General features: G+C 38.9%; 12 protein-coding genes, 5 long non-coding RNA genes and 3 other non-coding genes across 33 annotated transcripts; 11 read left to right on the top strand and 9 right to left on the bottom strand.

Moving 5' to 3' along the window:
• The first annotated feature begins 868 nt into the window (after nucleotides 1-868).
• LOC147874404 (ribosomal protein S6 kinase alpha-4-like) lies at nucleotides 869-3,771 on the top strand. The gene is made up of 4 exons (XM_087345834.1): nucleotides 869-987; nucleotides 1,460-1,610; nucleotides 2,198-2,344; nucleotides 3,599-3,771. Exons 1-4 carry the CDS (start codon nucleotides 926-928, stop codon nucleotides 3,644-3,646), a joined length of 408 nt encoding a protein of 135 aa, XP_087201960.1. The 5' UTR covers nucleotides 869-925; the 3' UTR covers nucleotides 3,647-3,771.
• On the bottom strand, nucleotides 2,673-9,015 carry LOC147874403 (uncharacterized). 3 transcript variants are annotated; one of them, XR_015534343.1, is made up of 3 exons: nucleotides 8,876-9,015; nucleotides 5,343-7,030; nucleotides 2,673-5,113 (listed from the first exon to the last, which is right to left on the bottom strand). It is a non-coding gene; the product is annotated as an uncharacterized LOC147874403 (long non-coding RNA). The 3 variants fall into 3 exon arrangements; XR_015534344.1 differs by having other exon boundaries at nucleotides 5,343-5,419; XR_015534342.1 differs by lacking the exon at nucleotides 8,876-9,015 and having other exon boundaries at nucleotides 5,343-8,268.
• Nucleotides 9,016-11,217: 2,202 nt separating this feature from the next.
• Nucleotides 11,218-11,324, top strand: LOC147874402 (U6 spliceosomal RNA). Its single transcript, XR_015534373.1, has one exon. It is a non-coding gene; the product is annotated as a U6 spliceosomal RNA (small nuclear RNA).
• Nucleotides 11,325-15,629: 4,305 nt separating this feature from the next.
• Nucleotides 15,630-31,423, top strand: LOC147874400 (uncharacterized). Of its 3 annotated transcripts, none has more exons than XM_087345555.1 (5): nucleotides 15,630-15,741; nucleotides 16,278-16,384; nucleotides 23,463-23,552; nucleotides 24,932-25,102; nucleotides 30,999-31,423. In XM_087345555.1, the coding sequence occupies exons 2-5, from the start codon at nucleotides 16,283-16,285 to the stop codon at nucleotides 31,371-31,373; spliced, it is 738 nt and encodes a 245-aa protein (XP_087201681.1). In that variant the 5' UTR covers nucleotides 15,630-15,741; nucleotides 16,278-16,282; the 3' UTR covers nucleotides 31,374-31,423. The 3 variants fall into 3 exon arrangements, with proteins under 3 accessions (XP_087201681.1, XP_087201682.1, XP_087201684.1); XM_087345556.1 differs by lacking the exon at nucleotides 15,630-15,741 and adding an exon at nucleotides 17,985-18,025 and having other exon boundaries at nucleotides 16,295-16,384; XM_087345558.1 differs by lacking the exons at nucleotides 15,630-15,741; nucleotides 16,278-16,384 and adding an exon at nucleotides 16,398-16,557.
• On the bottom strand, nucleotides 17,572-40,322 carry LOC147874399 (uncharacterized). Its single transcript, XM_087345573.1, has 3 exons — nucleotides 34,688-40,322; nucleotides 33,272-33,654; nucleotides 17,572-19,655 (listed from the first exon to the last, which is right to left on the bottom strand). The coding sequence occupies exons 1-3, from the start codon at nucleotides 34,712-34,714 to the stop codon at nucleotides 19,649-19,651; spliced, it is 417 nt and encodes a 138-aa protein (XP_087201699.1). The 5' UTR covers nucleotides 34,715-40,322; the 3' UTR covers nucleotides 17,572-19,648.
• Nucleotides 26,649-28,693, bottom strand: LOC147874401 (uncharacterized). The gene is made up of 2 exons (XR_015534307.1): nucleotides 27,447-28,693; nucleotides 26,649-27,224 (listed from the first exon to the last, which is right to left on the bottom strand). It is a non-coding gene; the product is annotated as an uncharacterized LOC147874401 (long non-coding RNA).
• Nucleotides 40,323-50,098: 9,776 nt separating the features above from the next.
• LOC147874398 (uncharacterized) lies at nucleotides 50,099-52,852 on the top strand. Of its 2 annotated transcripts, none has more exons than XR_015534270.1 (3): nucleotides 50,099-50,173; nucleotides 52,280-52,435; nucleotides 52,542-52,852. It is a non-coding gene; the product is annotated as an uncharacterized LOC147874398 (long non-coding RNA). The 2 variants fall into 2 exon arrangements; XR_015534269.1 differs by lacking the exon at nucleotides 50,099-50,173 and adding an exon at nucleotides 50,225-51,400.
• Nucleotides 52,853-61,435: 8,583 nt separating this feature from the next.
• LOC110840457 (uncharacterized) lies at nucleotides 61,436-78,420 on the top strand. Its single transcript, XM_087345562.1, has 4 exons — nucleotides 61,436-61,588; nucleotides 63,026-63,362; nucleotides 74,108-74,351; nucleotides 76,113-78,420. Exons 2-4 carry the CDS (start codon nucleotides 63,027-63,029, stop codon nucleotides 76,226-76,228), a joined length of 696 nt encoding a protein of 231 aa, XP_087201688.1. The 5' UTR covers nucleotides 61,436-61,588; nucleotide 63,026; the 3' UTR covers nucleotides 76,229-78,420.
• On the bottom strand, nucleotides 73,593-78,232 carry LOC147874397 (ferric reductase 1-like). 2 transcript variants are annotated; one of them, XM_087345580.1, is made up of 3 exons: nucleotides 78,103-78,232; nucleotides 76,854-77,015; nucleotides 73,593-74,063 (listed from the first exon to the last, which is right to left on the bottom strand). In XM_087345580.1, the coding sequence occupies exons 1-3, from the start codon at nucleotides 78,136-78,138 to the stop codon at nucleotides 74,052-74,054; spliced, it is 210 nt and encodes a 69-aa protein (XP_087201706.1). In that variant the 5' UTR covers nucleotides 78,139-78,232; the 3' UTR covers nucleotides 73,593-74,051. The 2 variants fall into 2 exon arrangements, with proteins under 2 accessions (XP_087201706.1, XP_087201705.1); XM_087345579.1 differs by lacking the exon at nucleotides 73,593-74,063 and adding an exon at nucleotides 74,494-75,192.
• Nucleotides 78,421-86,336: 7,916 nt separating the features above from the next.
• Nucleotides 86,337-91,920, top strand: LOC147874396 (uncharacterized). The gene is made up of 6 exons (XM_087345979.1): nucleotides 86,337-86,450; nucleotides 87,211-87,428; nucleotides 88,409-88,571; nucleotides 90,157-90,282; nucleotides 90,773-90,895; nucleotides 91,317-91,920. The coding sequence occupies exons 1-6, from the start codon at nucleotides 86,364-86,366 to the stop codon at nucleotides 91,671-91,673; spliced, it is 1,074 nt and encodes a 357-aa protein (XP_087202105.1). The 5' UTR covers nucleotides 86,337-86,363; the 3' UTR covers nucleotides 91,674-91,920.
• Nucleotides 91,921-95,515: 3,595 nt separating this feature from the next.
• Nucleotides 95,516-212,816, top strand: LOC147874388 (uncharacterized). 6 transcript variants are annotated; one of them, XM_087345508.1, is made up of 6 exons: nucleotides 99,708-102,162; nucleotides 109,429-109,518; nucleotides 110,897-111,067; nucleotides 118,628-118,702; nucleotides 206,325-206,495; nucleotides 212,392-212,816. In XM_087345508.1, exons 1-6 carry the CDS (start codon nucleotides 102,061-102,063, stop codon nucleotides 212,764-212,766), a joined length of 984 nt encoding a protein of 327 aa, XP_087201634.1. In that variant the 5' UTR covers nucleotides 99,708-102,060; the 3' UTR covers nucleotides 212,767-212,816. The 6 variants fall into 6 exon arrangements, with proteins under 6 accessions (XP_087201631.1, XP_087201630.1, XP_087201629.1 ...); XM_087345505.1 differs by lacking the exons at nucleotides 118,628-118,702; nucleotides 206,325-206,495; nucleotides 212,392-212,816 and adding exons at nucleotides 95,516-95,690; nucleotides 116,031-117,042 and having other exon boundaries at nucleotides 102,056-102,162; XM_087345504.1 differs by lacking the exons at nucleotides 118,628-118,702; nucleotides 206,325-206,495; nucleotides 212,392-212,816 and adding exons at nucleotides 95,516-95,690; nucleotides 116,031-117,042 and having other exon boundaries at nucleotides 101,932-102,162.
• Nucleotides 97,149-97,251, top strand: LOC147874395 (U6 spliceosomal RNA). The gene has a single exon (XR_015534381.1). It is a non-coding gene; the product is annotated as a U6 spliceosomal RNA (small nuclear RNA).
• LOC147874394 (uncharacterized) lies at nucleotides 117,839-120,105 on the bottom strand. The gene is made up of 2 exons (XM_087345552.1): nucleotides 119,755-120,105; nucleotides 117,839-118,497 (listed from the first exon to the last, which is right to left on the bottom strand). The coding sequence occupies exons 1-2, from the start codon at nucleotides 119,885-119,887 to the stop codon at nucleotides 117,839-117,841; spliced, it is 792 nt and encodes a 263-aa protein (XP_087201678.1). The 5' UTR covers nucleotides 119,888-120,105.
• On the bottom strand, nucleotides 126,866-127,730 carry LOC147874393 (uncharacterized). Its single transcript, XR_015534306.1, has 3 exons — nucleotides 127,624-127,730; nucleotides 127,359-127,461; nucleotides 126,866-126,891 (listed from the first exon to the last, which is right to left on the bottom strand). It is a non-coding gene; the product is annotated as an uncharacterized LOC147874393 (long non-coding RNA).
• Nucleotides 133,520-141,253, bottom strand: LOC147874392 (eukaryotic translation initiation factor 4 gamma 3-like). The gene is made up of 10 exons (XM_087345973.1): nucleotides 140,522-141,253; nucleotides 139,848-139,923; nucleotides 138,969-139,115; nucleotides 137,777-137,850; nucleotides 136,928-137,071; nucleotides 136,189-136,326; nucleotides 135,853-136,068; nucleotides 135,203-135,267; nucleotides 134,307-134,587; nucleotides 133,520-133,530 (listed from the first exon to the last, which is right to left on the bottom strand). Exons 1-10 carry the CDS (start codon nucleotides 140,546-140,548, stop codon nucleotides 133,520-133,522), a joined length of 1,179 nt encoding a protein of 392 aa, XP_087202099.1. The 5' UTR covers nucleotides 140,549-141,253.
• LOC147874391 (eukaryotic translation initiation factor 4 gamma 3-like) lies at nucleotides 144,864-153,140 on the top strand. 2 transcript variants are annotated; one of them, XR_015534263.1, is made up of 9 exons: nucleotides 144,864-145,562; nucleotides 146,161-146,236; nucleotides 146,969-147,115; nucleotides 148,245-148,303; nucleotides 149,009-149,152; nucleotides 149,747-149,884; nucleotides 150,368-150,583; nucleotides 151,170-152,003; nucleotides 152,910-153,140. XR_015534263.1 is itself a non-coding variant. In XM_087345545.1 (8 exons), the coding sequence occupies exons 1-8, from the start codon at nucleotides 145,536-145,538 to the stop codon at nucleotides 151,236-151,238; spliced, it is 876 nt and encodes a 291-aa protein (XP_087201671.1). In that variant the 5' UTR covers nucleotides 144,864-145,535; the 3' UTR covers nucleotides 151,239-152,429. The 2 variants fall into 2 exon arrangements, 1 of the variants encoding a protein (XP_087201671.1); XM_087345545.1 differs by lacking the exon at nucleotides 152,910-153,140 and having other exon boundaries at nucleotides 151,170-152,429.
• On the top strand, nucleotides 176,316-185,163 carry LOC147874390 (ribosomal protein S6 kinase alpha-5-like). Its single transcript, XM_087345544.1, has 8 exons — nucleotides 176,316-176,732; nucleotides 177,846-177,964; nucleotides 179,581-179,691; nucleotides 180,469-180,546; nucleotides 182,279-182,379; nucleotides 182,852-183,002; nucleotides 183,590-183,736; nucleotides 184,991-185,163. Exons 1-8 carry the CDS (start codon nucleotides 176,603-176,605, stop codon nucleotides 185,036-185,038), a joined length of 885 nt encoding a protein of 294 aa, XP_087201670.1. The 5' UTR covers nucleotides 176,316-176,602; the 3' UTR covers nucleotides 185,039-185,163.
• On the bottom strand, nucleotides 180,043-190,429 carry LOC110840348 (uncharacterized). 2 transcript variants are annotated; one of them, XR_015534290.1, is made up of 3 exons: nucleotides 190,270-190,429; nucleotides 182,258-188,424; nucleotides 180,043-181,717 (listed from the first exon to the last, which is right to left on the bottom strand). It is a non-coding gene; the product is annotated as an uncharacterized LOC110840348 (long non-coding RNA). The 2 variants fall into 2 exon arrangements; XR_015534291.1 differs by having other exon boundaries at nucleotides 182,258-186,505; nucleotides 186,735-190,426.
• Nucleotides 192,611-192,717, top strand: LOC147874389 (U6 spliceosomal RNA). Its single transcript, XR_015534372.1, has one exon. It is a non-coding gene; the product is annotated as a U6 spliceosomal RNA (small nuclear RNA).
• Nucleotides 198,965-222,975, bottom strand: LOC147874387 (uncharacterized). The gene is made up of 3 exons (XM_087345574.1): nucleotides 216,081-222,975; nucleotides 214,665-215,047; nucleotides 198,965-201,048 (listed from the first exon to the last, which is right to left on the bottom strand). Exons 1-3 carry the CDS (start codon nucleotides 216,096-216,098, stop codon nucleotides 201,042-201,044), a joined length of 408 nt encoding a protein of 135 aa, XP_087201700.1. The 5' UTR covers nucleotides 216,099-222,975; the 3' UTR covers nucleotides 198,965-201,041.
• Between the last annotated feature and the right edge of the window lie 24,418 nt (nucleotides 222,976-247,393).

Genomic DNA, 247,393 nt, shown 5'->3' with positions numbered 1-247,393 from the left:
CAATAAAATTCTCTGAAAACTTTCGATTCAAGACTCTATCAGTTCCTTGTAAAAATGTGGAGGAATTCTGTCTTGTTGCAACAGCGTGTCAATAGGACACTCTTCTTCCAAGATGGGCGGCGAGGGATTCCTCTGTTTAAGATGCCATTTTAACATCTGTGAGTGTAGCACATCTTGTGCAAAGATGGAAACTAAAGCAGCACAAATTAAAAACTTGCTCATATAAACTTCTCAAATGAAATTAGTTCATATTCCCCTGCCTCTCGGTTCACATTGAATTGGGATGCGTTACATGCTCACTCTCTGTATGAAAAAAGGACTTGACCTGAAACACAAAGAAATATTTGTGAAAACTTGTTGCAGTAAACAGTATTGTTGGAGGACGGCAGTTCAGAAGATATGAAGCGAACATAGAACATTTCTAGGTGTTTTCATTGCAAAATGTTCCTGTTTGCTTTGCCTTTTTTGTCTGTCCTCTTCTATAGCAGTTTGATAAACTCTGAATGGGTTTTAATGGCTTTGGATAATTTTCTTGATTTGACTGTTGATGTCACTTATGTAGCTGTATAATGTCAGTTGTAAGCAGTGTTTAATAACGTGTTTTTACAAGGTTCTGACTGAGCACTCAAAGAAAACCACAACAAAATTCATCACAATCTCTGGCTGGCTAAGAATCAAACTGATAGCTGTAAGAAGTAGGTAAAGGAAGGAAAATCATTATCAAACTTAGGAATGTTACACATTATCCTGGAGGTAAGAAACTAAGAAACAATTCACTCTAACCACAAATTTTCTGTTGGTGGAGAACCTTGTCGAAAATGTATAAGAGTGTGGTGAAACAGAAATGTCTGATTGCAGCTAATACCTGTAATTTTAATTGTTGCAGGAAGTGGATTGGTGGAGTGTTGGAGTCACTGCATTTGTAATGATGGTCGGGCACAGACCCTTTGAATATGATGAACATCAAAATGATTCAGCACTTTGTTGGTAAGTATTTTGCATTTGGAAAGAGTTCTGATGTATGTGTTTGCTGTGAACATCATTTTCCTTTGAACACATTTCAGTACAAATTAGGTCATTGTTAATGGATGACCGTCTGTTGTCATGAGAGTAAAATTGGTGTACACGCTTGAAACCTGAGGAGAATTAACCATAGGCGGAGGAACCAAATGCAGTTCCAACTATGACCACAATCTTTAACGAAGGAAATTTGTGCTGGTCAGAGACTGAATGTAAGGGACAGATAGGAAGGGTTCCAGAAGCTGAACACTTACAACGTTTAACATTGACCATTTTCCTTATCTCTTGCATGACCTATGTCAGAGATTTACATGAAAATCAGACATTGACTAGGCCACTTATGGCAGCTTTGAGAAGCATTACAAACATTAATTGTGAAAGCATGTTTAACAAGTACAGTCTTTTAAGGCAAATATAAGAATGAACCTCTCTCTTGCAGCAAAATATTGCATGACAAGCCTGACATACCTTTGTGGTTCTTGGACTGTGAAGTTGACCTTATTGAAAGAATGTTGAAGAAGAATCCAAGACTTCGCTTAGGTGGGGGGAAACGCGGAGCTCAAGAAATCAAAGAACATCCATTTTTTGACGTAAGTTCTTTTACCATATCTGTTATCATATACAATAGGGTGTATGTACACTTTTAAGTTCTAAACTGTGCCTAAGCAAATTAACAACAGTGGGAAGATCCACACAGTTTGAGTTTATTGACGCTGTTTCTAGACAATTTGATTCCTTAAATCTTCAGTCAGCAAAAATTGTGATGTACATCCCGAGCAGAACAACTTGCTTGTAACAGATGCCACATGCCTAAGACTGAGTGCATAGCAATATCACAGTAAAAGGTTTACTATCACGGTGCATAATGTACTGCTGTCTCATCAGTATTTTAGAAGGACTCTCAGTACTTTCCATAAAATTGCCAACAATTTACTTAAAACCTTGACTGCATGACTGTGTGTCTAATCTCTCTCCCAGTAAGTGCAATATTTTGAAATAAATTGAATTACGGACTAAAATTTGTAACCAAACTCAAGGATGTATTTCAATATCCTTGTACTTTCAGCACAACTAAAGAATCTTTTAAAATGTGGTGCTCTCACTTCTACTATACCAAGTTTTACTTTGCAATTAGTATTCTGGTACATATTAGTAATGTTTGTGCTTCGTCCTACAGGGCATAAACTGGGGCGACGTGTCAAAAAGGCAGTTACGGATGCCACATTCTCTGGATTTTGAGTGGGAGGGCGTCAGTGACATTAAACATCTTGGAGAGGACGAGGTGTCATTTCTGTCGCCAGGCGATAAGAGTGGCAACAACGAGGTGAGGGAAAGTGATTTGTCTGAAGTTCTGTTATGATTTGCATAGCAATAAGGTTTATTAGCAGTGCCAAATGTTGCACTATACCAACTATAACGCTTTTACGGTCATAAAACATAATGATGTTGTGTTTGTCCTAAGGCCTTGGCTAGTATTTGCGTGTGTGAATGTGTATTGTTTTATTGTAACTGACATCTTCACATTCCCAAAAGACATTCCTTGCTCTTGACATCCCATCACTTTTAGTTTTGGGTGGGTGGGGTGGATTGAATTGATGTGCTGAGGATAGGGTCCAGTGGCTGACTTACGAACAGAATGAAGAATTTTCAGGTTTCATAAAAGCAAAGCATTTTTATTAGCTGATCTAATATTAGTTTCTCAGGAAGGAGACTGTTCCACGGAGTTAGTTTATTATGGGCCAAAATAGAAACAAATATAAGTGCATATATTATTACCAATTTAGATCACAAAAATTGGTTAATACAGAATGAACCAAAATGTTTCAGTGGTTTGTGTCTTTGAATATAGTAAACTAAAGAAAGAAAGAAAGAAGGAAACAGCAGAAATTAAATTTCAAAACTTTATTAAACTCCTGTAACAACAAACACTGCAGAGTTAAGTGGGAAATTTTAACATGGAGTAGCAGGACATTGAGATAAATGACTCGCAATCATCTGCAGTGAACTGAAGTAAGGTAACTCAAAGAATTTTGAGATGTAGGTCTGTAAGTCAAGAGTCACAGAGTGAAAGTTGCTTCTGAATCACAGCATGCCAAAGACGTAATTTCTGGTTGATGACTATCAGAATACAAAATGAGATGAACAGAGCATGTACAAAATTAATTTTCATTGCCTTAAAATTTTTTGGTACACAGTCCCATTATCATAATCTCTTAATTAAGACATCTGTTTTTATTTAACACAATGGCAGGTGTCCTTTCTTTGTTTCTTTCTTGTTTCCTTCATCCCATGCCTTATTCTACACCCTGTTTTTTTGAAGGAGACAGCCTTGTTGCAGTGTTTTTAGAAAGGCTGACTTTCAGCTAGCTCTTAGTGTGTTAATGCATCACATATACAGTGGCAGCACTGTATCTACGTACTAAGCGCTTGAAAGAAGAGCAGCGTTACTTTACTGTTTACATTTTATCATCTTCTTTTAATAAGACATACTTTATTATCTCATCAACATCATACTAGGTAAGTTCCAGTACATTTGAATTTACTTGCTAATTTTTTAATTTTGTTATTGGTATTGCAGGCATGCTCTTACATCAATCCAGGCTTGAAGGCTAATGGATCGCACTGAAGAAGAAATTCTCGGCAATTCTGAAGTTTTGGCTCCTTCCGTTTATTGGAATTGAGCTTGTAACATAACCAATTTTATATTTATTTTAATTTTGTACAATAAATGATATTTACCATTGAAACATACACTTGAATATAAACAGATTATTGGATAAACAGCTACATGTTTAACCATTTTTATAATTTTTAAGTTTTTCCAAAATATATTCTTATATCTGTGTGTGTGTCATCAGTTGACTGTCGCAGTATTATGCAGCAATGAAGACAATTATGTGACATTACTAAATACTTGTAGGAAAACTATTGCAGTTAGAACTCCATTCTTCACAGGCTGCATCCATCAGACTAAGACGCAAAACATTCAGAATCAGTTCCTTTGCAATTTTCAATCCACTCGAACTGTCAGCAAATTACTGTAGTTGAGGCAACATGCTTTATTTTCTATGGCACCGTGTTTTGGCTTCCTCAGGAACACAAAGGGAATGGGTGGAAAGCCTGGAAACAAAACTACAATGTTAAGGGAATCATTCTTTAAAAGGAATTGTTCCCAATATATCGTGGTATGAAGGATTATCAAGAGGGGCAAAAGTTGCGCCGATCACAAGTAGTGAAGGCAGAGGCAGACACATGATGGGTTGAATAACTGCAAAGAAACTGCTGCTGACACTCAGGAACATGCGAGTTAATACAAAAGAACACCTTACTTAAAATGAATGCACTTCTCGTAATAAACAATGCTCGAGAAGCAAACAATACTTGCTGAAACAGAACACAGCAGAAATGTAATTAAGAGTGCAGTAGTTCCAGTGATCTTTTGTTGCTAAGTACTCACTTACCATTCTGTCAGTAAATGAGTTTCTGGGTTACCTCTTAGATGGTTTAAGTGAGCAGGTATTTTTTATTTTAATATTGGTATACAGTAAATATCTCTCTGTATTCATTTTACCTCTACTTAAGTGTTGCAATTTTATAGTTCTTGGAAGGTGTTGATGGCAGAAGCAGACCTCTGGATGGAGGAACTTGATATAACGATACTAAGTGTTTCGCTTTGTTCCCTCTAGAAAGATCTGAAGAGTTTCTGGTCATTAGATACCAAAATGCAGTGAAATCTATGACCGATATGCTGATGGTAATAATGAATGGACACTGCAAAAGGTGTCATAATACTGCAATGTTGTCTGCTGTTATACCATAATTAAATAATGTTTTGATGAAATTACAGTAATTCCAGTACAGTCTTTCACAGCTAAGAGTTTTAACTCTGTGCTGCTGCTTTTTCAACGTGAACATGGCCTTTGCAGTTGTTCCCACCTTGAGAACTTTAAGTGCGTCTTCATACTGGCAACAAAGAGTTTGTCTTGATGCCAAGTTTTTCATACTCCAGATGCATTCATACGCCAGGCGATGAAATTAATTATGTGTCATGACACAATAATATGAAGAATAAATTCAGATTAATTGCCTGAACCTGCAATAGATAATATATGTGCATGCATTTCAATTAAGGATTGTGATCTACTCCTAAAATCAATCCAAAATGAATCTCGTATAAACAAATGGTCACAGGTGCCTTGTGAGAGGCTGCAGCAATGAAGCATCAGTTCGAAAGTAATATCTGGATGGGAATAATTGGCGATATCATTAAGAGTTAGTGTTAAAACTCTTAGGGTGTCTTATGTACGTTTCGGTAGAATTACCTTGAATACTGTTGGCTGTACCATTGACAGTGTAAAAAACTGTGGTTTACGCAAGGCTCAGCTCCTGTTCATTTTACCTGCAACATAAAGTGGCTTCTGGCCTCTCATCACACACATTGATGGATGAGATAAACCAAATTGACTGTGTGGCCTCTGTGGCCCGATTTTACATCTACCAACTCCTACCTGTGGGGGAATCTGAACGGCATAATTTTGTTGGAAAGAGTCAACATGAATTACTACCTTTGGCATTTGATTCAGTGGCTGGGACAACAGTAGCACATATGACTGGAATTTTTCATTGCACTACTATCAGGAATTCTTGGTGCATCAGTGGTCATTTATGCACTCAATGGAAGAAGCAGCATTTTCAGAAAAAGAATTGGGGGGGGGAGTCTTTTTAAAAGTTAAGATGCTGTTAAACTATGCTTAAGTACAAAAATGAATGTGCTTTTAATAAGCTGTTTTACTTGTCTCATTTGATTTACTGATGCTTCCAAGTCTCACTAATCAAGTGGTTGCAACCCTATGTTTATAATAATTTTCTGAGTTTGCTTTAAGAAAAAAACACAATCATTATGTTTGATACATACAATTAAGAAGAACCAACTATTTGGTCATTTCTAATTATCTGCATAAGTTACCCAAAACACTGATCTAGAAGACATCCTATTGTTATATTTCAGAAGAATTATATAAGTGCTTAATGATGCACTTGCCAATAATTTGTGTCGTAAAAGAGCTTACCTTTTCCTCCATATATTTTTACAGTACCATTTTATGTACAAACTTTCATATAAAGTATCCTCAATGACTTTCATGTAGTCGGGTTATCTTGCATGAGGCATCTTTGCAGATTACAGACGTTTAAAATACCACCTGTTAATATATCCACTTAACCAGTCAAGTGCAGGAGACTACGAGTTGCATTTGAGAAATCACTATTTCCAGCCAAAGAGTGGAGGACATATTCTTTAAAACTGAAATCAATGTTCTTCCTCTCCAATTGTGCAGACAATTAAAAAGGAAATTTCCCACATGCCTGTTTCAATCACATTTACATTGGGAGAATAACAGGGACATGACTGGAACCTGCAGCAAACATTCTAGGTGTTGAACAGTGCAGCTTTTGTTGTTTTCCTAATCATGTTGAATATTGCCAAAAGATGTTTACAGTAGGAAGAAACAATCAGCATTCTAATACACAGAGTTTAAAACTAAGACTTTGTCTCTCTATAACTTTAAAATAACATTTTGTACTGTGATGTTTCCTTTGGTACAATGAGAGGTCTAAATACAAATTTATAGAATCAAAACTCTATCCAAGAAGACATTCTAAGAAGAAGATTCTAGATTTGGTGTGGTAGGAATAAGATTCATATTCGAAAATAAATTAGGATTTGATTAGCCAAGAACTTCATTGCGTCTTCAGTTTCCCACGCATAAGGTCAATATGAATGTAAATTTCTCTTTGCATAAGAATCATGGTTTGAGGTTGTCTCAGCAGTAGATGGAAGTGAGTGATCAGCTTCATTCTCCAGGTGATATACATTGTGAAAAGGAACTCAAGGACTGAGTAGGAGATTGGGTGGACTGCAGAGCTGGCCTGGATGTTGTTGATGAGAAAATTCCTGCTCTTTTCATGAATGGAATCCCAGTTATCCATCATGCCCATTCCATCCAGGCTCCTACATTGAGAAACGGGGGTTCATGAATGTAGTTGCATTACTGTCTTATTCAGCAGCTAAAATTGCAAGGAACTTTGTCACAACACCTTCAAAATGTGTTGTATTGGTACATAGATCTCTGTCATGCCCTCCTCTTTCGTTCTGCTTAACACCTCATCATGCTTTCTTGTAATTAAAAAACACATTTATGCGATTCTGAATGACACGATTGGTTTTTAACGACGAAATGTCAGTGTTTTAATTTAATTTGCATTTAAATTGGTGTTCCTGTTGAATACCAGGGTGGTATTTGTGAATGAGCAAGGTTAACAGTTGTGGATTCATAACCTTAAAACTTCCTAATTTTCATCAAGCCTGTCCTGTTCTTCCTGATGCTTCCAACGATTCTGTACGAATCTTTACAATTTGGTGACTAATTGCATGAGGTAAGTTAAAATGGTGTGTGTTACTAGTAAGTCAATATGTGTGAAATTCCAACTTCATGGCAGGTTAGGTGAGTTAGTTCAATTGAAAAAGTTTGATAGGCTTACAAAAAGTAAATAAACCTCAAAAACAAGAACGGGTAAACGTGGTCATTAACTGCAAGAATATTTCTGATATTTCTTTCATACTCTTTAAGATATTTACAAGTTGTCTTGGACCCAAAATTCAAAAGCTATGGTTGGCAAAGGAATAAACCAACCAGTGAATCGGAATGCAGGATGCGAGTGATAGCAAGGGAATGAAGGAAGCTGATGGTCAAACTCATACAAGAGGCATATAGTATATTCGTTGCAAGGCTGTTATACTTTTATCCGCATTAATGAGATGAAAAGGGAAATACACATCTTTACGTGGGGCACTGAAATGGTAGAGTGAGTACTTTATAGTGACATAACTATTGCTCTGTAACAGGAAACATGCTATTATGGTATAAAATTTAGGTTATGTTAGTTTCAGGTTAAAACTTTGTTAGTTTTGATTTTAAAAGTAATTAGTTGTGCTGATATTACTGGTCCCGCTATTTAAGTAAAGAGCTTGCTTATATTTGCATGATGTTTTGATGCCTTTAGTTATCCATACATTGGTTTCAGACAATTTTTTCTGTCTCAGTAGCAAAACTTTTTTCAAATATGATTAAAAAGATGTTTAGAAAAGAACTGAACTTTGAATCTATATCACGATCACTGAGTATTAATTTCCAGTCTTCACTACCGTTTCGTATAAATTCATTTATAAAGTGACTTCATTTATCACTCCAGTTACCTTTTTATCATTGCAAAAGTTAGAAATACGTTTATGCTTTTTATAACTAATAGCTGAGCATCATGATCAGACAGCCCATTTATTACCGGTTTAATTAAAATGAGTTCTAACCTGAAACTATCTACAAAAATATTAACAACGGCAGAGTTGGAGCTATTAAGATTAAATGTTACTGAAAGAGAATATAGACATTTCTTACGGCAGCTTTCAGAGATAGTCAACATTTATATCCCCACAGAAACAAATTCCGTTTTCGGTTTGAAAAGGTAGTCTATAATGCTGTTTAACTTGTTAATAAATGTTTCAGAGTCACCTGTTGGTGCTCAGTATATTGCTATAAAACAATTTAGACAAATTAGTATCAAATTGTACAGCACGGCATTCTACGATTACATTATTACAATATCCTATTTCAGGTAGTGTCTTCCCACACGTTTTTGGAATCGACTAGGTTTCAAAATATTTCTTTGTACGTCAAGAGTCCGTTCGACTCTATCACGGAGATATTTAGTGACTTCGTAATAGATAGAGACGAAAATCTTGGTGGCTTTGGTTGCTCTCCTCTGAGTTGTAGCGCCGTGCAGTGTGGAAGAAGCTTACCAAGGTTTAAGTGGTCCTAGCTGCCTTCATCATCGCCTTGTTCGTAAAGGCAGCAAGGACATATGAAATCTTGGTAAACCTGTCGGACCCAGCGTTTTGAAATCGTAATACCCAACTTAGTGTCTTACGTTGGCAATAGTATCCTGCCACACTGCTGACTGTTTCCGAGAGCACTCTGGTGGCAAGAACAGTTGGAAACACCTGTTATTTGGCCCAACCATTTAGTTTAGCTGCTTCACTGCAGCCATTACGGTGTTTTGAAGATTTCTAACCTAACCGTTAAAGTTTAAGGCATTTTCTGCTGTCTTTCTGCCTTCTTTAATTCTGTGTTTGAATTTGAAGAGAATATAAAAGACAGCTTCAGCTAAACTCTCGCCTTTTCCTTTTTTTTTTACCTTTCCCTCCCTCCCGTGTCGTGGTGATAGAGCAGTATTCGAACTTCGTGTTAGTTTACTAGCTCTCACCCAGAGTAAATTGCTCGACCTGCAAACGCGCCTGATTCTTTCCATAATCTGGTGCTAAGGAAGAGCATACACACCCATTCTCTTATTTTTATGTGTGTTGTATTTATGTGCATTATGTATATGTGTTGTATTTATGTGCATTATGTATTTGCCAGTAAAATGTAACAATTTAATCAAAGCAAGGAAGTTCGTTACTGCCACTAAAGTTTGTGTGTTATATTAAAGCCAAATAACTTTGAGAGAAACTGCTCCAGTGCCACTTTGCCCACCACAAATCTCCAGGATGATCTGACATGCGACTGGTATGAGAGCCAAGACAAAGTTTTTTCAATGATAAAACCTTGCATATTCTCTGGATGATGCTAAATTCTTAATCCACTTTCAAAGCAATAGCATAAAATAAGTATAGATATGCAATGTGTACACCAAACTAGACGTCTGTTTTCAGATCACATCATGTATTGAAACCTTATTAAATAAATATGAAAAGGGTAATGGTTATTGTTTTCAGTTGTGTGGCTAGTAGTGTGCTACCAGTCTGCTAAAATTTGAGGAATACGTGATGTTTTCTTGTCTGCTTTCCATACAATCTTTACTGTTTGCTTGAATGTGGCTATCAATTATGCAGCCTGACTGCTACACCATTTGATCACATTTTCATGCACTAGAGGAGCAGAATGTTTCATCACTAGACCAGAGGTTCCAGCCTTCGCATTCATGCTTGCTTCAGAGAAGAAAAAAAGAGAATTTGCTGTTTAAGCACAGAACGACTGTGACTCAGTTGAGCTGTGTTGTGTCCAGGTACTTCTCCTTTCACAAAAGATTCTTGTAATGATGGCAAATTAGCCCCTTTGTTTTAAGAATATTATTTTTGTTATCCTTATACTTTTTGGTACTAAAGAGTGAGTTTGTGGGAAGTAGATAAAAATGTTATTAAAGATATTTTTAGAAGAAACCGTTGTTAAGAAGAAAATGAAAATAATACAATATGGGAGACTCAGCCCACCTTCACCCAGCCTTAAGAATGTATGTAAGGATAAGTAAAGAAATGTACTCCAGGAATTTTATGTTTTGCTGCATTACCCATGGTTAATGGCTTGGAATAATCTGAAAAAACTGCCTAGATGGCCATGCTTGCTGCTTGAAGAAAGTCTAAATATTTCTATTTGAGGTGCCTCTCCTAACCTCATAACTTCACAAAAAATAAAAAATATAATGGAGAAATGTTTAGATGATTGAAAGGGTTGTCTGTTGCCATTTAGAGGTTATTTTAAATATGAATCACTCCTTGATAGAGGCAACTATATAGAATCTTCGCAACTGCTAGAAGATTATGATCCTCTCCTGAGTGACCACTTAGAGGCAGCCACTGTTTTCAAGGGCACATATTCGGTCTTTCAGAATGATTATATTAAGGCCGTCCATGAAGTGATACTAGATGGCATTTTATGGCAGATATAAGAACCACTTAATAAAGGATGAAACTTTAGATATTATTTTCATATTGATGTACATTCATGATGGTAAGAGGTTTTCTGCTAAAACACTTTCTTTATCTGGTTTTTAAATGCTGACATTTTGTTTCATATAATTGCAGAAGGTGTGATTATAGATTACATCCACAAAATAAGAGAATTTCAGTCACCTACAAAATGATCATGACAAAGTGTTCTCACGTCTGTGACCCAACTCAAAGCAATGAAGAGGGTAAAATTGCACATGGGATATTCTGTAGGGGGAAAGTGCAGAATACTTTTTCACAAAATTATTGAGAACCAAATCGGTCGTCTGTCAGCTTCTCTCTGAAGCAGTGAAATATTTGATCTTCTAGTTTACTAAATATGTAGATCAAATTATCCAATGGCAGTAGCTTGAGTAGCAGTCAGTTTGGCACTATACGAACTAACATTGCAGTAATACAGGGAAGATTAGTGTGGCCCCTGCACAAGGATTACATGGAAGATCGTGAAGCGTTTCGTAATTTTAATGTATTGTTAAAACTAATACCTCACTGTTTACAGTGGGCATTATAGTTTATCATATAACAACAAATGTAACTTGACTACAGGTCATAATTGATTTTGTTAGGTGAACGTTATTTGGAGAAAGTTTAAATACTGATCAATGAATGAGAGCCTGAGTGACATACTAGTACAGTATTGCCCAAAATAGGGTCTCCTTTGTGATTCATGACTTACAATATTCCTCAGTCCTGGGAAATTTCAGGACAACAATTTAAAGTAGGCCACACCTGCTGCCTCATCCTGCCACATCACTGAATCCAGACATCTTTTCCTCAGAAATTTACATGTCAGCACAAATTACCTGAACGTCCAGATTATTGAGTATTTAGAATTGCCGCATTTCCACACTGGTCAGTTTTGGCCTCACTATTAACTGTACTTCAACATTAGGCACTGCACAGCAGCTTTTATGTTTACCTTCTCATTTCAGGAGACAGACATACATAGAGACGATATGTTTGCAGATGTCGACACATTTCCTACATTAATTAGTTTGTATCTACTGAAGCGAATGTAGTTCTAGCATTCAATTTAAAGTCTCTTATATTTGTCACCAGTTCTTGCTGTCTTTGTGTTCATTTCAACATCACACTAATTTTGAACATTGTCCATTGTTCGACATATATACATTTGAATGTTAGTTCTACTCATTTCTTGTGATGACTGGGTATTGGTTGCAGCAGTTGGGATCGTACCATGAACCCTACCAATACCAAAATACCTTAGGATCGTACCACGAACCCTTTCAGTACCAAAATACCTTTTAATATTAAACTTGTGTCTTAACTAACAGACTATTCTAGAATTCTAAGATGGGGTGCAGCATTGAGGTTCAAAACACAGTATTTGTCTTAATTAAGAGTTATTAACCTTCACCAGCGATGTGTTATGGAATATGTGAGGTCTAACTGGCCATATGTCAGATCAGCTTGCCATAAATTATTAAACACCAGAGTCAATGTTCAGGAGTAGAGACTTAAACTTAAACACCAAGTTAAGACTACTCAGATGTTATATTCTCTCTGCTTTTATATGGCGCTGAATCGTGGACGTTGACTGAAGCTTCTTCAAAAATTTGGAAGCCTTCAAAATGTGCTTGTACTGACGTATTCTCAGAATTTCCTGGATTGACCGTGTAACCAACAAAAAAGTTCTCGAGAAACTCCGCAAAGACGTCGAGGTTGTTAAAAACATAAAGAAGAGAAAGTTGGAATTTTTCGGTCATATCATGAGAATTAGTGACTGATACATGCAGCTTCTACTGATAATCCGGGGAAAAGTATTCGGGAAGAGGGGACCTGGCAGGCAAAGAATCTCCTGTCTTCAGAACCTAGAAACTTGGTTCTCGATGTCCCCTGGAGGGCTGTCTCAAGTAGTAGCCAGTAAAGCTCAAATTGCTCTGTTGATCGCCAACATCCAGAATGGATAGGCACTTTAAGAAGAAGAAGAAGAGTCAATGCTTGGCCTGCACTCATGTAGTATGGGAGGTTTAAATATCTTATTCCCAAATGGGAAAGGTTAAAAGTTTCTTTCTGTGTTGGATTAGATTTGTAGTGCAGTGTCATCATAGATTGGATATAAGAATTTGATCTTGTAAATCCATGGCTGTTATATTTGCCATGGCCAGGCCACATGACATTTTAAAAAAACATTTTGTGTAAGCAAAATTTGTGCGCTTATTAAGAGACAGAATATGGGACCTAGTAAGAAAGAAAACAGGTCTCTGGTAATTTACAATTTACAATAAAAGTAGTGGGAAAGAAAAATACACACACAAGCATGTACTCAGGGGGCTAGAAGATGTGCAAATGATAAAAGATCGTCATCTGGAAATTTGAGGATGTCAGGGAATACGGAATATAGGACTTGAGTTGTGTGTAACAAAGAAAAGGCTATCATTATTTATTTTCTAAATAAAGTTTATATCATTTGATTAAATGAATTAATTTCCCTGATGCCACTGATGATGTCCTCTTGAGGTTGAAACGTGTATGGCAATAGTGTCTTTTTTATAGTGTTAATAGTTGTTTGTTTGCTTATTTTATATTCTAATCACTATTTGTTACCAAAGGATAATGTACTAACCTTGTCCAGGAAACTTCAGATGATACATGCTAGGAATATGTGAAGTACATAAGTGTGTTTTGTTTCCAACAATTGTCTTGGTTGAGTTTGAGGGCTTGAAGGTAATCACTCACCCCCATGTAGTGCCAATAGTAAGAATGTATGGAACTACAGTTCCATTTAGTCATATCTGATCATAGGTTGATTACTTAAAGCACATGGATATGTTTTCATACCTTAGTCATCAATAAAGTACACGAATAACTCTACCGTCTTTACCTTTTTCATAAACTGAGCCACGGGTGGGACTTCAAAGATACAGGTAGATTCTCACAGTTAGTAGGAAACCTCAGGGAAATGACAAATGCATGTAAGGAAAGTATTAAGTATTATGTAAGACTTGAGGTTCTCACAGCGGTGAGTATGAAGATTTCCGTCTTCTGGGTTGTTGTGCTGTGTAGTCTGGTCGATGTTAACCATGACGGAGGCAGTATGACCTCTGAAACATAGGTTAACATCGACCAGACTACACAGCACAACAACCCAGAAGACGGAAATCTATTAAGTATTACTGTGTAGGTTTGGAAATTCATTCCTGCATCGTAATCGTCACAGATCGATGATTGTGATACCTTTAAGGACTATATATGCTAGTTATGCTGTGCCCAGGTGTTGATCAACACTGCTTCAGGCTCATTCAGACTCTACATAAAAGGCAAGAAGTAATTATAGTTTGTGGATATGTTATCCCTACAGGAACAAAAATCAAATTTTTATAATGCTGTTTCTCCTGTGGAGTGTTTAGCAGCAACTTTTAAGTAACCATGTCACTTCACAGTCTTACTTTCAAAATTACAAAGCAGTTCAGCAGAAATGTGTTCAGAACAATATGTTTACTATTTGTAGAATGAATGATGTATTTGCATGGCAGCCTTCCAGAGGGAACCCAGCTGTCATAATCCTGAACATGGAACTACATACATACATCTTTATTACATTCCATGAATCCATAAGTTAGTCAGATGACCATACAAGTCATACTGTTATATAAATGTCACAAAATACAAACAAAGTGTTCACATAAAGTAGAGATAAGTTCACACAATCCACGATAAGACGCATTTAAAAACGTTTTACTTCTTGACAAGGATGTGTGCTCTGGCAATGAAGATAATTTAAGCAGGATGCAATAACTACTGTAATGACTGGCAAGTAAAGTTGTTCCGCTACACGCCATGTTGGCACTTGGGGGATAGGTAGTATAGATCTAACTAATTCTTAATCTTATAGGCCGTGAAGCTCTTCATTGTGAAATTTTCTGTGTGATGCATTCCCCTCCCATTTAGGAGCAAATATTTTCCTCAAAGAACTGTTCTGAAAGGCCCTCTATCAATTTTCCTCAAAGTGAGAGACCAAGTTCCACACCCATACAGCACAACTTGCAAAATTGCAAATCAATTATGAAAGGGCCAGTAACAGAGGAACTCTCCGTCTGACCCAACTGAGTAAGTGCCATTCCCCACTTTATAAACTGAGGAAGGAAGTAGATCGAGCTTCAGAAAGGCAGTGTTCTTTTTAAAAACACAGACGATTGACACAGACCAAGAATTTAGTCCTCTCGATGCCAAAATTACACTTTTGAGTACAGTAGTCTTTGTGATTATATTAGGAGTTGGAACAAAACATTTTAAACTGAATAATAGCAAGCATTCTTTGAATTTAATCATCTATGGATTTCATCATGAATTGCCTTACTGACTTGTTAGTGTAATATATATTATTAGAATGGTTTATAATGTGCGAATTATTCACCAGTTATTTGATTTTTGCCATTACTAATTAGAAGCCTCGAACATTCCTTCCCACTACGAAGAGGTCGTTACTGTCGATTACCAAAATACAATAGCAACAAATAAATGTCCAAGCATGTAACCCGTTCATGTAGCGAAAAAGTGACATAATATTCAGATGTAGTTTGCGTCTGACTTGGTTGCCGATGGACATTGCGTGGAAAAATATGTTTTTAAAAAAATTTCAACGGGAAATGTTTTTTTAAAAGCAGTTTAATATTTGTTCCAAAGCTTTTTGTACAGATAATGGGTTGATAAATTTCGGTTTGTAATGCGCCTTAATTTCGAATGCACCAAGTTTAGAAGTAAGGTTATACTCATTAATTCAGTGAGATCAACATAACGTCGCTTATGAAGATGACCCAGAAGGCTAAAAAACCAAGTTATCTTCTTCGAGAGTTCTCCATGCTTGCGACGTTCACGTTTTCAAAGAGTGTGACAAGATTCCTAACACCTGTGGAAGGGTATGTTGTATATAATTTAATGTATTTTTGGTTCTTCTTGTTCGTAACTTTCACACATTCAATTCACCGACCTTTCACTAGAACAATATATTTCAGTCCAGTGTGATGATCATTATTTGCGATTTCCCGTTTTTGTGTAACTTTACTGCGAACCGTGACTTCTCTTCCCAATGTGAAGAAATAATTTAATGTATTTTGTACGTAAAAAAATGAATTCGTTCACTTTCTCGTGTAAGCAGATCATATTCGAGAGACACTTCTGTATTGTAAATTATTGTTTTATTTTTCAAATATAATTTTTGTTATGTTGTAAGTAATGCAATAGCATTTTTCATCGCTTTTGACACTAGTGAAATACTTTTCTTTCTTTTTCTTGAATTTTGTTATACATTTTTTCCTCCTAATTTTACAGGAATCCATTTACTTGCCTATATAGGCTTATTGCATGACACAAGAAACATCTGTAGTCGTCACATCATAAAATGTATAATGAATTGGTTTTTTCTCGTTGGCCATCCTGTTTCACAACCTCATAGATCGTATGACTTGCTGTCACGCATGCGTCTCATCCTTTCCGAGGCGGCTTCTGAGGATATTGTGTTTCAATTCAAGGGACTACATTGATTTTCTTCAGAAAGTAGAGGTACGTAGTGACTTGGAAAACCATGGAGAAGAAAGACTTGGATTTTGGTTATGTATGTACTTGTTGCATTATTAACTGATTGATTGTTAATGTAATATTCCGATATCAGCCTGAGAACTAGTTTTTCCCGCCCTTCTGGAATCCTGAAGAAAAAGATTAGATATTCAGTTGTGGTGAGTACTTTGGACAGGTTTATCCAAGTCCAAATCATCCAGGATATCTGTCAGAGTTGACCATATCATGAGAATGTCATTCAAATGTCTAAAATCACATTTGTCATATGTAGTCTTGCCCTATCTTGTTCGAAAATATTTTTCCATGGCTTAAACATTCTGAACAAAATAGCCTTGAAAGATCTGCAAGTAGCGAGCGGCATTACTTATGTCATCCAGGAAGATCTGTGAGAAGATTCCATCTGATGAAATAGCGTCCCACACTGCATTTTTCAGACGCAAAGCATGGGGATCATCAGCGCCTCTGATATGCATGTTCTATTTATTGATATTTCCATTTATGTGAAACTGAGCTTCAGAGAACAACATGTGTTGAATAACTGTTATCCGTCACTGCTTGTTGGATCTGAATTTTATGAGCAAACATTTTTAAGTCTTTTCTTGTTATGGTTAAAATGGATGATTTTTTTAAACCTTTTAACCAAGCTCTTGTGGCAGCCATTTTACAGATTTCCCTTGGCTACGCATAAGTGCTGTCTGTATACATGCAGTGTTTTCTGGTATCCTCACAAACATTTTTCTGCCAACCCAGAACTTGTATGTTCAATATTTTTCACACTTTTAAATAGTTGATCTCTTCGGACCTTCTCTGCAGTCTCACTCTAAAATCGCGCTGCATCATACAGCACTTCCAGTTTGATAAAACAAACTGTTTCATACAAAACACACACTGGTCACTAGTGTACGCAGCTTGCTTATTAATGCTTGCTGAATGTCCCGCCTAGGAAGCACTGCTAATTGATCAGAATACTCTAACCTCTTACACGTTCTATGATACCAAAGTTATTAATGTCAGTGCAGTATATCAGCAAATTTTGGGATTTGTAACAACAATATCTTTTCTTAATATTTTGTGTGGGTGTGAAACTTGGTTTCTCACCCAAAGGGAAGAACATAAGTAATTTTGACTTTTTATTGGGAATGCATATGCAAATTGCAGCCTGAATCGGGTAGTGTACATATATATTCATTATCTTAATTTGTAATACAAAGTAACATAGACACCTTTTTCAGGCTTGTAGAACAACTGTGCCCCAGTAATTGTAAATAAATACTAAACAGAAAGATGTTACAAATTAAATATAATGCATTTGTTCAAATTGGTATCTTGTTTGAAAGCATGTGTGTGAGAGAGAGACATTAACTATAATAATAATAATTGTGTTCATTTGGATATTTTCATGAGTAATAAATTCTTTCTATTAATCTTTTACTTTGCTTTACATCTTTTTTAGATTTATTTCCGTATAATATTTCCACTTACAAGTATTATGATAAATCTGTTTTGACAGAATCTTATATTTTGGTGTGAAGATTTTGTTATAAATTACAACCCTGCCAATTTTTTTTTCTCGTTACTTTAACAGCACAAGATAAGGAAAACGTGTCTGTTCTCACAAACTATTTGGTAATGTACACTCTAATGTTATTAAAGTGGTAGTTTGTTTATCATGATATACTTTAGCGTGTGCTGTGCAATATTTAAATGTTAATATGTATGCTGAAATGCCCTATTTTTCCACATAGTCCCCATCAACTTGTACAGTTTTACGCCAGCGTGGAACAAGTGCATGCATGCGTTGCCGGTACCAGCTCTTGTCCTGTGCACATAGCCATGTCCTCACTGCTTGAATCACGCTCTCATCATCTTCAAACCTTGTTCCGCGGATAGCATCTTTAAGTATTCCAAAGAGATGGAAGTCGGAGGGTGGATGGGGCAGCACCATCCAACCCAATTTGGAGATTTCTTCCCGGGTTCTCAGACTTGTGTGAGAGCGTGCATTGTCGTGCAGGAGCAAAATTTCTGCTGGATGCTTGTGAGGCCGAACTCGTCGGAAACGCTTCTTGAGGGTTTCAGGGTCCCAATGTATGCGTCTCGCACCTCTTGGCATCACATGTACAAGAATGACCCCATCACTGTCCCAAAAGACAGTCATCATGACTTTTCCGGCAGAGGGAGTTGTCGTGAATTTCTTCTTTCGCGGTGATTGAAGATGATTCCTCTCCATTTACTGCCTTTTTGTCTCCGGCTGAAAGTGGTGTATCCAGGTTTCGTCTCCTGTAATGATCCGGGACAGAAAGACCTCTCCCTCAGTATCAAAACGCTCCAACAATTCAGAAGAAATTGTTTTCCTTTGAATCCTGTGGTCTGCTGTGAGACTTCGTGGAACCCATCTTGCGCACACCTTCGAATATCGGAGAGCCCGGATAATTGCAATCACACTTCCAATGCTGAATGAAAACTGTTGGGCCAATTGTCGAGTTGTGATGCGCCGATCCTCACGAATAATGGCATCCGCGCTGTTCAACATGTCTGGAGTGGTGGCTGTGACAGGACGTCCAGAGCGCGGCAGATCATGGAGCTTGGTTTCTTCACTTCCTGAAGCTTTTACTCTCTTAGCCCAGCGACCAACGGTGCTCCTATCGACTGCACAGCTTCCATACACAGCACACAAACGTTTATGAATGTTCACCGCAGTTTATTTTTCAGCAACAAAGAATTCAATTACAGCTCGTTGCTTGTAACGAGAGTCGTTCACAGACGCCATTTTAACAGTTCACTACAGCTCTGCACCTGTTGGAATCATTTAAAACTCCGTACACGAATGCGGGAAACATCAAATCTCAAGCATGTAAAAGTACACTTTTCTATCTTCATTATTGGCTGTGAAAAAAAATGTGGGGCATTATTTAATGAGCGACCCTCGTATATGTCCCTATAAACACTGATTTACTACAATGCCACAGTCACCTGTTAAAATAGTTAAGAAGGTTACATGCAAGAGTTAGTATAAGTGAAAAATATATTTCCATTTCCATATTCATATTACATTTCTGTTACTGTTAGTGTCGATTGAACTCCAAACGTCAGTGGCTTTGTTGTGTTTTCTTGTTAAGTCTGGATGCTCGTATGAAGTTGGGTTGGCGCAGTTCCTCCTATGTAGATATGTTTACTGCATTTTGGTATCTTGCTTTTTGCTGTGTTCTCTGTTGATACGATCTTCTCTGATATCGGATGTCTGTGGAGTATTTAAGATCTGCAATGATATGTGTAATAAATAACATTTCGTATATTTGTGTATATATTTAAATCTATTTAAGACTGATGTGGTGCATTAACACTTACAGCAGGTCTTGTGGCTTTCATATGTCGTCTGTTGTGGAGGAGTGTACTGCACTGTGTATCATGGTATAATGTCATGCTATATGATCTATGTACAAGGGGAGTTTGAAGAGTAATGAGATTGGCAACACTACTCATCTTTAGTGGCCTTGATCGAGATCGCACATATTCTGTTTTGTTTCCTCAAATGTGTTTAGCTATTAATACATATATAATCATTTTCCAAGGTGTGTGTGTCTGTAAAAGTTCTGGTACGAAAATCCTATTTTGCATTGGTGGAACAGAACAGCATTTCATGTTTGAAGGCAGAGATGTGCAAGAGAATATTGTGTGAAGCTGAGAAAAAGCGATGAAGAGGCGTTAAAGGTGTTACAGAATGTGTATGGAACAGAAACAATGAGCCAAGCTACAATGTTTCAGTTTTTGAAATATTTTAAAAATGGAAACAAAAGGGTGGTTGACGGCGCTCGAAGAGGGAGACCAAGCACCATCATGTGGAAAAGTGGTGCTGATATTATATTTTGACCCAAAAGGCACTATTCTTCAGCACTGGCTACCTCAGAAGCTAACTTTGAATGGTGTTTACTATGAATATATACTTGAAACTTATTTGGGGAATGCAATTCAGAAAGGAGTGATCAGAGTTCTTGAAGAAAAGGTGGTGTCTGCTTCAAGACAATATACGACCACATATTGCACATGTGGCCAGTGCTGCGGAGTCGGTAAAAATGTGCCGACTCCTACCTCCTTATGAACTCTTAAGAACACTTTCGCTACCGTGTGAGCCGCCAGTGGCCTCGCGCTTGCTGAGATTCAATGATGCATTGAGGCACATGGTGTGGGAATAATGCTTTGTAACTTTGGCTCTGTCACATTAACCTTTAATACACTTGAATACTTTTACAGCTGCGTCTTGGTGTGATATTCCAAGAAGGAGTTTTTGTCCACACATAAACCCACCTCACATTTCTGACACTTCACACTTACGCAGGCGATTCGATAGAACAGGCCAGTGCTTATTGCCAGTAGTGTCCAGTCTGGTGACTTGATTGGCAACATTTGCTGGCCTACCTGGTGGTCTGTGTACACGTGGCTGTTGTCCAGCATGTACTAGCATATTTCTCACTAGGGCAAGTCGAAAATTCTCTGTGTGTGATTTTCTTTCCACCACATGAAGAAAGATTAATATAACTTCCCTCTAATTTAGTGGATACACATTCTTTTCACCCATCATGCCGAGGAATGTAAGTAGCTTTGAATAGGGGGTCTGAAAAGGAAGCAGAAAACCACTTGACAATAACAATGTTTATTGCTGTTTATGATTATACTTCCCGGGTTGACAGCTCAGGCTGAACTTGTCAAATTCCTAGTTAAAGTGAATCAATGTTTGCAGCCTCTAAAATAGGCCAAAAGACATAGCCAAGTCTTCTTACAATGATGCAAGTTTTCACATTCCGCACAAGGACCGTTCGTAGGGCTGAGTACACAATTTACGTCCCAGACAAGGAACGCTAGTAAGATAAAGATTAAGAATGCATACTGTCTACAAATCAACTGACTTCTGCAATAACCATTGTATGTGAATTTAAGTATATGTTATAAGTCTAAAAATTAGCCTGATGATCCACGTGGTGGTGATGAAATCTCTTCTGGTACCATTTACTATTTTAGTAGGTTTTCCATTATTAATATATATTGAGCTTCTTTGAAAGAGCCAGAGACGGAGGTTTTAATACTGACTCCACAGCCCTGCATGTCGCGACGGAGGCGCTACAAGACATCGATGGACCACCTGTAGAAAACCCTCCCCACAGTTCAGACCTTGCTCCATGTGATTTTTGGGCATTTCCAGTGCTTAAACATGACACTGAATATAAAGAAGCTACTGCTGCTGCCCTACTCAAGATGTCTGGAAATGGCCTACTGCACGTGTTTGAGAAGTTGGTGGGACGCAACAAAAAATGTATAGCTTTGGCAATGAAACTGCCAAAGCCTCAGGAATCCACAAATTGTGGATAATGCGAGTAGTCGCACTACTTTTCAAACTCCTCTTGTAAGGGGGGAGGATGTGTGCTGTTGGTAATATTGCTTGTATAGTGCGTCAAAGATCAGGTTATGACTGTGTGGATATCGTTCAGCTGTTGGTTTGGTTTTGGGTACAGTATATGTGCTGTTTCTATAATAGTTTAAACATCTTTCTTTACTGACTGTTTTTATTATTTCCAAGAATCTTCCTTGGGGCCATATTATGGCCCGTATTATGGATATGATGTGCATTACCTGATGATCTCTATTGTTCAATATTGAACATACATGTTCTTCAAACATCTCTTGAAGTGTGTGATCTCTTTGTGCTATATAATTAGTGTGCAGTTTAGTTTATTTTCACCTCCATCATCAATTTTTTTTGTGATTTAGGTATTTGGTGTTTTTTTAAAGATATGAGTGGTTTGGAAAGCTATTTTTATCAGCATTTTTTTTTAATTTTGTTATATGCCATGTTTGTTTGCATGTGTATACAAATGTGCTCCATTTCTCCTTATGTCCTTTGTTTGTTTATGTGTGCTATTATGTTGTTTTTATGTTGATGTTTTGTGTTTACTGTTGTTAAATTTGTTTCATTTTATATTTGTATTTTTTGTTTTTGGTTTGCCAAGTGGAATTTAATTTCTTACTTTCATTCTTAATTTTATGATGGATATTTTTGTTACTTGATTGAACGGGTAATTGTCACTGTTTTGTGCTCTGTAGGATGACGACATGTTTGATGTACAGTCATACTTACTAGAGATGGCTTCCAGTATGTGTTAGTTAATTGATCTTGTAATTGCAGTGTGTGGTGTTTCCTTTGAGGCAGGTATTGACTGAATTATTTAATGATATTTAAACGACTTCAGCTGTGAAGGGTTAAGGGAAGAACATTCGTTGATGCTTTTTGACAGTTGGGTACAGAGCACAATATTTGGAACACTGAAGGAAATAATGGGGACTGGAGAAGACGCTTAATGTGGAGTTTCTTAATCATTTGTCTACATCAAATATTAATTCATGGTTATCAAATCAAGGAGGATGTGTGGGGAATGTAAACATTAGAAATGAATACAAGAATTCAGTTAGAAAACTAGAATAGATAAGACCCCTTGGTTGATGAAGATATAGATGGCAGGATAATATTAAAATAGTTGTTTAAGAAGTAGGATATAATCACAAGGACTGGATCCTTGTGGCTAAGGATAGCAACCAGTGGCACGCTCTTTGAACTCAACTCTGTAAACCTTTGGGTTCCGTATATGAGTCTAATTTCTTGACTGCCTGAGAACTAGTCTGTTCAGCAGACTTAGTTCAGTAAAGAAATGAAACATTCGATTTTACGTTTAATTTGTTCAGTTGTTCTTGAGGCTGTTCGTACAGCACATGCATTACCACAATTGTAGTCTAATTCTTTCAGTCCAGATATATATAGATGCTCTTTTTTAATACTCGCTATAATTATCAGCTCCTCCAAGTTACCTATCAGCCAAGAAAGGTTATCGATCCTTGCGCTAGCCCTTTATTTTGCAATCATGTCTTATTGCGTTATGATTACATTTTACATGGAAATTGTAAGTGGACAAAACGTGGTCATGATCAGCATCAGGTATGGAGGTTTTGCATAACTTCATGTTACTAAAAGTTGTACCTGGTTCATAGAATGAGACATGTGTAACGTCTTCTTTCGCAGATCATGAATATAAAAATTGAGGATTTTGCTGTTACACAAGAAGAGGAGGATCGTATAGCAAAACTTCCTTTGATAAAGTCTGAACATACGGTGAGTTGTACATTACAATTAACTTTTAGGAAATCTGTAGGATTACCTATTGTGTTTTTCTTGTCCATCTCCACATGAAGCATTTCCACTCTGGTGAATGGATTTTGAAGTGTCCTTTGCAAAATGGTGCCAGAGGACTGAATTTTGTTGCTCAGTGTTTATGAAATACCATTTTAAACTTCTGTTGCATCAGTTTTAAAACGTGAAATTAAACATTGACCAAACTGAGAAATAATTTAGACAGATGTGGCCCATTAATCTTGCATAATTTGTTCATATTCAAAATATTGCCTGTTGTTGAATCTCTTATACAATTCACAGGAATTATGAATGTGTTAAGGTTATAATTTATTTCTTTTGTGTCTTGATACAAATTGCACTGATATATTAGAACAGTGTTGTCATTTCTGTTAAGCATCATTAACTCTTTCCATATGGGAAGATAACATTACGTATGTAATATTAAACTTTGATCAGGAGATAAATTTGCAGCCATGGAGACTTTCAATGAAGAAGCAGATTGTATCATAACATTTTGTGCTTTGTTTTTGACTTTGTTTCTGTAGACCCAAATATTTAAGAGGTTAACTTGACTTCATATATAAAGTTGGCCGGGAGGGAGGAGCGTTAATGTGATACTCTGCTCAGTATTTCTGTCCAGAACATACAAAATGTAATTTCATTATTGTGTGCACTTTATTCATGGTGTGTACATGTAACTATCGAATAAACCCCGTAACAAAATTTTTTGTGACCTTTTAATATGTGCTTTACTGTCTCATTACATAAACCAAGCGTTAATCAGTTGAGCCATTGTTACTGCTTTGACATGAACATGCCAGGTAAACTGATGTGGATGTCTTTGATTTCATATTACATGGAGACAATACTATTGAAGTGATATTTGTATTAGAAAAATCCTTTTCATGGTAATGGTTTTGATAGTTATAAGGAAGAAAATCTTTATGAAACAGCTACTATGATTGCATGTTGGTGTTTTTCTGGACTTTGTCCATAGTTTGATATTCTGAAACAGATTCGCTATATTTTGAGAGCTGGATCTGCTCTTGTCTGTGGGTGAAAATACCTTTTCTGATTTTCCCATAGAAGAGTCGTATTAATCCTTTGGGATTAGTCCCTTGTATGGGACCAGAGCAAATCTAGTTCCCAGAACGTAGTGATCTTGTTTTAAAATATCAAGTGATGGATCATGTAAAGAAATACAGCAATAGTAAATAAAATGCACCATCGTCAGGCTCCATTAAAGATGTTCCGCAGCTGCTAGTAGTTTGATTCAGTACAATTGTATTGATAATTATTCCATTTCATGCAGTGAGAGCGCAAAGTCAAGACTCATAATGAGTATGGTTATTTTACAGGACTCCATGAATTTACAGAAAGTTGTACCTGATTCTTATGGTGAAACGAGTTTTGAGGCTTCTTATGATGACAATCAAGTCATCGATATCAAAGTTGATGATGATGGAGGTGTGAAAGTGGAGGAGGATCCTGTCATGATAACATTTCCAGTAATAAAGGCAGAGCATGAGGTGAGTTGTGTGAGCATCGTTAGGCACGTTGCATCTCCATTTGTCTGTCCTCATAAGCAATTCCGCTCTGCTGAATAGATCTTGAAGGGTCCGTTACAGACTAGTTGAAGGGAATTGTATTTGTTGCCTACTGTTTGTGGAATATCACTTCTGTTTTGTGTTAGCTTTATTTTAAGACGTGATATTAAATATTGAGAAATACAAGAAATGTTTTAGACAGATGTAGCCACACAAGCCTTTGATAATTTGTCCACACTTTCCAGTACGCCTTGTTTTGATGGCATTAATTCCCATTGAATTCAATGCACATTTTTGTGAATCTATGAATGTTTGAAGGTTTTCTCGTGGTGACTTTTATTCCCCTTTCTTTCTTTCTTTCTTTCTTTCTTTAACTTTGTTGCAGCATGTATCACTACAGTGGCATAGAACTGCCATTTCCATTAAGGACCATTAACAGGATAATTGATGACCCTCTAAAATTGTAATATTATTTGATTTGTTATATGACTATGTTGGACATTGTTAATTTTCTGAAGTATTATATTGCCTTGACATTGAGACTGCATCAATGTAAGACACTTGATTTCATGGTAGGTATTTAGGGGGGGGATGCTACATCAATTGTTAGACACTATCAAATGTAAAATGCATCGTCAGTATTCCTGTCTTTGGGTAATTCATTGTGATTTACTGACAATTTTAGGTTAGTGGCAGTTTGGATCAAATGAGGTCTTCTCCAGTAAACGACACACTTAGGTTTAAGTGCACGTTACTCATTACTAAAAGGAAAAGATAAGCTAAATCTCTGGATTACTGTCTGAAAGTTCTTCCTTCACATGATTCATAATTAGGGATATTACTGAATGCTGAACAGATATACGTCCCTCAGATCCTCCTGAATCTTCCGATATAAGTGACTTTTAATTAAAGTTGTTACCGTGTCGCTGGCAGGTGATTTTTGTATGTATTTGTTTTGTATGGATGTGAAACATGGTCTCTCACTCTGACAGAGGAGCATAGATTGCAGGTGTTTGAGAATACGGTGTTGAGGGGAATACTTAGGCCTAGGAGAGAAGATGATGGGTCATGGAGAAAATTACATATAAATGAGCTTAAAAATGTGTACTCCTCTCCCAGTATTATCAGAGTGATTAAGTCAAGGGGCGTGAGATAGGTGGGGCATGTGGCACACATGGATGGGGCAGGGTATGTTCACCGGGTATTGTTCGGGAATCCTGGGGGATGAGACCGCTGGGGAGACCTAGACATAGATGGGAGAATGATCTCAAGTGGGATCTATGGGAGATATGAGTTGAAGGAGACTGGATTTTGTTAGCCCAGGACAGGGACTGGTGGAGGGCTTTGGTTAATTCTGTGATGAATCTTTGGGTTCCTTAAGCCATCTAGTTAGTTATATATAATTGTCCCTACGAATTCTCTTGTTTTATTTGTATAATAGCATCTCAAAAAATATTATTTTGTTTATGGACATCAAATAATATTCAGTACAATTAAATATTCCTGTGATGAAATGCAAAAAAGTAAATAATTAAAAAGGCTAAGATTTATTGTTTTTATAAAGGATATGAATTTTTGTCAAGTTTGTGATACATCACTCATTTATAGTGAAATTGGTGAGCATAAAACTGTCATTCATACAATCACACTGTTATATTGTAAACTAGAATAATATAACATCATCAGGGTGTTGAGTCATTGCCCCGATGACAGAAGCAGCAAGCACATCAAACGTCAGGAAAGTTCTGTCAGATTATGTGGAAGACGACCATCTTCATACTAGGTGTTTGAGAAACTCAAATCTCAAGTAATGTGTCATATACTCTAATCATCTGAACATCTTTAATTAATGTTCCTGTTTTCTTATTATCTAATATATAATCAATTACTGACTTTGTACCATTAACAGACCATGACACTGTTTGTAGTTTTACTTATATATATGTATAGATAAAGACCGTCACTATGGAAAGTCCTCCATGTATGTCAACACAGGCTATCAGTCTCTGATAATCTTGCATTTGCTTGTGTTCTGGTTTTCTGAACCACACTGAATGCATTGCTTTCCCTGTCTTGCTGTTGCTTCTCACATTCAGGTAAATTTCTGTGTACATCATAAAACATGTTTCAGTTGTCAAAAGTGCTGCTAATATCCCAGTACATTGACTCAACCATACATTGCAAATATGAAATTTATATCTACATGTTCTTATGAGAAATGTGAAAGTCATTTGACCAACGCTTGCATGATGAAAAACTTCAGCACCAGGAAAATACAAGATATTGATTCAGCTGTCATTTATAGGGCATATTTGCTGCAATTTACCTGTGTGATGCACTCCCACAATCTGGCTGGAAATTATAATTATTTATTTATTTGCAATGTCAGAAATAATGATTAAAGTTTTACAGATCTTTGTTATTTGTCGCATGATGTTGGAGTACAGCCATGTGCTTCTGATTATTACAAGGCACATGTACGTGTTAGTATCATGATGTTTCCCATGCTTGCTCCATAAATGTGGAGCTGTTTATATATCCATTTTTTGGCTATAAAACTGCCTCTCTGGAAAAAGATGAGCAAACAGGTATTCAGGGTTTGTCACTGTAGAAACTCGTATGGCACCTTACAATTGGAGGTTCTGTTCAAGTTTAAAAGGTGTTCCCCAATTTTAAAAAATTGATAGTTTTTTGTGTGATTTTGCTCAAACCTTTTGTATTCTCTCTCTTAAATAGGATATGAGCCATTTTGCAACTATTCCTTGAATGCCATGAAAATGTAATTTAGTTAACAAAATTTAATGATTACACAGTCAGAAGCTTTTGCTAAATCACAGTAAATTCCTCTAACCAGCATTTTTTTGGTTGTCTGTTAGTTTGGAGGCTGCGTCTTCAGTGGACGCACCTTTCCTGAAGCCAGATTTTTCTGGGACCAGTGTGCATATGATGACTTAACCTAACCTCACATACTTCCAAAGAAGTAGTTAACAGTTCAGTTAAATTTATCTTTCCTCTCTCCCTTTCTATTTTATTACCAGATATTGTTATTAGTCTACTGTAAAACTGCTTTTTAGCCTATTTTATAAGATCATTCAGGATTTTACAGTACATAATATAGAATTCTGTTGTTTTGTGGTGTTAACTGTTCCTGATGTAGATATGACTCCTCTTACATTTGCAAGATATTTTTAATCCTTGCGAAATCCAATCATTCTTTATTTTGCCTATATTATTATATTTATTTAGAAAGCTGCCTTCATTGATACTTTGAAAAATATACAAAAATGAGTTAAACATATATTTTGATATTTTTGTCTTTTTTAAAAGAGAAGTTACCTGCTACAGCAATATTATATTAATACAAAATATTGTATATGGTATTACAGTGAAACCTCGATGCATCGTTTTCGGCGGGGGTGGGAAATAAAAACGATGAATGCGGGAAAACGATAGATGCGGGAAAGCATTAAATTTTTTAAAAAAAAACTTTCTCTTTCAAAGTTACTTCTTTCTACCAAAAAAGTCTTTAATGGACAACTGGTTTGTTGAAACTTTACGTTTTAGACCAAACAGAGCACTTTCCACGTTTAAAATGTTTTCTTCGTCACGTTCACTAATATTAAGCGCATAAAAGAACGACTTCACTTTCGCCAATGCAGCGTGTGCTTCGGCAAAACTCGGCAAAGCTTCGGGCTCGCATTCGTCGTCTTCCTCTTCCTCACCACTCCAACCCCTTTTGCGGACAATAACAGGAAGAATGGAAATACTATTACTGCCGAACTCAACGAAGACCCTGAACCGCTGGAAACGAGATGAACCAGAAGAATGAAAAGTGCCGCCAGCCTTTCCTTTGTACTTGTAATAAAAGCATTTGTGAAGAAATTCACACTGCACATGCCATCTGGCATCGCTGGAACGAAATATGAGTGCACCCTAATTAAAATCGTAAAATTTCTGGCAATGAGCACCGCCATTCACTCCAACTATCACCCCTGCACCGCTGACACTCATTCCAAAAGAATGTGCTGGTTGGGCGACATAACAGGTTATCGCTACTGTGTATTCCAAAAACATTGTGCGTCTTTCGGTATTAATTTATCTCAAAACCCAGCATTTTAAATTCTCAGAAACGATCATTGCGGGAAAATTGTGGGACGGGACTAAGATTTTTGAACGATCGATGCGATAAAACGATAGTTCGAGGAACGATAGAAGCGGGAAAATGTAACATTATTTTATATGGGATGTATTCGGGACCGAACAAAACGGACGATGCATCCGGGAAAACGATAGTTCCGGGAACGATGGATAGAGGTTTCACTGTATTCATAAGATCCTGGATATTATGGTCTGATATGTAAATTATTATTGGGGAGGTAGATGATGAACTGAATCTTATACTTGCATAATACTTCCCTCCTAACTGAATCATAGGATTTCCTGAAGGCTATAAATAGCTGACATGTCTTCCATTGTACTCCTGATTTTTCTCCAGTACCTGAAAGATGTGGAATGTCTGATCAGTGCTGAATGATTACATAAAATTCTTGAGTGATAATCCAGAATAATTCCATGGATGTATGTAGAATGAAATAGTTACGCCTACATCATGAGGTCTTCTCTTTAATCCACAGCCAGAAGACATTCTGTGACGTAGTTACTAGGGGCCCGCATAATATAGACTTTTCCCTGATTTATTTTTAAGCAGATTTGAAACTAAGAGCTACAGAAATGTACCTGTTATCTTCACTGTACCTATTCCTCTATCCATATGTAAGAACTTGAGAACAAACAGCTAATTGTATTTTAAATATTTTTTATGTTAGGGAATTTTTCTATTTGAAGAAACATTTCAGTTTTGTTCAGTGTCATATTGGCAGCATTTGGTAGTTTACCTTAATGCCTACGTGTGCTTTTGCTTGTGGAAGTGACTTTGTCGTAGTGGTGGACAGTCATCATTTAGCTATGCAATGACGCTGAGCAAATCTAAGTTGTCATTCTTCATATTGACATCATCAGCCGTCCAAACAGGCACCCTACTGAAGCTGAGGTCTCTTGCCCCAAACATCTAGATGTCACTAGCATCATTCTCAGAGGCCAAATTGCTGTGAATGTGTCAAAATGGTTGCATTTGTTTTTCTTTGCCAAGCCGACTTGTTCAGTGTTTATGAGATTCTGTTCTCAGGATTAAGAGATGCAAGGATTACAAGAGGTTAATAAGTAGATGATGCAAGTAGTAATAGAAAATCGTTGTTTTAGTTGGGTGTGAGTGAACTTGAGGTTTATTTATTTTAGATTCTCCTTTCACTCTTATCTGTACTGTAGATTGAACCCAGTTAATGGTTAACTATATTGTTTGAAAGATTTTTATCAGAAGATTCATTATAATGCGTAGAATTATATGTCACCATTATGACTACATCAGTGTATCTCTGCTCTTTGATTCTTTAGATACCAAAAAATCGATTGGTTGTTTTCTCTTTTTTCTCTCCCCATCAGGCTAATAAATTTGATTCGGGTTTTCTAACATTGAGTCTGGTTGGGTGAAGCAAACTTGAACTCGGACATTGTGTTATGGAATGTGAATATGTGGTTTGAATATGTAACTCTTTTGCATTGCTGCTTGCTGTCAGTAAAGAGTTTGTTTGCTATGTATAAAATTACGGTCTTGGCAAGTGAATTAACCTATTTGTCACAGGTAGCCAGGAACTAAATGAAATAGGAAATATAATGCTATCTCACTGAGAAAATAAATCTGTTCTGAAAAGAACATAACTTTCCTAATGGAATATTTATTGAGCATTCTTATATCTTGTTTTCAGTTTCATTCTTCTTCCTAATAATATTTGTCCTAATATTTTTTCAATTTGTCTGCTAGGGTCCTCCGAATGAACAGAACTTGTTACATGATGGTGAGCGACCGTATTCCTGTGATGTGTGTAATAAGTCATTCAATCAAAAGTGTAATCTGAAGACACATCAGCGTACGCACAGTGGAGAAAGGCCATTTCCCTGTGATGTATGTAACAAATCATTCACTCAGCAGAGTAGTCTGAAGACACATCAGCGTACGCACAGTGGAGAAAGGCCATATTCCTGTGATGAATGTAACAAATCATTCATTGATCAGAGTAATCTGAAGAAACATCTACGCATCCACAGTGGGGAGCGGCCATATTTCTGTGATACCTGTAAAAAATCGTTCATTCGTAAGGATTCTTTGGTGAGGCATTTGCTTATACATGGTAGATAGCAGCCACATTTATGTGATGTATATAATAAATGATTCCTTTAGCAGCGTAATCTCATTATTGACTACTCTGTATTTCAGTGACATTAAATCTATTCGTTAATAGGATAATCCAATGCATGTGCAGGGTGTGCATATTCTTGTGATGTATTATTATTATTTATTATTAACTGCAAATGAGTTTTTACCTGGTGGCAGTGGTCCTACAATAAGACACAACAGAACAACTGACATCACACAAAATAAAACAACTCATAAGATTACAAAACCATAAGGCACAAGTATTTAAACACAATAGATAACCTAAAGTAGATAACTTAAAAATTAATACCAAATGGAGACAAGACAGTAACAGAAATGAATTACATACGTCATGAACTGATGCTCTCACATTTCATCAGGAACTTCTCTTCACCTCATTTATCACATTCCTAACCTTCTTCCTAAAAGCACTTGGTTTACAGGAGAGAGTCACTAAAACCTCAGCAGGTAGCCGGTTCCAGAGTTGGATGGTCCCATTTACGAAGGAATATTTTCCTATATCTGTCCTTTGCTTTCTGCTCCTAATTTTCCGAATATGATCGACCCTGCTCAGGTAGTATGGCCTTTGCCTTCCATGCCCGTTCTCCCGTGTACGCTTTGAAGAGAGCACATATACGTGCTATCTTTCTACGTTGTGCCAGGGTTTCCCAGTTTGAGTCGCTCCTATGATATGCAAATTTACATGCTTTCTTTTGCACCCGTTATAACGCATTTATCTGTCCCTCCCTGTAAGGATCCCAGCACGCCGCCCCATATTCCAGAATCGGACGCTCTAGTGATGTGTAGGCTAGACTTTTAGTGTTACTATTCCCCTTTTTGAGAACACGCATTGTAAAATGAAGTGCCTTCCAGGCTTTCGTCACCGTATAATTTACTTGATCAGCCCAGCTTAAATCGCTGCTTAAGATAATTCCCAAGTATTTACAACTGCTCACTTCCGGAATTAGTTGGTCCCGTTTCGAATAGTTTAGTGGTTCCTTTGCCCGACTTCTCGTGAAACTAACTGCCTTACTTTTACTTGGGTTAATTTTCACAGCATTTTCAACCGCCCACTCCCCCAGACTGTTCAGATCCATCTGCATCTTTTCTGTGTCTTTACTATTTATAATTTTAATTATTTATTATACAGTCATCTGCAAAAAGTCTAATAGTCGATTCAATGTACCTCCAAATATCATTTACGTACGCGAGGAACAAAAGTGGACGCAATACACGGCTAGAAAGACGCATTTTTACTGTAAAGCACTCAAGACTTCCTGTTTGTGCTTTCCTTCCGCTTTGAACACGGAAGATGGTATCCAGCATCCAAAAATATCGTAAGTATAATTCAGACCTGTTTAGGGGCTCCAGTTTTGTGGCGGAGCATTTTACAAGCGACTCCGAGTGAGTGCGTTCAGTATTCTGACTTCGCCATTGGACCTAACACTGAAAATCGGCGTTCTCAAAAATGTTCTGCAAAATAATAACAAAATGTAAAGTATATGAACACAATCGCCAGCCACAGTGCGTTGGACCTATTTTGCGAGCGCTGTCAGGTCAGCTACACCATCGCTGCGCTCTCTGGAGACGGACAAACTAACTAACTCCCTGGTAGGAGAACTCGCGTGTCCAACGCCGACAACAGAGACCGCCACCGGCCACGATCCTGCGCCAAACTTCGTCCATCTGCCGGTCTCACATCCCACCCTCTGGATCCTTGATATTATCCTCCCATCTCCTTCCTGGTCTACCCAGTGGTCTTTTTCCCTGCCAAAATTCCGTATGCACCCCTTGTTTCCCCCCTCCATGCGTGTCGCAGTAGAACCTGAAGATGGCGTCGTGGCGTGTTCTTTATGGATAAAAGTGCGGCCCTTCCTTACCTGTACTGAGCCTCGACGTGGCATTCCGTTCCATTGACTGTCACCGCCTGTTCCTGTGGGGTCGTCCTGGTGCGTCTGGACTTCAAGCGACGGCAAAGGTCAATAAGCTTTGCCCCAGAGATGGAATAATCGAGTTTGAATTTCTCAGTTCTTTCCGTGAAGTGGTTCATGAACTTCGACCACTGAACAGACAGTTTGAAGACTGGGTTTCCGCTACTTTTGTCAAGCATGATTAAGCCCAAGAGGGTCGGCGAATGGTGGGCCACTCGCAGCAACCTGAGGAACTCGTCCAGCAAAGTGCCTGCGTAGAAGCACGCCGGATGTCCAGAGCCAGAGTAAGGGCTGTTAATGTGTCTCCAGGTGACGGCTCTCAAGAAACGGTACTGAAAACAAACAGGGCAACTGTCAGACGGGCAGGTGACCACATCGGCTGCAGCTGTTTACAAACCCTGTAGTTGGTATGTCGTCGTTTAAATCATTGACGAATAAACAGTCGATGTTGCTTTGGGTGGTTTTGCTGTTTATGGTATTTGTAGCCGACTCTTCTTTATAAGAAAAAGCAAGGAGAACGGAGACCGGATAAAGGCTTTGGTTAATTCGGTGATGAACTTTCAGGTTACTGAAGCCGTCTGGTTAGTTAGAACTGGGTTGCACTTGTAAGCAGATGATCTGGTAATACGGAGGATGCATATGAGAAATATCACTTCATTTTCATCAGGAATTTGGTTTCACTGTTTCTAACTAACTAACTAACTACTTAGATGCCTTACAAAACCCGAAGGTTCATCACCGAATTAACCAAAGCCCTCCACCGGACCCTGTCCTGGGCCAACAAAATCCAGTCTCCTTCAACTCCTATCTCCCATAGATCCCGCCTGAGATTATCCTCCCATCTACATCTAGGTCTCCCCTGTGGTCTCTATCCCTCAGGTTTCCCAACCAATACCCGGTGCACACCTCTTGTCCCATCCATGCGTGCTACATGCCCCGCCCATCTCATCTTCTCGACTTAATCACCCTGACAATATTGGGGAGGAGTACAGATTTTTAAGCTCATTATGCAGTTTTCTCCATGCCCCATCGTCTTCTCTCCGAGGCCCAAATATCCTCCCCAACACCCGATTCTCAAACACCTGAAAATTGTTGTTTCGCTGTTGCGAAAAGACGCGTATTTAGTAACAGTATGAGTTTCTAAGTCACTGACAATTTACTCTTAGCTTCGTGTTGTTGTTGTTGTGATGAACAGTCCTCGGCCTACAGCAGTGTTTTCGGTTACGTGTCTGAATCTGCCCCGACTCAGTCCGCGTCAAACAACAGGAGTTACGCTCTTCTCTCAGAAGCAGAGATGTTAGGCCCTCGTCAACACAATTAAGGGGTTGTTCGTTACAAAGATTCGGCTTTTCCCCGCTCTCTTACCTCAGACTTCATACTCATCAGTGCCATGTAATGTTGGAGCGTTAGCGTTTGTTGTTCAGTTGGTCGACCTTGTCCTCTACGATGCACGACATCCACATCAGGGGTGTACAATAGCCATTTCTCGCACGATGCAGGTTCACTGATTAACACGCGAGTGCTGGCAGAACATTCCAGGAATCCGACAAACCCAAGTGAACGTCGTTAATTCTTGAAAGGACTTTGATTTGAACTGATTCGTAATTCAAGGCCACGAGTGCTTTCAGTAATCAACCAACACGCGTTAATTAATTTTATTGTTTTTACTGGTCAATCTGTTCGACGAGGTTTCTGTGCCAAAAGAAGAGTGCGACTGAAAACAAGCACAAATATTCCGTCTGCCAAAGTTTTCTTGTTGCGGTCCACTGGTTGCATTTGTTGCCTGACGAAATGTGTGCCCCCCCCCCCCCCCCGAGAACGCTGTACAGAATTTTCATCACTTGGGGACACGTGGAAATGATGAAGTAACGTTTTGATGACTTCATCATCGAATTCATCTACGACGTGATTTCGCCGGTGTTGAACCGAAGCTGCCGTGCCTTTGTCGACTTCCATTTCCCCTTTGATAGGAACATTCTGTATTCTACGCGTGCTTTCCTTTTCCAGGTCACGTGTCATACATCTGTATTATCGTCAATCATCATCAGCTATCGTCATTTGACATTTGCTTTATTTCGTATGAAGATTTCAGTCTACACAATGAAATTGGTAATAATTTTCACGATATTTTCATCTTTCTCAAATCAAAATGTATATCTTTCAGACGCCGGAAGTTCTGTTGAAAGTTTAGACCTGAGTCGACCCTGTAAGAGGCTATTTTTCTGTGAGATCGTATGTTTGCTACGTACACATATTTTTAGAACTGTAATTTTTTGACAAATTACTAGAACGTAAGTGATATTCTATTAATTTATTCTACCAAGTTGCTATTTTATTTAGAGAGTCTTATATACCGATCAAAGTACAACCTTTGTAGGTTAGTCGAAGTGACACTGATTTGGAACTGAGGAGAACCCATGAAGTACGATGACCTAAGATATTGCGCCTAGAAAATGGGGCCTAAGAAGTGTGAGGAAGAGAATACAGCGGGAGGAACTTCGTGTATACGTAAGTGACCTAGAGTTCCTAGGGTCTGATGTGCTTATATACACAGAATGATAAGGAATAAGCCAGATGTAGGAAACTGAACCCAGCCTAGGGGTTAGGCGAAGTCCTCGACGGTCCTAGTGAGCGGAAGAGGCACTCCTCTCTGTGGGGGTCAATACACAGGGGGGCTGGACTGGGAGCTCGCAGGTGGCAGCCCCACCACTGGTCTTATCCTGCTCAGCGCTCGTAACGCGGCCAGGAGACATTTTCACTTCTGGCAATCATCAAGAGAGAAATCTGAAGAATACGACTAAACGACTTGGTTCTATAGAAGAGTTTCGCTTAGCTACCTGGAACGTAAGAGGTGTAGCTCACACACAATGAGCTGGAAACAATGGAAATCGATATCTGCCTGATCACGGAAACCAAAAAAAGTTAAAAGGGTCATTAGAATTGAAAGTTTACATATTATTTTTTAGTTGAGTACCCCAAACCAAGAGAGCACCATAATGATTTAATTTTCATTATAATTTGCTCACTGATAATTATTACCTTTATTATTTAACTTCGTGGCTCGTAGAATTCTGCTGTCTTTTCAGATTTTAACAGGCTGTATATAGGGGCTGTACAGGAAATATAACAGTGTTGGTGATTGTTATAATTTCATAAAATCCCTCTTTATGCAAAACTGAGATAATTATCTCTGAACACGACGTATTGAATAATTTAGCATTACGGAAGGAAGTTCAGCCCCATTTCTCTTTACATAAAACTGAACAAAGGATCTTAAGAGAACGATACACTTAAAAGGCCGTGTTAACACGAAGGGAACTTTGTAATTTAAATAATGTTTCCTAATCCATACTTGCAAATTCTACGTAAGCAATTGGGTTATTCAAAGTTCTGTAGCTGAATTTAAAATTTTCGACGCTTAGCGTGGGAAATATGTGCGGCGTGCATATGAGGAATTATGTTTTAGCTTTCGGTTTCAAGTGAGGTTTAGTTGGATAAAGCAGTTCTCTTGATATCCCAGTTTTTTCGACAAGGGTTTGTAGAATGACTGATGTGGGGGCTGCTTCAGGTCCACACGATATTTTTCTGTAATGTTAAACCAAGCAAGACATGTGCAGTCGGAAGAGATAATTAAATGAAATAAAGACTCGTTTATAGTTATATTTCGCTTGGATTATTTATAAGGCACTAACATGCAAGAGTTGGAAAGCTAGAAAATAAGGATTATTCTGGAAAAGCTTTATCTAGAGACTGGCAGCGCTTCGGATTCGTGCAAAGCGAGAATATAATTAACTGTTAAAGGAAGAACGTTTTGGAAAACATGAAGCCTGCTTTCATTCACAAAGAAAGAACTACGTGATTTAGTGACACTTTACTAGCTATAATCTTTCTGCACGCTTTAATGCATTACATGTTGCAAGAAATGACTTTATAGTTTTAACATACAATAAATTTTACACAAATTATGAGTGTATGTTTGTGTCCAATTCCATACATAATGATATATGCTTAATCCAGTTACTCATTAGTTGTCACCATGAATTATTTAGAATTTCAAGGAAACTCAAACGATTTTTACGCGTCTACAAGACACTGATTTGACCTTATTGAGCCATTATATGGCTTAGAATTGTCGCACGTGTATCATCTAACGAAGAGCAGTAATTAGTGAACTTGTTCTCTACTTTCCCTTGCTCACAATTCCCGGAAAGTGTAAAGAACAAGCACACGATACAGATTCGTTCATTTTCTGCTTCAAAGCAGCATTTACCTGGAAATATTCTGTAATCGCTTCTAAAGTCGTAAAGAACATTAAGACCTAATGTAGACGCGCTGAAGTAGTAGATACATTTCGCGACTTTTGTTCAATTTGTTTTCAATTTGTAACGCTTCAGATTTGTGGATGGATTTCCGAAATACGTCTGTGCGTATAATTGGACAGTCAGTATCACGAAAGAGGGGACTGATGTACCCCTCCTCCTTACCGATTCACTGCTCCTCATTTTACTGGTATTACTCGTTCGAGACTACATGCCCTCAGAAGCTGATGTTTTTAATGTCCTCCAGTGCATTAAATTGCTTTCATCGTACTTTCTCCAAATCGACTTAAAAGTAGAGATTATCTTCCCATTAAAGAAGTTCGAGCACTCCGCGAATTCATTAAAGTTAAATTTCTGCAGAAGATTCGCGTAATAGAAATGAAAGTTATTTTATGAATTTTCTTATTATTATTTAGTTGGTGTTCACGATTTTTGAAATGTCTTGTACAAACTTTAGTTCGTGCCAGTCCCTGAGCTTTGCAATGTAGTGGATAACATCATTCCTTTGTATATAGGAGGCTTGGGTTCGAATTCGACTTGGGTCTTACCTGAAATTGACATAACTACTTCCATCCACGCCATTTTCAATTAATATTTCATCGCAATCTTTTACTTTGCGCTGTATAACGGAGATAATTTGTTCAGCAAAAACGTGTACTCAGCAGGTGAATAAAGCAGGTGCCACTGCAGAATATGTTGGTTCCACAAGTATTCCCGTTATGATTAGACACAGCTAATGGCGGGAGATAAAAAATGTCAACCTGGTCTGCTCGCATCAGACGGACGTAAGAACTTGTTAGCCGTCCGTCTGGTCTCTTAGGGGAAATAGTTCAAAATTAGTTTACAATTACATATGGTCGGTCAGTGCACTCTATGAGGTTGTGAAACAGGATAGCCAACTAGAAAAAAACAATTCATACATGTTATAATGTGACGACTAGGGATGTTTCTTGTGTCATGCAATAAGCCTACATATTCAAGTGAATTAATGCCTGTAAAATTAGGAGGAAAAAATGTATAACAAAATTCACGAAAAAGAAAGAAAAGTATTTCACTAGTACCAAAAGCGATGAAAAATGCTATTGAATTACTTACAACATAACAAAAATTATATTTGAAAATTATAACAATACTTTTTTTTAGTGTTCTGTCTGACGACAGGACCATATGAACAGGATCCTCCCATCCTTTTCTCGGACTGGGACCTGTTCATATCCGTTCTTGGCAGATGATCCAGAAGTGGTTTGCCATTGCCTTCTTCTGTGTGTGAATGGAGTAATTGTTGGGATGCCACGGAGAAACCGGGGAAGCCCCCGGAGGAAAACCCCGTGTTGCCTAGACCACGGCCTTGCCCAACACAAGTTATAAATTCGGGCACCGCCGGGAATCGAACCCGAGACCCCAGGATTACAAGGCCAGCGTTCTAACCGCTAGACCACCGCAAGCAAAGTGACGAAGGCATATTCCGCTCCTCGGTTTGTTTGAAATGATGAAAAATAAGAGCCTCAAGATACCGCCTCCCGCAAAGATTTCGGTTTCTCCCAGCGGCGAGCATGAACTGTCTACTCGGATGCTGGACATCCTGATCTGCTGGAAGTTAACCCTGCATTTGTGAGGAGCCTGCTGCCTCCACTATCAGTGCGACGTGCAAGATCGCTATAGGCTGAGCCGGACGGCCTGACGTTATGAGGGGCCTCAGGAAAAGAATTTCGAGATTCGATGAGCTGACTTCCCGGTTTACGTGAAAACACGGGATTGGTTTAAAGATCAATGCGGCTGGCGGAATGAATGGAATCCCCGATTATTAAAAGACTGAAAATTAAATAACGAAATGTTATTATTACGGACAGAAACAGAGCAATTGTAATTGCGATTGTTTATCTTCCCTTCTGCTGAACGAACCATACAAATTAAGGCTTATATTTTAAATACTCTTCTCAAATCTAACCTATCGGACGCTGATGTTAAATGCTATATTGTGTTAAGTCTTTTGCCAATTTAAACATCTTTTAAACAACATTTTTAAAAAGTTTCGCTATTAGAACGGGGTATAGTTTTACATAAATAAAATCAGAACATCTTGAAATCGCAGAACCCCTAAACACCAACTACTGGGGGGGAAATCAAAGGAAATTAATGCAAAATCTAAACTCCAGTCATTAGAGAAGCTAAACGCGTGGATTTGAATAAATCTATGGCAAAGACTGATCATAAATCAACTCCTTTTTGTAAGATTGTAGAAAAAAATCTGGTAAACAATCTAGAGTCATTGATAGTCCAACTACAAAATAAATGACATTATTGAAAATGTTCCTAAACACACAATTAATTATTTATATTCCCATATTACAATCACCTGCAGTTGAAAACTTGGACAAATTTAAAAGAAATAAAGATCTACCCATTTTAAATAGAAGACGTAAATGCGCCCTTCATAAGCCAAGTACTGAACCTCACTAAATATCATTCAGGCCTCAAGTTACTTAATAAAATTCCACCTTCAAGTAAAAGTTTAAATAACGATACAAAAGTATCCAAGCCAGCATCAAAAGAAAACCTCTAACCTCACACCTACTACGTAGACGAATTTACCTCTGTTGACAATTCCTAGGCTTTACGTACATCTACACGCGAAATAAGTTCTGTACTAGCATTATGACATGTTCTGAATCTTCTGGTTAAGTCAAGCCCTGATGACGGAGGCAGTATGACCTCTGAAACGTTGGTTAACATCGACCAGACTACACAGCGCAATAACCCAGAAGACAGAAATCTTCATACTCACCGCTGTGAGAACCTCAAGTCTTACAAAAGAAGGATACATGGGATGCAAATAAACTATTGAAACACAAACCCAATGAGATTATTGTGCAATAAATCCCTCCTTACTGAATCATACTGCCCTCTTTTTTCTCTAGTACCTGTGACGAATACAAAAAATCTGGTCACTAGTTGGTCTATTAATTCGCAACAAACACTCATCATCATCCCCAAAAAATTCGTCCACGTGCGGGCTTAAAGAGAGGAGAACGATTCTAGATACAGCTTTGTGTAAGGAAACACGATTATTCACAGAGGCAGTGAGACGGCCATAAAAATATAAAAAGTCACATGACACTGCATAATTGGAGGAAACTGAGGCGATGGAACGTAAAAGAATGACCTTGCAGCATTTTCTGGAGGTCCACGCACACGGAAAGCTCAGGGGAATGAACAGTCATTGGTTACATTTCTTGTTTCCAGGAATAAAAAAGAAATCAAGAAATGACGTCCGTATTTGGTTTCCTCGAACAAATGAAAACGATTAATGCAACGCAAAATCGCGTACGAAATGATAACAAGTGTGCAACGTTGCAATTCAAGCAGACAGTATTCCCATTTTAGCAATATTTCCATGGCGACGGCCACAAACACCTTAAGTGAAAATGATTCTCGCAGGACGACAATGGTCACAACACACAAACAATGTCAAATGCAAAAATCCTGATGTGTGCGTCACATCACGACACCTTGCAGGTAGACGTCGGATTTTCCGTTTTGTGATGCAAGTGTAAATCACGCAGTCACACTCAATGGAAAACAACGCACGTCGTGTAAAATGCATGAATTCGATGCTGTTCAGGCACAAATTACGGTCACTCGCTCCAGTCACCAGAAAAACGCTCAATCGAACTGTGCACAGCGACAGAACTTCAACGAATCCACGACTCCCACGTGACACGCGCCAATGTTAAGAATAAGAAGAAGAAGATGCCTACGTACGTAGAATGCACTGCAATAAGCACGCCAGCTTTCACTAGCATCGTTTCAGAGGAAACAGCTGTTCTATGCGCTCACACAGCCCCACAAAATTAAACTCGTTCTGTGAATTCCCCCAACACAAACATCTACCAGCCAGCGCGGGCACTAAATCAACAACACACTGCACCCTGCCAGATACGATCGTATACTGGACACACGACAAAGAGCGCCTGCGCTGAGACAGGGTAGGAAACTTAAAGTGCAGAGATTACCCACAAGCAACCAGCTTTTCCCGTATAGAATCGTAATCTTCGTAATGCACGGGATTACTCATGAGAAGCTTAAAAATTATCAAAATTATTACAATTTTAAAATCATGAAATTGACTTCATTTCGACAGAACGGGATGTACTACATTTTGCAAAGTTCAAAATTGTTACATCTTTCGAGATTACAAATGTTGTTAATTTGTATTATTTCGTTAGGCTGCGTTGGCTTTATTCGGGTTGTATACAGGGTGAGTCTAAAGTATCTTCACAAATTTTGTGTGCTTGTTCCTGGATCACAAATAAGGAAAATGTTCCTATGAACATGCGGTCACAAATGCTTCTTTTTCGAAATAATAGTCAAAAATAATTTTCAATGTATGCCTTTGTTGTCAAGTATGAGTACAGGGATATTTCTTTTTAACAAATGCTCAAAAGTTTCTCCTCCTTTCTCCACACATGCACGAGCACGACGTACACACGACTGGCGGATTCGTTCGTACACACCAGGGTTTCCTCGAGTCATCTGCCATGCATTCTGCACACATTCCCATCATTGTTTATGGGTGTTGCATAAGCGACGAACTTCAAGTGACCCCCACAGATAAAATTCCAATGGAGTCAGGTCCGGTGACCTCGGTGGCCATGCTACTGGGCCACCACGCCCAATCCATTGCTGAGGGTACTTTTCATTGAGATGACATCTGACGCGATGGGAGAAGTGTGCTGGGGCACCGTCGTGCATAAACCACATTTGTCTTCTTGTACATCTTCAAGGAGACGTGGCAAGTGTCTTCTTAAGAATCGCCGATATGAAGGTCCTCTTAGACGCGATGGACCAATAAACATGTCGCCAGGAGTTACTGCCCAAACGTTAAATGAAAATCTTTGCTGGAAGCTGGATGCACTTTGATATAAAGTCAATTCATTGAAACTTATTTTAGGCTATTATTTCGAAAATGAGACATTTGCGACCCCATGTTCATAGGAACATTTTTTCTTATTTTTGATCCTGAAACACGCACACGAAGTTTGTAAACATACTTCTGACTCAACCTGTATATGTATGCAGGGTACAATCGGGTAGCGCCCAGTGGAATCACCTGTTCTCAGATTTCGACAGACTCTTGCCGGTCTGGACACGTGAGATCGGTCAGTGACACTCAGGGTCGAAGATGTGTTGTACGTTTTCGATTGGGTCTGATTCGCCTGGAAAGGCTGCGATTACGAAGTTTCGTCATGTTCGTTCCGGTTTCAACAGGCATGGACGGTCTTATTTTTAGCAAGATTCACTTGTGTATTAAAGGGTGCAGAAATTTGCCTACCCACCCACAAAGACAACTAAAAGTGTCTCCATAGCAACGATCAGCTGGTTAATGCTATTCAGGGAAGCGATCGCCGTTTGCTCTGAGAGTCTAAGAGCAACTACACGATTAGGGCTCGCGTCTTCAAATGCCGGTCTCCTGGCTAGAAGTCAGCACGCACTAGGAAGGTCCTGCGACCGGCCTACTTCATCACGGTTTTCCGTGGTTTTCCTCGGTTCTATGGCAACCAAATTCAACTTATTTAGCCCTCACAGCGCTAATATCAAAATTCAAAATTGAGCTCAAACGCAGAGACCCTTACTATCTCCCCTTTTCCACTTCCAAATGCCTTCTCCTTACAAAACCTATTTCTACCTGAAGGACAAGCGGGCACTGCCTGGGGTCCTTCGTTTTCTCAAATCAAAATTAATGCCACACCCCACTTTCTCTTAGTTGGTTTTTCCCAAATTATTAAGAAACAAAATGAAGAGTTCAAAACTTCAAAATCCCGATTCTGTCTCAAACTGCTGTTTCTTGCCATTCTCCTGTTCGCCTTCGTTGAACCTTCTTCAGGATCTGCCAAGATTTTAATATAAACACAACTGATACTAGGATACTGGGAACGACCCGTTCTTCAAGTGCCTGAGCTCTGAGGGTCCCAACTTTTTGTTGGCTTCGATCTACAGACATTTTGGTAGGACTCCTTGGACGAGGGATCGGCCCCCCGCAAGGCCTGTACCTGTACACAGGACAACACAACACAGAAAAACGCGGACAGACATCCATGGCTTGAGTGGGATTCGAACCCACGGTCCCAGTGGCACAAGGCCCACGCCTCAGACCGCGCGGCCACTGCGGACCCATAAACACAACTGAGCAGAAGGAGCAGCCACTGAATTTGATTTTCATTCCGTTTGTCAAATTCTTGAAGCTCCGATCTAACATTTCTGCTTCGTCCGAATCCTCACGAACGCCCGGAAGTCCCCCACAGAATTTTGCTCGCCCTTTCTTCTCTAGACGTAATTAATAAGCGGCGACTCACGAGCTAGAAAGATTTGCGCAAATCGTCAAGAGAGGTACAGATTAATCTGCGACCAATAAACATGTGTGATAAGTTTGGTTCATTATCGTCTGACTACAGCCCTCATTTGCACCAAAATTTTACTGTTGAAAGATGACTCTTGTGGAACGTTGAGCCGTGTAGTGTGGTGGAAGTCTTCCGACGTTTCAGAGGCGCTTACCGTGTCCGTTAATCATGGCCGTGATGTTGGGGGCCCTCAGCACCTCTGAAACGTCGACCAAGTTATACCAGACGACAACGTCCCGGAATCTCTTCATATTATCCGGTGTGAGGACCATTTCGGCAGAAAGCCTCAATCTCAGTTATTACAGATGACAAATCGCGCTGTCAGAATAACAACTACCTCGTAACCTCATGTACCCCCACGCCTGCGCCCAGCGCTCTCAACGCTTCTTAAGACCTTCACTTGCTGGATATCTGATCGAATTTTCCGGTTATGACCTCGAAAACAGTCTGACGCACTAATTTATCGCACACACAGAGTGCAGTTGCACTGGCAACCTCATTATTACCCAATCCTGTTTAATTGCCATTCATTTTATTATTTTGTCCTCTCACGTGTCTTTTATTCTTACCCGTGGGCCCCAATAATTAAAATTTTCCGTCTAAAATGTTTCCCATGCCTTCTCCATGCACTTCCCATCCATTCCTCGGCCGAGACTTCAAATAACGAAGCTCCTGTTCTACCTTCCGCAGTCTCTCGGCAATTCTCGTCAGTGTCCATCCAGAACATGTAAAAAGTTTGCGGTTTCTCGATGATTCCAGCTCTTACGATCATTTTAACTTTACGTATGAAAACATTACGACAATCTTACAAGCGCATGAACGAAGTTTGTGCGAGATTTACCTCCTATTCTGACGCGATTGGGTGGAACCAAAGACCAGCTAGCCTCTTTGAAGCCTTCCTCACGTGCCTTTGACGGGCGAGGAGAAACAAAGCTTCAGAGATAGAGACTGGCGGATCGGATTCTCTGAGACAACAACAGATGCTGATTGTAAACTTTTGCTAGACAACCATATCACAATTCCTTGATCGAAGTTTACTTCCAATCGACGGAGACAAAACTGATTCTTGCCAAGGCAATCGGAAAAAAGAATGTGGTACTTGTGGGTTATCGGGACACATCGCTTTAAAAATAGGTTAGGTTAGGTTAAGTGAGGTTAGGTTAGGATAGGTTAGGTTAGGTTAGGTTAGATTAGGTTAGGTTAGGTTAGGTTAGGTTAGGTCAGGTTAGGTTAGGTTAGATTAAGTCATTTTAGGTTAGGTTAGATTAAGTCAGGTTAGGTTAGATTAAGTCAGGTTAGGTTAGGTTAGATTAAGTCAGGTCAGGTTAGGTTAGGTTAGGTTAGATGAAGTCAGGTTAGGTTAGGTTAAGTCAGGTTAGGTTAATATGTGTGGATAAATGACATACTTGAAAGTTATTATATTTTATTTCAATAAATGACAAATTATTGTATTTTATTTCAATAAATGACATACTTGAAAGTTATTATATTTTATTTGGATATGGATGAGATGTTAATTGTTACAACCTGTCTCCGGAGGCCAAAATTCGCTTATTGATTTTAGAATCGTTTTAAAAATATCGCCATTATCTAACAACAACCGAGCATACGCATGCGCAGTTTTCCGACCAATCCGATCCAGAAATTCGACTCTCTCGTTTTGTGTCCCGAAAACCAGAAGTACCAAGAATGTTTTGTGGAACGACGTCTGCTCAATTACCAATCACACACTGCATCATAAATCCTTATCCTGACCAGCCCTGCCAGCCTCGACCACTGCATCCAACGTCTGCCTCTTGCAATGTCACAGCTGCGATCTGAGCTCCTGTTTCAACGATGAAGAAAGTTATTTTTAAACACTATTTATAGAAGTTGGTGGTTACTGTAGGCTACACGGAATGACGAATTACAAGTTCTCAGCGAAGCTACTGGTCCCTGCACAGGGTTATTTGAACGCGAAATATGACGACACAATAAATCAGCCTGTATCTTTTAGAATATTAATAGGACAATAGTTCTGCACTGAAGGAAATTAAAAAAGTTTCAAACTAGTACATGATATTTACCAATATCAATTTTGTTTTCTTAACAATTTTCAACTTCTTACTGCAAGCGTTTCTATGGGAATGCAATATTATTGATCGTATTTTAAAGATAACGTAAACAAACTATTGTTGCGTGGCCATGGCCTACTATTTACACAAATCACTAACACTCACTAGTAGAAAATAGTGTTTCACAACTCTAAATCGTATTATAATTTTTCTCTATGCAGTGTACTGAAATACACAAAGTATTGCTTTCAAGTGAATAATTTATTCCGTCATTTTACAACAAATTTCTTCAGTACAAACAATAAGACAGAACCCCTTGACGTTCTTATGTCTTGTGCCTCGGAGCTGTTGTGTCACTGGGATCCAGTTCCATTGTAGTTGCAATATGTGAAATATTTGTGCAGCGTTTTCTTTGATACAGAACGGATAACGATCCAGCACATGTACAAATTCATTATTTGTTCTTTTAAATGTTCTATTGTCTGTTACGTGTTTTGTCCGTTGTCATAATATGTAAATTACCTTTACAAAATTATGCAAGATGCAGTTCCTCATGCGAGCGTCGAGTAGTCATGTATTTCTTAGTGGCGTCTAAAAATGCGTGCTTCATGAATATTTGTAGGTCTTGAATTTTGCAGTACAGAATTTAACCACACAATAAATAGTTGGTCACACTCACAACTCACAAATGCATACTTCAAAAGACTAAGAAACCTTCCAAAGGAGGCGGAGAAGACGCCCACTGGGTTGTAGAGCCAATAAGGAGGCTGCCATTATGCATTTGATCAAAACATGTTTTTATCATTATATTGTAAAATATAAGAAATTTCTACAAACAAAATAACACAAATTTATTCAATAAATAAATAATCAACAAGACATTAAATTGATATCAGCATCATATTTGACCATTGCATTCTGAAAAGTATGTATTTCGGACAACCTGGTGCCCTCACACACAAGGAGAATAAGGAAAATAATATGTTTGAAAACACAAATATTCATGTGTATTTAACAGGACCATCATCAACCAAATGATTCCGAAATACATCAAAGTGATATATATATATATATATATATATATATATATATATATATATATATGTATAAGAACAGAGTCATTTAGCAAGCGGTTTTCGCATACTGCTCCAAAACGCACTTAGGTAAGTATATTTTCGCCGGGGATGCGTTCCTGGACGAACCGGCGTAAATTGAAACTCACGAGTAGTATAATGGCATTACATTTAAAACACTGAAATAATGTAAACAAAATAAAGGGATTTGAGGTTTTCACGGCGGTGAGTATGAAGATTTCTGTCTTACATAGCTGATTTTGAACAAAAATTATAAATGCAGTCATCTCTGCAATTACGAATGTTTCGTTAACGCGAATTTTCTCCAATGAGATCGATGAATCGGCAAAAGCTGTTTGTGAAATGCAAACTCTTGCATGTGCGAGTTTGTTCTTATGCGCTTTAAACTTTCAAAGGACTAATTTCATTTCTGCGGAGGTACCGGTGTTATTTTTACTACGCGATTTTCTATAGGTCGGCGTCTTACATGAATGCAATTGTCGCATAACCAGAGATGACTGTACACATCAATCACATGAAAGAATCGCGGGGACCAACGAATTTCGGATTGTAAGTGTAAAAAATATATTTTTGCAATTCCGTTTATTTTGAAGATTTCCGTCTTCTCGGTTGTTGCGCTGTGTAGTCTGGTCGATGTTAACCAACGTTTCGGAGGTCATACTGCCTCCATCATCAGGGCGATGAGTATGAAGATTTCTGTCTTCTGGGTTGTTGCGCTGTGTAGTCTGGTCGATGTTTATCAAACTTTCAGAGGTCATACTGCCTCCATCATCAGGGCGATGAGTATGAAGATTTCTGTCTTCTGGGTTGTTGCGCTGTGTAGTCTGGTCGATGTTTACCAACGTTTCAGAGTTCATACTGCCTCCGTCATCAGGGCGATGAGTATGAAGACTTCTGTCTTCTGGGTTGTTGCGCTGTGTAGTCTGGTCGATGTTTACCAACGTTTCAGAGGTCATACTGCCTCCGTCATCAGGGCGATGAGTATGAAGATTTCTGTCTTCTGGGTTGTTGAGCTGTGTAGTCTGGTCGATGTTTACCAACGTTTCAGAGGTCATACTGCCTCTATCATCAGGGCGATGAGTACGAAAATTTCTGTCTTCTGGGTTATTGCGCTGTGTAGTCTGGTCGATGTTTACCAACGTTTCAGAGGTCATACTGCCTCCGTCATCAGGGCGATGAGTATGAAGATTTCTGTCTTCTGGGTTGTTGCGCTGTGTAGTCTGGTCGATGTTTACCAACGTTTCAGAGGGCATACTGCCTCCGTCTTCAGGGCGATGAGTATGAAGATTTCTGTCTTCTGGGTTGTTGCGCTGTGTAGTCTGGTCGATGTTTACCAACGTTTCAGAGGTCATACTGCTTCCGTCATCAGGGCGATGAGTATGAAGATTTCTGTCTTCTGGGTTGTTGCGCTGTGTAGTCTGGTCGATGTTTACCAACGTTTCAGAGGTCATACTGCCTCCGTCATCAGGGCGATGAGTATGAAGATTTATGTCTTCTGGGTTGTTGCGCTGTGTAGTCTGGTCGATGTTTACCATGTTTACCAACGTTTCAGAGGTCATACTGCCTCCGTCATCATTGCGATGAGTATGAAGATTTCTGTCTTCTGGGTTTTTGCGCTGTGTAGTCTGGTCGATGTTTACCAACGTTTCAGAGGTCATACTGCCACCATCATCAGGGCGATGAATATGCCAATAGGAACAAACAAACCAACCAAAAAGCTAACTAAGGGCGGAGTCTTGCGCAAGCGCAAGACATCGTCTCTTCCTAGGTGACACCATTCCTGCGTACGAAACGCATTGCTGGAAATGGTACACGGTCTTAAACTAAAAACGGAAATTTTGCTATCGCTAACGGGGTTCTGTCGTGGCGGGAGCCTCGACCACTCAAACTAGGGTCTGTTGCTACTGATGGGAGGTTTTCCCGTCAGGCGAGTTGTCCAAAGAATCTGGTTCGTTGCCTCTCTGAGGTTTGAACCCAGAGAGGGAGGGGCCGTTTCGGCTGACGGCCTCCGTGATCGGGGGTGGCGGGCCGTGCCCCTATTAAATTATTCCCTGGTATTCGCCTTACAACTGAGGAAAAGCACGGAATATCTCAGTCAGGGTAGTGTGTGGGGCTACGTTTACTCGGCATTGTTGTTACCTAGGAAAACGTGTAAGATCCATATCAACAATGCGTAAATATGGACCGATAACAATGGTCAGCTTGCGTGAATTGTTATGTTACCTAGGAAATGTCATGTTTACTCGGCATTGTTGCATTGGTATATTTTGGCTTCAACAATCCGTTTCGTTATTGGGGAAAGAGCTTTACTGTGTAGAAGAAGTGCGTCGTAGACTAGACAATTTCGTGCTGGTAGAAACGTTTCAGAATATCACAGGTACTTATATAAGAATTATTACATTTCATTTCATTACATTTCATTATATTATAGGGACGTATTTACGTCAGATTCTCCGGAACGGTCCGTGGTTCCACTGTCAACCTTCATTTCTTGACATTCCTAATCACTTGTAGCTTACATGAAACCAGTGTATTTTAGGCCCAAAAGTTAAATGTTTCCGTATATTGCAGAGTAGCAAATTTGCTTCACAATAAACTTTCTACGGTACAAAAGAAACAACGCAGGATTATGAAAACTTGTAGGCTATAGTAAAACGTCTACAATATATTTCTTAAAGTACGATATTTAATGGGGGCTTAATTTTGACGTAAATACGTCTATATTGAAGTGTCATTCGGCAAGAAAGCGTAACGAAGGTGTGTGGAATCCATATCAACAATGTGTAAATATGGACCGACAACAATGGTTATGTTACCTATAAACTAATTGTTACGTTAGGTGTTTACACGGCATTGTTGTGTCACATTACTGTCATCAACAATCCGGTTTCGTTATTGCGGAAAGAGCTTTGCTGTGAGTCGCTTGTAGAAGTGCGTCGTAGACTAGACAATTTTGTGATGGTAGAAACGTTTCAGAGTATCACAGGTACTTATCTTATATAAGAATTATTACATTACATTACATTTCATTATACGAGGGTCGCTCATTAAATAATGCCCCACATTTTTTTTCTCAGCCAATAATGAAGATAGAAAAGTGTACTTTTACATGCTTGAGATTTGATGTTTCTCGCGTTCGTGTACGGAGTTTCAAATGATTCCAACCAATGGCGGAGCTGTAGTAAACTGTTAAAATGGCGTCTGTGAACGACTCTCGTTACAAGCAACGAGCTGTAATTGAATTCTTTTTTGCTGAAAAAGAAACTGTGGTGAACATTCATAAATGTTTGTGTGCTGTGTATGGAAGCTGTGCAGTCGATAGGAGCACCGTTGGTCGCTGGGCTAAGAGAGTTAAAGCTTCAGGAAGTGAAGAAACCGAGCTCCATGATCTGCCGCGCTCTGGGCGTCCTGCCACAGCCACCACTCCAGACATGTTGAACCGCGCGGATGCCATTATTCGTGAGGATCGGCGGGTCACAACTCGACAATTGGCCCAACAGCTTTCAGTCAGCAATGGAAGTGTAATTGCAATTATCCGGGCTCTTGCATATTCGAAGGTGTGCGCAAGATGGGTTCCACGAAGTCTCACAGCAGACCACAGGATTCAAAGGAAAACAATTTCTTCTGAATTGTTGGAAGCGTTTTGATGCTGAGGGATCATTACAGGTGACGAAACCTGGATACACCACTTTGAGCCGGAGACAAAAAGGCAGTCAATGGAGTGGCATCACCCTCAATCACCGAGAAAGAAGAAATTCAAGACAACTCCCTCCGCCGGAAAAGTCATGATGACTGTCTTTTGGGACAGTGATGGGTTCATTCTTGTGGATGTAATGCCAAGAGGTGCGAGACGCGTACATCGGGACCCTGAAACCCTCAAGAAGCGTTTCCGACGAGCTCGGCCTCACAAGCATCCAGCAGAAATTTTGCTCCTGCACGACAATGCACGCCCTCACACAAGTCCGAGAACCCGGGAAGAAATCACCAAATTGGGTTGGACGGTGCTGCCCCATCCACCCTCCGACTTCCATCTCTTTGGAATACTTAAAGATGCTATCCGCGGAACAAGGTTTGAAGATGATGAGAGCGTGATTCAAGCAGTGAGGACATGGCTATGTGCACAGGACAAGAGCTGGTACCGGCAAGGCATGCATGCACTTGTTCCACGCTGGCGTAAAACCGTACAAGTTGATGGGGACTATGTGGAAAAATAGTATGTGTAAAGGAAACATTGATTTATATTGTCACTAAATTTGAGCCATCTTGAATAAATATGTTCTGAGGAAAAAAATGTGGGGCATTACTTAATGAGCGACCCTCGTACATGCCCATGATGTTTCATGTGCACGCTACAGTCGTAAGAAACACAGCCAATGAAAACTATTGCGTGCATTTGGCTTACTGCCTGTTTGTTTTATTTGTTTGCGAATGCACAAACTGCTTGATACAGTTCAAGGTGTCGGTTCTGCCTACTTCATATATGAATTGAATGAATGAGACTAGTGTAGTTCAGTTTCTAACTTCTATCTTCGTAATCGTAAAGAACATAAATCCAGAAATTTTTAAAATTTGCAAATTTATTTTGCTTAACAAGGGGGATGTACTACCTCCAAATGTACGTTGCAGAGAAGTGTTGAAGATATTATGTGTATTATGGTAGGGAATACACATTCAGAGATTGTTAAAAGTTGTTTTCTGTCTTCTGGATATTCATCTAACGGAAAGTGATTGTAGAGAGAACAGTTGATATTCTGAGGACCCTTGTTTTGTGTTATGGATTAATCGTGTAATAGAAGCTTTGAAATGTTTCCTAACTTGCTAATTTTAAAGCAAAAGCATTCGTGAAAGAAAGTGCACGTTATTTTACACAACCTTATTTTGTGTTTTGATAAATGCAGACTTCCTAATATCTTCTGTGACAAATGTAAATCAATAGCAGTGCAACACACAAACAGCCAATGCACACGTGTTTTTGTGTGTGACGTATGTTCAGATTTCAAAGTTGAGACAAATGTTTAACAAAAAAATATTAACATTTTGACGTTACAGAGAATTCTTGGATTATAAAATGCTGCATTTTGTGTGTCCTTAGGTAAATCCTTTACGCAAATGGGACCATTTGAAATAACAAGTTCTTGTCTCGTGAGGGAAATGAAAGAAATCTTCAAAACTCTGACTGAGAGGATCAGAGAATTAAACGAGAAGTGTATAATGCTGGAAAAACAGATCGGGATATTCAATGCAGACAGTAAGTATGGTGGAATTCTGTGTAAGTACTGAGGTTAAAAGTACAGTCTATGAATCACATCAGTATGATATTCTGTCAATTACGATGTTAATGCATGTCTTTCTAGATGTCCAGATGTGCCCTCCAGACCCCTCTTCCAGTCACCTTCAGTAATTGTTCGTTACTTCAGTATTTTGGATGACTTTGGCTATTGGAGACGGGAAGGCAGGGATAATTCGGAAAAAACTATGAACAGAATTGTAACAAGAATTCCCCAGATTTAACGCCCTCATACTTTCTCGAAGGAAACAATTTTGGTTTTGACGTAAATACGTCTATATGTAAGGGTTTTTCGGCATATCAGCGGTTGTTACGAAGATGTGTAAGATCCAGCGCCGAGTCACATTTAAACGTTCATTCCTCAGGAATGATAAGAATAAGGGTAATGTAATCCATATGTAAAATGATCAGTAAATAAAGATCTTTAAGAATATCTAATGTAATTTATTGTAATTATAATTGTTTATACATTTATTGTAATTTTAATGAACCAATGTGTACAATTTTCAATACATCTGGGGAGTTGAGTGCCCGCCTCTCGAAAAACGTAAGAGATGGATCTGGACATATTGCGTACGAAATACGTATTACCTCTTGAGCGTTCCTTATCTGTTTTCAGATTTTACATATCACAAATGGTTTAGGTTCTACAAACATTTTTTTATACAAACAAAGGCGCATCGAACTTCACGCTACTTCTGCGTCTGCGCATTGCGTCATACAGTGTAGAGATTTACGTCAGATTCTACGGAACCGTGGTTCCACTGTCAATTATTTTGTTCTGATTGATTGCACGGTTTGAATACAGCTAATTTGGAACGCCGAAGTGGTCTCCTTCCCTATCCTTTCCTTCTTTTTTTTCAAGGATCCGACAGCTTTATGTTTGATCGTTAAACGTTTTCTTTGAACTATTAAATCTGAATAACAAACTGTCACGAACCCACTTGAGATAACATGCAGCCATAATAAGAAATGTTACTAATTGAACCACATACATTGTTAATATTTTAATATTTTCCGTCAAATCACAATTTTTAATAAGATAATAAAATATAAAATATTGAAAATATCATTTCACGTTCCGCATCGAATGATCGATTTACAAATTGGAACGTCTCTTACGACATGTTTCGGTTATATTTAACCGTCGTCAGGTATAAAATTAGATTGGTAAATTTAAAACTAGAATTACAATCCTTTACAATGTTATGCAGGTTATTAAAGATGTTCTTATCAGATTATTCTTATATATTAGAAACGAAGGTATTGTTTGTATGACATGGTTCATCTGATGTTCAATATTAGTCCGTGATGAGTTGATAGAGACATGACGTGTCTGGCGGAAGACATCTAGAAGTATTACTGTGTCGGGTCGAGGTTTAATACATTGTATATATCGGAAATGAAACTAATCAAATCTTATGTATTTTCGTCCGCTGAATTCGGAAATGACAATAAAAAAGGTTAGTTCGCGATTTGAAGATATTTTGTACTTTGTAAAATATCAACAATAAATTCGTCCATATGATATGCAAAAGTTTAAAAATTTTCGTCTACGTTATAGACGTTGTCTTTTGGCCTTTCTTCTGTATTTTACCTCAGGGGCATCTCTTACCACCGACCAGAAGTAATCAGCTTTCATTGATGCTCTCCATTTCCCCTGATAACGCCTTTCAAGAGTGGAAATATCTTGGTGAAATCGTTCGTCATGTTCGTCACTAACCGATCCAAGATTATTAAGGAAAACGTCCAAGTGAGAGTTGAGGAAATGCATTTTAAGAGATATATTGCACCCCATCTTACTGTATGCTTTCAACAATTTGTCTAATAGTTCCTTATAGTTTAGGGCCCTGTTATTTCCAAGAAATTTCCTAACAACTGACTTGAATGATTCCCAAGCAATTTTCTACTCCCCCGTCAAAATGTCGACAAAATATTCATCAACAATCAGGCTTCTTATTTGGGGGGACCTACGAAAACTCCTTCTTTGATTTTAGCTTAACTTAGTCGGGGAAACTCGTGAAAGAGGCACCTAAAGGCTTCTCCATTTCGATCCATTCCTTTTACAAAATTTTTCATCAGACAGGAGTGGAGTCGTTTACATGGTTAAGCGGTTCCCGCCACACCAGGGGCACAGCGAAGGGCTCAGATTGCATTTCTCCTTTTAGCCACTCACGTAGATTTGTAGAACACCTCGGACAGCAAATATGGGGTGCTCGTGCCCTGTCCGTGCCACCCACTTTGCAACCAAAATAAAGGTGGTTCGCTCTCTTAACGATGGGGGTCGAGTTTGGTTTTTGTGATTTAAAAGTCACTTCTCCACAGATATAACAAAAGTTGTTAGGATTATTGACACATCTACGCGACATTTTGTATATTTCAGTGTTACAAATTTCTCATTTAAGTACTCACAACGACGTTTTTGCTGTTTACTACATAAGAATTCTAAGACGAAGTGAAACACAAACTCCGCAACCCACAAAACACTAGTTTGCCAAACAGAACCACAAGGACAACTGAACCAATTTATTAAACATCCCTTGACTAGACCTGCAGGAAATAACAGAACCTTCTCCACCCTTGTACAGGCTGTTTCTGAAGTAAGCAGTCCGTTACAAATCTGAAAATTACGAAAATTGAGCGAAACAGCTTGGTATGAATATCTTCGAAATGCGAAACAATCATACAAAATGAATGTCATTCTCGTGTTTAGCAGCTCAAAATTAGTAAAAATGGGTTAGTTTCATCACCGATATATTTTGGCTGTTATAGCTTAGTAATAAAACGGAATGAGAGTCTAATTTGTAAAGTTTATTACTTTGTCAATCAATGCAATTCTTGGGCATAAATGATTTTATGGGTGAATTGTTACGGAACAAATAAACGATATACGACCGCAAGATTAGTGCTGTTTCATGTCGTGCAAGTCGCAACGTGACACCGAATCAGTGCATATTCGGGTGACCAGTCACCACATGTGTCCCCCGTTGTGAAAATAAAGATTTCCATTGGACGATTTGAACCTTGGAACTCTTAGGTCGGAAGCTAGTTGCTACCCGCAGAATATGTTGTACAAAACAAAGTTGTCAGTGGAACCATGGTTCCGGAGAATTAGACGTAAATACGTCTATACGGAAAGGAAGTTTATATATAGGCTTTATTCTAAATATTTCCTTTATACATGCTTTACAAGTGAGATAAGTTTGATTAAGACATTGATTATTCAAGTTCAATTTTTTATTTTTATTTGTAGTGTTCTGTCTGCCGACAGGTCCATATGAACAGGATCCTTCCATCCTTTTCTTGGACTGGGACCTGTTCATATACGTTCTTGGCAGATGATCCAGAAGTGGTTTGCCATTGCCTTCTTCTGTGTTGTGAATGGAGTAATTGTTGGGATGCCACGGAGAAACCGGGGAAGCCCCCGGAGGAAAACTCCGTGTTGCCTATACCACGGCCTTGCCCAACACAAGTTACGCTTAAAATGGGTGTGTGGTAGCTGAATGTAATGTAAAGTAATGTAAGGTAATAAAATGAAATGTTTTATAAGTAACAATAATGCCGAGTAAACAGATGACGTTTCCAAGGTAACATAACAATGCAGTTACACTTTTTCGTTTCACTTTTTGCCGAATGACACTGACCCTTCCATATAGACGTATTTACGTCAAAAAATTATTTCCCATCTTCTGACGTAAATACGTCTATATGGAAGGGTCAGTGTCATTCCGCAAAAAAGTGACAGGAAAATGTGTAAGATCCGATAACAATGGTTACCTGGGGAATGTCGTCTTTACTCGGCATTGTTGTTACCTAGAAAACTTAACCATACATTTCATTACATTACATTCAGCTACCACAGACCCATCTTAAGCGTAACTAATTCAAGTTAAATAAGCAAAGTCTTAATCAAACTTTACTCAATTGTAAAGCGGGTATAAAGGAAATATTTAGAATAAAGCAAATATGTAAACTTCCTTTCCGTATAGACGTATTTACGTCAAATTCTCCGGAACCATGGTTCCACTGTCAATTATTTTGTTCTGATTGATTGGTTTGAATACAGCTAATTTGGAACGCCGAAGTCGTCTCCTTCCCTATCCTTTCCTTCTTTTTTTTCAAGGATCCGACAGCTTAATGTTTGATCGTTAAACGTTTTCCTTGAACTATTAAATCTGAATAACAAACTGTCACGAACTCACTTGAGATAACATGCAGCCATAATAAGAAATGTTACTAATTGAACCACATACATTGTATATATCGGAAATGAAACTAATCAAATCTTATGTATTTTCGTCCGATAAATTCGAAAATGATAATAAAAAAACTTAGTTAGTTCGCGATTTGAAGATATTTTGTACTTTGTAAAATATCAACAATAAATTTGTCCATATGATATGCAAAAGTTTAAAAATTTTCGTCTACTTTATGGACGTTGTCTTTTGGCCTTTCTTCTGTATTTTACCTCAGGGGCATCTCTTACCACCGACCAGAGGTAATCAGCTGTCGTTTATGCGCTCCATTTCCCCTGATAAGGACTTTCAAGTGTGGAAATATCTTGGTGAAATTGTTCGCCATGTTCATTATTAACCGATGCAAGATTATCAGTCGAAATGTTCAAATTAGAGTTGAGGAAATGCATTTTAAGAGATATATTGCACCCCATCTTACTGTATGCTTTCAACAATTTGTCTAATAGTTCCTTATAGTTTAGGGCCCTGTTATTTCCAAGAAAATTCCTAACAAGTGACTTGAAGGATTCCCATGCAATTTTCTACTCCCCCGTCAAAATGTCGACAAAATATTCATCAACAATCAGGCTTCTTATTTGGGGGAACCTACGAAAACTCCATCTTTGATTTTAGCTTCTTTTAGTCAGGGAAATTTGTGAAAGAGGCACCTAAAGGCTTCTCCATTTCGATCCATTTCTTTTACAAAATTTTTCATCAGACCCAATTTAATGTGCAAGTGGTTCACGGACAATATTTTTATGGGGCAAAGGACGAATGGCTGGGGGGGTGTTTGGATAGATGAAAGCATGTTTTTTCTTAATGTTTATGCCGATGACAGGAGTGGAGTCGTTTACATGGTTAAGCGGTTCCCGCCACACCAGGGGCACAGCGAAGGGCTCAGATTGCATTTCTCCTTTTAGCCACTCGCGTAGATTTGTAGAACACCTCGGACAGCAAATATGGGGTGCTCGTGCCATGTCCGTGCCACCCACTTTGCAACCAAAATAAAGGTGATTCGCTCTTTTAACGATGGGGGTCGAGTTTGGTTTTTGTGATTTAAAAGTCACTTCTCCACAGATATAACAAAAGTTGTTAGGATTATTGACACATCTACGCGACATTTTGTATATTTCAGTGTTACAAATTTCTCATTTAAGTACTCACAACGACGTTTTTGCTGTTTACTACATACGAATTCTAAGACGAAGTGAAACACAAACTCCGCAACCCACAAAACACTTGTTTGCCAAACAGAACCACAAGGACAACTGAACCAATTTATTAAACATCCCTTGACTAGACCTGCATGAAACAACAAAACCTTCTCCACCCTTGTACAGGCTGTTTCTGAAGTAAGTAGTCCGTTACAATTCTGAAAATTACGAAAATTGAGCGAAACAGCTTGGTATGAATATCTTCGAAATGGGAAACAATCATACAAAATGAATGTTATTCTCGTGTTTAGCAGCTCAAAATTAGTAAAAATGGGTTAGTTTCATCACCGATATATTTTGGCTGTTATTGCTCAGTAATAAAACGGAATGAGAGTCTAATTTGTAATGTTTATTACTTTGTCAATCAATGCAATTCTTGGGCATAAATGATTTTATGGGTGAATTGTTACGGAACAAATAAACGATATACGACCGCAAGATTAGTGCTGTTTCATGTCGTGCAAGTCGCAACGTGACACCGAATCAGTGCATATTCGGGTGACCAGTCACCACATGTGTCCCCCGTTGTGAAAATAAAGATTTCCATTGGACGATTTGAACCTTGGAACTCTTAGGTCGGAAGCTAGATGCTAACCGCAGAATATGTTGTACAAAACAAAGTTGTCAGTGGAACCATGGTTCCGGAGAATTAGACGTAAATACGTCTATACGGAAAGGAAGTTTATATATTGGCTTTATTCTAAATATTTCCTTTATACATGCTTTACAATTGAGATAAGTTTGATTAAGACTTTGATTATTCAACTTCAATTTTTTATTTTTATTTGTAGTGTTCTGTCTGCCGACAGGTCCATATGAACAGGATCCTTCCATCCTTTTCTTGGACTGGGACCTGTTCATGTACGTTCTTGACAGATGATCCAGAAGTGATTTGCCATTGCCTTCTTCTGTGTGTGAATGGAGTAATTGTTGGGATGCCACGGAGAAACCGGGGAAGCCCCCGGAGGAAAACTCCGTGTTGCCTAGACCACGGCCTTGCCCAACACAAGTTACGCTTAAAATGGGTGTGTGATAGCTGAATGTAATGTAAAGTAATGTAAGGTAATAAAATGAAATGTTTTATAAGTAACAATAATGCCGAGTAAACAGATGACGTTTCCAAGGTAACATAACAATGCAGTTACACTTTTTCGTTTCACTTTTTGCCGAATGACACTGACCCTTCCATATAGACGTATTTACGTCAAAAAATTATTTCCCATCTTCTGACGTAAATACGTCTATATGGAAGGGTCGGTGTCATTCCGCAAAAAAGTGACAGGAAAATGTGTAAGATCCGATAACAATGGTTACCTGGGGAACGTCGTCTTTACTCGGCATTGTTGTTACCTAGAAAACTTAACCATACATTTCATTACATTACATTCAGCTACCACAGACCCATCTTAAGCGTAACTAATTCAAGTTAAATAAGCAAAGTCTTAATCAAACTTTACTCAATTGTAAAGCGGGTATAAAGGAAATATTTAGAATAAAGCAAATATGTAAACTTCCTTTCCGTATAGACGTATTTACGTCAAATTCTCCGGAACCATGGTTCCACTGTCAATTATTTTGTTCTGATTGATTGGTTTGAATACAGCTAATTTGGAACGCCGAAGTCGTCTCCTTCCCTATCCTTTCCTTCTTTTTTTTCAAGGATCCGACAGCTTAATGTTTGATCGTTAAACGTTTTCCTTGAACTATTAAATCTGAATAACAAACTGTCACGAACTCACTTGAGATAACATGCAGCCATAATAAGAAATGTTACTAATTGAACCACATACATTGTATATATCGGAAATGAAACTAATCAAATCTTATGTATTTTCGTCCGATAAATTCGAAAATGATAATAAAAAAACTTAGTTAGTTCGCGATTTGAAGATATTTTGTACTTTGTAAAATATCAACAATAAATTTGTCCATATGATATGCAAAAGTTTAAAAATTTTCGTCTACTTTATGGACGTTGTCTTTTGGCCTTTCTTCTGTATTTTACCTCAGGGGCATCTCTTACCACCGACCAGAGGTAATCAGCTGTCGTTTATGCGCTCCATTTCCCCTGATAAGGACTTTCAAGTGTGGAAATATCTTGGTGAAATTGTTCGCCATGTTCATTATTAACCGATGCAAGATTATCAGTCGAAATGTTCAAATTAGAGTTGAGGAAATGCATTTTAAGAGATATATTGCACCCCATCTTACTGTATGCTTTCAACAATTTGTCTAATAGTTCCTTATAGTTTAGGGCCCTGTTATTTCCAAGAAAATTCCTAACAAGTGACTTGAAGGATTCCCATGCAATTTTCTACTCCCCCGTCAAAATGTCGACAAAATATTCATCAACAATCAGGCTTCTTATTTGGGGGAACCTACGAAAACTCCATCTTTGATTTTAGCTTCTTTTAGTCAGGGAAATTTGTGAAAGAGGCACCTAAAGGCTTCTCCATTTCGATCCATTCCTTTTACAAAATTTTTCATCAGACCCAATTTAATGTGCAAGTGGTTCACGGACAATATTTTTATGGGGCAAAGGACGAATGGCTGGGGGGGTGTTTGGATAGATGAAAGCATGTTTTTTCTTAATGTTTATGCCGATGACAGGAGTGGAGTCGTTTACATGGTTAAGCGGTTCCCGCCACACCAGGGGCACAGCGAAGGGCTCAGATTGCATTTCTCCTTTTAGCCACTCGCGTAGATTTGTAGAACACCTCGGGCAGCAAATATGGGGTGCTCGTGCCATGTCCGTGCCACCCACTTTGCAACCAAAATAAAGGTGATTCGCTCTTTTAACGATGGGGGTCGAGTTTGGTTTTTGTGATTTAAAAGTCACTTCTCCACAGATATAACAAAAGTTGTTAGGATTATTGACACATCTTTGCGACATTTTGTATATTTCAGTGTTACAAATTTCTCATTTAAGTACTCACAACGACGTTTTTGCTGTTTACTACATAAGAATTCTAAGACGAAATGAAACACAAACTCCGCAACCCACAAAACACTTGTTTGCCAAACAGAACCACAAGGACAACTGAACCAATTTATTAAACATCCCTTGACTAGACCTGCAGGAAATAACAAAACCTGCTCCACCCTTGTACAGGCTGTTTCTGAAGTAAGTAGTCCGTTACAAATCTGAAAATTACGAAAATTGAGCGAAACAGCTTGGTATGAAAATCTTCGAAATGCGAAACAATCATACAAAATGAATGTCATTCTCGTGTTTAGCAGCTCAAAATTAGTAAAAATGGGTTAGTTTCATCACCGATATATTTTGGCTGTTATAGCTTAGTAATAAAACGGAATGAAAGTCGAATTTGTAAAGTTTATTACTTTGTCAATCAATGCAATTCTTGGGCATAAATGATTTTATGGGTGAATTGTTACGGAACAAATAAACGATATACGACCGCAAGATTAGTGCTGTTTCATGTCGTGCAAGTCGCAACTTGACACCGATTCAGTGCATATTCTGGTGACCAGTCACCACGTGTGTCCCCCCGTTGTGGAAATAAAGATTTCCATCGGACGAATGTAACATAAAAGAAAAAAAGACTGTGTAACCATAAAAGTTAGGACTTTCTTAAGTCAAGTGCTCAATGCAAATGGTGGATTAGTGTAGTGAGAATTCACGAGAGCAGAAGGCGATTTGTTACGTATGTACTGCAATTTCTTTGTCCTATTTAGTGTAAGTCTGTGTTTGTTCTTTACTCCCTGGTGAAGAATCTGAAGGGCGTAAGTTGTAATCTCAGCACTTTCAAAGATTTTGAAAGAATGATATTAAATCTTAGGGTGTATGTAACCGCTCATCAATGACTTTACTGGTTTATTTTAATATTATACTTGTAAGAAATCCAACTTTTATGTGCTATGTCATGAAGTTTTGTATTAGCCACTCATTGTCCTGCTTTCGTTTGTTAGTTTATGATTCCTTTGTATTTCATTTATATTCTGTAATATTGTAAGCTTGGGATCGGAAATGGCCAGTCGATTCTAGGCGGTATAGCGGGACCTGAGGTTCGTGGGAACGCAGAGTTTTGGGAATTTATCAGCCTTTGAATTCTTCTGTGCAGGAATTATCTGTTTTTAGCCTAAGTGGGTTTTGCCGCGCGTTAGCGATGGCCTTTAGAATAAGAATGTGGCAGAGATCCTGATCGTCCTTGTTTAAAGGAAGAAACCACGACGTTTCGGAAACTGGCCCTGGTTCCGTCTTCAGGTTAGAGGTACCTACTCAGTTGGGTCTCCATCACTGAAGACGGAAAAAGAGCCACTATCCGAAACGTACCCCCAAAGTTGTTGGTGTATAATTCAAGTTATACATAGTATATAATCTACATCCAAAATAAATTAAATAATTTACTGATTGTTCAGTATTATTATAAAATAATATATATATTTTTTAAATTTCGCGTACCCCCTAAATTGTCTTCGCGTTCCCCAGGTTGAAACCACTGCTGTAAAATATCTATTTTCTGTACTGTTTTGCCTAACGGTGTTGTACATGCGTAATGCGACATTCATTTGTATCAGCATCTCAGACACTTTAAATGAAAGGGAAATATAAGGAAGAAAGTTATTCTGTAAAATGCACTTCCACTCCAATAAACATCACCGTCAAACATAACTCACCACATACTGCATGCCATGTATAAGCCTTCAAAAAGGGTCCTACCATTAGACACCCTGAGAATGGCAGCTGAATTATTTGCCGAAACGTTTGGATAATTCTTAGCATTTCACGTGACCCATCCTCGAAAATCGAAGTTACAAAAAAACTCTCCTTTGTTGTTTTCCCCACACGTATCTTGTCCTTAATCTTCCAGTGCTTCGATATTTTTATTTCGAATATAATTTTTGATACCATTTGTGTGGTTTTATGCAATTTATCGATAGAGTTTCATCATTGTTCATCCTCTGAAACAAATCAATCAACAAACCAATCATTGAAATTTTAGTCTGTAAGTAAAACAAGGTACTTTTCACTAAATATTAAAATAAACCAATGGCTACTTTCCTACGAATATGTTTTGATTTTGTGATTTTTCTTTGCTTTCAATCATTTCCGGCCTTCTGATTGAATTATTTTGTTACAGAATGACAGTTTTATCATTCCTTCCATTCCTGCTGCTGACATTTGCATTGGTGACATTATGTAATGGCTCAGAAGACTACCTAGCTAAATATCTAAGAAGATTTTGTCAAACTTTATCTCTACATTACTATGGTATACCTCAATATGCTGTGACTGCCAGCCAACTTACCGATCCTCCCGATGCGAAACTAAAGGTTATGTTGACATCAACTACAGGAATACCTATCAGGGGTTTTGTAATGCAAGCACGCAAGTCAGAAGATAGTGACTCTGCATTTGGCAAGTTCTTTGATGTACCATCCTACAACGAGTATGTCACCTGTGGAAGTATCCAAAATGTGAGTATATTAATGTTTCTGTGATGAATATTTAATGTTCATGAATACAAAAATAAAACAACAAAATTGCACTAAACAACTTGGCATCTACTGGGAAGAAAACAGGAATTAACTCAAATGACCCTTATCAGGTGAGATTTCAGGTTCCCACAGTGCCAGATATGAAGATGGCTGTATTCTGGAATGTTGGTCAGTATCAGACTAGATTGCACAGTATCCCAGAAGACAGTCATCTTCAATATTTATCAACTTAGATTCTTGGTTCTGTCGTCACACTGCATTTGGTACCCTAACCAATAAATGACGTTGACTGTAGCGTCGTAAGCATGTCTGATTCTGTAACCAGAACTGGATGTCTTAAGTTGTTTGGTATCATATCTGGTTCAGTCTGATGGCCTGTACAAAGTGGAAACATCTTAGAAAGAAGAAGAAGGAAACCTGAGGCACTGTGCAGACTGCAGAGAGCTAATTGCATTTCATGTCCTAACCAGTACATGGTGCGGTAACCTATTTGGTAAAGGTTATGGATGGACTGCAGAGTTCCGTGTTATTTGGTACTCTAACTGGTGCTAAAGTGTTGGTACTCGCATGTAGTAGCCCATGCTAAATTATGATAATTCTTTTAAACAAAATATGTTTGTGTAAGTTTAGCGCATGGAAATTTGTCTGCACAGTGGATTATAAATTCTGTGCACAAACTAGTGACACTGACTACTGCAGAATGATTTGAGAAATGAAGTTCAAACTTACTCCCAGTAAACAGATTTAAATAAACTTTTGATCAAATTCAGATGTAGTTTCAATGTACAAGCAAATTAATGAATGTGGCACAGACTACTATTTGTAGGTAATTTGTGACCTATTTAAAAGGATACTAATTAATGAACACATTATTGTGCAACACAAGTTTACTAAATTAATAACACGCAATTTATGCTGCTTTCATGATTCTCAGGACACTCTTATACATACAGAATGGTCAGTACGATACAGCCTGGAGTTTAAGTGGGAATCAATACAACATTATGAGGGTCCCGTAATATTTGTGTAACTGGAATACATCAATAGCATATATTTAAATTAGATAATTGTTTTCTTTTGGGGACGGAATGAACACATCCCTCTACAACATGTAACCTTGTAGAAGTTGATCAACATTTCTATGAGGACCTCTGAAATGGTGGTCAACTTCTACAAGACTATGTAGTTCAAGGTTTCACCTAAATTTGATTTATTTCACTTGATGTCATTAACAGAACCAATTGTCAGCCGTGCCATATTAGCACCTTTAAAGGGTTGTAAAATTCTGCGTGCTGTAGAGGAGAGTCATTATTGTGGATCTGATAGTTGCTTACCTGATCAAGGAATTTTCTTCCTTTTATGAAAACCAAAGATGCATTATTGTGTTTACATCACATCCTAGTTCTTTGACATCTACTTTAATATTTGACCATCTGTACCTTGGTCTACCAACTGATATGTTTCTCTCCTGCTTTCTAACCAATATTTTGTATGCATTTTTAAACTTCCACGTGTTTGCTACATTTCTGATGCTTCACTCTACTTGCCCACTTTAATAATTTTTGATTAAGACAACAAATTATGATGCTCATTATTACAAATTTTTGCCAAACTTTTCAGCTAAAATATTTTGCTGAGTACCCTGTTCCCATACAACCTTAATTTATGTTCTTCCTTTAGAGTGTGAGACACAAGTTTGAGAAAATTAAGAAACGTAAGGCATTTTGATCTTCAGATTTTAGACAATAGACAGGAAGATGAAAGATTCTGACAGTGGCATTACCCAAATATAGTGTGCTTTTAATTTCTTTTTGATGTGGTATAGTTTCATTACCGTTGTTCTCAAATAATGCATTACATTTGCATAACTCAAAACTGTTAATGCGAGAATTAGAGGCAACCCTATAGAATGGTTATTATATGATAAAGTTTAATGCATGACTTTCAACTCAATAAATACACTTGTTTCAGAATAAGGGATCTGAAACCATTAAATTTTATTGAATTAAGAAATTTGCATCTGATTTTGAAAATTGTCCATAATATAATGTAAAAAAAAATTTAAGACTACAAAATCATAACATTAAAACTATGTGTTGTATACGGAAAAAAAGTATCCTTATATAATAACAAGCTAATAAGCTTGGACAAGGCACAATACATGGAATAACTGAGAGGTTCATGGGATCACCATAAAAGAAAAAGTATAAGCGCCAAGAAATGTCTAAACATGATTCAGCAATACCCAATAAGAATCCATAGAACATATAAAAACTGGGTACAGTGGTCTAACACTAAGAATATATAAAAAATAATAATAATGTAGTTAATCAAATCCGTCAATTTGAGTGAGAAAAAATATTTTAAAGAATTAGATATACCATGGTAAATTCCTGTATGTTCTTGGAACAGTGTTAAATGTCAACGACATCACCGCCTATAAACCCATCATACACATCAGACCAGATATTACACATTTAGAGAAGAGATGGAAAACTTCATACTTAATTGACATCTCAGTACCAAATATACTTAATATACAAAAAGGTACAAAAAATAATAGAGAATCATATGCATTCAGCAGAAGAAATTCAGAATATTTGCTGAAAAGATTATTGTGATGCCAGTCATCATTTCTTTGACTTAAGTCATCTTCCAGCATAGAACATCTATAATTAAATACAGAGGTGCACATTCTGTTATAGAAGTCAGACAACTACAGTAGTCTGCAGATTTTTAATTATTTATAACTGGAATACGCATATGCAATTGTTTGACCCAGATATGTTAATTATATTTAATTATCAGTATAAAATTTATAAAATAAGCGTGCAATGACAGTAACAATGAAAAGAATATTGATAACAAGACTAAGTTGTTGTTATTCATATTATTTAGTGTGGTTTGTTGGTAACACTGTATTTCTTAATATGTAGTGCTACTGTCGCGCAAGACTACTCCACTTTCTGGGAAGGTGTGAAGTCTGCCCCTCTATGGATCACCAAAGCGCAGTGGGCAATAGTTCAGAGTCAACTGTCACCCCACCTCCAGTTCCTAAGACTCCATGCAAATCATGTTTCATAAACTTACACAGTACAAGGTACAATTAAAGACACTTTCATGTCATAGGCAATTATTTTTTGTAATTATTGAATGTGTCATTGAGATTCTTACAAAATTATTTTGTGGCGTTCTAGTTTCTCAGAAGTTTAGTTTCTTTCTAAAGACATTTTCAGATGTTGGAAGTCCAAAAATATTATCACAGGTGATATTTGGAGTTTGGCCTCTGTGCCGTAACGCCACACCATACGACCTTCATTGTTACAAGCAGATATAATTATAGCAACTGAATTCTGTGGTTTCAGGTGTGGAAGATAATTATACCAATTGAAAGTGCTTAGTATATCTGAGAATTGCTTTGTAAGATAGTAAATCAAATTATTCACATTTCTTTTTATCACAATACGTTTGACAGTTTTGTGTTAATATCTTCAGGGAATGCATTACCTCTCCTAACCCATTCATATGACTTGCCTTATGAGACTGAAACATAATGGCAACTGTTTCTCCTTTTTATGGGATAAACCCATTGCTTGGCGCTGCGTTGGTTGGAGACATTTTCAATTTAAGTTTGCCACTTTTCTTGTTTTTACACCAATATTGGTGGTTGACAAAATGTGGCGCTAGCAGGGTTTGAGTGCCCTTTATAGCTTTGTATGAAATAATATTATAAAATCTGATGTTCAGGACTGTGTTAATAAGGTTGGGAGTATTTTAGGATAAACAATCTTTGAACTTTATATAGCATCATTGAATAATTTAAACAATAAAGAGTACTGTTATGTAAATACTATTTAAGATTGTGGATATGCTGACAGTGACCAGTTATGGGCTGTACATAGGTATAATTCACTGTCTGTTTCTTGCACAGGCTTGCACAGCTTTATTATTATTATTATTTATTATTGACTGCAAATGGGTTTATACCCGGTGGCAGTGTCCTACAATAACTTACAAAACAATGAGACAGAACAGAACAATGAGATACATCAACACAATGAGACAGAACAAAACAATAAACAAAAGGACACAACAAAAACAATAAGACACAATAAACAATGAGATACATCAACACAAAGACAGAACAAAACAATAAACAAAAGGACACAACAAAAACAATATGACACCCAAACAATGGGATACATCAACACAATGAGACACAACAAAACAATAAACAAAGGACACAACAAAAACAATAAGACACAATAAACAATGAGATACATCAACACAGAGACAGAACAAAACAATAAACAAAAGGACACAACAAAAACAATATGACACACAAACAATGGGATACATCAACACAATGAGACACAACAAAACAATAAACAAAGGACACAACAAAAACCATAAGACACAACATACAATGAGATACATCAACACAGAGACAGAACAAAACAATAAAAAAGGACACAACAAAAACAACACATCCCACTCAAAATCAACCAACTCATAAATTACAAAACCATCCAACCTCAAGTACTTAACTTAAAAAAAAGAACTTAATACCACCTAGACATAAGACAATAACTGTAATGTATTACAAACGTCATGAACTGATGCACTCACACAACAATACAATGAGACACAACAATACAACATACCACACTCAAAATAAAACATCTGACACACAATAAAAAAACACACATCCACTAATTAATCACAATACTTAAGAGTGGAATATAAAGTCCGCTCTCAGTACATGAAAATTTTATCCCAAAGAACTACAGCCCTTCATCACTTGGAGACTAAGACACTTCACTTCACTTATCACCATTTATTCCCAACTTAATAACCCTTAGCTTGTAACTACTTTTCTGACCCTCTTTCTAAAGGTGCCTAATTTACAGGGGAAAGACTCTAGCACGCCTGGAGGTAATTGGTTCCAGCTTCTTATGGTCCTATTTACAAAGGAATATTTGCCTACATCCGTTCTTTGTTTCCTAGTCCTAATTTTCCGAGTATGATCGTCCCTGCCCAGGTAGCATGGCTTTAATAATCTATCCTCTATCATTTTCCAAGCCCGGCCCCCCGTGTATGCTTTGAAAAGGGCGCACATTCGGGCTATCAATCTACGCTGTGCCAATGTTTCCCAACCAGATTCGTTCGTGAAATTAGCAAATTTAGCCGCTCTCTTCTGCACCCGATTTAGTGCTCTTACCTGTCCTTCCCTGTAAGGGTCCCAACACACAGCTCCATATTCAAGTATCGGTCTCACTAGCGACGTATAAGCTAAACGTTTCGTATTGTTATTTCCCTTTTTTAGTATACGCATTACGAAATGGAGAGCCTTCCATGCTTTAATTAGTGTATAATTCACATGATCTGCCCAGCTCAGATCACTGCGAATAAGTATTCCTAAGTACTTAAAGCTATTTGCCTCTGGAATTAATTGATCCCCAAAAAAGTAACTCAGCTTATCCTTCACCCTAGCTCTATTGAAGCTGACTGCTTTACTTTTACCTGGATTTATCTTCATTTCATTTTCTACCGCCCATTCCCATAATCTATTCATATCTGTCTGTAACTTATCAATGTCACTACTATCCATTATTTTCCTGTATACTATACAATCATCAGCGAAAAGCCGTATATTTGAATCAATGTTTTTCCAAATATCATTAACATAAGCTAGGAATAGCAAGGGACCTAATACGCTCCCTTGCGGCACTCCTGACGTTACCCTGACTTCATGAGATAGCTGTCCTTCCACTCTTACTCTTTGCGAACGTCCTAAGAGAAATTCCTTTACCCATAACACTACCCTCAAGTCCACACCGGTTGCAGCAATTTTTGTAATCAGTCTATCGTGTGGGACTAAATCGAATGCCTTTGAGAAATCTATTATAACCGCATCAGTCCTGATTCCCTCGTCCAATGAATCAGCAACATCTTGACAAACCGTGACTACTTGACTTTCGCATGAGTACCCTGGTCTAAACCCATGTTGACCCTCATATAACCACTCACTCCTTTCCCAGACTTGCCTTAGATACCCTGCTATAACGTGCTCCATTTGCTTGCAAACCACCGAGGTTAAACTGACCGGTCTATAGTTCCCAATCTTGCCACTTGCCACTTGCTACTCAGACTTCATGGGGCATTGATGATTGGAGCTTGGATTGGTGCTGCAGGCAGTGGAATTTTGCTAGCGCGTTACTTTAAGCAGACCTGGGCTGGAAGCCGGAATTGTGGAAAAGATCAGTGGTTTGCTGTAAGTTGTTCGTTGTAGTATCAGGTCCAGATGTTGGGAACATTTGATTCTAGTCTTGATGCCTGTCTGGTGTTGGGTCTTCAGGATCTTTGTTTTTGTATCCAGTTGAATTTGTTTAGATTTGACACACTTCGGCTTTTCGTTTGATAATTTTTTCTATATATTTTTGATTTTATATATTTGTTTTTGGTGGAGTTTTCACATTAATTAATAAGTTTAATTTAAAATAATTTACCTTCATTATGTGCTACGTTTACCTATACTCCCTACAAATAGCAGATGGATCCGTTCTTAAGAAATCAAAAAGTGACATCCCTTTTTTATTAACAATTTTTGGTATTGGTTTCTGAATTAAGATTTGCGTGCAATGACATCAGAGGAGTGATTTTGTTCAAAAGGCAGTTTGCATGATGTTATACCGCATAGTCTGGTAAAAGTGTGCCAACATTTCAGATAAACTTGCTGCCTCTATCTTCAGAGTGATGGAGCAGCAAACCCTTTCTGAAACATCAGTAAACTTCTACCTGAGTACATGTTGCAAGAATCCAGAAGACAGCCTGCTTCATATTTGGTGTGTGAAAACACAAAATCTCACTTAATTCACTTATGTTTAATATGAAGCAGGGTGATTTGAATTTTATATTTATCACCTATAAGAGAAGACAGTTTACCATATATAAGTGATCTTTATCAGTGACTTATTAACCAGTTAGTTTTCCAGTTGGTTTGTGACACATGTCTGTGCACCAGTAATTGGGCTGCTAGCTTGCCCAGCTTATTGTTGATGTAGTACAATGAACAACAAGGATAAGCCTTTAGCTGTTACAAGGAGTAAGATTAGTGTTTTCTGATTTTTACTGCTTACAGCTGTCAGTGATGTAACAAACCAGAATGTTTTTGGGAGTTTTACATGAAATTCATCACATTTCCTTACTGTGAACAACTTAAGTACCTACCTAATTAGTTCTCTGGTACATAGTCTTCCTTCAAATATTTCAGTTTCTCAGTTGGTCAAGAAATGTTTCTTATCTGTAGTGTAGCATTCTGGTGTGTTATGTTGAATCTTGGCTTTTACGCCCATCACTTTTAACACACTCTGTTCATCTGAATAACATTTTTTGAACCATTGTGGCCATCATCGGTTTCAATTCCCTGCTTCTGTGTCATTGCACTATGAATCTTCTCCACAATTGTCCAGAAATAATAACTTTATACTAAAACATTAATAAATTTATTAATTCATTTAAAATTTAAAATTCTAAAATGATTAACAAAATGTTTTTAATTGTTTTTAGCACAGCCTGGTAAGTATCAGTGTATTTTCTCTGAGTTGTTTGTTTTATGGCGTGTTGTTGTGAAATGATGGGTGTATCAGTGACCACTTTAGTTTGAAACATTTTGTTAAAGGGAACAGACAGTGAACAGAGTGTGAAAAGCGACTGGCAGAAAAACCAAGAAATGTTTTTATTTTATGGAACAAAGAATATCACCACATTGAAAGAGCATGCCATTTGAACCAACCCTCATTTCATTCCACACCTTCACACTGAATCTTGTGGTCAAATGTCTACCTGGAGACAACTATCCTGACTGAGATTTGTTGTTGTTTTAACTACTTCCAAACAAATGCTGGTACAATGCATAAAATGTGCCACAGTCACTTCCTTTCATATTTTTCCAAATCATTGTTCACTTATCCCAGCATATTTCAGCAGATTACCACAGCCTATTTCTTTAGGCAGTTTTGGTTTAAATTAAAGTCTGGCCATTTTTCCATTGCAAATGTTTATGTAAGGAGTTAAATGTATCTTCTGAGTGTGCTGGCACTCCCGCATGTGCATATGTCTTAATTTGTTTTCAGCTTCAGCAAGGTGCTAACTTGTCCATATCCTACATTTTGATCAAGGGATTTATAGCAAAAACCAGCCAAGTCACATTTCATGGCATAGTTCCCCAATTGGAATATTTCTTCTTTGTAAGATTTAGGGTTTTCTCACCGGTGAGTATGAAGATATCTGTAGTCAGGGTTGATGTGCTGTGTAGACTGACATAGCGCAGGAACCCAGAAGACAGAAATCTTCATACGTCTTCTTCTCTGTTCATTTGGACAACATACCAGTCAGATGCGTGACTCTGGATATTGGATCTTCCGTCATATCACAGCTAAGTAACATAGACTACCCATTGGCTATACATAGATTCAATTGGAATACTTCTTCTTTGTAAGATTTAAGGTTTTCACACCGGTGAGTATGAAGATTTCTGTCTTCTGGTTTGCTGCGCTGTGTAGTCTGGTCGATGTTAACCAACGTTTCAGAGGTCATACTGCCTCCATAATCAGGGCGATGAGTATGAAGATTTCTGTCTTCTGGGTTGTTACGCTGTGTAGTCTGGTCGATATTAACCAACGTTTCAGAGGTCATACTGCCTCCGTCATCAGTACGAGATTTGGGGTTTTCACAGCGGTGAGTTTGAAGACTTCTGTCTTATGGGTTGTTGCGCTGTGTAGTCTGGTCGATGTTTACCGACGTTTCAGAGGTCATACTGCCTCCGTCATCAGGGCGATGAGTATGAAGATTTCTGTCTTCTGGGTTGTTGCGCTGTGTAGTCTAGTCGATGTTTACCGACGTTTCAGAGGTCATACTTCCTCCATCATCGGGGCGATGAGTATGAAGATTTCTGTCTTCTGGGTTGTTGCGCTGTGTAGTCTGGTCGATGTTTAACAACTTTCAGAGGTCATACTTCCTCCATCATCGGGGCTATGAGTATGAAGATTTCTGTCTTCTGGGTAGTTGCGCTGTGTAGTCTGGTCGATGTTTACCAACTTTCAGAGGTCATACTGCCTCCGTCATCAGGGCGATGAGTATGAAGATTTCTGTCTTTTGGGCTCTTGCGCTGTGTAGTCTGGTCGATGTTTACCAACGTTTCAGAGGTCATACTGCCTCCGTCATCAGGGCGACGAATATGAAGATTTCTGTCTTCTGGGTTGTTGCGCTGTGTAGTCTGGTCGATGTTTACCAACTTTCAGAGGTCATACTGCCTCCGTCATCAGGGCGATGAGTATGAAGATTTCTGTCTTCCGGGTTGTTGCGCTGTGTAGTCTGGTCGATGGTTACCGACGTTTCAGAGGTCATACTGCCTCCGTCATCAGGGCGATGAGTATGAAGATTTCTGTATTTTGGGTTGTTGCGCTGTGTATTCTGACCAACGCAGCAACGCAGCAACCCAGAATACAGAAATCTTCTTACGTCTTCTTCTCTGTTCATTTCAGATGCGTGACTCTGGATATTGGACATTCTGTCATATCACAGATATATGACATATTCTACCCATTGGTTGTGCATAGATACAAATGGATTTGAGGGAAGAGATTTTCACATTTTGTAGGAAATATCACTGCATGTCAGCAAGCTTCTAACACTTTGGTTTTCAAGTTCAAGTACAGATATTAGCAGGTCACAGAGACTATCTGCCACCAAATTTATACTTGTACAAAATTTAGTGAACAAAATCAAAATAACATAACTGCACTCATTGCAAGTATTTTAAGGACAAATCTCATAATCCAGAAATTATAAATAATTCATAAATCCCCAATTTGATTAATACCTATTCTGCAACAGTCTGTGTAGTGAAGTGCATGTATTTTGTGAGTGGTGCAACAGCACTCTGAAAGAATTGCCACCTGTAAAGTACAAAGTTCATTGTCATTATTTTACCTTACATTTCCTTCACCTCCTGTATTACTTTTGAGCAATCCCAACTGTAGGTAAATCCTTGTGATTTCTCATTTGCTGTGTTGCTTGAGGCAAGAATATTTGCAAGTTGCGATCCAAGCAGTGGACCTACAAGCCCTACATCCTTCTTGCCTTCATTCAATATTGTTTGTATAGTTTGTGTTCAATGTGCAAATTTAACATATACGTAGGTCATGTCCCAAATTCTATATTTTACATTTTTATCTCTTTCAAGTTCTTTTACAATGAGAATCTGAGCATGGTGCAGCTTGATTAGGTACAATGTGTTGCTCTAAAAGCTGAGTTATTAGCAGCATTGTTAAATAAACCACAAGTAAAACATACCTTCATACCTTATCACTGTAAGTTCGTTGTACTATTATCATTCCATCTAGGTCCCCAAGTGATCTCTTTCTATCAGATATTCTGTAACTATTTCTCATTTCCAATGTGCCCGTTACATATACTGAGCTTGTAATTATATGAACCCAAATTTTGGTAGTCATTTTTCCTCCAAACTAAACTTAATGGTTATGTTGCCACGACTCAGTTCTTCTAGAATTAAGTAGTGATTTTTCTCTGCTCTGGATGTAGCCTGTACACTTCCGTAACTTGATTTCCATGCAATGTGCTGTGTGAAGATGAGATTGGAAATATCTAAAGGAAGATCTGGAAATAGTCAAATTCAAAGAATATTGTGAATTTCATTTCAGTGGCATCGAATGTTCATGTTGTTGACATGGGGACTGACAGTGGCTGCCTTCGTTCTGATCTTCCTCGAATTGAAAGACTGGTCTGCCGAGGACAATCCACATGCAATTCTTGGATGTGCAACAACAGCACAAGCATTTGTGCAACCATTTGGAGCAGCTTTCCGACCACATCCCGATTCAAGACGCCGACCCACGTTCGACTGGCTGCATTGGCTTGTTGGCAATGTGGCACATATTCTTGGCAGTAAGTACAAGACTCTTATTTGATCCAAAAATAAATGTTGTTAGTTGGTGCAATAGCGAATCTAGGAAACTTTGCATGTTGGATGGGAACAATCTGCATGATTGTTTATTTGTCAATTGGTAGAATGATTTGTGAATGATAAATTGAAAAGAATTTGGAAGGAAGTGATTATGGTCTGTTTTAAGGTACTATCCTGACATTTGACTGGAGGGACTGAGAAAAATCATGAGAGGCCTTTGAATGATCTGAGATATGAATGTGACGCAGGACTAATATTCAGTCATGATGTTTGGTAATAATTTGAACATTATCAAGCTTTATTGGCTGTTGATCATGGCTTATGCACAGTCGAGCTGGCTGTTTGATACAGTGCTATACAATGAACACCAGAGTCCTGTAATATGGAACTCCAAATCCCATATTCTCATATTAAAAATGTTAATTGAGATAGAGATGTACATTATATTCACAAGCATACTAACTGACAGAGTATAAATATGATCTTGCAGTTGTTTACTAAGTTGTTAATCAACTTATTCTGGTAAATATTTTTGTTCACTTCAAAGATACTATTTTCTGCTTGTATTAGTAATGCAGGTAGGCCCCGCTTTACAACGCTTCATGTTACGCTGTTTTACATTAACGCCCTTTTAAAATAATGAAAAATTAAGAAAATAAAATAAAATAGGAAAACTCAAGCGTAAATGCAGCACAAGAAGTGGGTACCTAGACGGTGCTAATGTCGGCGTCAGTTGCTTTGTCCTCGTCTGCCAGACTTCGTCTTTAATTTTGATGAAACGGGACAGTACTGGAAGATGATGCAAGGTAGGACGTACATAACCTATGAAGAGAGGTTGCCCCTGGTTTTAAGGCTTCAAAAGATCGACTTACATTACTTCTGGGTGGTATTGCATCAGACACGTTAAAGCCGATGTTGGTGCACCATTCAGAGAATCAACGTAAAATGAGGGGCACTGTGAAGACTCTACTTCCTGTTCTCTGGCGCTCTAATAAGAAGGCCCATCCCATTATTGCCGACCCATTACGCCACTGTCAGAGTACATCAACAAGGGACCAGACAGTGGTGTATTTTATTCTATCCAAAAATATTATTTACTGCTCATAATTATAAAATAACCACAAATATTTAATATAAAAACACTTATTTTAAATCTTACGGTTCAATTTTAGTACTGAAGGAACCTATCTCATTTAAACACAATGTAATTCCTCCTCAATTTACGTCGCTTCAGCTAACGACCCTGAGGAGGTGCAACGTAACCCTGGCAAAAATCGGGTCCCACCTGTATATATGTATTTAATATTGTTTCTTTATTTTAATTTCTTTCTGCAACTGTTATGTGCTGAGTCCACAAGTGGCACAACACGACACAAAATTCCATTGAACTGAGTATTCTGAGATCATTCCCCACTCTAAGCAAAGTCTCTCTGGGCCCATGTTTACGTCCTTTCGTCACATCTCAAGGAATTCTGGTTGTTTATCTGATAATTCAAGGTCAGAACCAACTCCCGGTTATTTAAATTTCTAAAAAAAATGGGCACACACGCATTCATATCTGAAATTCTCTCTTAATATATACGATATTTCTCTTATTCCTGATTATGAATATAACCTATTCTATGTGTACTCTTGCTTCAAAGCTAAATTAATATTGTAATGTAAATCATGAAACATTTGAGTCCAAGCGGACAAATTTTGGACATGTTATAGTCCTAAGATAACTGTCTTCTGGGTTGCAGCACTGTCCGGTCTGGTAGAAGTTTGCCAATGCTTCACTGGTCCTTGCTGCCTCAATCATCACCAACCTGATGACGTCAGGCAATTGTCAAAAGAATTTTGTTGGTTGGTTCTCTAAGGTTTGAACCCAGAGAGGAAGGGGCCGTTAAGGCTGAAGGTCTCTGTGGCTTGGAGGGGAGATCACTTCAGCTGATGGTCTCCGTGATCGGGGGTGGCGGGCAGTGTCCCTATTAAGTTATACCCCGGCATTCGCCTTACAACGGAGGAAACGCTCGGAAAACATCGGTCAGGGTACCTGTTCACTTTGCGACCAAAATTACCCCTTTTATACTGCAAGCTCTCTTATGCTTGGATAGTCAAATTTTCCCAAAAGGAAATGTAACATCAACTCCTATTGGTGTGGCTCCACGTTCAGTTCGAAGGACCTCCCCTTTCGCACCGATCCTCAGGATCTCTGCCACATTCTTATTCTAAAGGCCATCGCTAACGCATGGCAAAACCCACTTAGGCTAGAAACAGATAATTCCTACACAGAAGAATTCCAAGGCTGATAAATTCCCAAAACTCTGCGTTCCCACGAACCTCAGGTCCCGCTATACCGCCTAGAACCGAAGTGTGTCAAATCCAAACAAATTCAACTGAATACAAAAACAAAGATCCTGAAGACCCAACACCAGACAGGCATCAAGACTAGAATCAAATGTTCCCAACATCTGGACCTGATACTACAACGAACAACTTACAGCAAACCACTGATCTTTTCCACAATTCCGGCTTCCAGCCGAGGTCTGCTTAAAGTAACGCGCTAGCAAAATTCCAATGCCTGCAGCACCAATCCAAGCTCCAATCATGAATGCCCCATGAAGTCTGAGTAGCAAGTGGCAAGATCCGACAGCTGTGCAAGCCTGTGCAAGAAACAAAGAGACAGTGAATTATACCTATGTACAGCCCATAACTGGTCACTGTCAGCATATCCACAATCTTAAATAGTATTTACATAACAGTACTCTTTATTGTTTAAATTATTCATTGATGCTATATAAAGTTCAAAGATTGTTTATCCTACGGGCTGGACGACCGGGGTTCGATCCCCGACGGGGGCAGAGGATTTTTCCTCTAGCCTTTGCGTCCAGACCGGCTCTGGGGCCCACCCAGCCTCCTATACAATGGGTACCGGGGTCCTTCCCGGGGGTAAAGCCGGCCGGGGCGTGATGCTGACCACTCACCCCCATCTAGTGCCGAGGTCAAGGAAGAGAGGAGCTATACCTCCTCTCACCCCAAACGCCTACATGGCGTATAGTGGGACAAACTTTACTTTTTACTCCCAACCTTATTAACACAGTCCTAAACATCAAATTTTATAATATTATTTCATACAAAGTTATAAAGGGGCACTCAAACCCTGCTAGCGCCACATTTTGTCAACCACCAATATTGGTGTCAAAACAAGAAAAGTGGCAAACTTAAATTGAAAATGTCTCCAACCAACGCAGCGCCAAGCAATGGGTTTATCCCATAAAAAGGAGAAACAGTTTCCATTATGTTTCAGTCTCATAAGGCAAGTCATATGAATGGGTTAGGAGAGGTAATGCATTCCCTGAAGATATTAACACAAAACTGTCAAACTTATTGTGATAAAAAGAAATGTGAATAATTTGATTTACTATCTTACAAAGCAGTTCTCTGATATACTAAGCACTTTCAATTGGTATAATTATCTTCCACACTGGAAACCAGAGAATTCAGATGCTATAATTATATCTGCTTGTAACAATGAAGGTCGTATGGTGTGGCGTTATGGCACAGAGGCCACACTCCAAATATCACCTGTGATAATATTTTTGGACTTCCAACATCTGAAAATGTCTTTAGAAAGAAACTAAACTTCTGAGAAACTAGAACGCCACAAAATAATTTTGTAAGAATCTCAATGACACATTCAATAATTACAAAAAATAATTGCCTATGACATGAAAGTGTCTTTAATTGTACCTTGTACTGTGTAAGTTTATGAAACATGATTTGCATGGAGTCGTAGGAACTGGAGGTGGGGTGACAGTTGACTCTGAACTATTGCCCACTGCGCGTTTGGTAATCCATAGAGGGGCAGACTTCACACCTTCCCAGAAAGTGGAGTAGTCTTGCGCGACAGTAGCACTACATATTAAGAAATACAGTGTTACCAACAAACCACACTAAATAATATGAATAACAACAACTTAGTCTTGTTATCAATATTCTTTTCATTGTTACTGTCATTGCACGCTTATTTTATAAATTTTATACTGATAATTAAATATAATTAACATATCTGGGTCAAACAATTGCATATGCATATTCCAGTTATAAATAATTAAAAACAAGAAATGACGTCATCAAGAATGTCAACTTATATTTATTTATACTCGGCATTGTTGTGGAACACAACAATGCCGAGTAAACAAATAATGCTTCACTACAAAAACTATCAAGCCGGTCGCATGATCTCTGCTCCAGAAGCAGCACGTCGCATTCTTGAATATTGAATGACAGTTGGCCTAAAACATCAGGAAAGTGAAAGAAAACGTTATCAACTATTTCAATTATCAACTCTAACAACTCCAACAAGGTAAACTGATACTCATTCCATATATTACGATTAAGAAAGTTTTATGAAAACTGACTTTATGATTACGAAAGTAATATGAAAAGTGACGTTTGATCGATATTAAGACGAAGATTTGCTAGGGTGGGGCTGGACGTAAAAAGTTGACTGAACAAGAACTGTTGGCCTCTGAACAGCGACGTAAAGAAATAAAACATCAGTCCTACTTAAATAAAGAAAAGCGAAGGGGGAATTACTTGCAAGGTTGGGGTTGGACGTAGATAGTTGACTAACCGGGAACAGTTGGCCTCTGAACAGCGATGTAAAGAAGTAAAATATCAGATTACAGGAAGCGCTCTGAAAGGATTAGTCGTTGTCGTCAAAAAATGACGTCATCAACAATATCACCTTATATTTGTTTATACTAGAGCAGGGCGCTCCTTTCGGAGCTCCTAGGGGGGATTGTTCAAATTTGTAAAACGCAACCAACCTTGGTTAGTCGCAAAGGGGAGTTAGTTTAGTGTTTCATTCAAGTGTTTTTTTTAACCCCTGAGTAAGAAACAAAACTAACCCCTCTCCCCCGAATAGGGGATTTAAACACTTTACCAACCTTCCGAAGGGGATTGGTTGCGTTTTAAAATCTTGAGTAAGACACTAAACTAACCCCCGTGTATAAACAAATATAAGGTGATATTGTTGATGACGTCATTTTTTGACGACAACGATGGCTAATCCTTTCGGAGCGCTTCCTGTAATCTAATATTTTACTTCTTTACGTCGCTGATCAGAGGCCAACAGTTCTTAGTTGGTCAACTATCTACGTCCAACCCCACTCTTGCAAATCTTCTTTTTTTCTCTCTTCATTTTTGGTTGAATAGTTCTGATGTTTTAGTTCTTTACGTCGCTGTTCAGAGGCCATCTGTTCTTGATCAGTCAACTTTCTACGTCCAGCAACTCCATTGCTAATCTTCGTCTGTTTTTTCTTTTTTTTCTTCTTCTGTTCTTGTTGTATACGTTTTTCTATGTTTATCAATGTAACTCTCCCTTCGTTTTTCTTTATTTGTTAAGTTGGTCTGATGGATTAGTTCTTTACGTCGCTTTTCAGAGGCCAACTGTTCTTGATCATTCAACTTTCTACGTCAAATCAAACCCTTTCAAATCTTCGTCTGTTTTTCTACATGTTGTCGTTAATATGGTCTCGTTTATCAATGTAAATCTCACTTCGCTTTTCTTTATTTGTTAAATAGGTCTGATGTTGTAGTTCCTTAAGTAGCTGTTCAGAGGCCATCTGTTCTTGGTCAGTCGACTTTTTACGTCCAGCCCCCACCCTTGCAAATCTTCGTCATAAAATCGATCGTAAAGTCAATTTTCATAATACTTTCTTAATCGTAATATATGGAATGAGTATCAGTTTTCCTTGTTGGAGTTGTTGGAATTGGTACTTAAAATACTTGATAACGTCTTCTTTCACTTTTCTGATGTTTTAAGCCAACTGTCAGTCAATATTCAAGAATGCTAAGTGCTCCTTCTGGAGCATCGATAATGCGACTGGCTTGATATTTTTTTGATTTCTTTGTTGTGAAGCGTTATTTGTTTCTTATTTATGTCTGATGTTTTAGTTCTTTACGGTGCTGTTCAGAGGTCAACAATTCTGGTTCAGTCAACTTTTTTCGTCCAGCCCCACCCCTGCAAATGTTCGTCTTAAAATCGATCATAAAGTCAGTTTTCATAATAGTTTTCGTAATCGTAATATATCGAATGCGTATCAGTTTACCTTGTTGAAGTTGTTGGAGTTGGTACTTCAAATACTTGATAACGTCTTCTTTCACTTTTCTGATGTTTTAGGCCAACTGTCAGTCAATATTCAAGAATGCGAAGTGCTCCTTCTGGAGCAGTGATAATGCGACTGGCTTGATATTTTTTGATTTCTTTGTTGTGAAGCGTTATTTGTTTACTCGGCATTGTTGTGGAACACAACAATGCCGTGTAAGCAAATATCTGTTGGCATTGTTGATGACGTCATTTTTTTACGACAAATTGGTTGAAGACAACGACTAATCACAAATTTTTATAGTATAGAGCAGGGCGCTCATTTCGGAGCTCCTACGGGGGGGTTGGTCAAGTTTGTAACACGCAACCAACCTTGTGTAAGAAACTAAACTAACCGCCTCGAATTGACGGTTAAAACAATAGGGGGTTGGTTGCGTTTTGAAATCTTAAGTAACATGCTAAACTAACTGCCCTTCGGGGGGTTAGCTAAGTGTCTCATTCAAGTGTTTTATCACTTGAGTAAGAAACTAAACTAACTCCCCCCCGAATGGTGGTTAAAATACTTGACGAACCTCCCTCCAGGGGGGTTTGTTGCGTTTTAAATTCTTGAGTAAGACACTAAACAACCCCCCCCTTCGGAAGGGTTAGTTTATGTCTCATTCAAGTGTTTCAACCCTTGAGTAAGAAACTAAACTAACCCTCACCCCCGAATGGGGGTTTAAAACACTTGACTAACTCATCATTCGGGGGGTTGGTTGCGTTTTAAATTCTTGAGTAAGACACTAAACTTACCCCCCTTCGGAAGGGTTAGTTTATGTCTCATTCAAGTGTTTCAACCCTTGAGTAAGAAACTAAATTAACCCTCACTCAGAAATGGGGGTTTAAAACACTTGACTAACTCCCCATTGGTTGCGTTTTAAAATCTTGAGTAAGACACTAAACTAACCCCCTTCGGGGTGTTAATTTAGTGTCTTATTCAAGTGTTTTAACCCTTGAAGAACAGTATGACTTGGATGAATATTATTATTATTATCAGATTACCTTTTTGGTGTTGGTAACGTCTTCCTTCACTTTTCTTCATTTCTTAAATAGTCTAATGCCGCTGTTCGGAGACGATATAGAGCAGTGATAATGCGACTGGCTTGGTACTAAGCGTTATTTCTTTACTCTGCATTGTTGTGTACACGGCATTGCTGTTCCACAACAATTCCGTGTATAAACAAATATAAGGTGATAGTGTTGATGACGTCATTTTTTGACGAAAACGACGACTAATCCTTTCGGAGCGCTTCTTGTAATCTGATATTTTACTTCTTTACGTCGCTGATCAGAGGCCAACAGTTCTTGGTTAGTCAACTATCTACGTCCAACCACAACCTTAACCTTGCAAGTATTTCCCCCTTCGCTTTTCTTTATTTGTTAAGTAGGTCTTATGTTTTAGTTTTTTACGTCGCTGTTCAGAGGCCAACTGTTCTTGGTTAGTCAACTTTCTACGTCCAACCCCACCCTTGCAAGTCTTCATTTGTTTTCTTCTGCTCTTATGTTCTTGTTAAATAAGTTTTTCTACGTTTATCAATGTAAATCTCCCTTCGCTTTTCTTTATTTGTTAAATATGTCTGATGTTTTAGTTCTTTACGTCGCTGTTCAGAGGCCAACTGTTCTTGGTTAGTTAACTTTCTACGTCCAACCCCACCCTTGCAAGTCTTCATTTGTTTTCTTCTGCTCTTATGTTCTTGTTAAATAAGTTTTTCTACGTTTATCAATGTAAATCTCCCTTCGCTTTTCTTTATTTGTTAAATATGTCTGATGTTTTAGTTCTTTACGTCGCTGTTCAGAGGCCAACTGTTCTTGGTTAGTCAACTATCTACGTCCAACCCCAACCTTGACCTTGCAAGTAATTCCCACTTCGCTTTTTTTTTTATTTGTTAAGTAGGTCTTAAGTTTTAGTTCTTTACGTCGCTGTTCAGAGGCCAACTGTTCTTGGTTAGTCAACTATCTACTTCCAAACCCACCCTTGCAAGTCTTCGTTTGTTTTCTTCTGCTCTTATGTTCTTGTTAAATAAGTTTTTCTACCTTTATCAATGTAAATCTCCCTTCGCTTTTCTTTATTTCTGAAATAGGTCTGATGTTGTAGTTCTTTACGTCGCTGTTTAGAGGCCAACAGTTCTTGTTCAGTCAACTTATTACGTCCAGCCCCACCCTAGCAAATCTTCGTCTTAATATCGATCAAAAGTCAGTTTTCATAATACATTCGTAATCGTAATATATCGAATGAGTATCACTTTACCTTGTTGGAGTTGTTAGAGTTTATACTTCAAATAGTTGATAACGTCTTCTTTCACTTTCCTGATGTTTTAGGCCAACTGTCAATCAATATTCAAGAATGGGACGTGCTGCTTGTAGAGCAGTGATAATGCGACTGTCTTGGTACTAAGCGTTATTTGTTTTCTCGGCATTGTTGTGTTCTACAACAATGCCGAGTATAAACAAACATAAGTTGACATTGTTGATGACGTAATTTATTGATGACAACGAGGAATCACAAATTTTTATAGTAAAAATAATAATAGTATAGTAAAACTAGAGCAGGGCGCTCCTTTCGGAGCTCTTAGGGGGTGTTGGTCAAGTTTGTAAAACGCAACCAACCTTGGTTAGTCCCGAAGAGGTGTTAGTTTAGTGTCTCATTCAAGTGTTTTAACCACAGAGTAAGAAACTAAATTAACCACAACGAATGGGGTGTTTAAACACTTGACCAACCTCCCGAAGTGGTTTGGTTGTGTTTTAAAATCTTAGGTAAGACATTAAACTAACACCCGTGTATAAACAAATATAAGGTGATATTGTTGATGACGTCATTTTTTGACGACAACGATGGCTAATCTTTTCGGAGCGCTTCCTGTAATCTGATATTTTACTTCTTTACGTCGCTGATCAGAGGCCAACAGTTCTTGGTTAGTCAACTTTATACGTCCAGCAACACCCTTACAAATCTTCTTATTTTTTCTCTTCTGTTTTCTGTTGAATAGTTCTGATGTTTTAGTTCTTTACGTCGCTGAACAGAGGCCATCTGTTCTTGGTTAGTCAACATTCTACGTCCAGCAACTCCATTGCTAATCTTCGTCTGTTTTTTCTTTTCTTTTTTTCCCTTCTCTTCATGTTGTATACGTTTTCTATGTTTATCAATGTAACTCTCTCTTCGCTTTTCTTTATTTGTTAAATATATCTGATGGATTAGTTCTTTACGTCGCTGATCAGAGGCCAACAGTTCTTGGTTAGTCAACTATCTACGTTCAACCCCACCCTTGTAAGTCTTCTTTTTTTTTCTCTTCTGTTTTTTGTTGAATAGTTCTGATGTTTTAGTTCTTCACGTCGCTTTTCAAAGGCTAACTGTTCTTGGTTAGTCAACTATCTACGTCCAATCCAACCCTTGCAAATCTTCGTCTGTTTCTCTACATGTGTCGTTAATATGGACTCGTCTATCTTTGTAAGTCTTACATCGCTTTGCTTCATTTGTTAAATAGTTCTGATGTTTAAGTTTTTACATCGCTGTTCAGAGACCAACTCTTCTTGGTCAGTCAACTTTCTACGTCCAACCCCACCTTTGCAAATCTTCGTCCGTTTCTTTCCCTTCTGTTCTTATTGAATAAGTTGTTCTATGTTTATCAATATAAGTCTTCCTTCGCTTCTCTTTATTTCTTAAATAGGTCTGATATTGTAGTTTTTACGTCGTAGTACAGAGGACAACTTTTCTAGGTCAGTCAATTTTCTAAATTTATCAATATAAGTCTTCTTTCGCTTTTCTTTATTCCTTAAATAGGTCTCATGTTGTAGTTCTTTACGTCGCTGTTCAGAGGCCAACTGTTCTTGTTCAGTCAACTTTTTACGTCCAGCCCCACCCTTGCAAATCTTCGTCTCAAAACCGATCATAAAGTCAGTTTTTATAATAGCTTTCATAATCGTAATATATGGAATGAGTATCACTTTACCTTGTTGGAGTTGGTACTTCAAATATTTGATAACTTCTTCTTTCACTTTCCTGATGTTTTAGGACAACTGTTAGTCAATTCTTAAGAATGCGACGTGCTGCTTCTGGAGCAGTGATAATGCGACTGACTTGATATTCTTTGATTTCTTTTGTTGTGAAGCGTTATTTGTTTACTCGGCATTGTTGTGTCAACTTCAAGAATGCCAACAGATATTTGTTTACACAGCATTGTTGTGTTCCACAACAATGCCGAGTAAACAAATATCTGTTGTCATTGTTAATGACGTCATTTTTTGAAGACAAATTGGTTGAAGACAACGACTAATCACAAATTTTTATAGTAAAAAAATATATACTAGAGCAGGGCGCTCCTTTCGGAGCTCCTAGGGGGGGGGGTGTGTCAAGTTTGTAAAACGAAACCAACCTTGGTTAGTCCCGAAGGGGAGTTAGTTTAGTGTCTCATTCAAGTGTTTTAACCCCTGAGTAAGAAACTAAACTAACCACCCCGAATGGGGGGTTTAAACACTTGACCAACCCCCTCGAAGGGAGTTGGTTGCGTTTTAAAATCTTGAGTAAGACACTAAACTAACCCCCGTGTATAAACAAATATAAGGTTATATATATTGTTGAAATCATTGTTTGACGACAACGACTACTAATCCCTTCGGAGCGCTTCCTGTAATCTGATATTTTACTTCTTTACGTCGCTGATCAGAGGCCAACAGTTCTTATTTGGTCAACTATCTACGTCCAACCCCACTCTTGCAAGTCTTCTTTTTTTCTATTCTGTTTTCTGTTGAATAGTTCTGATGTTTTAGTTCTTTACGTCGCTGTTTAGTGGCCATCTGTTCTTGATCAGTCAACTTTCTACGTCCAGCAACTCCATTGCTAATCTTCGTCTGTTTTTTTCTTTTCTCTTCTGTTCTTGTTGTATACGTTTTTCTATATTTATCAATGTAACTCTTCCTTCGTTTTTCTTTATTTGTTAAGTTGGTCTCATGGATTAGTTCTTTACGTCGCTTTTCAGAGGCCAACTGTTCTTGGTTAGTCAACTTTCTACGTCCAACAAAACCCTAGTAAATCTTCGTCTGTTTTTCTACGTGTGTTGTTAATATGGTCTCGTTTAACAATGTAAGTCTTCTTTCGCTTATCCTTATTTGTTAAATAGATCTGATGTCTTAGTTCTTTACATCGATGTTCAGAGGAAATCTGTTTTTGGTCAGACAACTTTCTACGTCCAACCCCACCCTTGCAAGTCTTCGTTTGTTTTCTTCTGCTATTCTGTTTTTGTTGAATAAGTTTTTCTGCATTTATCAATGTAAATCTCCCTTCGCTTTTCTTTATTTGTTGGTTAAGTGTTTTAACCCCCCATTCGGGGGTGAGGGTTAGTTTAGTTTCTTACTTAAGGGTTAAAACACTTGAATGAGACATAAACTAACCCTTCTGAAGGGGGGTTAGTTTAGTGTCTTACTCAAGAATTTAAAACGCAACCAACCACCCCGGAGGGAGGTTCGTCAAATATTTTAACCACCATTTGGGTGGGTTGTTTAGTTACTTACTCAAGGGTTAAAACACTTGAATGAGACACTAAACCAACACCCCGAAGGGCAGTTAGTTTAGCGTGTTACTAAAGATTTCAAAACGCAACCCTCAATTCGGAGCGGTTAGTTTAGTTTTTTACACAAGGTTGATTGAGTTTTACAAACTTGAACCCCCCCCCCCCCTTAGGAGCTCCGAAAGGAGCGCCCTGCTCTAGTCTTCTTAAAATAATTGATACCTGTTTGTATAATTCTGTATTTGTACTCATTCATCTTTACATAAGGTACACGTGTAATTTAATAAGTTTTATTATATTTTAAAATCTCTTTTCTGTTATTGTGTTCTGTCTCAGGTGCAGGAAGGATCATCGCTGCTATGGCAGTTGCTATGGATACAAGTGAGGATATTAACGAGGAGCACAAGCGGATATTGAAGGAAGAGTTTATAAATGCTCTCGATCAGGTATGTTGATTGATCGAATGTCCCACTGGCTAAAATGATTTTTAGTATAAATTTGGGTTTTTCATCTGTGCTTCTGTGCAAACCATTTGTTATGTGGTCATACCTTAAGGATTCTGTTGACATTTTAGAGTCGTAATTTGTGCTAAAGTTAAAAAAATTATTTGTCATAACGTGGAGAAAAGTTTGTTTTACATATTTGTGACACATACATTTTGTTAGTGTTTTTATAACAAATTTTAAATTTATGTTGTGATTTATTCAATACAACTTTTTTTGTTCTTGATGTCCATAAATAGTTTCTAAATCATCACCCATCTTCAGTATTCTTCCTAGCGCTTGACTTACCGACCTGTTATAGTAATTATTGAGTCATACATTTATAGACATTTGCAGGTTTTCCTAAGCATTATGTTTATCTGAATTTATTTTTTATGTGCATTTTATGAGTCCTGACAAATCTCCTGTTTATTTTATAGTGTAGTGTGTTATCTGTTATTCGTTAAATTTGTATTCGTTTCTTCGTATCTTCTTTTATAATCAAGAATTACGTTACTTGCCGTGTGTCTCGTAAAACGTCCTCCAGGTGGTATTTATGTCCGCTGTCATAGTAAGTGCTTTATACACGTAGATTTTCATATGTCTCAAGACTAAAGAAAGTTTAGCGATGTATTACAATAGATAGGCAGTGATAGGGAGATAAGATGTAGTTCACGCGGTGCCAGCTCGGAAGCCACATTCAATGTTATTGATTTTAATTCAGATTCCAGTGGATTATGACTCGTCTGGGAAGCAAGTTGTATCGGTGCTCAATCTGGTTCTAGGAGCAGGAAATAGGAATGACACCCCTGTCATTCCACATGGAACTATTCTCACTTCATCCCACATTTTGGAGAACATCATGAACAGCGTTTATCATGAAGTTACAGATCCGAATTCGGGGACGCAAATGTCTAGTTCAGAACTCATGAATACTTCAAGGTATGGACTGCATATCGTCTCATTTCTCACTTTTATCTTTATATGATGCATCCAGCATTGAATCCTGTAGTGAAGCGCTGGTGACTGGGTCATTACTGTACAAGTTTCCCATATGGTTTACAACAGTTCTTATTTTAACTTGACTTATTTGAAACCAATCCCATGTTGTAGATTTACAGCATGTAAAAGAACCTTACGAGCATGATACAAGATGTTTCGTATGCAAAATTCAGCGACCATTTCTCACCCAATTCTCCTGATTAACTGCTAGATGGCTCTGGCAGTCAAAAATCAGGATTGAGTAGAAATTGTGCAGAGTGAGTGGGCTGGTCCCTCACTACTCGCAAATTCACACTTCAAGGACTAAGAAACCTCTGATAGGAGGTGGCAAAAACCCACAACTGGGTTGTAGAGCCAAGAAACAACAACAACATTTAAAACCAAAGAACTTTGTTTACAATGTCTTTCATGTGTTCATTTCAAAGATTATCTTAGCATGTCTTTGGTCTTAAGTAGGAAATGGATGTAGGGGGAATTTGGACAGCGATTGAGGTCCGTTTAAAGGTTGTGTCCAGAATTGCACCTGGAGGGACTTGAGAAAACTACAGAAACTTCCGTCACAAAGCGGGTTCCTGGCTGGTGCTCAAAATAAATACCTTTCAATACAAAGTTCACCTGGTTAGTAAACAGCTCTAGGAGCTCTGATGGTTCGATACCGTTTAATAAATGTACATATCTATATGGCATCTGCTGGTAAGAACTGGGGAAAACCATGAGAAACCTTTGATTGCAAGGCAGTTGCAGACAATTTTAACATTGTTCCTAGAGTAATAATATCATGATGATGTCAGTTTGAATGAAGGAGCTTATTATAGGATTCAGCTGTTTACTTTAGTTAGGATTAATTTCACTTTGATTCCACATAGTTTTGCAGATCTGTAAGCATGAATACTACTTCAAATTTTTTATACATATTTTAGAGTGGTGATGGACACTATGGCCGTCTTGTTGTCCAGCATGACGCGTAATATGAATAATATGACAGCGAGTACATCTTTTCCTGAAAGTATGTCGGGAGCGCCGGAACCGGATTATCCTGCATACCATGATTTGGATCCTACATACATTGATAACGTAGAAAGCGTACGTATAAAAAGGAATTCTCTTTTATTTGTTGGATGTAAATGAAAGGAAGATTACACTTAGCAAGAGCGTTTACAGTGCAGAAATATTATTGGATTGTTATTTTGACAAATGTTGGTCTTTAAGGGTGCCTTGTTTGCGCGTCAGCCTTAACTTTATCTAGCAGTCTTGGAAGTGGACATTGGACATGAGGAATCAGAAATTTATTCGCCACCTTTCTAGCAGACGTTTATGATGAATTTCTGAATCATAAGAAGCGTAATCATTTTGCCTGTCTCTAGGCTTATCAACCTCGTGTGGTAATTACAGAAGTTAATATAGGTTTTTCTAAGCATTATTCTTTTTCTTAGAATATATTTTTTTATGTATATCTCTTGAGTCATTTAACATCCAGTTTTTCTTATAGATTTTATTTGTTGATTTTTTTAATTACCTGGTTTTAATATTGAGTAACAATAATTGAGTGGACTGTCATCTCAGATTGTGATGCCTTCATAGGTGGTTTCATAGTTGAAGGGGAATGTAATGCCTGCATCTTCAGAGTAAATGGAGGTAATATATTTCTTGGAAACACTGTTACCCACGTACAAGTGTACATGATATTAGAAGTCTGATCTCAATTTTCTCATCTTCAGCGCTGTGAGAACCTTAATTCTTGAATGGATAATTCAGTGTTTGGACACCAACTAGTTGTTTCTTAAGGATTTGTGATATGACATCCTTTCATGCAATTTCATTGTGAGATGTTGGCAACTACCTAACTAGATGGCTTAGGAAACCTGGAGGTTCATCGTCAATTTAACCAAAGCCCTCTATTGGTCCCTGTCCTTCGGTCAGCAAACTCATTTCAATTGCCTTGGTCATGCCAATGAGTCCACCCAGTTTCAAGTATAATTTTTTTAAGATGAAAGGTCGATACCCTCGCTCCCAACCCCTCAGATGAAAGACCACCCCTCGTCGGCTGTCAGGAACCGCTTATTCAATATATTTGCAGTTAACATCCATTACTGGGGGCTGTCCCTCCATCAGCAACCTGAGGACGCACCATGTTGCGGTGACAGGGACATGGAAATGTTGGAAACTTTTTTACAAAATTCTACATTCCATGTAACATACATGAAACTGTTATTAAGTACAGTGTTGCATGTTATTGGCTCCTTGCGTATGAATCGTGGTTTCTGTATGACATATTTTAACATGTGCTAGCTAATTTGGTAGTACTGAGATACAGTGAATTTAATGGGTGCAGCACAGAATTTTGTTTTGTTTTAATTTGATTATTTGATAAGCAGGCCTTTGCATTTGGCATAATGGTTGTACCAACCGTAAACAGGGTATTATCTCTTCGTATTCATTTCAGATGTCTAAATAATGGGGTGAATAAGAAATTACAATGTATCACTGTTGTGTAGGATTTGAGGTTTTCACGGCGGTGAGTCTGAGGATTGCTGCCTTCTGGGTTGTTGCACCATATAGTGTGGTAGAAATTTACCGACATATCAGAGGTCCCACAAAACAGCAATCTTCTTATCACAGTAGTGCTAGGGTTTGTGTTTTTGATTCTTTGTTACTTTCTGTATTTTAGTATAAGACAGCTTTCGATAGCATCGTGACAGCAAACGAGAATATTGGGAAAGCAATCCTGCACCAGCAAGGCGAGGAGCAGAAGGAGAAGGTGCTAGATGCTGGCCCCATAACTACCTGGATTAAGGTATGTCTGTCTGAATTTGTTACACAATTCTACCCACTTATGAGAGTGCTAACCTGGGACAAGAGTTGTGCAACGATTGTTGGTCGGGAAGCCTGAGGGGAAGAGACCACTGGGGAGACCTAGACATGGATGGGAGGATAATGTCAGGCAGGATCTATGGGAGGTAGGAGTTGAAGGGGACTGGATTTTGTTGGCCCAGGACAGGGTCCGGTGGAGGGCTTTGGTTAATTCGGTGATGAACCTTCGTGTTCGGTAAGCCATCTAGTTAGTTAATTAGTTATCGGAGTGCAGCATAGTCTTGATTGACTTCTTCCTTGTGTGATTGGTTCATGCGTATTCAGTGACGCAGATTTGGAGTCGAACGAGATGTACGAATCATTACAAACAGTGATTTGTGAAGGACAGAAACAGAGGCTATCATGACCTATCTTTAGATGTTATCCTGGCATTCACCAACTGTGACTTAAATTGAATTTGTCTATTTTTTCAGGTGGATAAACCTAAAAACTTGGCAGGCAAGTTTGTTGAATTGGGAAACTCTGGACAGGGTGTAAAGGTATCCAAAGCATTAGCTAAAGCAATAGAAAACAACACGGATTACGTAAGAGTTCAGGTAAGATATACGTGGCTTGCGACCTTTGGAAAATTGGCTGATTAGTGCTGTGTAGTCACCATTTAGCCCTTTCTTTAGCAACATTTTGATAATTGAGAGCTGTAATTTTGTAAAGAAAGAGTTTATGTTAATTATGAAAGTCTAACATGTTCAAGTCTTTGAAGATATATTTATTTGGTGACATCTGATAGTAGTTTGGCTTGTTATTGAAATCATTGTTCTTGGTTGTAGTCTGGTAGATACTGACGGACTCTTCGCCCTGATGATGATGGGGATAATACGTGTCTTCGAAACATCAGTCAGTATCTGCCAGACTACGTGGCACAGCAATCCACTTGCTTCTTGGTATGATAATTAGAAACCTTAAGTACTGTCTCAAATTCTCATAGTTTAAGTATGGGAACCTTCTCTTTTTGCAAAGGTTACTGTTGCAAATGACAATCCTCTTCAGTGGGATCCTGACAGCAAGGATATCAACACAGGACTTATGCTGGCTAATATCTGGAACAGAGAAACTAACAAACCGATCGATCTGTATGTCACTCCTCGCATCAGCAATAAAACAGAGCATATGGCAGAGGGGAAGGTGACTGTACCTGTCATAGCAGTTAACAACACAGATTTGTTAGAGGACTACATTACAGTGCACAGGATACCATGCAAGAAGGGGCAGACACCCTACCTAAAGTTCAGTCCGCTGGATGGTCCATTCAGCAAGCTTCAGGTGAGTGCTCAATATACGAGGTGCGATCAGAAAGTTTCAAGACTGTGTCAATAGAGGGCGAAACGGATGTAGTACGAGCTTCTGCCGCTAAGGGGTTGGGCCAACATTCATAGTGAATCAGTGTGCCAGCCGGCATCATCGAATTAGCATTTGTTTCTTAGTTACGGGCGTTTTGTTAGTGCATTACACCGACCCTCCTGCGATTTCGGAATGGCGGATTTTCATGAACAAATCAAATTTTGCCAAAGACTCGCCAAAACGGCTACGGAAACCTATGAAATGCTAAAGCAAGCATTTGGGGAGTCCGCAATGGGTCGTGCACAAACTTTTGTGTGGCATTTACGTTTTAAAAATGGCCGAACCTCTGTCGATGATGACGAGCGTTCTGGACGACCATCTTCGAGCACAACGCCCGAAAATGTTACGAAGATTCGGCAGGCCATTCACGAAGATCGACGTCATACCATCAACGACTTGTGCGACATTGTTGGGATAGGCTATGGGACCTGTCAGCTGATTCTAAAGGAAGAACTCCACATGCGACGCATCCCGTCTGAGGACCAGAAGCAGAATCGACTTCTCGTTTGTCAGGAGCTCAAAGATCTTGCAAGAACCGACCCAAACTTCCTTTCTAAGCTCCGTGTGACTTCTTCCACTTCCCAAAGATGAACATTCAGCTAAAGGGAAGGAGATTTGAGACGATAGAAGAGATTCAGGCAGAATCGCAGATGGTGCTTGACAGGCTGACAAAGAAAGATTTCCAGGGATGCTTCCAGGCTTGGCAGCGGCGCTGGGATCGTTGTGTTCACTCCCAGGGGAACTACTTCGAGGGTGATGGATGAATTTAATACCTGAGATAAGTGTACGGGTTTTTATAGGTGCAGTCTTGAAACTTTCCGATCGCACCTCGTATCATTGTATGAAGGATTGTCAAATGGGGAATAGTTGATCGATCATAACTGGCAAAGTGATGATGCTCAGAGGCAGACAAATGGTAGGTTGAATAACTGCAAAGAAACTGCAGCTGACACTCTTAAGATGAATGCACAGTGAACACTTGTCGTAATGACGCTAGTAGAAGCAAACAGTCCTTGCTGACACAATACACAACATATACTTAATTAAGAGGACTGTAGTTCCAGTGATCTTTTGTTGCTAAATACTCACCATTCTGTCAGCAGATAACTTTGTGGGTTACCTCTGAAAAGTTCTAAGTGATCAGGTGTTTTATATCAATATTGGTATACAGTAAATATCTCTCTGTATTAATTTTTAATTTACGTAAGTGTTACAATTTTATAGTTCCTGGAAGGTCTTGATGGCAGAAGCAGACCCTCTGGATGGAGGAACTTGATATAATGATAATAAATGTTTCACTTTGAAGATTTCTGTCTTCTGGGTTGTTGCGCTGTGATGAATATTCATCGCCCTGATGATGGAGGCAGTATGACCTCTGAAACGTTGGTTAACATCGACCAGACTACACAGCGCAACAACCCAGAAGACAGAAATCTTCATACTCATTACCCTGATGACGGAGGCAGTATGACCTCTGAAACGTTGGTAAACATGGACCAGACTACACAGTGCAACAACCCAGAAGACAAAAATCTTCATACTCACCGCCCTGATGACGGAGGCAGTATGACCTCTGAAACGTTGGTTGACATCGACCAGACTACATGGCGCAACAACCCAGAAGACAGAAATCTTCATACTCATCGCCCTGATGACGGAGGCAGTATGACCTCTGAAACGTTGGTTAACATCGACCAGACTACACAGCGCATCAACCCAGAAGACAGAAATCTTCATACTCACCGCTGTGAAAACCTCAAATCTTACAAGTGTTTCACTTTGTTCCCTCTAGAAAGATCTGAAGATTTTCTGGTCATTAGATACTAAAATGCAGTGGAATCTATGATCGATATGCTGATGGTAACAATGAATGGGCACTGCAATGTTGTCTGCTGTTATATCATAATTAAATAAAGTCTTGATGAAATTACAGTAATTTCAGTACAGTCTACAGTCTCTTGCAGCTAAGAGTTGCTGTTTCTCCAACTTTAACATGGCCTTTGCAGTTGTTCCCTCCTTGAGAGCCTTAAGTGCGTCTTCGTACTGGCAACAAAGAGTTTGTCTTGATGCCAAGTTTTTCATACTCCAGTTGCCTTCATACGCTTGGCGATGAAATTAATTATGTGTCATGATCAATAATATGAAGAATAAATGCAGATTAATTGCCTGACACCTCTGCAATAAATAATATATGTGTGGGTGATTCTTAATTGCATTCATTTCGTTTAAGAATTGTGATCTACTCCTAAAATCAATCCAAGATGAAGCTCCTATGAACAAATGGTCACAAGTGCCTTGTGAGAGGCTGCAGCAACGAAGCATCAGTTGAAAAGTAATATTTGGACAGAAATAACAGGTGATGTCTTCATATCACCTTATGATTTAGTGTTTAAACTCTTAGAACGTCTTATTTACAACATAAAGGAGCTTCTGGACTCTCATCACACATGCTGATGGTGAGATGAACCAAATTGACTTCGCATCCTTTGTGGCCTGATTTTACATCTACCAACTCCTACCTGTGGGGACACCTGAAGGACAAAATTTACTTGGAAAGAGTCAACATCCATGGCTAGCTTTGGCATTTGATTCAGGGGCTGTGACAAAAGTAAATTTTCAGTGTACCAGTGTCACAGCTCATTCACGCATTCAAAGTAACAGATGACGTTTTCAGAAACTTTTGCCAATACTTTAAGAACATTAAAATCCTGTTAAGATAACTTTAGGAACAAAGCTGAATGTGCTTCTAATAAGGTGTTTTACGTGTCTCATTTGATTTACTGATTCTTCCAGTTCTCACTAATGAAGAGGTTGCAACTGTATGTTTGTAGGAACTTTCTGGCTTTGTTTTAGGAATAGAACACAATCATGTTTGATGCATACAATTATGAAGTACCTACTATGTGGCTATTTGTAATTATCTGCATATATTATGCAAAACGCTGATCTTGAAAATATCCTATTGTTATATTTCAGAAGAATTACGTAATTGCTTTCTGTTACAATTACGAATTAATTCATGTCATATATGTGTTTAATTTTTCCTCCATTTGTATATTTTTACAGTACCTTTTTATCTACAAAATTTCACATAAGGTAACCTCTATCACTTTCATGTAGTCGGGTTATCTTGCAGGAGGCATCTTTGCAGATTACAGAAGTTTAAAATATCACCTGTTAATATATCCACTTAAGCAGTCAAGTGCTGGAGAATACAAGTTGCATTTGAGAAATCACTATTTACAGCCAAAAAGTGGAGGACATATTATTTAAAACTGAAATCAATGTTCTTACTCTCCAATTGTGCAGTCAATTAAAAAGGAAAATTCTCACATGCCTGTATCCATCAAATGTACATTGGGAGAATAATAGGGACATGACTGGAACCTGCAGCAAACATTCTAGGTGTTGAGCAGTGCAGCTTGTTTTCCTAATCATGTTGAATATTTTCAAAAGATGTTGGACACCAGAGCCGGCCTGGACGTTGTTGATGAGTAAATGACTGCTCCTTTCATGAATTGAATCCCAGTTATGCATCATACCAAACACAATCCCATCCATGCTCATCCTTTGAGAAATGGGGGTCGGCACATGTAGCTGCTATACTGTATCATTCAACAGTTAAGATTGCAAAGAGCTTTATCACAGCATCTTCATAATGTGTTGCATTGGTACATAGATTTCATTATCATGCCCTACCCTTCTGTTCTGCATACTACCTCATTATGCTGAGTCTTCTAATAAAATATGTATTTTTGTGTGATTCTAAACGGCACAATTATATTTTAATGATATTTCAGTGTTTTTAATTTAATTTGCATTTAAGTTGGTGTGCCTGTTGAATACGTGCGTGGTATTTGTGAATGAGCAAGGTAATGAGTTGTGGATTCCTAACCTTAAAACTTCCTAAATTTCATCAAGCCTGTCTTGTTCTTCCTGATGCTTCCAACGATTCTGTACAAATTTTTACAATTTGGTGACTAATTGCATGAGGTAAGTTAAAGTTGTGTGTGTGTGTGTGTTGCTAGTGAGTAAATACATGTGAAATTCGAACTTCGTGGCAGGTTAGGTGAGTTAGTTCAATTGAAAGTGTTTCATAGGCTCCGATAAAGTAAATAAACCTCAAAAACATCAACAGGTGAACGTGGTCATTAACTGTAAGAATATTGCCCATATTTCTTTCATACTCTTTATGATATTTAGAAATTATCTTGGTCCCAAAATTCAATAGCAATGGTTGGCAAAAATTAAACCAACCTGTGAATCGGAATTCAGGCTGCGGGTGATAGCAAGTGTAGGAAGGAAGCTGATTGTCATTACGCATACAAGAGGCATATATTATATTCGTGGCAAGGCTGTTATCCTTTTAACTACGTTAATGATTTGAAGAGGGAAATACACATCTTTATTTTCTCCACTGCAATGCTCTAGTGAGTACTTTATAGTGACATAACTATTGCTCTGTAACATGAAACATGCTATTATGGTACAAAATTTTGGTTAGTATTAGGTTAAAACTTCGTAGTTTTGATTTTAAAAATAGTTAGTTGTGTTGATAGATCCATACAATATCTGGAATTGAACAAACTTCAAAGCAGTCAGGCAAGCAACCATTCATATTCAAATATAAGGGGACGGAAAGTTGTTTCGTTACATTAATTAACCTAAAAGATGTTTATATTGTTCTGTATCCAAATCAAGTAGTGAGGTAACTTTAAGCTTTAGTTTTTTGATTGATATAGAGATACATTGAAATGTGTAGTCGATAACATTCCATGTTTCTCATCCAACACAAAGATGTGATTTGACATACCACTGCTGTGTGCTGCATCTCCGAAATCTGAAAGACATTACAGCCATTTGAAGTTAGTTGTATAGCACATACAGGTGGCATTTAGTCATAAAACTGCATCAAATTATCTTTGTATGGTATGCTAACAGGTCTACAAACCCTTGAAAAACACCCTCCTTACCATTATATATCTAGTTTTAAAGAAACATTCAATTTCAAACGGTTGTTAATATTCCAGTTAGTATATACAGTAACTAGATTCTAGATTTGGTGTGGTAGGAATAAGGTTAATATTCAAAAATAAATAAGGAATTGCCTTAGCCAAGAACTTCACTGCTTCTTTGGTTTTTGCTGTTCATTCTTTCTACAATTGTTAAAAAGTACATATTAATAAAGTTAGCAATAAGTTTAGGATCATTTACTCTATTATTACTTATCATTATTGGTGGGCTTTCAGTGTCTCTAAATTGTTTGCCAGTTTCCTCTTTTACAATTTTCCAATCAGTTTTTACTTTATTTTCAGACTCTACTTTCAATTTATTGTAATGCATGTGTTTAGCTTCTTTAATGACTTGAGTTAAAATTTTTGCAAACATTTGATCTTCTAGTTTACTAAATATGTAGATTAAATTATCCAATGACAGTAGCTTGAGTGGGAGTCAGTTTGGCACTGCATGCACTAACATTGCAGTAATACAGGGAAGATTAGCGTGTCCCCTGCACAAGGATTACACGCAAAATCACGAAGCGTTTCGTAATTTTAATGAATTGTTAAAACTAATATCTCTCTGTTTACAGTTTGCATTATAGTTTATCATATAATAACAAATGCAACTTGACGACAGATCATAATTGATTTTGTTAGGTGAATCTTCTTTGCAGAAAGTTTAAAGTACTGACCAATGAATGAGATCCTGAATGACATACTAGTACAGTATTGCCCAAAATAGAGTCTCCTTTGTGATTCATGACTTACAATATTTCTCAGTCCTGGGAAATTTCAGGACATCAATTTAAAGTAGGCCACACCTGCTGCCTCCCACATCCCTTCAGATTCATCCTGCCACATCACTGAATCCAGACATCTTTTCCTCAGAAATTTACACGCCTGCACAAATTACCTGAACATCCAGATTATTGAGTATTTAGAATTGCCGCATTTCCACACTGGTCAGTTTTGGCCTCACTATTAACTGTACTTCAACGTTACACACTGCACAGCAGCTTTTATGTTTACCTTCTCATTTCAGGAGACAGACATACATAGAGACGATATGTTTTCAGATGTCAACACATTTCCTACATTAATTAGTTTGTATCTACTGAAGCGAATGTAGTTCTAGCATTCGATTTAAAGTCTCTTACATTTGTCACCAGTTCTTGCTGTCTTTGTGTTCAATTCAACACCACACTTATTTTGAACATTGTCCATTGTTCGACATATATACATTTGAATGTTAGTTCTACTCATTTCTTGTGATGACTGGGTATTGGCTGCAGCAGTTGGGAACCCTTTCAATACCAAAATACCTTTTAATATTAAACTTGTATCTTAACGAACAGACTATTCTAGAATTCTAAGATGGGGTGCAGCATTGAGGTTCAAAACACTGTATTTGTCTTCATTAAGAGTTACTAACCTTCACCAGCGATGTGTTATGGAATATGTGAGGTCTAACTGGCCATATGTCAGAGTAGCTTGCCATAAATGATTAAACACCACAGTCAATGTTCAGGAGTAGAGAGTTAAACACCAAGTTAAGACTACTCAGATGTTATAATCTCTCTGTGCTTTTATACGGCGCTCCACAAAGACGTCGAGGTTGTTAAAAACACACACAAAAAAAGAGAAAGTTGGAATAATTTGGTCATATCATGAGAATTAGTGACTGATACATGCAGCTTCTACTGATAATCCAGGGAAAAGTATTCGGGAAGAGGGGACCTGGCAGGCTAAGAATCTCCTGGCTTCAGAACCTAAAAACTTGGTTCTCGATGTCCCCTGGGGGGCTGTTTCAAGTAGCAGCCAGTAAAGTTCAAATTGCTCTGCTGATCGCCAACATCCAGAATGGATAGGCACTTTAAGAAGAAGAAGAAGAGTCAATGCTTGGCCTGCACTCATGTAGTATGGGAGGTTTAAATATCTTATTCCCAAATGGGAAAGGTTAAAAGTTTCTTTCTGTGTTGGATTAGATTTGTAGTGCAGTGTCATCATAGATTGGATATAAGAATTTGATCTTGTAAATCCATGGCTGTTATATTTGCCATGGCCAGGCCACATGACATTTTAAAAAAACATTTTGTGTAAGCAAAATTTGTGCGCTTATTGAGAGACAGAATATGGGACCTAGTAAGAAAGAAAACAGGTCTCTGGTATTTTACAATCAACTGAAAAGTAGTGGGAAAGAAAAGTACACACACAAGCATGTACTCAGGGGGCTAGAAGATGTGCAAATGATAAAAGATCGTCATCTGGAAATTTGAGGATGTCAGGGAATACGGAATATAGGACTTGAGTTGTGTGTAACAAAGAAAAGGCTATCATTATTTATTTTCTAAATAAAGTTTATGTCATTTGATTAAATGAATTAATTTCCCTGATGCCACTGATGATGTCCTCTTGAGGTTGAAACGTGTATGGCAATAGTGTCTTTTTTATAGTGTTAATAGTTGTTTGTTTGCTTATTTTATATTCTAATCACTATTTGTTACCAAAGGATAATGTACTAACCTTGTCCAGGAAACTTCAGATGATACATGCTATGAATATGTGAAGTACATAAGCGTGTTTTGTTTCCAACAAGTGTCTTGGTTGAATTTGAGGGCTTGAAGGTAATCACTCACCCCCATGTAGTGCCAATAGTAAGAATGTATGGAACTACAGTTCCATTTAGTCATATCTGATCATAGATTGATTACTTAAAGCACATGGATATGTTTTCATACCTTAGTCATCAATAAAGTACACGAATAACTCTACCGTCTTTACCTTTTTCATAAACTGAGCCACGGGTGGGACTTCAAAGATACAGGTAGATTCTCACGGTTAGTAGGAAAACTCAGGGAAATGACAAATGCATGTAAGGAAAGTATTAAGTATTATGTAAGACTTGAGGTTCTCACAGCGGTGAGTATGAAGATTTCCGTCTTCTGGGTTGTTGTGCTGTGTAGTCTGGTCGATGTTAACCATGACGGAGGCAGTATGACCTCTGAAACATAGGTTAACATCGACCAGACTACACAGCGCAACAACCCAGAAGACGGAAATCTATTAAGTATTACTGTGTAGGTTTGGAAATTCATTCCTGCATTGTAATCGTCACAGGTCGATGATTGTGATGCCTTTAAGGACTATATATGCTAGTTATGCTGTGCCCAGGTGTTGATCAACACTGCTTCAGGCTCATTCAGACTCTACATAAAAGGCAAGAAGTAATTATAGTTTGTGGATATGTTATCCCTACAGGAACAAAAATCAAATTTTTATAATGCTGTTTCTCCTGTGGAGTGTTTAGCAGCAACTTTTAAGTAACCATGTCACTTCACAGTCTTACTTTCAAAATTACAAAGCAGTTCAGGAGAAATGTGTTCAGAACAATATGTTTACTATTTGTAGAATGAATGAAGTATTTGCATGGCAGCCTTCCAGAGGGAACCCAGCTGTCATAATCCTGAACATGGAACTACATACATACTTCTTTATTACATTCCATGAATCCATAAGTTAGTCAGATGACCATACAAGTCATACTGTTATATAAATGTCACAAAATACAAACAAAGTGTTCACATAAAGTAGAGATAAGTTCACACAATCCATGATAAGACACATTTAAAAAAGTTTTACTTCTTGACAAGGATGTGTGCTCTGGCAATGAAGATAATTTAAGCAGGATGCAATAACTACTGTAATGACTGGCAAGTAAAGTAAAGTTGTCCCGCTACATGCCATGTAGGCACTTGGGGGATAGGTAGTATAGATCTAACTAATTCTTAATCTTATAGGCCGTGAAGCTCTTCATTGTGCAATTTTCTGTGTGATGCATTCCCCTCCCATTTAGGAGCAAATATTTTCCTCAAAGAACTGTTCTGAAAGGCCCTCTATCAATTTTCCTCAAAGTGAGAGACCAAGTTCCTCACCCATACAGCACAACTTGCAAAATTACAAATCAATTATGAAGGGGCCAGTAACAGAGGAACTCTCCGTCTGACCCAACTGAGTAAGTGCCATTCCCCACTTTATAAACTGAGGAAGGAAGTAGATCGAGCTTCAGAAAGGCAGTCTTCTTTTTAAAAACACAGACGATTGACACAGACCAAGAATTTAGTCCTCTCGATGCCAAAATTACACTTTTGAGTACAGTAGTCTTTGTGATTATATTAGGAGTTGGAACAAAACATTTTAAACTGAATAATAGCAAGCATTCTTTGAATTTAATCATCTATGGATTTCATCATGAATTGCCTTACTGACTTGTTAGTGTAATATATATTATTAGAATGGTTTATAATGTGCGAATTATTCACCAGTTATTTGATTTTTACCATTACTAATTAGAAGCCTCGAACATTCGTTCCCACTACGAAGAGGTCGTTACTGTCGATTACCAAAATACAATAGCAACAAATAAATGTCCAAGCATGTAACCCGTTCATGTAGCGAAAAAGTGACATAATATTCAGATGTAGTTTGCGTCTGACTTGGTTGCCGATGGACATTGCGTGGAAAAATATGTTTTTAAAAAAATTTCAACGGGAAAAGTTTTTTTAAAAGCAGTTTAATATTTGTTCCAAAGCTTTTTGTACAGATAATGGGTTGATAAAATTCGGTTTGTAATGCGCCTTAATTTTGAATGCACCAAGTTTCGAAGTAAGGTTATACTCATTAATTCAGTGAGATCAACATAACGTTGCTTATGAAGATGACCCAGAAGGCTAAAAAACCAAGTTATCTTCTTCGAGAGTTCTCCATGCTTGCGACGTTCACGTTTTCAAAGAGTGTGACAAGATTCCTAACACCTGTGGAAGGGTATGTTGTATATAATTTAATGTATTTTTGGTTCTTCTTGTTCGTAACTTTTCACACATTCAATTCACCGACCATTCACTAGAACAATATATTTCAGTCCAGTGTGATGATCATTATTTGCGATTTCCCGTTTTTGTGTAACTTTACTGCGAACCGTGACTTCTCTTCCCAATATAAAGAAATAATTTAATGTATTTTGTACGTAAGAAATTGAATTCGTTCACTTTCTCGTGTAAGCAGATCATATTCGAGAGACACTTCTGTATTGTAAATTATTGTTTTATTTTTCAAATATAATTTTTGTTATGTTGTAAGTAATGCAATAGCATTTTTCATCGCTTTTGACACTAGTGAAATACTTTTCTTTCTTTTTCTTGAATTTTGTTATACATTTTTTCCTCCTAATTTTACAGGAATCCATTTACTTGCCTATATAGGCTTATTGCATGACACAAGAAACATCTGTAGTCGTCACATCATAACATGTATAATGAATTGGTTTTTTCTCGTTGGCCATCCTGTTTCACAACCTCATAGATCGTATGACTTGCTGTCACGCATGCGTCTCATCCTTTCCGAGGCGGCTTCTGAGGATATTGTGTTTCAATTCAAGGGACTACATTGATTTTCTTCAGAAAGTAGAGGTACGTAGTGACTTGGAAAACCATGGAGAAGAAAGACTTGGATTTTGGTTATGTATGTACTTGTTGCATTATTAACTGATTGATTGTTAATGTAATATTCCGATAACACAGTGGGTGTGATATCAGCCTGAGAACTAGTTTTTCCCGCCCTTCTGGAATCCTGAAGAAAAAGATTAGATATTCAGTTGTGGTGAGTACTTTGGACAGGTTTATCCAAGTCCAAATCATCCAGGATATCTGTCAGAGTTGACCATATCATGAGAATGTCATTCAAATGTCTAAAATCACATTTGTCATATGTAGTCTTGCCCTATCTTGTTCGAAAATATTTTTCCATGGCTTAAACATTCTGAACAAAATAGCCTTGAAAGATCTGCAAGTAGCGAGCGGCATTACTTATGTCATCCAGGAAGATCTGTTAGAAGATTCCATGTGATGAAATAGCGTCCCACACTGCATTTTTCAGACGCAAAGCACGGGGATCATCAGCGCCTCTGATATGCATGTTCTATTTATTGATATTTCCATTTATGTGAAACTGAGCTTCAGAGAACAACATGTGTTGAATAGCTGTTATCCGTCACTGCTTGTTGGATCTGAATTTTATGAGCAAACATTTTTAAGTCTTTTCTTGTTATGGTTAAAATGGATGATTGTTTTAAACCTTTAAACCAAGCTCTTGTGGCAGCCATTTTACAGATTTCCCTTGGGTACGCATAAGTGCTGTCTGTATACATGCAGTGTTTTCTGGTATCCTCACAAACATTTTTCTGCCAACCCAGAACTTGTATGTTCAATATTTTTCACACTTTTAAATAGTTGATCTCTTCGGACCTTCTCTGCAGTCTCACTCTAAAATCGCGCTGCATCATACAGCACTTCCAGTTTGATAAAACAAACTGTTTCATACAAAACACACACTGGTCACTAGTGTACGCACCTTGCTTATTAATGCTTGCTGAATGTCCCACCTAGGAAGCACTGCTAATTGATCAGAATACTCTAACCTCTTACATGTTCTATGATACCAAAGTTATTAATGTCAGTGCAGTATATCAGCAAATTTTGGGATTTGTAACAACAATGTATTTTCTTAATATTTTGTGTGGGTGTGAAACCTGGTTTCTCACCCAAAGGGAAGAACATAAGTACTTTTGACTTTTTATTGGGAATGCATATGCAAATTGCAGCCTGAATCGGGTAGTGTACATATATATTCATTATCTTAATTTGTAATACAAAGTAACATAGACACCTTTTTCAGGCTTGTAGAACAACTGTGCCCCAGTAATTGTAAATAAATACTAAACAGAAAGATGTTACAAATTCAATATAATGCATTTGTTCAAATTGGTATCTTGTTTGAAAGCATGTGTGCATGTGCAAACACACTTATGCATGTGTGCGAGAGAGAGACATTAACTATAATATTAATAATAATTGTGTTCATTTGGATATTTTCATGAGTAATAAATTCTTTCTATTAATCTTTTACTTTGCTTTACATCTTTTTTAGATTTATTTCCGTATAATATTTCCACTTACAAGTATTATGATAAATCTGTTTTGACAGAATCTTATATTTTGGTGTGAAGATTTTGTTATAAATTACAACCCTGCCAATTTTTTTTTCTCGTTACTTTAACAGCACAAGATAAGGAAAACTTGTCTGTTCTCACAAACTATTTGGTAATGTACACTCTAATGTTATTAAAGTGGTAGTTTGTTTATCATGATATACTTTAGCGTGTGCTGTGCAATATTTAAATGTTAATATGTATGCTGAAATGCCCTATTTGCCATAATTGTGTTATTGGGTTATAATACGAGGGTCGCTCATTAAATAATGCCGCACATTTTTTTTCTCAGAATATATTTATTCGAGATGGCTGAAATTTAGTGACAATATAAATCAATGTTTCCTTTACACATACTATTTTTCCACATAGTCCACATCAACTTGTACAGTTTTACGCCAGCGTGGAACAAGTGCATGCATGCGTTGCCGGTACCAGCTCTTGTCCTGTGCACATAGCCATGTCCTCACTGCTTGAATCACGCTCTCATCATCTTCAAACCTTGTTCCGCGGATAGCATCTTTAAGTATTCCAAAGAGATGGAAGTCGGAGGGTGGATGGGGCAGCACCATCCAACCCAATTTGGAGATTTCTTCCCGGGTTCTCAGACTTGTGTGAGAGCGTGCATTGTCGTGCAGGAGCAAAATTTCTGCTGGATGCTTGTGAGGTCGAACTCGTCGGAAACGCTTCTTGAGGGTTTCAGGGTCCCAATGTATGCGTCTCGCACCTCTTGGCATCACATGTACAAGAATGACCCCATCACTGTCCCAAAAGACAGTCATCATGACTTTTCCGGCAGAGGGAGTTGTCGTGAATTTCTTCTTTCGCAGTGATTGAAGATGATTCCTCTCCATTTACCGCCTTTTTGTCTCCGGCTGAAAGTGGTGTATCCAGGTTTCGTCTCCTGTAATGATCCGGGACAGAAAGACCTCTCCCTCAGCATCAAAACGCTCCAACAATTCAGAAGAAATTGTTTTCCTTTGAATCCTGTGGTCTGCTGTGAGACTTCGTGGAACCCATCTTGCGCACACCTTCGAATATCGGAGAGCCCGGATAATTGCAATCACACTTCCAATGCTGAATGAAAACTGTTGGGCCAATTGTCGAGTTGTGATGCGCCGATCCTCACGAATAATGGCATCCGCGCTGTTCAACATGTCTGGAGTGGTGGCTGTGACAGGACGTCCAGAGCGCGGCAGATCATGGAGCTTGGTTTCTTCACTTCCTGAAGCTTTTACTCTCTTAGCCCAGCGACCAACGGTGCTCCTATCGACTGCACAGCTTCCATACACAGCACACAAACGTTTATGAATGTTCACCGCAGTTTATTTTTCAGCAACAAAGAATTCAATTACAGCTCGTTGCTTGTAACGAGAGTCGTTCACAGACGCCATTTTAACAGTTCACTAGAGCTCTGCACCTGTTGGAATCATTTAAAACTCCGTACACGAATGCGGGAAACATCAAATCTCAAGCATGTAAAAGTACACTTTTCTATCTTCATTATTGGCTGAGAAAAAAAATGTGGGGCATTATTTAATGAGCGACCCTCGTATATGTCCCTATAAACACTGATTTACTACAATGCCACAGTCACCTGTTAAAATAGTTAAGAAGGTTACATGCAAGAGTTAGTATAAGTGAAAAATATATTTCCATTTCCATATTCATATTACATTTCTGTTACTGTTAGTGTCGATTGAACTCCAAACGTCAGTGGCTTTGTTGTGTTTTCTTGTTAAGTCTGGATGCTCGTATGAAGTTGGGTTGGCGCAGTTCCTCCTATGTAGATATGTTTACTGCATTTTGGTATCTTGCTTTTGGCTGTGTTCTCTGTTGATACGATCTTCTCTGATATTGGATGTCTGTGGAGTATTTAAGATCTGCAATGATATGTGTAATAAATAACATTTCGTATATTTGTGTATATATTTAAATCTATTTAAGACTGATGTGGTGCATTAACACTTACAGCAGGTCTTGTGGCTTTCATATGTCGTCTGTTGTGGAGGAGTGTACTGCACTGTGTATCATGGTATAATGTCATGCTATATGTTCTATGTACAAGGGGAGTTTGAAGAGTAATGAGATTGGCAACACTACTTATCTTTAGTGGCCTTGATCGAGATCGCACATATTCTGTTTTGTTTTCTCAAATGTGTTTAGCTATTAATACATATATAATCATTTTCCAAGGTGTGTGTGTCTGTAAAAGTTCTGGTACGAAAATCCTATTTTGCATTGGTGGAACAGAACGGCATTTCATGTTTGAAGGCAGAGATGTGCAAGAGAATATTGTGTGAAGCTCAGAAAAAGCGATGAAGAGGCGTTAAAGGTGTTACAGAATATGTATGGAACAGAAACAATGAGCCAAGCTACAATGTTTCAGTTTTTGAAATATTTTAAAAATGGAAACAAAAGGGTGGTTGACGGCGCTCGAAGAGGGAGACCAAGCACCATCATGTGGAAAAGTGGTGCTGATATTATATTTTGACCCAAAAGGCACTATTCTTCATCACTGGCTACCTCAGAAGCTAACTTTGAATGGTGTTTACTATGAATATATACTTGAAACTTATTTGGGGAATGCAATTCAGAAAGGAGTGATCAGAGTTCTTGAAGAAAAGGTGGTGTCTGCTTCAAGACAATATACGACCACATATTGCACATGTGGCCAGTGCTGCGGAGTCGGTAAAAATGTGCCGACTCCTACCTCCTTATGAACTCTTAAGAACACTTTCGCTACCGTGTGAGCCGCCAGTGGCCTCGCGCTTGCTGAGATTCAATGATGCATTGAGGCACATGGTGTGGGAATAATGCTTTGTAACTTTGGCTCTGTCACATTAACCTTTAATACACTTGAATACTTTTACAGCTGCGTCTTGGTGTGATATTCCAAGAAGCAGTTTTTGTCCACACATAAACCCACCTCACATTTCTGACACTTCACACTTACGCAGGCGATTCGATAGAACAGGCCAGTGCTTATTGCCAGTAGTGTCCAGTCTGGTGACTTGATTGGCAACATTTGCTGGCCTACCTGGTGGTCTGTGTACACGTGGCTGTTGTCCAGCATGTACTAGCATATTTCTCACTAGGGCAAGTCGAAAATTCTCTGTGTGTGATTTTCTTTCCACCACATGAAGAAAGAATAATATAACTTCCCTCTAATTTAGTGGATACACATTCTTTTCATCCATCATGCCGAGGAATGTAAGTAGCTTTGAATAGGGGGTCTGATAACGAAGCAGAAAACCACTTGACAATAACAATGTTTATTGCTGTTTATGATTATACTTCCCGGGTTGACAGCTCAGGCTGAACTTGTCAAATCCCTAGTTAAAGTGAATCAATGTTTGCAGCCTCTAAAATAGGCCAAAAGACATAGCCAAGTCTTCTTACAATGATGCAAGTATTCACATTCCGCACAAGGACCGTTCGTAGGGCTGAGTACACAATTTACGTCCCAGACAAGGAACGCTAGTAAGATAAAGATTAAGAATGCATACTGTCTACAAATCAACTGACTTCTGCAATAACCATTGTATGTGAATTTAAGTATATGTTATAAGTCTAAAAATTAGCCTGATGATCCACGTGGTGGTGATGAAATCTCTTCTGGTACCATTTACTATTTTAGTAGGTTTTCCATTATTAATATATATTGAGCTTCTTTGAAAGAGCCAGAGACGGAGGTTTTAATACTGACTCCACAGCCCTGCATGTCGCGACGGAGGCGCTACAAGACATCGATGGACCACCTGTAGAAAACCCTCCCCACAGTTCAGACCTTGCTCCATGTGATTTTTGGGCATTTCCAGTGCTTAAACATGACACTGAATATAAAGAAGCTACTGCTGCTGCCCTACTCAAGATGTCTGGAAATGGCCTACTGCACGTGTTTGAGAAGTTGGTGGGACGCAACAAAAAATGTATAGCTTTGGCAATGAAACTGCCAAAGCCTCAGGAATCCACAAATTGTGGATAATGCGAGTAGTCGCATTACTTTTCAAACTCCTCTTGTAAGGGGGGAGGATGTGTGCTGTTGGTAATATTGCTTGTATAGTGCGTCAAAGATCAGGTTATGACTGTATGGATATCGTTCAGCTGTTGGTTTGGTTTTGGGTACAGTATATGTGCTGTTTCTATAATAGTTTAAACATCTTTCTTTACTGACTGTTTTTATTATTTCCAAGAATCTTCCTTGGGGCCATAGGATTCTCCCGTATTATGGATATGATGTGCATTACCTGATGATCTCTATTGTTCAATATTGAACATACATGTTCTTCAAACATCTCTTGAAGTGTGTGATCTCTTTGTGCTATATAATTAGTGTGCAGTTTAGTTTATTTTCACCTCCATCATCAATTTTTTTTGTGATTTAGGTATTTGGTGTTTTTTTTAAAGATATGAGTGGTTTGGAAAGCTATTTTTATCAGCATTTTTTTTTTAATTTTGTTATATGCGATGTTTGTTTGCATGTGTATACAAATGTGCTCCATTTCTCCTTATGTCCTTTGTTTGTTTATGTGTGCTATTATGTTGTTTTTATGTTGATGTTTTGTGTTTACTGTTGTTAAATTTGTTTCATTTTATATTTGTATTTTTTGTTTTTGGTTTGCCAAGTGGAATTTAATTTCTTACTTTCATTCTTAATTTTATGATGGATATTTTTGTTACTTGATTGAACGGGTAATTGTCACTGTTTTGTGCTCTGTAGGATGACGACATGTTTGATGTACAGTCATACTTACTAGAGATGGCTTCCAGTATGTGTTAGTTAATTGATCTTGTAATTGCAGTGTGTGGTGTTTCCTTTGAGGCAGGTATTGACTGAATTATTTAATGATATTTAAACGACTTCAGCTGTGAAGGGTTAAGGGAAGAACATTCGTTGATGCTTTTTGACAGTTGGGTACAGAGCACAATATTTGGAACACTGAAGGAAATAATGGGGACTGGAGAAGACGCTTAATGTGGAGTTTCTTAATCATTTGTCTACATCAAATATTAATTCATGGTTATCAAATCAAGGAGGATGTGTGGGGAATGTAAACATTAAAAATGAATACAAGAATTCAGTTAGATAACTAGAATAGATAATACCCCTTGGTTGATGAAGATATAGATGGGAGGATAATATTAAAATAGTTGTTTAAGAAGTAGGATATAATCACAAGGACTGGATCCTTGTGGCTAAGGATAGCAACCAGTGGCACGCTCTTTGAACTCACTCTGTAAGCCTCTGGGTTCCGTATATGCGGCTAATTTCTTGACTGCCTGAGAACTAGTTTGTTCAGCAGACTTAGTTCAGTAAAGAAATGAAACATTGCATTTTACATGTTTAATTTGTTCAGTTGTTCTTGAGGCTGTTCGTACAGCACATGCATTACCACAATTGTAGTCTAATTCTTTCAGTCCGGATATATATAGATGCTCTTTTTTAATACTCGCTATAATTGTCAGCTCCTCCAAGTTACCTATCAGCCAAGAAAGGTTATCGATCCTTGCGCTAGCCCTTTATTTTGCAAGCATGTCTTATTGCGTTATGATTACATTTTACATGGAAATTGTAAGTGGACAAAACGTGGTCATGATCAGCATCAGGTATGGAGGTTTCGCATAACTTAATTTTACTGAAAGTTGTACCTGGTTCATAGAATGAGATGTGTAACGTCTTTCGCAGATCATGAATATAAAAATTGAGGATTTTGCTGATACACAAGAAGAGGAGGATTGTATAGCAAAACTTCCATTGATAAAGTCTGAACATACGGTGAGTTGTACATTACAATTAACTTTTAAGAAATCTGTAGGATTACCTATTGTGTTTTTCTTGTCCATCTCCACATGAAGCATTTCCACTCTGGTGAATGGATTTTGAAGTGTCCTTTGCAAAATGGTGCCAGAGGACTGAATTTTGTTGCTCAGTGTTTATGAAATACCATTTTAAACTTCTGTTGCATCAGTTTTAAAACGTGAAATTAAACATTGACCAAACTGAGAAATAATTTAGACAGATGTGGCCCATTAATCTTGCATAATTTGTTCATATTCAAAATATTGCCTGTTGTTGAATCTCTTATACAATTCACAGGAATTATGAATGTTTTAAGGTTATAATTTATTTCTTTTGTGTCTTGATACAAATTGCACTGATATATTAGAACAGTGTTGTCATTTCTGTTAAGCATCATTAACTCTCTCCATATGGGAAGCTAACATTGAGTATGTAATATTAAACTTTGATCAGGAGATAAATTTGCAGCCATGGAGACATTCAATGAAGAAGCAGATTGTATCATAACATTTTGTGCTTTGTTTTTGACTTTGTTTCTGTAGACCCAAATATTTAAGAGGTTAACTTGACTTCATATATAAAGTTGGCCGGGAGGGAGGAGCGTTAATGTGATACTCTGCTCAGTATTTCTGTCCAGAACATACAAAATGTAATTTCATTATTGTGTGCACTTTATTCATGGTGTGTACATGTAACTATCGAATAAACCCCGTAACAAAATTTTTTGTGACCTTTTAATATGTGCTTTACTGTCTCATTACATAAACCAAGCGTTAATCAATTGAGCCATTGTTACTGCTTTGACATGAACATGCCAGGTAAACTGATGTGGATGTCTTTGATTTCATATTACATGGAGACAATACTATTGAAGTGATATTTGTATTAGAAAAATCCTTTTCATGGTAATGGTTTTGATAGTTATAAGGAAGAAAATCTTTATGAAACAGCTACTATGATTGCATGTTGGTGTTTTTCTGGACTTTGTCCATAGTTTGATATTCTGAAACAGATTCGCTATATTTTGAGAGCTGGATCTGCTCTTGTCTGTAGGTGAAAATACCTTTTCTGATTTTCCATAGAAGAGTCGTATTAATCCTTTGCGATTAGTTCCTTGTATGGGACCAGAGCAAATCTAGTTCCCAGAACGTAGTGATCTTGTTTTAAAATATCAAGTGATGGATCATGTAAAGAAATACAGCAATAGTAAATAAAATGCACCATCGTCAGGCTCCATTAAAGATGTTCCGCAGCTGCTATTAGTTTGATTCAGTACAATTGTATTGATAATTATTCCATTTCATGCAGTGAGAGCGCAAAGTCAAGACTCATAATGAGTATGGTTATTTTACAGGACTCCATGAATTTACAGAAAGTTGTACCTGATTCTTATGGTGAAACGAGTTTTGAGGCTTCTTATGATGACAATCAAGTCATCGATATCAAAGTTGAGGATGACGGAGGTGTGAAAGTGGAGGAGGGTCCTGTCATGATAACATTTCCAGTAATAAAGGCAGAGGATGAGGTGAGTTGTGTGAGCATCGTTAGGCACGTTGCATCTCCATTTGTCTGTCCTCATAAGCAATTCCGCTCTGTTGAATAGATCTTGAAGTGTCCGTTACAAACTAGTTGAAGGGAATTGTATTTGTTGCCTACTGTTTGTGGAATATCCCTTCTGTTTTGTGTTAGCTTTATTTTAAGACATGTGATATTAAATATTGAGAAATACAAGAAATGTTTTAGACAGATGTAACCACACAAGCCTTTGATAATTTGTCCACACTTTCCAGTACGCCTTGTTTTGATGGCATTAATTCCCATTGAATTCAATGCACATTTTTGTGGATCTATGAATGTTTGAAGGTTTTCTCGTGGTGCCTTTTATTCCCCTTTCTTTCTTTCTTTCTTTTTTTAACTTTTTTGAAGCGTGTATCACTACAGTGGCATAGAACTGCCATTTCCATTAACAGGATAATTGATGACCCTCTAAAATTGTAATATTATTTGATTTGTTATATGACTATGTTGGACATAGTTAATTTTCTGAAGTATTATATTGCCTTGACATTGAGACTGCATCAATGTAAGACACCTGATTTAATGGTAGGTATTTAGGGGGGGGATGCTACATAAATTGTTAGACACTATCAAATGTAAAATGCATTGTCAGTATTCCTATCTTTGGATAATTCATTGTGATTTACTGACAATTTTAGATTAGCGGCAGTTTGAATCAAATGAGGTCTTCTCCAGTAAACGACACACTTAGGTTTAAGTGCACGTTACTCATTACTAAAAGGAAAAGATAAGCTAAATCTCTGGATTACTATCTGAAAGTTGTTCCTTCACATGATTCATAATTAGGGTTATTACTGAATGCTGAACAGATATACGTCCCTCAGATCCTCCTGAATCTTCCGATATAAGCAATTTTTAATTAAACTTGTTACCGTGTCGCTGGCAAGTGATTTTTATATGTATTTGTTTTGTGTGGATGTGAAACATGGTCTCTCACTCTGAGGGAGGAGCATAGATTGCAGGTGTTTGAGAATACGGTGTTGAGGAGGATATTTGGGCCTAGGAGAGAAGACGATGGGGCCTGGAGAAAATTGCATAAAAATGAGCTTAAAAATTTGAACTCCTCCCCCAGTATTATCAGAGTGATTAAGTCAAGGGGCGTGAGATAGGTGGGGCGTGTGGCACACATGGATGGGGCAGGGTATGTTCACCGGGTATTGTTCGGGAATCCTGGGGGATGAGACCGCTGGGGAGACCTAGACATAGATGGGAGAATGATCTCAAGTGGGATCTATGGGAGATATGAGTTGAAGGAGACTGGATTTTGTTGGCCCAGGACAGGGACTGGTGGAGGGCTTTGGTTAATTCGGTGATGAATCTTCGGGTTCCGAAAGCCATCTAGTTAGTTATATCTAATTGTCCCTACAAATTCTGTTGTTTTCTTTGTATAATAACATCTCAAAAAATATTATTTTGTTTGTGGACATCAAATAATATTCATTACAATTAAATGTTCCTGTGATGAAATGCAAAAACAGTAAATAATTAAAAAGGTTAAGATTTATTGTTTTTATAAAGGATATGAATTTTTGTCAAGTATGTGATACATCAGTCATTTATTGTGATATTGGTGAGCATAAAACTGTCATTCATACAATCACACTGTTATATTGTAAACTAGAATAATATAACATCATCAGGGTGTTGAGTCATTGCCCCGATGACAGAGGCAGCAAGCACATCAAACGTCAGGAAAGTTCTGTCAGATTATGTGGAAGACGACCATCTTCATACTAGGTGTTTGAGAAACTCAAATCTCAAGTAACGTGTCATATCCTCCAATCATCTGAACATCTTTAATTAATGTTCCTGTTTTCTTATTATCTAATATGTAATCAGTTACTGACTTTGTACCTTTAACAGACCATGACACTGTTTGTAGTTTTACTGTATATATATATATAGATAAAGACCATCACTATGGAAAGTCCTCCATGTATGTCAACACATGCTATCGGTCTCTGATAATCTTGCATTTGCTTGTGTTCTGGTTTTCTGAACCACACTGAATGCATTGCTTTCCCTGTCTTGCTGTTGCTTCTCATATTCAGGTAAATTTCTGTGTACATCATAAAACATGCTTCAGTTGTCAGAAGTGCTGCTAATATCCCAGTACATTGACTCAACCATACATTACAAAACCTGTATATGAAATTCATATCTACATGTTCTTATGAGAAATGTGAAAGTCGTTTGACTAACGCTTGCATGATGAAAAACTTCAGCACCAGGAAAATACAAGATATTGATTCAGCTGTCATTTATAGGGCATATTTGCTGCAATTTACCTGTGTGATGCACTGCCACAATCTGGCTGGAAATTATAATTATTTATTTATTTGCAATGTCAGAAATAATGATTAAAGTTTTACAGATCTTTGTTATTTGTCGGTGTACAGCCATGTGCTTCTGATTATTACAAGGCACATGTGCATGTTAGTATCATGATGTTTCCCATGCTTGCTCCATAAATGTGGAGCTGTTTATATATCCATTTTTGGCCATAAAACTGCCTCTCTGGAAAAAGATGAGCAAACAGGTATTCAGGGTTTGTCACTGTAGAAACTCGTATGGCACCTTACAATTGGAGGTTCTGTTCAAGTTTAAAAAGTGTTCCCCAATTTTAAGAAATTGATATTTTTTTTGTGTGATTTTGCTCAAACCTTTTGTATTCTCTCTCTTAAATAGGATATGAGCCATTTTGCAACTATTCCTTGAATGCCATGAAAATGTAATTTAGTTAACAAAATTTAATGATTACACAGTCAGAGGCTTTTGCTAAATCACAGTAAATTCCTCTGACCGTCATTTTTTTGGTTGTCTGTTAGTTTGAAGGCTGCGTCTTCAGTGGACACACATTTCCTGTAGCTAGATTTTTCTGGGACCAGTGTGCATATGATGACATAACCTAACCTCACCTCACATACTTCCAAAGAAGTAGTTAACAGTTCAGATAAATGTATCTTTCCTGTCTCCATTTTTATTTTATTACCAGAATTTGTTATTAGTCTACTGTAAAACTGCTTTTTAGCCTATGTTATGAGATCATTCAGGATTTTACAATGCTTAATATAGAATGCTGTTGTTTTTAGGTGTTAACAGTTCCTGCTGTAGGTATGACTCCTCTTACATTTACAAGATATTTTTAATCCTTGCGAAACCCAATCATTCTTTATTTTGCCTACATTATTATATTTATTTAGAAAGCTGCCTTCATTGATACTTTGAAAAATATACAAAAATGAGTTAAACATATATTTTGATATTTTTGTCTTTTTTAAAAGGGAAGTTACCTGCTACAGCAATATTATATTAATACAAAATATTACAGTATATTGTATTATTCATAAGCTCGTGGATATTATGGTCTGATATGTAATTTATTATTGGGGCAGTAGATGATGAAGTGAACCTTATACTTGCATAATACTTCCCTCCTAACTGAATCATAGGATTTCCTGAAGGCTATAAATAGCTGACATGTCTTCCATTGTACTCCTGATTTTTCTCCAGTACCTGAAAGATGTGGAATGTCTGATCAGGGTTGTGTGATTGCATATAATTCTTGAGTGATAATCCCAAATAATCCCATGGATGTATTTAGAATGAAATAGTTACGCCTACATCATGAGGTCTTCTCTTTAATCCACAGCCAGAAGACATTCTGTGACGTAGTTACTAGGGGCCCGCATAATATAGACTTTTCTCTGATTTATTTTTAAGCACATTTGAAACTGAAGGCTACAGAAATGTACCTGTTATCTTCACTGTACCTATTCCTCTATCCATATGTAAGAACTTGAGAACAAACAGCTAATTGTATTTTCAAGATATTTTATGTTAGGGAATTTTTCTATTTGAAGAAACATTTCAGTTTTGTTCAGTGTCATATTGGCAGCATTTGGTAGTTTACCTTAATGCCTACGTGTGCTTTTGCTTGTGAAAGTGACTTTGTTGTAGTGGTGGAGAATCACCAGATAGCTACGCAATGACACTGAGCAAATCTTAAGTTGTCATTCTTCATATTGACATCATCACCCATTCAAACAGAGGCCAGGCACCCTACTCAAGCTAAGGTCTCTTGCCCCAAACATCTAGATGTCACTAGCAGCATTCTCAGAGGCCAAATTGCTGTGAATGTGCCAGAATGGTTGCATTTTCTTTTGTTTTCCAATCTGACCTGTTCAGTGTTTATGAGATTCTGTTCTTAGGATAAAGAGATGCAAGGATTACAAAAGGATAATAAGTAGATGATGCAAGTAGTAATAGAAAATCATTGTTGATTTAGTTGAATGTGAATGAACTTGAGGTTTAATTATTTTAGATTCTCCTTTCACTCATATCTGTAATGTAGATTGAACCCAGTTAATGATTAACATATTGTTTGAAAGATTTTTATCAGAAGATTCATTATAATGCGTAGAATTATATGTCACCATTTTAACTACATCAGTGTATCTCTGCTTTTTGATTCTTTAGATACCAAAAAATAGATTGGTTATTTTCTCTTTTTTCTCTCCCCATCAGGCTAAGAAATTTGATTCGGGTTTTCTAACAGTGAATCTGGTTGGGTGAAGCAATCTTGAACTCGGACATTGTGTTATGGAATGTGAATATGTGGTTTGAATATGTAACTCTTTTGCATTGCTGCATGCTGTCAGTCAAGAGTTTGTTTGCTATGTATAAAATTACGGTCTTGGCAAGTGAATTAACCTATTTGTCACAGGTAGCTAGGAACTAAATGGAATAGGAAATATAATGCTATCTCACTGAGAAAATAAATCTGTTCTGAAAAGAACATAACTTTATTAAAGCAATATTTATTGGGCTTGCTTATGTCTTGTTTTCAGTTTCATTCTTCTTCCTAATAAGATTTACCCTAATATTATTTCTTTCTATTTGTTTGCTAGAGTCCTCCGAATGAACAGAACTTGTTACATGATGGTGAGCGACCGTATTCCTGTGATGTGTGTAATAAGTCATTCAATCAAAAGTGTAGTCTGAAGATACATCAGCGTACGCACAGTGGAGAAAGGCCATTTCCCTGTGATGTATGTAACAAATCATTCACTCAGCAGAGTAATCTGAAGACACATCAGCGTACACACAGCGGAGAACGGCAATATTCCTGTGATGTGTGTAACAAGTCATTCAAACTAAAGTGTAATCTGAAGACACATCAGCGTACGCACAGTGGAGAAAGGCCATTTCCCTGTGAAGTATGTAACAAATCATTCACTCATCAGAGTAGTCTGAAGACACATCAGCGTACACACAGTGGAGAACGGCAATATTCCTGTGATGTGTGTAACAAGTCATTCAAACTAAAGTGTAATCTGAAGACACATCAGCGTACGCACAGTGGAGAAAGGCCATTTCCCTGTGATGTATGTAACAAATCATTCATTGATCAGGGTAATCTGAAGAAACATCTACGCATCCACAGTGGAGAAAGGCCATTTCCCTGTGATGAATGTAACAAATCATTCATTGATCAGGGTAATCTGAAGAAACATCTACGCATCCACAGTGGGGAGCGGCCATATTCCTGTGATGTATGTAACAAATCATTCACTCAGCAGAGTAGTCTGAAGACACATCAGCGTACGCACAGTGGAGAAAGGCCATATTCCTGTGATGTGTGTAATAAGTCATTCAATCTAAAGTGTCTTCTGAAGAAACATCTACGCATCCACAGTGGAGAACGGCAATATTCCTGTGATGTGTGTAACAAGTCATTCAATCAAAAGTGTAATCTGAAGACACATCAGCGTACACACAGTGGAGAAAGGCCATTTTTCTGTGATGTATGTAACAGATCATTCAATCAACAGAGTAATTTGAAGAAACATCTTCTTATACATGGTAGATAGCAGCCACATTTATGTGATGTATATAATAAATGATTTTTTACCTGCATAATCTCTTTAATGACTATTTCAGTGACATTAATGAAATCTTCTTTTGAGTACCTCTGCCATGTTGTGCAACTTTCTACACTCGCGGCACACTAAATATCGTGGCAACCAACCCCATTTTGCACATCGTGGCAGCGACAACTTCTTATAAATCGATACCAACCGAAAAATGTTCTGTTCGATTATAATTATCCCTATTTATTATCACGCCATTTATTTTAAATATATTCGTTTTTACAAATAAATTAGAATTTAATATTTCCTACCATTTCATCTAAAATGTTTTAACTATGTGTAAACATTTGAACTTAAGTATTCTTTTTTCATATTGTTTAATGTAGATCGCAGAAAAGTACACAGAACGGCAATAAAAGTGAAGTGTTTTGCTGCGAAGTGATTGTGTCGCTTTCCAATTCCGTTTAGTAGATCTTGTCCGTCCTCCGTGTGCCCGATCGTAATAAAGAAAATTAAAACTGGGACAGAGCAGAAAAAAAAGATTAACAATTATTTTAGGATGACAATATCCGCTTTTGATGAACTGCACCGACGTCTAAAGGATTCTCTTCAGCGCTAAGACACATTCATGAGAGAACGCATCCAGCCTATCCAAATGTTGGCCGTTGCAATTACTGTTTAATGAATAGAAAGTGTCAATAGTTTTACTTATGATATACAAAGTACAAGAAACGCGCAGAGGATATTAATCTACAACTATTGTTAGCGTAGAAATGTATAATTACTTGTAATACAAAAAAGACCAATACAAGAAATATTTAGAAACGTTTCATGAAGTAAAGTCATCAGGTTTCTGATGCTGGTGAGAGATGTGGACCAAACTTCTCTGCTGGATCGTACCCATCACTTGAACCAGTTGAAGTACTCGGACGCACGTTCTGATAGAGATGGCCTTCAGTTGATGTTGTCGCCTGCCGACTAGTGTTTACGCGCATAGGATGAATTTCAGCAGAGTACTGATTGTAGGAAACCATTTTTTTCCGTTGTTTCATGGATGTTATTTTTTGTAGCACCAACATTTGGAATTCTAATATCTCGTCGTCATCAAAAGTGTTCAATGAAGGAATTATCCCTCTGAAAAAAGACAAATGACGATCCGCTTGATCCTTAAGAGCTTGAATCATTTCTAGTTCAACGTTGTCTAATTTACGTTTTCGTGTTACTGGTGTGTTGAAATCCTTGGCGATTGCTTGAGTAACTTCGTTTTCATGGGTGTTTTGAGGTGTTCGCTCGTTCGCCGCCTCGGGCTGTCCAATATCGGCTGATCGGGTGTCTTCTGTTTTCCGTTCCTGGAACACTTTCCTTAGGAATGGTAACAGTGCGTTGTAATCGTGCGTTTTTGTAGTTGGCTTTCCAGCTCCCAATCGTGCAGCCTCTTTTTGTTTTTTAATTGATTTTTTAGGAGCATCTCGAACATTCACCTGTCTCTTCATCACTTCTGTAGCTGAAAAAGACAACAACATAAGAATAAACCAATGTGCCACATGCTAGATTCTTACCAATCAATAAGAATGTGCTACAACTGTTATTGTCATTATTCTAAGCTTTTTGCGTTATTCATGTTTTTGTTTCAGATATCTGGCGAGCGGTTGTACTTTCACAGATATACATCACTCGGCATTTCTACAGCGAGCAAGATTGTCAGAGATGTAAGTTGCAGTGTTTGGAATGTATTCCCGTTCCCACTAAACAGCACTGGGAAACGATCGCTTTAGATTTTGAAAGAAGGGCGAATTTTTCGATCGATGTACTTCGACTACAAAGGTTATTCTTCCGTTTTGTCTATGTTGATGTTGGAAGTTACGGAAAAGATTGCGATTCTAAAATATTTAAGAGCTCCTCGCTGTGGACATCATTAAGACATGAAAAACTCTCTAGAGCCCGAAGGTACATAGAACGCTCGTTTGGAATATTAAGTAACAAATGGAGGATCTTTCATCGAGCTATAAACTTGCAACTTTGTTCGGGGGAGAGGACTTGATAAAATACGTGGTGAAGACGTAGTGCGCGGGGGAATATCAGCAAACAACGTGAGGAATCTTTTAGCTGACTACGTCTCAACACCTGTTGGATCTCTGAAATGGCAGCTTTCAAAGATTTAATTTCATGAACGTTAATCATATCTTTATAGCTATATAGGGGAATAAGTGGCGGATTTTCTAACAATCAGCGGAGAATTTTCATACAATTACCCAGTCGAGATTCGAACACCGACCTCCGGAGTTCGTAGATAGGAATACAACCCTGTCTTAGTGTTTTACGATAAGAATAATGTAAACACGTGTTATTATTATTATTAAGTAACATTAATACTGTTTCTGTCTGTGCAGAAATATATATTGGATTTATGAGCTGGACCTCGCGGGGTGTAATTGGAAGGCGGTAATTATTAGGCCCACACAAACCGGGAGATGTAGGAAAATCTCATTTGCACAAAGGAGGAAATTTGACACAGAACGCAAAGAACAAAGCGCACTCTACATGCCGCTTTCGTGGCCGTCCTCGACTTCAGCTGCGTTAGACGATGAGTCGGTTTTAAAAGGTCGAGGCCTCGGAACATCAATGTAGTCGCCGCGGACATTTTCGTGTTGAAATTCTGCCACTGGATGTTTCGTTGGTGCCATGGGAAAAATATCCAGAAAAGGGATATCAGGTCCTCCATATTCAGTAAAGCGAGGACCAAATTCAGTATAGTAAATACCAGACTCGTTTTCTGTGCCCGCGCAATCTTCCTTCTTCGACTTCTTCGCGCGTGTCGAGTTCATTTCTTCGAGTAATTTCCTTTTCGACTCAGAGCCAGCCTGGTGATCTGCTTGCGTACTGTTGGTTGACATGTCTACCGACGTTTCGGTGTTCAATAGTTTCTTCGCCGATGTCCTCCGACAGAATAGAATGCAGAGAGTGAAATTCGCACAGGAAAGGTTCTTGAGTTATTCCGAAAGTTATTTGCTAACTAAGGCAACACAAAAGTATCTCGTTCTCGAAGCACTTAATCCAAAACCTCTTCGAAGCACAATTCGAACCAGAGTGACGAAAGCCGATTGTTGCCTGCTATTTATACCAGCACAACAAAGCAGACATAACCTATGACGCAACAGTCAGTAGAGGGAGTGCAATACGGTTCACTCATGCGTGCATAAGGACTGAAAAATGAACTTTATGGCATGCCAGCCGAGATTGTTGCACGTGTTCGAGTTTTATAAGAACACCTGCGTTTCATATTTACACATTCTTTGTAATTAAAGAAATACAAATTGGATTACTCCAAGTTATAATTTGTAAGAAATCAAAAATTAATATTAAATATTTTCTCTGTAAGAAGGAAATTAATTTAAAAGTAATGAAACGAGGCTTGAAGTAAATTTTGCAATTTAATTTGCCCTTGTTTAAAAATAACGTCAGTTTTTGAAACTTGTTTAATTTTAAAGGCGATTTTTGAGGGGCCCGGGCGCTGTTGAACCCATCGCCCCTGCGACAGGGAAAATGTTTCCTTCCTTCGAATCCCGATTATTCATTTTGACCAATAAGAGAACGCAGGAAGTTAAGAACTCTGGAAGAAGTGTCCTGAGTTCGATTTCCTTCAAGGGCGGTTCCTTTGGCTCCGAAACTAAGCGAGACAGAAGAAAGGATCAGAGTTTTTTGCTTCGTAGAGGAGATTTCGGAAACGAAGGCCTCGACACTGAGTTCGAGACCCGACAAAGATGGTTTTTGTTGACGGGAAAGCACCCACGAGAAGAAATCGACGCCAAGGCAAAATTCTTTCTTTTCGGAGAGGAAATTACGGGGTCTAAGGTCACGGACACGAATACACAGTCCTCGGTTCGAGTCTCTGTTACGATGTAGGTTTCTGCGGTAATTTTTACGGGCGTATTAAAGGACGCACGTTTAATGATGAGGCCTGTAAGCTACCGGGTGTTTCCGAATTAATCTGCTGATTTGAAAAGGGCATAAAGAAAGAATTTCCTTCGTCTTATCTTCCCCCAAACTTCGATGCAATCTTAAGGTGGAAGTAAACACAAAAATCTGCTGTTTTGTTTAATTCAATCCTGTTCTCCTTTCCTTCTCTAATTTAAGGTATATTCACAAAATGAACACTAAAAACTGCAAATTAATCTCTTGTCCTTCTAACCCCTTCTAATTTGAATTATTTTGGCAGAAAGTAACTATAACAAGTAGCTAATTTAGACAGTAACATTTTCATGTTCATGCAGATGCCTGGGTGTTATGATGTAACAGTGTCCAGACTCACAGACAGTGTTTGAAAGTGAGATTTGAGGTTTTCACATTGTGGCGAGGATGATGTTCTTTTTGGTTCTGGTGCCATGTGGACTGGCTGATAGATACCAGTGTTTCGGAGAAGCATACTGTCTCCATATTCAGAGCCGAAGTGACAATGCATTGTCCAAGTGGGAAATAATGTGCCCACAGTACATGTTACTTCATTTGTTTGCAGTATTTCTCTTCTACCAGTGGTTCTGTGTCCTGAGCTTCATAAAGATTGTGAAGGAACTTGAGCTGGTGCATAAGATGGGTCACTATGAAGAAGGCAAATTGAATTTTCATAAATACCAGTGCATGAATGTACTGGAGCTTGGGGCAGAACGTTATCCAATGAGTGAAGATTTTGTACCAGTTGCAGACTTCAGTCGCCACTATAATAAGAAATCAATTAATGAGAATATTCGTTCAAGATTTAGCATAGATAGTGATTATAATAATGTAATGGCCAGACCTGTATATTAGAGTAAGTCCTTGCACATTTCAGTATGGAGTCAGGAAATTCAAATGAAGACATCTGGTTCTCTACAAAATGTTTGCACTGCTTTACTGTGCAGGTAACTCTTATAATTTGTCAGCACTGTCACCTTCTATCTCAGTGCATGTTTTCCAATGTGTGATCATGCTACATGCTGCACCTTCTCACTGAGTGTGAAATTTTAAAAAAGAGACAAGTCTGTGAGGAGACTTCTTTGTTTTCTTGCAACATCTGTTTGAAATTACAATTCAGTAGTAGAAAATAGGTATATGCAGCGAACTGAGGGATGACTAACACAATTCCTCAGAGAACTATATAGGACAGAATATGTTGGAAAAGGGGATTAGAGGCTATCAACATGAAGATGTTTAAAACTGAAAGTTCTTTATTATTAAATAAAACCACTATTATACAGAAACTTTTACACTCACTGTCCAACTGGGTAGTAGTCCTTGCAGTTCCAGCCTCCAACACATAAACAAAAGCTAAACCATGTTTTGTATTTTAAACAGCAGTGGAATTTTTTGTATGATATTACATGTTTGGCAAACCATGTATAATCATATTTTCCATGTTCAACCAATAATTGTCCATATTTATTTTCACACATATAATGGAATGTGTTCTTTTCTGTATGCCCATTTGTTAGAAATTAAAATATAATTGCAACATGTGACATCTTTCTATTCTTAGTATTAATTTTTATAGCCAATAAAACTATTAAAATCTATAATACATCACTGTTTATTTTATTTCAAACAGGTGAAACCTCTTTATTGTTAACAGTATGTTGTACTTTAAGTGTTTTTATATAGAATTTATCAGAAACTACTTTTATTAACTTTTCCTATGTAAGGACATTTCTGATAATGTTCTAGCTGGACTCATATTCTTTTTCTAATGTCTGCCTTATACTGCAGTACTGATGTCATATTATGTACCACAGTTGTTACAGTGTTGTGTACTTTAGAAAACATTAATAACAACACTTTCCAATAAATTCTATATAAAATAACACTTTGTATACTACAATATAATAATAACACAGTTCTCACTGCAGTCCTCGTCCCATTTCTCAGTGCAGTTGGCGGTTGGCAACTGCTATTTATACCCATACAACGCTGACGTCACGTATTGCGCAACAGTGAGAAAGGCGCTCAATTCGGTTCATTCAGGCGTGCATAAGAAATGAAAAATGAACCTTATGGCATGCCAATCGAGACTGTTGCACGTCTGCGTCACAGGTGTGCTCTGCGAATTCCAATCTTTCTCGCGCAGGTTTTCGTATTTTATAAAAACGACTGCATTTCGTATTTACACATTATTTGTAGTTAAAGAAATACAAATTTTAATTACTACAAGTTATAATTTGGTTACACTCCATCCTAAATATACGAAGCCAATAATTAATATTAAATACTTTCTGTGTAAAAGGAAATAAATTTAAAGGTGATGAAAAGAGGCTTGAAGTAAATTTTGTAATTGAATTTGCCCTTGTTTAAAAATAACGTCGTATTTTATTTTTTATTATTATTTAGTGTTCTGTCTGACGACAGGTCCATATGAACAGGATCCTTCCATCCTTTTCTCGGACTGGGACCTGTTCATATACGTTCTTGGCAGATGATCCAGAAGTTGTTTGCCATTGCCTTCTTCTGTGTGTCAATGGAGTAATTGTTGGGATGCCACGGAGAAACTTGTTTAATTTTAAAGACTTTTTTTGAGGGGCCCGGGCACTGTTGTACCCATCGCCCCTGGGCGAGGAAAAGTGTTTCCTTGCTTCGAATCCCGATTATTCATTTTGACTAATGAGAGAACGCCAGAAGGTCAGAACTCTGGGGAATCGTGTCCTCTGTTCGATTTCCTTCAAGGACGGTTCCTGTAGCTCGGAAACTAAGCGAGACAGAAGAAGGGCGCCAGGATCAGAGTTTTTTGTTTCGAATAGGAGATTACGGAAAGGAAGGCCTCGACACTGAGTTCGAGTCCCGACAGGATGGTTTCTGTTCACTGGAACGCAACCGCGATAAAAGAATGACGTCAATGAAAAGTTCTTTAGTTTCGGAGAGGAAATTTCGGGGTCTAAGGTCACAGACACGGATACACAGTCCTCGGTTCGAGTCTCTATTAGGTCGTTGGTTTCCTTGATTTTTTATTTATTCGTGGTTTATTTAACGACGCAAGTTTTTACCCCCAAGGCTTCCTTCACTGTTTTGAGGTGTTGGCGGACATTAGCGACGAGGGCTGAGGTGTACGTAGTTTGATGGGTAAATATGAGCTGCCAATACACTATACAAGGGTGCACAAAATGTGTCCAAAATTGGAATGTGAAGTTCAAATTCACACACATGACACCAGCACTGAAGTATTTTCAAAGAAGTCTGTGGGCCAGACGCTGACGCTTTCTTTTCGGAGAGGAAATTACGGGGTCTAAGGTCACGGACACGAAAACAGTCCTCTGTTCGAGTCTCTGTTCGGATGTTGGTTTCTGGGGTAATTTTACGGGCGTATTAAACGACGCACGTTTAATGATGAGGCCCATAAGCTACCGGGTGTTTCCGAATTAATCTGCTGATTTTGTGTGGTTATACTAGACCATGCACTTTTATTTATTCATGGTTTATTTAACGACGCAAGTTTTTACCCCCAAGGCTTCCTTCACTGTTTTGAGGTATTTGCGGACATTAGCCACGAGGGCTGAGATACACGTAGTTTGATGGGTAAATATGAGCTGCCAATACACTGTACAAATTTGCACAAAATGTGTCCAAAATTGGAATGTGCAGTTAAAAATTATTCCACCATACACACATGACAGCAGCACTGTCGTGTTTCCTGGTAGATTCCAATGAAGTCTGTGGGCCAGACGTTGGTAAGACTGTGAAAGGCTTCAGAAATGTCTGACACACACAGGCTCATATATCAGAACTCAAACAGCTCTCAAAATGCATTTGATAAAACTACCTACAAATCTGTGCACTGTAACTGTCACAGAAGTGTGGAACATCTTAGGTTGATCAAAGTCCTATGCTCCTTGGTTCCTATTTAGTATTTATTGGGTGTGTGATTTATCAAGTCCTTCACAGCCTTATAAGCGCCTTTTGACCTGACCAACTGAACCATTCCCTTGTACGACATTTAGAAGCACAAGCAACTTGCTTTGGTCTCTGGAGTATCAGCGTGCACATTCGATCCCTAAATATCGTTTCAAGATTAAACTTACTAATTCTAGGCAAAACTTCACTGATTATACGGTCAAAAGAATTTGGGAATCTAAAATGTCAAATTTCGGAAACTGTGATGAAAGTAGATCATAATGCTGATTCACTTTATTGATAGAGGTGCCAAAACCGGTCGAACTTCTTTGTTTCCCCGAGAGATGGCACAACGAGTATGAACCCTCTTCTGTTCATAGTACCAAGAGTACTCCATAGAGTGCATCCGCTACTGCACAATAATATTGATTTTAGTCGAAAGGTTTCGCCTGCGTGAAAGAACGCTGTAGGGAACACAGATTTTAAGATCACGAATGAAATGAGGCAGTGAAACCATTTACAATACTTTTACGAGCTGCATACGAACCTGTCCCTCTGATCCAGTAACCAAATCAGCCATATTTCTTCATTAAATCTGCCATGAACAGAGTGCACTGGAAGCCTTTTTAAAAAGTAATTAGATTTGTCAGTCCAGCGGAATTCGGCGTACTAATTCACAAAACTCTCTTTATTAAAATTGACAAAAAAAGAGAAGAGATTCTGGAACGAACTGTGGATTAATATAAGACACAAAATACAACTATAAAATTGTCAAGTCCAAATTGTAGGCATATATGAGAAATGTAATACCCACCTATCATATATTAGCCAACATAGACATATGCTTATTTTGCATGCATCGCGTTAAAGAGCAAATGAGCATAAGAACAAGTCATTTGTCTTTTATCTTTGAGTGCGCTTAGTACAGCTTAGGTCGTTGCAAATATTCCGTCCCACTCAGAGGCCACGCACAAAACGTCGGAACAGTTTATTATTCTCACGGTCGGCAATTGTCAGCCCCGCGACAACCCAAAGGTCGGAGAATCACCCCTTGTCGGCTGTCCGCGAATGCTTATCCGAATCACTCCGTATCTGGCGGCCATAGTCGATCGTGATCCTGGTTTTTTGTGGGCTGCGGGGCGAAGTTCCCGCCCTCTCTCTCTGCGTTCAGTCTGTTTCTGGGGCCCACCTAGCCTTGTATCCCGTGACCACCGAGGGTAAAGCAGGCCGCAGCGTGAAGACGCTTGAGCACAGGAACAATTATCGCATCAACGAATTATCTGAGGCAGAATTGGATTCAACGCCAGAAAATTCTCTAACTTAACGAAAGTAAAACCACGAAGTACTCAAGACAAAGCTGAGAGGTTATCCAAGCGATTTTCAGTTCGAATCTCGTTCAAAGACACAATCCCCACCTTGTGGAAGGCAAAATCCTTAGCAGTTCCTAAAATCCATTTACACATTCGCCCTGTCCCATTCACAATTCATAACAAACTTAGCATCCGCCATTCGAAGCCGCCTGTCAGATTAATGAAAATCTGTGGCTCCATATTCTAAAAGAAAAAATAGATACAATTCCTGTCCCCTCTTAAAACACGCCCAAAATATCGGCTTCATCCAATCGCAGTAAACTAACATGTTGGCACCGGCTAACCCCAGCTTCCTTGTTCTTCTCAGTTACTTTAAAGCAGGCACAGAATGTACTCCCGCGATCCATCATTCATAACCATCCTGTCATATTTAAATAATGGATACGCAACATTATCAGTTGATAGAGCGTTGAAGGAACAAGAATAAACACTACCTTATAAGTCGTGGTGAACGCCTTCTAACTGGTTTACCCATCAAACTACGTGTATCTCAGCCCTCGTGGCCAATGTCCGCAGTCAAGGAGGCCGTGGGGGTGGAAACTTCGAAGTCCTCCCTCTGTAGGCCTCATCTCCGCCTGGACCAGCAGCTTCAGGGCTCTGACGTCACCCCAGAGAACAGCCTAATTTCTCGATTTTGAGGCGAAAAATCCAATTGTCGGGAGTTGGTAGTCAGTCCAGTGCTTCAAAAACATTCGAGTGCACAAGAACTTGTCAGTGGGGCGCATTTTCATACACTTTTTATTCTTATCCACCAAACTACGTGCTTTATTCATCCGCCGGTCGAATGCGGTTAATTATATTACCACAAAAACCTTTCCGATATTTGGGTAACCCTACAAATTGTACGGCACTTTACTTTTGAGACATCTGGTGGCATCCGTGTTAGTCGACAGAACGAAGCTAGTTTTGTGTTTCCAAACAATAAAATAGGATTTATCAATGGATTTAATGCTCGGAGCTTCTGAAAGTGCGTCGTTAAATAAACTATGAATAAACAAAAAATCATAGTTCTCTATAACCACACAGAGTCAGCAGATTAATTCGGAAACACCCGGTAGCTTATGGTCCTCATCATTAAACGTGCGTCCTTTAATACACCCGTGAAATTACGGGAATACATGTACAGTTTAAGTAAAGTAAAACTTACGGATGCCGATCTTATGGAATGGACCCACATAGACTGCTTTACCCAGGCTCTGTGCCCCTCTGGGAATTGCTCTTCCTAATGAAACATCTCATGTGCAATAATTCTGGAAGCATTGGCAGTAGTTACATAATAAAATACATTAACAGGCTTAGGTAGACACTGCAAAACTTGCTGGGAGGTCAGAATTTCAGAGTAAACCTCTCAGTACATGAGCAGACAACTTGAAACTTCCGTCCCAGCAAATGCGACATTGCAAAACACTTACAAAGAGCACAGTTTGTATTTACAAAGAAGACTTCATTTCATGAACCTTGTACATGCTCGCTTGATAATTGAAGGGTCTTTTAAACTGAGGTGCTCTCGTGTCTGCCTGCTTTGCCAGGCTTCAGTCTGCAATAAGCACGCTGTTCCATACCATTAAAGCTTGTGATTTGTACTACAGCACACCACGTGGGATGACATCAGGTCAAAGGCGGTACTTCTGCCGTACTTGCTGCTTCTCGATGACAACATTGTCGATGATGATGATGAAGACCCTCAGTTACTAGGCACTCAGCCTCACTTTCAAGGTCAGTACAAAAATTTGCAACATTTAATTTGTGTTGCATGGGAATAATGTTTAATTTTTGACGTTCTATTACTTTTAGAAAAGGTGCTGAACCTGAGGGCCATGTTGCCTTCAAGTAACATAATAATATAAATGTCGCTGTTTTGATTAGGCCTTCGCTGATATTTGTGCACTGTAACTCTGGTATGATTCAACATTCACACTTCCTTATTCTTTAACTTGCTTAATGCATATAAATGGCAGGTATTAGCAAAATAATGGTCATGACTGTGAACTGCAGACTGATATCAGTAACATAATGGGTTGTTAACTTCTTGAAGTACAGTCTCTTCTAGAAGCTGAGCATTTACTCAGCTAGTCCAGACATTAGCCATTTGTAACATTTTTTAACATACGAGAACTTTTCCAGTGAGGCGCTTCTAGCACCCCACCTGCCCTCCAATATATTTGCAGCTGTTTGATGTCTGGACATCCTTTCATTCCGCAGGGGATGGGCCACTTAGCATGTTGAAAATGTTTAAACATACCTTTTAAGAAGGTGGCTGTCCTGTGGGTTGTAATGCTGTCATATTGTAGAAGATTACAGACGTTTCAGAGGTGCATGCTACCTCCATTATCAGGGAGATTATGATGCAGGCAGCAAGCACCTCTGAAATGTGGTTAAACTTCTGCCACATGATGGCATGACAGCCCACAAGAAACACATCTTCATATTCATGACTGTGAGGACCTGAAATTATACGTTAATAAATTTATGTTGAGTGAGGTCTGATGTTGGACACTGAGATAGGCTGTATTGAACATTCAGAGTCAGACACAACACAGAGAGTTGTTTAATTTTCGTGAGCTTGGTCTTTGTTTTACATTGAAGGTACAATTTTATCATCATGTTTTCAGAGACATAACATTTGTGTTGTCTTATAAACACTGCAGTAAGGATATTTCGGTACATTTTAATTTGCCTGCTTTGATGTGACTTCTGTAATATGTATTGCAGTTTCTCATCTGTTTCACCTCCTTTGGACGAAATCCACGAGCAGCGCCCAACCACAGTGATAACAACCTCCATTGGTTTTTAAGCTTGTATCTGATATATGCAGTGTAAATTATAAAGTTAGGTAATGATGCTTTTTATTATTGCCTCACACAATCAGTGATATTTTATTACATATGTTTGAAAAATTGACAAGAAACCAACAAACTGCTTAGAAGATAAATGGCTACAGGCTTCAACCAGTTTTAGGCTCTACCAAAAATTATTATTATGGAATGGATTTTGTGTTTTCTGTCACAATAATATACATCAGTGAACAAAATTATGTGATGTTAAATGTAATACATTACAATAAAATCCTCTCGGGCTATCAGCCACGTCAACTGGTTAACCAGTTGATGCGGCTGATAGCCCGAGAGGATTTTATTGTACACAGTCGCCATGAAAGCTGAAGAACATGCATATATTACATTACATTTACAGATTGAGATTAAAGATACACTTTTGGTCATATTTGGAACGTTGAATTTATTCCCATAAGTATAATTCCATCATGGCAGGCTGTATTCATCAACTGACCTTAGAAAATGTCCACAGAGCTCATTTGGTTAGTTGCCGAGTTCTCAATGTGGGGGCTCGGGTTGAAACCCAAGACAGTCCATGTAGGATTTATGGTGGGCAAAATGACACAGAACACTCTTCTCAGATATTTCGTTCACTCAGACTCTAGATTAATTGTGTCCGTTGCTTCGCATTATTTGTGGGCTGTAAGATCAGGTTTCTATGGGACGCATTTCCAGACAGGCAGTTGCTTCCCTTCACGATAATAACAGTAATGCAGAACGTTGCAGTATTAGAATAAAAACGATACAGAATTAAAATCAATAATTTAAAATATGGGATGGGCTGTGGATTGTATAAAATCTATTGTTGCTGTGTGAAATGTGGTTCTGATGTTTCTCCCTTATAATGCTAAAAGTAAACTTGGGACCAGCTTTACATGGAGCATTAAACATTTATTATTATGGGGTGGTCATTTATTATTTCTTATTGTAATATATGTTTAGTGTTTGCTTGTATACTGCTGTTCCGCTGGCCCAGTGTGTGTTGTGATCATCAGCGGTGTACCGATGTTCTAGTTCTGTGTTGACTACAGTGGTATTCTGTGATAATGGGCCAGTTCCTGGTTTCCTGACTCGTGTTCTACCTTAATCCTATAAAATTGTTGCAGTAATCATTTGACAGTGCCCATAACAGAAATATTAACCAGCCATGTGGAGGGTAACACCAGTGCACTGATAAATGTAATTCTGCAAACCCTCCCTCACTGGGAGAGCTCGCAGTTCGAAAGCAGCCAGGAAGAAGTTGAGCAGTTTACCCAAAGTCTTATTAAGTGTTGTCAAAAACTACAGTGAACTAAGGGAGTGAATAAAAGACCAGGGAACAGCTGTGTTGCCACGTATATTTTGTTAGATGCTTGTTTTCCATTTTCTTTCTTGAAAGTCAGTTGTGATTGGTGTTTAGTATCTGGGGAGTGTTCACACTGAAGCAATTGAAACTGAACCAAATCAGGTCACACCGGACTTGAAACTTCCTGGTATCCCACTGAACCAACTCTTGGTTGCTGAGTTCATCATTAAATTATATTCCAGATCGCTGTTTACACTGTAGAACTCTGAATTATTTATTTTTAAAGCAGATTGTGTTTGTAGGTGTCACTAGGTCTGTTCCGTTTATGTGTTAGAGAGTTGCGTAATGATACTTCAATTAACAAAGTTAACGTGCTTTGTGTGTGTTACCTACTCAGCTATGAGTATATGTTCTTCGATACTGGGAGTGCCGTGAATAAAACACGTTAAAGAGACCTCTATCTAACATTGGACGAGCCTTTTAAATGAGGTGAATTATGCAGTGACAGTGCGTATTAATTTGATTTTGAGTAATCAAATAACTTGTGTCTTTGATGTCAGCACGGAATAATTAGTCTGTAGTGCCATGATGATACTGTATGTGTAAGTGAAATATTTATTAGTGTCGTGATTTTAGATCTTGTGATTCAAAGTGGCAAGCCAGATAATCATTATTTTATTACGGTCGTTAAAGAGGACTAATTGTTTATATTTATAAACATGCAAGCCGACTCCAGTGAGAAGTTAGCAGAACACTGAGATAGGCTTTCATACTTGTATGATAAAATAAAAAACAAAAATTGCTTGCATCATCACAACCTCAAATCCTACATAGAACGAAAGATAACTGGTAATAAGACAAATGCAGAGGAGTGCGTTGTTAAACTGTGGGCCAAATTAAACATGTCTTAAATAAGCGAAAAGTGATTAAAATTTTGAGATTTTTGGGTAGTTTTGGATCTCCAATAAGAACACGTATTCAGAGTTTCAGTCATGTAGTGCAAGTAGCAGCGATCATCTGTTATCTTGAGAATGTTGAAATAAAAAATGTTCCCCCACACCAGACTATTATTGCTAAATATTTCAGTACACACACTCGTGTATTTGCGATACCAAGTGAAAGTATTCTGTCTTTTTTTATTTACATTTATTCAGCATGCCCCATTACAAGATTGCAATATTACATGCATTAATATAAAACACTTCAATAGAGTATACAACTCTAATATCATGATCCATTGCCACCGTTTGCACCTATGTTCCTGTGCTAAACTGTATTATAATCAGTGGATTCAATGAATGTATTAAAATGACCTAAAAATTTCTGAACAATTTCTTCATGCAACAATGGCCATGTGCCGCCATTCCTGACTATTGCATCTATTAAGTTGTTGTAGTTTTTCGCAGTCATAGATGAGGTGATCCACTGTTTGTGCTGCTTTCAGGCATGAGCATGTTGGGTCGTCAATGATTCCAAACCTGTGTAGATATGATTTGTTTTTGCCATGTCCAGTCGTCATTGCTGCCAGTTCAGGACTTATTACAATATTTAGCTTCATTGTTTGTCGCACTGACGGGAAGAATTTCTTGCACACTGCTCCTTTATTGGTGGCGCTCCACTCATTTTGCCATTTTATAATCCCTTCCTCCTTTGTTTCTTTAATAATTGTACTTTTAGGCTTCTTTGCATGTACTACATTTCCACCATCTTCTGCTGCTGCCTTCGCTAATCTGTCCGCTATTTCATTACCGAAAATTCTGATGTGTGCTTTGATCCACCCAAAATGAATAGTCCAATTTTGATCTTTGAGATTCCTTAATCTCTTTCTTATCTCAGATATTACAAAGCCATGTTTGAAGTTGTATTTTAGTAGATCGAGAGAAACTTGACTATCTGTGTACGCCGCTACTATTCTTTCCTCAATGCTGATTTCCCTTAAAGTTGTTACTGCATCCAAGGCCTCTAGAATTCAGATCTGCTCAGCTTGATTGTTTGAGCAGTGATCGGGTAACTTGGTTTTTAAGCTATGAATTAGTTCTCCATTTTTGAAGATAACAGCGGCAGCACTCACCTTTCCCTGGTGTTTACTTCCATCTGTATAGATTTCCACAGTGTGTTAATTGAAGTCTTTCACTTCATCAAGAGTTATTCTTTCCGCTTGATGAGACCATTCCTTCTTGTTTAATGGTGCTCCGTACTCGGTAGAGTCATCTTTCAGTCTGTGTATAGTTTTATTTATCTGCACTGCTTCTTCGATAGTAATGCAGATAGGATATTCTGTCTTCCTGGTCTTTTCGAAGTGTGCATTTGTCAGTAGTGAGCGACCAGCCCACTGCCTCTGCCAAATTTCTACTCAATCCTTATCTTTGTCTGCTATAGCCATCTAGTAGGAATCAGGAGAGACTTGTGTGAGAAATGACCAGGGAGTTTTGCTTAGGAAACATCTCGTTCATTGTTTTTTGTGCCATAAATCTACGGCATGGGACCGCCGGCTTTAATTCCCTTCCGAAGGAAGTTGTTCTATGGATTTTTATCACCCCTTAAAATTCCATCAACCTCAGCAGTGTTTGAACTCGCGTACCTTGGGTCCAGTGGCGACGACATTAACCACTAGTGCAATGAGGGCGACAAGTTCGTTGAAATATTACTTTGCCAAAATAATAACAGGAAAGTTTATGAACATGTTTTTTATTTAATATTCTTAAATATATTAATTAGAAACAATTCAGAAAACATTAAATAATTTAACTATTTAACAAAAAATAAACAATTGAACTATTTTACAAAGAACTAAACTATTTCACTATTTAAATACTGAAGTATTTAACAAAAAAACTAAATAATTTATTTATTTAACAAATGTGAACAATTCAGATATTTAACAAAAAAATGAACAGTCTAACTATTTAAATACTAAACTATTTAACAAAAAATAAACAATTGAACTATTTTACAAAGAACTAAACTATTTCACTATTTAAATACTGAAGTATTTAACAAAAAAAATTAATAATTTATTTATTTAACAAATGTGAACAATTGAGATATTTGAACAGTCAAAGTATTTAACATCCATTCCTTGGAGCCCAGTTGCTTTGCCGGAGTTCGATGACGCCCTCGATCATAAACTTTATTCTGCTAGAGAGCACTGCCTTCTTATTTATTAGTTCCTTAATTGTATGAAGGAACTCAGACAGATCCTGCAAGAAAACAAAAATTTAAAGTCACATTTCATAGGCATAATTAACTTCTTACGCTTATAAGCCTACACATAAAACTAGAAAATTCTGCCACTACTCATGTAGTTCACATAGAACTTGCTGTGTGGGAAGGCGCGTGTAAACTTAAATTGAGAGCTGAAGGTTGCTGTCTCGAACAAAACGTAAGTATGTGTCTCATCTAAACTAAGGCATAAACCGAGATTTTCGGTGGCTGAGCCTAGACATAACTCTTCGATCAGATTCCTGCTTTGTCCTGCCAGGACTGAGTGAATTCTGACATGATTCAGCAGAGGTGATGAGAGGAAACGTAAAAGTCTAACCCAATACTGAGCACGATTCCCGTCGCACTAGACGGGGACAAGTTGAAGCCACGGCATGAGACGTCTTTATATGAAACGTGTAAGAGTGTAGAAGAGTATGAGGAAATTCAGAAGAACATGTCACGGTGATCATTTATCACACAGAAACACTATTCAGAATATTGTCAGCGAGCTCAGAAAGGTATTTCATATCAGAATAGATGCAACATCCTCACGCGTTCTTTACAATGTGCACTTTCAAGCATCGAATCCACCTTCTGTGACAGTTCCCAATTTGACCACCACATGGACTGGAAAGACAGATGGACGAGAAGGTGCGACCAGCCCATAATGCCTTCTCACTATGATTTTGTGCAAAGAATGTATAACAATTAAGAAGACTTGCATGTTACAAAATGGAAGCCAGAAAGTCAGTGAGATCAAAGGGACACTTACTGCTTTTTGCATTGTACCTTCCGTATAAACCTGTGGTCATCATAGAGCCCAAAGGAAGGCAATAAATTACACGGTAGGAGAACTGCAAATTAAAACTAAAAGTATTCCAAAATGAAAACAAACATACTTGGCTCTTGCTCTCGAAATCCTTTCCGGCCGTCATCAGTAGTGTGCAGAGGCACTCCAAGGAATGCTCGTCTTCTTGGGAAAGGAGACGTTTAATGCAATGCTGCATGGTGCTTGTGGCGAGCATTTCTGCTTTATGCAGTTCGCCAATAAACCTGTAACATAGTGAAGAATATATCACTTGGGTTGAGTTAAGACAATAGTAAAAGTCCAAAGAACAGAAGAGAAATGAGGTTCTTTGCCTCTACAAGTTACAGAAAGATTTGTGCCTTAAAATAATGAGAACTTTTGTTTAAATAGATGGAATTTAATCAGTGTCTTGTGTGTGATATATATTTTTGAGGTGAAATATAATAATTCTGTACGTGGTCCTGTAAAAATCTGTATCTGTTTATAAATATAAAACAGCTGAGACCGAATATTGAAAATTTCAAATTAAATAATTATTTTTATGTAATTTGCATTTGATTCTGTATGGAGGTAAGCTATCAGTGCCATTTCACGATGCAAATACCAAGAAGAAGAAATACCGAGGAAGTGGAGACTTTATGATAGTGTGTGATCATGTAAGCAGCAGCATTATGAAGCACATTTAGAAATTGGTCCTGGATTTTGTGGAACACTTGCATACTGGAGGGCAAGAACCCATTAACATTTCAAATTTCCTCTCAGTGTCTTGTCCTAATTCACAACTCTTAAGTTCACTACTTTCAGAGTCACTGATGAATCAAATGTAGAGCTTCAAAATCACAAAGAAAAATGTAAGTTACCTGATGTTTCCTATTGATTTCATTCGTATCCTTCGCAGTTCCTGCTGTAGTTCGGTTTTCTTTGCCTGCAGAAAAAATAAGTAGAAAAGATTAGAAATCGCCTTTTTTGATGGTATCTTGTAAGAGCCCTTCTTTAATGCACAGCTTTCAACATATGTAAGTTTGCATTTTAAAGTTTGTGTCCACGATACTCAGCCGGTCAAGAAGCCCCCTGCCTTTATGCCTCCAAAAGAACGTCATGAGCTAATGAGAAATGTCAAGTGCAGCACGAGTCCATTATTATGAGAGTTTACAACATTTTGAAAAAATGAGTACATTAAGTGCTCATTATAGGAAGTTAAACTAACCTAAGAAGTTAGGAAAATGTTTTTTCATCTTGAGGTACCATTTATATCATAATAATTTAAATTAAGTTTATGTGCGTTCTACAGTCAGTCTTTATCAATTATGTCTCTTTCTTGTCTTTCAAGAAGTCTTAAAACCTGAACAACATATTGAATAATAATTTTTCAAGTGATAGATATTCATCTTGAAGCAAAAATGGAGGAGACATCCTTTCCATTCGATCAAGCAGACGGAGCTATTCCCAATCTGTGGACAGAAGCGTAGTAACACACGACCGTAGACAAAGACATTAGAGAAGAACTTACTGGATCTGCTGTTTCCTGAATCTCTTTCTGTCTGGCTTCTCGATTTATGCCTGATTCAGAATTCTTTTCAAATTCGGCCCGGCATCGACCTAGCAGCAACTTCCTGAAGGTCACCTCTGGTTCATCATTGTTCCCACGCTCTGCCGGAACTTTTATGCCGGAGAGAACCTTGCACATTCGTGCATAAATCTCGGTGAACTTTGGTTCATCAACAGCCTGCACATAAAAACACACAACATTATCACTTTGCTCTCATGTTATATTTATGAAAAACAACTCTGTTGAGCATACGTTACATAAACTAAATTTATGAAATGATGGCCAGCGGTGCCTCACCTTTTCAAATATGAGGTCGATGACGCCCTTCAGGCGATCGCTGCTGTCAATTGGCAGAGCCTGGACCTGGGAAACAAGTTTGTCGAACTTGTCAGGCGTGAGTTTGTTGAGCAAACTGCGAGCCTTCTTTAACAGCTCCTGCAACATCAAGTTCCCTCTCATCATCTGACAGAACGCAAACACAGAAATAAAGCGAAACATGTTTTACTTCCTTAAAGCCTTCATAGAGATGATTAAAACCTAGAGCCAGTTGCTCTGCATGCGCCGTCCAGCCGCGTTTTGTCTACACCGAAGAAGAAGTCTGTTGTCATGAGAAGCCAATGTCTATTGAGAAATATAATTACAATGCATACTCATTATATGCAATTAAAGACTTGGAAAGGTAAACATTGCTTCTAAAATAAAAGAGTAAGCAAAAAGAAAGTTTATTTTTTAGAGTGGCAAAGTTCCAATAAGAAGTGATGAGGAAATTAGGAGGAGACGAATTCCGGAAATGCTTGCAGCTTCTCAGATGGAAATGTCTGATCTTTAAGAGCATCAAGATTAAAATATAGACCTACAATTTTGCCTGTTCCTTAATTTGGTGATGAACCTTCACTTACAATAAGCCACCTAGTTAGTTAGAGTAGACGTGTTTCTTAGCGCAGGACTGTTCCTTTCAGCCATCTTGCATTGGGGCAGATACAGCATTATTGACTGTTTCCAGGATCCTGTCCTTAATTGAATGCCAGGAACATACCTGAGTCTGGGCAGCCTGCTCGTTGTTGGTCGCCGGCTTCCTTCGCCCAGGTCGCCAGGCGTTTTCAGCTCTCGACAGTTTTACCTCAGTGAGCTTGATTTCAATGATGTTCTTTGTTTCAGTGGCTGGCCTTGATGCAGGCTGCTGTGAATGACACCAAAGCAACACAACATTAACCAAAAGTGTTCACTCTTAAATGTTGTTTTTATCACAGTTTTACGTACAATTTTTCCATTTTTTGGCTTTAATCATGCATTTAATACATTACTCGATGCTTCCTACAGCTCAGATAATAAGAGACCTGTATGTATAAAGCCCTAAACAGTAAATGACTGAAATTAGGCTCCAGGTGTTGTGTTCATCACCTCTCACAAAAAATACAACACTTCTTCTGCTGCAGTTGACATAGAACTGTTCACTTTATTATTTTCTATCACAGTTTATATGTTCACAAATGCATCACCAGTGAAAGATGATACACCCAAATTATGCTATTTCATCCGTAAAAGCCTTGGGTACCCTCTCTTTTGACAGAGAGTACTCGTGTCCGACCCCATCGACATCGCGAGTCACCGAGTAACTGCCATAAGCTATACTTCGTCCTACAAACTACACTCTGACAGCTACAGATGAAATCCTTCTCCTCCTCTTCAACAAATGATTCAGTCGGAAATGGATTTGACTTCTCACTTTTATTTACACGCCTTAGAAAGCACTTACCTCTTCATTTTTCCAATATCTGACAATTTTCAGTTACTGTTTAGTATTTATGATTTCAAGGAATCGTTCATTAATGCACAGAATAACTCTGAGCCATGCCCCACAATGCAACAGAAAGTTTAAACGTACCTGATTTTTGTCATTCTTCATTGACAGTGAGATCTCCTGTTGCAGCTTCTCAATGTGTTGCCTTGCAGCAAATTCTGTAACAATCGATAATTATTTTAGATAGTAAAATTACTCTTTTGACTATATGTTAACAAACAAGAAAGTTTGTCTTTCGAAACTGTTACGAATGTAAAGATGGAAAAAGACGAGAGGGTTTTCCGAAGACCAGAAACCCATGTCTCATGCAGCAGAAGGAGTAGTCGGAGACTCTATTTATAAACTCCATCCTGAAATATGTTCATTCAGAACATGAAAATTTAAAGTCCTTATGTGACATTAAAACTGGCAAGATCTCATTACGACAGCCAATACACATCCACAATTAAGAACAGTGTTGCCAGTTAGACGTAATTCCAATAGGATTTTGTAGTGTTTAGTTAGGACTCGCAGACTGCGCATTGGGAAACTCTTGTCTAAGTAATAAATGCATGTCAATACGAAGGCAGCGTCTGCTTCGGTGTTCACACAGAAGTGGAGGAATCTAATTGTGGGTACAATCAAACAAAGTTGCTCCTCATCACTAATGTCCGAAATACAAAGAATTTTGTGGTTTTTGAAAAGGAGACATGACCGTACCAAATCAGAACCACGGTCTAAAAAATAATGTGAGGAATGTTTGTAACCAAACAATTCAGTCTGCTGCTTTGCCCTTTCATCTGCTATATATAATTAAGGTTAAGTGACACAGAAATAATTATGGCTCTTTTAATGTAGTGGCGTACAATTTGTCTCACATTTTAAGTGCAGAACGCAGACACACATTGTTTTAGAACAAGATTGTGTGGGCCTTAGGTGTAAAGAGTGGCAGCTGATAATGTTGGAAATTATCCCACATTTCGACTAACAATGGAGTTGCCTTCTTCAGGTTAGAGATTGCAACCGAAATGTTTTGTGAAATGGATAATTTCAAACTTTAATGCCTTTCACCTCCTAAGGCTCGAGTTCAAAATATGAGAGCAAACTCTCTTCTTCTTTGGGTACATAAATTAGTCTGCAACTCAGGGCGAAGGTAACTGGAACAAAATGCCTAGGAGAATATCTGGATATCTCATGAGACATGCAGGAACATGGTAATGAACAGAATTTCATACTGAGGCAATTTGCAGCCTGTAATCTTTGACTTAGTACTTAAATAGAATGAGAGCAAACATACTTTCTGCTTGCAGCTCCTTGATCTGCTCAGCCTGCAGATTTCTTTCCTTCCTTAGCTTTTCCTTCTCCTCTCTGACGGCTCGGAGACTGACTTTGTGTTTCTCCCCTTGCCGGCGCTCGAACAAGATTTGGTTTTTGAGCTCCGTGTCTGTAACAATTCACGACTGCATCAAATGGTCTGTTAAATTCCTCATGTGACGTTATTTCAAGAAACAGCGTCAGGAGTTAAGTATTACTAAGAAAAGAAAAGAGTTTGTTTAGTTAAAAAAAATGAACTTTAATAAGAGTTTGTAATTTTGAAATTGCATTTTTCTTGCCCGTGATCAAAGTCCAAATTCAGTTTAAGAGTCACTTCCAGTTGGAAAAACCAGTGTCTCTTACGCAATGCATTACTGATTGCTATTTGCAGTGTTTAAAACTGGGATTTGCATGCTGGTCACCGGAAAACATTCTTCTTAACGAAGACGTCGTTAAACAGCCTGGCTCTCATCGAGTCTTCCCGAAAGAGGGATGGGTGTCTACCCTGGGGGACCATCAGACAGACCTCCTCCTCGTCACTTGTGACTGAGGCGCAAGGTACACGTGGACACAAAATTAATCTTGGTCTCAACTCTCAGAGAGCAAAGTAAACGTACATAATTCACTAGAAAATGATTCTTTGAAGTCCAGCAAATTTAAAATGTCTGAGAATGACTATTAAAAAAGCAAAATTGCAATGCATGTAACATTTCTTGGTTTTCCTTCTGACAAAATCACTTAAAATAATGAAGAGTTGCTGGAAGTCTGGGGGGCATATCTGGACATCTAGAAAGACGTACATAAACATAATACTGACTGTACTCCACAACTTACTGCATGCACGGAATTAAACGACACTTACTCTCTGCTGCCAGCATCCTGATCCTGTTCATCAAGAAGCAAGTGATCCTCGTGTCTTCTGTTTCAGCAGGGTTTACCTGAGGACAGACAAAAAATGAGTCATTTTATAGTCCAAGAATTCTCTGCAACTTCATGAGGTTAATATTTATTATGAAATTGTTGTCCCAGTCACACACAAATCGCATGTGCCTTTGCTGTTTGTGCTGTACTGCTATCGATTTTCGTTTCTGCCAGAAAATATTAAGAAGACCTCACTTATAGAAAGAGAAATTAAGGCTGTGTCAGATAACGAGGGCTTCCTTTTAATGAATGATTTACCTTTAAAATTAGCATGTTAGGAAACGTTTCAAAGCTTTAATTGCAATATACAAGTCAGTTTATGATTAATCTGTAATACAAGACAACGATCCTGAGAAATTAAGCTGTTCACTCAACAATAACTTTCCTCTAGACGAAAAAATTAAGACTGAAAACAACCTTTAACAATGTCTGAATGTGACGAGTGACCCAGTCATAGGTCCCTATCAGCTGTTTAGCTTAGCCGGAATTCAAGTAACTTTGTTGATGATGGCCGACGTGTGTTGCTGCTAGCATTTGAATTCTTAAGAATGACATAAAATCCCTCAAGATAACGAAATAATAATATTAATAATAAGTAGGAAACCCTTGACTCACCCATTGTGAAGAGCTGGAGACCTCCATGTCGCAGGCAGCAAGATTTGAATAACAAATTAAACAGGTTGCAGGAAAGATTTTCACTATATAGAGAATTATCTTGTTCTAGAAGCTGCTCACACCAAAATACGTTTCACACTGAGGAGAGCCAACCAACCACTGAGTAGAGTAGTACCAACCAACCAAAGAAGCTAACTGAGGGCAGAGGCCTGCGCAAGCGCAAGCATCGTCCCTACCTAGGTGAAACCATTCCTGCGCACAAGACGCATTGCTGGAAATGGTAAACGGTCGTAATATAAGAACGGAAATTTTGCTAACGCTAACGGGGTTTCGTCGTGGCGGGAGCCTCAACCATTCAAACTGGGATTTGTTGCTGCTGATGGGAGGTTATCCTGTCAGGCAAGTTGTCGAAGGAATTTGGTTGGTTGGGTCTCTGGGGTATGAACCCAGAGAGGGAGGGGCCGTTTCGGCTGAAGGCCTCTGCGGCATGGGGGGAAGATCACTTCAGCTGATGGCCTCCATGATCGGGGGGAAGGGTGGCGGGCCGTGCCCCTATTAAGTTATACCCTGGCATTCGCCTTACAACTGAGGAAAGCACGGAAAACCTCAGTCAGGGTAGCCGAGTAGTCTAACCACTCGTTGTGCTGACTTGGCCGTCTTTTGGGGATGGCTTCGGCTGGCCTGCTGAACATCAGTCGCCCTCGGTTGCCCTTGGGTGAACTCTGGCAGCCCTCATTCGGCAGAGTAGAGTAGTGAAAAAAAACCAACCAACCAAAAAGCTAACTGAGGGCGGAGGCCTGCGCAAGCGCAAGCATCGTCCCTACCTAGGTGAAACCATTCCTGCACACAAGGCGCATTGCTGGAAATGGTAAACAGTCTTAATATAAGAAACGGAAATTTTGCTATCGCTAACAGGGTTACGTCGTGGCGGGAGCCTCGACCATTCAAACTGGGATCCGTTGCTGCTGATGGGAGGTCATCCCGTCAGGCAAGTTGTCCAAAGGAATTTGGTTGGTTGGATCTCCGGGGTTTGAACCCAGAGAGGGAGGGGCCGTTTCGGCTGAAGGCCTCTGCGGCATGGGGGGAAGATCACTTCAGCTGATGGCCTCCGTGATCGGGGTGGCGGGCCGTGCCCCTATTAAGTTATACCCTGGCATTCGCCTTACAACTGAGGAAAAGCACGGAAAACCTCAGTCAGGGTAGCCGAGTAGTCTAACCACTCGTGTGCCGACTTGGCCGTCTTTTGGGGACGGCCTCGGCTGGCCTGCTGAACATCGGTCGCCCTCGGTTGCCCTTGGGCGACCTCTGGCAGCCCTCGTTCGACACGAGTCCCACTGGACACAACCAAAAAGCTAACTGAGGGCGGAGGCCTGCGCAAGCGCAAGCATCGTCCTACCTCTCTCCAGGCTGTGCCGGTGGGGATCTCGTCCACTCCCAATCCTCCACTCCTCACTCAGTCTTCCAGTAGAGTAGTGGGGGTGTGGACTGCTATTTATACCTACATAACCTGTGACGCAACAGTCAGTAGAGGGCGTGCAATACGGTTCATTCAGGCGTGCATAAGAAATGAGAAATGAACCTTATGGCATGCCAGCCGAGATTGTTGCGCGTGTTCGTATTTTATATGAGCACCTGCGTTTCATATTTATACATTCTTTGTAGTTAAAGAAATACAAATTGAATTACTCCAAGTTATAATTTTTTGACATTCCATCATAAATGTAAGAAGTCGATTATTGATATTAAATATTTTCTGTGTAAAAGGAAATTAATTTAAAAGTAATGAAATTTTGCAGTTTAATTTGCACTTGTTTAAAAATAACTTCGTGTTTTTTTATACTTGTTCAATTTCAAATTCGATTTTTGAGGGGCCCGGGCAATGTTGAGCCCATCGCCCCTGGGCGAGGGAAAATGTTTTTCCCTTCGACTCCCGATTATTCATTTTGACCAATAAGAGAACGCAGGAAGGCAAGAACTCTGGAAGAAGTGTCCTGAGTTCGATTTCCTTCAAGGGCGGTTCCTTTGGCTCCGAAACTAAGCGAGACAGAAGAAGGGATCAGAGTTTTTTGCTTCGAAGAGGAGATTTCGGAAACGAAGGCCTCGACACTGAGTTCGAGACCCGACAAAGATGGTTTCTGTTGACGGGAAAGCACCCACGAGAAGAAATCGACGCCAAGGCAAAATTCTTTCTTTTCGGAGAGGAAATTACGGGGTCTAAGGTCACGGACACGAATACACAGTCCTCGGTTCGAGTCTCTGTTACGATGTTGGTTTCTGGGGTCATTTTTACGGGCGTGTTAAAGGACGCACGTTCAATGATGAGGCCCATAAGCTACCGGGTGTTTCCGAATTAATCTGCTGATTTTGTGTGGTTATATTAGACCATGCCTTTTTATTTATTCATAGATTATTTAACAACGCACTTTCAGAAGCTCCGAGCATTAAATCCATTGATAAATCCTATTTTATTGTTTAGACACACAAAACTAGCTTCGTTCTGTCGACTAACACGGATGCCACCAGATGTCTGAAAAGTAAAGCGCTGTACAATTTGTAGGGTTACCCAAATATCGGAAAGGTTTTTGTGGTAATATAATTTACCGCATTTGACCTCCGGTTGAATAACGAAAGTAAAACCACGAAGTACTCAAGACAAAGCTGACAGGTTATCCAAGCGATATTCAGTCCGAATCTCGTTCAAAGACACAATCCCCACCTTGTGGAAGGCAAATTCCTTAGCAGTTCCTAAGATCCATTTTCACATTCACCCTGGCCCATTCACAATTCATAACAAACTTAGCATCGGCCATTTGAAGATGCCTGTGAGATTATTGAAACTCTGTGGTACCATAATCTAAAAAAAAATAGATCCAATTCCTGTCCCCTCTTAAAACACGCCTAAAATATCGGCTTCATCCAATCGCAGTAAACTAACATGTTGGCACCGGCTAACCCCAGCTTCCTGGTTCTTCTCAGTTACTTTATAGCAGGCACAGAATGTACTCCCGCGATCCATCATTCATAACCATCCTGTCATATTTAAATAATGGATACGCAACATTATCAGTTGATAGAGCGTTGAAGAAACAAGAATAAACACTACCTTACAGGTCACAGTGAACGCCTTCTTACGGGTTTGCCCACCAAACCACGTGCTTTCTTCATCCGCCGGTCAAATGCGGTAAATTATATTACCACAAAAACCTTTCCGATATTTGGGTAACCCTACAAATTGTACAGCGCTTTACTTTTGAGACATCTGGTGGCATCCGTGTTAGGCGTCAGTAATACAGAATTAAGCTAGGATTTATCAATGGATTTTTATGCTCCTGTGCTACGCCTACTGAAAATGCGTCGTTTAATAAATGAAAAATCATTAACTACTATAACCACACAGAATCAGCAGATTAATTTGGAGACACCCGGTAGCTTATGGGCCTCATCAGTAAACGTGCGTCGTTTAATACGCCCGTAAAAATGACCCCAGAAACCAACATCGTAACAGAGACTCGAACCGAGGACTGTGTATTCGTGTCCGTGACCTTAGACCCCGTAATTTCCTCTCCGAAAAGAAAGAATTTTGCCTTGGCGTCGATTTCTTCTCGTGGGTGCTTTCCCGTCAACAGAAACCATCTTTGTCGGGTCTCGAACTCAGTGTCGAGGCCTTCGTTTCCGAAATCTCCTCTTCGAAGCAAAAAACTCTGATCCCTTCTTCTGTCTCGCTTAGTTTCGGAGCCAAAGGAACCGCCCTTGAAGGAAATCGAACTCAGGACACTTCTTCCAGAGTTCTTGCCTTCCTGCGTTCTCTTATTGGTCAAAATGAATAATCGGGAGTCGAAGGGAAAAACATTTTCCCTCGCCCAGGGGCGATGGGCTCAACATTGCCCGGGCCCCTCAAAAATCGAATTTGAAATTGAACAAGTATAAAAAAACACGAAGTTATTTTTAAACAAGTGCAAATTAAACTGCAAAATTTCATTACTTTTAAATTAATTTCCTTTTACACAGAAAATATTTAATATCAATAATCGACTTCTTACATTTATGATGGAATGTCAAAAAATTATAACTTGGAGTAATTCAATTTGTATTTCTTTAACTACAAAGAATGTATAAATATGAAACGCAGGTGCTCATATAAAATACGAACACGCGCAACAATCTCGGCTGGCATGCCATAAGGTTCATTTCTCATTTCTTATGCACGCCTGAATGAACCGTATTGCACGCCCTCTACTGACTGTTGCGTCACAGGTTATGTAGGTATAAATAGCAGTCCACACCCCCACTACTCTACTCTGCCGAATGAGGGCTGCCAGAGTTCACCCAAGGGCAACCGAGGGCGACTGATGTTCAGCAGGCCAGCCGAAGCCATCCCCAAAAGACGGCCAAGTCAGCACAACGAGTGGTTAGACTACTCGGCTATCCTGACTGAGGTTTTCCGTGCTTTCCTCAGTTGTAAGGCGAATGCCAGGGTATAACTTAATAGGGGCACGGCCCGCCACCCTTCCCCCCGATCATGGAGGCCATCAGCTGAAGTGATCTTCCCCCCATGCCGCAGAGGCCTTCAGCCGAAACGGCCCCTCCCTCTCTGGGTTCATACCCCAGAGACCCAACCAACCAAATTCCTTCGACAACTTGCCTGACAGGATAACCTCCCATCAGCAGCAACAAATCCCAGTTTGAATGGTTGAGGCTCCCGCCACGACGAAACCCCGTTAGCGTTAGCAAAATTTCCGTTCTTATATTACGACCGTTTACCATTTCCAGCAATGCGTCTTGTGCGCAGGAATGGTTTCACCTAGGTAGGGACGATGCTTGCGCTTGCGCAGGCCTCTGCCCTCAGTTAGCTTCTTTGGTTGGTTGGTACTACTCTACTCAGTGGTTGGTTGGCTCTCCTCAGTGTGAAACGTATTTTGGTGTGAGCAGCTTCTAGAACAAGATAATTCTCTATATAGTGAAAATCTTTCCTGCAACCTGTTTAATTTGTTATTCAAATCTTGCTGCCTGCGACATGGAGGTCTCCAGCTCTTCACAATGGGTGAGTCAAGGGTTTCCTACTTATTATTAATATTATTATTTCGTTATCTTGAGGGATTTTATGTCATTCTTAAGAATTCAAATGCTAGCAGCAACACACGTCGGCCATCATCAACAAAGTTACTTGAATTCCGGCTAAGCTAAACAGCTGATAGGGACCTATGACTGGGTCACTCGTCACATTCAGACATTGTTAAAGGTTGTTTTCAGTCTTAATTTTTTCGTCTAGAGGAAAGTTATTGTTGAGTGAACAGCTTAATTTCTCAGGATCGTTGTCTTGTATTACAGATTAATCATAAACTGACTTGTATATTGCAATTAAAGCTTTGAAACGTTTCCTAACATGCTAATTTTAAAGGTAAATCATTCATTAAAAGGAAGCCCTCGTTATCTGACACAGCCTTAATTTCTCTTTCTATAAGTGAGGTCTTCTTAATATTTTCTGGCAGAAACGAAAATCGATAGCAGTACAGCACAAACAGCAAAGGCACATGCGATTTGTGTGTGACTGGGACAACAATTTCATAATAAATATTAACCTCATGAAGTTGCAGAGAATTCTTGGACTATAAAATGACTCATTTTTTGTCTGTCCTCAGGTAAACCCTGCTGAAACAGAAGACACGAGGATCACTTGCTTCTTGATGAACAGGATCAGGATGCTGGCAGCAGAGAGTAAGTGTCGTTTAATTCCGTGCATGCAGTAAGTTGTGGAGTACAGTCAGTATTATGTTTATGTACGTCTTTCTAGATGTCCAGATATGCCCCCCAGACTTCCAGCAACTCTTCATTATTTTAAGTGATTTTGTCAGAAGGAAAACCAAGAAATGTTACATGCATTGCAATTTTGCTTTTTTAATAGTCATTCTCAGACATTTTAAATTTGCTGGACTTCAAAGAATCATTTTCTAGTGAATTATGTACGTTTACTTTGCTCTCTGAGAGTTGAGACCAAGATTAATTTTGTGTCCACGTGTACCTTGCGCCTCAGTCACAAGTGACGAGGAGGAGGTCTGTCTGATGGTCCCCCAGGGTAGACACCCATCCCTCTTTCGGGAAGACTCGATGAGAGCCAGGCTGTTTAACGACGTCTTCGTTAAGAAGAATGTTTTCCGGTGACCAGCATGCAAATCCCAGTTTTAAACACTGCAAATAGCAATCAGTAATGCATTGCGTAAGAGACACTGGTTTTTCCAACTGGAAGTGACTCTTAAACTGAATTTGGACTTTGATCACGGGCAAGAAAAATGCAATTTCAAAATTACAAACTCTTATTAAAGTTCATTTTTTTTAACTAAACAAACTCTTTTCTTTTCGTAGTAATACTTAACTCCTGACGCTGTTTCTTGAAATAACGTCACATGAGGAATTTAACAGACCATTTGATGCAGTCGTGAATTGTTACAGACACGGAGCTCAAAAACCAAATCTTGTTCGAGCGCCGGCAAGGGGAGAAACACAAAGTCAGTCTCCGAGCCGTCAGAGAGGAGAAGGAAAAGCTAAGGAAGGAAAGAAATCTGCAGGCTGAGCAGATCAAGGAGCTGCAAGCAGAAAGTATGTTTGCTCTCATTCTATTTAAGTACTAAGTCAAAGATTACAGGCTGCAAATTGCCTCAGTATGAAATTCTGTTCATTACCATGTTCCTGCATGTCTCATGAGATATCCAGATATTCTCCTAGGCATTTTGTTCCAGTTACCTTCGCCCTGAGTTGCAGACTAATTTATGTACCCAAAGAAGAAGAGAGTTTGCTCTCATATTTTGAACTCGAGCCTTAGGAGGTGAAAGGCATTAAAGTTTGAAATTATCCATTTCACAAAACATTTCGGTTGCAATCTCTAACCTGAAGAAGGCAACTCCATTGTTAGTCGAAATGTGGGATAATTTCCAACATTATCAGCTGCCACTCTTTACACCTAAGGCCCACACAATCTTGTTCTAAAACAATGTGTGTCTGCGTTCTGCACTTAAAATGTGAGACAAATTGTACGCCACTACATTAAAAGAGCCATAATTATTTCTGTGTCACTTAACCTTAATTATATATAGCAGATGAAAGGGCAAAGCAGCAGACTGAATTGTTTGGTTACAAACATTCCTCACATTAATCTTCTCTTATTATTTTTTAGACCGTGGTTCTGATTTGGTACGGTCATGTCCCCTTTTCAAAAACCACAAAATTCTTTGTATTTTGGACATTAGTGATGAGGAGCAACTTTGTTTGATTGTACCCACAATTAGATTCCTCAACTTCTGTGTGAACACCGAAGCAGACGCTGGCTTCGTATTGACATGAATTTATTACTTAGACAAGAGTCTCCCAATGCGCAGTCTGCGAGTCCTAAACACTACAAAATCCTATTGGAATTACGTCTTAACTGGCAACACTGTTCTTAATTGTGGATGTGTATTGGCTGTGGTAATGAGATCTTGCCAGTTTTAATGTCACATAAGGACTTTAAATTTTCATGTTCTGAATGAACATATTTCAGGATGGAGTTTATAAATACAGTCTCCGACTACTCTTTACGCTGCATGAGACATGGGTTTCTGGTCTTCGGAAAACCCTCTCGTCTTTTTCCATCTTTACATTCGTAACAGTTTCGAAAGACAAACTTTCTTGTTTGTTAACATATAGTCAAAAGAGGAATTTTACTATCTAAAATAATTATCGATTGTTACAGACTTTGCTGCAACACAACTAATTGAGAAGCTGAAGGCAATCAAGGATGACAAAAATCAGGTACGTTTAAACTTTCTGTTGCATTGTGGGGCATGGCTCAGAGTTATTCTGTGCATTAATGAACGATTCCTTGAAATCATAAATACTAAACAGTAACTGAAAATTGTCAGATATTGGAAAAATGAAGAGGTAAGTGCTTTCTAAGGCGTGTAAATAAAAGTGAGAAGTCAAATCCATTTCGGACTGAATCATTTGTTGAAGAGGAGGAGAAGGATTTCATCTGTAGCTGTCAGAGTGTAGTTTGTAGGACGAAGTATAGCTTAAGGCAGTTACTCGGTGACTCGCGATGTCGATGGGGTCGGACACGAGTACTCTCTGTCAAAAGAGAGGGTACCCAAGGCTTTCACAGATGAAATAGCATAATTTGGATGTATCATCTTTCACTGATGATGCAGTTGTGAACATATAAACTGTGATAGAAAATAATAAAGTGAACAGTTCTATGTCAACTGCAGCAGAAGAAGTGTTGTATTTTTTGTGAGAGGTGATGAACACAACACCTGGAGCCTAATTTCAGTCATGTACTGTTTAGGGCTTTATACATACAGGTCTCTTATTATCTGAGCTGTAGGAAGCATCGAGTAATGTATTAAATGCATGATTAAAGCCAAAAAATGGAAAAATTGTACGTAAAACTGTGATCAAAACAACATTTAAGAGTGAACACTTTTGGTTAATGTTGTGTTGCTTTGGTGTCATTCACAGCAGCCTGCAGCAAGGCCAGCCACTGAAACAAAGAACATCATTGAAATCAAGCTCACTGAGGTAAAACTGTCGAGAGCTGAAAACGCCTGGCGACCTGGGCGAAGGAAGCCGGCGACCAACAACGAGCAGGCTGCCCAGAGTCAGGTATGTTCCTGGCATTCATTTAAGGACAGGATCCTGGAAACAGTCAATAATGCTGTATCTTCCCCAATGCAAGATGGCTGAAAGGAACAGTCCTGCTCTAAGTCTACTCTAACTAACTAGGTGGCTTATTGAAACTGAAGGTTCATCACCAAATTAAGGAACAGGCAAAATTGTAGGTCTATATTTTAATCTTGATGCTCTTAAAGATCAGACATTTCCATCTGAGAAGCTGCAAGCATTTCCGGAATTCGTCTCCTCCTAATTTCCTCATCACTTCTTATTGGAACTTTGCCACACTAAAAAATAAACTTTCTTTTTGCCTACTTTTTGATTTTAGAAGCAATGTTTACCTTTCCAAGTGTTTAATTACATATAATGAGTATGCATTGTAATTATATTTCTCAATAGACATTGGCTTCTCATAACAACAGACTTCTTCTTCGGTGTAGACAAAACGCGGCTGGACGGCGCATGCAGAGCAACTGGCTCTAGGTTTTAATCATCTCTATGAAGGCTTTAAGGAAGTAAAACATGTTTCGCTTTATTTCTGTGTTTGCGTTCTGTCAGATGATGAGAGGGAACTTGATGTTGCAGGAGCTGTTAAAGAAGGCTCGCAGTTTGCTCAACAAACTCACGCCTGACAAGTTCGACAAACTTGTTTCCCAGGTCCAGGCTCTGCCAATTGACAGCAGCGATCGCCTGAAGGGCGTCATCGACCTCATATTTGAAAAGGTGAGGCACCGGTCTTTAGCAGCTGATACATTCAGACAGAGACGTCATATTGATAGAAATTCCCTTCTTTTGTAACTTTGCAGCTCAATTTCTTAAATATTGAAGTTATCCTCAGTGTAGTATTGGAGACGCTAGGGGCAAGTGAAAATTATAATTGTTACTGTTCACTATGATAATAATCTTAAAAAGCAGTAAGCTGATTGTTCTCTCTTTAAATTCACCTCCAAGCTTAGAATTTATCTGCTCTCATCTAAAAATGTTTATCTTATGCAAGAAAATTAAGGCTGTCATGAAATGTGTCTTGCATCTGACTGAGATTTTGAGTTTCTCAGGTTTAAGGGATAAAGATTTACTTTTGTTGAAGCTTCATTTAGGTGGCCATCATTTCATAAATTTAGTTTATGTAACGTATGCTCAACAGAGTTGTTTTTCATAAATATAACATGAGAGCAAAGTGATAATGTTGTGTGTTTTTATGTGCAGGCTGTTGATGAACCAAAGTTCACAGAGATTTATGCACGAATGTGCAAGGTTCTCTCCGGCATAAAAGTTCCGGCAGAGCGTGGGAACAATGGCGAACCAGAGGTGACCTTCAGGAAGTTGCTGCTAGGTCGATGCCGGGCCGAATTTGAAAAGAATTCTGAATCAGGCATAAATCAAGAAGCCACACAGAAAGAGATTGAGGAAACAGCAGACCCAGTAAGTTCTTCTCTAATGTCTTTGTCTACGGTCGTGTGTTATTACGCTTCTGTCCACAGATTGGGAATAGCTCCGTCTGCTTGATCGAATGGAATAGATGTCTCCTCCCTTTTTGCTTGAAGATGAATATCTATCATTTGAAAAATTATTATTCAATATGTTGTTCAGGTTTTAAGACTTCTTGAAAGACAAGAAAGAGACATAATTGATAAAGACTGACTGTAGAACGCACATAAACTTAATTTAAATTATTATGATATAAATGGTACCTCAAGATGAAAAAACATTTTCCTAACTTCTTAGGTTAGTTTAACTTCCTATAATGAGCACTTAATGTACTCATTTTTTTCCAAATGTTGTAAACTCTCATAATAATGGACTCCGGCTGCACTCGACATTTCTCATTAGGTCATGGCGTTCTTTTGGAGGCATAAAGGCAGGGGGCTTCTTGACCGGCTGAGTATCGTGGACACAAACTTTAAAATGCAAACTTACATATGTTGAAAGCTGTGCATTAAAGAAGGGCTCTTACAAGATACCATCAAAAAAGGCGATTTCTAATCTTTTCTACTTATTTTTTCTGCAGGCAAAGAAAACCGAACTACAGCAGGAACTGCGAAGGATACGAATGAAATCCATAGGAAACATCAGGTAACTTACATTTTTCTTTGTGATTTTGAAGCTCTACATTTGATTCATCAGTGACTCTGAAAGTAGTGAACTTAAGCGTTGTGAATTAGGACAAGAGACTGAGAGGAAATTTGAAATGTTAATGGGTTCTTGCCCTCCAGTATGCAAGTGTTCCACAAAATCCAGGACCAATTTCTAAATGTGCTTCATAATGCTGCTGCTTACATGATCACACACTATCATAAAGTCTCCACTTCCTCGGTATTTCTTCTTCTTGGTATTTGCATCGTGAAATGGCACTGATGGCTTACCTCCATACAGAATCAAATGCAAATTACATAAAAATAATTATTTAATTTGAAATTTTCAATATTCGGTCTCAGCTGTTGTATATTTATAAACAGATACAGATTTTTACAGGACCACGTACAGAAATATTATATTTCACCTCAAAAATATATATCACACACAAGACACTGATTAAATTCCATCTATTTAAACAAAAGTTCTCATTATTTTAAGGCACAAATCTTTCTGTAACTTGTAGAGGCAAAGAACCTCATTTCTCTTCTGTTCTTTGGACTTTTACTATTGTCTTAACTCAACCCAAGTGATATATTCTTCACTATGTTACAGGTTTATTGGCGAACTGCATAAAGCAGAAATGCTCGCCACAAGCACCATGCAGCATTGCATTAAACGTCTCCTTTCCCAAGAAGACGAGCATTCCTTGGAGTGCCTCTGCACACTACTGATGACGGCCGGAAAGGATTTCGAGAGCAAGAGCCAAGTATATTTGTTTTCATTTTGGAATACTTTCAGTTTTAATTTTGCAGTTCTCCTACCGTGTAATTTATTGCCTTCCTTTGGGCTCTATGATGACCACAGGTTTATACGGAAGGTACAATGCAAAAAGCAGTAAGTGTGTCCCTTTGATCTCACTGACTTTCTGGCTTCCATTTTGTAACATGCAAGTCTTCTTAATTGTTATACATTCTTTGCACAAAATCATAGTGAGAAGGCATTATGGGCTGGTCGCACCTTCTCGTCCATCTGTCTTTCCAGTCCATGTGGTGGCGAAATTGGGAACTGTCACAGAAGGTGGATTCGATGCTTGAAAGTGCACATTGTAAAGAACGCGTGAGGATGTTGCATCTATTCTGATATGAAATACCTTTCTGAGCTCGCTGACAATATTCTGAATAGTGTTTCTGTGTGATAAATGATCACCATGACATGTTCTTCTGAATTTCCTTATACTCTTCTGCACTCTTACACGTTTCATATGAAGACGCCTCATGCCGTGGCTTCAACTTGTCCCCGTCTAGTGCGACGGGAATCTTGCTCAGTATTGGGTTAGACTTTTACTTTTCCTCTCATCACCTCTGCTGAATCATGTCAGAATTCACTCAGTCCTGACAGGACAAAGCAGGAATCTGATCGAAGGGTCATGTCTAGGCTCAGCCACCGAAAATCTCGGTTTATGCCTTAGTTTAGATGAGACACATACTTACGTTTTGTTCGAGACAGCAACCTTCAGCTCTCAATTTAAGTTTACACGCGCCTTCCCACACAGCAAGTTCTATGTGAACTACATGAGTAGTGGCAGAATTTTCTAGTTTTATGTGTCGGCTTATAAGCGTAAGAAGTTAATTATGCCCATGAAATGTGACTTTAAATTTTTGTTTTCTTGCAGGATCTGTCTGAGTTCCTTCATACAATGAAGGAACTAATAAATAAGAAGGCAGTGCTCTCTAGCAGAATAAAGTTTAAGATCGACTACGTCATCGAACTCCGGCAAAGCAACTGGGCTCCAAGGAATGGATGTTAAATACTTTGACTGTTCAAATATCTCAATTGTTTAAATTTTTTAAATAAATAAATTATTTAGTTTTTTTGTTAAATACTTCAGTATTTAAATAGTAAAATACTTTGACTGTTCAAATATCTCAATTGTTTAAATTTTTTAAATAAATAAATTATTTAGTTTTTTTGTTAAATACTTCAGTATTTAAATAGTAAAATAGTTTAGTTCTTTGTAAAATAGTTCAATTGTTTATTTTTTGTTAAATAGTTTAGTATTTAAATAGTTAGACTGTTCATTTTTTTGTTAAATATCTGAATTGTTCACATTTGTTAAATAAATAAATTATTTAGTTTTTTTGTTAAATACTTCAGTATTTAAATAGTGAAATAGTTTAGTTCTTTGTAAAATAGTTCAATTGTTTATTTTTTGTTAAATAGTTAAATTATTTAATGTTTTCTGAATTGTTTCTAATTAATATATTTAAGAATATTAAATAAAAAACATGTTCATAAACTTTCCTGTTATTATTTTAGCAAAGTAATATTTCAACGAACTTGTCGTCCTCAGTGCACTAGTGGTTAATGTCGTCGCCACTGGACCCAAGGTACGCGAGTTCAAACACTGCTGAGTTTGATGGAATTTTAAGGGGTGATAAAAATCCATAGAACAACTTCCTGCGGAAGGGAATTAAAGCCGGCGGTCCCATGCCGTAGATTTATGGCACAAAAAACAATGAACGACATGTTTCCTAAGCAAAACTCCCTGGCCATTTCTCACACAAGTCTCTCCTGATTCCTACTAGTTGGCTATAGCAGACAAAGATAAGGATTGAGTAGAAATAGTGCAGAGGCAGTGGGCTGGTCGCTCACTACTGACAAATGCACACTTCGAAAAGACCAGGAAGACAGAATATCCTATCTGCATTACTATCGAAGAAGCAGTGCAGATATATAAAACTATACACAGACTGAAAGATGACTCTACCGAGTACGGAGCACCATTAAACAAGAAGGAATGGTCTCATCCAGCGGAAAGAATAACTCTTGATGAAGTGAAAGACTTCAATTAACACACTGTGGAAATCTATACAGATGGAAGTAAACACCAGGGAAAGGTGAGCGCTGCCGCTGTTATCTTCAAAAATGGAGAACTAATTCATAGCTTAAAAACAAGTTACCCGATCACTGCTCAAACAATCAAGCTGAGCAGATCGGAATTCTAGAGGCCTTGGATGCAGTAACAACTTTAAGGGAAATCAGCATTGAGGAAAGAATAGTAGCGGCATACACAGATAGTCAAGTTTCTCTCGATCTACTAAAAAACAACTTCAAACATGGCTTTGTAATATCTGAGATAAGAAAGAGATTAAGGAATCTCAAAGATCAAAATTGGACTATTCATTTTGGGTGGATCAAAGCACACATCAGAATTTTCGGTAATGAAATAGCGGACAGATTAGCGAAGGCAGCAGCAGAAGATGGTGGAAATGTAGTACATGCAAAGAAGCCTAAAAGTACAATTATTAAAGAAACAAAGGAGGAAGGGATTATAAAATGGCAAAATGAGTGGAGCGCCACCAATAAAGGAGCAGCGTGCAAGAAATTCTTCCCGTCAGTGCGACAAACAATGAAGCTAAATATTGTAATAAGTCCTGAACTGGCAGCAATGACGACTGGACATGGCAAAAACAAATCATATCTACACAGGTTTGGAATCATTGACGACCCAACATGCTCATGCCTGAAAGCAGCACAAACAGTGGATCACCTCATCTATGACTGCGAAAAACTACAACAACCAAGGCGGAACTTAATAGATGCAATAGTCAGGAATGGTGGCACGTGGCCAGTGTTGCATGAAGAAATTGTTCAGAAATTTTTAGGTCATTTTAATAAATTCATTGAATCCATTGATTATAATGCAGTTTAGCACAGGAACATAGGTGCAAACGGTGGCAATGGATCATGATATTAGAGTTGTATACTCTATTGAAGTGTTTTATATTAATGCATGTAATATTGCAATCTTGTAATGGGGCATGCTGAATAAATGTAAATAAAAAAAGACAGAATACTTTAACTGGGTATCGCAAATACACGAGTGTGTGTACTGAAATATTTAGCAAAAATAGTCTGGTGTAAGGAAACATTTTTTATTTCAACATTCTCAAGATAACAGATGATCGCTGCTACTTGCACTACATGACTGAAACTCTGAATACGTGTTCTTATTGGAGATCCAAAACTACCCAAAATCTCAAAATTTCAATCACTTTTCGCTTATGTAAGACATGTTTAATTTGGCCCACAGTTTAACAACGCACTCCTCTGCATTTGTCTTATTACCAGTTATCTTTCGTTCTATGTAGGATTTGAGGTTGTGATGATGCAAGCAATTTTTGTTTTTTATTTTATCATACAAGTATGAAAACTTAGCTCACTTCTAACTACTAACTGCTAACTTCTCACTGGAGTCGGCTTGCATGTTTATAAATATAAACAATTAGTCCTCTTTAATGACAGTAATAAAATAATGATTATCTGGCTTGCCACTTTGAATCACAAGATCTAAAATCACGACACTAATAAATATTTCACTTACACATACAGTATCATCATGGCACTACAGACTAATTATTCCGTGCTGACATCAAAGACACAAGTTATTTGAATACTCAAAATCAAATTAATACGCACTGTCACTGCATAATTCACCTCATTTAAAAGGCTCGTCGAATGTTAGATAGAGGTCTCTTTAACGTGTTTTATTCACGGCACTCCCAGTATCGAAGAACATATACTCATAGCTGAGTAGGTAACACACACAAAGCACGTTAACTTTGTTAATTGAAGTATCATTACGCAACTCTCTAACACATAAACGGAACAGACCTAGTGACACCTACAAACACAATCTGCTTTAAAAATAAAGAATTCAGAGTTCTACAGTGTAAACAGCGATCTGGAATATAATTTAATGATGAACTCAGCAACCAAGAGTTGGTTCAGTGGTATACCAGGAAGATCTAAGTCCGGTGTGACCTGATTTGGTTCAGTTTCAATTGCTCCAGATACTAAACACCAATCACAACTGACTTTCAAGAAAGAAAATGGAAAACAAGCATCTAACAAAATATACGTGGCAACACAGCTGTTCCCTGGTCTTTTATTCACTCCCTTAGTTCACTGTAGTTTTTGACAACACTTAATAAGACTTTGGGCAAACTGCTCAACTTCTTCCTGGCTGCTTTCGAACTGCGAGCTCTCCCAGTGAGGGAGGGTTTGCAGAATTACATTTATCAGTGCACTGGTGTGACCCTCCACATGGCTGGTTAATATTTCTGTTATGGGCACTGTCAAATGATTACTGCAACAATTTTATAGGATTAAGGTAGAACACGAGTCAGGAAACCAGGAACTGGCCCATTATCACAGAATACCACTGTAGTCAACACAGAAATAGAACATCGGTACACCGCTCATGATCACAACACACACTGGGCCAGTGGAACAACAGTATACAAGCAAACACTAAACATATATTACAATAAGAAATAATAAATGGCCACCCCATAATAATAAATGTTTAATGCTCCATGTAAAGCTGGTCCCAAGTTTACTTTTAGCATTATAAGGGAGAAACATCAGAACCACATTTCACACAGCAACAATAGATTTTATACAATCCACAGCCCATCCCATATTTTAAATTATTGATTTTAATTCTGTATCGTTTTTATTATAATACTGCAACGTTCTGCATTACTGTTATTATCGTGAAGGGAAGCAACTGCCTGTCTGGAAATGCGTCCCATAGAAACCTGATCTTACAGCCCACAAATAATGCGAAGCAACGGACACAATTAATCTAGTGTCTGAGTGAACGAAATATCTGAGGAGAGTCTTCAGTGTCATTTTGCCCACCATAAATCCTACATGGACTGTCTTGGGTTTCAACCCGGGCTCCCACATTGAGAACTCGGCAACTAACCACATGAGCTGTGGACTTTTTCTAAGGTCAGTTGATGAATACAGCCTGCCATGATGGAATTATACTTTTGGGAATAAATTCAACGTTCCAAATATGACCTAAGTGTATCTTTAATCTCAATCTGTAAATGTAATGTAATATATGCATGTTCTTCAGCTTTCACGGCGACTGTGTACAATAAAATCCTCTCGGGCTATCAGCCACGTCAACTGGTTAACCACTTGACGTGGCTGATAGCCCGAGAGGATTTTATTGTAATGTATTACATTTAACATCACATAATTTTGTTCACTGATGTATATTATTGTGACAGACAACACAAAATCCATTCCATAATAATAATTTTTGGTAGAGCCTAAAACTGGTTGAAGCCTGTAGCCATTTATCTTCTAAGCAGTTTGTTGGTTTCTTGTCAATTTTTCAAACATATGTAATAAAATATCACTGATTGTGTGAGGCAATAATAAAAAGCATCATTACCTAACTTTATAATTTACACTGCATATATCAGATACAAGCTTAAAATCCAATGGAGGTTGTTATCACTGTGGTTGGGCGCTGCTCGTGGATTTCGTCCAGAGGAGGTGAAACAAATGACAAACTGCAATACATATTACAGAAGTCACATCAAAGCAGGCAAATTAAAATGTACCGAAATATCCTTACTGCAGTGTTTATAAGACAACACAAATGTTATGTCTCTGAAAACATGATGATAAAATTGTACCTTCAATGTAAAACAAAGACCAAGCTCACGAAAATTAAACAACTCTCTGTGTTGTGTCTGACTCTGAATGTTCAATACAGCCTATCTCAGTGTCCATCATCAGACCTCACTCAACATAAATTTATTAACGTATAATTTCAGGTCCTCACAGTCATGAATATGAAGATGTGTTTCTTGTGGGCTGTCATGCCATCATGTGGCAGAAGTTTAACCACATTTCAGAGGTGCTTGCTGCCTGCATCATAATCTCCCTGATAATGGAGGTAGCATGCACCTCTGAAACGTCTGTAATCTTCTACAATATGACAGCATTACAACCGACAGGACAGCCACCTTCTTAAAAGGTACGTTTAAACATTTTCAACATGCTAAGTGGCCCATCCCCTGCGGAATGAAAGGATGTCCAGACATCAAACAGCTGCAAATATATTGGAGGGCAGGTGGGGTGCTAGAAGCGCCTCACTGGAAAAGTTCTCGTATGTTAAAAAATGTTACAAATGGCTAATCTCTGGACTAGCTGAGTAAATGCTCAGCTTCTAGAAGAGACTGTACTTCAAGAAGTTAACAACCCATTATGTTACTGATATCAGTCTGCAGTTCACAGTCATGACCATTATTTTGCTAATACCTGCCATTTATATGCATTAAGCAAGTTAAAGAATAAGGCAGTGTGAATGTTGAACCATACCAGAGTTACAGTGCACAAATATCAGCGAAGGCCTAATCAAAACAGCGACATTTATATTATTATGTTACTTGAAGGCAACATGGCCCTCAGGTTCAGCACCTTTTCTAAAAGTAATAGAACGTCAAAAATTAAACATTATTCCCATGCAACACAAATTAAATGTTGCAAATTTTTGTACTGACCTTGAAAGTGAGGCTGAGTGCCTAGTAACTGAGGGTCTTCATCATCATCATCGACAATGTTGTCATCGAGAAGCAGGAAGTACGGCAGAAGTACCGCCTTTGACCTGATGTCATCCCACGTGGTGTGCTGTAGTACAAATCACAAGCTTTAATGGTATGGAACAGCGTGCTTATTGCAGACTGAAGCCTGGCAAAGCAGACACGAGAGCACCTCAGTTTAAAAGACCCTTCAATTATCAAGCGAGCATGTACAAGGTTCATGAAATGAAGTCTTCTGTGTAAATACAAACTGTGCTCTTTGTAAGTGTTTTGCAATGTCGCATTTGCTGGGACGGAAGTTTCAAGTTGTCTGCTCATGTACTGAGAGGTTTACTCTGAAATTCTGACCTCCCAGCAAGTTTTGCAGTGTCTTCCTAAGCCTGTTAATGTACTTTATTATGTAACTACTGCCAATGCTTCCAGAATTATTGCACATGAGATGTTTCATTAGGAGGAGCCATTCCCAGAGGGGCACAGAGCCTGGGTAAAGCAGTCTATGTTGGTCCATTCCATAAGATCGGCTTCCGTAAGTTTTACTTTACATAAACTGTACATGTATTCCCGTAATTTCACGGGTGTATTAAAGGATGCACGTTTAATGTTGAGGACCATAAGCTACCGGGTGTTTCCGAATTAATCTGCTGACTCTGTGTGGTTATAGAGAACTATGATTTTTTATTTATTCATAGTTTATTTAACGACGCACTTTCAGAAGCTCCGAGCATTAAATCCATTGATAAATCCTATTTTATTGTTTGGAAACACAAAACTAGCTTCGTTCTGTCGACTAACACGGATGCCACCAGATGTCTCAAAAGTAAAGTGCCGTACAATTTGTAGGGTTACCCAAATATCGGAAAGGTTTTTGTGGTAATATAATTTACCGCATTCGACCGGCGGATGAATAAAGCACGTAGTTTGGTGGATAAGAATAAAAGGTGTATGAAAATGCGCCCCACTGACAAGTTCTTGTGCACTCGAATGTTTTTGAAGCACTGGACTGACTACCAACTCCCGACAATTGGATTTTAGCCTCAAAATCGAGAAATTAGGCTATTCTCTGGGGTGACGTCAGAGCCCTGAAGCTGCTGGTCCAGGCGGAGATGAGGCCTACAGAGGGAGGACTTCGAAGTTTCCACCCCCACGGCCTCCTTGACTGCGGACATTGGCCACGAGGGCTGAGATACACGTAGTTTGATGGGTAAAGCAGTTAGAAGGCGTTCACCACGACTTATAAGGTAGTGTTTATTCTTGTTCCTTCAACGCTCTATCAACTGATAATGTTGCGTATCCATTATTTAAATATGACAGGATGGTTATGAATGATGGATCGCGGGAGTACATTCTGTGCTTGCTATAAAGTAACTGAGAAGAACCAGGAAGCTGGGGTTAGCCGGTGCCAACATGTTAGTCTACTGCGATTGGATGAAGCCGATATTTTGGGCGTGTTTTAAGAGGGGACAGGAATTGAATCTATTTTTCCTTTTAGAATATGGAGCCACAGATTTTCATTAATCTGACAGGCGGCTTCAAATGGCGGATGATAAGTTTGTTATGAATTGTGAATGGGACAGGGCGAATGTGTAAATTTATTTTAGGAACTGCTGAGGAATTTGCCTTCGACAAGTTGGGAATTGTGTCTTTGAACGAGATTCGAACTGAAAATCGCTTGAATAACCTCTCAGCTTTGTCTTGAGTACTTCGTGGTTTTACTTTCGTTAAGTTAGAGAATTTTCTGGCGTTGAATCCGATTCTGCCTCAGATAATTCGTTGATGCGATAATTGTTCCTGTGCTCAAGCGTCTTCACGCTGCGGCCTGCTTTACCCTCGGTGGTCACGGGATACGAGGCTAGGTGGGCCCCAGAAACAGACTGAACGCAGAGAGAGGGCGGGAACTTCGCCCCGCAGCCCACACAAAACCAGCATCACGATCGACTATGGCCGCCAGATACGGAGTGTTTCGAAAAAGCATTCGCGGACAGCCGACAAGGGGTGATTTTCCGACCTTTAAGTTGTCGCGGGGCTAACAATTGCCGACCGTGAGAATAATAAACTGTTCCGACGTTTTGTGCGTGGCCTCTGACTGGGACGGAATATTTGCAACGACCTAAGCTGTACTAAGCGCACTCAAAGATAAAATACAAATGACTTGTTCTTATGCTCATTTGATCTTTAACGCGATGCATGCAAAATAAGCATATGTCTGTGTTGGCTAATATATGATAGGTGGGTATTATATTTCTCATATATGCCTACAATTTGGACTTGACAATTTTATAGTTGTATTTTGTGTCTTATATTAATCCACAGTTCGTTCCAGAATCTCTTCTCTTTTTTTGTCAATTTTAATAAAGAGAGTATTGTGAATTAGTACGCCGAATTCCGCTGGACTGACACAAATCTAATTACTTTTTAAAAAGGCTTCCAGTGCACTCTGTTCATGGCAGATTTAATGAAGAAAAGTTGGCTGATTTGGTTACCGGATCAGAGGGACAGGTTCGTATGCAGCTCGTAAAAGTAATGGGTAAAATAAATTTCACTGCCTCATTTCATTCGTGATCTTAAAATCTGTGTTCCCTACAGCGTTCTTTCACGCAGGCGAAACCTTTCGACTAAAATCAATATTATTGAGCGGTAGCGGATGCACTCTATGGAGTACTCTTGGTACTATGAACAGAGGAGGGTTCATACTCGTTGTGCCATCTCTCGGGGAAATAGAGAAGTTCAACCGGTTTTGGTAGCTCTATCAATAAAGTCAATCAGCATTATGACTACATTACCTACAGTTTCCGAAATTTGACATTTTAGACTACCAGATTCTTTTGACCGTATAATCAGTGAAGTTTTGCCTAGAATTAGGACGTTTAATCTTGAAACGATATTTAGGGATATTATGTGCACGCTGATACTCCAGAGACCAAAGCAAGTTGCTTGTGCTTCTAAATGTCGTACAAGGGAATGGTCCAGTTGGTCAAGTCAAAAGGCACTTGTAAGGCTGTGAAGGACTTGATAAATCACACACCCAATAAATACTAAATAGGAACCAAGAAGCATAGGACTTAGATAAACCTAAGATGTTCCGCACTTCTGTGACAGTTACAGTGCACAGATTTGTAGGTAGTTTTATCAAATGCATTTTGTGAGCTGTTTGAGTTCTGATATATGAGCCTGTGTGCGTCAGATGTTTCTGAAGCCTTTCCCAGTCTTACCAACGTCTGGCCCACAGACTTCATTGGAATCCACCAGGAAATACGACAGTGCTGCTGTCATGTGTGTGTATGGTGGAATAATTTTGAACTGCACATTCCAATTTTGGACACATTTTGTGTAAATTTGTACAGTGTATTGGCAGCTCATATTTACCCATCAAACTACGTGTATCTCAGCCCTCGTGGCTAATGTCCGCAAATACCTCAAAACAGTGAAGGAAGCCTTGGGGGTAAAAACTTGCGTCGTTAAATAAACCATGAATAAATAAAAGTGCATGGTCTAGTATAACCACACAAAATCAGCAGATTAATTCGGAAACACCCGGTAGCTTATGGGCCTCATCATTAAACGTGCGTCGTTTAATACGCCCGTAAAATTACCCCAGAAACCAACATCCTAACAGAGACTCGAACCGAGGACTGTGTATTCGTGTCCGTGACCTTAGACCCCGTAATTTCCTCTCCGAAAGAAAGAATTTTGCCTTGGCGTCGATTTCTTCTCGTGGGTGCTTTCCCGTCAACAGAAACCATCCTTGTCGGGACTCGAACTCAGTGTCGAGGCCTTCGTTTCCGAAATCTCCTCTTCGAAGCAAAAAACTCTGATCCCTTCTTCTGTCTCGCTTAGTTTCGGAGCCAAAGGAACCGCCCTTGAAGGAAATCGAATTCAGGACACTTCTTCCAGAGTTCTTGCCTTCCTGCGTTCTCTTATTGGTCAAAATGAATAATCGGGAGTCGAAGGGAAAAACATTTTCCCTCGCCCAAGTGCGATGGGCTCAACATTGCCCGGGCCCCTCAAAAATCGTCTTTAAAATTAAAAAAGTATAAAAGAACACGACGTTATATTTAAACAGGTGCAAATTAAATTGCAAAATTTGCTTCAAGCCTCGTTTCATTACTTTTAAATTAATTTCCTTTTACATAGAAAATATTTAATATTAATTTTTGATTTCTTACAAATATATAACTTGGAGTAATCCAATTTGTATTTCTTTAACTACAAAGAATGTGTAAATATGAAACGCAGGTGATCTTATAAAAAACGAACACGTGCAACAATCTCGGCTGGCATGACATAAGGTTCATTTCTCAGTCCTTATGCACGCCTGAATGAACCGTATTGCACTCCCTCTACTGACTGTTGCGTCATAGGTTACGTCTGCTTTGTTGTGTTGGTATAAATAGCAGGCAACAATCGGCTTTCGCTGACGTCACGTATTGCGCAACAGTGAGAAAAGGCGCTCAATTCGGTTTATCCAGGCGTGCATAAGAAATGAAAAATGAACCTTATGGCCTGCCAATCGAGACTGTTGCACGTCTGCGTCACAGGTGTGCTTTACGAATTCCAATCTTTCTCGCGCAGGTTTTCGTATTTTATAAAAACGACTGCATTTCGTATTTACACATTATTTGTAGTTAAAGAAATACAAATTTTAATTACTACAAGTTATAATTTGGTTACTTTCCATCCTAAATATACGAAGTCAATAATTAATATTAAATACTTTCTGTGTAAATGAAATAAATTTAAAGGTGATGAAAAGAGGCTTGAAGTAAATTTTGTAATTGAATTTGCCCTAGTTTAAAAATAACGTCGTATTTTATTTTTTATTATTATTTAGTGTTCTGTCTGACGACAGGTCCATATGAACAGGATCCGTCCATCCTTTTCTCGGACTGGGACCTGTTCATATACGTTCTTGGCAGATGATCCAGAAGTGGTTTGCCATTGCCTTCTTCTGTGTGTCAATGGAGTAATTGTTGGGATGCCACGGAGAAACTTGTTTAATTTTAAAGACGATTTTTGAGGGGCCCGGGCACTGTTGTACCCATCGCCCCTGGGCGAGGAAAAGTGTTTCCTTGCTTCGAATCCCGATTATTCATTTTGACCAATGAGAGATCACAGGAAGGTCAGTACTCTGGGGAAAAGTGTCCTGGGTTCGATTTCCTTCAAGGGCGGTTTCTGTAGCTCCGAAACTAAGCGAGACAAAAGAAGAGTTTTTTGCTTCGAAGAGGAGATTTCGGAAACGAAGGCCTCGACACTGAGTTCGAGACCCGACAAAGATGGTTTCTGTTGACGGGAACGCAACCGCGAGAAAAAATCGACGCGAAGGCATAATTCTTTAGTTTCGGAGAGGAAATTTCGGGGTCTAAGGTCACAGACACGGATACACAGTCCTAGGTTCGAGTCTCTGTTAGGTTGTCGGTTTCTGGGGGTAATTTTACGGGCGTATTAAAGGACGCACGTTTAATGATGAGGCTCATAAGCTACCGCGTGTTTCCGAATTAATCTGCTGATTTGAAAAGGGCATAAAGAAAGAATTTCCTTCGTCTTATCTTCCCCCAAACTTCGATGCAATCTTAAGGTGGAAGTAAACACAAAAATCTGCTGTTTTGTTTAATTCAATCCTGTTCTCCTTTCCTTCTCTAATTTAAGGTATATTCACAAAATGAACACTAAAAACTGCAAATTAATCTCTTGTCCTTCTAACCCCTTCTAATTTGAATTATTTTGGCAGAAAGTAACTATAACAAGTAGCTAATTTAGACAGTAACATTTTCATGTTCATGCAGATGCCTGGGTGTTATGATGTAACAGTTTCCAGACTCACAGACAGTGTTTGAAAGTGAGATTTGAGGTTTTCACATTGTGGCGAGGATGATGTTCTTTTTGGTTCTAGTACATGTGGACTGGCTGATAGATACCAGTGTTTCGGAGAAGCATACTGTCTCCATATTCAGAGCCGAAGTGACAATGCATTGTCCAAGTGGGAAATAATGTGCCCACAGTACATGTTACTTCATTTGTTTGCAGTATTTCTCTTCTCCCAGTGGTTCTGTGTCCTGAGCTTCATAAAGATTGTGAAGGAACTTGAGCTGGTGCATAAGATGGGTCACTATGAAGAAGGCAAACTGAATTTTCATAAATACCAGCGCATGAATGTACTGGAGCTTGGGGCAGAACGTTATCCAATGAGTGAAGATTTTGTACCAGTTGCAGACTTCAGTCGCCACTATAATAAGAAATCAATTAATGAGAATATTCGTTAAAGATTTAGCATAGATAGTGATTATAATAATGTAATGGCCAGACCTGTATATTAGAGTAAGTTCTTGCACATTTCAGTATGGAGTCAGGAAATTCAAATGAAGACATCTGGTTCTCTACAAAATGTTTGCACTGCTTTACTGTGCAGGTAACTCTTATAATTTGTCAGCACTGTCACCTTCTATCTCAGTGCATGTTTTCCAATGTGTGGTCATGCTACATGCTGCACCTTCTCACTGAGTGTGAAATTTTATAAAAGAGACAAGTCTGTAAGGAGACTTCTTTGTTTTCTTGCAACATCTGTTTGAAATTACAATTCAGTAGTAGAAAATAGGTATATGCAGCGAACTGAGGGATGACTAACACAATTCCTCGGAGAAATATAGGACAGAATATGTTGGAAAAGGGGATTAGAGGCTATCAACATGAAGACGTTTAAAACTGAAAGTTCTTTATTATTAAATAAAACCACTATTATACAGAAACTTTTACACTTACTGTCCAACTGGGTAGCAGTCCTTACAGTTCCAGCCTCCAACACATAAACAAAAGCTAAACCATGTTTTGTATTTTAAACAGCAGTGGAATTTTTTGTATGATATTACATGTTTGGCAAACATTTTGGCGCTCAATTCGGTTCATTCAGGCGTGCATAAGAAATGAAAAATGAACCTTATGGCCTGCCAATCGAGACTGTTGCACGTCTGCGTCACAGGTGTGCTTTACGAATTCCAATCTTTCTCGCGCAGGTTTTCGTATCCATGCGATTTTCAGTTCGAATCTCGTTCAAAGACACTATCCCCACCTTGTCGAAGGCAAATTCCTTAGCAGTTCCTAAGATCCATTTACACATTCACCCTGTCCCATTCACAATCCATAACAAACTTAGCATCCGCCATTTAAAGCCGCCTGTCAGATTAATTAAAGTCTGTGGCACCATAATCTAAAAAAAATCGATCCAATTCCTGCCCCCCCTTAAAACACGCCCAAAATATCGGCTTTATCCAATCGCATTAAACTAACATGTTGGTATCAGCTACCCCCAGTTTCCTGGTTCTTCTCAGTTACCTTCAAGCAAGCACAGAATGTACTCTCGCGATTTATCATTCATAACCATCCTTTCATATTTAAATAATGGATACGCAACATTATCAGTTGATAGAGCGTTGAAGGAACAAGAATAAACACTACCTTATAAGTCGTGGTGAACGCCTTATAACTGCTTTACCCATCAAACTACGTACACCTCAGCCCTCGTGGCCAATGTCCGCAATTACCTCAGAACAGTGAAGGAGGCCGTGGGGGTAAAACTTCGAAGTCCTCCCTCTGAAGTCCTTATCTCCGCCTGGGCCAGCAGCTGCCTCAGGTTCAAGGCTCTGACATCACTCCAGAGGTCACGGCCTCACGCTTGAGGTGAAAACCAATTGTCGGCAGTTGGTAGTCAGTCTAGTGCTTTAAAAACATTCGTGTGTACAAGAACTTATCAATGGGGCACATTTACATACATCATTTATTTTTATCCACCAAACCACGTGCGTTATTCAGCCGCCGGTCGAATGCGGTAAATTACATTACCACAAAAACGTTTCTGATATTGAACAGCACTTTACTTTTGATACATCTGGTAGCATCCGTGTTAGTCAAGAGTAATTCAAAATGAAGCTAGTTTTGTGATTCCAAATAATAAAATAGGATTTATCAATGGATTTAATGATCGTGTGCAACTCTGAGCTACTTAAAATGCGTCGTTAAATAAACCACGAATAAATAAAAATACATGGACTACTACAACCACACAAAATCAAGAGATTAATTTGGAAACACCAGGTAGCTAATGGGCCTCATCATTAAATGTGCGTCGTTTAATACGCGCGTAAAATTACCCCAGAAAGCAACATCCTAACAGAGACTTGAATCGAGGACTGTGTATCCGTGTCAGTGACCTTAGACCCCGAAATTTCCTTTCCGAAACGAAAGAATTTTGCCTTGGCGTCATTCTTTTATCGCGGTTGCGTTCCAGTGAACAGAAACCATCCTGTCGGAACTCGAACTCAGTGTCGAGGCCTTCCTTTCCGTAATATCTTATTCGAAACAAAAAACTCTAATCCTGGCGCCCTTCTTCTGTCTCGCTTAGTTTCGGAGCTACAGGAACCGCCCTTGAAGGAAATCGAACCCAGGACACTTTTCCCCAGAGTTCTGACCTTCCTGTGATCTCTCATTGGTCAAAATGAATAATCGGGATTCGAAGCAAGGAAACACTTTTCCTCGCCCAGGGGCGATGGGTACAACAGTGCCCGGGCCCCTCAAAAATCGTTTTTAAAATTAAACAAGTTTCTCCGTGGCATCCCAACAATTACTCCATTCACACACAGAAGAAGGCAATGGCAAACAACTTCTGGATCATCTGCCAAGAACGTATATGAACAGGTCCCAGTCCGAGAAAAGGATGGACGGATCCTGTTCATATGGACCTGTCGTCAGACAGAACACTAAATAATAATAAAAAATAAAATACGACGATAATTTTAAACAAGTTCAAATTAAATTACAAAATTTACTTCAAGCCTCTTTTCATCACCTTTAAATTTATTTCCTTTTACACAGAAAGTATTTAATATTAATTATTGGCTTCGTATATTTAGGATGGAGTGTAACCAAATTATAACTTGTAGTAATTAAAATTTGTATTTCTTTAACTACAAATAATGTGTAATTACGAAACGCAGTCGTTTTTATAAAATACGAAAACCTGCGCGAGAAAGATTGGAATTCGTAAAGCACACCTGCGACGCAGACGTGCAACAGTCTCGATTGGCAGGCCATAAGGTTCATTTTTCATTTCTTATGCACGCCTGAATGAACCGAATTGAGCGCCTTTTCTCACTGTTGCGCAATACGTGACGTCAGCGAAAGCCGATTGTTGCCTGCTATTTATACCAACATAACCTGTGACGCAACAGTCAGTAGAGGAAGTGCAATAAGGTTCACTCATTCGTGCATAAGGACGGAGAAATGAACCTTATGACACGCCAGCCGAGATTGTTGCACGTGTTCGTCTTTTATAAGATCACCTGCGTTTCATATTTACACAATCTTTGTAGTTAATGAAATACAAATTGAATTACTCCAAGTTATAATTTGTAAGAAATCAACAATTAATATTAAATATTTTCTGTGTAAAAGGAAATTAATTTAAAAATAATGAAACGAGGCTTGAAGTAAATTTTGCAGTTTAATTTGCACTTGTTTAAAAATAACTTCGTGTTCTTTTATACTTTTTTAATTTTAAAGACGGTTTTTGAGGGGCCCGGGCGCTGTTGAAACCATCGCCCCTGCGACAGGGAAAATGTTTCCTTCCTTCGAATCCCGATTATTCATTTTGAATAGTGAGAGAACGCAGGAAGGTAAGAACTCTGGAAGAAGTGTCCTGAGTTCGATTTCCTTCAAGGGCGGTTCCTTTGGCTCCGAAACTAAGCGAGACAGAAGAAAGGATCAGAGTTTTTCGCTTCGAAGAGGAGATTTCGGAAACGAAGGCCTCGACACTGAGTTCGAGACCCGACAAAGATGATTTCTGTTGACGGGAAAGCACCCACGAGAAGAAATCGACGCCAAGGCAAAATTCTTTCTTTTCGGAGAGGAAATTACGGGGTCTAAGATCACGGACACGAATACACAGTCCTCGGTTCGAGTCTCTGTTAGGATGTTGGTTTCTGGGGTAATTTTACGGGCGTATTAAACGACGCACGTTTAATGATGAGGCCCATAAGCTACCGGGTGTTTCCGAATTAATCTGCTGATTTTGTGTGGTTATACTAGACCATGCACTTTTATTTATTCATGGTTTATTTAACGACGCAAGTTTTTACCCCCAAAGCTTCCTTCACTGTTTTGAGGCATTTGCGGACATTAGCCACGAGGGCTGAGATACACGTAGTTTGATGGGTAAATATGAGCTGCCAATACACTGTACAAATTTGCACAAAATGTGTCCAAAATTGGAATGTGCAGTACAAAATTATTCCACCATACACACACATGACAGCAGCACTGTCGTATTTCCTGGTGGATTCCAATGAAGTCTGTGGGCCAGACGTTGGTAAGACTGGGAAAGGCTTCAGAAACATCTGACGCACACAGGCTCATATATCAGAACTCAAACAGCTCACAAAATGCATTTGATAAAACTACCTACAAATCTGTGCACTATAACTGTCACAGAAGTGCGGAACATCTTAGGTTTATCTACGTCCTATGCTTCTTGGTTCCTATTTAGTATTTATTGGGTGTGTGATTTATCAAGTCCTTCACAGCCTTACAAGTGCCTTTTGACTTGACCAACTGGACCATTCCCTTGTACGACATTTAGAAGCACAAGCAACTTGCTTTGGTCTCTGGAGTATCAGCGTGCACATAATATCCCTAAATATCGTTTCAAGATTAAACGTCCTAATTCTAGGCAAAACTTCACTGATTATACGGTCAAAAGAATCTGGTAGTCTAAAATGTCAAATTTCGGAAACTGTAGGTAAAGTAGTCATAATGCTGATTGACTTTATTGATAGAGATACCAAAACCGGTTGAACTTCTTTATTTCCCCGAGAGATGGCACAACGAGTATGAACCCGCCTCTGTTCATAGTACCAAGAGTACTCCATAGAGTGCATCCGCTACCGCACAATAATATTGATTTTAGTCGAAAGGTTTCGCCTGCGTGAAAGAACGCTGTAGGGAACACAGATTTTAAGATCACGAATGAAATGAGGCAGTGAAATTTATTTTACCCATTACTTTTACGAGCTGCATACGAACCTGTCCCTCTGATCCGGTAACCAAATCAGCCAACTTTTCTTCATTAAATCTGCCATGAACAGAGTGCACTGGAAGCCTTTTTAAAAAGTAATTAGATTTGTGTCAGTCCAGCGGAATTCGGCGTACTAATTCACAATACTCTCTTTATTAAAATTGACAAAAAAAGAGAAGAGATTCTGGAACGAACTGTGGATTAATATAAGACACAAAATACAACTATAAAATTGTCAAGTCCAAATTGTAGGCATATATGAGAAATATAATACCCACCTATCATATATTAGCCAACACAGACATATGCTTATTTTGCATGCATCGCGTTAAAGATCAAATGAGCATAAGAACAAGTCATTTGTATTTTATCTTTGAGTGCGCTTAGTACAGCTTAGGTCGTTGCAAATATTCCGTCCCAGTCAGAGGCCACGCACAAAACGTCGGAACAGTTTATTATTCTCACGGTCGGCAATTGTTAGCCCCGCGACAACTTAAAGGTCGGAAAATCACCCCTTGTCGGCTGTCCGCGAATGCTTTTTCGAAACACTCCGTATCTGGCGGCCATAGTCGATCGTGATGCTGGTTTTGTGTGGGCTGCGGGGCGAAGTTCCCGCCCTCTCTCTGCGTTCAGTCTGTTTCTGGGGCCCACCTAGCCTCGTATCCCGTGACCACCGAGGGTAAAGCAGGCCGCAGCGTGAAGACGCTTGAGCACAGGAACAATTATCGCATCAACGAATTATCTGAGGCAGAATCGGATTCAACGCCAGAAAATTCTCTAACTTAACGAAAGTAAAACCACGAAGTACTCAAGACAAAGCTGAGAGGTTATTCAAGCGATTTTCAGTTCGAATCTCGTTCAAAGACACAATTCCCAACTTGTCGAAGGCAAATTCCTCAGCAGTTCCTAAAATAAATTTACACATTCGCCCTGTCCCATTCACAATTCATAACAAACTTATCATCCGCCATTTGAAGCCGCCTGTCAGATTAATGAAAATCTGTGGCTCCATATTCTAAAAGGAAAAATAGATTCAATTCCTGTCCCCTCTTAAAACACGCCCAAAATATCGGCTTCATCCAATCGCAGTAGACTAACATGTTGGCACCGGCTAACCCCAGCTTCCTGGTTCTTCTCAGTTACTTTAAAGCAGGCACAGAATGTACTCCCGCGATCCATCATTCATAACCATCCTGTCATATTTAAATAATGGATACGCAACATTATCAGTTGATAGAGCGTTGAAGGTACAAGAATAAACACTACCTTATAAGTCGTGGTGAACGCCTTCTAACTGGTTTACCCATCAAACTACGTGTATCTCAGCCCTCGTGGCCAATGTCCGCAGTCAAGGAGGCCGTGGGGGTGGAAACTTCGAAGTCCTCCCTCTGTAGGCCTCATCTCCGCCTGGACCAGCAGCTTCAGGGCTCTGACGTCACTCCAGAGAATAGCCTAATTTCTCGATTTTGAGGCTAAAATCCAATTGTCGGGAGTTGGTAGTCAGTCCAGTGCTTCAAAAACATTCGAGTGCACAAGAACTTGTCAGTGGGGCGCATTTTCATACACTTTTTATTCTTATCCACCAAACTACGTGCTTTATTCATCCGACGGTCGAATGCGGTAAATTATATTACCACAAAAACTTTTCCGATATTTGGGTAACCCCACAAATTTTACAGCACTTTACTTTTGAGACATCTTGTGGCATCCGTGTTAGTCGACAGTAATACAGAACGAAGCTAGTTTTGTGTTTCCAAATAATAAAATAGGATTTATCAATGGATTTAATGCTTGGAGCTTCTGAAAGTGCGTCGTTAAATAATCTATGAATAAATAAAAATGCATGGTCTACTATAACCACACAGAATCAGCAGATTAATTCGGAAACACCCGGTAGCTTATGGTCCTCATCATTAAACGTGCGTCCTTTAATACACCCGTAAAATTACCCCAGAAACCAAAATCCTAACAGAGACTCGAACCGAGGACTGTTTTCGTGTCTGTGACCTTAGACCCCGTAATTTCCTCTCCGAAACGAAAGAATTTTGCCTTGGCGTCGATTTCTTGTCGTGGGTGCTTTCCCGTCAACAGAAACCATCTTTGTCGGGTCTCGAACTCAGTGTCGAGGCCTTCGTTTCCGAAATCTCCTCTTCGAAGCAAAAAACTCTGATCCCTTCTTCTGTGTCGCTTAGTTTCGGAGCCAAAGGAACCGCCCTTGACGGAAATCGAACTCAGGACACTTCTTCCAGAGTTCTTACCTTCCTGCGTTCTCTCACTGGTCAAAATGAATAATCGGGATTCGAAGGAAGGAAACATTTTCCCTGTCGCAGGGGCGATGGTTTCAACAGCGCCCGGGTCCCTCAAAAACCGTCTTTAAAATCAAAAATGTATAAAAAACACGAAGTTATTTTTAAACAAGTGCAAATTAAACTGCAAAATTTACTTCAAGCCTCGTTTCATTACTTCTAAATTAATTTCCTTTTACACAGAAAATATTTAATATTAACTTTTGATTTCTTACAAATTATAACTTGGAGTAATCCAATTTGTATTTCTTTAACTACAAAGAATGTGTAAATATGAAACGCGGGTGTTTTTATAAAATCCGAACACGTGCAACAATCTCGGCTGGCATGCCATAAGGTTCATTTCTCTGTCCTTATGCACGCATGAGTGAACCTTATTGCACTCCCTCTACTGACTGTTGCCTCACAGGTTATGTTGGTATAAATACCAGGCAACAATCGGCTTTCGTCACTAAGAGAGGGATTGGAGTGAGAGTGGACAGCCGGACTCGAGTGGAGTCGGAGTCGTTCCGGCTCCGGAGCCCCCCGGCACAGCCTGGAGAGAGGTAGGGACGATGCTTGCGCTTGCGCAGGCCTCCGCCCTCAGTTAGCTTTTTGGTTGTGTCCAGTGGGACTCGTGCCGAATGAGGGCTGCCAGAGGTCGCCCAAGAGCAACCGAGGGCGACCGATGTTCAGCAGGCCAGCCGAGGCCGTCCCCAAAAGACGGCCAAGTCAGCACAACGAGTGGTTAGACTACTCGGCTACCCTGACTGAGGTTTTCCGTGCTTTTCCTCAGTTGTAAGGCGAATGCCAGGGTATAACTTAATAGGGGCACGGCCCGCCACCCTCCCCCCCCCGATCATGGAGGCCATCAGCTGAAATGATCTTCCCCCCACGCCGCAGAGGCCTTCAGCCGAAACGGCCCCTCCCTCTCTGGGTTCAAACCCCAGAGATCCAACCAACCAAATTCCTTTGGACAACTTGCCTGACGGGATAACCTCCCATCAGCAGCAACGGATCCCAGTTTGAATGGTCGAGGCTCCCGCCACGACGAAACCCCGTTAGCGTTAGCAAAATTTCCGTTTTTTTATATTAAGACCGTTTACCATTTCCAGCAATGCGCCTTGTGCGCAGGAATGGTTTCACCTAGGTAGGGACGATGCTTGCGCTTGCGCAGGCCTCCGCCCTCAGTTAGCTTTTTGATTGGTTGGTTGGCTTTCGTCACTCTGGTTCGAATTGTGCTGCGAAGAGGTTTTGGATTAAGTGCTTTTAGATACGTTTGTTGCCTTAGTTAGCAAATAACTTTCGGAATAACTCGTGGATTTACGTTCTACGATTTAGTAACGATTTTGTGACAGTGTCTCGCACTCGCTCGATTAATATTTAAATTATGATTCAACCTTTGCTGCCTGTGGACATCGAGGTCTCCTGCTATTCACAAAGGTGAGCCAAGGGTTTCCTTTTTAATATTATTGCTCATTACTTGTACAGGTTATCATTTACAATTGTGAGAAGGGTTATTGCAGTGACGCGCTGTCTCTTACGAAAGTTTACCGCGGTTTTAAATGCCGTTCTTCCCTTCTGGAAGCTGCCGGTCTCCGCATTCCTGCTCGGAATCTGAATCAGTTGCAGCCCTTCGATTAAAAATAGTCCCTTTGCTGGACGCTCATCAACTGCTGATGTTGTTTGCTGGGGCGTGCACGTGTTTGTAAGGAAGATGGCTTCCCGTAATCACATTTTACGAAATTCTATTTTATTTGATTTATTTAAATTATTATTACAAACATTTTTATTTGTGCATTAACGTCCTATGCACTCGTGTGTTGTTTGATAATCTCTTTCTTTGTAACCTTTTCATCTTGATTGTTGTGTTCGTCTCGCGTGCTGTATCTGTAATTGGCTATTGAATTTTTATTTGTAATTTCCTGTGTCATCGTGAGGATTGGTATGCAATTGTTAAACATTGTTGTTGTTGTGCTCCAAATACTGTCTGCATTTATGGTAAATAGTTCAATTTCTACAGCAATAGAAAAAAATTCGTAGCTCTTTTAATCCGAAGATGGTCCAAAGAATATTTAAGAATTCCGAATAGTCGCTGCTTACAGAGTAACCCTTAAACACGGAATGAAGCGTTAACTCGTGTACGAACTCGCACTCGGTTCGAAGTTTCGTGAAAACTGTGAAGTTCTTCTTGAAGTTCAGTGCGGAGCAACGAAGCTTAGTAGCTTGTTGCTCTTGAGTTTGAAACGATGACGAACCAACTGGCAAGTATAAAATCTTCATATTAACTGAAGGAACGTAAATTCTGTTTCTGGGAATTGAAATCGTAGTTGCTTTCACCGAAAGCAAAGGAAACGTTCCTTTAATCCGATTTATCCTGCAGTGCGTCCAAGGATGAATAAAACATACAAAATATCTTATCCCTGGATTGATTTTTAGTATAACAACAGCGGTTAGAACGCTGGCCTTGTAATCCTGGGGTCTCGGGTTCGATTCCCGGCGGTGCCCGAATTTATAACTTGTGTTGGGCAAGGCCGTGGTCTAGGCAACACGGAGTTTTCCTCCGTGGCATCCCAACAATTACTCCATTCACACACAGAAGAAGGCAATGGCAAACCACTTCTGGATCATCTGCCAAGAACGTATATGAACAGGTCCCAGTCCGAGAAAAGGATGGAAGGATCCTGTTCATATGGACCTGTCGTCAGACAGAACACTAAATAAAAATAATAATAACAGACTAATCGACCGGTCAAAGAGCAAAATATTAATAATACAAATATAAGAATACGTAATATAAATCTGTATTTGAATTTAAAGGGCACTGATGCTATAATAGCATTGGAAGGCAATAAGATGTATCTTTTTTGACTGCAGGTGCCTGAGGACCATGGAGAACGTTGAGACATTGATAGACGACCTGATTGGTGCTGGAAAGAAAGAAAAGTGTGGAGACCAAATATTAGCAGAACCTTTGTTTATGATATTAAATCATTTTGCTCGCATGGAGAAAGAACTGAGCGACCTTCGTGAGAGGAACAGAGACGTAGAGGATCTAAGAGCAAAAGTCAAGGACTTAGAGAATCAACACGTGATTGAGATGAGAATCACGCACGGAACCATAAACGGACTGATTCAGGTAGTCTCAAATATCATGGCCGAAAACGAGGATCTGAAACAGCAGATTCAGAGCTTTCGTGGCTGCCACCACCAGGAATTGGCGCCAGCCTCCAGTGAGAACTGGGACGAGGACTGCAGCGGCCAGGGCGCTGACCAAGGCAGATTAGATGAGGCCGACCTGCCGAGGCTCAAAGACATCGAGCCGCTCCAACTTCTGGGGACAGGAGGCAAGTACGATTTCTTGTAGTAAAAACTTCGTAAATTAACTGTGGATTTCTCTGCTTATAAAATATGGCCCTGATTTTGTGAACCGCTCCAGTAGCAGTAAATCAGCTGAGACAACAGCAATGTAAGTGGAAAGAATGGAGCTTAACCTCCGTCTAGGAACACTCACAATGAATATTTTAGACGTCAGTTACAAGAGTTACTCCATTCAGACATTTGCTAATATGAACAAGTGTTGTAGGATCTAAACTCAGAGCCAAGTCTTGATTAATAATGTTCCATAAAATTAAGCGTCAGAATATCTGAGAACGTTTATTGCTTCAAGAAGATGGTTGCAAATAGCTCGGGATTTTGTTCTGCCGAGCCTAAGGCAATCAAAATTTTCTGTCAACGACACTTTTCTCTTTCTGATGACCGATGATTGACATTCTTCTTGAATGTCATCTGCGAAATGTTGTTAGTGGAAATCGAGCCCCTACTAAAGGTACAGGGCCAGAGGAGGGAACCCACATTCAGAAATAACCCGCTTCTTCCTTTGATGTAATTGATATTTTAATTTTCTGTTGTGATAACGCTCTACTAAAATATTTCACGATCACCGTTGATAAATGACCAATAGATGGCGATACATATTGTACCTTTTTTCCTTTAACATTTTCAAGCTGAAAATTAGAAATTACTAAAAATGCTGTAGACCGTACGCTCTTGAACAACATTTCTTTATGGTTGAATATTGATTAATCAGATTGTTGCATGGAATTGGTGTGACTGGGTCAGTGACCCTCCAAAGAAGATTCAAAGCATAAACATTATAGGAGTAAGTGTTTAACAAAAATAATTCTGATTATATATGATGTATTATTACACATAGAAAATATCGCAGAGCTAAGTGGGATTTCTTTCTGTTCGTGTCACCCGACACGGCCATTTATAGAAGCTACTTAAGATTCGGGCTCTGATCTTTCAGAACGACGACACTGGTGGCGAGTGGTTTAACTGCTTCTTGGATAATGGGCCTGTGCAGAACGTGTATCGAAAAATATTACCTTTAGTCATGAAGGCTTGATATTGCACACACAACGTTTTACAGAATTCATGCTTAGTGAAGAGAGAGGGTCTACAAATATCAGAGCCCTTGTTGAGGACATAGTAACAGGAAACATGATTGCGTGCTGTTCCAGGTTATGGAAAAGCATACCTAGTGCGGAAGGTCGGCGGCGTAGATGATGGCACTAAATATGCTTTAAAGACGCAAGACATTAACGAAATTATGTCTTGTGAGGCTTTCCGCCAGCAATATCGTACCGAACGAGAGTTACTCGAGAAGGGCCTGGAGGCTCCATTCATGGTTGGTCTCTATTATTCATTCGAGACACAATCGAACTTGTGCCTCGTACAAGGTGAGTACATTTGAGACGTGGAGTGAACAATACAGTTCACAGCAAACAAACCACCCCAAACCTAAATTTAGGAAAAATTTAATAAAATTTGTAACAAATAATTCACCACTATGCGCAAAAGTAAAATTCTGCAGTCTGAAAATTGATAACCACCTAAACTGGAAGAATCCTGCTGATCAAATGACTCTGAAGTAAAGTGTTACAGTCAGATACATGTTTCAGGTTGTCAGTATTGACACACTGAAATCAATTTCACCCACTATCAATCCATTATGAATCACAGAATAATTGTTGGGAGCAGATTAAAAAGGCATGATAATTCTTTTGGAGATTATTGTACTTATATGAATGATTAATCATCACAGTCATTAATGTGGTCCTATTAACAGTGGTTTCATTGTACAATTTTAATAATTTTTTGTCATAAAATCGATACTTATGCTTAGTTTTGCATTATTTTTGAAGCTTTCTAGTGTTCTGTCCCATCCTTGTATTTTAAGTATCGCTTGGCTTGTGTGGAATTCAGTACGTAAGTCGGGTCATTTGTAACTAGTCCATTATAACAGATTTCACACGGACTGCTTTAAAGGTAGAAATATTGTTTTCTAAGGGCAATGGTTTGTGGAATGCATGTAGCTAAATGTCGCGTCTTCTAGGTCAGTTCAGTTCGCTGCTCAGAGAGACAAGCTGTATGCATGTGAAAGTCTCCCACTGACTAATGTTTGTCACGTCCCACATACATTTCGACTAACAAGTGCTGTGTATCGTGGTATTGACACATATTTGTTCTGTTCATCTTCTGTGAGTCACGTTTACAGAGGAGTGGACGGTGTACATAGTAGGCCTGTAAAAATAAATTCCACTGCCAGTTAAATGTTTTTATAACACAGCACGGACAGTGACCACCATGTGGACCATAGGAAGAAGGGTAGGAGTAATATTTATCTTGACTGAAAACATCGTGTGAAGGGTGAACTATCTTTCAGTCTTTTGGAGAGCGTCATATGGCAGTAACACTGTTTTCTAACTGAATATACAGCAGAGTACTTTGCACTGTCCTCTGGTAGCAGTGAGTGTCCTTATGGTAACTAAGTTTTATTATTATTGTTCCAGACTATTATGCAGGTGGCAACCTGTTTGATCTGTTGTGGGAGTTGGGAGGAATGTTTACAGTTGATGAATCAAGAATGTACCTGGCAGAAATCATTGAGGCTGTGGAGTATCTGCATAAGGTAGGCAAACAGTCCAACTGCAGTTCTCTGCAATCAAATGTGTAAGAAGGTACTATAAAACCTGAAAGTGCTTGATTGATTGTGTGGCTACAGAATGTCTTGGTTTAATTCAATGCGTGATTTATTCACTGCATACCAATCATTTACGATTTCTGTGGGAAAAGTCTGAAATACTAAGAAAGTATAGTAATTGTAGCTTATTTCCTATGAATAATTGTTTCAGCTCTTATAGGGGCACATTTGATTAGCATTGTCATGTTTATGACGTCAACAACAATTTTCTTCTGTACTGTGATTGGCTGCCATGGAACTTGTATGTTATTCACTTTTAGCATAACAGTATTCGGTTGCGTGGTCCCATTAGGCAATCTGTACTTTCCAAAAACTGTGGTGACTTGGGGTGTGCCTGAGAAGAACTTGATCACTGGCAGGAGTGTGGCAACAGACCACACTAGGCACCATATTGATAGCTATGTGTCTTTCACCAGTCCTGTCTGCATTTTGTTCATTATCTCAGCTAATTACCTCGTGGTAAGAAGCGGCTGTATCACCATTAGCGTCAACCACGCACAGTAAAGAATTTGTCAACTAGGACTTTCTTAACTCAGACCATCATTATCTAATTTCTGGAAGTCTTTTCATTAATTAAAGAACTTTGACTGGTCGGATGTTTGGCATTTGAATCCAGAAAGTTTTATATCACATTAGCTGCAGTTCTGTAGTTCTCGCCTTCCGTGAAGGCCTCCATCTGTGCCACTCCTCGAGAAGCTAGAAGAGCCCCCCTCCCGCCTTCCCTCGCCTTGAATTGAGAAACTGAACGAGAATTATTTTAATAGTGTACTGTCCGTCTGGATACTGACATTTCCATTTACCCCTTTCTGTGAAGTCCCAGACTCTGTAAACTCCACTGTTGAAGCAGGGAAAGTTGACCAGGTTCATCATCTGAACAAAAACTGATAATTAAAAATAAATAACATCAAAATGGAGCATACAATTGAATATTCTGTAGAACATCCCCCTTTGACTCATTCGAGTTCTTATATTTGCATATGGGATTAATGACAACCCATGCTCTAACAAGTTCCGTTTCACTGTTGTTAGTTTCTTGTTCTCTTTCTACTCGTTTCCTTCGTACGCTCCAAATTCTAATGTGTCTGTTTCTGTACATATTTTGTGTAAAGTGCAGGACAATGCCAATGTATGACATTGAGTATTGTATTCTTGACTCTTATGATATGAACAAAATCTGAAATAAAAATGTACAATCGTCACTCAGGCTAATGTACGATATTACTTTTGAAAATAAATTAAATGGTTTGGGTGGTGATGGTAAAGGTGAAGCTTCTCTAGTGCCTCAAACACCTTCATGCCAACCCTGTGCACATAAGAAACAAGGTAGATCCTCACTCATAATCTTGGTTGAAGCCACAGCTACAGTTCAGTTTGGTATTTAATTTTATCAATAACAGTAATAAATATGACAGCTTAGTTCAGGTGATATGTAGCAGAAAAGCAAAATACTGATACTGCATTTCACTACCACAATAAGAATGCAAAATATACCATATTTTATCCATTCTGTACAAGGGATTTATTTGTTAATTTGTCTCTTTCAGCTTAGAGTCATACACCGCGACCTAAAACCAGAAAATATATTGGTGGACATCCAAGGCCACATTGCTGTTGCGGATTATGGCCTGTGCAAACAGTTTGTCTGCTCTAAAGAGGTAAATTTTATATCCACCTTATCTTCTGTTCAGTGTACGTACAAAGACACATGAGCTGTGAATGCAAGCGCTAAGTGGACCGCTGTCCATCAGGCAGTGCCCTTTATTTGAGGGAAGTCAAAGCACAAGACCCATAAAGAGTTTAAGTATAGTGTAAATAAAAAATGTCGCAAGGCCTGTGACTTTTACGGGATAAACTTGAAGTGTACGAGTATAATCTCTCCTGAAGTTTGGTAAGTAATTGCTGTTATTCTATTCAGAAGCCATTAATATCTTGTCTAGGATACCCAGCATTAGAGGTCTAAGAAGCTTAAACATGTGCCTTACTTTCAAAAAAAGGGTAATACTGGATACTGAAAGTTATAAGTCTTCTTTATTTCACACTACAGTCCTTGGTGGACCCTGGGGTCCTTAGTGTAAATAATAGTTGATGATAAATTTTGTGGCACATACAGCCTACTGAGTAGTGTCGCAGTTAAAGGATATTATGTACGTACAGTAGGTTGGACGTGTAGGTAGAGAAGAAATGCTGCAAAATGTTTCTTGGAAAAAGGCAGCTTCAGAAACCATTAAGGAAAAGAAGCATAGCATTAAGAGGGATGTTACAGAAATGTATTTTGAAGGCAGGAGGTGAATGGAAGTCGCTCAGGACTGTGTCCAGTGGTGGTCTTCACTTTTTGATATGATCAATTTTCTTCTCTGTTACCAGACACTTTGTAGTTGTTTTGTGCCCCAAATTCCTGTCACAGTTACTAAAATTGTTGTTTCCATCTTCAGGGTGATCGTGCGTATTTGCAGTGTGGCACAAGTCAGTACATGGCGCCAGAGATATTCATCGGCGAAGGCTACAGCTATGTAAGTTTCTTGTCCATTAACAGTATGATAATAATGAGCTCTTGGTTTTATGTAACTCAACCTAACGCGTGATTAATGTAAACTAACAAGAAAACACATTATAATAATCTGAGGGTTTGGAGCCACAAGCAGTAACTTCATGGAATTTGTAAGGACACGTGCATAAACTAGTCGATACACATGACAGGCATTCAACTGAATGCGGTGCAGTCAGCTGCCTGGCATCTGGCATGATGACATGCATTTTTGTCATATAAAGGAATTTGAAAGCCAAGTACTAGCCAGTCACTGGAATTCAAAATAAGTGTTGTTTAGACTTCTTTCCTTATGTGACTCAGCATGAAAGTTGCTTTAAGTGTCTCACTGTGTCGTGTTACACCCAAAAACAGAAAGAAAAATGGTGTAGCCATCACCAAACTTCAAGCTTCAAAGCCATGGAAATACTTCATGTTCTTTGGCTCACAGCTCCAAGTTACCAGAACGGCATTGTTAGTTTTGCTACATATCGAGTTCTCAGCTGTCTTTACTTGCCTGGGCTCCAGTGTTCATTGTTGCAATGTCGTAGACTTTTGCTGTGACCACGTAGTATGTAATTTGGTGGCGGCTACTTCAATGACTCATGTAAAGGATGAGATTCAAAAACAAAATATTCTGGGTGTACACGTGAGATGTATTCCATTTCGTGTCAGTCCTCACAACAAGGAATTCAGGGTTGACTGTAGCCAATTCTAACAAAGTGGAAGCCACTGTTGGCACTGCACAACATCCTGATGTACCCCCAAAAGAATCCTATAAGGGGATGAAGTTCATGTACACAACGTGGCCAAGTCATATTCCCACCCTTGCCAATAAAATTCTCTGAAAACTTTCGATTCAAGACTCTATCAGTTCCTTGTAAAAATGTGGAGGAATTCTGTCTTGTTGCAACAGCGTGTCAATAGGACACTCTTCTTCCAAGATGGGCGGCGAGGGATTCCTCTGTTTAAGATGCCATTTTAACATCTGTGAGTGTAGCACATCTTGTGCAAAGATGGAAACTAAAGCAGCACAAATTAAAAACTTGCTCATATAAACTTCTCAAATGAAATTAGTTCATATTCCCCTGCCTCTCGGTTCACATTGAATTGGGATGCGTTACATGCTCACTCTCTGTATGAAAAAAGGACTTGACCTGAAACACAAAGAAATATTTGTGAAAACTTGTTGCAGTAAACAGTATTGTTGGAGGACGGCAGTTCAGAAGATATGAAGCGAACATAGAACATTTCTAGGTGTTTTCATTGCAAAATGTTCCTGTTTGCTTTGCCTTTTTTGTCTGTCCTCTTCTATAGCAGTTTGATAAACTCTGAATGGGTTTTAATGGCTTTGGATAATTTTCTTGATTTGACTGTTGATGTCACTTATGTAGCTGTATAATGTCAGTTGTAAGCAGTGTTTAATAACGTGTTTTTACAAGGTTCTGACTGAGCACTCAAAGAAAACCACAACAAAATTCATCACAATCTCTGGCTGGCTAAGAATCAAACTGATAGCTGTAAGAAGTAGGTAAAGGAAGGAAAATCATTATCAAACTTAGGAATGTTACACATTATCCTGGAGGTAAGAAACTAAGAAACAATTCACTCTAACCACAAATTTTCTGTTGGTGGAGAACCTTGTCGAAAATGTATAAGAGTGTGGTGAAACAGAAATGTCTGATTGCAGCTAATACCTGTAATTTTAATTGTTGCAGGAAGTGGATTGGTGGAGTGTTGGAGTCACTGCATTTGTAATGATGGTCGGGCACAGACCCTTTGAATATGATGAACATCAAAATGATTCAGCACTTTGTTGGTAAGTATTTTGCATTTGGAAAGAGTTCTGATGTATGTGTTTGCTGTGAACATCATTTTCCTTTGAACACATTTCAGTACAAATTAGGTCATTGTTAATGGATGACCGTCTGTTGTCATGAGAGTAAAATTGGTGTACACGCTTGAAACCTGAGGAGAATTAACCATAGGCGGAGGAACCAAATGCAGTTCCAACTATGACCACAATCTTTAACGAAGGAAATTTGTGCTGGTCAGAGACTGAATGTAAGGGACAGATAGGAAGGGTTCCAGAAGCTGAACACTTACAACGTTTAACATTGACCATTTTCCTTATCTCTTGCATGACCTATGTCAGAGATTTACATGAAAATCAGACATTGACTAGGCCACTTATGGCAGCTTTGAGAAGCATTACAAACATTAATTGTGAAAGCATGTTTAACAAGTACAGTCTTTTAAGGCAAATATAAGAATGAACCTCTCTCTTGCAGCAAAATATTGCATGACAAGCCTGACATACCTTTGTGGTTCTTGGACTGTGAAGTTGACCTTATTGAAAGAATGTTGAAGAAGAATCCAAGACTTCGCTTAGGTGGGGGGAAACGCGGAGCTCAAGAAATCAAAGAACATCCATTTTTTGACGTAAGTTCTTTTACCATATCTGTTATCATATACAATAGGGTGTATGTACACTTTTAAGTTCTAAACTGTGCCTAAGCAAATTAACAACAGTGGGAAGATCCACACAGTTTGAGTTTATTGACGCTGTTTCTAGACAATTTGATTCCTTAAATCTTCAGTCAGCAAAAATTGTGATGTACATCCCGAGCAGAACAACTTGCTTGTAACAGATGCCACATGCCTAAGACTGAGTGCATAGCAATATCACAGTAAAAGGTTTACTATCACGGTGCATAATGTACTGCTGTCTCATCAGTATTTTAGAAGGACTCTCAGTACTTTCCATAAAATTGCCAACAATTTACTTAAAACCTTGACTGCATGACTGTGTGTCTAATCTCTCTCCCAGTAAGTGCAATATTTTGAAATAAATTGAATTACGGACTAAAATTTGTAACCAAACTCAAGGATGTATTTCAATATCCTTGTACTTTCAGCACAACTAAAGAATCTTTTAAAATGTGGTGCTCTCACTTCTACTATACCAAGTTTTACTTTGCAATTAGTATTCTGGTACATATTAGTAATGTTTGTGCTTCGTCCTACAGGGCATAAACTGGGGCGACGTGTCAAAAAGGCAGTTACGGATGCCACATTCTCTGGATTTTGAGTGGGAGGGCGTCAGTGACATTAAACATCTTGGAGAGGACGAGGTGTCATTTCTGTCGCCAGGCGATAAGAGTGGCAACAACGAGGTGAGGGAAAGTGATTTGTCTGAAGTTCTGTTATGATTTGCATAGCAATAAGGTTTATTAGCAGTGCCAAATGTTGCACTATACCAACTATAACGCTTTTACGGTCATAAAACATAATGATGTTGTGTTTGTCCTAAGGCCTTGGCTAGTATTTGCGTGTGTGAATGTGTATTGTTTTATTGTAACTGACATCTTCACATTCCCAAAAGACATTCCTTGCTCTTGACATCCCATCACTTTTAGTTTTGGGTGGGTGGGGTGGATTGAATTGATGTGCTGAGGATAGGGTCCAGTGGCTGACTTACGAACAGAATGAAGAATTTTCAGGTTTCATAAAAGCAAAGCATTTTTATTAGCTGATCTAATATTAGTTTCTCAGGAAGGAGACTGTTCCACGGAGTTAGTTTATTATGGGCCAAAATAGAAACAAATATAAGTGCATATATTATTACCAATTTAGATCACAAAAATTGGTTAATACAGAATGAACCAAAATGTTTCAGTGGTTTGTGTCTTTGAATATAGTAAACTAAAGAAAGAAAGAAAGAAGGAAACAGCAGAAATTAAATTTCAAAACTTTATTAAACTCCTGTAACAACAAACACTGCAGAGTTAAGTGGGAAATTTTAACATGGAGTAGCAGGACATTGAGATAAATGACTCGCAATCATCTGCAGTGAACTGAAGTAAGGTAACTCAAAGAATTTTGAGATGTAGGTCTGTAAGTCAAGAGTCACAGAGTGAAAGTTGCTTCTGAATCACAGCATGCCAAAGACGTAATTTCTGGTTGATGACTATCAGAATACAAAATGAGATGAACAGAGCATGTACAAAATTAATTTTCATTGCCTTAAAATTTTTTGGTACACAGTCCCATTATCATAATCTCTTAATTAAGACATCTGTTTTTATTTAACACAATGGCAGGTGTCCTTTCTTTGTTTCTTTCTTGTTTCCTTCATCCCATGCCTTATTCTACACCCTGTTTTTTTGAAGGAGACAGCCTTGTTGCAGTGTTTTTAGAAAGGCTGACTGTCAGCTAGCTCTTAGTGTGTTAATGCATCACATATACAGTGGCAGCACTGTATCTACGTACTAAGCGCTTGAAAGAAGAGCAGCGTTACTTTACTGTTTACATTTTATCATCTTCTTTTAATAAGACATACTTTATTATCTCATCAACATCATACTAGGTAAGTTCCAGTACATTTGAATTTACTTGCTAATTTTTTAATTTTGTTATTGGTATTGCAGGCATGCTCTTACATCAATCCAGGCTTGAAGGCTAATGGATCGCACTGAAGAAGAAATTCTCGGCAATTCTGAAGTTTTGGCTCCTTCCGTTTATTGGAATTGAGCTTGTAACATAACCAATTTTATATTTATTTTAATTTTGTACAATAAATGATATTTACCATTGAAACATACACTTGAATATAAACAGATTATTGGATAAACAGCTACATGTTTAACCATTTTTATAATTTTTAAGTTTTTCCAAAATATATTCTTATATCTGTGTGTGTGTCATCAGTTGACTGTCGCAGTATTATGCAGCAATGAAGACAATTATGTGACATTACTAAATACTTGTAGGAAAACTATTGCAGTTAGAACTCCATTCTTCACAGGCTGCATCCATCAGACTAAGACGCAAAACATTCAGAATCAGTTCCTTTGCAATTTTCAATCCACTCAAACTGTCAGCAAATTACTGTAGTTGAGGCAACATGCTTTATTTTCTATGGCACCGTGTTTTGGCTTCCTCAGGAACACAAAGGGAATGGGTGGAAAGCCTGGAAACAAAACTACAATGTTAAGGGAATCATTCTTTAAAAGGAATTGTTCCCAATATATCGTGGTATGAAGGATTATCAAGAGGGGCAAAAGTTGCGCCGATCACAAGTAGTGAAGGCAGAGGCAGACACATGATGGGTTGAATAACTGCAAAGAAACTGCTGCTGACACTCAGGAACATGCGAGTTAATACAAAAGAACACCTTACTTAAAATGAATGCACTTCTCGTAATAAACAATGCTCGAGAAGCAAACAATACTTGCTGAAACAGAACACAGCAGAAATGTAATTAAGAGTGCAGTAGTTCCAGTGATCTTTTGTTGCTAAGTACTCACTTACCATTCTGTCAGTAAATGAGTTTCTGGGTTACCTCTTAGATGGTTTAAGTGAGCAGGTATTTTTTATTTTAATATTGGTATACAGTAAATATCTCTCTGTATTCATTTTACCTCTACTTAAGTGTTGCAATTTTATAGTTCTTGGAAGGTGTTGATGGCAGAAGCAGACCTCTGGATGGAGGAACTTGATATAACGATACTAAGTGTTTCGCTTTGTTCCCTCTAGAAAGATCTGAAGAGTTTCTGGTCATTAGATACCAAAATGCAGTGAAATCTATGACCGATATGCTGATGGTAATAATGAATGGACACTGCAAAAGGTGTCATAATACTGCAATGTTGTCTGCTGTTATACCATAATTAAATAATGTTTTGATGAAATTACAGTAATTCCAGTACAGTCTTTCACAGCTAAGAGTTTTAACTCTGTGCTGCTGCTTTTTCAACGTGAACATGGCCTTTGCAGTTGTTCCCACCTTGAGAACTTTAAGTGCGTCTTCATACTGGCAACAAAGAGTTTGTCTTGATGCCAAGTTTTTCATACTCCAGATGCATTCATACGCCAGGCGATGAAATTAATTATGTGTCATGACACAATAATATGAAGAATAAATTCAGATTAATTGCCTGAACCTGCAATAGATAATATATGTGCATGCATTTCAATTAAGGATTGTGATCTACTCCTAAAATCAATCCAAAATGAATCTCGTATAAACAAATGGTCACAGGTGCCTTGTGAGAGGCTGCAGCAATGAAGCATCAGTTCGAAAGTAATATCTGGATGGGAATAATTGGCGATATCATTAAGAGTTAGTGTTAAAACTCTTAGGGTGTCTTATGTACGTTTCGGTAGAATTACCTTGAATACTGTTGGCTGTACCATTGACAGTGTAAAAAACTGTGGTTTACGCAAGGCTCAGCTCCTGTTCATTTTACCTGCAACATAAAGTGGCTTCTGGCCTCTCATCACACACATTGATGGATGAGATAAACCAAATTGACTGTGTGGCCTCTGTGGCCCGATTTTACATCTACCAACTCCTACCTGTGGGGGAATCTGAACGGCATAATTTTGTTGGAAAGAGTCAACATGAATTACTACCTTTGGCATTTGATTCAGTGGCTGGGACAACAGTAGCACATATGACTGGAATTTTTCATTGCACTACTATCAGGAATTCTTGGTGCATCAGTGGTCATTTATGCACTCAATGGAAGAAGCAGCATTTTCAGAAAAAGAATTGGGGGGGGGGGAGTCTTTTTAAAAGTTAAGATGCTGTTAAACTATGCTTAAGTACAAAAATGAATGTGCTTTTAATAAGCTGTTTTACTTGTCTCATTTGATTTACTGATGCTTCCAAGTCTCACTAATCAAGTGGTTGCAACCCTATGTTTATAATAATTTTCTGAGTTTGCTTTAAGAAAAAAACACAATCATTATGTTTGATACATACAATTAAGAAGAACCAACTATTTGGTCATTTCTAATTATCTGCATAAGTTACCCAAAACACTGATCTAGAAGACATCCTATTGTTATATTTCAGAAGAATTATATAAGTGCTTAATGATGCACTTGCCAATAATTTGTGTCGTAAAAGAGCTTACCTTTTCCTCCATATATTTTTACAGTACCATTTTATGTACAAACTTTCATATAAAGTATCCTCAATGACTTTCATGTAGTCGGGTTATCTTGCATGAGGCATCTTTGCAGATTACAGACGTTTAAAATACCACCTGTTAATATATCCACTTAACCAGTCAAGTGCAGGAGACTACGAGTTGCATTTGAGAAATCACTATTTCCAGCCAAAGAGTGGAGGACATATTCTTTAAAACTGAAATCAATGTTCTTCCTCTCCAATTGTGCAGACAATTAAAAAGGAAATTTCCCACATGCCTGTTTCAATCACATTTACATTGGGAGAATAACAGGGACATGACTGGAACCTGCAGCAAACATTCTAGGTGTTGAACAGTGCAGCTTTTGTTGTTTTCCTAATCATGTTGAATATTGCCAAAAGATGTTTACAGTAGGAAGAAACAATCAGCATTCTAATACACAGAGTTTAAAACTAAGACTTTGTCTCTCTATAACTTTAAAATAACATTTTGTACTGTGATGTTTCCTTTGGTACAATGAGAGGTCTAAATACAAATTTATAGAATCAAAACTCTATCCAAGAAGACATTCTAAGAAGAAGATTCTAGATTTGGTGTGGTAGGAATAAGATTCATATTCGAAAATAAATTAGGATTTGATTAGCCAAGAACTTCATTGCGTCTTCAGTTTCCCACGCATAAGGTCAATATGAATGTAAATTTCTCTTTGCATAAGAATCATGGTTTGAGGTTGTCTCAGCAGTAGATGGAAGTGAGTGATCAGCTTCATTCTCCAGGTGATATACATTGTGAAAAGGAACTCAAGGACTGAGTAGGAGATTGGGTGGACTGCAGAGCTGGCCTGGATGTTGTTGATGAGAAAATTCCTGCTCTTTTCATGAATGGAATCCCAGTTATCCATCATGCCCATTCCATCCAGGCTCCTACATTGAGAAACGGGGGTTCATGAATGTAGTTGCATTACTGTCTTATTCAGCAGCTAAAATTGCAAGGAACTTTGTCACAACACCTTCAAAATGTGTTGTATTGGTACATAGATCTCTGTCATGCCCTCCTCTTTCGTTCTGCTTAACACCTCATCATGCTTTCTTGTAATTAAAAAACACATTTATGCGATTCTGAATGACACGATTGGTTTTTAACGACGAAATGTCAGTGTTTTAATTTAATTTGCATTTAAATTGGTGTTCCTGTTGAATACCAGGGTGGTATTTGTGAATGAGCAAGGTTAACAGTTGTGGATTCATAACCTTAAAACTTCCTAATTTTCATCAAGCCTGTCCTGTTCTTCCTGATGCTTCCAACGATTCTGTACGAATCTTTACAATTTGGTGACTAATTGCATGAGGTAAGTTAAAATGGTGTGTGTTACTAGTAAGTCAATATGTGTGAAATTCCAACTTCATGGCAGGTTAGGTGAGTTAGTTCAATTGAAAAAGTTTGATAGGCTTACAAAAAGTAAATAAACCTCAAAAACAAGAACGGGTAAACGTGGTCATTAACTGCAAGAATATTTCTGATATTTCTTTCATACTCTTTAAGATATTTACAAGTTGTCTTGGACCCAAAATTCAAAAGCTATGGTTGGCAAAGGAATAAACCAACCAGTGAATCGGAATGCAGGATGCGAGTGATAGCAAGGGAATGAAGGAAGCTGATGGTCAAACTCATACAAGAGGCATATAGTATATTCGTTGCAAGGCTGTTATACTTTTATCCGCATTAATGAGATGAAAAGGGAAATACACATCTTTACGTGGGGCACTGAAATGGTAGAGTGAGTACTTTATAGTGACATAACTATTGCTCTGTAACAGGAAACATGCTATTATGGTATAAAATTTAGGTTATGTTAGTTTCAGGTTAAAACTTTGTTAGTTTTGATTTTAAAAGTAATTAGTTGTGCTGATATTACTGGTCCCGCTATTTAAGTAAAGAGCTTGCTTATATTTGCATGATGTTTTGATGCCTTTAGTTATCCATACATTGGTTTCAGACAATTTTTTCTGTCTCAGTAGCAAAACTTTTTTCAAATATGATTAAAAAGATGTTTAGAAAAGAACTGAACTTTGAATCTATATCACGATCACTGAGTATTAATTTCCAGTCTTCACTACCGTTTCGTATAAATTCATTTATAAAGTGACTTCATTTATCACTCCAGTTACCTTTTTATCATTGCAAAAGTTAGAAATACGTTTATGCTTTTTATAACTAATAGCTGAGCATCATGATCAGACAGCCCATTTATTACCGGTTTAATTAAAATGAGTTCTAACCTGAAACTATCTACAAAAATATTAACAACGGCAGAGTTGGAGCTATTAAGATTAAATGTTACTGAAAGAGAATATAGACATTTCTTACGGCAGCTTTCAGAGATAGTCAACATTTATATCCCCACAGAAACAAATTCCGTTTTCGGTTTGAAAAGGTAGTCTATAATGCTGTTTAACTTGTTAATAAATGTTTCAGAGTCACCTGTTGGTGCTCAGTATATTGCTATAAAACAATTTAGACAAATTAGTATCAAATTGTACAGCACGGCATTCTACGATTACATTATTACAATATCCTATTTCAGGTAGTGTCTTCCCACACGTTTTTGGAATCGACTAGGCTTCAAAATATTTCTTTGTACGTCAAGAGTCCGTTCGACTCTATCACGGAGATATTTAGTGACTTCGTAATAGATAGAGACGAAAATCTTGGTGGCTTTGGTTGCTCTCCTCTGAGTTGTAGCGCCGTGCAGTGTGGAAGAAGCTTACCAAGGTTTAAGTGGTCCTAGCTGCCATCATCATCGCCTTGTTCGTAAAGGCAGCAAGGACATATGAAATCTTGTTAAACCCGCGAACCCAGCGTTTTGAAATCGTAATACCCAACTTAGTGTCTTACGTTGGCAATAGTATCCTGCCACACTGCTGACTGTTTCCGAGAGCACTCTGGTGGCAAGAACAGTTGGAAACACCTGCTATTTGGCCCAACCATTTAGTTTAGCTGCTTCTCTGCAGCCATTACGGTGCTTTGAAGATTTCTAACCTAACCGTTAAAGTTTAAGGCATTTTCTGCTGTCTTTCTGCCTTCTTTAATTCTGTGTTTGAATTTGAAGAGAATATAAAAGACAGCTTCAGCTAAACTCTCGCCTTTTCCTTTTTTTTTTACCTTTCCCTCCCTCCCGTGTCGTGGTGATAGAGCAGTATTCGAACTTCGTGTTAGTTTACTAGCTCTCACCCAGAGTAAATTGCTCGACCTGCAAACGCGCCTGATTCTTTCCATAATCTGGTGCTAAGGAAGAGCATACACACCCATTCTCTTATTTTTATGTGTGTTGTATTTATGTGCATTATGTATATGTGTTGTATTTATGTGCATTATGTATTTGCCAGTAAAATGTAACAATTTAATCAAAGCAAGGAAGTTCGTTACTGCCACTAAAGTTTGTGTGTTATATTAAAGCCAAATAACTTTGAGAGAAACTGCTCCAGTGCCACTTTGCCCACCACAAATCTCCAGGATGATCTGACATGCGACTGGTATGAGAGCCAAGACAAAGTTTTTTCAATGATAAAACCTTGCATATTCTCTGGATGATGCTAAATTCTTAATCCACTTTCAAAGCAATAGCATAAAATAAGTATAGATATGCAATGTGTACACCAAACTAGACGTCTGTTTTCAGATCACATCATGTATTGAAACCTTATTAAATAAATATGAAAAGGGTAATGGTTATTGTTTTCAGTTGTGTGGCTAGTAGTGTGCTACCAGTCTGCTAAAATTTGAGGAATACGTGATGTTTTCTTGTCTGCTTTCCATACAATCTTTACTGTTTGCTTGAATGTGGCTATCAATTATGCAGCCTGACTGCTACACCATTTGATCACATTTTCATGCACTAGAGGAGCAGAATGTTTCATCACTAGACCAGAGGTTCCAGCCTTCGCATTCATGCTTGCTTCAGAGAAGAAAAAAAGAGAATTTGCTGTTTAAGCACAGAACGACTGTGACTCAGTTGAGCTGTGTTGTGTCCAGGTACTTCTCCTTTCACAAAAGATTCTTGTAATGATGGCAAATTAGCCCCTTTGTTTTAAGAATATTATTTTTGTTATCCTTATACTTTTTGGTACTAAAGAGTGAGTTTGTGGGAAGTAGATAAAAATGTTATTAAAGATATTTTTAGAAGAAACCGTTGTTAAGAAGAAAATGAAAATAATACAATATGGGAGACTCAGCCCACCTTCACCCAGCCTTAAGAATGTATGTAAGGATAAGTAAAGAAATGTACTCCAGGAATTTTATGTTTTGCTGCATTACCCATGGTTAATGGCTTGGAATAATCTGAAAAAACTGCCTAGATGGCCATGCTTGCTGCTTGAAGAAAGTCTAAATATTTCTATTTGAGGTGCCTCTCCTAACCTCATAACTTCACAAAAAATAAAAAATATAATGGAGAAATGTTTAGATGATTGAAAGGGTTGTCTGTTGCCATTTAGAGGTTATTTTAAATATGAATCACTCCTTGATAGAGGCAACTATATAGAATCTTCGCAACTGCTAGAAGATTATGATCCTCTCCTGAGTGACCACTTAGAGGCAGCCACTGTTTTCAAGGGCACATATTCGGTCTTTCAGAATGATTATATTAAGGCCGTCCATGAAGTGATACTAGATGGCATTTTATGGCAGATATAAGAACCACTTAATAAAGGATGAAACTTTAGATATTATTTTCATATTGATGTACATTCATGATGGTAAGAGGTTTTCTGCTAAAACACTTTCTTTATCTGGTTTTTAAATGCTGACATTTTGTTTCATATAATTGCAGAAGGTGTGATTATAGATTACATCCACAAAATAAGAGAATTTCAGTCACCTACAAAATGATCATGACAAAGTGTTCTCACGTCTGTGACCCAACTCAAAGCAATGAAGAGGGTAAAATTGCACATGGGATATTCTGTAGGGGGAAAGTGCAGAATACTTTTTCACAAAATTATTGAGAACCAAATCGGTCGTCTGTCAGCTTCTCTCTGAAGCAGTGAAATATTTGATCTTCTAGTTTACTAAATATGTAGATCAAATTATCCAATGGCAGTAGCTTGAGTAGCAGTCAGTTTGGCACTATACGAACTAACATTGCAGTAATACAGGGAAGATTAGTGTGGCCCCTGCACAAGGATTACATGGAAGATCGTGAAGCGTTTCGTAATTTTAATGTATTGTTAAAACTAATACCTCACTGTTTACAGTGGGCATTATAGTTTATCATATAACAACAAATGTAACTTGACTACAGGTCATAATTGATTTTGTTAGGTGAACGTTATTTGGAGAAAGTTTAAATACTGATCAATGAATGAGAGCCTGAGTGACATACTAGTACAGTATTGCCCAAAATAGGGTCTCCTTTGTGATTCATGACTTACAATATTCCTCAGTCCTGGGAAATTTCAGGACAACAATTTAAAGTAGGCCACACCTGCTGCCTCATCCTGCCACATCACTGAATCCAGACATCTTTTCCTCAGAAATTTACATGTCAGCACAAATTACCTGAACGTCCAGATTATTGAGTATTTAGAATTGCCGCATTTCCACACTGGTCAGTTTTGGCCTCACTATTAACTGTACTTCAACATTAGGCACTGCACAGCAGCTTTTATGTTTACCTTCTCATTTCAGGAGACAGACATACATAGAGACGATATGTTTGCAGATGTCGACACATTTCCTACATTAATTAGTTTGTATCTACTGAAGCGAATGTAGTTCTAGCATTCAATTTAAAGTCTCTTATATTTGTCACCAGTTCTTGCTGTCTTTGTGTTCATTTCAACATCACACTAATTTTGAACATTGTCCATTGTTCGACATATATACATTTGAATGTTAGTTCTACTCATTTCTTGTGATGACTGGGTATTGGTTGCAGCAGTTGGGATCGTACCATGAACCCTACCAATACCAAAATACCTTAGGATCGTACCACGAACCCTTTCAGTACCAAAATACCTTTTAATATTAAACTTGTGTCTTAACTAACAGACTATTCTAGAATTCTAAGATGGGGTGCAGCATTGAGGTTCAAAACACAGTATTTGTCTTAATTAAGAGTTATTAACCTTCACCAGCGATGTGTTATGGAATATGTGAGGTCTAACTGGCCATATGTCAGATCAGCTTGCCATAAATTATTAAACACCAGAGTCAATGTTCAGGAGTAGAGACTTAAACTTAAACACCAAGTTAAGACTACTCAGATGTTATATTCTCTCTGCTTTTATATGGCGCTGAATCGTGGACGTTGACTGAAGCTTCTTCAAAAATTTGGAAGCCTTCAAAATGTGCTTGTACTGACGTATTCTCAGAATTTCCTGGATTGACCGTGTAACCAACAAAAAAGTTCTCGAGAAACTCCGCAAAGACGTCGAGGTTGTTAAAAACATAAAGAAGAGAAAGTTGGAATTTTTCGGTCATATCATGAGAATTAGTGACTGATACATGCAGCTTCTACTGATAATCCGGGGAAAAGTATTCGGGAAGAGGGGACCTGGCAGGCAAAGAATCTCCTGTCTTCAGAACCTAGAAACTTGGTTCTCGATGTCCCCTGGAGGGCTGTCTCAAGTAGTAGCCAGTAAAGCTCAAATTGCTCTGTTGATCGCCAACATCCAGAATGGATAGGCACTTTAAGAAGAAGAAGAAGAGTCAATGCTTGGCCTGCACTCATGTAGTATGGGAGGTTTAAATATCTTATTCCCAAATGGGAAAGGTTAAAAGTTTCTTTCTGTGTTGGATTAGATTTGTAGTGCAGTGTCATCATAGATTGGATATAAGAATTTGATCTTGTAAATCCATGGCTGTTATATTTGCCATGGCCAGGCCACATGACATTTTAAAAAAACATTTTGTGTAAGCAAAATTTGTGCGCTTATTAAGAGACAGAATATGGGACCTAGTAAGAAAGAAAACAGGTCTCTGGTAATTTACAATTTACAATAAAAGTAGTGGGAAAGAAAAATACACACACAAGCATGTACTCAGGGGGCTAGAAGATGTGCAAATGATAAAAGATCGTCATCTGGAAATTTGAGGATGTCAGGGAATACGGAATATAGGACTTGAGTTGTGTGTAACAAAGAAAAGGCTATCATTATTTATTTTCTAAATAAAGTTTATATCATTTGATTAAATGAATTAATTTCCCTGATGCCACTGATGATGTCCTCTTGAGGTTGAAACGTGTATGGCAATAGTGTCTTTTTTATAGTGTTAATAGTTGTTTGTTTGCTTATTTTATATTCTAATCACTATTTGTTACCAAAGGATAATGTACTAACCTTGTCCAGGAAACTTCAGATGATACATGCTAGGAATATGTGAAGTACATAAGTGTGTTTTGTTTCCAACAATTGTCTTGGTTGAGTTTGAGGGCTTGAAGGTAATCACTCACCCCCATGTAGTGCCAATAGTAAGAATGTATGGAACTACAGTTCCATTTAGTCATATCTGATCATAGGTTGATTACTTAAAGCACATGGATATGTTTTCATACCTTAGTCATCAATAAAGTACACGAATAACTCTACCGTCTTTACCTTTTTCATAAACTGAGCCACGGGTGGGACTTCAAAGATACAGGTAGATTCTCACAGTTAGTAGGAAACCTCAGGGAAATGACAAATGCATGTAAGGAAAGTATTAAGTATTATGTAAGACTTGAGGTTCTCACAGCGGTGAGTATGAAGATTTCCGTCTTCTGGGTTGTTGTGCTGTGTAGTCTGGTCGATGTTAACCATGACGGAGGCAGTATGACCTCTGAAACATAGGTTAACATCGACCAGACTACACAGCACAACAACCCAGAAGACGGAAATCTATTAAGTATTACTGTGTAGGTTTGGAAATTCATTCCTGCATCGTAATCGTCACAGATCGATGATTGTGATACCTTTAAGGACTATATATGCTAGTTATGCTGTGCCCAGGTGTTGATCAACACTGCTTCAGGCTCATTCAGACTCTACATAAAAGGCAAGAAGTAATTATAGTTTGTGGATATGTTATCCCTACAGGAACAAAAATCAAATTTTTATAATGCTGTTTCTCCTGTGGAGTGTTTAGCAGCAACTTTTAAGTAACCATGTCACTTCACAGTCTTACTTTCAAAATTACAAAGCAGTTCAGCAGAAATGTGTTCAGAACAATATGTTTACTATTTGTAGAATGAATGATGTATTTGCATGGCAGCCTTCCAGAGGGAACCCAGCTGTCATAATCCTGAACATGGAACTACATACATACATCTTTATTACATTCCATGAATCCATAAGTTAGTCAGATGACCATACAAGTCATACTGTTATATAAATGTCACAAAATACAAACAAAGTGTTCACATAAAGTAGAGATAAGTTCACACAATCCACGATAAGACGCATTTAAAAACGTTTTACTTCTTGACAAGGATGTGTGCTCTGGCAATGAAGATAATTTAAGCAGGATGCAATAACTACTGTAATGACTGGCAAGTAAAGTTGTCCCGCTACACGCCATGTTGGCACTTGGGGGATAGGTAGTATAGATCTAACTAATTCTTAATCTTATAGGCCGTGAAGCTCTTCATTGTGCAATTTTCTGTGTGATGCATTCCCCTCCCATTTAGGAGCAAATATTTTCCTCAAAGAACTGTTCTGAAAGGCCCTCTATCAATTTTCCTCAAAGTGAGAGACCAAGTTCCACACCCATACAGCACAACTTGCAAAATTGCAAATCAATTATGAAAGGGCCAGTAACAGAGGAACTCTCCGTCTGACCCAACTGAGTAAGTGCCATTCCCCACTTTATAAACTGAGGAAGGAAGTAGATCGAGCTTCAGAAAGGCAGTGTTCTTTTTAAAAACACAGACGATTGACACAGACCAAGAATTTAGTCCTCTCGATGCCAAAATTACACTTTTGAGTACAGTAGTCTTTGTGATTATATTAGGAGTTGGAACAAAACATTTTAAACTGAATAATAGCAAGCATTCTTTGAATTTAATCATCTATGGATTTCATCATGAATTGCCTTACTGACTTGTTAGTGTAATATATATTATTAGAATGGTTTATAATGTGCGAATTATTCACCAGTTATTTGATTTTTGCCATTACTAATTAGAAGCCTCGAACATTCCTTCCCACTACGAAGAGGTCGTTACTGTCGATTACCAAAATACAATAGCAACAAATAAATGTCCAAGCATGTAACCCGTTCATGTAGCGAAAAAGTGACATAATATTCAGATGTAGTTTGCGTCTGACTTGGTTGCCGATGGACATTGCGTGGAAAAATATGTTTTTAAAAAAATTTCAACGGGAAATGTTTTTTTAAAAGCAGTTTAATATTTGTTCCAAAGCTTTTTGTACAGATAATGGGTTGATAAATTTCGGTTTGTAATGCGCCTTAATTTCGAATGCACCAAGTTTAGAAGTAAGGTTATACTCATTAATTCAGTGAGATCAACATAACGTCGCTTATGAAGATGACCCAGAAGGCTAAAAAACCAAGTTATCTTCTTCGAGAGTTCTCCATGCTTGCGACGTTCACGTTTTCAAAGAGTGTGACAAGATTCCTAACACCTGTGGAAGGGTATGTTGTATATAATTTAATGTATTTTTGGTTCTTCTTGTTCGTAACTTTCACACATTCAATTCACCGACCTTTCACTAGAACAATATATTTCAGTCCAGTGTGATGATCATTATTTGCGATTTCCCGTTTTTGTGTAACTTTACTGCGAACCGTGACTTCTCTTCCCAATGTGAAGAAATAATTTAATGTATTTTGTACGTAAAAAAATGAATTCGTTCACTTTCTCGTGTAAGCAGATCATATTCGAGAGACACTTCTGTATTGTAAATTATTGTTTTATTTTTCAAATATAATTTTTGTTATGTTGTAAGTAATGCAATAGCATTTTTCATCGCTTTTGACACTAGTGAAATACTTTTCTTTCTTTTTCTTGAATTTTGTTATACATTTTTTCCTCCTAATTTTACAGGAATCCATTTACTTGCCTATATAGGCTTATTGCATGACACAAGAAACATCTGTAGTCGTCACATCATAAAATGTATAATGAATTGGTTTTTTCTCGTTGGCCATCCTGTTTCACAACCTCATAGATCGTATGACTTGCTGTCACGCATGCGTCTCATCCTTTCCGAGGCGGCTTCTGAGGATATTGTGTTTCAATTCAAGGGACTACATTGATTTTCTTCAGAAAGTAGAGGTACGTAGTGACTTGGAAAACCATGGAGAAGAAAGACTTGGATTTTGGTTATGTATGTACTTGTTGCATTATTAACTGATTGATTGTTAATGTAATATTCCGATATCAGCCTGAGAACTAGTTTTTCCCGCCCTTCTGGAATCCTGAAGAAAAAGATTAGATATTCAGTTGTGGTGAGTACTTTGGACAGGTTTATCCAAGTCCAAATCATCCAGGATATCTGTCAGAGTTGACCATATCATGAGAATGTCATTCAAATGTCTAAAATCACATTTGTCATATGTAGTCTTGCCCTATCTTGTTCGAAAATATTTTTCCATGGCTTAAACATTCTGAACAAAATAGCCTTGAAAGATCTGCAAGTAGCGAGCGGCATTACTTATGTCATCCAGGAAGATCTGTGAGAAGATTCCATCTGATGAAATAGCGTCCCACACTGCATTTTTCAGACGCAAAGCATGGGGATCATCAGCGCCTCTGATATGCATGTTCTATTTATTGATATTTCCATTTATGTGAAACTGAGCTTCAGAGAACAACATGTGTTGAATAACTGTTATCCGTCACTGCTTGTTGGATCTGAATTTTATGAGCAAACATTTTTAAGTCTTTTCTTGTTATGGTTAAAATGGATGATTTTTTTAAACCTTTTAACCAAGCTCTTGTGGCAGCCATTTTACAGATTTCCCTTGGCTACGCATAAGTGCTGTCTGTATACATGCAGTGTTTTCTGGTATCCTCACAAACATTTTTCTGCCAACCCAGAACTTGTATGTTCAATATTTTTCACACTTTTTAATAGTTGATCTCTTCGGACCTTCTCTGCAGTCTCACTCTAAAATCGCGCTGCATCATACAGCACTTCCAGTTTGATAAAACAAACTGTTTCATACAAAACACACACTGGTCACTAGTGTACGCAGCTTGCTTATTAATGCTTGCTGAATGTCCCGCCTAGGAAGCACTGCTAATTGATCAGAATACTCTAACCTCTTACACGTTCTATGATACCAAAGTTATTAATGTCAGTGCAGTATATCAGCAAATTTTGGGATTTGTAACAACAATATCTTTTCTTAATATTTTGTGTGGGTGTGAAACTTGGTTTCTCACCCAAAGGGAAGAACATAAGTAATTTTGACTTTTTATTGGGAATGCATATGCAAATTGCAGCCTGAATCGGGTAGTGTACATATATATTCATTATCTTAATTTGTAATACAAAGTAACATAGACACCTTTTTCAGGCTTGTAGAACAACTGTGCCCCAGTAATTGTAAATAAATACTAAACAGAAAGATGTTACAAATTAAATATAATGCATTTGTTCAAATTGGTATCTTGTTTGAAAGCATGTGTGTGAGAGAGAGACATTAACTATAATAATAATAATTGTGTTCATTTGGATATTTTCATGAGTAATAAATTCTTTCTATTAATCTTTTACTTTGCTTTACATCTTTTTTAGATTTATTTCCGTATAATATTTCCACTTACAAGTATTATGATAAATCTGTTTTGACAGAATCTTATATTTTGGTGTGAAGATTTTGTTATAAATTACAACCCTGCCAATTTTTTTTTCTCGTTACTTTAACAGCACAAGATAAGGAAAACGTGTCTGTTCTCACAAACTATTTGGTAATGTACACTCTAATGTTATTAAAGTGGTAGTTTGTTTATCATGATATACTTTAGCGTGTGCTGTGCAATATTTAAATGTTAATATGTATGCTGAAATGCCCTATTTTTCCACATAGTCCCCATCAACTTGTACAGTTTTACGCCAGCGTGGAACAAGTGCATGCATGCGTTGCCGGTACCAGCTCTTGTCCTGTGCACATAGCCATGTCCTCACTGCTTGAATCACGCTCTCATCATCTTCAAACCTTGTTCCGCGGATAGCATCTTTAAGTATTCCAAAGAGATGGAAGTCGGAGGGTGGATGGGGCAGCACCATCCAACCCAATTTGGAGATTTCTTCCCGGGTTCTCAGACTTGTGTGAGAGCGTGCATTGTCGTGCAGGAGCAAAATTTCTGCTGGATGCTTGTGAGGCCGAACTCGTCGGAAACGCTTCTTGAGGGTTTCAGGGTCCCAATGTATGCGTCTCGCACCTCTTGGCATCACATGTACAAGAATGACCCCATCACTGTCCCAAAAGACAGTCATCATGACTTTTCCGGCAGAGGGAGTTGTCGTGAATTTCTTCTTTCGCGGTGATTGAAGATGATTCCTCTCCATTTACTGCCTTTTTGTCTCCGGCTGAAAGTGGTGTATCCAGGTTTCGTCTCCTGTAATGATCCGGGACAGAAAGACCTCTCCCTCAGTATCAAAACGCTCCAACAATTCAGAAGAAATTGTTTTCCTTTGAATCCTGTGGTCTGCTGTGAGACTTCGTGGAACCCATCTTGCGCACACCTTCGAATATCGGAGAGCCCGGATAATTGCAATCACACTTCCAATGCTGAATGAAAACTGTTGGGCCAATTGTCGAGTTGTGATGCGCCGATCCTCACGAATAATGGCATCCGCGCTGTTCAACATGTCTGGAGTGGTGGCTGTGACAGGACGTCCAGAGCGCGGCAGATCATGGAGCTTGGTTTCTTCACTTCCTGAAGCTTTTACTCTCTTAGCCCAGCGACCAACGGTGCTCCTATCGACTGCACAGCTTCCATACACAGCACACAAACGTTTATGAATGTTCACCGCAGTTTATTTTTCAGCAACAAAGAATTCAATTACAGCTCGTTGCTTGTAACGAGAGTCGTTCACAGACGCCATTTTAACAGTTCACTACAGCTCTGCACCTGTTGGAATCATTTAAAACTCCGTACACGAATGCGGGAAACATCAAATCTCAAGCATGTAAAAGTACACTTTTCTATCTTCATTATTGGCTGTGAAAAAAAATGTGGGGCATTATTTAATGAGCGACCCTCGTATATGTCCCTATAAACACTGATTTACTACAATGCCACAGTCACCTGTTAAAATAGTTAAGAAGGTTACATGCAAGAGTTAGTATAAGTGAAAAATATATTTCCATTTCCATATTCATATTACATTTCTGTTACTGTTAGTGTCGATTGAACTCCAAACGTCAGTGGCTTTGTTGTGTTTTCTTGTTAAGTCTGGATGCTCGTATGAAGTTGGGTTGGCGCAGTTCCTCCTATGTAGATATGTTTACTGCATTTTGGTATCTTGCTTTTTGCTGTGTTCTCTGTTGATACGATCTTCTCTGATATCGGATGTCTGTGGAGTATTTAAGATCTGCAATGATATGTGTAATAAATAACATTTCGTATATTTGTGTATATATTTAAATCTATTTAAGACTGATGTGGTGCATTAACACTTACAGCAGGTCTTGTGGCTTTCATATGTCGTCTGTTGTGGAGGAGTGTACTGCACTGTGTATCATGGTATAATGTCATGCTATATGATCTATGTACAAGGGGAGTTTGAAGAGTAATGAGATTGGCAACACTACTCATCTTTAGTGGCCTTGATCGAGATCGCACATATTCTGTTTTGTTTCCTCAAATGTGTTTAGCTATTAATACATATATAATCATTTTCCAAGGTGTGTGTGTCTGTAAAAGTTCTGGTACGAAAATCCTATTTTGCATTGGTGGAACAGAACAGCATTTCATGTTTGAAGGCAGAGATGTGCAAGAGAATATTGTGTGAAGCTGAGAAAAAGCGATGAAGAGGCGTTAAAGGTGTTACAGAATGTGTATGGAACAGAAACAATGAGCCAAGCTACAATGTTTCAGTTTTTGAAATATTTTAAAAATGGAAACAAAAGGGTGGTTGACGGCGCTCGAAGAGGGAGACCAAGCACCATCATGTGGAAAAGTGGTGCTGATATTATATTTTGACCCAAAAGGCACTATTCTTCAGCACTGGCTACCTCAGAAGCTAACTTTGAATGGTGTTTACTATGAATATATACTTGAAACTTATTTGGGGAATGCAATTCAGAAAGGAGTGATCAGAGTTCTTGAAGAAAAGGTGGTGTCTGCTTCAAGACAATATACGACCACATATTGCACATGTGGCCAGTGCTGCGGAGTCGGTAAAAATGTGCCGACTCCTACCTCCTTATGAACTCTTAAGAACACTTTCGCTACCGTGTGAGCCGCCAGTGGCCTCGCGCTTGCTGAGATTCAATGATGCATTGAGGCACATGGTGTGGGAATAATGCTTTGTAACTTTGGCTCTGTCACATTAACCTTTAATACACTTGAATACTTTTACAGCTGCGTCTTGGTGTGATATTCCAAGAAGCAGTTTTTGTCCACACATAAACCCACCTCACATTTCTGACACTTCACACTTACGCAGGCGATTCGATAGAACAGGCCAGTGCTTATTGCCAGTAGTGTCCAGTCTGGTGACTTGATTGGCAACATTTGCTGGCCTACCTGGTGGTCTGTGTACACGTGGCTGTTGTCCAGCATGTACTAGCATATTTCTCACTAGGGCAAGTCGAAAATTCTCTGTGTGTGATTTTCTTTCCACCACATGAAGAAAGAATAATATAACTTCCCTCTAATTTAGTGGATACACATTCTTTTCATCCATCATGCCGAGGAATGTAAGTAGCTTTGAATAGGGGGTCTGATAACGAAGCAGAAAACCACTTGACAATAACAATGTTTATTGCTGTTTATGATTATACTTCCCGGGTTGACAGCTCAGGCTGAACTTGTCAAATCCCTAGTTAAAGTGAATCAATGTTTGCAGCCTCTAAAATAGGCCAAAAGACATAGCCAAGTCTTCTTACAATGATGCAAGTATTCACATTCCGCACAAGGACCGTTCGTAGGGCTGAGTACACAATTTACGTCCCAGACAAGGAACGCTAGTAAGATAAAGATTAAGAATGCATACTGTCTACAAATCAACTGACTTCTGCAATAACCATTGTATGTGAATTTAAGTATATGTTATAAGTCTAAAAATTAGCCTGATGATCCACGTGGTGGTGATGAAATCTCTTCTGGTACCATTTACTATTTTAGTAGGTTTTCCATTATTAATATATATTGAGCTTCTTTGAAAGAGCCAGAGACGGAGGTTTTAATACTGACTCCACAGCCCTGCATGTCGCGACGGAGGCGCTACAAGACATCGATGGACCACCTGTAGAAAACCCTCCCCACAGTTCAGACCTTGCTCCATGTGATTTTTGGGCATTTCCAGTGCTTAAACATGACACTGAATATAAAGAAGCTACTGCTGCTGCCCTACTCAAGATGTCTGGAAATGGCCTACTGCACGTGTTTGAGAAGTTGGTGGGACGCAACAAAAAATGTATAGCTTTGGCAATGAAACTGCCAAAGCCTCAGGAATCCACAAATTGTGGATAATGCGAGTAGTCGCACTACTTTTCAAACTCCTCTTGTAAGGGGGGAGGATGTGTGCTGTTGGTAATATTGCTTGTATAGTGCGTCAAAGATCAGGTTATGACTGTGTGGATATCGTTCAGCTGTTGGTTTGGTTTTGGGTACAGTATATGTGCTGTTTCTATAATAGTTTAAACATCTTTCTTTACTGACTGTTTTTATTATTTCCAAGAATCTTCCTTGGGGCCATATTATGGCCCGTATTATGGATATGATGTGCATTACCTGATGATCTCTATTGTTCAATATTGAACATACATGTTCTTCAAACATCTCTTGAAGTGTGTGATCTCTTTGTGCTATATAATTAGTGTGCAGTTTAGTTTATTTTCACCTCCATCATCAATTTTTTTTGTGATTTAGGTATTTGGTGTTTTTTTAAAGATATGAGTGGTTTGGAAAGCTATTTTTATCAGCATTTTTTTTTAATTTTGTTATATGCCATGTTTGTTTGCATGTGTATACAAATGTGCTCCATTTCTCCTTATGTCCTTTGTTTGTTTATGTGTGCTATTATGTTGTTTTTATGTTGATGTTTTGTGTTTACTGTTGTTAAATTTGTTTCATTTTATATTTGTATTTTTTGTTTTTGGTTTGCCAAGTGGAATTTAATTTCTTACTTTCATTCTTAATTTTATGATGGATATTTTTGTTACTTGATTGAACGGGTAATTGTCACTGTTTTGTGCTCTGTAGGATGACGACATGTTTGATGTACAGTCATACTTACTAGAGATGGCTTCCAGTATGTGTTAGTTAATTGATCTTGTAATTGCAGTGTGTGGTGTTTCCTTTGAGGCAGGTATTGACTGAATTATTTAATGATATTTAAACGACTTCAGCTGTGAAGGGTTAAGGGAAGAACATTCGTTGATGCTTTTTGACAGTTGGGTACAGAGCACAATATTTGGAACACTGAAGGAAATAATGGGGACTGGAGAAGACGCTTAATGTGGAGTTTCTTAATCATTTGTCTACATCAAATATTAATTCATGGTTATCAAATCAAGGAGGATGTGTGGGGAATGTAAACATTAGAAATGAATACAAGAATTCAGTTAGAAAACTAGAATAGATAAGACCCCTTGGTTGATGAAGATATAGATGGCAGGATAATATTAAAATAGTTGTTTAAGAAGTAGGATATAATCACAAGGACTGGATCCTTGTGGCTAAGGATAGCAACCAGTGGCACGCTCTTTGAACTCAACTCTGTAAACCTTTGGGTTCCGTATATGAGTCTAATTTCTTGACTGCCTGAGAACTAGTCTGTTCAGCAGACTTAGTTCAGTAAAGAAATGAAACATTCGATTTTACGTTTAATTTGTTCAGTTGTTCTTGAGGCTGTTCGTACAGCACATGCATTACCACAATTGTAGTCTAATTCTTTCAGTCCAGATATATATAGATGCTCTTTTTTAATACTCGCTATAATTATCAGCTCCTCCAAGTTACCTATCAGCCAAGAAAGGTTATCGATCCTTGCGCTAGCCCTTTATTTTGCAATCATGTCTTATTGCGTTATGATTACATTTTACATGGAAATTGTAAGTGGACAAAACGTGGTCATGATCAGCATCAGGTATGGAGGTTTTGCATAACTTCATGTTACTAAAAGTTGTACCTGGTTCATAGAATGAGACATGTGTAACGTCTTCTTTCGCAGATCATGAATATAAAAATTGAGGATTTTGCTGTTACACAAGAAGAGGAGGATCGTATAGCAAAACTTCCTTTGATAAAGTCTGAACATACGGTGAGTTGTACATTACAATTAACTTTTAGGAAATCTGTAGGATTACCTATTGTGTTTTTCTTGTCCATCTCCACATGAAGCATTTCCACTCTGGTGAATGGATTTTGAAGTGTCCTTTGCAAAATGGTGCCAGAGGACTGAATTTTGTTGCTCAGTGTTTATGAAATACCATTTTAAACTTCTGTTGCATCAGTTTTAAAACGTGAAATTAAACATTGACCAAACTGAGAAATAATTTAGACAGATGTGGCCCATTAATCTTGCATAATTTGTTCATATTCAAAATATTGCCTGTTGTTGAATCTCTTATACAATTCACAGGAATTATGAATGTGTTAAGGTTATAATTTATTTCTTTTGTGTCTTGATACAAATTGCACTGATATATTAGAACAGTGTTGTCATTTCTGTTAAGCATCATTAACTCTTTCCATATGGGAAGATAACATTACGTATGTAATATTAAACTTTGATCAGGAGATAAATTTGCAGCCATGGAGACTTTCAATGAAGAAGCAGATTGTATCATAACATTTTGTGCTTTGTTTTTGACTTTGTTTCTGTAGACCCAAATATTTAAGAGGTTAACTTGACTTCATATATAAAGTTGGCCGGGAGGGAGGAGCGTTAATGTGATACTCTGCTCAGTATTTCTGTCCAGAACATACAAAATGTAATTTCATTATTGTGTGCACTTTATTCATGGTGTGTACATGTAACTATCGAATAAACCCCGTAACAAAATTTTTTGTGACCTTTTAATATGTGCTTTACTGTCTCATTACATAAACCAAGCGTTAATCAGTTGAGCCATTGTTACTGCTTTGACATGAACATGCCAGGTAAACTGATGTGGATGTCTTTGATTTCATATTACATGGAGACAATACTATTGAAGTGATATTTGTATTAGAAAAATCCTTTTCATGGTAATGGTTTTGATAGTTATAAGGAAGAAAATCTTTATGAAACAGCTACTATGATTGCATGTTGGTGTTTTTCTGGACTTTGTCCATAGTTTGATATTCTGAAACAGATTCGCTATATTTTGAGAGCTGGATCTGCTCTTGTCTGTGGGTGAAAATACCTTTTCTGATTTTCCCATAGAAGAGTCGTATTAATCCTTTGGGATTAGTCCCTTGTATGGGACCAGAGCAAATCTAGTTCCCAGAACGTAGTGATCTTGTTTTAAAATATCAAGTGATGGATCATGTAAAGAAATACAGCAATAGTAAATAAAATGCACCATCGTCAGGCTCCATTAAAGATGTTCCGCAGCTGCTAGTAGTTTGATTCAGTACAATTGTATTGATAATTATTCCATTTCATGCAGTGAGAGCGCAAAGTCAAGACTCATAATGAGTATGGTTATTTTACAGGACTCCATGAATTTACAGAAAGTTGTACCTGATTCTTATGGTGAAACGAGTTTTGAGGCTTCTTATGATGACAATCAAGTCATCGATATCAAAGTTGATGATGATGGAGGTGTGAAAGTGGAGGAGGATCCTGTCATGATAACATTTCCAGTAATAAAGGCAGAGCATGAGGTGAGTTGTGTGAGCATCGTTAGGCACGTTGCATCTCCATTTGTCTGTCCTCATAAGCAATTCCGCTCTGCTGAATAGATCTTGAAGGGTCCGTTACAGACTAGTTGAAGGGAATTGTATTTGTTGCCTACTGTTTGTGGAATATCACTTCTGTTTTGTGTTAGCTTTATTTTAAGACGTGATATTAAATATTGAGAAATACAAGAAATGTTTTAGACAGATGTAGCCACACAAGCCTTTGATAATTTGTCCACACTTTCCAGTACGCCTTGTTTTGATGGCATTAATTCCCATTGAATTCAATGCACATTTTTGTGAATCTATGAATGTTTGAAGGTTTTCTCGTGGTGACTTTTATTCCCCTTTCTTTCTTTCTTTCTTTCTTTCTTTAACTTTGTTGCAGCATGTATCACTACAGTGGCATAGAACTGCCATTTCCATTAAGGACCATTAACAGGATAATTGATGACCCTCTAAAATTGTAATATTATTTGATTTGTTATATGACTATGTTGGACATTGTTAATTTTCTGAAGTATTATATTGCCTTGACATTGAGACTGCATCAATGTAAGACACTTGATTTCATGGTAGGTATTTAGGGGGGGGATGCTACATCAATTGTTAGACACTATCAAATGTAAAATGCATCGTCAGTATTCCTGTCTTTGGGTAATTCATTGTGATTTACTGACAATTTTAGGTTAGTGGCAGTTTGGATCAAATGAGGTCTTCTCCAGTAAACGACACACTTAGGTTTAAGTGCACGTTACTCATTACTAAAAGGAAAAGATAAGCTAAATCTCTGGATTACTGTCTGAAAGTTCTTCCTTCACATGATTCATAATTAGGGATATTACTGAATGCTGAACAGATATACGTCCCTCAGATCCTCCTGAATCTTCCGATATAAGTGACTTTTAATTAAAGTTGTTACCGTGTCGCTGGCAGGTGATTTTTGTATGTATTTGTTTTGTATGGATGTGAAACATGGTCTCTCACTCTGACAGAGGAGCATAGATTGCAGGTGTTTGAGAATACGGTGTTGAGGGGAATACTTAGGCCTAGGAGAGAAGATGATGGGTCATGGAGAAAATTACATATAAATGAGCTTAAAAATGTGTACTCCTCTCCCAGTATTATCAGAGTGATTAAGTCAAGGGGCGTGAGATAGGTGGGGCATGTGGCACACATGGATGGGGCAGGGTATGTTCACCGGGTATTGTTCGGGAATCCTGGGGGATGAGACCGCTGGGGAGACCTAGACATAGATGGGAGAATGATCTCAAGTGGGATCTATGGGAGATATGAGTTGAAGGAGACTGGATTTTGTTAGCCCAGGACAGGGACTGGTGGAGGGCTTTGGTTAATTCTGTGATGAATCTTTGGGTTCCTTAAGCCATCTAGTTAGTTATATATAATTGTCCCTACGAATTCTCTTGTTTTATTTGTATAATAGCATCTCAAAAAATATTATTTTGTTTATGGACATCAAATAATATTCAGTACAATTAAATATTCCTGTGATGAAATGCAAAAAAGTAAATAATTAAAAAGGCTAAGATTTATTGTTTTTATAAAGGATATGAATTTTTGTCAAGTTTGTGATACATCACTCATTTATAGTGAAATTGGTGAGCATAAAACTGTCATTCATACAATCACACTGTTATATTGTAAACTAGAATAATATAACATCATCAGGGTGTTGAGTCATTGCCCCGATGACAGAAGCAGCAAGCACATCAAACGTCAGGAAAGTTCTGTCAGATTATGTGGAAGACGACCATCTTCATACTAGGTGTTTGAGAAACTCAAATCTCAAGTAATGTGTCATATACTCTAATCATCTGAACATCTTTAATTAATGTTCCTGTTTTCTTATTATCTAATATATAATCAATTACTGACTTTGTACCATTAACAGACCATGACACTGTTTGTAGTTTTACTTATATATATGTATAGATAAAGACCGTCACTATGGAAAGTCCTCCATGTATGTCAACACAGGCTATCAGTCTCTGATAATCTTGCATTTGCTTGTGTTCTGGTTTTCTGAACCACACTGAATGCATTGCTTTCCCTGTCTTGCTGTTGCTTCTCACATTCAGGTAAATTTCTGTGTACATCATAAAACATGTTTCAGTTGTCAAAAGTGCTGCTAATATCCCAGTACATTGACTCAACCATACATTGCAAATATGAAATTTATATCTACATGTTCTTATGAGAAATGTGAAAGTCATTTGACCAACGCTTGCATGATGAAAAACTTCAGCACCAGGAAAATACAAGATATTGATTCAGCTGTCATTTATAGGGCATATTTGCTGCAATTTACCTGTGTGATGCACTCCCACAATCTGGCTGGAAATTATAATTATTTATTTATTTGCAATGTCAGAAATAATGATTAAAGTTTTACAGATCTTTGTTATTTGTCGCATGATGTTGGAGTACAGCCATGTGCTTCTGATTATTACAAGGCACATGTACGTGTTAGTATCATGATGTTTCCCATGCTTGCTCCATAAATGTGGAGCTGTTTATATATCCATTTTTTGGCTATAAAACTGCCTCTCTGGAAAAAGATGAGCAAACAGGTATTCAGGGTTTGTCACTGTAGAAACTCGTATGGCACCTTACAATTGGAGGTTCTGTTCAAGTTTAAAAGGTGTTCCCCAATTTTAAAAAATTGATAGTTTTTTGTGTGATTTTGCTCAAACCTTTTGTATTCTCTCTCTTAAATAGGATATGAGCCATTTTGCAACTATTCCTTGAATGCCATGAAAATGTAATTTAGTTAACAAAATTTAATGATTACACAGTCAGAAGCTTTTGCTAAATCACAGTAAATTCCTCTAACCAGCATTTTTTTGGTTGTCTGTTAGTTTGGAGGCTGCGTCTTCAGTGGACGCACCTTTCCTGAAGCCAGATTTTTCTGGGACCAGTGTGCATATGATGACTTAACCTAACCTCACATACTTCCAAAGAAGTAGTTAACAGTTCAGTTAAATTTATCTTTCCTCTCTCCCTTTCTATTTTATTACCAGATATTGTTATTAGTCTACTGTAAAACTGCTTTTTAGCCTATTTTATAAGATCATTCAGGATTTTACAGTACATAATATAGAATTCTGTTGTTTTGTGGTGTTAACTGTTCCTGATGTAGATATGACTCCTCTTACATTTGCAAGATATTTTTAATCCTTGCGAAATCCAATCATTCTTTATTTTGCCTATATTATTATATTTATTTAGAAAGCTGCCTTCATTGATACTTTGAAAAATATACAAGAATGAGTTAAACATATATTTTGATATTTTTGTCTTTTTTAAAAGAGAAGTTACCTGCTACAGCAATATTATATTAATACAAAATATTGTATATGGTATTACAGTGAAACCTCGATGCATCGTTTTCGGCGGGGGTGGGAAATAAAAACGATGAATGCGGGAAAACGATAGATGCGGGAAAGCATTAAATTTTTTAAAAAAAAACTTTCTCTTTCAAAGTTACTTCTTTCTACCAAAAAAGTCTTTAATGGACAACTGGTTTGTTGAAACTTTACGTTTTAGACCAAACAGAGCACTTTCCACGTTCAAAATGTTTTCTTCGTCACGTTCACTAATATTAAGCGCATAAAAGAACGACTTCACTTTCGCCAATGCAGCGTGTGCTTCGGCAAAACTCGGCAAAGCTTCGGGCTCGCATTCGTCGTCTTCCTCTTCCTCACCACTCCAACCCCTTTTGCGGACAATAACAGGAAGAATGGAAATACTATTACTGCCGAACTCAACGAAGACCCTGAACCGCTGGAAACGAGATGAACCAGAAGAATGAAAAGTGCCGCCAGCCTTTCCTTTGTACTTGTAATAAAAGCATTTGTGAAGAAATTCACACTGCACATGCCATCTGGCATCGCTGGAACGAAATATGAGTGCACCCTAATTAAAATCGTAAAATTTCTGGCAATGAGCACCGCCATTCACTCCAACTATCACCCCTGCACCGCTGACACTCATTCCAAAAGAATGTGCTGGTTGGGCGACATAACAGGTTATCGCTACTGTGTATTCCAAAAACATTGTGCGTCTTTCGGTATTAATTTATCTCAAAACCCAGCATTTTAAATTCTCAGAAACGATCATTGCGGGAAAATTGTGGGACGGGACTAAGATTTTTGAACGATCGATGCGATAAAACGATAGTTCGAGGAACGATAGAAGCGGGAAAATGTAACATTATTTTATATGGGATGTATTCGGGACCGAACAAAACGGACGATGCATCCGGGAAAACGATAGTTCCGGGAACGATGGATAGAGGTTTCACTGTATTCATAAGATCCTGGATATTATGGTCTGATATGTAAATTATTATTGGGGAGGTAGATGATGAACTGAATCTTATACTTGCATAATACTTCCCTCCTAACTGAATCATAGGATTTCCTGAAGGCTATAAATAGCTGACATGTCTTCCATTGTACTCCTGATTTTTCTCCAGTACCTGAAAGATGTGGAATGTCTGATCAGTGCTGAATGATTACATAAAATTCTTGAGTGATAATCCAGAATAATTCCATGGATGTATGTAGAATGAAATAGTTACGCCTACATCATGAGGTCTTCTCTTTAATCCACAGCCAGAAGACATTCTGTGACGTAGTTACTAGGGGCCCGCATAATATAGACTTTTCCCTGATTTATTTTTAAGCAGATTTGAAACTAAGAGCTACAGAAATGTACCTGTTATCTTCACTGTACCTATTCCTCTATCCATATGTAAGAACTTGAGAACAAACAGCTAATTGTATTTTAAATATTTTTTATGTTAGGGAATTTTTCTATTTGAAGAAACATTTCAGTTTTGTTCAGTGTCATATTGGCAGCATTTGGTAGTTTACCTTAATGCCTACGTGTGCTTTTGCTTGTGGAAGTGACTTTGTCGTAGTGGTGGACAGTCATCATTTAGCTATGCAATGACGCTGAGCAAATCTAAGTTGTCATTCTTCATATTGACATCATCAGCCGTCCAAACAGGCACCCTACTGAAGCTGAGGTCTCTTGCCCCAAACATCTAGATGTCACTAGCATCATTCTCAGAGGCCAAATTGCTGTGAATGTGTCAAAATGGTTGCATTTGTTTTTCTTTGCCAAGCCGACTTGTTCAGTGTTTATGAGATTCTGTTCTCAGGATTAAGAGATGCAAGGATTACAAGAGGTTAATAAGTAGATGATGCAAGTAGTAATAGAAAATCGTTGTTTTAGTTGGGTGTGAGTGAACTTGAGGTTTATTTATTTTAGATTCTCCTTTCACTCTTATCTGTACTGTAGATTGAACCCAGTTAATGGTTAACTATATTGTTTGAAAGATTTTTATCAGAAGATTCATTATAATGCGTAGAATTATATGTCACCATTATGACTACATCAGTGTATCTCTGCTCTTTGATTCTTTAGATACCAAAAAATCGATTGGTTGTTTTCTCTTTTTTCTCTCCCCATCAGGCTAATAAATTTGATTCGGGTTTTCTAACATTGAGTCTGGTTGGGTGAAGCAAACTTGAACTCGGACATTGTGTTATGGAATGTGAATATGTGGTTTGAATATGTAACTCTTTTGCATTGCTGCTTGCTGTCAGTAAAGAGTTTGTTTGCTATGTATAAAATTACGGTCTTGGCAAGTGAATTAACCTATTTGTCACAGGTAGCCAGGAACTAAATGAAATAGGAAATATAATGCTATCTCACTGAGAAAATAAATCTGTTCTGAAAAGAACATAACTTTCCTAATGGAATATTTATTGAGCATTCTTATATCTTGTTTTCAGTTTCATTCTTCTTCCTAATAATATTTGTCCTAATATTTTTTCAATTTGTCTGCTAGGGTCCTCCGAATGAACAGAACTTGTTACATGATGGTGAGCGACCGTATTCCTGTGATGTGTGTAATAAGTCATTCAATCAAAAGTGTAATCTGAAGACACATCAGCGTACGCACAGTGGAGAAAGGCCATTTCCCTGTGATGTATGTAACAAATCATTCACTCAGCAGAGTAGTCTGAAGACACATCAGCGTACGCACAGTGGAGAAAGGCCATATTCCTGTGATGAATGTAACAAATCATTCATTGATCAGAGTAATCTGAAGAAACATCTACGCATCCACAGTGGGGAGCGGCCATATTTCTGTGATACCTGTAAAAAATCGTTCATTCGTAAGGATTCTTTGGTGAGGCATTTGCTTATACATGGTAGATAGCAGCCACATTTATGTGATGTATATAATAAATGATTCCTTTAGCAGCGTAATCTCATTATTGACTACTCTGTATTTCAGTGACATTAAATCTATTCGTTAATAGGATAATCCAATGCATGTGCAGGGTGTGCATATTCTTGTGATGTATTATTATTATTTATTATTAACTGCAAATGAGTTTTTACCTGGTGGCAGTGGTCCTACAATAAGACACAACAGAACAACTGACATCACACAAAATAAAACAACTCATAAGATTACAAAACCATAAGGCACAAGTATTTAAACACAATAGATAACCTAAAGTAGATAACTTAAAAATTAATACCAAATGGAGACAAGACAGTAACAGAAATGAATTACATACGTCATGAACTGATGCTCTCACATTTCATCAGGAACTTCTCTTCACCTCATTTATCACATTCCTAACCTTCTTCCTAAAAGCACTTGGTTTACAGGAGAGAGTCACTAAAACCTCAGCAGGTAGCCGGTTCCAGAGTTGGATGGTCCCATTTACGAAGGAATATTTTCCTATATCTGTCCTTTGCTTTCTGCTCCTAATTTTCCGAATATGATCGACCCTGCTCAGGTAGTATGGCCTTTGCCTTCCATGCCCGTTCTCCCGTGTACGCTTTGAAGAGAGCACATATACGTGCTATCTTTCTACGCTGTGCCAGGGTTTCCCAGTTTGAGTCGCTCCTATGATATGCAAATTTACATGCTTTCTTTTGCACCCGTTATAACGCATTTATCTGTCCCTCCCTGTAAGGATCCCAGCACGCCGCCCCATATTCCAGAATCGGACGCTCTAGTGATGTGTAGGCTAGACTTTTAGTGTTACTATTCCCCTTTTTGAGAACACGCATTGTAAAATGAAGTGCCTTCCAGGCTTTCGTCACCGTATAATTTACTTGATCAGCCCAGCTTAAATCGCTGCTTAAGATAATTCCCAAGTATTTACAACTGCTCACTTCCGGAATTAGTTGGTCCCGTTTCGAATAGTTTAGTGGTTCCTTTGCCCGACTTCTCGTGAAACTAACTGCCTTACTTTTACTTGGGTTAATTTTCACAGCATTTTCAACCGCCCACTCCCCCAGACTGTTCAGATCCATCTGCATCTTTTCTGTGTCTTTACTATTTATAATTTTAATTATTTATTATACAGTCATCTGCAAAAAGTCTAATAGTCGATTCAATGTACCTCCAAATATCATTTACGTACGCGAGGAACAAAAGTGGACGCAATACACGGCTAGAAAGACGCATTTTTACTGTAAAGCACTCAAGACTTCCTGTTTGTGCTTTCCTTCCGCTTTGAACACGGAAGATGGTATCCAGCATCCAAAAATATCGTAAGTATAATTCAGACCTGTTTAGGGGCTCCAGTTTTGTGGCGGAGCATTTTACAAGCGACTCCGAGTGAGTGCGTTCAGTATTCTGACTTCGCCATTGGACCTAACACTGAAAATCGGCGTTCTCAAAAATGTTCTGCAAAATAATAACAAAATGTAAAGTATATGAACACAATCGCCAGCCACAGTGCGTTGGACCTATTTTGCGAGCGCTGTCAGGTCAGCTACACCATCGCTGCGCTCTCTGGAGACGGACAAACTAACTAACTCCCTGGTAGGAGAACTCGCGTGTCCAACGCCGACAACAGAGACCGCCACCGGCCACGATCCTGCGCCAAACTTCGTCCATCTGCCGGTCTCACATCCCACCCTCTGGATCCTTGATATTATCCTCCCATCTCCTTCCTGGTCTACCCAGTGGTCTTTTTCCCTGCCAAAATTCCGTATGCACCCCTTGTTTCCCCCCTCCATGCGTGTCGCAGTAGAACCTGAAGATGGCGTCGTGGCGTGTTCTTTATGGATAAAAGTGCGGCCCTTCCTTACCTGTACTGAGCCTCGACGTGGCATTCCGTTCCATTGACTGTCACCGCCTGTTCCTGTGGGGTCGTCCTGGTGCGTCTGGACTTCAAGCGACGGCAAAGGTCAATAAGCTTTGCCCCAGAGATGGAATAATCGAGTTTGAATTTCTCAGTTCTTTCCGTGAAGTGGTTCATGAACTTCGACCACTGAACAGACAGTTTGAAGACTGGGTTTCCGCTACTTTTGTCAAGCATGATTAAGCCCAAGAGGGTCGGCGAATGGTGGGCCACTCGCAGCAACCTGAGGAACTCGTCCAGCAAAGTGCCTGCGTAGAAGCACGCCGGATGTCCAGAGCCAGAGTAAGGGCTGTTAATGTGTCTCCAGGTGACGGCTCTCAAGAAACGGTACTGAAAACAAATAGGGCAACTGTCAGACGGGCAGGTGACCACATCGGCTGCAGCTGTTTACAAACCCTGTAGTTGGTATGTCGTCGTTTAAATCATTGACGAATAAACAGTCGATGTTGCTTTGGGTGGTTTTGCTGTTTATGGTATTTGTAGCCGACTCTTCTTTATAAGAAAAAGCAAGGAGAACGGAGACCGGATAAAGGCTTTGGTTAATTCGGTGATGAACTTTCAGGTTACTGAAGCCGTCTGGTTAGTTAGAACTGGGTTGCACTTGTAAGCAGATGATCTGGTAATACGGAGGATGCATATGAGAAATATCACTTCATTTTCATCAGGAATTTGGTTTCACTGTTTCTAACTAACTAACTAACTACTTAGATGCCTTACAAAACCCGAAGGTTCATCACCGAATTAACCAAAGCCCTCCACCGGACCCTGTCCTGGGCCAACAAAATCCAGTCTCCTTCAACTCCTATCTCCCATAGATCCCGCCTGAGATTATCCTCCCATCTACATCTAGGTCTCCCCTGTGGTCTCTATCCCTCAGGTTTCCCAACCAATACCCGGTGCACACCTCTTGTCCCATCCATGCGTGCTACATGCCCCGCCCATCTCATCTTCTCGACTTAATCACCCTGACAATATTGGGGAGGAGTACAGATTTTTAAGCTCATTATGCAGTTTTCTCCATGCCCCATCGTCTTCTCTCCGAGGCCCAAATATCCTCCCCAACACCCGATTCTCAAACACCTGAAAATTGTTGTTTCGCTGTTGCGAAAAGACGCGTATTTAGTAACAGTATGAGTTTCTAAGTCACTGACAATTTACTCTTAGCTTCGTGTTGTTGTTGTTGTGATGAACAGTCCTCGGCCTACAGCAGTGTTTTCGGTTACGTGTCTGAATCTGCCCCGACTCAGTCCGCGTCAAACAACAGGAGTTACGCTCTTCTCTCAGAAGCAGAGATGTTAGGCCCTCGTCAACACAATTAAGGCTTTGTTCGTTACAAAGATTCGGCTTTTCCCCGCTCTCTTACCTCAGACTTCATACTCATCAGTGCCACGTAATGTTGGAGCGTTAGCGTTTGTTGTTCAGTTGGTCGACCTTGTCCTCTACGATGCACGACATCCACATCAGGGGTGTACAATAGCCATTTCTCGCACGATGCAGGTTCACTGATTAACACGCGAGTGCTGGCAGAACATTCCAGGAATCCGACAAACCCAAGTGAACGTCGTTAATTCTTGAAAGGACTTTGATTTGAACTGATTCGTAATTCAAGGCCACGAGTGCTTTCAGTAATCAACCAACACGCGTTAATTAATTTTATTGTTTTTACTGGTCAATCTGTTCGACGAGGTTTCTGTGCCAAAAGAAGAGTGCGACTGAAAACAAGCACAAATATTCCGTCTGCCAAAGTTTTCTTGTTGCGGTCCACTGGTTGCATTTGTTGCCTGACGAAATGTGTGCCCCCCCCCCCCCCCCGAGAACGCTGTACAGAATTTTCATCACTTGGGGACACGTGGAAATGATGAAGTAACGTTTTGATGACTTCATCATCGAATTCATCTACGACGTGATTTCGCCGGTGTTGAACCGAAGCTGCCGTGCCTTTGTCGACTTCCATTTCCCCTTTGATAGGAACATTCTGTATTCTACGCGTGCTTTCCTTTTCCAGGTCACGTGTCATACATCTGTATTATCGTCAATCATCATCAGCTATCGTCATTTGACATTTGCTTTATTTCGTATGAAGATTTCAGTCTACACAATGAAATTGGTAATAATTTTCACGATATTTTCATCTTTCTCAAATCAAAATGTATATCTTTCAGACGCCGGAAGTTCTGTTGAAAGTTTAGACCTGAGTCGACCCTGTAAGAGGCTATTTTTCTGTGAGATCGTATGTTTGCTACGTACACATATTTTTAGAACTGTAATTTTTTGACAAATTACTAGAACGTAAGTGATATTCTATTAATTTATTCTACCAAGTTGCTATTTTATTTAGAGAGTCTTATATACCGATCAAAGTACAACCTTTGTAGGTTAGTCGAAGTGACACTGATTTGGAACTGAGGAGAACCCATGAAGTACGATGACCTAAGATATTGCGCCTAGAAAATGGGGCCTAAGAAGTGTGAGGAAGAGAATACAGCGGGAGGAACTTCGTGTATACGTAAGTGACCTAGAGTTCCTAGGGTCTGATGTGCTTATATACACAGAATGATAAGGAATAAGCCAGATGTAGGAAACTGAACCCAGCCTAGGGGTTAGGCGAAGTCCTCGACGGTCCTAGTGAGCGGAAGAGGCACTCCTCTCTGTGGGGGTCAATACACAGGGGGGCTGGACTGGGAGCTCGCAGGTGGCAGCCCCACCACTGGTCTTATCCTGCTCAGCGCTCGTAACGCGGCCAGGAGACATTTTCACTTCTGGCAATCATCAAGAGAGAAATCTGAAGAATACGACTAAACGACTTGGTTCTATAGAAGAGTTTCGCTTAGCTACCTGGAACGTAAGAGGTGTAGCTCACACACAATGAGCTGGAAACAATGGAAATCGATATCTGCCTGATCACGGAAACCAAAAAAAGTTAAAAGGGTCATTAGAATTGAAAGTTTACATATTATTTTTTAGTTGAGTACCCCAAACCAAGAGAGCACCATAATGATTTAATTTTCATTATAATTTGCTCACTGATAATTATTACCTTTATTATTTAACTTCGTGGCTCGTAGAATTCTGCTGTCTTTTCAGATTTTAACAGGCTGTATATAGGGGCTGTACAGGAAATATAACAGTGTTGGTGATTGTTATAATTTCATAAAATCCCTCTTTATGCAAAACTGAGATAATTATCTCTGAACACGACGTATTGAATAATTTAGCATTACGGAAGGAAGTTCAGCCCCATTTCTCTTTACATAAAACTGAACAAAGGATCTTAAGAGAACGATACACTTAAAAGGCCGTGTTAACACGAAGGGAACTTTGTAATTTAAATAATGTTTCCTAATCCATACTTGCAAATTCTACGTAAGCAATTGGGTTATTCAAAGTTCTGTAGCTGAATTTAAAATTTTCGACGCTTAGCGTGGGAAATATGTGCGGCGTGCATATGAGGAATTATGTTTTAGCTTTCGGTTTCAAGTGAGGTTTAGTTGGATAAAGCAGTTCTCTTGATATCCCAGTTTTTTCGACAAGGGTTTGTAGAATGACTGATGTGGGGGCTGCTTCAGGTCCACACGATATTTTTCTGTAATGTTAAACCAAGCAAGACATGTGCAGTCGGAAGAGATAATTAAATGAAATAAAGACTCGTTTATAGTTATATTTCGCTTGGATTATTTATAAGGCACTAACATGCAAGAGTTGGAAAGCTAGAAAATAAGGATTATTCTGGAAAAGCTTTATCTAGAGACTGGCAGCGCTTCGGATTCGTGCAAAGCGAGAATATAATTAACTGTTAAAGGAAGAACGTTTTGGAAAACATGAAGCCTGCTTTCATTCACAAAGAAAGAACTACGTGATTTAGTGACACTTTACTAGCTATAATCTTTCTGCACGCTTTAATGCATTACATGTTGCAAGAAATGACTTTATAGTTTTAACATACAATAAATTTTACACAAATTATGAGTGTATGTTTGTGTCCAATTCCATACATAATGATATATGCTTAATCCAGTTACTCATTAGTTGTCACCATGAATTATTTAGAATTTCAAGGAAACTCAAACGATTTTTACGCGTCTACAAGACACTGATTTGACCTTATTGAGCCATTATATGGCTTAGAATTGTCGCACGTGTATCATCTAACGAAGAGCAGTAATTAGTGAACTTGTTCTCTACTTTCCCTTGCTCACAATTCCCGGAAAGTGTAAAGAACAAGCACACGATACAGATTCGTTCATTTTCTGCTTCAAAGCAGCATTTACCTGGAAATATTCTGTAATCGCTTCTAAAGTCGTAAAGAACATTAAGACCTAATGTAGACGCGCTGAAGTAGTAGATACATTTCGCGACTTTTGTTCAATTTGTTTTCAATTTGTAACGCTTCAGATTTGTGGATGGATTTCCGAAATACGTCTGTGCGTATAATTGGACAGTCAGTATCACGAAAGAGGGGACTGATGTACCCCTCCTCCTTACCGATTCACTGCTCCTCATTTTACTGGTATTACTCGTTCGAGACTACATGCCCTCAGAAGCTGATGTTTTTAATGTCCTCCAGTGCATTAAATTGCTTTCATCGTACTTTCTCCAAATCGACTTAAAAGTAGAGATTATCTTCCCATTAAAGAAGTTCGAGCACTCCGCGAATTCATTAAAGTTAAATTTCTGCAGAAGATTCGCGTAATAGAAATGAAAGTTATTTTATGAATTTTCTTATTATTATTTAGTTGGTGTTCACGATTTTTGAAATGTCTTGTACAAACTTTAGTTCGTGCCAGTCCCTGAGCTTTGCAATGTAGTGGATAACATCATTCCTTTGTATATAGGAGGCTTGGGTTCGAATTCGACTTGGGTCTTACCTGAAATTGACATAACTACTTCCATCCACGCCATTTTCAATTAATATTTCATCGCAATCTTTTACTTTGCGCTGTATAACGGAGATAATTTGTTCAGCAAAAACGTGTACTCAGCAGGTGAATAAAGCAGGTGCCACTGCAGAATATGTTGGTTCCACAAGTATTCCCGTTATGATTAGACACAGCTAATGGCGGGAGATAAAAAATGTCAACCTGGTCTGCTCGCATCAGACGGACGTAAGAACTTGTTAGCCGTCCGTCTGGTCTCTTAAAGGAAATAGTTCAAAATTAGTTTACAATTACATATGGTCGTTCAGTGCACTCTATGAGGTTGTGAAACAGGATAGCCAACTAGAAAAAAACAATTCATACATGTTATAATGTGACGACTAGGGATGTTTCTTGTGTCATGCAATAAGCCTACATATTCAAGTGAATTAATGCCTGTAAAATTAGGAGGAAAAAATGTATAACAAAATTCACGAAAAAGAAAGAAAAGTATTTCACTAGTACCAAAAGCGATGAAAAATGCTATTGAATTACTTACAACATAACAAAAATTATATTTGAAAATTATAACAATACTTTTTTTTAGTGTTCTGTCTGACGACAGGACCATATGAACAGGATCCTCCCATCCTTTTCTCGGACTGGGACCTGTTCATATCCGTTCTTGGCAGATGATCCAGAAGTGGTTTGCCATTGCCTTCTTCTGTGTGTGAATGGAGTAATTGTTGGGATGCCACGGAGAAACCGGGGAAGCCCCGGAGGAAAACTCCGTGTTGCCTAGACCACGGCCTTGCCCAACACAAGTTATAAATTCGGGCACCGCCGGGAATCGAACCCGAGACCCCAGGATTACAAGGCCAGCGTTCTAACCGCTAGACCACCGCAAGCAAAGTGACGAAGGCATATTCCGCTCCTCGGTTTGTTTGAAATGATGAAAAATAAGAGCCTCAAGATACCGCCTCCCGCAAAGATTTCGGTTTCTCCCAGCGGCGAGCATGAACTGTCTACTCGGATGCTGGACATCCTGATCTGCTGGAAGTTAACCCTGCATTTGTGAGGAGCCTGCTGCCTCCACTATCAGTGCGACGTGCAAGATCGCTATAGGCTGAGCCGGACGGCCTGACGTTATGAGGGGCCTCAGGAAAAGAATTTCGAGATTCGATGAGCTGACTTCCCGGTTTACGTGAAAACACGGGATTGGTTTAAAGATCAATGCGGCTGGCGGAATGAATGGAATCCCCGATTATTAAAAGACTGAAAATTAAATAACGAAATGTTATTATTACGGACAGAAACAGAGCAATTGTAATTGCGATTGTTTATCTTCCCTTCTGCTGAACGAACCATACAAATTAAGGCTTATATTTTAAATACTCTTCTCAAATCTAACCTATCGGACGCTGATGTTAAATGCTATATTGTGTTAAGTCTTTTGCCAATTTAAACATCTTTTAAACAACATTTTTAAAAAGTTTCGCTATTAGAACGGGGTATAGTTTTACATAAATAAAATCAGAACATCTTGAAATCGCAGAACCCCTAAACACCAACTACTGGGGGGGAAAGCAAAGGAAATTAATGCAAAATCTAAACTCCAGTCATTAGAGAAGCTAAACGCGTGGATTTGAATAAATCTATGGCAAAGACTGATCATAAATCAACTCCTTTTTGTAAGATTGTAGAAAAAAATCTGGTAAACAATCTAGAGTCATTGATAGTCCAACTACAAAATAAATGACATTATTGAAAATGTTCCTAAACACACAATTAATTATTTATATTCCCATATTACAATCACCTGCAGTTGAAAACTTGGACAAATTTAAAAGAAATAAAGATCTACCCATTTTAAATAGAAGACGTAAATGCGCCCTTCATAAGCCAAGTACTGAACCTCACTAAATATCATTCAGGCCTCAAGTTACTTAATAAAATTCCACCTTCAAGTAAAAGTTTAAATAACGATACAAAAGTATCCAAGCCAGCATCAAAAGAAAACCTCTAACCTCACACCTACTACGTAGACGAATTTACCTCTGTTGACAATTCCTAGGCTTTACGTACATCTACACGCGAAATAAGTTCTGTACTAGCATTATGACATGTTCTGAATCTTCTGGTTAAGTCAAAAGAAGGATACATGGGATGCAAATAAACTATTGAAACACAAACCCAATGAGATTATTGTGCAATAAATCCCTCCTTACTGAATCATACTGCCCTCTTTTTTCTCTAGTACCTGTGACGAATACAAAAAATCTGGTCACTAGTTGGTCTATTAATTCGCAACAAACACTCATCATCATCCCCAAAAAATTCGTCCACGTGCGGGCTTAAAGAGAGGAGAACGATTCTAGATACAGCTTTGTGTAAGGAAACACGATTATTCACAGAGGCAGTGAGACGGCCATAAAAATATAAAAAGTCACATGACACTGCATAATTGGAGGAAACTGAGGCGATGGAACGTAAAAGAATGACCTTGCAGCATTTTCTGGAGGTCCACGCACACGGAAAGCTCAGGGGAATGAACAGTCATTGGTTACATTTCTTGTTTCCAGGAATAAAAAGAAATCAAGAAATGACGTCCGTATTTGGTTTCCTCGAACAAATGAAAACGATTAATGCAACGCAAAATCGCGTACGAAATGATAACAAGTGTGCAACGTTGCAATTCAAGCAGACAGTATTCCCATTTTAGCAATATTTCCATGGCGACGGCCACAAACACCTTAAGTGAAAATGATTCTCGCAGGACGACAATGGTCACAACACACAAACAATGTCAAATGCAAAAATCCTGATGTGTGCGTCACATCACGACACCTTGCAGGTAGACGTCGGATTTTTCGTTTTGTGATGCAAGTGTAAATCACGCAGTCACACTCAATGGAAAACAACGCACGTCGTGTAAAATGCATGAATTCGATGCTGTTCAGGCACAAATTACGGTCACTCGCTCCAGTCACCAGAAAAACGCTCAATCGAACTGTGCACAGCGACAGAACTTCAACGAACCCACGACTCCCACGTGACACGCGCCAATGTTAAGAAGAAGAAGAAGAAGATGCCTACGTACGTAGAATGCACTGCAATAAGCACGCCAGCTTTCACTAGCATCGTTTCAGAGGAAACAGCTGTTCTATGCGCTCACACAGCCCCACAAAATTAAACTCGTTCTGTGAATTCCCCCAACACAAACATCTACCAGCCAGCGCGGGCACTAAATCAACAACACACTGCACCCTGCCAGATACGATCGTATACTGGACACACGACAAAGAGCGCCTGCGCTGAGACAGGGTAGGAAACTTAAAGTGCAGAGATTACCCACAAGCAACCAGCTTTTCCCGTATAGAATCGTAATCTTCGTAATGCACGGGATTACTCATGAGAAGCTTAAAAATTATCAAAATTATTACAATTTTAAAATCATGAAATTGACATTATTTCGACAGAACGGGATGTACTACATTTTGCAAAGTTCAAAATTGTTACATCTTTCGAGATTACAAATGTTGTTAATTTGTATTATTTCGTTAGGCTGCGTTGGCTTTATTCGGGTTGTATACAGGGTGAGTCTAAAGTATCTTCACAAATTTTGTGTGCTTGTTCCTGGATCACAAATAAGGAAAATGTTCCTATGAACATGCGGTCACAAATGCTTCTTTTTCGAAATAATAGTCAAAAATAATTTTCAATGTATGCCTTTATTGTCAAGTATGAGTACAGGGATATTTCTTTTTAACAAATGCTCAAAAGTTTCTCCTCCTTTCTCCACACATGCACGAGCACGACGTACACACGACTGGCGGATTCGTTCGTACACACCAGGGTTTCCTCGAGTCATCTGCCATGCATTCTGCACACATTCCCATCATTGTTTATGGGTGTTGCATAAGCGACGAACTTCAAGTGACCCCCACAGATAAAATTCCAATGGAGTCAGGTCCGGTGACCTCGGTGGCCATGCTACTGGGCCACCACGCCCAATCCATTGCTGAGGGTACTTTTCATTGAGATGACATCTGACGCGATGGGAGAAGTGTGCTGGGGCACCGTCGTGCATAAACCACATTTGTCTTCTTGTACATCTTCAAGGAGACGTGGCAAGTGTCTTCTTAAGAATCGCCGATATGAAGGTCCTCTTAGACGCGATGGACCAATAAACATGTCGCCAGGAGTTACTGCCCAAACGTTAAATGAAAATCTTTGCTGGAAGCTGGATGCACTTTGATATAAAGTCAATTCATTGAAACTTATTTTAGGCTATTATTTCGAAAATGAGACATTTGCGACCCCATGTTCATAGGAACATTTTTTCTTATTTTTGATCCTGAAACACGCACACGAAGTTTGTAAACATACTTCTGACTCAACCTGTATATGTATGCAGGGTACAATCGGGTAGCGCCCAGTGGAATCACCTGTTCTCAGATTTCGACAGACTCTTGCCGGTCTGGACACGTGAGATCGGTCAGTGACACTCAGGGTCGAAGATGTGTTGTACGTTTTCGATTGGGTCTGACTCGCCTGGAAAGGCTGCGATTACGAAGTTTCGTCATGTTCGTTCCGGTTTCAACAGGCATGGACGGTCTTATTTTTAGCAAGATTCACTTGTGTATTAAAGGGTGCAGAAATTTGCCTACCCACCCACAAAGACAACTAAAAGTGTCTCCATAGCAACGATCAGCTGGTTAATGCTATTCAGGGAAGCGATCGCCGTTTGCTCTGAGAGTCTAAGAGCAACTGCACGATTAGGGCTCGCGTCTTCAAATGCCGGTCTCCTGGCTAGAAGTCAGCACGCACTAGGAAGGTCCTGCGACCGGCCTACTTCATCACGGTTTTCCGTGGTTTTCCTCGGTTCTATGGCAACCAAATTCAACTTATTTAGCCCTCACAGCGCTAATATCAAAATTCAAAATTGAGCTCAAACGCAGAGACCCTTACTATCTCCCCTTTTCCACTTCCAAATGCCTTCTCCTTACAAAACCTATTTCTACCTGAAGGACAAGCGGGCACTGCCTGGGGTCCTTCGTTTTCTCAAATCAAAATTAATGCCACACCCCACTTTCTCTTAGTTGGTTTTTCCCAAATTATTAAGAAACAAAATGAAGAGTTCAAAACTTCAAAATCCCGATTCTGTCTCAAACTGCTGTTTCTTGCCATTCTCCTGTTCGCCTTCGTTGAACCTTCTTCAGGATCTGCCAAGATTTTAATATAAACACAACTGATACTAGGATACTGGGAACGACCCGTTCTTCAAGTGCCTGAGCTCTGAGGGTCCCAACTTTTTGTTGGCTTCGATCTACAGACATTTTGGTAGGACTCCTTGGACGAGGGATCGGCCCCCCGCAAGGCCTGTACCTGTACACAGGACAACACAACACAGAAAAACGCGGACAGACATCCATGGCTTGAGTGGGATTCGAACCCACGGTCCCAGTGGCACAAGGCCCACGCCTCAGACCGCGCGGCCACTGCGGACCCATAAACACAACTGAGCAGAAGGAGCAGCCACTGAATTTGATTTTCATTCCGTTTGTCAAATTCTTGAAGCTCCGATCTAACATTTCTGCTTCGTCCGAATCCTCACGAACGCCCGGAAGTCCCCCACAGAATTTTGCTCGCCCTTTCTTCTCTAGACGTAATTAATAAGCGGCGACTCACGAGCTAGAAAGATTTGCGCAAATCGTCAAGAGAGGTACAGATTAATCTGCGACCAATAAACATGTGTGATAAGTTTGGTTCATTATCGTCTGACTACAGCCCTCATTTGCACCAAAATTTTACTGTTGAAAGATGACTCTTGTGGAACGTTGAGCCGTGTAGTGTGGTGGAAGTCTTCCGACGTTTCAGAGGCGCTTACCGTGTCCGTTAATCATGGCCGTGATGTTGGGGGCCCTCAGCACCTCTGAAACGTCGACCAAGTTATACCAGACGACAACGTCCCGGAATCTCTTCATATTATCCGGTGTGAGGACCATTTCGGCAGAAAGCCTCAATCTCAGTTATTACAGATGACAAATCGCGCTGTCAGAATAACAACTACCTCGTAACCTCATGTACCCCCACGCCTGCGCCCAGCGCTCTCAACGCTTCTTAAGACCTTCACTTGCTGGATATCTGATCGAATTTTCCGGTTATGACCTCGAAAACAGTCTGACGCACTAATTTATCGCACACACAGAGTGCAGTTGCACTGGCAACCTCATTATTACCCAATCCTGTTTAATTGCCATTCATTTTATTATTTTGTCCTCTCACGTGTCTTTTATTCTTACCCGTGGGCCCCAATAATTAAAATTTTCCGTCTAAAATGTTTCCCATGCCTTCTCCATGCACTTCCCATCCATTCCTCGGCCGAGACTTCAAATAACGAAGCTCCTGTTCTACCTTCCGCAGTCTCTCGGCAATTCTCGTCAGTGTCCATCCAGAACATGTAAAAAGTTTGCGGTTTCTCGATGATTCCAGCTCTTACGATCATTTTAACTTTACGTATGAAAACATTACGACAATCTTACAAGCGCATGAACGAAGTTTGTGCGAGATTTACCTCCTATTCTGACGCGATTGGGTGGAACCAAAGACCAGCTAGCCTCTTTGAAGCCTTCCTCACGTGCCTTTGACGGGCGAGGAGAAACAAAGCTTCAGAGATAGAGACTGGCGGATCGGATTCTCTGAGACAACAACAGATGCTGATTGTAAACTTTTGCTAGACAACCATATCACAATTCCTTGATCGAAGTTTACTTCCAATCGACGGAGACAAAACTGATTCTTGCCAAGGCAATCGGAAAAAAGAATGTGGTACTTGTGGGTTATCGGGACACATCGCTTTAAAAATAGGTTAGGTTAGGTTAAGTCAGGTTAGGTTAGGTTAGGTCAGGTTAGGTTAGGTTAGATTAAGTCATTTTAGGTTAGGTTAGATTAAGTCAGGTTAGGTTAGATTAAGTCAGGTTAGGTTAGGTTAGATTAAGTCAGGTCAGGTTAGGTTAGGTTAGGTTAGATGAAGTCAGGTTAGGTTAGGTTAAGTCAGGTTAGGTTAATATGTGTGGATAAATGACATACTTGAAAGTTATTATATTTTATTTCAATAAATGACAAATTATTGTATTTTATTTCAATAAATGACATACTTGAAAGTTATTATATTTTATTTGGATATGGATGAGATGTTAATTGTTACAACCTGTCTCCGGAGGCCAAAATTCGCTTATTGATTTTAGAATCGTTTTAAAAATATCGCCATTATCTAACAACAACCGAGCATACGCATGCGCAGTTTTCCGACCAATCCGATCCAGAAATTCGACTCTCTCGTTTTGTGTCCCGAAAACCAGAAGTACCAAGAATGTTTTGTGGAACGACGTCTGCTCAATTACCAATCACACACTGCATCATAAATCCTTATCCTGGCCAGCCCTGCCAGCCTCGACCACTGCATCCAACGTCTGCCTCTTGCAATGTCACAGCTGCGATCTGAGCTCCTGTTTCAACGATGAAGAAAGTTATTTTTAAACACTATTTATAGAAGTTGGTGGTTACTGTAGGCTACACGGAATGACGAATTACAAGTTCTCAGCGAAGCTACTGGTCCCTGCACAGGGTTATTTGAACGCGAAATATGACGACACAATAAATCAGCCTGTATCTTTTAGAATATTAATAGGACAATAGTTCTGCACTGAAGGAAATTAAAAAAGTTTCAAACTAGTACATGATATTTACCAATATCAATTTTGTTTTCTTAACAATTTTCAACTTCTTACTGCAAGCGTTTCTATGGGAATGCAATATTATTGATCGTATTTTAAAGATAACGTAAACAAACTATTGTTGCGTGGCCATGGCCTACTATTTACACAAATCACTAACACTCACTAGTAGAAAATAGTGTTTCACAACTCTAAATCGTATTATAATTTTTCTCTATGCAGTGTACTGAAATACACAAAGTATTGCTTTCAAGTGAATAATTTATTCCGTCATTTTACAACAAATTTCTTCAGTACAAACAATAAGACAGAACCCCTTGACGTTCTTATGTCTTGTGCCTCGGAGCTGTTGTGTCACTGGGATCCAGTTCCATTGTAGTTGCAATATGTGAAATATTTGTGCAGCGTTTTCTTTGATACAGAACGGATAACGATCCAGCACATGTACAAATTCATTATTTGTTCTTTTAAATGTTCTATTGTCTGTTACGTGTTTTGTCCGTTGTCATAATATGTAAATTACCTTTACAAAATTATGCAAGATGCAGTTCCTCATGCGAGCGTCGAGTAGTCATGTATTTCTTAGTGGCGTCTAAAAATGCGTGCTTCATGAATATTTGTAGGTCTTGAATTTTGCAGTACAGAATTTAACCACACAATAAATAGTTGGTCACACTCACAACTCACAAATGCATACTTCAAAAGACTAAGAAACCTTCCAAAGGAGGCGGAGAAGACGCCCACTGGGTTGTAGAGCCAATAAGGAGGCTGCCATTATGCATTTGATCAAAACATGTTTTTATCATTATATTGTAAAATATAAGAAATTTCTACAAACAAAATAACACAAATTTATTCAATAAATAAATAATCAACAAGACATTAAATTGATATCAGCATCATATTTGACCATTGCATTCTGAAAAGTATGTATTTCGGACAACCTGGTGCCCTCACACACAAGGAGAATAAGGAAAATAATATGTTTGAAAACACAAATATTCATGTGTATTTAACAGGACCATCATCAACCAAATGATTCCGAAATACATCAAAGTGATATATATATATATATATATATATATATATATATATATATGTATAAGAACAGAGTCATTTAGCAAGTGGTTTTCGCATACTGCTCCAAAACGCACTTAGGTAAGTATATTTTCGCCGGGGATGCGTTCCTGGACGAACCGGCGTAAATTGAAACTCACGAGTAGTATAATGGCATTACATTTAAAACACTGAAATAATGTAAACAAAATAAAGGGATTTGAGGTTTTCACGGCGGTGAGTATGAAGATTTCTGTCTTACATAGCTGATTTTGAACAAAAATTATAAATGCAGTCATCTCTGCAATTACGAATGTTTCGTTAACGCGAATTTTCTCCAATGAGATCGATGAATCGGCAAAAGCTGTTTGTGAAATGCAAACTCTTGCATGTGCGAGTTTGTTCTTATGCGCTTTAAACTTTCAAAGGACTAATTTCATTTCTGCGGAGGTACCGGTGTTATTTTTACTACGCGATTTTCTATAGGTCGGCGTCTTACATGAATGCAATTGTCGCATAACCAGAGATGACTGTACACATCAATCACATGAAAGAATCGCGGGGACCAACGAATTTCGGATTGTAAGTGTAAAAAATATATTTTTGCAATTCCGTTTATTTTGAAGATTTCCGTCTTCTCGGTTGTTGCGCTGTGTAGTCTGGTCGATGTTAACCAACGTTTCGGAGGTCATACTGCCTCCATCATCAGGGCGATGAGTATGAAGATTTCTGTCTTCTGGGTTGTTGCGCTGTGTAGTCTGGTCGATGTTTATCAAAGTTTCAGAGGTCATACTGCCTCCATCATCAGGGCGATGAGTATGAAGATTTCTGTCTTCTGGGTTGTTGCGCTGTGTAGTCTGGTCGATGTTTACCAACGTTTCAGAGTTCATACTGCCTCCGTCATCAGGGCGATGAGTATGAAGACTTCTGTCTTCTGGGTTGTTGCGCTGTGTAGTCTGGTCGATGTTTACCAACGTTTCAGAGGTCATACTGCCTCCGTCATCAGGGCGATGAGTATGAAGATTTCTGTCTTCTGGGTTGTTGAGCTGTGTAGTCTGGTCGATGTTTACCAACGTTTCAGAGGTCATACTGCCTCTATCATCAGGGCGATGAGTACGAAAATTTCTGTCTTCTGGGTTATTGCGCTGTGTAGTCTGGTCGATGTTTACCAACGTTTCAGAGGTCATACTGCCTCCGTCATCAGGGCGATGAGTATGAAGATTTCTGTCTTCTGGGTTGTTGCGCTGTGTAGTCTGGTCGATGTTTACCAACGTTTCAGAGGTCATACTGCCTCCGTCATCAGGGCGATGAGTATGAAGATTTATGTCTTCTGGGTTGTTGCGCTGTGTAGTCTGGTCGATGTTTACCAACGTTTCAGAGGTCATACTGCCTCCGTCATCATTGCGATGAGTATGAAGATTTCTGTCTTCTGGGTTTTTGCGCTGTGTAGTCTGGTCGATGTTTACCAACGTTTCAGAGGTCATACTGCCACCATCATCAGGGCGATGAATATGCCAATAGGAACAAACAAACCAACCAAAAAGCTAACTAAGGGCGGAGTCTTGCGCAAGCGCAAGACATCGTCTCTTCCTAGGTGACACCATTCCTGCGTACGAAACGCATTGCTGGAAATGGTACACGGTCTTAAACTAAAAACGGAAATTTTGCTATCGCTAACGGGGTTCTGTCGTGGCGGGAGCCTCGACCACTCAAACTAGGGTCTGTTGCTACTGATGGGAGGTTTTCCCGTCAGGCGAGTTGTCCAAAGAATCTGGTTCGTTGCCTTCTGAGGTTTGAACCCAGAGAGGGAGGGGCCGTTTCGGCTGACGGCCTCCGTGATCGGGGGTGGCGGGCCGTGCCCCTATTAAATTATTCCCTGGTATTCGCCTTACAACTGAGGAAAAGCACGGAATATCTCAGTCAGGGTAGTGTGTGGGGCTACGTTTACTCGGCATTGTTGTTACCTAGGAAAACGTGTAAGATCCATATCAACAATGCGTAAATATGGACCGATAACAATGGTCAGCTTGCGTGAATTGTTATGTTACCTAGGAAATGTCATGTTTACTCGGCATTGTTGCATTGGTATATTTTAGCTTCAACAATCCGTTTCGTTATTGGGGAAAGAGCTTTACTGTGTAGAAGAAGTGCGTCGTAGACTAGACAATTTCGTGCTGGTAGAAACGTTTCAGAATATCACAGGTACTTATATAAGAATTATTACATTTCATTTCATTACATTTCATTATATTATAGGGACGTATTTACGTCAGATTCTCCGGAACGGTCCGTGGTTCCACTGTCAACCTTCATTTCTTGACATTCCTAATCACTTGTAGCTTACATGAAACCAGTGTATTTTAGGCCCAAAAGTTAAATGTTTCCGTATATTGCAGAGTAGCAAATTTGCTTCACAATAAACTTTCTACGGTACAAAAGAAACAACGCAGGATCATGAAAACTTGTAGGCTATAGTAAAACGTCTACAATATATTTCTTAAAGTACGATATTTAATGGGGGCTTAATTTTGACGTAAATACGTCTATATTGAAGTGTCATTCGGCAAGAAAGCGTAACGAAGGTGTGTGGAATCCATATCAACAATGTGTAAATATGGACCGACAACAATGGTTATGTTACCTATAAACTAATTGTTACGTTAGGTGTTTACACGGCATTGTTGTGTCACATTACTGTCATCAACAATCCGGTTTCGTTATTGCGGAAAGAGCTTTGCTGTGAGTCGCTTGTAGAAGAAGTGCGTCGTAGACTAGACAATTTTGTGATGGTAGAAACGTTTCAGAGTATCACAGGTACTTATCTTATATAAGAATTATTACATTACATTACATTTCATTATACGAGGGTCGCTCATTAAATAATGCCGCACATTTTTTTTCTCAGAATATATTTATTCGAGATGGCTGAAATTTAGTGACAATATAAATCAATGTTTCCTTTACACATACTATTTTTCCACATAGTCCCCATCAATTTGTACAGTTTTACGCCAACGTGGAACAAGTGCATGCATGCGTTGCCGGTACCAGCTCTTGTCCTGTGCACATAGCCATGTCCTCACTGCTTGAATCACGCTCTCATCATCTTCAAACCTTGTTCCGCGGATAGCATCTTTAAGTATTCCAAAGAGATGGAAGTCGGAGGGTGGATGGGGCAGCACCGTCCAACCCAATTTGGTGATTTCTTCCCGGGTTCTCGGACTTGTGTGAGGGCGTGCATTGTCGTGCAGGAGCAAAATTTCTGCTGGATGCTTGTGAGGCCGAGCTCGTCGGAAACGCTTCTTGAGGGTTTCAGGGTCCCGATGTACGCGTCTCGCACCTCTTGGCATTACATCCACAAGAATGAACCCATCACTGTCCCAAAAGACAGTCATCATGACTTTTCCGGCGGAGGGAGTTGTCTTGAATTTCTTCTTTCTCGGTGATTGAGGGTGATGCCACTCCATTGACTGCCTTTTTGTCTCCGGCTCAAAGTGGTGTATCCAGGTTTCGTCACCTGTAATGATCCCTCAGCATCAAAACGCTTCCAACAATTCAGAAGAAATTGTTTTCCTTTGAATCCTGTGGTCTGCTGTGAGACTTCGTGGAACCCATCTTGCGCACACCTTCGAATATGCAAGAGCCCGGATAATTGCAATTACACTTCCATTGCTGACTGAAAGCTGTTGGGCCAATTGTCGAGTTGTGACCCGCCGATCCTCACGAATAATGGCATCCGCGCGGTTCAACATGTCTGGAGTGGTGGCTGTGGCAGGACGCCCAGAGCGCGGCAGATCATGGAGCTCGGTTTCTTCACTTCCTGAAGCTTTAACTCTCTTAGCCCAGCGACCAACGGTGCTCCTATCGACTGCACAGCTTCCATACACAGCACACAAACATTTATGAATGTTCACCACAGTTTCTTTTTCAGCAAAAAAGAATTCAATTACAGCTCGTTGCTTGTAACGAGAGTCGTTCACAGACGCCATTTTAACAGTTCACTACAGCTCCGCCATTGGTTGGAATCATTTGAAACTCCGTACACGAACGCGAGAAACATCAAATCTCAAGCATGTAAAAGTACACTTTTCTATCTTCATTATTGGCTGAGAAAAAAAATGTGGGGCATTATTTAATGAGCGACCCTCGTATTATATTATAGAGACATATTTACGTCAGATTCTCCGGAACCGTGGTTCCACTGTCAACTTTTTAAATTTCCTTCAGTGCATTCTGTTAGAGGTACGTTTATTCCTACGTAATTGTGATTTGGACATAACGTGGTAAGTTCAAGTAGGATTGGAGGTTTCCAAGGCATTAAGTCTGAAGATTGCTGTCTTCTGGTATGTTGCGCCGTGTAGTCTGGTAGAAGTTTACCGACGTTTCAGAGGATGATGGAGGCGAGGACCTCTCAAACGTCGGTAAACTTCTACCAGACTACACGGCGCAACATACCAGAAGACAGCAACCTTCAACCTCCAACAAATGCACAAATCAAGAGTTATATTAAGCAACGGAATAGAATAAATTTGCATTCTACATATTCCTGTTAGGCCTAAGCGAAGGATGTGGAACATGTCACAGCACAAATACAATTCTCTGCTCTTGAGAAACTCAGGGTCACTAATTTCCCACCATTTTTGGACGACTTAGATTCACTCTGAGCTAGAAGAACCCTTTCCTTCTACAATCCTATAAACTTCGCCATGCTTACCACACGAAGCACCCATTACACAGTAATGACCTAATAATCCCACTTATTCAAATTACTAAAAATTCGATTATGCAGTTTTCTTCGATTTCCTGTAACTAATGTAAGACCTTCCTTTGAAAGTTCTAATAAAACATACGCAAATAGACCTACTTAATACTCTCTAAATTTTCGTGTAGATTCTCTGCGTTTGTAACAAAATTTGAAAGGTCAGTTATTTTGGGAAAAGAGCAGATTATAATACGATTTAATGCAGTGAAACATAAGTTATTCTGAGCTCTTAAGAGGTTCATGTACATAGCAGACCGTGACCATGCAACAATATATTTTTACATTGTTTACATGTCAACAATACCGCATTTATGTGGAAACGCTTTCAGTAAACAGTTGGAAATTGGTAAAGACGAACTACAGAATGGACGACATTGATATTGGTAATTATTATATTTCGTGTCGGAATTATTTTTAATTTGTTTTGGTGCATTCTATTTAGACACGTGAATTCGAATTATATTGAGTAATAATCAGAGCGTGATAAATGATTTAATTACCAACCTCTATCAACACAACAAACAGATGGCATGATGAAATGAAGGTTTTTTGAGTTTACGGTACATTCATTAAAAGAAGAAAATTTTTCGAGCAGACCAGAAACATATTCGAGGGCGATTACAATGTGACGTGAGCTTACACGATTAAACTGACGGTGTGATATGTTCTTTTGCAGTATAATAATATTAATAATACTTTATTTCCTGTAGATAAAAAATACATTGATATAGGATATGTCAATCTATATTATACATTATCATGGATGCTGGACATAGTTTGCTTTTGCATTTTTTATTACTACATTATATTCCTTTTTATATATTTTATACTTGTCTCTATGTTCCTGAATCTTACTTTGCATGTAAAGATTATATAATTTTTTAATTTTGTTCTAGCTGTAATATCATCATTATTTATCCGAGGAACATTTAAAGCACTTACAATATTTCTTCTAACTTTTGGACATGCTATATTAAAATAATGGTTAAAAATACTAGAGAAAGAATTCCATTTTTTCTCTACATCATTATCCCAGAACACTTCAGTCCAAGTTTCATTTTGTATTAAAGAGCAAAGGCCTAATACATTGGCTTCTGATACATTCCTGCCCTCTGTATAGCATCTAATTTGTTGTGGTCTAGTCATATTAATAGTTATTCATTGAGCATAGTGATCTGAGAGTAGGCTGTTCATTACATCAGTGGAATAGCAGTGTGAAGGCATGTTAGTAATAATAATTGTTGCCATACTTTCAGTTATTGGAGTGGGTATATTTATTGTCGTAGTCAGATTAAAAGGATTTATAACATCTAGTAACTGTTTGTGGTCACACCCATTATCTTGAGTATTTATGTTAAAATTCACCTACTATTATATTATAACAATCCTTCTGTCCTGTTAACTGTACGAAAAATTCACGTAATACACCACTTGGTGATCGATATAATGCAATAATTTTCTTTCTTTCAACTGTTAGTTCTATACCAGCAACCTCGAAATGTTTTTCTATATTTTTTCTGTGATCCATTTCACTGTTTTATATTGTAGTAAATTCTTAGAGCTATAAATAGCTATCCCACCGCCTTTATGTTCTCTTCTACAGAAGTGTGAGGCTACAGAGTGACCTTCTAATGTTCATTGAATTATTTCATCATCTTTAGGACCGTGTTCAGAAATGGCCAGGATGTCTAGTGTGGTAGTTTGGAGGAATGCTGTAAGTAGCTCAGTTTTATTTCTGTGATACTGTGCATTTTTATGTATTATTTTAAATTGTTGCCTGGGTAGAGTTTTTTTATTTTGTAATGACTGGAACCATTGTGATCCAGTCTTTTTTATAAGCTTCCCTGACTTACAAAACCCAAGGCTATCACTTCAGAGTTGATTTCTCTATAATTACCTATTACTTTACTTATTTCTTGAGTGACATACTCTTTACCTACTCTATTTAAATGCTGTCCATGATAAGCTCTACTTATATTGCTTAAGTCCAGCACTTTTACATTTCTAAATCTTTTACATAGCTTGTTTATGTCCATATTTGCTTTCATAATTTCCTTATTGACTACTCATTCTTTTATTAAATCATGCCTAATTGGTATATTTAAAACCAAAACATTCGTACTGGTCAGTGCAGCAAGTGTTCTCTCTATAGTATTTATACAATTCTTTGTCTCATTTCTAGCAATGCCATTGGCAACTCCCATAATTACTACGTAGTCCTGAGAGCCCAATGATGAACAATCTCTTAAACAATTCTTCAATACACCTTTTATCTTAGCACTAGGCCTCACTTCACCATACACTGGGACATCAACATCGTTTTTACAGAGCGACGTAGATATATCACGACCGTAGCTATCACTGTAGAACATCAGTTTATTTTTATTTTTCAAAGCATTTACCTTTGGGCAAATTGACGCTTTCCTTGATTGCGTGTCATCAACAACTTCATTTAGTGCACTAAACTTGTTTCTCGTTGGAACTAGAAACGGTTGAGTAGCCTGTTTCCTTCTTTTCTCATTTCCTTTAGCTGCACAACGCCAGCCAATTTCATTCACTCCCTTTACTTGAAAACGCGTATCTTGTATTATTTCATTCTGTAGATCAGATATTATTTCACGCAAAGACGATATTTCCTCGAACAACTTGCGAGGAACATCGCTATTAAAGTGCTGTGTGGTTAAGTTCTCATTTACCAAGTCGTCGTGTGATGGGCAAAAACACAGAACCATTCATTATTAGGTATCTTTTCCTCACATACGTTGCTACATTTATTAAAATGATACCATTTATAGAAATTGTCACATAATATTCCATTTCCAACTACTCTTTTACACTTGCCACACTTATTATCTATTAAAATGTTACAGCATAATGCAACAATACACCCACTATCTGCCATCATTCCTAACTCGGTTGTTTCAACGCCCAGAACCAACCCTCACCTTCCAGGAGAAAACGCTGGCCTGGATAAAGCAGATTCTGGAGCAAGTAAGCGCTGCAGACCTACCGAACAGCTTAGCGCAAATCATTTATTCTGGTTCGTGTTCATGATATTCGTCATCCTTTACGTGTTCTGGGTACGTACAAGGTCGCTCTGTCTGACTGAATGTGGATTATATTATTGTTCGTACTGTTAATACCACATTTCACCGCATTTTTCCAAGAGCATACAGAGTACAAGTGCAAATGTCATTTTCCCTTTGTTCCGGGGTATTATACGATACATCAAGGGTTGTATGCAAGACATCAAAGGGCCGGGTCTAGAAGGGAGACAAAAGAAAGAAAAATTGCGTATGAAATTGGTAAGTGTGGAGAGCCCTTGGTGGCTATAATGTATTCTCTGTCTAACATTTTCGTGTAATACCAAATTTAGTCAAAGTCAGTCCACTCACAACTCAACCAGATAAGGAGAGCAACGTGTAAAACTGTTCCATATTTTTCAACTATGATATAAACACTGTATTTAATTATGATTTTATGTGTTTATATCATAGTTGAAAAATATGGAACAGTTTTACACGTTGCTCTCCTTATCTGGTTGAGTTGTGAGTGGACTGATTTTGACTAAATTTGGTATTACACGAAAATGTTAGACAGAGAATACATTATAGCCACCAAGGGCTCTCCACACTTACCAATTTCATACGCAATTTTTCTTTCTTTTGTCTCCCTTCTAGACCCGGCCCTTTGATGTCTTGCATACAACCCTTGATGTATCGTATAATACCCCGGAACAAAGGGAAAATGACATTTGCACTTGTACTCTGTATGCTCTTGGAAAAATGCGGTGAAATGTGGTATTAACAGTACGAACAATAATATAATCCACATTCAGTCAGACAGAGCGACCTTGTACGTACCCAGAACACGTAAAGGATGACGAATATCATGAACACGAACCAGAATAAATGATTTGCGCTAAGCTGTTCGGTAGGTCTGCAGCGCTTACTTGCTCCAGAATCTGCTTTATCCAGGCCAGCGTTTTCTCCTGGAAGGTGAGGGTTGGTTCCGGGCGTTGAAACAACCGAGTTAGGAATGATGGCAGATAGTGGGTGTATTGTTGCATTATGCTGTAACATTTTAATAGATAATAAGTGTGGCAAGTGTAAAAGAGTAGTTGGAAATGGAATATTATGTGACAATTTCTATAAATGGTATCATTTTAATAAATGTAGCAACGTATGTGAGGAAAAGATACCTAATAATGAATGGTTCTGTGTTTTTTCCCATCACACGACGACTTGGTAAATGAGAACTTAACCACACAGCACTTTAATAGCGATGTTCCTCGCAAGTTGTTCGAGGAAATATCGTCTTTGCGTGAAATAATATCTGATCTACAGAATGAAATAATACAAGATACGCGTTTTCAAGTAAAGGGAGTGAATGAAATTGGCTGGCGTTGTGCAGCTAAAGGAAATGAGAAAAGAAGGAAACAGGCTACTCAACCGTTTCTAGTTCCAACGAGAAACAAGTTTAGTGCACTAAATGAAGTTGTTGACGACACGCAATCAAGGAAAGCGTCAATTTGCCCAAAGGTAAATGCTTTGAACTCCCCCGCAGGTATTTCCACCTTGGCGTGGTGGGGGGGCTTGTGTGTCCCGATAACCCCGAGAGGGCCTTCCAAGCCGGACAGGTCAAGGGTAGGGACCAGACTAAGAGAAATACCCTGGTCCTCCAGGTTGGGGGTTGGATCGTAGGGCCGACACCCCTACATCTGTAAAAATGATATATGTTGAGAAGCTTCTATCGAAGCCTCGGATGAATAGGAAAAAGAATGTACGGCAACGACCTTGGCGACGGAATATGGCTTTCGAATTTGGCACTTGGAACGTCAGAACCCTTTATAAATCCGGAGCCCTACTATCAGTTATCTCACAAATTCAAAAATATACTGTCCAAGAAACCAGGTGGCATGGGAGTGGAATTAGTGATATGAAGAAGCACACTGTGCTATATAGTGGGAAGAATGAAGGTAGGCATGAATATGGAGTAGCATTTATCGTAGGACCAAGATTTAAGAATATCATTTTAGATTATCAAGCCATCAATGAGAGAATGTGTGTGATGAGACTTAAGATGAAATTCTACAATGTAGCAATGATTAACATATATGCCCCAACAGAAGAGACAGAGTCGAACGAGAAAGACGAATTCTACCATAAACTGGAAAGGGTGCTAGATGCTTTGCCATCCAATGATGTTAAAATAATTTTAGGCTACTTTAACGCCAAGATAGAAGCATCATTGGGAGGAACAGCTTACATGATATCTCCAATGACAATGGGAGAAGACTGAGAGTAAGAATATGGTAGTAAGTTCAACTTAGTTCGCACATATGAACTTACATACGCAGACATGGCCAAGTGTTTAATCAAATAGATCATGTATTAATAGATAAGAGAAGAGCTTCGGAAATACAAGAAGTGAGGTCATTTAGAGGGGCTGACGGAGATACAGATCACTACCTCGTTAGAGCAAGATACCTGTGTAAGATAACCAGGACACCAAGACAGAATTTTGAAAAAAATTCCTAAAATAAAGGTGGTGGCTCTGGAAGAACAAGAAATTAAATTTAACTACCAACAATCCATTGTAAGAGAATTTGAAGACCGGAGGAAGGAGTCGAGACTTGTTGGGAAGAGTTGAAAGCAGTGATTAAGAGAGCAACGGAAGAAAATATCGGATATGAGGAAAGGACACCAAGGAATGAATGGTATGATGAATGTGCAGCAAGGCTCGAGGAAAGGAATGTAGCGCGTAAAATATATCTGGGGCGCCCAACAAGAATTAAATACAAAGAGTATCAGGAGAAACGTAGAATAGCGAATCATATATGTAGAATGAAAAAAGAGCAAATGCCCGAAGAATGGAAAATCGGACTAATATGTCCAATATATAAAAAAGGGGACAGGTTGAATTGCCAGATCTATAGAAGTACGAGGTGCAATCGAAAGGTTTCCAGACTGCGCGTATAAAAACCCGTACACTTATCTCAGGTAATAAATTCATCCATCACCCTCGAAGTAGTTCCCCTGGGAGTGAACACAACGATCCCAGCGCCGCTGCCAAGCCTGGAAGCATCCCTGGAAATCTTTCTTTGTCAGCCTGTCAAGCACCATCTGCGATTCTGCCTGAATCTCTTCTATCGTCTCAAATCTCCTTCCCTTTAGCTGAATTTTCATCTTTGGGAAGAGGAAGAAGTCACACGGCGAATAAGGAGGGTGCGGGATGACGGCCATGGTGTTTGAGGCCAAAAACTGCCGAACTTTGAGGGCGGTGTGCGCTGGCGCGTTGTCATGATGCGTCGCATGTGGAGTTCTTCCTTTAGAATCAGCTGACAGGTCCCATAGCCTATCCCAACAATGTCGCACAAGTCGTTGATGGTACGACGTCGATCTTCGTGAATGGCCTGCCGAATCTTCGTAACATTTTCGGGCGTTGTGCTCGAAGATGGTCGTCCAGAATGCTCGTCAACATCGACAGAGGTTCGGCCATTTTTAAAACGTGAATGCCACACAAAAGTTTGTGCACGACCCATTGCGGACTCCCCAAATGCTTGCTTTAGCATTTCATAGGTTTCCGTAGCCGTTTTGGTGAGTCTTTGGCAAAATTTGATGCACACGTCATTCCGAAATCGCAAGAAAGTCGGTGTAATGCACTACCAAAACGCCCGTAACTAAGAAACAAATGCTAATTCGATGATGCCGGCTGGCACACTGATTCAATATGAATGTAGGCCGCACCCCCTAGCGGCAGAAGCTCGTACTACATTCGGTTCGCCCTCTATTGACACAGTCTAGAAACTTTCCGATCGCACCTCGTATAACCCTATTATGTATGGTCTACAAAATATTTACCCATTTAGTGCGGAAAAGACTGGAGGAAGATTATAATAAAATTATAGGGGAATACCAATCAGGCTTCCGCGCTGGAAGGTCGACAATAGATCAAATCTATACGGTGAAAAGTACAGCCGAAAAATTTTGGGAATTTGATCTGAATCTTTATCATCTATTTATTGATTTTCGAACGGCATATGATAGCATAAGTAGAGAAGGACTCTATAAAATCATGGCTGAACAAGGGACACATCCAAAGATGGTACGACTGGTCCATATGACTATGTCTGGCTCCAAGGCCCGGGTTAAGATCTATTTGAAGTTGGATCGGGACTTAAACAAGGGGATGGTCCAGCACCAATGCTCTTTAATCTTGCTCTGCACTCGGTTGTTAAACAGACCAAGGGGAATCTCAAGAGCACATTATTATATAAGAATGCCCAAATAGGATATGCCGAAGACCTCCATATACTGGGTCGAACGCTACCAGCATTAGAAGGAATATATAAGGAGCTGGAATTAGGAGCTGCTAAAGTGGGGTTACATGTTAATGAAAGGAAGACTAAATGGATGATACAAAGTAGAGATAGACAAAGAATAACGATCCAGCCTAACATGACATTGGAGATATTTCAAGAATACAAGAATTTAAATATCTTGGAACAATCCTGACAAGTAATAATGATGAGTTGACTGAAGTACAAAGTAGAATAACAGCAGCAAATAAAATATATTTTGCGTTAAAAGGGATTATGAAAACTAATTGTGTACATAAAAGCAATAAAATAAATATATATAAGACCATCATCAGGAGTATCCTCTGCTATGCAAGTGAGCTCTGGACACTGACAGAAAACAGAAATGATGCTGGGCGCACTTGAAAGGAAGATTTTGAGAAGAATCTTTGGACCAGTACAGGAGAAATCAAAGTGGAGGATACGTTACAATCATGAGCTATATAGACTATATAAAAGTTAAAATTAAATTAAACTGAGAAGGTTGGAATGGGCTGGACACGTCTACAGGATAGAAGAGTATATGATACCCAAAAAAATATTGGAAGGAACAATATATGGGAGAAGGCCAGTAGGAAGACCTAAAGGTAGATGGCTGGATGCAGTGACGACTGACTCCAGAAATCTCCTTGGAACAGCAGCTCGGAGAAGGATAGCGTTGGATAGAGAGAATTGGAGGAAGAAGATAGAGGAGGCTAGGGCTCGATTTTGGGCTGTTACGCCATAGTAGTAGTAGTATGGGTGCGAAACATGGTCCCTCACTCAGAGGGAGGAACACAGATTGAAGGTGTCTGGGAATAGGGTGTTGAGGAGGATATTTGGACCTAGGAAAGAAGACGATGGAGTCTGGAGAAAACTACGCAATGACGATCTTAAAAAATTTGTACCCCTCCCCCGATATTGTCAGGGTGATTAAGTCGAGAAGAATGAGATGGGCGGGGCATGTAGCGCGCATGGATGGGACAAGAGGTGTGGTTGGGAAGCCTGAGGGAAAGAGACCGCTGGGGAGACCTAGACGTAGATGGGAGGATAATCTCAGGCGGGATCTATGGGAGATAAGAGTTGAAGGAGACTGGATTATGCTGGTCCAGGACAGGGACCGGTGGAGGGCTTTTGTTAAATCGGTGATGAACCTTCGGGTTCGGTAAGCCATCTAGTTAATTAGTTAGTTATGTTTAATTGTGTTGTGTTTTCAAATATATAGTTATTTAGGAGACTCATATTTACTTTTAATGCCATGTACCCAGAAGTACATGGTTCATAAATGTCTTGATAAGTATCAGGTACTGAGCCTTTATATTCCCCCCCCCCACCCAAAAATTGTAGTATATTTATGTTTGAAAAAGGAAAAAGAAATGAGAATCTGTTTTACAGATGCAAAAACTAGGAGGGGGTGCTATTAAATATCTGATTGCTATCGCGATTACTGTAGAGTAGAATATTTCTAATAGGACTCTGGTGGAACCAGGATGACATACTGATGGATTTTGACATGGGATAGGGAACGTTTAAATACAAACATAAGGTGTTGGATCTTAGAAAAAAATAAATTAAAATGGGTAATATTGTCTATTATGTTGAAAATCATACTTCAAGTAATAAAAAATAAAAGTAAAATTTGTCCCGATACGTGCCGTAAAGGCACTTGCGGGGAGAGAAGGTATAGCTCCTACTCTTTCTTGACCTTGGCATCAGATGGGGTGAGTGGTCAGCATCACGCCCCGGCTGGCTTTACCTCCGGGAAAGGAACCCAGTACCCATTGTAGAGGAGGCTGGGTGGGCCCCAGAGCCGGTCAGGACGCAAAGGCTAGAGGTCTAGCGATTAGAACGCTGGCCTTGTAATCCTGGGGTCCCGGGTTCGATTCCCGGCGGTGTCTGGATTTATAAATTTTGTTGGGCAAGGCCGTGGTCTAGGCAACTCGGGAGTTTTCCTTGTGTGTGTTTTTATGCTGAAAGTCAACATCATTACTAATTATAGTTTCTCCCTATAATGAAGTTCACTTTTTTAGATCCAACAGTTCATTAATTACTGCAAAACAAATCTAAATTTTTTGCAAAATTTCAAAATTGTTGGAACTTGTAAGCAACAAGATAATTGAAGGTGGATGTCTTCTGGGTTGTTGCGCTGTGTAGTATGGTAGATTTCCACCATCGCTTCAGAGGTCATACGCCTCTGTCATCATCGCCCAGATGATGGAGGCAGTGTGCCCTCTGAAACGTTGGTAAACATCGACCAGAATACACAGCGCAACAACCCAGTACACAGAAATCTTCATACTCATCGCCCTGATGACGGAGGCAGTATGACTTCTGAAACGTTGGCTAACATCGACAAGACTACACAGCGCAACAACCTAGAAGACAGAAATTTTCATACTCATCGCCCTGATGACGGAGGCAGTATGACTTCTGAAATGTTGGCTAACATCGACCAGACTACACAGCGCAACAACCCAGAAGACAGAAATCTTCATACTCATCGTCCTGATGACGGAGGCAGTATGACCTCTGAAACGTTGGTTAACATCGACAAGACTACACAGCGCAACAACCCAGAAGACAGAAATCTTCAAACTCATCGCCCTGATGACAGAGGCAGTATGACCTCTGAAACGTTGGTTAACATCGACCAGACTAAATAGCGCAACAACCCCGAAGACAGAAAATTTCATTCTCATCGCCCTGATGACGGAGGCAGTATGACCTCTGAAACGTTGGTTAACATCGACCAGACTACACAGCGCAACAACCCCGAAGACAGAAATCTTCATTCTCATCGCCCTGATGACGGAGGCAGTGTGACCTCTGAAACGTTGGTAAACATCGACCACACTACCCAGCGCAACAACCACGAAGACAGAAATATTCATTCTCATCGCCCTGATGACGGAGGCAGTGTGACCTCTGAAACGTTGGTAAACATCGACCAGACTACCCAGCGCAACAACCCCGAACACAGAAATCTTCATACTCATCGCCCTGATGACGGAGGCAGTGTGACCTCTGAAACGTTGGTAAACATCGACCAGACTACCCAGCGCAACAACCCCGAACACAGAAATCTTCATACTCATCGCCCTGATGACGGAGGCAGTGTGACCTCTGAAACGTTGGTTAACATCGACCAGACTAAACAGCGCAACAACCCCGAAGACAGAAAATTTCATTCTCATCGCCCTGATGACGGAGGCAGTATGACCTCTGAAACGTTGGTTAACATCGACCAGACTACACAGCGCAACAACCCCGAAGACAGAAATCTTCATTCTCATCGCCCTGATGACGGAGGCAGTGTGACCTCTGAAACGTTGGTAAACATCGACCAGACTACCCAGCGCAACAACCCCGAACACAGAAAACTTCATACTCATCGCCCTGATGACGGAGGCAGTGTGACCTCTGAAACGTTGGTAAACATCGACCAGACTACCCAGCGCAACAACCCCGAACACAGAAATCTTCATACTCATCGCCCTGATGACGGAGGCAGTGTGACCTCTGAAACGTTGGTAAACATCGACCACACTACCCAGCGCAACAACCACGAAGACAGAAATATTCATTCTCATCGCCCTGATGACGGAGGCAGTGTGACCTCTGAAACGTTGGTAAACATCGACCAGACTACCCAGCGCAACAACCCCGAACACAGAAATCTTCATACTCATCGCCCTGATGACGGAGGCAGTGTGACCTCTGAAACGTTGGTAAACATCGACCAGACTACCCAGCGCAACAACCCCGAACACAGAAATCTTCATACTCATCGCCCTGATGACGGAGGCAGTGTGACCTCTGAAACGTTGGTAAACATCGACCAGACTACCCAGCGCAACAACCCCGAACACAGAAATCTTCATACTCATCGCCCTGATGACGGAGGCAGTGTGACCTCTGAAACGTTGGTTAACATCGACCAGACTAAACAGCGCAACAACCCCGAAGACAGAAAATTTCATTCTCATCGCCCTGATGACGGAGGCAGTATGACCTCTGAAACGTTGGTTAACATCGACCAGACTACACAGCGCAACAACCCCGAAGACAGAAATCTTCATTCTCATCGCCCTGATGACGGAGGCAGTGTGACCTCTGAAACGTTGGTAAACATCGACCAGACTACCCAGCGCAACAACCCCGAACACAGAAATCTTCATACTCATCGCCCTGATGACGGAGGCAGTGTGACCTCTGAAACGTTGGTTAACATCGACCAGACTACACGGCGCAATAACCCAGAAGACAGAAATCTTCAAACTCATCGCCCTGATGACAGAGGCAGTATGACCTCTGAAACGTTGGTTAACATCGACCAGACTAAACAGCGCAACAACCCCGAAGACAGAAAATTTCATTCTCATCGCCCTGATGACGGAGGCAGTGTGACCTCTGAAACGTTGGTAAACATCGACCAGACTACCCAGAGCAACAACCCCGAAGACAGAAACTTCATACTCATCGATCAGATGACGGAGGCAGAATGACGTCTGAAACGTTGGTTAACATCGACCAGACTACACAGCGCAACAACCCAGAAGACAGAAATCTTCATACTCATCGCCCTGATGACAGAGGGAGTATGACTTCTGAAACGTTGGTTAACATCGACCAGACTACACAGCGCAACAACCCAGAAGACAGAAATCTTCAAACTCATCGCCCTGATGACAGAGGCAGTATGACCTCTGAAACGTTGGTTAACATCGACTAGACTACAAAGCGCAACAACCCCGAAGACAGAAAATTTCATTCTCATCGCCCTGATGACGGAGGCAGTGTGACCTCTGAAACGTTGGTAAACATCGACCAGACTACCCAGCGCAACAACCACGAAGACAGAAATATTCATTCTCATCGCCCTGATGCCGGAGGCAGTGTGAACTCTGAAACGTTGGTAAACATCGACCAGACTACACAGCGCAACAACCCCGAACACAGAAATCTTCATACTCATCGCCCTGATGACGGAGGCAGTGTGACCTTTGAAACGTTGGTAAACATCGACCAGACTACCCAGCGCAACAACCCCGAAGACAGAAACCTTCATACTCATCGCCCTGATGACGGAGGCAGTATGACGTCTGAAACGTTGGTTAACATCGACCAGACCACACAGCGCAACAACCCAGAAGAGAGAAATCTTCATTCTCATCGCCCTGATGACAGAGGCAGTATGACCTCTGAAACGTTGGTTAACATCGACCAAACTACACAGCGCAATAACCCAGAAGACAGAAAACTTAATACTCATCGCCCTGATGACAGAGGCAATATGACCTATGAAACGTTAGTTAACATCGACCAGACTACACAGCGCAAAAACCCAGAAGACAGAAACTTTCATACTCATCGCCCTGATGACAGAGGCAGTATGACCTCTGAAACGTTGGTTAACATCGACCAGACTACACAGCGCAACAACCCAGAAGACAGAAACCTTCATACTCACCGCCCTGATGACAGAGGCAGTATGACCTCTGAAAAGTTGGGTAACATCAACCAGAATACACAACGCAACAAACCAGAAGACAGAAATCTTCATAGTCATCGCCCTGATGATGGATGCAGTATGACCTCTGAAACGTTGGTTAACATCTACCAGACTACACAGAGCAACAACCCAGAAGACAGACATCTTCATAGTCATCGCCCTGATGACGGAGGCAGTATGAAATTTGAAACGTTGGTTAACATCGACCAGACTACACGGCGCAACAACCCAGAAGACAGAATTCTTTATACTCTGATGACGGGGGCAGTATGACCTCTGAAAGTTTGGTTAACATCCACTAGACTACACCGCACAACAACCCAGAAGACAGAAATCTTTATAGTCATCGCCCTGATGATGGAGGCAGTATGACCTCTGAAACTTTGGTTAACATCGACCAGACTACACGGCACAAAAACCAGAAGACAGAAATCTTCATAGTCATCGCCCTGATGTCGGAGGCAGTATGACCTCTGAAACGTTGGTAAACATCTACCAGGCTACACAGCGCAACAACCCAGAAGACAGAAACCTTCATAGTCTTCGCCCTGATGATGGAGGCAGTATGACCTCTGAAACGTTGGTTAACATCGACCAGACTACACGGCGCAACAACCCAGAAGACAGAAATCTTCATAGTCATCGCCCTGATGATGGAGGCTGTATGACCTGTAAAATTTTGGTAAACATGTACCAGACTACACAGCGCAACAACCCAGAAGACAGAAATCTTAATACTCATCGCCCTGATGACGGAGGCAATATGACCTCTGAAACGTTGGTAAACATCTGCCAGACTACACAGCGCAACAACCCAGAAGACAGAAATCTTCATAGTCATCGCCCTGATGATGGAGGCAGTATGACCTCTGAAACGTTAGTTAACATCCACCAGACTACACGGCACAACAAACCAGAAGACAGAAATCTTCATAGTCATCGCCCTGATGTCGGAGGCAGTATGACCTCTGAAACGTTGGTAAACATCTACCAGACTACACAGCGCAACAACCTAGAAGACAGGAATCTTCATAGTTATCGCCCTGATGATGGAGGCAGAATGACCTCTGAAACGTTGGTTAACATCGACCAGACTACACGGCGCAACAACCCAGAAGACAGAAATATTCATAGTCATCGCCCTGATGATGGAGGCAGTATGACCTGTGAAACTTTGGTAAACATGAACCAGACTACACAGCGCAACAACCCAGAAGACAGAAATCTTCATAGTCATCGCCCTGATGACGGAGGCAGTATGACCTCTGAAACGTTGGTAAACATCTACCAGACTACACAGCGCAACAACCCAGAAGACAGAAATCTTCATACTCATCGCCCTGATAATGGAGGCAGTATGACCTCTGAAACGTTGGTTAACATCTACCAGACTACACGGCGCAACAACCCAGAAG

This window comes from Zootermopsis nevadensis, unplaced genomic scaffold (assembly GCF_977971745.1).
Source record: "Zootermopsis nevadensis isolate Lab colony 2312 unplaced genomic scaffold, Znev_1.0 Znev_ptg000009l, whole genome shotgun sequence".
Taxonomy (NCBI): domain Eukaryota; kingdom Metazoa; phylum Arthropoda; class Insecta; order Blattodea; family Termopsidae; genus Zootermopsis; species Zootermopsis nevadensis.
Note: the sequence above shows the minus strand (reverse complement) of the source record. Positions and strands in the feature narration are given on the sequence as shown.

Bases quoted from the DNA above. Each gene is read 5' to 3' on its own strand.
- LOC147874394 (XM_087345552.1), bottom strand. From the start codon at position 119,887: ATGTCAACCAACAGTACGCAAGCAGATCACCAGGCTGGCTCTGAGTCG. The intron at 118,498-119,754 runs GTATTTACTATA...TGTCTTTTTCAG, and splicing joins GGGCACAGAAAACGAGTCTG to CTACAGAAGTGATGAAGAGA.
- LOC147874400 (XM_087345555.1), top strand. From the start codon at position 16,283: ATGACTTGCTGTCACGCATGCGTCTCATCCTTTCCGAGGCGGCTTCTG. The intron at 16,385-23,462 runs GTACGTAGTGAC...CTTCTTTCGCAG, and splicing joins ATTTTCTTCAGAAAGTAGAG to ATCATGAATATAAAAATTGA. The intron at 23,553-24,931 runs GTGAGTTGTACA...GTTATTTTACAG, and splicing joins TGATAAAGTCTGAACATACG to GACTCCATGAATTTACAGAA.
- LOC147874397 (XM_087345579.1), bottom strand. From the start codon at position 78,138: ATGCAAATCATGTTTCATAAACTTACACAGTACAAG. The intron at 77,016-78,102 runs GTACAATTAAAG...TTTCTTGCACAG, and splicing joins ATAAACTTACACAGTACAAG to GCTTGCACAGCTGTCGGATC. The intron at 75,193-76,853 runs GTAAGTTGTTCG...CTCTCTTCATAG, and splicing joins GAAAAGATCAGTGGTTTGCT to GTTATGTACGTCCTACCTTG.
- LOC147874390 (XM_087345544.1), top strand. From the start codon at position 176,603: ATGTCTTGTGAGGCTTTCCGCCAGCAATATCGTACCGAACGAGAGTTA. The intron at 176,733-177,845 runs GTGAGTACATTT...TTATTGTTCCAG, and splicing joins GAACTTGTGCCTCGTACAAG to ACTATTATGCAGGTGGCAAC. The intron at 183,737-184,990 runs GTGAGGGAAAGT...TTGGTATTGCAG, and splicing joins ATAAGAGTGGCAACAACGAG to GCATGCTCTTACATCAATCC.
- LOC147874404 (XM_087345834.1), top strand. From the start codon at position 926: ATGATGGTCGGGCACAGACCCTTTGAATATGATGAACATCAAAATGAT. The intron at 988-1,459 runs GTAAGTATTTTG...TCTCTCTTGCAG, and splicing joins AATGATTCAGCACTTTGTTG to CAAAATATTGCATGACAAGC. The intron at 2,345-3,598 runs GTGAGGGAAAGT...TTGGTATTGCAG, and splicing joins ATAAGAGTGGCAACAACGAG to GCATGCTCTTACATCAATCC.
- LOC110840457 (XM_087345562.1), top strand. From the start codon at position 63,027: ATGACAGTTTTATCATTCCTTCCATTCCTGCTGCTGACATTTGCATTG. The intron at 63,363-74,107 runs GTGAGTATATTA...ATTTCATTTCAG, and splicing joins CCTGTGGAAGTATCCAAAAT to TGGCATCGAATGTTCATGTT. The intron at 74,352-76,112 runs GTAAGTACAAGA...TCTGGGTTGCAG, and splicing joins TGTGGCACATATTCTTGGCA to CACTGTCCGGTCTGGTAGAA.
- LOC147874388 (XM_087345505.1), top strand. From the start codon at position 102,061: ATGACTTGCTGTCACGCATGCGTCTCATCCTTTCCGAGGCGGCTTCTG. The intron at 109,519-110,896 runs GTGAGTTGTACA...GTTATTTTACAG, and splicing joins TGATAAAGTCTGAACATACG to GACTCCATGAATTTACAGAA. The intron at 111,068-116,030 runs GTGAGTTGTGTG...TTTGTTTGCTAG, and splicing joins TAATAAAGGCAGAGGATGAG to AGTCCTCCGAATGAACAGAA.
- LOC147874396 (XM_087345979.1), top strand. From the start codon at position 86,364: ATGGCAGTTGCTATGGATACAAGTGAGGATATTAACGAGGAGCACAAG. The intron at 88,572-90,156 runs GTACGTATAAAA...TCTGTATTTTAG, and splicing joins ACATTGATAACGTAGAAAGC to TATAAGACAGCTTTCGATAG. The intron at 90,896-91,316 runs GTAAGATATACG...CTTTTTGCAAAG, and splicing joins CGGATTACGTAAGAGTTCAG to GTTACTGTTGCAAATGACAA.
- LOC147874392 (XM_087345973.1), bottom strand. From the start codon at position 140,548: ATGGAGGTCTCCAGCTCTTCACAATGG. The intron at 136,327-136,927 runs GTATGTTCCTGG...TTGATGTTGCAG, and splicing joins AGCAGGCTGCCCAGACTCAG to GAGCTGTTAAAGAAGGCTCG. The intron at 134,588-135,202 runs GTAACTTACATT...ACTATGTTACAG, and splicing joins AAATCAATAGGAAACATCAG to GTTTATTGGCGAACTGCATA.
- LOC147874399 (XM_087345573.1), bottom strand. From the start codon at position 34,714: ATGGCACTGATGAGTATGAAGTCTGAG. The intron at 33,655-34,687 runs GTAAGAGAGCGG...GTTTGTTTTCAG, and splicing joins TGATGAGTATGAAGTCTGAG to TACCGTTTCTTGAGAGCCGT.
- LOC147874391 (XM_087345545.1), top strand. From the start codon at position 145,536: ATGGAGGTCTCCAGCTCTTCACAATGG. The intron at 148,304-149,008 runs GTACGTTTAAAC...TGTCATTCACAG, and splicing joins TCAAGGATGACAAAAATCAG to CAGCCTGCAGCAAGGCCAGC. The intron at 149,885-150,367 runs GTGAGGCACCGG...TTTTATGTGCAG, and splicing joins TCGACCTCATATTTGAAAAG to GCTGTTGATGAACCAAAGTT.